Below are 218,854 nucleotides of genomic sequence, written 5' to 3' on the forward strand. Positions count from 1 at the left end.
CCCTAAAGAGGAAAAGAAATAGAAGCCACAATAAAGAGTCATCATAATTACACCAGGAACTGAAATTAAAAATAAATAAATAAATAAAATCACAAAATTAAGTGTGAATTCAGAAGTATAATGAAAATACAGAAGAAAAGAAAAAGAACAGAATGTATAAGTTGCAAAATGCAACACATGGCAAAAGAAAGTAAAAGTAAGAAAAAAAAATGTGACAGGACAGCACAAATACAGCAGATGATTCAGAGTAGTGTGGAAGCCACTGAGAAGCTGAGAGGGATAATGATTGTGGCGAGAAAACTTAATTCAGAAGAGCTGTAGCAGTTTTGAGGGTGGCAGGAGTGCAAGAACAACAAAAATCTTTGTAGAAAATTGAAAGGAATAGGTCTATTTAGTCCACAAAAAGGGACACTGAAATGAAACATGAGAACAATAATGGAGAACAATATATATACACACACACATCAAAAAAATATAAAAACAAAACCAAGAAACTGAAGGAGGTGATCAGAGAAAGTTAAAACAAAGAAATACAAGTTCACGTTAGGATCAGCTTTCTAGTTGCCAAAGAAAGGCAACACTGATGAGTAAACCAGAGAGGATGTAGGATTATTTTTTTGGAAGTTTTTTGTCGGTGGTTGGACATGCATCTGTTAGGTAGTCTATGTACATTTCAAAGGGTTAGGATGTAAGTCCCCTTGCAGCTATGCTTATCCTGTTATAGTTGATACATTAATCTCTCCCATGGTAGGGTGGAATTCAGCCTCTGGCCTTGGAGTAGGAAAAACAAACAAACAAAATCCATCAATTTGATGGATTTGGGGAAAACGTTAGCTGGCAATGAGACCTGCCTAATTTGAATTCTTTTTTTTCCCCTATTGGTTTTACTTAAGGCATTCTGTCTCCACCCCTCTTTCCTGGGAAAACCCTGGAACCTGTGCCAAAGCAGAGTCATGACAGGACTGCCAATGACTGCCTTGGAGTCAGGATTCTGAAGCAAGAGTTTTCAAGAGCTTCACACTTACTGATTGCCTTCTGACAGCTTTGTTTTGATAAAGCTTAGGGAGAGATAGGAAAAAGCTTCCCAGTCACCTCATACAGAGCAATCCTGTTGTCTCCCTTGCACTGGAATAATACACTCATGAAATACTCAAATTGAATTTCAGTGTTTCTGTCACCTGGTAGTTTTCTAATACAGTGTGAGCTAGTCCCTGATACTCAGAACTGAGCTGAATATGGGTCATCAGCAGCCATTTCATTTTGCTTACCAGTGAGGCAAAGCTAATGAAGACATCTTTCCGAGCAACGTGCTGTGTGTTTAATGTTTCAGCACTTTAGAAATCAGATGTCCCTCTTTAAAAGATGCAGGTAACTTTTAAACGCAGGGGATAGCATAATAAATGAAATGGGTGTGTTGCCATGATGCACTTGGCTGTGACCCACTGTAATGTTCATAGTGCATTCCAAACATTCTGGCACAATACTTTATAATCAAGGGGTATCACAAGAAGATTCATCTTGCTTTTGATATCTGTATCGATGTTGCTGAAGTAAAGCTGATAAACTTCAAAACGATTGTAAATTATTTACAGGTTCTAGGGCTTCTTCATTAGAAAATACAATTAGGAAAAAATAAAGATTTCACTTCTCCAAACATTGAAAGATCAAGAAAAGCTACATCAAAAAATCAGCTCTTTTATCTTTAACTGGCATAATACAAACAAGAATAAACAATGAGTGAAAAAAAAAGACACCTAGGGGGCTGCATTAATTAATTAATACCAATTATTAATGCATTAATACCATTAGTATTCCATAAGTTATCTCTAGGTTATTTTCCTTTTAAATATTCTCTAGGTTACTTTTCTTCTAAATACAACAATAAGAGCCTTCCTGAATGCCACCGCCACTCTACCTCAGAAATAAGCACACAAACAAATATAACAGCCTGGTGTCTTGGAGCAGAGGCATCCATGGACCAAACCTAAAGTGCCTGACAGCAGTGAGAGACAGGAATAAGAAAGCTTTGTCACTGCTGATGTTGCAACTGTGCAAGTGGTGTCATGGTTTTAACATTGTAAGGGTTTCAGAAACAATCAGAAATGTTAGTCACCTTTTTCCCTGTTTTAAAATAAAAATAAAGAAATAGAAAGAGTGGCCATCTTGTGTGCAAACTGTGAGAAATGCCTCATTTTCTGCAGATCCAATTAGTATTCCTGATACATCAATACCTCCCACTGCATTTTATGAATGAGATGCTTCAGCACTATTGTGTCATTGTGTCTAAATAATGCAAAATAATCAGCTTACAAAAGCAGACATCATTTTTCTTCCCTCCCACTTGCCAATGCTTATCATGTCCAGCTTCATTTATTTTAATTAAAGACTGCAAAAGCATTAAAGGGAAATGCTAATGATCTGCAAGATCCTATAATGGAATCCACAACAAATGCTTCTACAATGGGTGGAAACAAACCAAATTTTCTCTTCCTTGATGAAGAAGAAAGCTACTAATACGATAAGCAAAGATTGCAATTTGCTTGATGAATGAAATGCAGGAGTTTATTGGTGGGTTCCCTTCCCTCTGTTCTCTTAGATGAGAAGCAATTAATGCTGAACAGCCAGTGAAACAAGCCATATATTTCTACAGCAGAGCAACAAAAATCCTATTTAAAACAGGACAGACTAGATAGGGGGAACCTGGAAAAGCCAAATCTTGCTAACAGCATTGACAAAAATGAAAGGACCAAAGTCACATCATTCTGGCTGCTGCCAGCTGCAGAATCCAAGCACAGGCAATGTCTGCTCCTGGGTTCGTTCTTCATCCCATCCCATCTGTGCAAGGAGATGCTCACTGTTTCTGGTCTGTACCTTTCTCTGGAGATAACTTTGCAAGATTGGCAGAAAAGGGTCAATCTCACTTCAGACATCTTGTGAGGTAATGTTTTCCCAAGAAACTTCATACTATAAGTTTATTTATACAGTATTTATGCCAGCTAATGAGAGAGAAAAAGATGTCAGGAGCAACATAGATACATAGGCTATGTACTGACATATGATTTTGGGAACAGCAAATGAGAGCAAATGTTCTGAAGACAGAAAACTGTTTTTCTTCTTCACTTTTCTTTTTCCACTTGCCTGAATATGCCACTCTTGCACCTTTGAAGCCACACTGAGCACAGACATATTAGATGGAGAAAAATGTCTCCAACAGGGGCAAACCCCTCTGTGGTGGGGTATCTTGGAGCTTTCTGCATTATAACTGATATCTTATTGTTCTCTCTCTCTCTCTCTCCCTCCCTTCTCCTTGCTGTATTTTTCTTTAATAGTATACTGGATTCACCATGAGCACTTAGATTTTGACTGGTTTTGGCAGAAGTGTCCCAACTGACTCACTGCAAACATCTTATGCATCTAAAATGGTACAAGGGTGTCACATTCTAGAATTGTCATTCAGTGACGTAATTATGGCTTAGCATATAATTTCTCCCTCTCTCTTTTTTTGTTTGTTTGTTTTTTTCCTAGTCTATGCCTATTTTAGTAACAGCAATTTGATGGCAATACGAGTACTTACTATTTAATATCTTAAAATGCACTTTGCTACTCTGTTTGCTCCATTATTAATTTTTTCACCTACAGATCAGAGCTTACGGTAGACATTCTGTGTTTTCTCAAGGCCTAATCATGGTAGGTAACTAGGGATGTTTGCTTCTGCCCAGAGCTCACTTATGATATTTTCTCTTACCATTTACCTCATACGACAAAAAAGTTGGGTTCTGGTGATCTCTATTCTTCATATCTCTGCATTTTTATAGGGAAGTTATATGGCTATCTCCTCAGAACTCGTAAACACATGTGGGATTGCAATTACATCATAACACATTAACAGCTCTTAAATTGCATATGCATATAAATGACAACCTGGAGCTTGTATTGGTGCCATGCTACTTGCTAAGTATACACTCACCACAGATAAATGACCTTCCCTGCTTGTACATTTGCAGGAAAATTTTATCTGCCAAGAAAAAAAAAAAAGGACAGCACTATGGTTTCAAATACATTAAAATCTTCTTGTATAGTCATACTCTGAAAGTGAAGAAATGTGTTTTAAAATTTTCTGTGTCTCAGTAATTTCTATGTACAATTTTGCTGCTAACTTACACAAGTCCATGTAGTCTGGAAACCAAGTCAGACTCTTCCTACTGCATGTCCTGTTGCCAGGAGTAAATATCCATCAATAGTTAAGAAATCTGGTGATAAACCCAGCCTAGACAAATATCTGAAAATTAAGCTGTCTCTGTAGTTGCAGCAGGAATAACACAGAACTGTCATCACTGTTAATGTTAATCATTATTAAAGCAAGTCGTATTTGAGATATACACAGTGAGTGAGTTTAGCGAGCAAGGAGCCAACAGCAGAGAATGCAACCCAATGTCTTCTGACCATACTCAAATTTACAAGCTCTGTGTTCCTCCCAATGTTAATTGCCTCAAGAATGCCCCAGGTTATTCTGTTTTCTAGTTGAAGGAGAGGCTCTGTCTTAGAATTACATAACTTGGACCCAAACTGGACAGTGCACTAGCCTGTAAGATGCATTCCTACACCAAATTATTGTCTGATTTCCCATGTTTTTGAAAATCTGTGGGTAGCTTAGTCTGTCTCTTAGTCATCTAATTCAAAGAGAATACTTGAAAACACAGTGTTCTTTACTTTGAAATGCAAAACATGCACAGATATCACCAATTTGTTCTTCATCCTTCACAGAGAAAGAAGCAATAGTTTCTAGCTAGCTTTTGTGCCAGGTCTACCACTGTGGCAGCAAAAAGATGCAATGGATTTAGAATCCCACAAGCATCTATCATGGAGAGCAAAAGTACCAGTGACTGTACACAGATGGAGTTAACATGAAAGTAAGACTAAATAGGACCTGAAGAGACAACAGAGTAAATTCTCCCACACTGAAGCCAAATCTAGACTATTGCTGGATCTCGTAAACATCCAGTGGTGAGGTCACGTGGTGAACTACACACTCCCCAGGCAACCTGTTTCCCTATTAGCTACTTTAATTGTTAGCAAGCCTTTCCTAATAATTTTCTCTTTGCTACTATTTAAACCTATTACTTTCCTCTTGTCCTCAGTTGGAGGATGTTTTTGTGCCATATTATTCAAATGCAAACATTCACAGAGAGAGCAACTACTATCATTTCTCCTTTCTGTAGCTAAGCAACTCCAAATGTTTCAGCCTTTCTACACAGCTCATGTTCTCTAGACCTCATGAGATTTTCTTGACCTCTTGTTACTCTCCTCTGTACTTCCTCTAATTAGCCTGCACCATTTTTGTAAATGAGGCCTAGAATAGGATATTATACACCAAGTACATCCTTACAAGCGCTAATCCAATAATTTTCTTTAGCCCTATAACTTACTTTTATATATATACATACATATGTGTGTGTGTGTGTGTATTAATGAAGAGAATATGTCATCTGAACCTACACAGCATTAAGTAAGCGAAGGTTTCTCCTAAGGAGCTTGCAAATAATAAACAAGGTACAACAACTTCCACAAGAAGCAGGATTAGGAAGGTTTTTAATAACCAAACCAGCTACACAGTGTATTCATTCATACTGTATGATCCATATTCCTCTACTCCTGACAATAAACCTAAAACAAAGGCAATGAAGAAGGTGATTTGAGGCTATATATTTCAGTATACAGGGAAAATGTATGTTTAGTTAAGTACTACAAATACAACTTTTACTTATTAAAACACGCAGCCCATTAGCAAGCTGTTCTGAACTGTACATTACTACGTGAGATGTGAACAACTCTCAGAAGTATCAATGTTTTTCATGGACCTCCAAGCCACGTCACCTGTCATAACTGATGCATCTTTTACGGACCAATACATAACACCTATCAAATCAAATAAATCATGACCTAATCAAACCAGATACATTGACCACGTAGTGAAAGAAATCACCTATCGAATCAGACAAAGAATGAGTTTTAGGTTTTATTCTGTCATTCTAGGAGGGACAGAATATTTGGCTGTGGCATGTGTCCTACTCCAAGGTTTAGGATTTGGTTCTAATCTTAATCAAAGCCTCACCCGCTTTGGTGAAAATGTCTCAAGTTTAGGCTTGACTTGTTAACAAACAAACAATTTTTTAAATCTCTTCTGCAGTGACAAATGCTTTCCTATCAATTTGAAATAATCTTCCATACTGTAAGATGGTGATGTTTCTAACCAAAAAGTATTTTTTTCCATAGGTAGATGTAGACAGCACTAACATCCTTTTATCTTGTCTTCCCCAGGCAGAACAAATGCATGTCTCTCAAGGTATTCTCATACATCCTGTGTTCCAGCTCTCCTGACACCCTGCAAACTCTCTGCTGCTTTTGCTCTGCTCCAGTATATCCACATCTCTAACACTGTGGAGCCCCAGATTGGATGCATTACTCTTGAAATGGTCTCTCAAGTGCAGAATAGAGGGAGTGGACCATTTTCTCTAACCTCATTTGGGTGCCTAAGAGAGACATGTTTAAATGTAGGACTCCTTCTAGAAACTAGTTGATGATAAGCAAGTGGACTTGTGTAACATGTTGGTGCACTTATTAAAGTAGGAGTTCTGTTTAAGACCCAAAGCTGAGAACTTTTTAACTGAAAGTGTCCTGGAGATACAGATGGAGGAACTGTCAGATTCAACAACCCAGCCTTCATCACTTGTCAAATACTGTTGTAGGGAAGCCCATTTAGAAATGTCACATGATGGAGCAGCTGTGTAGGTGTACACTGTATGTCGGATCTTGTTTCATTTACTGTCTTTTCTCAAAGTACTCTTTAAGTGTCTACAATCACAGTCTTCTAAGAGCATATTTCTGGGTATTAAAAAGCTTTTATGCATCCAAATTAAATATTTATTTATTGTATCACATGACAGTATCTTGTACCTTTTACTAACTGCAATTTAAAATAGCACTTACTGCAACTACATTACTGAAGCCTAAAATGAACCAGTACACCTTGAAAAATCAGTATGCATAAGAAAAAGTGGCATGAGTGTACATTCTTGTCTGATCTGGCATGTCTCAATAGTCATCATTTAGCCAGTCTGATTCAGATTACATTTCATATTTTTCCATGAGACATATAGAAAAATTATCATTTTCAGTACTGTCAGGTACTTAGCCTCACAACTGACTCAATTTCTGGACTGCATTCAACTCACTTCAACTCATTTCAACTGACTTCATTCCAACTCACACCATTTCTGCCCTAGATGTTGCCAGCATTCTCCTGGGTATATGGTTTGAATAATAGCATGGCCACATATAAACTCAACTCTTCTACTTCCTCTGATAGTATTAATTAAATTGGAAAGACAGCTTAGTGCACCATAGCAAGTTATTAGTAGCAGGATTTAAGGCAGCTGTTTCATACTTCTTCATCTCCCTTTCTCAGACAGTTACAAATGCTCACATTTTTGTCACAGTCTTTTCAAGTATCATGTCTAAAATGTAATGCAGAATACTGCCAACATGCTAAGATACTTTGGTGGTCTTAATGTTGACTTTCTTGTATTTCTGCATGCATAGAGCTTAGCAAACTGCATTTGGGATCAGGAATTGTGGGAGTGCCTAAGGAGTAGGAATTCTTCATTCTTTGGTGACCAAGTCCTGACACATTCTGCTTCCTCCAAAAGAAATATCAAGTGACAGATGTGTTTAGCTTTCCAAACACCAAAAGTTTGCCAAACAGTATTAAAATTGAAATGTAAAAGACTTCTTAAATTGCCTAAAAGCAGAGAGCCGAGAGTTTTTGCAGAAAGTAACTTCTTCCTTCCTATTCCAATAAAGAGGTTTCATTCCCTAATATCAACAAACACATAGATATACAGTGTATTACCTTCTCCTCCTGAACTGATTGGGGTGGTCATTAGTTTACTACAGCTGCTTCCAGTTAACCTTCTACCCCAGTAAGGCCAGCTGTGGTTTTATATTGCACCACTTCAGCATGGTAATATTTACTTTCTAAAACCCAGGTTGTTTTCTAAAGCATGTCATCATCTTGATTGCATGATAGTGCATTAAGAAGGTTTTGAGTGTTTATGAAAAGGGCAGGAAATGAGAAGTAAAACTGAACTTAGTTCAGAAAAGTTTATAGCTTATCTAAATTTACTGGCCTTGGGGAGTTTAGTGTCTCTAATGCAGGAATGCAATAAAGTTAATTGCCTTAAATATTCTTTTTAATGTGAATGTAATTCCCAGACAAATGTATCTATTAAGGGACCTGTTTATGGCTGGGTTTCTGCATACAACTGCAGCACCTGTGAGTCCTAGTCATGAGCTAGGGCTCCACTGGGCTAAGTCTGGTTCACACAGGCTGTATATAGATTGCTAGGTTAGTGTTTCCCATATCACATTCAGCATTCCTGTTTTTCCTGGTTATGCAGGCTGGGAACTCTCCCAGTCCCTGTGCTCAGCATATTTTTCCCTGTGGAAAAAGAGAGAAGAAGGTGTTATCTGGCTGAATGAGGTTTGTCCTATCTTGGAGGTGAGATTCCACAGAGACTCACCAAGTTGCTGGGAACCTGCAGTGCTCCCTTATCTACCATTATAACACGACATGAAGAATAGTTTTCCTTCTCTAATTTGCAAAGTTCACAGTCTGAACATCTTGGGATGAGACTTTAATATTTGCTTGCTGTTACTCCATCCACAGAAGACTACTCTTCTCTGGAGAACAGTCAACAAGCCTTTAATGCACTATTCAAGCTCATTAACTGCCTGTGTAGACAGCCCAGAAGAAAGAGGTCAACAGAGAACATTGGAATACATGACTTCTGTACCTGAGGAAAAATGCAGTAGCTAGAAAATAGCCACTCTTAGAAACAGTCCGTTTGTTAACAGAAGCCACGCTGATGGCACAAACAAAACATAAACAAATATGTTCTACATTTTAAAGGGAAAACCCTAAAGCAGAAGCTTTAAGCCAGAAAGTAAAAAAAAGCAAAACACTTTATGAAGCCTGCTAGAGACTACTATTGCTGTCGATTACATGCTGTAAATACTGAACTGGAATGATACGTGGATAGTACTATAAAACTTAAAGACAGAAAAACAGGTAATGGTTTACAGTATGGGATGATACAACTGCAAAAGCTTAATCTTAAAGTAAGAAATAGACAAAATAAATAATAACTAAGACGCCATCACAAAATACTAAACAGATACATGCGACAAATCAGTCAAATAAAGTCCCAGGTCAGGGTTTTGCCCCCATAGCAAAGCCACCTTAAGTGACACTGGTTAACTAATTCTTTCAGCCTGTCATGATCACAGAATCAGGAATGGGTCTCTTCAACCCCTACTCACAACAGGATCACTTTTGTAGGACAGTTGTTCAGGCGCTGTGGGGGAAGTTGCTTTTAGCTTTTACTTTGTTTCTCACTATGTTATTCTCTTTTTAATTGTCAATAAACTAATCTTCCTCAAGTCAAGTCGATTTTGCCTATGATGGTAATTGGTGAGAGATCTCCCTGTCTTTATTTCAATACATAATTTTTTTCCATCTTGTTCCCCCTCCCCTCCCCTCATCCTGTTGAGTAGGGGGAGCAAGAGAGTGGCATGGTGGGCACCTGACAGCCAGCCAAGGTCAACCCTTCACACTTCCTTTCAGCAATATTTTAAGTATTTAGAGAATATTTTTACATCACTTTGTAGACCTGTCTTAACAGTATCTAGTCTTTTTAGTCTGTAAATAAAACGAATTTTAACTGATCAGCTCTAAAAATATAGACAAGTACTTAGAAAACCATAAGCAGTAAGAGCTATAGATCACCTAAGACTTTCCTTAGTATAATTTAACAAAGTAAAGCTAAACAGAAAGATAACATCAGGAAAACAAAACAAAACAAATGAAAACACAAAAACAACAACTTCAGAAGCAAGAGATGACCTAGAACTTTCCAGCAGCACAGTTTATAAAATGAATTTAATTGACAATAACAACATAATTATACCCACTTATCATACATAAACTAGAGTAGTTTTAAGTCAGTAGTATGGTAAGCAGGAAGAGCTTCACTCTAAAACAGCATTCCGCATGGGCTGAGTTCATACTCCCACAGGCCAGCTACAGAAACTGTTACGTCTTCCTAAAAGCTTTAGTTTTTGAACATCAGGGAAGTTAGCAAGGTTTTCATCTCTAATGTGCCATCACCTGGTTTCTAAACTACAGTTGAAAGCTTTCTAAGTTGCTAAATTTTAGTTTCTTTCTATCTTCATAATTTACACACATTTGTTAATTTATTGTATCATATTATTCTTCCCTCTTTCCTGCTAGAGTTTCTGATCTAGATTTTAAGATGAACTTTTTTTTGTTTTGCTTGTTAAACTCTTACCAGTTGTAAAAGCCCAGATCTGAGACTTGGATTCCTTCTTTTGCTTCTCTTCTTATGCTGAAGAGTCAATATTCTTCGTCCTCACTTCTTTAAACTGAGTAGATCCCATTGGTCTATTCCTCATTAGCACTTAAAATTATCTAATGAATTCCAGCTGAAGCTTTACCAAAGAAAGGTACACTGGAATGAATTATTTCATGTATCTCGCAAATTTTACCCTTGGTAATACATCCCAGGATGACTTTAACCATTTGTTCAATGACATGACATGGCTGATGAAAGACTAGTTTATGACCCATACCACTCCAGATTCTCTTCTTCAGAAAAGATTCCCAGTTGTTCCCCATCCTTCATTAAAGGGGATAATTAAACCCACTTACAAATCTTTTCTTTGTCTTCTTTTAATTTTCATTTTGATTTCCTTTAGATTTCATCCTACTTTAAAGGTCTATAATCAAAGGCCCAATGTGTGGCTTTATCACATCATAGCCTGTGAATGACACCAAACAAGAGGCTTTGGTTGCTGAGTCTATTTTAAATGATTCATTTATCCCTACTGACAGTGTTGTCTGTTTCACATATTTTATTATATTATTACTTATGCTATTCCATTCCCCAGTAAATTAAGTTTCCTGTTAATAAATTGATTTGATTTGGTAGGCATGTATTACATTAACCAGAGGATTCAGCTAAGTTCTGTAAGGGTTCTCTCTGTCCTTTTCTTTATGTGATAAATGTATTTGTTTCTAAAAATGATCATTACGTCTGTAATGCATATTTCAGTATTTAAGTTATTCAGCTATGTGTAAAAAAGGAGTCACAGCTCAGAGCTCCAAATTAAACAGTTATCCTTGTCTACTACAGAAGTTCTGGATCAGTTTGGAACTGGTCAGATCCTGCACTCCACCCAACAGCGCCCATGCTCTCCTGCATTGGCTGCTGGAAGCAGTCAGGGATGCTGTATGCCCATCACATTCAGAGATGGTGGCAGGAAGAAACAGGCTCTGATTTGGATTTTAGCTTTAAAAACATGAATTTATATAATTTAAAGTGAGAAGACCAGTCTCATGATGCTTCTTTGAGGTCATTTGAAATAGTTTTGGAACTAATTTTTGTGCATGGCGAGATTTCCAGAACTACCACCTGTGTAAGGTCAGGTATTATCTATGCATTAAAAATATTACACTACAGGGACATGAGCCTTGTATGGTTACTGTGGTCTCATGGGAACTAACAAGGATAGGTATATAGTTAAAACTGAATGTATGTAAATGACTTCTCATTGTCAGAACCAAAAGATGAACATACAAAGATGGGCTACAGAGAGGTAATCATGTTTTACATGTATTTCACCTGAATAAGTTAGTGTATTGTTTTTGTTTGTTTGTTTGTTTGTTTTTCATGTTCTTTTTGCATATTTTTTTTTTCCTCAGTAACAGAACTTGTCTTGCAACTAGATTTTAAAGGAGCAATGAAAAGTGATTAAGGACAGTATTAATCACACAATTGCCAGAGCTCCTTGTTCCCAAGATGTAGCTAATTTCTTCTCCCAATAAAGCTTCTTCAAACTTCATCTCTTCATCAAACTATAAACAATTCTCGTTGCAAACATCATTTTTCAAGACTGAGATAACAGCGGAGCTGGCTATAATTATATCAAGTCCTTTGATTACATTTTAGTTCAAAGAGGATTTTACGAGTTTGATCGTAAAAGCAGGAATCCAGGGTAGGGAAAGTTGCAGCAGAGCGGCAGACCTAACCTTGGGCTTCTTCTGCCCCCTTGTGACAACTGCGACGTGCTTTCTGCAGTTTGCGTGTATGTGTGGAAATATATCAAACATATTCTTGTTCGCATCCTCAACCCTTGCAAAACAGGCTCTCAGTGTCCCAGGAGGTGACTGTGGTGACACAAGCAGGGCCCATTCCCCATGGCTGGGCTCTCTGGCTAGAGGTAGGCATGACACTATGGTCCAGGAGGTTTACTTACGTAGGAAGAGGGGAAAAAAATACCAAATTACCAACCACACTCCTACCTCACCAAAACCAAACAACAAAAAAATGAAAAATGAAAAAAAAAATATATAAAAGAGGTTTCTGATCTAATCTGGAAATTTTCTGTTTGCTCAGCTGCAAAAGGAGGGGGCATTTGCAATATATTATAATAATGTAATATAGTATAATACAAGAAATATATAAATATATTATATTTGCATATCTGTCTGTACAACATATGTAATAAATATATATCATATAATATATAATATAAAATGACTCTTTACACAGACATGGGAACATGAGGCTATGCAGGGTATCCTCACTTTAACTGTAGAATTTATAGTCACAGCAACTTTCAAACACAGTGAGTTTTAACAGACATGCCCCTAAATGCCACAAAGCTCACATAAATACTGAGCCTAGCTAACCCCCTCTGTTGTGACTCATGCCTCTGAACTTCCATTACCATTTTTGAATATGTGTCTGTGTGTTCTTGTGCATGAGAAAACTGTGGTGAATGAGGGTGAAGAATGGGAAGCAAAAAACTCAGCCACATAATCAGACATCTTCAGCTGTGCGGGAACATTCAAAGGACCATTAAAGAAGCTATATTTGCAGGAACAGATTAGTTATGTTCATCATGTTACAAACATCTTTCCATTTGGGACTTCTGCAGGTACATGAACAGTAGCATTGTTTCATTTTTCCCCCTACTGTGATGAATTATTGAAGATATTAATGCAAAGGATTTTGCTTTGAGTTTGAAATCCCAGTGGTATTATATACTGTCCATACAAGAGTTGTGTTGTAACTGTTTTATTATTGTAGCACAATTCAATGCAGCTGGGTAAGCATACAATTTATATTTTCATGGTGCCTTAAAAAAAGTAGGATTATATCACATGTAATATTTATATAGGGTCATCTACATAACAAATTGCACTCTAAATGAGCATCATTATGGCTCTTGCAAACAGAGGGTGCAGCTGAGAGTCTGGGTGTCTCTGTCCTACCTTTTGGGCATGAGCCTCAAATTCAGGCTTAGGAATTATTCACCCATAGCCCATGCCTCATGTTTCAACATCCAAATAATTACCATGGAATTAGATAAGAGGAAAGTGGTTTTTGGTGCTGCTTGTGTGGAAAACAGCAAGGAAATGACCTAAAATTTGTTCCCCCTGAAGTCACTGGTAAAGATTCTGTGGATTTCAAAGGAACATAAGTAAAACAAACCAAACGCACTCTGAGATATTTCTAATGAGCACCATGGGGCCATTGGTATGTAAGAAGCTTACAAAACCTGTAGAATGAGGGCTGTCTTTCAAAGAGCTGTAACAACACATATTGCCATCCATATATCAGGCACTAAGCAGACCTTAACAAAGTTCACTGGGTGTAGCTACTTTAGTATGTATTGCAGATGGCAGGACTGTATCTGCGAGTGAAATGTCTGATGGTAAAGACCCCAAATCCATATCATATGTGCTTTGGGACTTTTGTTGTAGACTAACCACAAGTTGGTCCCATCAGGTGCTGGAGTGTTTTAGGTGCACTCATGCAGCATAACTGTCTAATTTAATTTGAAAAAAAATAAAAAAAATAAAAAAATTGTGCGGTCACAGATGACTCCATGATAGGAATGAAATTGTGGCAATTGGAGACTATTGGACAATCCTGGGTACACCTGAAAAGCTAATGTAAACCCTGCTTCTTTTAGAAGCTCTGCTTTCTTCCATGGAAACTCCTGAATGTAGAAAAAAAAAAACCACCTTTTTTATTTCTAGTCAATTTTTCATCATGCTTAATCTGCTTTTGAGCCTCTAACGTTAACATGACAGAAACAAGTTAATTCTGTCTAGCACTGAGTAGTTGCACATTTTCCCAACCAGCTATTTATTGACTTATCTCCTCTCACATTTCCTTTGGGAAATGTCACAGTCTATTGAAGAGTACAGCCAGACTTCTTCACCACTCATCTGTGCTGGGCTGAATGGGCTATAATTCATGTTTGGCCTTTGTAAGTGGCAAAAGTGGATAAAATCACATAGAGTGGGACCTAGGACTGAATGACACTTCTGCAAAAGCAAGCCCAGCTTTTTTGGATTACCCGCCTAAAAAATATCTCCTCATAGAGCCCAAGGCCCCATTTGGGAAGCTCCAGCTCCAGCATGGGCTCCCACATCCCACTCGACCATGTGCTGGGATGACTGTGAGGTAAGCTGGGTGCTCTGCAGGGTTACCTTAGCACCAGCAGATGTCCCTGCCATGTAAGAAATTGCATCTAGAATACCATACTTTTGTGTTCTGTTTGAGCACTGATTCTGGAATGGAAAGTGCATTGTTGCTCCTTCCCCAGGTACAGTCTGTAATGTAATTGAGATGGTTTGTGTGCATGAGCAGACAGGTTATATGCAGCTTTCCAGAATTTACATTATACAGCTTACTACTACAGTTTTCATGACATGTATTTGAACAGAAAATATGGGGAAATATTCTGACAGGATAGTCTCAGGATTATTTTTTTTTCCCCACATACCTTCAGAGGTACCCTTTCTGTGCATTTAAACGTGTTTCCATTAGAACAAAATAATAGCAAAATAAAAATGAAACTGTCTTTAACAGACTGTACAGTACCACACCACACAGAACAACAGGAGCTGCAGCTGAAAAATCTGAATGGTTTCAATGTCAACAGACAATGCTTTGTGAAATAGACAATGTTTAGCATGGGATGGTTTCATTAGGTTTTCCATTTCTCTGCTTCTCTTTTCTGATCCTTGTGAAAGCACAGTTGCACCAAGTGTATTCAGCAGTTCAGGTGAAGATCTAGAGAAGAGAGTGCAAAGAAAAGAGTGGGAACAGCCAGGATTTTCTCACCTGGTTCATCTGCTACATCAAACAGCAGCTCTGTGGCAAGGGTAGATTTTTCCTGCCAGACACCCATCTCCCTGTGTCCATGCCAGGCCCCATCTGCTCATCCCCTCTCCTTGACTCTTAGTGATGTGACAGAAGCATCAGCTTTTTCTAGTACAAAAAAAGACTTAGCAGACTTTTGAAGCACTAAGATGTCTGTGGAATATAATTTCTTCTTCATGTTCCTTCAAAGGTTTATTTTTCTATTCCTGGTTTCATTTAAAATGCTTTTCTAGATGCCTATCTCAAACTCCTTTTTCAAAACCATTGATAAAATTAATTCCTAACACAAAGCAAAAACTACTGAGATTCATTTTGAAATTTGGACATGATTTAGCACTTCTTGTTGTGAGCACAAATCTTGCTATTAAATTGTTTACAATTTTATTAGCAGAGCTTTCTCCAGTGTACATGCCAAAATACTTGTAGTTAGAAAGACCCTGGAGCAGAGTTGCTATATATAGCATTTATAGATGTGAAAGATGCATTAGATCATTGAATCTAGCAGGGGAAAAAAAAAAAAAAAAAGAAAGAAAAGAAAAAAACAATAAAAAAAAGCTTTACACATATGAGAGCTTAGAAAGAAAGCAATCCTTTAGTTTAACAGCATACAAGTGAAGTAGAGACATTTAGAATTAAACCATACTAAAAAGTCATATTCTCTGAAATGATTATTTCAACTTCTATATTGTTTTCTGCCTGAGGATCCTGTAGTGAAGGATAGCTTTAGCTCTGTGGAAATTTTGACTGGGGCACAAATAGGGGCAGAACTGGAGGCATGATTTGATGCTACACACTGTTTCTTTTCAGTGACAAACAAGTTAATGGAAAACTTGATGTGTTCAGCCTGTGGATGCACTTATCATAACAAGCCTATCTGGATGTCACCCAGCCACCCTTCATGTTTAAGTGGGCAATAATTCCCTGAGTGAATTAGATGCCCCACAGTGCATCATCTCTTCCCTTGACTAACCCAAAGTCACTCTGAGAAATGAAACTGGGCCAGGGGTTCCTCCACGGCACCTGGTTTTGTTTGCATCTCTTTGCACAGCTCCAAGAGAATAAGCAGTCAGATGGGTTTGTAATTCATTTGGAACCCATGTCCTGAAGGAAAACATTTCAAGGTTTCAAAAAAGAGGCAGAGAAGAAAGAGAGCATTAGGGATGTTTTCATTATTTCATTCTTCTTCATGATCTAACATATTTCTTATGTTGTTATGCTTTTAGAAGTGCTTCCAGACCACACTGTTCCTTTGGGTGCTGTAATGGCATTTATAGCAGCCAAAAGGAAGCTACAATGTATAAAACTTTCAGCATGAGTGTTTTAAAACACAGAGAGAATTTGTGCTATTTTAAAAGAGTATCATATGAAAGATCAAGGCATTTTGCTAAAGGCTGCTAAACGTAAATTAGAAAATGCCAGATTTCTTTACAACTATATATTGTGCAAATAGTGCCAGAACTAAAGTGTATGTAAACTGGCTTTTCCTATAATTCCAGGATACAGGTTGCTGTTTAGTATTAATTTTGACATGTAGCAAATCCCCAGACAGATAAAGGCTCAGCAATGAGACACTTTGTAAACGACATCTCTTAAATGTTTTAAGCATGTCCTCAATACCCACTCTATGACGGAATCATACAGACATGTTTGTGCTCTAATAATGCAGCTAAGCTGGTATCCAGATTTTTAAAATATTTATTTATTTATTTGTGTAGGGTACCACTGAGGCATCAAAACTGAAAATTAATATAAGGAACAAATTGCTGAAATCATTCTAGAGAAATTTTTCACAGTAGAATTCCCCTGGTAGATGCACAGACAGCAAAATACACACAACAACATGTAAATCACAGAAGCATTGATCAAAGAGCCATATCTGTGAAGGCAAGTCCTAAGCATAAGAAACCTCAACACATATCAAAGGGAATGGCGATCTTGGGAAGTCCTGAGCAAGCAACAGCCCTTTACGGAGTCTTCTGATTTTAGTTAAACTTTGAGTCACAGTGATTTGCAGATAAGGGACCAAAACTTGCTATTAACCTCAGGAAGGGCACTTCTATGAAATAATGATCCCTCAAATGCACATTAAAAAAAAAAAAAAAAAAAAAAAGAATTAGGTTTACAATAAATATATGTTATTGTATAGCCCCTGATGGCAACTGGCTGAAAAAAGAGCAATCAAATTTGGCAAATGCAGCAGAGATGATAAAAACATTTTTTTTTTGCAAAAACATTCTGCCAAGAGAAGGTCCCTATTGCAGCAAGAGCTCAGTCCTAGTAGAAGTCAGGGAATCCATGCGAGAGAGAGGCATTATTAATGCCATAGCTGCAGGCGATGTTTCTGCCAGAGCTGGCATCTTATTAGGTAGCTCTAATCCCATCCTGAAATAGGAAACTATAGTGTTCATGCTATTTGTTTTGTGTTGCTGTAGCTAAGGGAAAAGAGAAAGTGTAGGTGGGTTGTCTGGTGGATGCACAGCGCAAGTGAGATAAAAATTCTGATTAAATATTTAGACTTGGAAAACAAAGGTGATTTGGGACACAAGCAGAACTGTGTTCATAACAAGACGGTGCTGATACTTCCTTCAGCAAGCAGATGGCAGCAGTACTACTCTCTGCATAAATATTCTGAAGCATGCTTTTGTGATGGGGGACAGCAAAGTGTGCAGCTCTTGTTCTGGAGAAGGCAGCTGGAGGCAAAGGAGAGAATAAGTGTAGTTCATCTAGCAAACTCTGCTCAAGGAATCAGAATATTGCTATTCAGTATTTAATCAAACATCCATAAAAACCCTATTTTGTTCTTCCAGGGCTTCATTATTTTCTGCACATAAAAAGAATGAATTTAGCCTCAGGTCTGCCATATCCTGACCATTCAGAATCTGTACTAAGTCAAGAACACATACAGTGCTTGCTTATAAAGTAGAGACAATAATCAGGCTGCAGTATATGTGGTCTTTCATTTCCATTATTGTACATAGTTTTGCTTACATCAAGGGTAAGTACAGGGCTAGCAAACACAAAACTGTGCATTGCCCATCAATATGTATATTTGGCAGGTTTCTGTGGCAGAATATTTATTCAACCAGAGCTGAGAACTTGTCTTGCTTTTCTGTCTCCAAAGGTTGGCACTACTAACTGTGAGAATTCTTCTTCTGCTTTAATAGTGTCAGGAAATTAGAAATTCCCAGTAGCCTTTCAGTGCTGGAAGCCTGACTGCTGTTTCAGTTTGGACAACTGAAGCCCTGACTCTTGTCCCCAGCTGTCAACCTTACTATGTGCAGCAGAGGGGAACAAATGATGGCCAAGTATGCAGAGTAGCCAAAAGATAACTGGAAAGATATGTCTGTATTACTCTGGCTGAAAGCAGTGGGCTTTTTTGTTGTTGTTGTTTAGCAGGTTTGGGTAGCATTGTTAATAACATGAGTACGGATGTAATGACACAATTGCTTGACGTTGAAGCTAAATATCTTTATTAAAACCACTGCACTCTCCTCCCCTATTCAGGTAACACATGACAATCAGCTGTGACACAAGTTATCATGTACTGCTTGCCCTTTGCTTTCCACCTGTGCAAACTAGGAATGTGCTGATCTATGTGTGACTACACCTTGGGCAATACCAGCATCTCAGAGACTGTAAATCATTATGAATTGAGGGTTTTTGCTATATCACCTGCCAAGTGGTAAAGGTTGGGAGCTCTATGCAAAGAGGGGCTCTCTACTGAAAAAGTACTTAGGTGAATTCCCAGCACATAGAAGCACAGTTTGCATTCTCCTGTTGCATGCAACAGTGTTGATGTGGAGGCATATGGAGACGTGACAGCTTCCAAAGCTTGCACAAGAGGTGCCAGATTATTGAGTCCAACGTTGTGGCTTGGATTTGTCTCATGTTTATGGAGCCAAATGTAGGTAATCATGTCTTTTCTTTAATATCCATCATAAACAAGTTGCTGGAACATTCACACAATATTTTGGGAAAGCCTTTTGAGAGACAAAGCCATTTGGAAGAGTAGGAGCAGAATATGCAAGAAGAGATGTGCAACTAACCAACACTTCAGTATATGCCTTTCATAAGGGAAGGTATGTGCATTGGCTCTCTTTTGAGGGAGGGAGAAGGACAGAGTTTTCAAGGGCACCTGTAAATGTAACTAGAGGGAAGGCATTATTAATATGGTTGTGTGAACACTGTTGTGTACCAACCTTCATGTGCTTAAAGGGTTAGAAATTTGCCTGAGAGAGCATGCATTTCATTTTAAGATGAATCAGTGCTGTTCTGAGTGACTCAGTTCTGCCTGTGCTGGTCTGTTTTTACCAGGAGACTTTATCACTGTGTTTTTCAATATGAAATTATGGTTTTAATTCTTCCCATGAAAAGGGAAGGAAAACAGTAATTACAAAAAAAAGTGGTATGTATAGGACAATTTGAAGCTCTGATGAGTGTGCAAGTCCAGCCACAGCCTTTGCCTGAGCACACATGGCTATCTAAGTCACCAAGGTTCTGGTGGATTAAGCAAGATGATGACACAATTGTCAGGGACTCAGAGTTTCCTCCCAACTCCCAGCTCTAAAATCAGATCAGAAATCACAAAGCCAGAACTTCTCCATCATTTCTTCTTTCTCAGAATTTCAATTTCTGTTTAAATATCCTTACTGCATCATTTATTTTATTTCTTTTCAATAGAAAAGACAGCAGCAATGCATGACATGCTTACAAACTGGAGCCATTCTTTTGGTAGGACACAAAGAGGTGAAAAATATGGTTAGTTGAATCCATGGTGAAAAGATATCTATCATATTTACAGAACAACCTAGTAGTAATGCAGACATTAATATGACCTTCAAGAAAACAGTGAAATACATGGAATGAGATCCAGTGAGCTTCAGATTAAGGCCACTGGGAATAAATGGATGCAATAGATGACATATCAGATAGGAAGGGGCTAGTTTGCTTTCTGAAGGGACCTAGTTTGCTTTACTACTTCATGTTCAGAAATGCAAGCAGTTGGAAAAGTTGCAACAGACTTTAATTTTGTAATAGTCCACTTAACATTCACATAATAAAGATAGATTCTGCAGGTCTGACTGAAGCATTACAGTTCTTTTGCACCACCAGCTGTAGACTGTTGCCTCCAACTTAGGTTAGGAAGATGCTTACAGTCCTCTTAACCTGCCTCTAAAGCCCAGGGGTGCTCACTCCTTCCTCTGCTATTCTAAACACTCCTTACACATTTTACATTTACTTCCCTCTGTGTTAATCCAAATTATTTAAGTACTATTTACAGTACTCAGATATTTGAAACACAATGATGGTAAATTATTTAGCAAACAATTAGAGGAAGGAGTGTAAACAAATCCCCTAATTTCCAGAAATATCTTTAATCACTTTGTGCAGGCTCAGAACTCCAAGTGCATATTAAGATAATTAATTGCTGTCAACATGTCAGTCACGTGAAAAGCAACTTCAGTCAATTACAGAAACACGTCCTTCATACTTCAGAAGGTATGAGTGCAACTACATGCTGTTTCTGTCAAAGTCACTCTTTGAATTCACAATGCTGTTCCCACAGTACAGAAGTTCAAATCTATTCTGATGGTTCCTTTAGGATTTTCAAGCCTCTTTCCAGCAGCCATTATCAATGAATTAAATGCTTGCTTTATATCTCAAATGAGTACTTCAAATATAACCTTTGAATAACCTCCAGTAATTGGTTGACAGATGACTTTCACGTGAGTTTGGATTTAAAAAAATTTCTAACAAAATCCAGACAAGTACAAAGATGTAGAAATTCACAATCAAGAAGGCAAAGCAGGGAACTGTCCCAGAAGCCAGCTGTTCACATGCCTTGTTTTACCCGAAAGATTTTAGTTTATAAAATTTAAGAGTACCACAACACAAAAGGGCAACAAATGCATATCTTCAATAACCACTCATATAATAAGCATTACTGTAAACTGTGAGTGTTAGGGGTGTTTGGGGTTCTTAACATCCACATATCTTTCTATTCAGCAGCTTCTCTGCCGCCAAGCATAACACAAACCCAGGCCTCCTCTATTATACTGATGATAGAAAGCAGATAGACTGAAAATGAGATCTACCCCTTGTGAATGTGCAGAACATGCCCTTCATTGTGTCCAGATGCAAATTCTGTTTTAGTCATGGCACCTCACCACAGTGGAAAAATATACAGTTTGTGAGAGACAGCATTAAGGGATGTTGCCAGAGATACACCAATTGTCCCACAAGGACAGCACTCTCTGGGAAGAATGCATCTTCCCATCTGCATTTTGGTAAAGTACCTAAACTTTCTTGTATCTTTAGTATGTTTTGCTAACTTAAAGGTATAATACTACTTTAGTTATTTTGTTGTTGATATTACATATCTGTAGTTATCTGTCATTGCTCTTAAATACAATAATATTGTTTTAATGTATTTCTGTAGGATTTTATTGCTTTGCTATCTTATTGGAAGAAATCAGCATTAGAAAGACAGAACTGTACAGTTTGTCTTCTGGCACAGGACTCTACACAAACCCTGGCATAGCTATTTTCATGTGGAGCATGAGATGTATTAGTATTAAGTAGAAAGATGGGCACAGGGCACAGTCCAATGGCAATGTGTTGGCTTAAGTCTCTATTTGCTGTGGCTGGTGCCATGCTGTATGAGAGCACTGTCCTGGGAGTACATTTTGGAGACTCATTTGAGATAGGTTTGCTTATTTTTATGAGTCTCGCCAGAACGCTTTGAAGTCACATCCTCGGAGTCTGAAGGCCACCCAAAGGAAACAAGCATCTAATCTAAATGCATGTTGGATGTTGGAGCTGATGCTGCATTTGGGGAGCTAGCTCGTGCCATATGCAATGAATGGTGATTTTATGCCCCAGAGCAGATTTACAGAAGGATCTCTTTGTCAAGGTGACAAACAGCCGTGGTTTTTAAACAAGACGACACAGCTCTTCAGTATTTGTACATATGTAATATCAAGAATGCTAAGGGCTCTCTAGGGACAGGTTTCACTGTATGTTAACTTTTGTAGTGTCAGCTTTCCAGTATTATTGGAGAAGTCCCTATCAGAGCTCAGGATATTAGGACAAAACTCGTGAATGAGACAAAGAAATATCCTGGACTAAGTAACTGAGGCCAGGAATCTTATTGGTTCACTCTTCTTTGCTAATATCATTTTACTTCTTTTCAGGTCACAACTTAAAAGGAATTGATGACCACTCACATGGACATGCCAAAGCCCAGTGGCAAGTGGGTGGTTCCCTATAGAATTTCATTACAGAGCAGCAGAGACAGCAGCCGGTACTGATAGGAAGGTGTGCTATAAGGTTAGCATTGATGTAACACTAACTGTGAGAAAAAGTTTCGTACATTTAGAGGTCTAATCAAGTAGTTCTGAAACTTTGTAAAGCATTAGGGAAGAGATCAAGAGTGAAATTGTGCTCCTGATGCAGGAGGGAGGGTAGGCTGGCTTGGACCTCTCAGCAGAGAGGTCTGCCTCACCACTCTATGTGACCATGGCACTCAGCGGAGGGATAGTGATTTGTACCCTGAAATTGCACATCTAGCCTACAAATTCTTCAAAACAAAGTGGTTAGTGCTCTTGTTGTTGGTAGGGAAGGAATGACCAGGAGCCTAGAGAGAGAAAGACATTGAGAAAACTCCTGCTACTCAAAGAAAATATACCATGGGAAAGGCTCTCAGTTGCCTGAAAGACTGAACTGGAAGCAGCACCTCTCAAATAACCAAAGAAAACAGAAGCAAAACAAAAGAAAACAAAACAACACAATTACAAAAAAAAAACAAAAAAAAAAAAACAACAAAACAAAACAAAAACAAACAAACAAACAAAAAAAAAAAAAAAACAAAAAACACCAAACCAAAACAACAAAACCTGAACTCTCTGTGACTGGTACAGCAAGGAGATAATCATTTTCTTTTAGCCTCTAAGCCTTTGAGGAGGGGCAAGAAGGCTTTTAGTGCTGTAGGACCTGGCTCCAGACCTGGAGCCTCACCGCAGCCCTCTGGCAGATAAAGTAGAGTGTTACAGACATTATATAATCTAGTCCTCTAGTAGAAAGATACTTCTCCTGAAAAAGAGCTATTGCTAGATTAGTGTTCAATAGGATCTCCTTCTTCTTATATCGTCTTAGATGTCTTACCCTACTGCAGCAATTCTCTTAGTAAACAGAGAAGTGCTTAAAAAAAGTGGTTGTTTTTGTGTCCTTTTTCAGTGTCCAGAGAAGTGGACATCCTTAAAAACAGGCAGAAATCAGAAGGTATTTAATACAGAACATTGTTCTCCAACATTATTCTTTGCATGTATCATTAGGCAGTATTGACATGACCTCTTGTATGAAGACTTTAACATTCATTTTTGTTTAGGACTGGCACTTAAATTACTTTTACACCATTATCCTCAGAGAAAGGACTTTGTAAGGGGACTAAACTCTGCTTGCACCCACTCTTACTTCCTGAATGCAGAGAAAATTATATAATGGGCGTCAACGTGCACTAAATTTAACCTGTCCGTTTTAAGATGTCCATCTTTCTCAGAGGGAAAGATAGATTACTCTAATATGCAAGGTTTTGTAATAACAAAATGTCTCACCTAAAATTGCAGCTTAGTTGGTAGATTGGGCAGAAAGAATTATTCCCATGTAGATTCTAACATTGTATTTTAATAAATGTTTTAAATAAAGAGAAGGCTACTTCCCATGCAGTTTTGCTTTGTTCTAATGAAATATTTACCATGCTGTAATTGCAGTCCATCCCTCAGGCAGAAGGATACTGCCAGCCACATAATAAATATTCTACTATGCCTCAGCAGGGCTTTTTGAAAAGGAAACTTCTCTTGGTAGATAGCAGTTATTTGATAATGGCTTATTCTGAGATGACCACTAGGGTTTTTGTTCTCTAAATGGATTTTAGAATCAGCAGGAGTGAGAGATGAAGTACACACCATCACATTTTACTAATTATTTCTACATTTGACAATCTTTGCCAACTATGCCTCAGAGAGGAAACAAGCCACATGAGTCAAATCAAGTTACTTCTCAACTGAAAGCACTTCATAAAAACACTTCAAAAATATAGAAAACTCTTTTGAAAAGAAACAGAAAAGCTGGTGAGGACAATATGCAGAATGAGATCCTCCCCCCACTGCCATAACTTCTCACTGCTCAATTTAAATCAGTTGAGAGAACAGATATTTGGTCAAAGTCAAAGTACTATTTTTTCCTTTCAAAGTTCTTTCAAAGGCAATAAATCCAGTTTAATCATAACGCAAGACACCAGAAGATGTCTGGATTTATTTCTGCACTTGAAAGTCTGTTTGTAGTCAAAATTCAATGATACTTAAACCGCATTTCAACCTTATCATTCAACCTTCTCCATGGGTTATTCTCACTGCAGCTATGGGCCAAACATCTCCAGGACCACACCAATTGTCAGTATCAGTTTCCATACACCAGTTGCAAGAATTCACGTAAGACTCAGCATAGAAGATCACGTGATGCTGTAGAGAAGACAGGAAACCTCATAGGAACTCCTTTACTGCTATCTCCATTTCTGACTGCTGTTTCTCTGCCATGGGAGAGAATAAGGTGGTGATGAGCAGAGAGAGAAAAGAAGAATCACAGAATCACAGAAGTAGAAGTGAAGCTCTTCAGTTTTCTCAGCTCCCTCTCTCAGTCTTGGTCTTTCCTGCCTGGGTTTTGATCTAACACTTCAATCTGACAAATGGAAAAGAACAGGGGATAGCCAGCAGGTAGAAATAAATATGCAGCAATACTTTTCTCCCTTTAGTTTCCACCTTCATTCATTCAAAGTTGCCTCAACATATTCCTCCTTATAGAATGGAGAGGAGGATAGTTTATGCCAAACAGATGTATTTGTTTCCTCTTAAAAGAAAAGAACAGCCTCTCACTTCTGTATTCAGAACTGCATATTAACAGAGTGTTACATTGCCTACAACCAGACTTTAAATATTTATTGCTCATGTAGTTGAAAAATAATGCAATCAGATGACAAGCAATCCTCCACAGATTCTTCCTCAAACAATATTTCATGCCATGGGGGAAAGCACTCTACAGCTGGCTGGCACCTTACTTTGCAAGCAGCTCTGCTGGGATGGATCCTGCTTGTTTGCTCTGTTCCTCTGTGCTTGGGGAGAAGAGTGTAAGCCTAAGGAGCTCATTCCTTCACATCTCACAGAAATGATCCCCAGGCACCCAAATCAAAACAGGTGCAGAGAAAGGAGAAACACAATTATTATTTCTAACTTTTCATACTCTTGATGGGCCCCTGGAGAATTATGTTGGCTGTGTCTGGAAGGACAGTTTAAATGCAGGCTCTGTACCAGCCAGTCAACCAACCTAGGAGATGTCCTCTCTCTCTCCTCCCTGTGACTCCATGAAGGACATTCAAACCAGCGATGAAGACAGCAGTCACAAAGAATGGGAAGCATAAAGCTGGCCTGACAAATCCCTCAGCTTCACAAATACTTCTTTTGTCCAGGAAGAGCCATCAGCATCACTGGAATAGGAAGCACCATCACAGGAAGCAGCAGCAGGTCTCTTGAAAATAAATGTTGTCTGGCACTTTTGAGGCTTGCATATTGTTAATGCTCAGCATAACATTTTTGAGAAACCACCAGTGTATTCATCTGATTTAAAAGAACCACTACCAAAGAGGCTAAGTCTTAAAGACCAGACGGATCTTTCCTCATTAAACATGCACTAGCTGTACAGTGTGGGCTCCCTCCATTGTCAAATATATCCTGGGAACTGTGGAACAATTTCTGTCTATTTGGTTAAATATATGGAAGATGGAGTCAAATGCAAAATATTGTTCAGAAGTTTCTATTACATATAATAACTAAATTTACACCAAGGCTTTTAGCTATCTCTGTGGGGAATGGCAGGACCTTAACTTTCCCCCAGTTTGTCAAACTCAGCTCTATAATGGTGTCTGATCTCTACTGAATTGCAATGGTGCTCCATGCATTGTGCAAGCACCTTTCAGAAACTGACAGTTGGAATCAAGGACTGTTAAATATGGGAAATATATATATATATATATATATATATATATATATATATTCTTTTTTTTCCTAAAAAGATAAGATGTATATATGGAAAAACACAGATGCATAAGTAACATCTTAATACATTTGACTAATCAGAAAACCTTTCTGATACTAATTTGATCATTTCTCTTGTGGCTACAGTCAGGATAAGATTTTATTTTTGCTTTGTATCTTGGTAAGTTCAAGACTGCTTTCAATTTCTCTTGTCTGGATCCTGCAGTTATGAAACTCCTGATTTACTTTCATATAACCCAGAGTAAGGATCTTTCTGCACAGACCACAGGTTGCCAGAGGCTTGTTGGCTTCTTCCAGGAAAGATGAAGTCATTACTTGTGATACTTTGTGTAAATTCAAAGAAAAGAGATCCAAGCACACCATTCATCCTGCAAATAGGTAGAGATGGGCCAGCTGAAGTCACTATGAAAGGAATATAAATTGCTCTGTTAGCAGTGATGCAGCACCTCAAACTGAACTCCGTAGCTGTAAGTACAGGGATACTCAAGTGAGATAACGACTGTGCTTCTTCCACCTTGTCAAAGGACAGGAAACATGATTTTTTCCAATGCATTTTCACTCTTAGAATGAGGAAGTATTATTTATGGCTTTTTAAAATCTAGAACAAGTGGAATACTAGAAAGGACTTCACGCATAAAGGGTCAGACTCCTGTTACCACACAACAATAGAGAACGGAGAGAAAAAACATCCTGAGTAAAGATAGGCACAATATCTCCTTAATAAGCCAAATATTTTAGAAAATGAAACTGTACAAGAATGAATTATATGCCCCAAAACACGTAGGTTGTGTCCAAGTCAAATGCACACCAAATAGCAAAACCACTGAAGAGGAAGGCAGAATTCTACATTTCTTGTAAAGGAAAGGTTATATCAGCCAGCAAACAACGGTGGAGAGTAGCAAAGAAAACTTTGAAATGGGGTTGTGGAGAAGGCAGAGAAGGCAAGGGGTAACTGTCCAGCAGTTAACATCCTGTGCTCATAAAACATGCTGGGAAAATGCAGAAATAAATGACAGACAAGATTTTTATCCTGCTGAAACCAGTTTCATTCCTTGAGAACCTGATAGGCTGAAGTGGGTAATTTTCAATTTAGAACTGAGTGTAAAGAGAGGCATTCTCAATACTTTTTAAGCATCTTACAGAAAACTGATATTACTTAATCAGAATATTTTTATCAGTTTTGTTACTAGTTTAATGCCACTGGATTAAGCTATTTAAGAATCAAACTCTTAAAAGAGTTAAATCAGATGCCAGGATTCAGTAAATGAATCTCTTATCGCAGATGGCAGGCAGAAAACGTAACTAAAGATACCAGTTAACCGTGAGTGGTCACTAGCAGGTGTTTTACATGCTTGGCCAGAGATGCCCTCATGTTCTTGGCTTCAGTGGGCAGATCAGACTCCCTCCCAGTATGCCAGCCACCATGTGCTCATGGGGCTGCAGCCATAGGAGACCCCAATGGCACATGCTTATTTAGATGAGAAAAAGCCACAGATTTTCATGACTTCAGCTCATCTGCAACAGCAATAAGTTCTTTCATAGCTGAAAGTAATGCTGTGATTTAGCGAAGGAATTTTTTTTCTCTCCTGCATGTCTCAGGCTCTACTACACTGGGGAGCCATGGGCTGCTTTTACCCTTCATGAGCAAACTATATCTTCAGGGTACAGTTTAACAACTTACCTTTCCAGAGGAGTCAGAGTCCTTGTCTCTTTGGTAATGGGAAAGAAAAGGAAAAAAAATATCTAAAGCCTTGTCTAAGACACAACTTTTTTTTTTTTTTTTTTTTTTTTTTTTTTTTTTTTTTTTTTTTTTTTTTCCCTGATGACAAGGGTAAACTATCAATTATTTCTTCTTCAAGCCAAAATAATTTGCTTTCCTCCTAACCCAGACAGCTCAAAGATTTACCCCTGTTGAGATGAAGGAACACGGAGGAGCAGGGGAATTGTCCTTGCTCACTCAGCTACCTCCAGTAACCCCCAGCTGCAAACCAAAATCCCAACCCTCCTGCTCTGGGACCATTTTTCTGTGTTTGTACAAGGGGTGCTCCTGCTCCCAGGGTGGTGGGGACAGGGGCTCCCACTGTTGATGTGGCTATTGGAGTAGCAGGCCCAGCAAGGCAGCTAACAAAGCTCCATATTTGTCCCAGTGAGGAGCTTTGGTTATGAACACAGGAGGGATCTGTGTTATTGGACATACCATCTTCACAGCAGAAACCCTTCAGACTGCAGTCTCCTCCTTGAGACACTTTTCAGGGCAGCCATTTTGTCACAGAGTGCTTCAAGGGCTTCCCACTGCTAAAACAGCTATGGACATTTTAACAGCCTGATGCTATACCCAGCAAAGAGAATGACAAACAAATGCAGACCCAGATGAAATACAAAGAAAAATTAATTAAACATGTGTATAAAAAATAATTACATGCTGCAGAAAGATGCATGCAAACTGACATTTTACAGATGACTCATACTTTCCTGCTTTTTTTTCAACATTTCTTTGAAGCCTACTTTTACTCATGTTAAGGGGAGAGAATCCGCTCAGAGAGCCACACTACCTTTGTTTGGAGCTCCCGATCAGGGATTTCACAACCAGCATGTTCACATCCACTGTGATGGAACACATAAGATCACCAGGATATTTTGCTAGACGTGCTTGTGTTTTCCAGAGCTTTTCTAATCCCCTAAAATAAAACAAACAAACAGACAAAAACATCTTAAAAATGCAGAACCACAATGGGCAGGTTTATTGGTGAGCATCATCATTACAGATGATGCAAGTGTTTGATTAAATCAGCTGTGAGTTTATAAGCATGAAAGCAGCATAATCACCGTCACTAGCTCTGTAAATAAAGATAAAAACTGCAGGAAGAATTGGATTACACCTGACAGTAGACCAAAGTTATTGACATTTTCTAAGCAGCTTTATCAAAAACTTTAGAGGCCTCATTTTTATTTTTTTTTCTTCCCAACCAAAATAGAAAAAAAAAAAGGGGGGGGAGGGGACAAAAACCCAACAAACCTGCTTGTTAGCAAATGCATTGCTACTGCAAGCTATGGTTGTATCTCTGGTAAACTGTAACTAAAGGAAGAAGCAGGGCTGTTAGAAAGGGCAATCATACCAGGTATGTGATAGAAAACACCCTGCAGCTGTTTTGGCTGTGGGAAACGATGCTCAACAGCTGGTGTCATTGGGGGCAGAAAAGGGATCAGCAGAGAAAATAGGGCCCTGGGCAAGGAAGAGGTTTTCAGTTTAAATCTGAGATATATAGCAATGTCAAGCAAGTCTATTCAGAAGTGATGTTTTGTAAGGAATTGACAGGGCTGATGTCACAAGCCAGGAGAAGGGAGTTGCAGAAAGAAGGAAAAGAAAGGGACTGAAAGGGAAATGAGTGCCCTGTGACATTTCTTCCCTTCTTCTATTTGAGTAAAATACTTCTTTGAGAGAATAATAACTTTCCTGCAAAGCAAATTGGTCTGAGTGCTTTAGGGCAGCTGCAGGATATTGCCCAGTGCCAGTGAAGCACTTAAGCACATTCTTACTTCTGAGCTTGTGGGCAGCCCAGAAAGCTAACAGGCTCACACACTTTCTTTGAGGGAAATACGAACGTTAGTGCAGGGTTGGATTCAGATCTGGGAGCCAGATGCTGCCTTCAGCTCAAGTCACATAGCTTTAGTAGTGGCTGGACTGACAGCTAAGAAGCACCACCCTGCATGTGTTGTAATAAATGTAAAGAAGCGATTACTTACCAAAGGGAAGCCACTCGAGTGAATTAATATATTTAACTCTTGCATAATAAAAATATTCCACAGTAGTTTTCAAAGAGCCCCTCAATACACACTGTACATCCTTCTGCTTCTACCACTCCTTAGGAAATTATGGTTTCTAAAATGTGTGAGTTGCTTGCAGGGTTCTATACATTTTACTCCATGTAACCTGAATTGATTGACACAAACTGACATTTTATTTTTACATCTGGACTATTTCATTTCTTTTCTTAACACTACTCCTCTGCAATGACATATCAAAAACAACATTATCATCTAGGACTTGATGAATAAAAAGACACACAGAAGGAAGAAACCATCTGGTAGAAAGAAAAAATATCCATCTTCTGTCCAGGGGATCAGGACTATAAATAAAAACCTACTGATCTGAAAGGATATTTGAATGTACTGGTCAGACTGTTTTACTGTTAGCCACACTTCAGTACATCCTCCTGCAAACGCAGCGCAGACTGATGGAGAAACAGTCCACATGCTTATTGATTTTTTTTTCCTTTATTTAGGTTTCAGGCAGTGGAATTTCAGCACAAGAATCATTGTTTTCAGATTCTTTGGTACATTTGAGGTTGGAACAAAATGGTGAATTGTGGAATTTTGGAGCTCAGATGTATCAGATCCAGAATGATTAGCTGGCTCCCCTCTTTTCAAAGTAAGCAGAATGGTGGTATGTTAATAATGTGAGATTTTGATCCTCTTCAGGACTTCTGGCACCAAAGCAACCCTACCTTTGCCATTGGTTACATTAGAACCTTTTATTTTTAGTACAAGTAGCAATGTCTAAATCAATTTAAATGACCAGCCTCATTGATTCTGGTCATTCTTTTCATATTTCATTGTGATTTGAGATGGTGGAAGTGTTCCAGCATTTACATCAAGGTTTTGTGAGCACTCCAGGCACTGTGGGTAAAACACATTACTATCATATTTCTTATGATACCATGCCATGTAAATGTTCACATGTCCAATAAGAATTGTTTAAATGACTCTTAAAAACTGGGCTGGGCTCACATGTTCTCCCTAAATGATCTGTGTACTTAAAGCCAAGTAGAAACAAATTTTAGAAATCTCAGCTGGATTCTCAGGCCTTTACATTGTGGTCTCCACACCCACACTGCCAAATGGAGGTGGCAGAACTCTGGGGTAACACAAGGATGCAGAAACCTGGTTCTTTTTCAGACTCTGCCAAGGAATGAGATAGCATGTACAAGAAAATACACGTGCAGTTAAATAGAGAGTGTGGCATCACATAATGTCCTTGGAAGAGAAGGCATGATCCTGTTCAGGACAACACCTTTTCAGTCCACTTGAGTCAGTGGTGACTGCTAGGGATGAAGGATGTACCAGGAGCCGACGAGGGTCCTTCAAATCTCCTGAGAGCCACTTGTCTAAAAAGGTGTGTTTGAGTGGGGACATCTGGGACAGCTTAAAAAAATCAGTGACTACTTTTCTGTTTTACAGTAGTCACTGCTTTATTTTTGCTTTTTCGGCATAACATTTAAAAACACTGAAAAACAAAGATGTGACAACTTTTCCCTCTGAAATCATAACCTGGAACAAAAACCCATAAAAATACCCCGGAACCTGAAACCTGAAACCACAGCCATGAAACAGGGAGCTCTGATACCACTGGGTGATAGATGAGCTCCATGGAAGCACAAGGTGGCCACTGCCTGCAGCAGGACTTGGATGCTGAACAGAAGCCTTTCAAAGCCCAGAGACACAGCAGCTGTGTTCCCTTGATGTCCTGGCCTCTGCCACAGTCACTCTTACCACAACAAAGCCACTTGAGCATGTAACACAATTAGGATGGGAAAAAATGTGCATGCTCCCCTCACTGCCCCCAGGAGCATGAGGGATGAGGCAGCCAGGTCCGGGGAGGAAGCGGCTGTGTGCCGACATGCTGAAATCTGTGCCTCTGAAGATTTCCTACAGAGTTGTTGACAGCAACTAGATATCTCATGGCCTCTCTCTCTCCAACCTACTCGAGTGCTTCTGAACTCATGGGAGAAGTGGTCTGATGCACAGGAGTTATATGGTGAGGGGTGATCTCAGTTTATGAAAGTTTTATGCATGTCAAAAATAAACCAAAAAAAAAAAAAAAGGCATTAACCACTGAACGCCCTGCTGAATTATATAGCAAGCTTTATGAGCCAGGCACAGCCCTGTTGCTGAGCAGTGATGGTTTCTCATGGGACGGTATCCCCAGGGTGGAGCAGTGCTCTGGTGGGGACTCTGCCTGCCTGGGAACACGCTGTGCTTGGGGTGCCTCATCTGGGGGCAGCTGTATCAGGGAGCACAGCATGAAGCTGGCATGAAGGCACAACAGTTGTGGGGTTGCTGTCCCTGAGAGGTACTTTCTTTTTGTCTTTGTGAAAGTGGAAAAATGGGAAGACAAAACTGAATAAATCAAAGAGCGCTAGGAATCTTATCTGGTAACTTCTGCTACACATACAAGGACTATCAGTGATTGAGAGAGATGTTCTGAACATTGTAATACGAGTAGTTTTCAGTGAAAAGGTGATAATTCAACAAGAAAGTTGTTAGATCTCCTCTTCTCTTCTCTTCTCTTCTCTTCTCTTCTCTTCTCTTCTCTTCTCTTCTCTTCTCTTCTCTTCTCTTCTCTTCTCTTCTCTTCTCTTCTCTTCTCTTCTCTTCTCTTCTCTTCTCTTCTCTTCTCTTCTCTTCTCTTCTCTTCTCTTCTCTTCTCTTCTCTTCTCTTCTCTTCTCTTCTCTTCTCTTCTCTTCTCTTCTCTTCTCTTCTCTTCTCTTCTCTTCTCTTCTCTTCTCTTCTCTTCTCTTCTCTTCTCTTCTCTTCTCTTCTCTTCTCTTCTCTTCTCTTCTCTTCTCTTCTCTTCTCTTCTCTTCTCTTCTCTTCTCTTCTCTTCTCTTCTCTTCTCTTCTCTTCTCTTCTCTTCTCTTCTCTTCTCTTCTCTTCTCTTCTCTTCTCTTCTCTTCTCTTCTCTTCTCTTCTCTTCTCTTCTCTTCTCTTCTCTTCTCCTCTTCTCTTCTCTTCCTCCCTCTCTCTCTCCTTTCCTTCCTCCCTTCCTCCCTTCCTCCCTTCCTCCCTTTTCTTCTATTTTTTTATTTATTATTTTTTTTCTCCACAGAATTATTTTGATGTCAATGAAAATTAATTCAGAAAAAAGGTGGGAAAAATATTTTAGCATTTTGGAATGGAGTTTTCATTTAAATCAAAAACAACTTTTCAGTTGGAAATTAATTTTCTCTTCAAAAAAGGAATTCAGACAACAAAATATATTTTAAACAAATAAAACTACATTGCAACAACTAATTGTTTCTAAATTCCATTCTATCAAAAATCTCAGAATTTCTGAGGGTTTTGCTTCAGCTCAGGTCTAAAAGCATGTCAAAAAATAACAAATACACAATGGGTCCAAATAATGTTTTCTCAGCATCTCCAGTGACTGGAGGTCAAAGCTCCAAGTTGGGTGTTGTCCAAACACAACAGCTGGAGTTCTGTGTTGAGTCATGCCAGTGTTTGGCCTTAGTCGCACCAATAGCTCTGATATTTTACGTGTTTGCACCAGTGGAAGCAGGCATGTTAACACTGCTGATATTTCAAAATTTAGAAAGTTAGTTGCACAGCTATTATTTACTTTCTTCGGTTCTGAAGGGCACCAGGCATGAGGTCTGCCAAGCTGCACCGAAAGCTGCTGCCACACCGGGGAAGGTCAGATGGGAACTGAGCACCCTCTATGGTCATCAGATTTTTTGGCTTGCTCTGTAACATTACAAAGACCAAGTGATGCACTGCTTCAAGGAGTTTGATTAGTCAACCTTTTTTTTTTTTTCTAAAATCAAAAGAACTTAGTTTTGTAGGTCTGCTATACTCAGAATAGTACTGGAGTCACTTGGGACTGACCATAAGAACAGGCTCAAGAAATAAGATGCCTGTTTGGTGTAAAAGGACACACACTTTCTACCTAAACTTGTAGTAAGGTTTTAAGAATTGTATGTGGCTCTAAGGGTGTAATTACATTTCTCTTCTTGATCTTTAAAACAGGAGATCAATATTTACTAACAATAGGTTTATAAAACAAAAAGCATCAAAGGATGCAAAATCCATTTTGCTAGTGTTTGCACAGTTCAGTGAAACTGTACGTAAACATTAGTATATAATCAAATCGAAATATAAACCCACTAATGAGTTAGTTTGTTGACTGATGATGAATCATGTAAAGGAAAATGCAAAACATTCAGCACTGAAATTTTTCAAAGCAGTTTAGTGAATTTAGATGCCTAGTTTCTGATGGGAGGTGTAGATTGAATGTTCCTCCATTGCCTTGATTCCTTCATTGGTTATATTAGATAGGGTATAACATCACTTTCATCAATCATACAGTCTCAAACAGATCAGTTGAAAATAAAGTCAATGAGGCAATGAGATCATTGTATAGGAAAATTCATATTTTTCCCTGTCTGATTAGTTGCATTGCTGCTATAGCTAAATTGTCAGCTAAATGCCAGCCAGTACCCCGAAACTGTAAATACATATGCATATTGACTGTAAAGAAATTAAACCCTTTAGGCTGAGTTATGCACATGTGTAAGTGTTAGCAGAGTAAGCATCTAAATTATGCCCTACTATGTATTACACAGTGTCAGCAGGGGTGTAAGAATGATAGTTGTATGAGCTCACTTCTGAGTTGGAAACTGTTAAAAAATACATGTGTATAGCATTGTTTTCTTTTACCTTAATGTAAACATTTCATATGCTTCTCTGTTTGCTGACAGCTGTTCAAAAATGCAAAGCTCTAAATGATGAATCTTTGTCCCACACAATTTCTTTAGGTTCCAGAAATAATGGTATGAAATTAGTATAAATATACTGCTACTAATATGAACTGGATGGACAAAACAAACAAACCAAAAAACAAACAAACAAACAAAAAAAAACACACTACATTTTCTGTCCATGATAACAAATTGATAAAACATTCACAATGTTGTCTTCATTCTTTCCTTTTGCATTCAATACCAACATTTTAACATTAGACATCTTTATTATAGAAATAAAAATAGTATCTGCAGAACTAGAATTGAATTACTCAATAGGGGAAAAAAGGCAGCACATTAAAAATTTGAAAACATATATAGTAATTTTTAATTCATATCTTAAATTGACAAAGCCAGAATTATTTATAAAGCTTTTCCCACTCTTTGCAGGAAATAAAAATAGAGAAATCATTCCCCTGCTACACAATCATTTTATTACAATAGCTCACCACCAATATCAATCCATGGTAACACCATTGCTCCAAGAAAGTAAGTACCTGTGGAAAGCAGCCCGTCTCCTCTGCACAAACTCTGGCTCATGGAATCTCCCATCTGGTGTCCCTTGCTAGGGCTAGTCTATTAACATTTTGCTGCCAGAGATTGACACTGACTGATGCTTTTGTCATGGTGAGACCTTCATGGTATCAGGGCCAGATTAAGATCTCAGGGCTTTTTATCTATTCCTTAGGAGCTGGCTCCTGGAGGCATGTGAGTATTTCAGAGTCTCAGCATCATAAAACAATTCTGCCTGAGTGTAGCTGATGACTGAGCTTGCAGAGAATCCAGAAAACAGGCAATATACTTGCATTTGCCCTTGTATTTCACTAATGTAGGATGATGGGAGGGACAAGGGCCTCCATTACCACTCCAGGCGAGCATGAATGTTGTCAGCGTGAAAAGTATGCTGCTATCTCTGCCTTGCAGGAGGGACTTTGCTCCCTATTCTATGAGATTAGGGATACCCAAATGTGATTTCCTCAGACATGAGAAAGGAAGTCTGTTACTTCCAAAAAGAGAGCCAGGAGTGGTGCATATAGAGCCTAAATTTGTACTGGTCGTAGATGAAGAGATCCCAGTGTTGTGAATGCAGCTAAGTACCTTCAGTGAACAAGGCAGGAGCTTCTGTCATGCTACAGAGATTGACTTGGGATCCAAGCTTTTGTATAAAACCCTGCCGCGGTGGCCAGCTACAGCCCAAACCCAAGCCTTGTGCCATGATGTACAATCTGTCAGATAGGTACTGCCCATGGAGGACTGTGTGCTCTGAGCATGGCAACACACAAGCATATTTCAGGATGAATAGGTACCTTTCAAGTTAACAGCAACATTATGTAAAGTTTCCTCCTTGGAAACAGTTGGGTGCTTTCAGCCCTACAAATTGCCCTTCACCATCTGAGCCCCCAGGTGAAATGGAAATAAGCAAACCTAATGCTTAAGACAAGGAGAGCCTTATTGGATACCAGATGGTTTGCATGTAGATAAATGTATATGGATGCACACAGGTCTTAAGCCTGGTGTGTGGGTTCTGTGCTGTGTGGGTTTTATTTCTCTCAGATCGTTGGTAGAGAAGGAAATCTACAGTCAGTTTATAAAAGCCTCTGGGAAGAGCCTCCAAAATGCTTGTGGAAGCAGTGCAGGGCATCTACTGCAATTCAAGGTGAACAGTATTTGTTTTTGTTGACTTCATACAGTTCCTTACATCCTTATAAATCTTTGTAAACATGAGCATGCTGCTCCAAAGAAGGCAAATCCTTTCTGTACACAAGAGGTGCTTACATCTATGTGCGGCGTGCTCCTGGGCTGCCAAAAACTACTCTTGGGAAGCAATCCAGAGGCACTTGGAGGTCTGGTCAGTGTTTGCTTTGGAAGGCTGCTGCTGGAAATTGCTGCTGAAACCTTTTTTACTGAGTTTTTTTCTCTCACTTACATATACTTCTTCCAAAAACTTTCCAAGAAAGAAAAAAATATATTTTTTCCCTCTGAAACACTGGCTATCTAGAAAGTAAGCATTCCAACCAAACTTCAAGACATTTAATTAGTAAATTCTGCAGCACTGCTTCCCTGGATTTTTATTTTTATTTATTTTTATTATTTATTTTTATCCCCATCCCCTGCTATGGATCAAATTCTTTGCATATCCCACAATGTGTTCTGAAATGTCAACTTCTCACTTAGGAATGATGACACGTTCTGACATTCATGGATGAGACCTTGGGGTATTCATAATAAACTCCAAGATATGGATTAAGTGGAAATATAAGGACTTTAACAATGCTTCATACTGAAGTTTTGTAAAGACGTGACTGTACCTTTTTTAGTATTTAGATGTCTACAGAATCAAAATTTTACCTGTGGAACAGAAGAGAGCTGTGTAGAGAAATTCATCCTTAACCAAGGATCCCCTAGATTATCAGAAAATAAAATGAAGAAGATTACTGATTATCCTTAAAATAATAAAACTTTGCCCCACACTAGACTCCTATACACAATAAACCAAACCAGCAGATTCCAGAACCCCCAAAAGGCTCCCAGCCCGTGGAAATCCCTTCCCCACCTGCAAGCAGCCACATGCTGCATGGGGAAGGGGTAAAAGGTGCCCTACCATTTGGGAAGATATATTCCCACATGGAACACCTGATTCCTGAGATTATGATTTTTTTAGTAGCAGCTACAGGAACCAGAGATGAGAGCAGTAGCCTATCTTTCTTCCTTCTCCTCACTGTGCTGTATTCATTATGGCCTTTAAACAGTTTTCTTCCTCCTCAGAATTCTTCTGTACCCACCATGCTGTGCTAATGCTGCACCAGACACTAGCAGGGAGAATGACACCTTCATTTTACCTCAGGAAAACATTTTTCATTCCCGTAATTCAAACCATCAAACTAAGTAAGACATATTTAAAATGCAAGAATATCCTCAGTTTACAAAAGCTAAAGATGTTGTTTTCATATTTTATTAAGATATTGGATATTCATTTTCTTCTACTGAAATTGAAACATGAAGGTTACTGTCACTAATATAATAATATTTTATATATATAAAAAAATACTTTGGAAACTATTTGCATCACCTACAAGTCAAGCCAGGAATGAGACTATCAGCTTTTTCCTTGCCAAAGCAGCTATACCATTCAGCACTTGTAATGAGAAGTTTTATTCAACTATTTATACTGCAGTTACTGACTATAAGGAATCCATGATATATGCGTTACCTAGTTGAATATTTCTTACAGGTGCATGCTGACAACTACTCATATAAAAAAGCATTAGGGTAATTTGGCTCCAGCTGGCATCCAGCCGAAATCAGGCCTGTGTGCGTCTGCCTGGGTAGACACTTGTTCAGGTTCTTGTATAAAATATTTTCCTTCCACAGTCATTCTTGAAAGCATACTTTTCCCATATCAGTGTTCATGAATACTAAATAAAAGGCAAAGAAATTGCCCTCAAAGGAAACTCTTCATTTTTATTTAAATGAATACCTAATGAATCTACTTAAAAAGTACTTGCCCCAGGATATTTCTAGAACTATCTGTGAACAGAAACCTGTAAAATTAAAATATTAAGTGCTGAACATTTTATGGTATGGGATAAAGCTTTCTTCCTATTGCAGTGTGCAATAAAAGCACTGTGGCCAGGCATGCAGCACACTGCTGGTGAAAGGTGGCAGACACCTGCTTGTGCTGTGGATGCTAAGGCAAAGAGGATCCTTTACTCTAAGGCAAAGTACAGCACATCCACAGCAGGAAACTCTTCCTCTAACTGGTCTTATGAAAGGAAGGATAAACATAGTTTCCTTAGGGTTTTAAGTCTACCAGTTCAGCTTAAGCATGTTTAGGCTATTTGCCATGTCTGCCTTAGCGAAAATGCTGGTCCATGTCTGAAGGCGCACAAGGCAATGAACAGCAGAAGTTTCTACTTGGAGTTTGGGGGGTGTTATGTGTTGTTTTACAATGTAGAGTTTTATTTACAATATTAAAAGAAGTACTTAGTGAACATTCATTCATTAAATGCCTTCATGCCCACAAGAAGATGATAGGTATTATCACTTGAGGCAGACAGGCAAAGAAATAGCAGGCATCAGAGCTCATCTCTCAGCCCTGGCTCTGCCCTTTCCCAAGCTTCCCCCCTAGAAGATGGGTATAAGCCTCAAACAGATTGCTTTGGTGTTTGCTGGAAAAGGAGGAGGAGATGCTTGAGAGAAACATCTGCAGAGGAGCATGCCCAGATGCCTGCAGAATATGCAGGTGTGCTCTGGGACTTGGTGACAATGCTATTGCTACAGGATGGAGGCAAAGATGTTTTAGCCATTTACATTTCAGTCAGGATAAACAAAAAGAAGAGTTTTCTAATTGTCAAGAACTACCAAAACCAAAAAAAAAAAAAAAAAAAAAAAAAGCATGATCAGCCTCATTCTGCTCTCATTCTGCTCCACTGAACTGTACCACTAATGTTTCTTACTCTTCCCAAGACCTGTGGCTCTACCAGCAGTGCTCAGACACAACAAATGTTTCTCCAACCACCCTGGCATGCTTGGCTCCCTCTTTCTGCACAGTTCTGTGTTTGTTCAAAACTCTGCACTTTTTCTCTCCTCTGTCACCCTGTCATATTTTCATAAGTATAAGATTATTTTTGCTCTGTTTTCCTTCAGTTTTCATATTGGATTTCATTTTAATTTATTCACTGACCTTTTCCCTCCTAATGGTTTTATTATTGACTGTGATACCACAAGAGACTACATACCTCTTTTATGAGAGGTCTCCCTGAGGGTTTCCCAGGCTTGCTCTTATTATATTTTAAGTGAACTTCTGTACTTCTGAGACTGGTCCTAGCCACCTGGAGACCAGTAAGAGGCTCATTCCTGGTTCCAGAGGCACATGACTTATCACTGAAATTACTGAGACTTTAGGGTGAGACTTTCTACAGCTCCGGTTGACTTCAACAGCAATCTCCTTTGTTCATCTGAGGGTACTATTCAAGCCACAACTCAGCAAACAAGTAATTGAATTTTTTTTTTTTTTTTTTTTTTCCAGAAGATATGTCAGAGTTAACGGGCAACTACTTAGGCAGCTTGAGGCAAAATTGAGGTCTCTCATTTTTAATGCTTCATACACTTACAGGTACAGAACTCTGAAGCAAAATGGTGACCATCTATTGTACATTCCTGCCAAAAACACAAGTCAGAGAATTTCACTTCACCAACCTCAGTTAAAGCGTAAGTCAGATAAGTGTGAAGGGTTAATCAACCTCACATTTAAAATGTACTCTGTATTTACAGCCTAGATTTCTCATAAGCCCCTCTCTACCAGCTCTTTACATTTCTCTTTTCAACAATATAAATCTTTGTTTGCTTCTCTCACTATAAGCCCTTAGAGAGTGTGACAGATTCTGAAAGCTGTAAATTCTGTGAATTTTGTAGTATCCTGAGAGATGGCTCAAAATTCCTTTCATTCGCTTTTTGTTTTAAACTATAAATAGAGCCTTCTTTCTGCAACCAGTCTCCAAAGGTCACCTTACGATGTTTTGCTATTTCCCGTATTAAGCAGCAATGCTTTTCAGCTGACATTCCAACTTCAAGTCATGCATATGAGCATGATGTGAGCTTGCTGCAGACTACAGTGAGAGGGCTGCAAACAAGACTGCTATATAATTGCTGAGAAGAACAACATCCATTGTCAAAAAGGGCACTTCATCAAACAAAATCTAGCTGCATGAATACAAGTGTCTCCAAATGTTTGGTTCATGCTAAAAATATAGCACATTTATTAAAAATATATATTTATAAACATTGGTATGAACAGACACAGATGTTAAGCAAATGAGAAAGGAAAAATAACCACATACTGTATTTCTCCCAACATTTTATCAGTTTTAGGCAGATCTTGCTCAATAGAATTGTTTTTTTTTTTTTTTTTTTTTTTTCATGATTGCACCATATGTTCATTCTAAACAAAAAGCTTGTCAGATTCAATGTAAGTAAAAGGAAAAACCAAGAGAAAAAATAATTTGACCTAATGGACATGTGATGTGTGCTATGTAGCTATCTTTGAGTTCAATCCTTGCAGGTATACAGTATACATTTTTAATTGATATTGTGTACAGTTTATTTTCTTTCTTTTTTTTTTTTTTTTTTTTTTTTTTAATTGTGTTAAAACAACATAACCCCAGTGGATTTCTTCAAAGCTACAACTTACATAATTGCAGTCATTTTTTCCCCAAAACTGAAAACCAAAGCGAAAGGAAGAGGGTAGGACAGAAGAGTTTAGCTTGTTACTGTGTGAAGAAGTCTTGCTAAATTAATTGTGCTTCAGCCTTCACTGCCTGCAGGCAGTGCTTTTATGATGTGTTAATATAATACAGAGTCAATTCTGATTAAAGAACTTGTCAATAGTCAGCAATGTTTGTCATCACTCTTAATGGCCATTTTATCTGTTCTATTTGCATGCCTGCTAGTTTACAACGTTGTGTAAATGTACACAAAAATGATCACAATGAGGTTCAGAATTGTCCCAATAATTCCAAGCATTGCCAAGATGGTTTCTTCTTTGCTTTCCTTTTCTTGACTGCCTTTATCTTCTTCATTTCCACTAGTGATTACCATCTTGGTGGTCAGTTTCTTTATCCTCCCCTTCAGGATAATCTAGAATTAGGAAGAAAAATATCAAAACAGATCATTAGGTTGATTTTCCAAGCTCATATTAACAGTGGAACCAACTGTAGAATTTATGCCCCTAAATACTTTATACTAATAATTTAATTTACATTAAGAATTCACTTTTAAAATGTTTAACATTTTTATTAGCTATTTAGTAATTGCTTAATTAAAATTATAGTTCAGCTAGCCTGAAGATTTCTTGTAACTCTCTGTAACACCTCTGTTTATGTGCCAGCCACCATTTCTAGCACATATAAATTGTCTGCACTGTTGTTATAAGCTGGTTAGAAATGTACCACTGAGGTGTGATTCCCTCCAATATTAGGGGGGTCTTGGTCTGCATTAGGACTGCAGAAGACAATCTTGGAAACTTGCAGAGAGCCTAGATTTACATTTCAGTACCAGGGAGTGAGTCGGTGAGAGAAAAAAAATAAATAAATCTGGGAAGCCCTCATTCCTTTTTAACAAGAAAAACAACCAAAGACAAAGACATTTTGTTTCCTGACAAGAGGGAAGACAGCAGTGACTTCCCACTAAATAATTCAAAACAAAAGCAAAAACAGAATAACATCCATCTTGGCTTTTCTTTTCCTCATTCTTAATGTACAATGAAAAGTTCCTTGCAGTGCAGTGAGCTGAGGTATTGATCTGCCTGCAGGGAGGATTCAGCCATTTCCTAAGCAGCAGCTCCAGCATCTGAACTGCTTAAGACAGAAAATCCTACCAGTCTGGGACCAGCCCTGTCTCCAGGCACTGCTAGAGCTCCCTTGGTGTTCCAGCCAGGTGCTGAGACCTGGGTAAACATTTGATTGTTCAAATTAGAAAAGGATAAGTTCTATTTATCCATGCCTACCTTCATCTCATGCTATAAAATTGGACAAAACAGGCAAAACAGACTGCCCCAGAAAACTGGAAAAGACTGGCTGGTTTCCCACAGCAAACTGATCTGCCAGGAGCTGGGTTCAGGCTGTGCCCTGCTGTTGTCTCCCCAGCTGCCCACTGTGTCCTGTGACCTTCCTGCTGCTGGAAATCATGGCAGGAGTTAGCAAAAAATGCCCCCCGAACTGTTGCTGCTCACAGGAAGGGTTGGTTGGAGAAGAAAGGAAGGACAGGCACTTCCCAAATTTCTCCCTCATGAGGAATTTACTCCTAACTCATGGAGCAAACATACCAGACCCCAGCAGCTTGGATGCACAGTGAGGGGAGGCCACCACCTGCTGAGGCACACGTCCCCCAGCAGGATTCCCAAGGGGCAGCCTAGACCTGCAGCTCCATTGAGGTCCTGGGCCACACAGCCATGGCACAGCAACTGGAACACCAAAAGAAAGGACTGGAAGAGGGGAGGAAATCTTCCATCAGAGAGACTGGGAGGAAGAAGAAAGGGTCTAGACGAAACAATCTGTATTTTTTACATCTGCAAGATGTTCTTATATAAGACAGCAACTGCTAGCACCACTCTACGAAGGGCTTTGTGGTGCAGCTCCAGCAGGTACAAGTGATGTACAGGTGATTAGCAGGGAGTAAGGCAGAAGCAGGAGGTGCCAACAGCCTTTACTCTTATGCTTGCATTAGCATTTATGTGCTTGCCTTGTTGTCACCAAGGGATTCAGCAGAAAACAAGGAATCAGATGGTGACCTGAGGGTATTCATGGCAAACACAAGTCAACGGGAGCAGGGGGCAATGAGGAGAGGGATGCTGCATCAATCAGAGCATGGTAATCCAGGAGGTCCTCTGGTAACCTGTCCCAGGAGATCAACACTTCAGAGGCACTGGGCATCTCCCAGAGCACACTGGCTCCTGGATCCCTTCCATCCCTCTGAAACTTTCAGGTCCCCAGTTTCCTCTAGACACTGTCACCAGCAACTCCTCCTGAAGGACCTCTTCCAGCAGCAGAAAGGCTTTGGCGTATTTGCCTTCTACATAGCATCGGACCACAAGCCCACATCCCACGCTGTGACACGCAGCTCTTGCTTCACCCACAAAGCTGTGAGTCATTTGGATATCGTGTTCTCTTCCCCTTCAGTAACTGAGAGGTTGTCCCTCTGGCTTAATGTCTGTACTTCACTGTTCATTTGAAAAATCGAGTGGAACCACAAATACAGTCAGATAAAATCCCAGGCCTGGAACACAAAGATTTGAGGGGAGGGTGCAAAGGTTGCATCTGAAATCTCTGCAGGCTCATTCCCTCAGAGCTGAGCACTCTTGATTCAGCATTTCTGGATCCCACAGAAACAAAACCCCAAGAATTTTGTGGGTCGAGCCCTTCTGGCTCTGAAAAAGGCCAGAGAAGAAGCATTGATTAAAGCATGGGTCTCTCTGCGTAAATTGTTTGGGCAGAGTTTCCCACTCACATCAATGTCTAGAACCTCAGCTGGAGCAGATTTGCACACACACTGCACCCACCAACTCACTCATCTTGGGCACAGCATCTCTGCACCACACGTGCTCAGTGATCCTGTTTCTTGGATTAAAGTGAGCAGAGGCAGCTTAAGGACATCTTAACCCCTACTATTAACATCCCAAGTCTTTTCCTGATACATTCAAAGTTTGCATCACACAATTACAGTGTAAAACTCTTTCCTGCAGGACACCATAGACTGTAAAATTAACATAGATCTAAAAAGTAGCTGAATAATTCACAAAAGTAAAATCATATCAAAGGCTAATAAATATAAAGAAAAACCCTCTGGCTTAGTAAGTCCTTGAGTGATGATTTTATTTTTATTTTTTTTTAGAAGCTGTGTAAGTATTGTGTGGAGGTATCACTACCTCCTCACCTTGATATTAAAATCTTTCCAGACACCCACTGCTGGCTTCTGTGAGAGAGTGGTCCCCAGGGTGCACAGTTTCTGATCTGAGGTCATGCAATCACTTTCGTATTCTTTTCAGGTTGTGATTACCAACAAGGAGATATTGAGTAGTTTAAAATCTGAACACCACCAATGCAACTCAGATTATTACAGTAAGGGGTCTTAACCAAGGGGAAAGGTCTTTGGTGTGATTCAGTGAAGTGTGCGTGGAGAAGCAGACGACTGGGGCATGATGAGTATGGAGGAGCAGGAAAGCAATGAGGTGGCAACAAACGCAGAGTGGGCTGATGCACAGCACGATCTACTGAAGGTTGTGTCTCCAACAGCCTCTGACAGATTGCTCCTGCCATGCCTACATGCTGTATTTGTCTCTCTCCACAATGCAGCCTGGAAACTTCATGAACTGCATCTTTATTGGATGAAACTATACCCAAAGATGTGCTCCCCATATGCTACAAAAAACAGTGGGAATTTCAATCCATGGGAACACAAACCCCCAGGCAAATGCTGGTCTGAAGTATAAGCCCCAAAACAGCTGTAATGTGGATGCTGGCACCATTAGTGGATGGGTTGCTCCAGTGGGACCACATTACTTGCTCTTTTATACCTCCCCTAAACTACAACAGAGACCACAACAGGCGTGAGTAACAGGTGCTTAGCATTCAAACAGGAAAAGACTGGGACCAAATACTATTATATGAGTACTTTGCCAAATATAGCACCACTGAAATCAAGGTGAGCTTTGACTTTGAACAGTGAGGAGATCAGAATCAAAATTACTTCTCTACATTTATGGGCTGACCTTGGAGAAAAGGCACACTCTCCTGATACCAGACTCAAGCCTTTCACCTTCACAGATCTTGTGCTCAGAGGGGAATTTTGGCTGACTGGGTTTTGTGGGTATTTTTTGCTAATGGGAAAATAGTTGTTGGTGGTTTCAGTTTAATTACCCTAATTAAGATTTTTTTTTTCCCAGCCTTTATTATTCTCTTCTGAAAATTGATTTAATTTATTTGACATTGTTTCATGTTTTAAGATTCTTTCGACACATTGCTCCTTTTATAGTTTTTCTGATGGGACTTCAGGCTTGTCAGAAACACTCTTTCTCCTTACCAGAACTGCTGATAGAGATAGGAATGATAGTGAACACTAGAATTACCAGTTCTTTAATAACTATTCTTCTAATTCAAGTACTATTTGATTAGGTAAGTGCTCTCCTGTCATATCAAAATTAATGCGCTTCCTATTTCATTTTGCAAGATTCGTCATTAACCTGATATCGGTCTTTTGAAAAGATGTATATTCTGAAACGATATACCTGAAAAGGTATGTATTCCATGTATTCTTCATTGCATGGGGGGAAAAAAAAGAACAGCTCAGTGGTTAGAACAGATCTCTGATATTCATCTTCTTGAGCTACTGCTGACTTACGTATCTAGGGGAAATCCACTTTGTTTCCCCCTGCCTCAGTTTCTCATCTGTAGGATGCCTTGAAGAATTATCCAGTCTACACCAGAAAATGAACCATAGCAATAGTGACACCATACAGGTACTTTCAAAAGAGTTTTCATGTTAACATGAAATAATTCAAATCTAACAGTCCTATAAAATACACCCTCTACATCTCCACAAATCTGCAGGACCTGTTACACACCCCTGTCATTGCAAGCAGCCCAGTGGACTAGACAAAACATTTCTAGCAAGAGGAAATAACCCTTCCTTGTCTCCTCACTCTCAGCATGAGCAGTAAGCCAGCTGAAGGTGATGGGGTACTGGCAGGGCTTTGGAAAAGGCAGCAGCAAGCTCACGTTTGTTGTCTAACTGCTGTATGTTTGTCACATCGAAGATACAAAACATGTCCCTCGTGAAGTACCTGCCCTGATATATTTGACAGCTTTTGAACATGCTGGCACCTTGACTTGCTCTTGAAAAAGTTTTGTAATCTGAAATCCTTTCAGTTCTCAGTCATTATTCAAAAGCTTCCCAGGAGGCTGGGAGTTGAGGGCACAGGCAGCAGAAACAGAGCTCCCAACATGTAAGGAGGATAGTCCAGGGGGCCCTCAGCATTCCTTACCAGCACCATGCTGGTGTGCATGACCTCGTGCTTTGACAGGCAAGAAGGAAATCTGCAAAGCTACCAGGGTTCAGTGGTGAGCTGGCACAGAGCAGCCTCTCTCCTGCATTCGGCTCAGCCCCTTCCATTTACAGCAGCTGAGGATCTGGTTCCTCATCTTCAATCTAGCTTGAATATCAGCAGGCACGAATTTTGTATTCTTAATACATAATCACAGACAATCACCAGCCAAATTGTTTTGATATTTAAACTTGTTTACAGTCCCCAGGCTATTAGTTGTGATGACACATTAACAGATAAGAGAGCTTTAATTTTCTGGGGATAGTTCCACCCTCCAGGGATAAGAAACACAGCAGAAACTTGTTTTGATTAGCAAACTGAATGGGGCACAGAAATCATACAAAGCAGAACGTGAGTTCAGCTGCTGCTGGAGCTGACACTTTCCCTTATCTCACACAGAAGTGCTTGAGTTACCTAGGAGGGAGGAGAGGCTCCTCAAGGGTTCAATCCCACATGTACATCACAGCAAGTGGGGGTTTGTTCCTGAGGGTTTGTTCCTTTCCTCTTAACAAGGTTTTTTAACCTCATTTCCCTCCAAGGGCAGGCATAGGAAAGCTGCGGGCTCAGCTCAGATCTTAGACAGCCCCTAGGCAGGATGCTGAGCAGGGCATCTGAACAGATACTGCATTGCTGCTAGTGGTCTGTGGGAGGAAGGCAACGGTAGCAGATACATTTAAGTGTGTTAGCAACCCCAGGGTCCTTTTCTAAGGATTACATTGTCATTTTTTCACTTCTGTGATGACTTTGTACCCATGTACAATCCTTGTACCATTTTGACTGGATAAGTCCCCTCCTAATCCCCACTTACACATCGTGCTATTAGCTACCAGTCGAGACCTGCTCAGAGAAGTATCAGCAGGTGCAGGGACACCCGTCTGTGTTTATTTGTAGAGCTGGGTTTCAGAGAACTGAAAGGCATCATGTGAATGCAAGATAAGGCCAAGAGAAGGAAAAGCAAGGCAGCAGCTTTGAGACCATAAAAAAGCTTCACTAAAAGTCCATTCAGCCAAAGCAGCTTGCACAGACAGCGTGCAGTATGTATAATGGCAGACGAATGGGATGAGCAGAAACTATTACAGAGTAACAGTCAGAATACCTGAGAAAAACAGAGACCTGCAATAAAAGCAAAGGGAGGGGAGGGGAGGCATGGAAAAATGCCCAGGGAGAGGTGTTCCTTATAGAGAAAAAAAAAAAATCAGAAATGTGAGCCAAGTTCAAAAATATATCCCCAGTAGTGAGCAGAGAAACCAGTGCCAGAAGCTGAGACGTCTCAGCAGAGAGAGGACACAAGCACTTACGTAGCCTTCAAGCAAAAAAGCAAATCCACGTCAGACTGCTGCTATGCTGGCAGGTTTTAGTCAGTGGGAAACACATTCTATTTATAGCACCACAGCCAGGATATCTCCAAAGGTCTCAGCAATGTGAGACCTCCTCTGGAATAAAGGAGGGCACCCAGCAGCAATGAGGTTATTCAGAGAGGACAGAATTCAAATAGGCAATGCATTAACAGAGCTCATTCTGGTCAGTCTGGCAGTGAGTTTTATTCCCCAGGTGGCTCAGGACACAGTAGAGATGAAGGACTTGCCTTTCCTCTCCTTCCTTCTCCTTGGTCTCTGGGACCATGGGCAATCCTGACATGCTGAGGATACCTAAGCTCTATCATAAAGATACTGGATATTTTGAATATTAGCATATCTATCTTACAAACAAAGCTATAATTTGTAGCAGAATAATGATTCATAAATACCGAGCTACTGCTGGAGACTCTCCTTTACTGCCTGTGAGCAGAGTGCTATCCACAGATGCACAAATAGCCTTCAGCTCCACCTGCAGCAAGGTCTCCCATAGTAGGATTCATAAAGCTTCAAGAGTTGCAGTTTGTGAAAGAAACAAACCTGAACAAAGACCACCCTTTAACCCATCCTTCTCCCTCTTGATGTGAGATGCACTATGAAGAACAAAGTTTCTTTGAATGAAAACTAACATTTAAAATTATTTAAACAGTACTGGAAGCATCTATGACTCAAACTCCACATTTCGTGAAGCCAGAGATGATGAATTTTCTGGGTTGGCCCAAACAGTGGTGAAATTTCAGTGTAATTCTCATTGATTTAGACTGGCCTATTTCATGTTCACAATCCATTTTCCTGATACACAGCACTGTGCTTGGTTGCTTGGTGATAATGCTCAGAAGCAGAAGTGTTTGACTCTCAGCTGGTACTGCAGCACACTCTTGCTATTTTCATCCTCTTAAATACTCGGTATTTCTTTTCAGACCTTTTGAGTCAGAAAAGTATTCCTGCCTTCCCACCATTCCTGAGGTCAATCCTTGGTACCCTCTATCAGCAAGAACAGAGGGACAACGACAGGGTCTATGTTTCTTTTGTTTGCATGAATCCATCTGCAATGAGTGCAAATGCACCAGCTCTAAAAAAGCAACTGACAATGCCTGTGCTCAATTTTCAGACAATTTACTGCTCTGCTGTTAGCAGACAGTTTAACTCCTGAGGATGAGGGACTATGTTCATGGCTGGCATATGGATGCATGACTGCACTTAGGCTGCTGGTGCAGCTGACCTCAACATGGAGCTGGAGATAAAAGCCAGGAGATAGAAGCTCCAGGACAGCAACAGAGCTGAAATATAATAGTTACATATCATGGACACAATGGTGGGAAGAGATCCCATAGGTTTCACCTTCATTTACCATCTGCTGAGCCCTGTCCTGCAGAGCCCAAGGGGCTCCTTCCCCAGAAGCGGCAGCTGCAATGGGGAAGGAGAAGAGCAACCAAACACCAGCCCCAAGCTGGTCTTTTTTGTCTCACCACTTCTTCTTCCGTCATTGGGGAAGAGACAGACAGAGCTAGCCACAGTGCAGATTTCCCAGGACTGCCTTGTAAGATGTCCACTACATGCTGGTCAAACCTGCTGTGGTGCTAATGGGAATAGAAGTAGCCAAATGGAGCCAGACCAAGGTCTGGCTAACCGAGTGTCCCCTTGCCATTAGCTGATGCCAAATGTGCACAGTGTGAGCATGCAGTAATGCTCACCCCCGTACCTAACAAGAGTCCAAAAATCTGCAGGTCAAGGACTTCCTCTGCCCAAGGGAACATCTTTGGGTTTAATGCCACTTCATAGATCTGTTTTCTCTAAATTTGTCTAATTTCTTTATGAACTCATGTCAACTTCTATTTTTCTATACAGTATCCTCTAGCAATGAGCTCAGAAGATAATTAAGGAATATCTGCAAAAGCACCCACTTGTTATTTAAACCTGCTACTTGATTCCTAATTATGTAATTTGAGACACAGTGCATAATTGTTTTTTATTCTGCAGGCCACCTAGAATACAGTAAATCTCCTACAATATCCCTGTAGTCATCTTTTTTCAAGGCTAAAAAATCCTTGTCTATTTGTTTCTTACACAAAATCCATTCCATGCTCTTGATTATCTTTCTTGCCCTTTTCTGTGCCTTCTGTAGTTATGCTAAGGGGTTTTGGACCAACAGAGGGGAAGGGAAGGGAAGGGAAGGGAAGGGAAGGGAAGGGAAGGGAAGGGAAGGGAAGGGAAGGGAAGGGAAGGGAAGGGAAGGGAAGGGAAGGGAAGGGAAGGGAAGGGAAGGGAAGGGAAGGGAAGGGAAGGGAAGGGAAGGGAAGGGAAGGGAAGGGAAGGGAAGGGAAGGGAAGGGAAGGGAAGGGAAGGGAAGGGAAGGGAAGAAAGATTTGAAGTTAAAAGTCAGAGCTCTCTCTTAGTTGTTTGCCCATCTTTCCTGAGCTTAAAAAAGAAGAATATCATAATGATCAGGTAACCATCCCTGGAAGCTAACACGTTCCGATATCTACCCTGCATATATCTTATGGATATCAATTCATAGATCAATACAGAGGAATCTTTGAGTCCTAACTTATATAGTGTTGTTTTGCAGAGTTCATTCATATTATTGTCCATTCCAAGAAAGAAATAAAAAAAAAAAAAGAAAAAAAGAAAAAGAAAACTGTTAAAAGCCCTCAAATTTAAATCTTTGTCCAGACAAATGTAGCATTAGCTGAAACAGCTAGATGAAGGAATGAAATGTTAAAGTATCTCAGTTTCAGATCTCAACACTTCATTTTCTATTTCAAGGGCATATCCAGGGCTCTCTTTTAGGAGCAAAAATAAGCTGTAGCCCTGTAAAAGGTAAAATACAATACTCAAACATCAGTAAAGGACAGGTCTCACTGTCTGCCAAAAGGCACATAACCTCTGTCATAAGCAATTTGAAGAGCTGCCCTCACACCACAGCTTGTTGGAATGAAAACTGAGCTGCTTCAGAAGACATTTAAGAAATATTACAAGGAGGAAAAGTTACACAAATTTGTCTTTCTTTGGCTATTTAATATCTCTAAATTCAGCCAAGACCAGATGATCATTTGGCCCGTAGTGGATTGAACTGCCCTTAAAATTAGTTCCTCAAAACAGAGCTCGGAAGTGACCTCTCCGTAAAAAACAAGAATGTACTGGAACATCATCCAAAACCTTGAGGAGTATAACACTTGAGATTCTTTGGAAAGGAGCTGCTAGTTTGTGTGTACAAGAACTATCTAGGAAGTCTAATATCTCATTTTTACTTCCAATTATGTTTATTCTAAAAATTAGTTACAGCTAGATTAAGGGAAAAAAATTCTAGCTAACACTTTCTGATTTAGGAAAGTTACATTCATTTATATATATACAATATATATATACAAGATATAAAAAATATATAATACATTATACATATATATATTACATATATAAAACTTTTAAAATTGTAACCATCTGGTGTGAATTTATTTTTGTTACAGAGGAAATACTGGGGGAAAAAATTCATCTAGTTTTGCTGTTTACAGGGATGATGCTTGGAAACTTATTGTTTTAGCCATATATAAACCTACTAACTGTTTCTGTAAAATACTCAAGTATCTTCACTTTTGAAGCAAAAACTGCATTGGTAATTTTGTTATAGCTGAGATGGCCTGGTATAAATACTGGAGAAGGTCTAGTGCATCTGAAAACATGTTTTTTTTTAATTGATAGATTTTACAAAAGAAATTACCTCTATTGTATTTTTTTTTTTGTGTGTGTTTAATTACTCTCTTTGCTTAAATGATCCATGCAGCAATTTAATAGGTTGAAATGACATATTGATGGTTTTCAACATGGCAATTTGAATAGCACAATATTTTCACTTTGTTTTTCAAAAATAAATAAATTCTCTGTGTAATTAATTTGCAGAGACCATTCAAAAATGCCACAATTAAAGGTGATCCAGTATGAATTCAGCCTCCTTCTGTTTATGTGTTATCAGGTAGGTTATAGCTAAACACTATTTTGTTCACCAAATTCCAGCTTCACTAAGTACACAGTGCATTTCCCATAGGAGAGGAAAGAAAAAAGATTTTGTTTGTAGGCTTTTTTTTTTTTTTTTTTTTTTTTTTTTTATGCAGAATATAAAAGTGGCAGGAGAGTGCAAAAAGGATCAACAGACTTTTGTCTACAGAAGTGAGATGCTGCCCTGAGGAAGGGGACAGCTCATTGACACCACACTTTTCAGTGCTGCAACCCTGTTCTGTATACTTATAAGGCCTGGAGGCTTAAATATGTGGAGTGGTGAGCACTGGCGATTGCAGTAGAAACAAGGAAACTGCAGTATGTACTGCTAGTTACTCAAAAAAAAAAAAAAAAACAATAAACAAAACAAACAAACAAACAAACAAATAAATTAAGCAACCACAATTGTGGATGCTTGTAAACTTGCTCTTTTTTGCCTCAGGTTACCACCAGAACAAGGGAGTAATGACACCCAGTACTGTTAGTAAGGCACTGTAAAGGTAAGTAAGTCAACACCTGCACACAGCAAGGACCTGTACTGTGGAACACCATGGAATACGCCAGTGAGAAATAATTTTGCCTTCACAGCAAAGTTTGACCTATGCATCGAACAGTGAAAAGAAAAGCAAGTACTGAATTCACAAACAGTGTCATCTATTCTGCGCACCAAGCGAGTCTCTGATCCTGTGCAAAAATAGTCTGTGACCGATGCACCTGTGCAAGGTGGCTAATTTATGGAGTAGAGATGGTTTTACTTGCAGCATTTCTTAGATTCAATTGCTGAGCTGTGCAACCTTGATAATGTTCTCTTCACATGCTGTTTTGTGTGTAATTATTACCTATATCAGCCCAAATTTTAAAATAGAGCACTTCCCTATTGAATGCCTTTTTTAGGACACATTTGCAGCTGACACTTAAAGGTGCCAATAGCCTGCCTCTCAGGCACCTGGCACTGGCTACTGTGCAGCTACTGGCTACTGACACCATGGCAGCAGCACTATCCAAACTCTAAAATTTCAAAGCTTTTTTCTAAGTCTTGGGTTGGACATTCCAAAAGTGAGGTGGCTGAAAATGCCTTGACTTTTTAAAAATGTTAGACTTAATTTTGATAAAAAAGCAGATAATTAGAGGAAGTAACTAGTTTCTAAAACAAAGTTAGCAAAGTAGGATAATACTGCAGGCAACCAACTCCCACACCTTTTATCATCATCATTAGTCATTTATATCGCAGCAGCATGCGGCAACCCCTGCTGATGTCTGGGCTAGAAACCAGATACAGACAGCAAGAATTATACCTAGCCCAAGAAGCTTACAAAATTGAAACAGAACAATGTATTTGAAAGTGGGGGGAAAAATACTGAAAGGTTGAAGTGAGTAGCCGAAGGTGGCTATATGATGGCCTGGCTATAGATTTGCTTAAGTCTTCTGTACAGTATGTATAACCACCCATGCTATTTCTCTGAAGTGGATACTGTATTATATAAGGAACATGTTTGGATAGCTAATATAATGCAACATACACATCATGTTGCCTCAAGGTCATGGCAAGTTGTATTTATTTATATGATGCATCTTGACATACCCTAATGTAGTGCCAGTAATTTAAAACAAAGTCTATATAAATGTGAATAAAACCAAAAACATAACCTCATACAGAAAACTGAAAATATTTCATTGTTTTCTTACATTAAGAGTATTCAGTAGCATATTGGTAACTCTTCTTAAGGATTTAGGAAGATAAATGTATATTCTTCTATATTTTTCTTTGATGAACACCAAGCCAAATTCTGTTCATGAAATTGAATAAAATTATTTTTAAAAGGAAAGATAATCCAGATTTATACCTCTAGAATTGAGAGCCAAATTTAGCCATGATTTTTTTTAAACATATAATAGATTCTTTAAAAATATTGCTCGCAATAAATAGTCTGGTAACAATAATTGAAATATTCATAATACCTGAATTATACAAAATTGGTCATTGGAAATGATTGTGTGTAAGTTGTAGAGTCTTTATAACACATAGTGAGAGCACTATCTCATCAAACTGGCGTAATAAGTAGATAAATAGCAACATGTCTATAAACAGTAAGTTGGTAATGATTCTTTCAACTTAGTTTTCAAAACAAAGAGTTATTCTTTTTATGAATTGTTGTCCAAAATATTCTACTTGTTCACACAGACCTGTTTTCTAGACCTCTTTTCTATTCTAACATCTGTTATGCCATCCCTATAGGACTGATGCTTTCTCAGTTAAGATACTTTACTCACATTTGTAAAGTATCTGTTTGGCTCTGCTCATATTTTTAAAGCCAAATGGTTCTCTAGGGAGATGTTTACCCATTTCTTCCTATTTCATGCTGTAAAGAAGTGCCAGGGTATGCTGGGGTAACTGGAGCAATGGGCATACCAGTAAAAAAAGAAGCTTGTGGCCAGCTAAAACCCAAGGAAGATGGCAGCCCTACATTAGGACAACATTCTTCAGGCTCTGGTGAGAGGAAAGAGATTCAATCACAAAACAAAACTGGGAAATGAGCACTAATCATAGAAGTGTTATTCAGATATTGCTGTTTCATGCCATTTAAGTAAATTCTAGGGATAGAAAAAGACAAGACTTCATGAATCACATATTTGGACTAAAACCAAACCAAACAAAAATACCACCACCACAAAAACAAAAACAAAACAAAAAACAAAAACAAAAACAATCAAAAACAAACAAACAAACAACAACAAAAAAAAAAAAAAAAAAAAAAAAAAAAAAAAAAAACATTGGGTCAAATATCTCCAAAAGCCATTTGAGAACTAATTAAAATAAATAAACAAACAAACAAATAAATAAATAAATATTAGGTCAACCTGAAAATTGTGATTTGAATCACTTATTGTCCAAGAAATTCTCTTGGATTCACTGTAGGAAACATATATTTCCTACATGTATTCCATGTAGGAACGTAATGGAACCCTGCTGGAAGTACACAACTCAGTGCTGGTTCAACTGTGAACTAAGAAATCATAACTTCTACAACTCATAAACAGTGGCAAACATAATTAATTGATCTGATCACCTAGATATTATGATATCAGAACCTATCTATAATTTAAATTGAACTTACAGCTTTACTGATTAATATTAGATGGAAAAGAAATAAGACCACATGATTGAGAAATCGAAAGTTCAATGTACCTTAAAACTCAAGGTCATTCTACCACACATCCAGAAAAACAAAATGAAACAAAGCAAAGCAAACAAAAATAGACAGAGTAATATACAACACAATATTTAAATTCCTGAAGCTGCCCACTGAAGCTCCAGGGAGCCAAAATATTTTTCTCAGTTTCCAGATCAGTAAGTACCCTATCCTTTGGACCACATTGTCTCTCTGGACCATCTGGTTTAAACTGATGCAGCTCAGCTTCAGTTTATACCAGTTGAAGTCTTGCAGCATAAGCTTTTTAACAAGTCACTTACAGCACCAACAATTTAATTCAGCTTAACAGAAACACAGAAATAGAAACAGTAAAATGTCTTTTGACCTTTGCTGTTGGCTACAATCAAAACCATACAATAAAAAGAGCAGAGAGGAAATTTAGAACATATGTTCAAGATGATGAAAAAAATGTTCAGGCATGTAGCATAGTACATTGAAGAAACCACTCAAGAACAATTCATTCTGCTGAAAATATTATTCCCATAAGGCTGCCAGGGTCACTGTCATCTTAGATTACGCACTGTACAAGCGCCAGCCATGGAAGAAGATCCACCCATAAACCCTACACTCTTGGGCAGGAGGTCACTAAGCACTTGTATTTAATCTGTGGCTCTAGAGATGCCAAGACCATAAATAAATAAATAAATAAATAAATAAAATAATAATAATAACATGCAGATTTCCTTTGTTAGCTATTATTCATATTGTTTTGCTAAAGGAGATGAATAAAGCATTAAGAATGACATTGTCCTGTCAATGCAGTGTTAATCAATGTCATTGATGAATGAAAATAAATTAACAAAACTCAGAAAAACATCCTTAAACTAAATTCCTCCCCATTTGCTCCAGATACAGAAGAAACCTTCCAAAGATTTTCATTTGATGAAATCATTTTTCTCCAAAGACTTCCCAGCTGGCTAACAGCATTCATACAAGCCTGTCTAACTTAAGAACTCAGTTCTAAGCTCTATTTTGCATATTCTATCACACCCTAGCTTCTCCCAAATGTCATTGACACAGCTGACATAGCTGAACGTTGTTTTTCTCACAGGGTTGTACTTCATGTCACCTGCTAAAACCACTCTTATATGTTGAATCTGGAATCCGGGTTGCCTATGCCATGGGTCTGACAGGGGACATCCTTTTGTCAACCAGAGACTTTTTCTGTAGAGCTTGGTGTAGTCACTGCCTTATTCATAGACAGTTCATTGTTACACCTGACTCCGGGTCTTAGGAACCCTTTCAAGTTACAGTTGGATATTTGAAACATACTTTCAACTCCTTAGACCTCCAGATGCTATACACACTCCAGTAATTCATACAGAAACTCTGAAAAGTGACTGGTTACTGAAATGCAGCCAGCTCTAGAGTGAGTTACAAACCGTATAGACATGCCAAATGGTCCAGGCAAGAGGAAAGGATGATTTTTTTTTTTTTTTTTTTTTTTGAAGAGGAAGTGTATGGCAAATTTATATAACAAAATATCTTATCCCATGAATCAAAAGACGTAACTGTTCTTTGCCAAAAACTGGAGAGCCTAAAAGCTCATAACTCTACATTAGTACAGCAATTATATTAGCTTTCCTGTATTTTAAAAACCCAAGACAAAAGTTTAATGTTTCTGACTTTGCCTTTTAAATAGAAACTGAGATTTACACTAGACAAACTCCAATTTAAAATCTCAGTGGGGTTGACAGCTGTGTCAAAGAAGAAAGCTTTTTCATGGTGCAAACTTGTGGCTTGATTTTAATAATGGACATTTTCTTTCCATAGATTCAATATTTATATTCATTTTGTTATTTGAAAATCTGTCTAGGGGATGCAAATCTGCCTGCATCCTAATTACTCTTGCCTACATTTTTTGACTATAATCAGAGCAGAACCTATGCTAGCATCCAGATTTTAAACCTGCACATTCCATTTTGTATAGGTTAGTAAGAGAGACTCCAGTTATAAGAATAATCTATTTTATGGATAAGAGATTACTTTTGTCATTTTTTCAGGAAGCCTGCTGTAGCCAGGAACATTTTTTGTTTTATTTCTGAAAACAAACATTCTAAGGACTCCCGAGCCTGCCTTCCCAAGCTCATTACTCTTTTTCTCCCAGTTACTTCCAATTCCTTCATCCTTTTTCCAGTCCTTTCTTCACTGGAAGGCTAAACCCCTGGGCTAAAGTATACATTACCGAGGCGAAAATGTGCACAACTTACAAATGCACAACACTTCACCAAACACAGGTATTTGCAAATAAATAAGAACAGAATAGCTTTTTCAAAGATAACTGCTCCACCAGCGTGATGACTGTGTTACCCTCAACACTCTTCACATCCAGTTAAGGACAAATAATTCCACACCATGCTTGTGATAACATTTTTATATCTGCAAACATACTCTCACAGGCAGGATGGCTGGATGGCCAAAGCACCAGGTGGAGATTAGAGTGTAGGGCCTCTGAGGTCCCAGTAGGACCCGCCATGAGCATGGTCATCATGAAAGATTCTGGCTCAGAGAAACAAAATCTCCCACCTCCTCGTTCATTAGCACTCTCTCCCCAGGTATATGTTGCAGGAGGACACTGTGCAGAGCTACCAAACATTTTATTAAAGCACCAGATTTCCACCCTAGCAAAGCACTGTATGGGCTACCTCTCCATCATTGTTGCCAGGTGGTAATTGCTAACTAGGAAAACAGGGATTTGCAAAAATGACTGCTCTTCATAGATGGCACATCGCCTGCTCTCAAGAGCCACAATCCCTTTCCTAGTACAAATCTCTATTGCCTTTCTTCTGTTTTTCTCATTCCTGATTTCTTGTAAATGCTAATTTTTGTTTTTCTATGTTATTTTGCTGTCAAAACTATAATGCTAGAATATTACTAGACATCTCATCTAAGGAAGATTTACAGCTATTTGGTCTTCATTGTTTTGTTATAATTTTACCCTTTTTTATTTTTTTAACAATGCAGTAAACAAGGTATTTGAAATCTTCCAAACCTGGCTTATAAATTATTCCTGCTCAAACTTGCAGTCATTTATAACTGACATGGGCTATATCTCTGCTGCAGTCATGGGACTGCTGTGCACTTAGCCATGCCCAAGCTGGCTCCACCGCAGCCAGGTGGCTCAGAAGTCTCCCAAAAAGTACAACCAGCTACTAAGTACTATCCCTGTAGAACAGAAACCTCTGCTACCATCCTGCCACACCCATTAGATGCACCCGAAGCCCGTGTCCTACCATCTTTCCTCTGCCTGTTATTTAAGCCAAATCAATGGAGGCTGGGTATATTTATACAGGCTGTTGTTATTCTGAAACTGTATATATATATACATATATATATATATATATATATATATATATATAAAATTAAATTAAAAATCAGGTAAAGAAAGAAGGTACAAAACTAAAGTTTGTTCTACCATGACAACCGTATACTGATGGCAATGGTGGAACCAGCCAGTAGTGTGATCTAGCTGTGAAAGAAACCAGTGGCATGATTCTCACAGACTCCACCAGGAATTGGATCAGGCTTTAAAAACAAAAGCTGCCCAGACATGCAATCATGGCAGAAACAAAAAATACTTTTTCATAACTTAATCACCCAATCTGCTAGCATATGCTTCAAGCCCATATCCCTGCTAGTCCCAGAAAAAGACCCACATAGTGAATTATTAGCTCTGAATTAGTAGCCTCAAAGAAGAGGATCGCATGACAACAAAGATTCACAGAAAGTCCCTTCCCTTTAGATGTCTTGCTTTCATTTAGTAATAGCTTGTGCTGAGAACAGTCCCTACCCTGTGTGTGCCACAGCATTTTTTTCCAGCTTAGGAAAATACAGATAAACCCATAGAGACATAAGAAAAGATCAGTGAAAAATTACCCTAACCGCAAAAATCATTAAAGATAATGAAAATATTATTCATTCATACTAAAAATCAACATAAAAAATCCATATGTAATGTTGATAACAGGACCAAGTACATGGTAATGCAGTCAGTGAAACTAGCTACTCATCCTTGTCAATGTTTTGCAGAAGCAACTTCTGCTGTTGCCTCCTTGCCTGCAGCCAAGCAGGGAACTGAGCTCTAGCTCCCCTCTTTGCTTTCCATGTGTCCTTCAGAACCTGCACTGCACTCATGCTACAGGAAAATCATGAGGTTTCTTTTGAGTTAACAGTCCTGCACAAACATAAATCGACATATTTATTGTATCCAAGGTTATGTGGAAAGCAGCCTTGCATATCTGTGTTGTATCACCCATCAGTGAGCTAAAGAAGGAGGGCCAAATCCTGAGAGAGTTAAGCCAGTCAAGATACATCAGTGAACATCAGCTGAAAGCATAGACATTGTTTGCCATATATCTTAAACTGTCAGGAGAAGCAGTCAGTGAGCAATACAGTACTTGACCTGTCAGCATGATACAGAGCATTTACATAGCTTTTTACAAACATTAACAGATTAATCCTCACATTGGGACACACAAGCAAGGTTCAGTCACCCTGCTGAACAGATCTGGAAGTAGAATCACTCTGTAACCTGGTTTCTAGAAGAACTCAGCATCTGTACATCTTATATAAATGGAAGAAGGGATAAGACTTCGTACCTCCACAGCTGGGAAATGGAGGTGTGAAGCAGATAGCAGCTTCAGCCCAGCCACATGTCTGTGGGGAACTGGGACTACCCAAAGTACAGATTTTCTGGCTCCTCTTCAATTCAGCCCAACTGTGACAGTACCAAGTAGGATGGTAGCGCTTACCCCAGCACAGAGGATATGTGTTCATGCTCTGTATTTCATACCCAAAGTGTAAAGCAAATCAAAGCAGCTGAAGTGGAAAACTCCTACCTGGTCGCAATTTCCTTAAAAAAAGCAGATATCCAAAGCATCTCATCTCATTGCATTTCAATGGATTATATTTCTAAAAACAGTAGCAGTTATCCTGTGCTAGCACACAGATGAAAGTTGAATTTCATGCGCAAGGACTTGGCTTAGTAGTGAGGAGTAGAGAGGATCTATGACAGATAGAAGCTATGAGACCATGCTGTCAGAGCTCACAGACCAAGACAGAAAGTAAAACATGGCAGTGGTTGATGAGGAGTACTGTCTGTTTTGTTTAACCACCTGAGAGACACCATTTATGCACACATTTATACAGCTGAGGGACCTGTTCTTGGTGGTGCCACTGAAAGGCTGAGGAAGAATCAGACATAATCCATGAAATTTGTTAAAAATATTTGGGATTACCGCTAAAGAATGGATGTTAGGAAGGTCTCCCTTGTTTTATAACAGAAATTGCTTATTGATTCTGTCTATTTGCATCATGTACTAATCCCTTGCTTAACCTGCAGGGATGAAGACTTTCTCTCTTCATGCTTAACTTGACTTCTGCAGGGATATGGTGCACCTCCAGGAGAGGCTCCAGAGAAGGGCTGTGGGTAGGAACAGGATGTGAGGTATGGAGCATTAGTGTTTCGGATGGTAAAATCTCCCTGATGTCCACTTAGTGTGCCTTCTGCATGTGCTCATAAATACACTGAAAGCCATGTGAGAGATCAGAAAGGTATATGGTTGTAGGATTTTGTTTGTAATATCTATCCACTTTCTTCTATTTTTAGGAATATAAGGCTTTAGTGATGCTTTTCGTCTATCACTTGTGAAACACTGAAGATATGTTTTCACTAGTTTTCCTTACTAGCTTTCTAAAATTCAATGAGGAGGACAGGAATTATTCTGTGGTAAGCATGAACGGATGGAGCAGATGCTTTGTGAGCCCTTCTGCATTAAACATCCATTGCATGGTTTTGGTGTTGGGGTGGGGACAACTAGAGCCAAAGATACCAATGATGCCTTACAATTCATTAAGAAAATGCAGGAGCAGATGCAGGAATTGAGAGATCACAATCAGGAGCAGAAGTAATGGACCAGCCCTCCTCAACAGGCTCATATATGCTAGTGCTATTAAAAAAAAATATTACCAAGTACATTGCATTTCACTCTTAGGATGCTTCCAGTGACATGATACATTGAAACACCTTGTGAGTTACAGAAAGTCACGTCAACAACACAGTTCCCTTTATAATATGCAATATCTCAGAATGGCTCCAGAGGAGCAGGTACAACGTAGATTGCCATACATTTTTGTAGCAGCGTTTTTTGAACACATCCAGCTGTGCCAAGCTTCAAAGCACTTTGATGCAATGTAAAGCATTTGTTGTGGAATGAAAACACAGGAATCTAACACAAATAGAAATTACATCAGTGAAAAGGAAGTCTCTTCCTAAGGAAAGCTTGGATTTCCAGCATTGTTTAATGCCGGTAGAGAACAAGTATTATATTTGGCAGCAGAGAAACAGTACTATCCTAAGGGTCATTGTGGTTATCCATTAAAAAGCACTTTCAAGAATACTTTAAAAGCTCTTCCAAAATCTTGTCTTCTTCTGTTAAGTATTTTATTGCTTCTATAGTCAGTGAAAAGTTACATTTGCTATGAATACCTGAACAAAATCCTTTCAAGCAGTTTTTGTTTTAAGCATAAAGTAAAAAAGAAATCCCAATACACAGGCTACAGATCTCAATAAATATTCTTGCCATCTGCTTTCTGAGTCCAACAGGTTAAACAGCTTTGTTTTCAAGCATCAAATTTGCATTCCTTAAGGGAAGTTTCTGATACTCTTAACTTGGTTCAGTAGCACCTCACTTTACAGACACTATTGCTAAGTTTCAGCATGTGTCAAAGTGAAGTCCTAAATTTTCTTATCAAATTTGTCACACTTTCACCTTAAGGAGAAAATGATGCTTTTCAATATCTAGAGTCATATTATCAGATGGTCATATATTATAAAGAGATTAATCCCAATTTTTCGGGTCAGATATTAAAGATATGTAACACATTAATTTCCACATTAAACAGGTAACAAACAGTTAAGATATGATCTATAATCACAAAGACCATGCTGCTTTCTAGTCACACCACTGTTTTCTATCTACCTTGGTTTAAAACTAATGCAACAATAGGCATTCTCCCATTCTTTTTCTCATAAAGAGTTGCACCAGACATTGTTTATCTATTTTGCTTTTGTTTCATCAAAGCCTACTCATCAAAGCTCATCAAGTATTTTTCCCTATGTCTCTTGTTTCTGAGGCCATTACCAAATTCTTTATTCATGTTCATGGACTTCTGTGGTTATTTTTCAATTTTCCTTAGCCAACTAAAATACACCTTACCTTTTGAGGTTCAATGATTACCTTATTATAATAATTAGATTTACTTTCTTGATCTATTAATATTGTAGGAAATATACAAATGTTATAAATCCCATGCTCATATCCTTATAGGTATTTGGATCCCTTAGTTGCTGTCATTTAAGAAAGAAAGAAAGAAAGAAAGAAAGAAAGAAAGAAAGAAAGAATTGATAAGTTATGATAAGTTCTTAAGTATCTATATGTTTGAACTTAAAATACTCATATATGCTAAAAAAAAAAAAAAAAAGGTGAAAGATTAGCTTGGAAAGAGAAGTCAGACCATCATTAATAAGAATTTCTGTTAGGTATCATATTCGCTGTGTCATCTTTCTGTAAACAAGTGTTGTTTTCATAATGATCTCTGTGAATTCTAGAAAACAAATCATCAGCCTTTTTATGTTTTAACTGTATATATATTTTTTTCTGTTTAAATCTGTTTCTGCCCTCAAAGCTATTACAGAGCCCTCACAGCTATCCTTAAATTCTGACAGGATAAACAGATACATACACATGTACATGTCTGAATCTGCATGGGATGTTTAGTATATTTATATTTTGAATTTTCTCTTCAACTTAGGATATATTTCCCCTGTGTAGCAAATCAATTGCATAATTAATGGTTACATTCAAACGGAACAGCTCAGGAGAGAAAAAAGAATTTTTAGGACAACTGTGTCACACTGGAAAGGAAGTACGCATCAGTAATTTCACATTTGACACTTGAACTAGTATTAACTTAAAAGTCCAAATGCAAGTCATTAAGCAAAAATGAAGAAAATGAAGAACAACCTTGCAGGGACAACGATGAACTGAGAATGAGGACATTTGGGTTCAATTCAGAACTCTTCCTTGCCAGTATAGCTTTGGGCATTTTTTTATTTCTTTCTTTTTTGTTCCTCAGTTCCTTGCCTATTTAATAAGGATATTAATACTTCATTAATTCTACCCCTTGCTTGTATGCCTTTTGAAGGCCTCTCAAAGGTTTTTGTATTAGAAGCTACCTCCTCTGGTATCTGTAAAACTCACAGCAAATAAAGGCTTGTTTTTTACTGGAGATACAAAAGTAATTAAAAGAGGGAATTGCAATCAAAACTTACATCTACCATAGAGCTGGTAGGAACTGATGTTCAGTATCAGCAATATAGGGATATACAATGTGTAGTGCTGAAGATGGCCCTTCAGGGAGCTTGCAATTAGAGAGCTGACCTGTAAGAGACAATAAATATTGGGAAACTATGACAAATCCAGTTAAGATAAATAAATAAATAATAAAAAATCCCTGACCAAAAAGAGAGAGAGAGATTTTAAGTGTTGTAAACTTTCACTGAAAAAAACACACATATATGCAATTTCTTGTTACAAAAATGAGAGTCTGAATAATAATGTTAAAATGAAACAGGTCATTTCAAAATCAGTATTTCCTTACATATGAGTTTTTAGATCTTTCAGTTTTTAAAAAACTTTGCCTTTTCAATTTTTTATCCTGGTTTATGGAAAACACAGGTGCTGATCAACAGAAATTTCTTAAAAGAATAATGCTCTTTCCATGGCTATTTATGTTTAAGCAATAAAACCTTAAGACTCAGTTTTATTGTTGTTATTGTTTTGTTTGTTTGTTTTATTTTAGTGGGCCTTGCAAAAAATCAGATTTTTCTGGATCTTGTATCAAGACCTCTCAAGGCATTCCAGGTATAGGAATTTCTTGTGTGTTGTATTATTAAAAATATTTTTCTTGATTAGAAGTAGTTGTTGTAAGTACGGAAAGTATTTCCATTGCTTAGTATAACTGTCCTGATCATGCAGATGATTCAAGCTCTAATTCACATAGTTTATCCAATGAAACAGTTCAATGGATTGAAATTAAACGTGTTTTAAGCATCAGACCATTATTGAATAGTATCCAAAAGAAAACAAAATTATTTTCACTTGCTTTAGAATTCACAGAAAGCCAAATACAGCTGTTATTCATCTGTTTAAAGTAAATGATGAAAAATGACACAAAAGAAAGAGGTCTGTCTCTGTAAATCATTGATAGAAATGTCTGCTAAAGACAAAGAGCAAAACCTTATTTCTCAGAATCATGTGCTTTGAAAATAATCAATGTTCTTGCTATATGTATGTTGTTATTACAGGGATAAATGAAAAAAAACAAACAACCTATTGCTGCATTAGTGTATTGGACACATTTTAAAGGCTGCTATGTTTGCATTTTCTAGTATTTTACTTTCTTCCATAATGCATAACCCAAAAGAATGCAAAAGAATTTCTATTATATTGTATTCTGAAAATGAACTGTTCTCTACAATGTACAACAAAGGAAATATTACTTATGTAATATATATCCTAATAATATGGACATCCATAAGCACAGAAAATTGCATGGGGGAAGAAAATCCAGATGTTTTAATATGACTATATATATATTCTCTAGGAAGTTTGCTATGATTATGACTTCAAATTGGGCTTTTATTGCATATAAACATGTTTCTAGATCTAGAAAAGAGCTAAATGTCATGCGTTAACTAAAAGAATGAACATATTTAATGTAGAAGACAGTGTGGTAAGTCTCCTTTTACTTAATAGTGGTGAATATTTTTATGGGTTCAATGATATATAAATTTTTCTTTTTAATGAATTTTCAGGGAAGTTGATAATAATACCTAGTAACAATGTTAATACAGTCACAGAAATAAATAAAACAATGAATGATTCCAATAAGAATACACTCCTCTTGGATTTGGAGACAACTAATAAAAGTAAACTTTGCATACTCAGATAATTCTTCACTAACAACATGTCTGTACAGTTGTACGATCTTTCAGAATGCAGTTGACCTATTTTTCTTGTCCTAATTGCAAGGCAAAAGGATTCATATGAGTAAAAGGAAAAATGATTCTGTTTAGAAGGGAATTACAAATTATGCCAGAAGCCTAATAAATCTGTTGCCATGACAATCAAAGAGACAGGTCTTACAAAACCCTTTCTAATTTATTCACATGAGTAGTTCTTACTCATATGAGTTGTCCCATTGATTGAAATAGACCTGTTGATGTGAGGGGAGATTTGCAGTAGAAAATTTAAATTTAGCATGCAGTCCTTGTTCACATAAAAAGCTCTGAGGACTACTTCCACAAGTGAGAGCTTCTTTAAACAATGGAGTTTGGAAGATGACATTTTTGAGTTCTCTTATCCTTCCTCAGTCTTCCTTATCAATTCTTAAAACATTTGTGCATTTTAGATAGTAAAATGTACTTCAATGTACATGTATACATATTTTGAACCTTTACTCCCACAATCCAGACTTGTTCCTCCATTCTGAAAAACTACCATGCTACCGGAATATCCTTGTATCATCTCAGTTTCCTCCTGCTGCACTGATTTTAAAAAGCTGCATTTCCATTCTCTCTCTAAAAACTACCTTATGAAGTCCTTCGCTGCAAAAGGAGAAGGCGTGTTGGGAACTGATACAAAATTTGATTTTTTTTGAATAGGTTTTAAGCTTTTAAACTCAGTTCATGAGAGGTGTTTTGGCCCGGCCTGGCTTGGTGTTTTGCTTTGGCTCTTTGCATCCTCCCCACTCTCAGAACCTGCTGCAAGGACTCCATCACCTCCATACCCAGCTGGAGTGCCTGTGACACCTGCCACACAGGCCCACTTCTGGCCCATCTCAAACCCTGTAAAGCCCTGTAGGACTCACCCTCAGAGTGGGGCAGGCCCTTATCATGGTTTGCTCCTCAAGGGGCAGTCACCTTTCCCTCTTCCAAATTCACTGATCAACCAGAACAGAGAAGAAAATATATATTTACCATTGGCACATTTACAACTTTTAGTTCTACCCTATGTTACCGAAACAGGAATCCAAGTAAACTAGGTTTTCTGGAAAGCTAAGCTGTTCTGTCTCAGTTCATTCACTTCATAATTCCTGATCTGCTTGGCAATTTCCTGATAATGACCCTAAATTGTGGTAAGTCGGTAATTTAGCTAATAACATCACCTAGAACTCTTCTAGTACCTCTCATCCAGGAAGATGAAGGCAAATTACAGCTGTTAATGAACAAAATCTTGCAACATTCACTGAATTCATTTACAATTATTCCTAACACCCCACTAGTACATGACAGAAATTACTTGATATGAGAACATCTCATACTGTGTTTGCTTACTTTTGCTATGACTTAGGTCATTAAAAGTAACTGTCATAATTCACATTGGTCTTTTTTTTTTCTTGACTTTCTGACATGTAAAAGGATCTGCCTCACACTGTACAAAAACCAGGATCTGTTTCTGCATTTGATACTTGTTTCCCGTGAGGAAAAAAAAAATAAATCTTTTGTACCTGCAGATTTTGCATTAGCTAGCAGACACAGAAAACTGTTCTGTAGCTTTTGTTTATCCAGATAATACGGATTTGTAACTATTCTTATGTTCATACAGGATTTATTTCCCCTACTATTTTTGCCTTCTAGTGGTCAGTACACAACTGAGGTGCAGGGAAGGTGTAGCACCATGACCCCAGAGAGACAGAGACAGAGAGAGGAAGAGGAGGCAAGAGGAAAGGAATGGAGGGAGGGAAAAAGAGATAGAAATTTCAGAGAAAATTCTTAAACATCCCCTTTAACCTGGAAATATCTACAATATAGCTACCAAACTTCCAGTCCAACTGCAGCTGATAACACAGGTGTGCACACATGCAAACACATACAGCCAAAAAGCAAGGGAAAAAGACAGAAATGGTCTTATAAAGCTGCTGCAGTAATCAGAACACTTGCTCCTGGAAAACAGCCATACTGAAAAATGTTTTTTTGTTAGCATTTTACATTTTTTTCAATTTTCAGGTGATTATTGGTAGTATCTTTAGCTCTCACCATAACAGAAATATCATTATTAAGGAAAGAAAAAGGCCTTACCATGCAGTGCATCAGGAAGAGATGAGAAGCACAGAGCATGCTGCAGAGATTAAGCTCAGCATGGCACTCAGATATCCTGTGGAATTGAAGAAAATTGTCCAACCCATTCTTCCTAACAAAGCGGACAAGTTTTCTCTAGGCTTGAATTTTTCACCAGAAGCCAGATCCTTAAAGTGCATTATATTTTCTTCTTCAGGAGATATATTTCCTCCAGTTAAGTTTCAGCTCCGCAATGCCATTTCCAATCAGCATGAAGAAGTTCTTCATTCCCAGATTCGTGGTGTCATCAGAGGGACTCCAAAGAAAATCAAAGAAAGAAAAAGAAAAAAAGAAAAGAATACCTTACTGAAGCCCTGAAATTTCTGTGCAGAGAAAGGGGGAAAAAATAATAACCCCTCATTTATTCTATTGCCTATGTGTTTCACAACAATCAGTACTACCTCTTTGGTCTCATATGTGCAGTGCTGATTACCTGTAATAAAGGAAGAGACAAAAACTTTCCCAGTTCACACATGATGCATTTTCATTACTGCTGCTCAACTGTGTGCTACCAAACAACCCTTCTCATGCTGAGGAATCTTTTAAACGATCTGATCAAAGCAGCAGCTGTCCCTTTCTCTTCCCAATTAACATGAACATTAGAATTTCTAGAAAAGCATTGGAGGAAGCTTGAGAAATAACCCTAAATGAGATCTAAAAGCAAAACCCTCGAAGCAGGGGAGTTCTTAAGCAAGCAGCTGCCTTTCCTGAAGGATTTGGGGATACAGTCTCTAAATCATCGTAAGGAAAGAAAAAGAGATAAAGAATGGTAGCTAATACAGGGTTTGGAGAGGATGGGGTGGGACTGAATGGGTGTCAGGCTGGGGTGGGATCCTGAGTCACCCTCAGCCTCCTGCCTTCTCACTGACAGCAGCACGGGCTTCCCCTGCACTTTCTGCAAAGCATATTAATTGATTCTGGTTGCTGAGCAACTAACTCTGGGGAGCCACATCGACGACTCCGGCATGGCTTCAGCAGCAGCAGCAGCTCAGAGAGCTCCCTGCCTGCCTCCTCCTCCTCCCTGGGCTTGCTCCCTCCCCAGGATGCCCTCAGCCATCCCATAGGGAAGCTTTGCAAGGAAAGGGTGAAACCACTGCTAATGCAGCAGGGAAAAGAGGAGGGCTGCCCCCTTTTATGTGGCATGGCTGAAGCCCCCAGCAGCAGTCCCCACCCTGGGAAACCCACCCAGACACAGCAGGAGCAGGGTGAAGCAGTGGGGAGGTGCTGTTCCCTGCTTAAAACCAAAGATGGGTTAACCCTCTGGTTCTCCAGGCAAAGATGTCATTAAAATGATGGGTGACTCCCTTAGTTATGCCAATGCATGGGTTCAAAATTGAACTTCCAGCTGAAGCTACTTTCATACACGTAAGCTCTGTTCCTATGATAATAGTGCAAATGTACTACTTATTTCTGACCTCTTTATCATGTTGCATTTCAGACAGAGCAAATACTTCTCTGACTGAAAAGGTATGCAGTAAGCCAGAGCTACCATCCAGAGGAATTGCCTGGAACTATTTCTCTGAGACTGCAAAATGGAGTTCTCTGACATAACCTTGCCATTGTTTTCACCGATGTCTCATTTAACTCACTCACAGGAGAAAAGCAACAATGACGCCATTTAGTTTTGACCCATAAAAGTGGATAACTGGAGCTGACCCTGAGAGATTCATCCCAGAGTGCCTCAGCTAATGGCCCCAGAGGAACGGCAGAGGACTTCTGCAAGGTTGATGCCAAGTGGACAGACCCTGAGCAGGACCTGACCACTGCAGCTTGTGGCAGGGTTTCTGCTGACTCCTGTGGCTCAATAAACTGAAAAACAAGACATTTCCAAATACCTTGTTCCCAAAATAAGTTTCATAACATAAACAGTACTTCTCAAACTGTATCCAAAACAAGATATTCTTGTGTTGGATAAATCCTTAGTCAGATCATGGCATTTGCTCAACACTGACTAAGCTGTGTTCCCATTGACCAGGTAAGATGTAAGAAATGAAAAGGCCTCAGGATTTCTCCCCCTGGGATCCAGTACTAGGTGTAATATCAGATCTTGGCCAAACTGCTCACATGTGATTACTGTCAAAGACCCAAGCTACATCAGTTCTTTATTTCTGTTATAGTGATAGGACAAGCTAAAGGGCAAGGCCATGTGAAATGCCTTAGCTTGCAGTCACATAAATAGACAGATAATTCTCCCCTTGAAAAACTCCAACCTATAGGTCACGTGTGCTATCTAAATGGCAAGCACTGGGCCTCAGTGAAAAGGGGACAGGTTATCTTAAGTAAAAGTAACTTTTCTGACAGTAGTTTAGCCCCACCACACTCTGCTTTCATGCTTTATAAAGCAAGATCTACACTGTAGCTTCATTTTCTTAGCAGAGTTAGATGCTTTATGTATATTTAAACTTCAGCAAGGACCATTAGATCAGTTAGTAGAGCTGCTGTTTGACACAGATCACAGAACATTTTCAATTCATCCAATATGACTATGTATACAAGTGTTTACTTCATCCTCCTGGTACAGCTTAGAGAGGAATATGGGAATTTCAATATTGATTTAGTAAGTGAAGGTCATTTAGACTCCTATCAACAAGATACTGCAGGATATTTCTAAGAAAAAACAAAGAAACAAACAAAAAAAAACAAACAAACACTATAGTTGAACTACCTCCATGTAAATGCTTTTTTTTGCTAAGTTCTCTTAGCCTACTAACCATAGGTTAAACACACTAAAACTAAGATAATATAATACACGTAGGCTGTTCCTGATTTATATGGTCATTGATTTATGTAGTAAAATAAAATCAGTACTATTCACTATCCCTTAATCTCTTCTGCCAATTTGGATATTTATTCTGACCATCTCTCATAGCACCCCATCTTTGTTCCTGAGTAGGAATAAATCCAGAAAGGCTTCCTGTAGTAATAGTTGATGTAAATAATGTATTTTGTTATGAATCCAGAAAGGTTTCCTTAACAATGGTTGATGTAAATAATGTATTTTTGTTATGTGTCACTGCTTTTATCTGACATTACTCCCTTCAGCCCACAAGTTTACATGCTTGCAACAAAGTGCTGAGAAATAATAAAAATCAGGATTGAAAGAGAGTTAACCCACCTCTGTCTCACAGCCACATGCTAGTCTTAGGAAACGACTTTCTAACCAGTGCTTACAAGTCTCTTTTCTGGAGTCTCCATTTACAAGTCTTTTTTCTGGGGTCTCCATGCTTTTGAAAGGCAATTTATTCCAATGCCTCACTACCATGACTATAAAAAGGGTATTTCTAAGCTCCATTGATGCAAAGTTAAACATAATATTTCTTGTCTTTTTCACTACAATAAAGAAAAAGAGCTTCTCTTTGCAACTGCCTCTTATGTGTTTAAAATTAATTATCTTTTTTTATCAGTCTCTTCCCTTTATAGATTAAAACCTTATATTTGCTTTCACTCTTTTTTTTTTTTTTTTTTTTTTTTTTTTTTTTGTTAAGGAAAAGTTTGTCACACAATGACCATTGGGTTGTAAATGTGAAATTATGGGTTTATAGAGACATATAGTAATGCCTGTAAAAGGAAACAGAACCAAAGAGTGTGTTTGGCTTAGAAAAATGAGTTGCACAATGTAGGAGCAGGGAAACAAGGGAGAACTTCCTCTGTCTGCTATGGTAGGGTTACGGACTGTCTCACTATTCCTTTTTTCTTTTCTGAACAAAATGGTGTGACAGAAAGGAGGAGGTGAAATACAGCTGGGTATCGTGACTGTTGTGACTGATGAGTCTTGCCAACCCATGGAAAAAGATGGCCCCATTTAAGAGCATAAGAAAAAAGATCCTTTGAATTTGTATAATGATTTATGAAATACTAGATAGAATAGTGACTCTAGCACAAGATCTCAGGTAAGTAGTATGGCAAAATGGAGAAATATATAAAGAAAAGATCAGAGGTGAGTATGTACCTGGGAGGAATGAAAGGCTGGAAAAGTTGGAATGTTTAGACTAAGGTGACAGAGAAAGGTGGAAAGATTTTCCAAATTCTTACAAAGAAATTACTGAGTCAACATGAACATTTTTCTCCATAAGCATAGTAAAATAAGTCTTCTTTTGGCATAAGCTGCAATTGTGTAATCTTTTTCCCTTTTAGCCCATTACTTTCATGTCAGTGCCTGCTTTTATCCTCAACAGTGACATTTTTAAAAAGTGTGAAAACAAGTTATTGATATTTTAATATACTATGTTTTATACTTTATTTTTACAAGGAGGAACACCAAACAGTGTTGAAGTGCTTTATTGGAGAAAATTTCATAAAAAGTACTAGGCAAGGGCCGTTGAAGAACAAAACAATGATATATAACCACCAATAAAAGGAAATGAGTCAACAAGTGTTGATTTCGAAAAGAAACCAAGCTGTTTGCCATATAGGGAGGAACCATCAGATTTTTAATTGCAGCAACCGTAGGTTTCGAGGTGTCAACATTCATGTAGTGTTTTTTTTGTTTGTTTGTTTGTTTTTTAATTTTGGAAAAAACAAAGCTCTTTAGGTAAAATTCAGTCCCTTAGAGAAAGCAAGTACAGCATCTGTCTTTCACTTTCACAAGCTTGAATTTCACCTCATATAAATGCTTTTTATTATGCATTCAAAGCACATGTTCTGTTTCTATTACATTCTCTATTTATCTTTCCTCTTCCCACCTTTCCATCCTTTCAGTAGTACTATCATCCTCTTTGAGAAAATGACTGTCCTGTGAGCCTAAGGACCAGAGCAAACCGGGACTTGGTCAGCCTCCATTTCCCTGCAAAGGGACACCTGGTGTCCTACCAAAACCGTGAGCTCCTGCAGGTGAATCAGACCGGCAGCATCCCTTGGTGTTCAGGGCTGCAGATAACTAGGGCCTGTAGTGCAAGACCTTGCACTTCAAATTGATGGAGGTGCCATCAGAAGGTGCCCTTCCTGGGCACCCTTGTGGGCTCTCAACTGAATTACGGGGGAACTCGCCAGTACACACAATTGCCTACCACTGGAAACAAATGAAATAGCTCTCTCTCCCTCTCCCTCTCTCTTTCTTTTGTTCTTCCTTCTTTCCTTTCTTACCAAAACATTGGCCTTCATCCCAGTCATATTCAAATACCTGATAGAGACCATTCCTTCATTGATTGTAAGCTGTGCCTTCTCCACTCACTGTCATTTGAGAACTGATTTACATTTTTAAAAGCAGTGTTAAATATAAAAGATACAATAATTTTAACATATATGCAAAGATATTAACAGATCTTGTAAATTATTAAGCATGAAACAAAAGGCATAATTCAATTATGTGTTAAATTTTAATTAAGAGCCCGTGAAAATGGTTTGCAAAGAATTTTTCTGGAAATGTTTCTCATTGTGACCTTTCAATATTCTGTGTCTCAATTACTATTCAGTCAATTGCAACACAAACAACTGAATTGATTTCTTGCCTTTTTAGTTTAAATGTCATATAATACATTCATAAGAATTTGAGCTTCAGTGAATGCATTTTCAGATCATCATCAACAATTAATTGGAAAATTTAACCATAAAAAATATACCTTCAATCAAGAAAATATCCAAAAGCATGGCAGAGCATAGACAAACAGTTACATCTACTTTTAGTATATTTAGCAACTATTTTTAATGTATTTTTAATACAATATTACTATAATAATTATTTTCAATATTCTATATTGAAAACCATTTTAATTTATTTTTTTTTCTAGTTTTCATCAGTGCAAATCTGACTAGGATATCCCAATTGGAAAAAATTTGCATCAGTAAGAAATTTGTACAGCCAGTGGTAAGTAAAGCCAGTGAAATGGAAAACATTTTAGAATTGTGGTTGTCTTTATTTTTAAATAAATGCTACTTTACTCCAATTTAACCTCTAACTGAATAAGGAAAGATAAAAGGTAACTGCTTGTGGTTACTAATTGTTGGGTTTGCTCATGCTTTCACAGGTTAGTCTGAAATAAATGATCTGATTCTAATTTCACTTACAGGAAAGTAAACCTACATTTGCCAATTACAGTGACATTTTACATCTTTGAAGCTAGTAACAGCAGATACACAGTAATAACTGTTCATCAAAACTGCTAGCTCCAGTTTAAAATCGATATATACTGGTAATCTCATACTACTTTCTTTATGTCACTCTAGAACTGAGAAGTGGATTTCAATATATCTTTATCAAAAATGTATCAAAAATATGAATACCTGGCTAGTAGTGCAGCCATATTCACTGCAGAAAATGCATGCACTAAATAATTTTTTTCCTGTGGAATATAAATGAATAATCTCAACGGATTTAAAAAGTGACATCTCGACCAAAAGCACCATTTTCTGTAAAGAAGAAACAGCAACAGATACTTTCTGGATCATCAATACCAAGCACAAGTTACATGTCAAAATGAGTGGTCTGATCCAACTCCTCTGACTTGGGTAGCAAAGCACTCTGTTCCTAGGAGATTGGCATTGTCTCATAAAAACTGCTTAGTCTACTGCACCAAATGAAGATGGACCTGTACCTGTGATTTTGCTTAAAGAAACTGCATGTACATTAACCCATTCTGAAAGACAGGCAGGGTTTTCCGAGAGGCGGCTGCATGTTTGCAGTGCCTCTGTTGAAACTGGAATCTGGTTAGAACAGCAATCCTTCTGTACAGCCGTGTAGTAAGATAGGACATGCAATGCATGAATTCATTGAATCCCAAGTGTGATCATCTGCCTGAAATCCTTTTCTAGATAAAAATGTCCACTCATGGTAAAAAAAAAGCTCTTGAGTAAGTTAAGCAGCAACACTTTTACTGCTGAATAAATATTCACATTATTTCTCAACAGGCAATATACCCACTGAGCAAAAATACATAATAGTATGCTAATGAAGGATTAGAAAGGCACTGACTAAATTAGTCTTACTACAGTTCTGTTAAGCTCTTGGGTGTGTATTACATGACATTACTATTTAAGACCATAGAATATTTTTTTAATATTATTTTTTTTATTTTTTTTATCTGGGTAAGACAAGGTAGAGACTTCCAAACATTAGGAAAAGTAACATACTGTATATTCATAGGATTCACTTGGAGCTCTGAACTACTGCACTACAAACAGGAAAACCTTGCTAGACTGAACACTGCACAGCAGCCAAAGAATCCCTAAACAATATTAAATACTCTAAAAAGCAGAGAATGAGTATTGGCATAATATTGCACAGTACTTGAGTAAATGCATTTTGAGGAATTTGACACAAGCGAAGATTTAAGTAACTGCTGGCATTTCTACTCTGGATACCATTGTTCTCCAGAATCTCAGTACCAGAAAGGCTGGTAGAGCCTTTCAAAGCATTCCTAATTATTTTGTATTTCACAAAAGACTTTTCAGCTCTTTGCTTTGCTTCTTTTTGCCACCAGCGGAGGTACCTTCATAAGCAGCCTTTTGCTGAAAGTAATTGGAAACAGAGCAGCAAGTCCCTAAACTTCAGAGAATTGCCCATACCTGGGGAAAGCAAATCCCATCAGCTGCCCTCTGCCATACACTTCTGAATCCTTCCTAAGTAATCACTCACTCCAGCGATTAATATTTTGAAAATTTTACAGTTGAATAAAGCACAGGTATAGATTGATTCTTCAGAGCAAAAAGATAAAAACAAAATATACAAATATAGATTCACAAGGGACTTTGAAGAGTCCCTTGGGGGAAAAAAATAAAAGAAAAGGTGGGGTGTAAAAACATAGCTTTCAAGAGGTGTATATTTCTTAATTGTTCCCTTTGGTTTTAGACTTTTTTTTTTTTTTTCCTGTGCCAGTATCTGTTTAATTAATTAATCACCGTGTTTGCACATCTTGAATGCTTTGTGTTAATGTTTCACTCCCTTTTGCAGATTGATCTGCTGTGAGATTTTAATGAGAGCCATTTCTCATGTTTTTATGCAGAATTATTATACAGAGGAGAAAGTGATAATAACTCAGTCTTCTGTTAATTACACATCTAATTATTCTTAGAAATTTATTTAGAATTGTGTCTGCCAGCAGGCTTTGATTCATTTATCATAGCCAGATTGAAAATAGAACCTAAATTAATTGCTTTCTGTAAACAACCATATTTTAAATAATTTAAAAAAATGCATATTTATATTTTAGCCTAAAATACTCTCTTCTCTGACTATCATTCCTGTAAACAACAACAACAAACTTAGAAAAACATGTAAAATCTTTGCCTTTCAATAATCATAGTAATTCCTAAAGCTGGTAAACATTCTCAGAAGACAACAAAAAAAAAGTTTCATTAAGACAAAACCTATTTATGTTTAAAATGTCTTCTGTTTTTTCTAAATGGTAATGAGGTCTTTTATGCTAAAAGTCTTCAAATAGGAAGCCTCACCTCTAGAGGCACAGCAGTGTCATTACTTAGAGAGGATAACAGTTCTTTCAAGGGTGAAAGAGAAAGAAATATCTATTTTTGATGCTGTTGATTCCCACTTGTGAGCTTGGAAACCCCTTGTTTACCACTGTACTTCTACAGTGCTGCAGACCTTATCTGTAACATAAGCTGCCCGAAGATCTGAGTTCAGGAAATTGTACTTTCAGGAGAAAGCTCTTCAACAAAAATCATCTTTAGAAGGTTAGTCCTATACATATTATCACATCGATCATATGGAATAACATTGCTTTAACCATAGTAATCAATCTAGAAGTAATTATAGGATGACAGAAAGAGGTTTAAACAGAGTTACTTCACTAGGTAGGGATGATTTATGTACGTGTCCGTATCCAGTAGCATATAAATGTATACAAAAATTGCATATGTTAGGGATTAGTCTGGAATGATAGGCAGATCCTGGCTAAATAAAGCAATAATATCTTCACAGAAATATTTCAGCCTATAGGTAGTGAATTTGTAACTTGACAGACAGAAAATGACAAGGTGTGATACTGCATATTTAACGTTTAAGAAATACGGTTTGCCTTTGATCCCAGTCCCCTGCGAGCCCCTTCCCCTTACCAAAACAGAGGCTGGCAGAGAAGCCCACGAGACTTACCTGTCTGCCTGGCAGGAGATTAAGAAGTTTAAAGCACCGAAGTTCTTGTGACAATCAGCCACTAGCATTTAGCTTACTCGGAAATAATTACATTCTTCCATCTTTCAGCCTTCTCAGTAAGTGAAAGCTGGTGATGGATGCCAGCAGCCTTGTTAAAATATCACTGTAATCCGTTCAAGCTCTGGAGATTGCTTAAAAAACAAGGTCCATAAACATGCACTGTCTATAGCTTCCCAAGCAGCTCAGCATTTTCCAAGTGGGTACGCATCTTCCTTTTTCAATGCTGCACTTTGCAGAGCATTCTACCTTTCTTCATTTCAGTAGAAAGGATGCAGTTTTTGAAAGCAAATTCTACAGGAACAAAAGTATTTTGTATATTCAAGCTTTCTCACATCAAATAGTTAGGATTTTTGGATAGGAGATAGCCTTTATATTTTTTTGTTGTTTTGATTGTTGCTTTTCTCCATAAATATATTTTAAAAATGCTTCAAATAGAGAAGCAAGAAGCAAAGAAGATATAACTGTTCAAGAAGCAGCAGTCAAGGATGGGTGTCTTGTGATTGCTTTGAGTTAATACTCCTCAGGGGGAGATGAAAAAAGCACAAATACAGCAAAATCTGTCTTACAGAGTAAAAATCTGTTGTATAAGCCAGTCTCTGGCAAAGTGAAATAGCATGTGCACTTCCTCTGTTAATTTCTAGCATGCCAAAGATGAAAGGAAATTAGAAGCTTTCCGCTGATTAGAAACAAACAGGTAGGAAGAGAGAAAGAAAATTTGGTATATTTGTCTACTGTAATTGTTTCTACTTCCCTCAGAAACGTATTTGAAAACTCCAAAATCTATCAAGGATATGTATGTGAAAGCTGCATTTACCAGTACCACAGAACATTTTATCATTACCAGTATTATTAGGGGCATACATGGAGAATGGACTTTTAATATTGCTGCATCCCCTAGATAGAAATAAACACATTTGTGGCTGCTCTTTCATTAGCCTAAAACACATCAGGTCTTTGGACTTGCTGGAAAACATGACTATGAAGGTCGTTGCAAGAATCATAAGTGCTGAACACTTTTGAATAGCTGACTCAATTACTGGCACCAAGTGATGGAAACTTCAGCCTAAGAAGCCTAACTCAAGTCCCACTGAAGCCCATGAAAATATATTCTGAGAGGCTGATGATGAGGGCTTTTGCCAGCTGGTTTTGGTGCCCCTGGGCATCTGTGCACAATAAGACCACAAACTCACCAAAAACATCTTGGAAGGAGCTGGTTGAAAGCCTGTTGTGACCTGGAGCTCTCACAGATGTAACAGTTTGATTCTGGGTCTGAATTTGCTCAGATAATGCATGCCGCACAAGCACGTGCCTGTTCCCTTCAGGGCCAAAAAAGAAAACATCCCATTTATTTGTACAATGAGTCCAGCCGTAGACCAAAATGCCACTGAGCTAAGTGTTAGTCAAGCATAAAACAAAGAAATTCCCCAGCTGCAAAAATTTACAGTCCAGCTGTCACCTTTCATACTGCCCACTTTCAATGCCACCAAATCTTTTAGAACCCAGCGTTCTACAAGAATTTAAAGCTTTCTAATTATTAACACTTCAATACTGTCAGTTGCTTCTTTTTTTCCATAGCAGGGCTCGACCTAGCTCTTTCTAATTAGTGGAAATATTGCATTCTGGAAAAAATAAAAAATAAACCCTTATTTCCATTAATCAAGTTATTAGAGAGGCTGGATCCAATGCGCGTCTGTGTGATATACTGACAATATGAAATGTGGAAAAAAAAAAAAAAAAGAAGAAAAAAAAGACTACATTTCACATTTGAGCTCTGAGTCACACATAAGATACAGCAAATCCCAAATCCTTGCCTAAGAAATCACTGATAGCTCAGGGCTTTGCCTGAAAAAGCTGTAGCACTAAGTTTAATTTGCATACTCTTTCCTTTGCCATATTCACAACTCTGTATTTTGCGGTATCCAAGTATCCAAAGCTTATATGTGCATGGAAAACTGCCTGCCCTTTGATAATGCTATGGCTGCTGATCGTGTAGAAGAAGCATTCGCATGTCCCTAGACACTAACAGGCTGGCGATTCCCTTTGTCTCTGATGGCTGGGTGGAAAGGTAAGTTCTCTTTCCAGACACTCAGCAGCTCCACTCCCTCTGCAAAAGCTGCAGATAGGAAGGTGAAAACATAGGTTTTTAAGTGTTATGGAGGAAATCTCAGCCCACTACTCAGTCCAGTAAGTTTCAGGGGCATCTTGAGTCGCCCCAGCTTTACTCCTGCACCCCATCTGGGTCCTTAGGAAAATCTCCCTCTTGTGTGAACTGCAACCTGGCTGTGTATCTTCTCCTTTCAGGGGCCTTCCCGCTAATAAAGAGCTGCTTTCCAGTCAAACCACTGACAGAGCATCACATGCAGTACCCCTGTGAAAAAAGAACACTAAAACCATTGCATCATCTATCACAGTACACATAAGTAAAGAACAGCACCTCTACATGGAAAGAAACAACCACTGACAAAGTATGTAGTGCTTTCTGCACACTAACACATATTTTTCACTGTCAGGCTGATACCAACCCCAGCACTGTCAGTGCAACAGAGCTTGTGGTGTTTTGTGGCAGAATTCTCAATGCCCATTCTGTTTTCAGTTCACATTTGACTTTTAAATACACTTATCATGGACTCTGTCCTTTTAGCATGCCCAAACATTTTTGAGTTCCCCACCAAAGAAGTCTTTGAAAAAGGTCTGATGTCAAATGAACAGACATCTGGACTCCTAAAAATTCGGACCAGTTTAGCATTGGGCAGTAAGAGAAAAATATAGGATAAGAGATACCATATATCAGTAGTTGCTTTCAGAAACAAAAGTGTGGTCATTAAATCTGTAACTATCTTGTTAAGCATTAAGAACTTCCATGTTTTGACACTACAAAGTATATCTGTCTCTAGAAATTATTTTGAATATCTGAATTATCCTTCTTCTATCAGATCTAATAATCTTTGTGTAAAAATTCTCACCTTATGTTTTCCAGCTTGAAGATACACAGATTTTTAAATAGTACAAAATACAGCACTCACAGTTACATTTTAGGAATAGAGGTCAGTGTGTATGTATGTTCCAAACTTTAGGATGTTAATAACACTAGAGGTTCTATAGTTTTCTGTGCAATATGGCATTTCAGCTACTGATTATAAAAAAATGAATTTATTCTAAGGGTCATTTTCACATCGGAAGGTGACACTACCATTGCAGAGGTCTTATGGGTAACTCTCTCTAGTCCTGGGAAAGTCTGTGTGTCCCAGGAAGTACTCAGAATCTTTAGCTCCCCTTGAAAGTCAGCAAGAGCTGAATGCAACCCCTCAAAGAGCCAGGATGCTAGCAAGCATACAAGTTTTACACTGTTATTTAGGTTTTCACACATACTATTCTAGCATGAAAAAGGCTTTGACAGATGAGGATCAATTCATTTTAAATATTACATGCACATCCCTGAGCACCAGAGACATTCAAATGTACTTTTTCTTTGTGTCTTGCTCAGAGAATCCTAGCCTAACCAACTCCCTCTATGCATCTTGGCAAGTTGTTTGCACTAAATAATATATCCTGCCCATTTTCTTTGGTGAAATATAATCAAATGGTAAAATAATCTGAAGACCTAAAGAAAATTCTAAAAAAAACTCCTACTACTACTAAAAGTTATCATTGCCCAGAGTACAGAATCTTCTAAGAATAACAAATCTGGAATACAGAATAAAACAGGAGTGGAAATGGGCGTTTTTAATAATTATGCTACTTTTATTTTTAACCAAAAATCCTGATGTACTCTGTGCATATCTGTATTAATATGCAGAATAAATTTATTTATGCTTAAAAAACAAGTCCCTGTACATAGGAATGAGGAAGCTGACTCAGCACGTTTAAGATGCATCTTTGGCTTCAGTTCAGCAATATTTTAAAATAAATGTTCATGATTACATCTAACTGTACCAACAACATCAAGAAATTCAAGAACTGTGTTTGGTTTTGATTAAGCTTGACTGTCTGCTAAAGCACTTCTCTTTCGTCAGATACAAAATCAGTTCTAATGCTGCAGAGTTGGACTGGCTGCCATTGGACTACCTTCAGACAGTCCCCTCAACATCTAAGCAGATCACGTTCCCTGCAAGAAGAGTAGTACTTGTACATGAACACATCTAGATCATGCCAATGCATGTATCAACATCAATCTAAAGTGACAAACAACTTTATATTTAATAGTCTTGTGATTACATTATACAAGTGCTCTAAAATCTAAGCCAAACTTGAGAAAGAGGCAGCCTTTTTCTTGTCCAGGAAGAGAAAGAAGCTGCACTACAGCACCTTCATCAAAGGAAAATGACTTTGATCCTTCAGCTGCATTAAGAGAAGGCTGTAATACAGTTGTAGACATCATCCTTCTTGATGAATGGAGGGATACTATAGTAAGACATCAGGATACATGGAGGTAGAGCCATTTTTTTTCCTCAGGTTTTTATGAACTGTATAAGGTCCAAGCATGAATCATACTCAGAAATGAGCTAGGTCAATCAGCTCTTGAAAAAACTCTAAAGTGTTCAATCACATTTCATCCCCCAAAAGATAAAAGATAAATTATACAATGCACTCAGACCCAGAAAGAAGAAAGAGTTAATCAAAGCTCAGGTCAGGGATCAAAGTAGTGGTGCAAAGGCTTAGGGCAAAGAAGAAATGGAAACATCAGAGGAAAAAAAATTATGTAGGAAAAGTGATAGAGAGAAGAGAGGTGTAGACTGACGAGGGCAATATGTGATAACATTGAAACACATGGAAAAGGGCAAAGGTGTTAGGCAAATAGGCTGGAATCCTGGCAGGAGCTACCTGGAATTGGATAAGAAGGAAGAAAATTGTGAACTGCAGTTTGCTCATGTCATGTAATTAACTACCTGGATCAAATTCTCCCCTGATTTATTCTCTGGGATCAAATAATTGGCAATAATTGTGAAAAAGCGAACATTATTTCAATTTTGTCATTTGTCTTCTTAAACAGTTCTAGCTAACTTTTCAGGACTAAGGTTCAACTGACGAATTTATCTGAAAACATTTCTTTAAGTTATTATTTTTTTTGCTACATGATATATAGGTACCTGGAATCTGGACACATAGAAGCAAATGGATTTCTCACTGAGGACAAAGGCCTGTTACAAACTTGGCTGGAGCAATTTCAGAAATTACTGCTCCACCCTTTCCATATCATTCATAAATGAAAAGTCACCACCAATAAGCTGTTGAATGAACAATTTAAGCTCAGCAATTTTTCATTGCATCAGTGTGAATTAGATATACTCTTAATGGCAGTTACTGTGTCTTAGTGGACCAAAATGGCAACTTCCAGCTCATAGCTGGTAAGTAAAAGCTAGAACATCTTCTGATTTATGAGAACATTTTAATTTATGTTTCCATGCTTCAGTTTCAATGTTGTGCATTATTTTCCACATAGCACTGCTCATTCAAGACCCAGTTGAACTTGGGAAGGAATGGTAGCAACCACTGGGGTGAAAAAAAAAAAAAAAAGAAAAAAAAATTTTTTTTTTTTTTTTTTTAAATCATGAACTCATAGAATAATTCAGGTTGGACCTCAGGAGGCCATCTAGCCAACTGCCAGCTCTGACCCGGTTTTGTCTGCTTGCCTGAAGCACCCAGCTTTCTCTCAAGCATGGCTGTAGGAGCAGGCTTTTATTAGTGTACATCTTGAACAGATGTGAAGGATTTTGTTGTTCTTTCTTTTAATTTTTTCTCTAACTTTATACCCTTCAAGAATAGACAGTGCTTAATTATTATGAATATATTATGATCATTCTCAACATATGCTAGCCTTTATTGCTTGATAAACTAATGATAGATATCATTAGCAGGTATTTTGTATTAGTAGCTACTTTGATACATGCATTGCATGGGAAAGATTTTTGGGTTTTGTGATAAAAAGACATGAAAGATTCAGTTCCAGCATCAATACATAACAACATTTGCATTAGAGACAGCCTGTGACCACAGCCCTCTTCTGAGCACGTCCACAGCAAGGATGGTAATGTACTTCAAAGAGTTTGAACAAAAAAAGAAAGTGTATTTGCATCTCGCATGACTCATTAACTCAACAGAGCCACCATATATCAACCAAGCTACATACAAAGAAGAATATAATAACATAATGAGTCCATAGTTCTGTTTCTAATTAACATGACTTAACTAGACACAATGAGAATTCTCACTGTGTAAGCACACTCTTGTGACTGTCATGGAAAAAACAATCTGGAAAGGTTAAAAGGACTTCTGTCCAAAATCCATTATTTTTACCTCCTTTTCATCAACACAGCTCAGTTTTATTTCAACTTGCAGCTTTTGAAGGGAGCACTTGAGAGCAGTATTGAAAACTGAGAGCTAGTATTATCATCATTACCCATATGCAAACCAGACATAATATGTATTTCCCACAAAGAGACGTGATGCTTTCATTAGGATTAGTAAAATGCTTTTCAATCCACAGATGGAAAACATTGTCTAAAGTCAAAAAATTCTTATTCATAAGAAAGTTTTATCTTTTTAGTCCCCTTGTAGACATTATAGTCTCATATAGTAGGCATTTATACGCTTTACTCTTTCTTATTCCACCAGAATTTACCACTGTGTGGTTTTAGCTTGTGCTTTTATCCTCATGTTCAGAAGAAGATTACACAAGGTTCTGACATAATGCTTTGCTCAACTACCCTACTACATATCAGAGAACTCCACCATTGTATGAAGTCATCAGGAAGTAAAATTTCAAACATTACAAAACAACTTTTTGCAATCTTAGCTGTTCATTCCTTAACAATCCCCATTGAAGAATAACTCTCCTTGTCTTTAGTCTACCAGACTTGTACAGTTTATTTTTTAAGAATGCCAAGAACAACAAAATATAGAAACTTCAGATTGGCAAGTTTGCAATAAATAGCATTCTTACCTACACTTATACTGTACCACCACTTTGTCAAAAGAGACCATCCTGAATCATCTGTCCTGAGGCATAATGCAAGGGTCACAATAACTTGTTCTCATGAAATATCCTGTGTCTCTTCCCATAAGCTTCAGGTGACAACTGCAGAATTTTAGATAAAATCCAGCTTGGGAAATTACCTCCTAACTAAATCAAATAATTTCTACAGATTCAAACAAGTAATATGTTTTTCTCCACTCTCCATTTTAAACTCCAGTGGCTGCACAGCTTTCAGTAATGTGAACACTTTACTCAGGGGTAGTTTAGAATTCCAAACACTCCTAAATAGTTAAATTTTGCAAAGTACTTTAGCAGTACCAGTTTCAAAGGAGCCATAAAAGCTCAAGCTTTTCTATTTTCCACCTATGTTAAAGTAATAACTTGTTGTGTGAACACAGCATTTTTCTAAATTCTGTACCTAACTTCATAACTGGTAGTTTATTATTCATTTTTATATTTCTGCTACAAATGATGACAAATAATTTCTTCTTTTAGCTATCTTGTTAGAGTATACTCTCAATTTTTTTTTCAGGAGAAAAGAAAAAGGACCTGTTTCTCTGTTGTTGTTGTTTTAACACAGAAGATGTAATGGACAATGTGCTGTTACTTGATTACCAGTAAAATGTTTTTTTTTTTTTTTTAAAAAGTATTTTGAGACAGACAATGGTCAAAATCTGGATATTTTCAGCTGCTTAAAAATTAAGTGGAACCAATGAATTAACTTGTTATGCAGTTCTGAGACTGAAATTTATGGGAAACATTAGAGCCAAACTTCTGTGAATGCTTTGACTGAAGGCTTTGGAAAGACTTAACTCAGCAAAGCCACCAGAGAGCACCATCCAGTTTCACAGCTGTTCTTCGTCTGCCTCTCTCCATCAGCAGATCCTGGGCAGTGACCCCTCCTCCTGAGGTGGCCCCTCATCTCAGGCAGCTCTGTTCTCAGTGATGCTTCTTGCCAGCGACAGGGAGTTTGGACACCTGACTGCCTGCACAAGGAGTGTCATGCTCCTTTTTAATAGATTTTTTTTTTTTTTTACAGATACATGCCTAGACCTATTGGAAATCTAAAACAGTTCCATAAACATCGAATGATTTTTACTAAAGAATACAAGTTTTTAAAGTTGCACTTTTTTTTTTTTTTTTTTTTTAATGATAATAAATCTCTTTCCATTCATGATGTCTGATTTTTTCTCTGTGTTACAACATCTAATATTGGATGGAAAAGATCTCTACATCCTGTGAAGAAAATATCACCTCCTGTGAAGGCAAAGCCATTATGGTTCCTTGGGTCTGCCTAGGCTCATTTCCTTCTAACTGAGCATATTTAAGTCTGCAGTTAGTTTTAGGTAATAATATTATATATTTTGCTAAGTATTTCAAGTGATATATCCAGTACTTATTCTATCGAAGTGTTGCCATAAAATAGTTATAAGATGGAAGATTAAGATCCCCAAAGTCAGTGACAGTATTATTATTGCATATATAACCATGGACATAATGCCATTTTGCATATCATTTTCATATACTATTTTCTCCATATACTATCTCCTTATGGTCTTAAAAATACATGTAGTTTTCACAGGCAGAAAAGATAATAAAGCTTTATCCATGCATTTCTAAAATTCCGGGTATTTAATAAATTACAACTTCCAATACTGACCGGTGATTTCAGGTTTGAGGGTGGGGGCAGGAGAAGAACTTGATTTTTTTTTTTTTTTTTTATAAAAAATAATAGTTTTTTAAATAGTTTTTCTGTTGTTGTTTTGTTTTAAATATGATATGCAGTAATCTGCAAACAAAACAGTCCCCTTCTCATAATATATGCATGCAGTATACGATGTGCATGTTCTTTCACTAATCATAAATTTTCCAGCTTTGCTTTTTTTTTTTCTTTCTTGGCTTTTGCAACTTTAATGTTCATCCAACATTTTTAAAATGTAATGTTATATACATTCTCTTGAAGAGAACCACTAGCAATTTTTTCATAAGAATGTATTTTATGTCGTAGACTGTAAGTAAATTCAGCAAGTATGCACAGATACCAGGAGAAATTACTTAGTTCTGCAGTATATTTAATTTATTACATTGCATTTCTCTTTCTAAACATCTTCTCTACAAAATTCTCTCAACTGATCCTCATTAAATACAACATCATTGCCTGGATGATCGTTACAAAGAGTTATATTTCTGATATAAATAGTTTCAAGATGAATACAATAAAGCCAATTCTGTTCTCATTTGTACTTTGATATAAAATTTATGTCATAAATTATTATTTACTGGAATTCTGCAAAGCTTTTGTAATGAAATCCAGAACAAAGAGAGAGTTCTCAGTCAAACTGAATTTACAGAGAGATTTTGTCCAGAGAGGCATGTCTACTTAGAAAGCTTTTAATCTCACCGTTTTCACACTTTCAAGTATGTATATCTCATAAACTATTGGGGTATTTATAACTAAACTGATGAAGAAATGAAAAAAATATATTTTTTGTTACCAGTTTTTTGGCTTTGTCCTTCACCAAGTTATTTAAAACTTTAACTTTTTATGTTCTCAGAACTTATTTATTCTTGCCTGTCCTCGCTGAAGTTATAGGGCTAATTTATATGCAGCAAACACATAAAAGTTCCACAGGAATCTGCATAAATATTACTCTATCCTTTTATAAAATATCTCATTGTTACAGTACTTGATTTCTCTATTGTTTTAACAAAATACATGTTCTATAGCTTTTAATAAATCATAAGAGAATATCTTTTAGATATAAAGCAAGAAAAGTTGTGGAAAGCTAAAAATGTTGATATGACTTTCGTAGGCAAAAGAATCCCTTCTATCAATCTAACACTTTTAGAGCTCATATTATGCATAGTGCAACTCAACACAGAATACAGATATTTTACGCATCAGAAGCTTGAAAGCTGTGTGGTTTTCCATAGGAAGGGGATGTTAGAAAGAATAAAGCAATAAGTAAATTTCAGTTTAGCAATTTTGTTAGCCTAACCTGAAAAAAAATTATAACCAGTACCTTATATTTGTTCCTTAAGTCTGATATTTCCCATGCCTTCTATAATTATTATACCTGGCTTCTGTATGAAAAAAAAGAAGAAAGACAAAAAAAAAAAAAAAAGAAGAAGAAGTAGAAGGAATACAAATTGCTTAACTTAGGGAAATTAAAAAAAAAATAAAATCTATTTTACAGTAAATCAGGGTAAACACATCAAAAAGTTCTTTTGGGATATTTTCCTGACTCACCTGAGAATTGACTTCATATTTTCCAGTTTCAACATTAAAAAGTAGGAAAGAAAGTCTGTTCTATTTTCCTCTAGTGATTTCTTTCATTGAAATAGGAAACAATTCAGATTTACTGTGAAGTAGCACAGCAGGAGATGACCCCATAAGGCAGTCACTCCATCCCCTTGTAGACAATTATGTAATTCCTAAATTTGATTTCCAGTGCACATGAGGTACAAGATGCACTTTAGGAAAAAAGAACAGGGACAAAGATGAAAAACACAGATACAGAATGTATTCACATGTTCTGTGATGAAATTTCCAAAGATGTTTTTAGTTTTGGTATCTGCTGCACTGTGAATACACTCTTTGAGATCAACAGATGAATGCAACAGGTCACTCCAGTTAGCAGGTCACTCTCAGCCCTAAAAAATTCTTCCTATGTACCTTTCAAGATTTTATTTTTTTTGAAACACCACAGATATAAACTGTCCTTCACTCAATGTATTAGACTTTCCTTGATCACGTTTGAGATCCATAAGGTCATTGTACATAATAATGTACAATGGCATTGTACATAATAATGCCTACAGTCACTTTAGCTTAAGTCGTCACCCTTAGCTAAACATGTTAATTCAGAACAGAAAATTCAGAACTGAAGTATCACAGCAAGCCAGTTACATGGGTCCTTTTATGGTTGACTTTTTTTTTTCTTTTTCTTTCTTTTTGTTTTGTTTTGTTTTGTTTCTTCCCCATTTGTACTAATCAGAAAACTAACTCCAGGTTGGACACAGGATTTTCTGTTCTTCCTTCTTTCACTGCATTCAGTTTGCCAACAGCCTGATTACATCTTCAGTTACTAGTGGAAAAAAAAGTGACGTACCCACACGTGTCTTTCCCTGTCTTACCAGGTGCTCCACTGGCATCAGAGTTATAGGAAAATAATTAATAAAGGCCATTTTGTAGTGAACTCATTATCTTCTGAAATGTCTTTATTCCAGTACAACTTCCTTTCCATTCACATGATTTGTACTTCTTGTCACAGCCTAAGGAATTTCTATATTAATTCCATTTTATATATCCATCATATGAGACAAGCTTAAGGAAATCAATAATAATATTTTTTTTTCTCCATTCATCTTTAGAAAGAACTTTTTTTTTTTAACTTCTACATTAGTGATGAAAAATTAACTGCAGTCGTGCAGAAGAACCTAGTTATTAAAATTGGATTTAATCATACAAAGGAGAAATCCTCATTGTCTTTTAATGTAGAACCCACAAGATCTGAGAAGTGCTTGTCTTAGTTCTAGATTTTCCATTTCCTGTCCATAAACCTTTTTTGTTTTTCAAATGTTATTATTTTGAAATATGAAATATCCTGAATATAATGTTTAGAGTAACAATTACAGAGATCAGAAAAGATGTCACAAATGTTTTGAGAGCTCTTAAATTCAAATTTAAACAACTTCGGATTTTTTACAAAAAAAAAAAAAAAAAAAGATTTGCATATCTTTCCTCCTTTTCAGTGGGCACAAAAGGTCATATTCTGTCCTGGAGATATTTTGTTGAAGTTCATCAGAGTTATACCAACAGATAATTTGACTCAGAAGTGATCAGTATTTTAATGCTGTAATGTTGTCCAATTATTTAGCAGACTAAATACGTATCTTGTTCAGCTCTTACAGAAAAGGAAAACAAAGGGGATGTTTCTCTGTTTCAAGGGTATATTGATTTTCTTCTGAATTGTAGGAGATTTGCAAATAGAAACCAGCTGAAATGTGGAAGATAGTTAGAAAATAATACTGTTATGTTTTAGGTCTAGTCCAAGACCAGATAGATGAACCATATTCTGGGAAACCAGCAAATCCCTGAAGAGGACAGGACAGCTTTGGTTTGTGGTGGAACTCTTTCATCACCCAGACAACCACAGGGGAAGGAAGGTAACAGGAGCTCATTGGCAACAAAGTCTTGAAATGTCATAGTGATATTTTTGTTTCTGTAAAAGGTGAAGAAACTAAATAAAGAAAGAGGTCTTCTGACTGCACTTCTGGCCACTATGGAAGAACTTGAGAACAAACAGATGAAAAGTAACTTATCTGAGAGTGACCAGGAAATAGATTACAGAATTGAACATCCTCAGTCAGTTAGCAAGGAGAACAGAAGCATAATAAATCACAGGGATTAGTACATCAGAGTGCAACAAACTCTGGGAGATGGAAGTATTAGATTTTTACACAATGTCAGTAAAAATGAAAAAAGGAATTGCTGAGAGCTGGTAGTGCCATTATTTAAAATAAATAAATAAATAGATGAAAACCCCACAAATCATGGGCACAAATTATCCTGAACTAGAGTATCGTCGGTCCAGGGATAAAATCAGAAAGATAAAATATACCTTGTGAGAAAATAAAATGGAGAAAATACTCTATATTTACATTATTAGTAGTATAAGTTTAAGAAAAATGTTAGTCTGTTATTCAACAAGAGTCATTAAAATGTCACCGTTAATGACATCTTTGCTTCTGTCTTCACTAAAAAGACCAATTGTGAGCTTACAGCTAACAAAATTAGCATCAGAGGCAGAGAGATGAGTAAAAAACAGGAACACTGTCAGGAAAATAGGTAAAATAGACGTTTCAAAAAAAGTTTGGCTTGCTGAAAACTCTGTGGGTATTTTACTTCTGCTAGTTATTTTTGTCTTGTTTTGTTTTCAGGGCTGACAAATGATTATATTAGTCAGTTTTCACAGAAATGGGAAAAATCAAATCCTACCCCTATTCTAAAAAATGGAGGAGACATTATAAAGGAGAAAACAAAACTTAGTTAATTTCAGTTCCAGAAAAATCCTGTAAGAAATTGTCAAACAAGTAATCCTCAAACATCTAAAAGACAGCAAATAAATAGGTGGATGCCAACACAGACCTTTCAAGAACAAATCATGTTAAATAAACCTAATTATATTTTTTAGGAAAATGATCAAATTTCACTATTGGCATGTAACAGTAGAAAATAAGTAGACAAAAATGTTCATAAGAAGACAAAACTAAAATTCAGTCAACTGAGTATCCTTTCTGTGATAGTAGTCACTAGCAATTTTCAAGGAAGAACTTTAAAATATATGATAACTATACACTTATATTTCCTGTGGTAGGCCATCCTGGCTTCAACAAAACTGCAGCTTACTGACTATCCATGGGGAAAGTTGTATCTAAATATTTATTGAACATTCCATTCAAAAAAAAGATTTTTTTTGAATAAAATTCTAAAGAAATTCGTTCTAAATCTGCTGTTACACTGTATTTTCATAAATAGCTTGCACGACAGTATAGACATATAATAAATATAATACATTTATTAAATATGGAGATCTTACCAAAATAGAAATTTCAAGCACTATAAGGGCTAGAACTAAAACACCAAATAATCTTGTGAGGTTAGAGAATTCTCCTGAATAAACAGGATTAGTTTTTTGGGGGGAAAAAAAAAAAAAAATATATATATATATATATATATATATATATATATATAAAGGAAGAAATTTAAAAAAAAAAAAAAAGCTATATACTTGGATTACACTACACAAATAAAGGTTAGGGAATGACAGACCTATTCTTCTGTAATAGATCTGAGGATTAAAGCGGATTGGATCTGAGCATGTGCCAATAGCACTGCCAAATACAAACATACTGCCTAAATGAAAGGCTGTCTGCAAGAGTTGGTACAGGATTCACTGGAGTATGTTTTCTGTTACACGCACTACTCCTCAAGAATAAGCCAGGCCATCTGGAAGAAGTTAAGAGAGCAGTAAGAATGATATAATTCAAGACCACTTTGTTCAAGAAAGGCTAAAGGGGTGATTTTATCTAACGGAAAGAAATATGAAAGGAGATTTAACAGTTTTTATATATAAAAAGGATAGCTGTGTAGACTAAAGGAAGACACTAAGCAATTCTCCATGACCACTGGGGATAAAGCAAGAAGTTTCACACTTAAATACCAACAAGGGAAATTTAAACCAGGCACTGCAAAAACTTTTGAACAACCAGAACTGTCCACAGAAGCAGCTCAGTTTCCACCCCTGGGGTTTTTCAGAGAAAAATTCAGACAATATATATCAAAATTGCTTGAATGATTCAGTGGCAGATAAGGGGGACTGTATCCTGGGTTTCTTCCTGATTCATTTTCTGTGAATTCATCATTTGTTTTTCTCTACATTTTTAGTTAAAGGCAAATTACTACCAGAACAAATCACCAATGGATGTATCAGGTTCTCTTTTAATAATACTCAAAGATATGAGTTGTACCTGTGAAATATACTGTTTTGAAACAATTATTATTTGATAATTATTTGACTTTATGTAGAAATTACTGACTTTAAGATTTTTCTTCTGGAGGAGATTTGACTAGATGGCTCTAATGGCTTCTTATGGCCTTTTGTGACACTGTAAACAGATAATATAAATATTTGCTTAGTGTGTTATCAAAGATACTACTGAATCTTTCTCTCACAATGTTGTGCCACAATACTGAACATGAGTCCCTGAAAGGACAAGAGGCAGTTGGCTCAAAGTGAAATACGATACTGTAACACATTGCAGTATTGCTGTACTGTACTATATTGGCTGAATACTGCAACACATTGCCCAGAGATGTTATAGACTCTCTATCTTTGGAGATATTCAAAACCCCGAGCAACCAGCTGTAGCTGACCCTACTTTGATCAGGGATTTGGACTGCACAGTCTCCAGAAGCTCCTTCCAACCTCAGCCTCCTGTGATTCTGGGAGATTCACATGCATCTCATACAGATTAGTAAAGTGAAAGCTCTGAAGAATTTAAAAATGAAAGAGAAAAGGAAAAATAATAATAAAAATAACACACGAAGAACATTTCTCTCCTGTTGTGGTCCACATGGATTATATTCTGCTGCATCCTAATTACTTTTGTTCGAACTGGATGGTTTTTCTAATGAAAATTAGGCTGTTTTCTGCCCTCAGAATGTGTGAAAAAGATCCAGTGAAAGCAAAGTTACTGGCTTTGTTAGATGTCACCTTATATATATGCAGCAATGCAAATAAGCAGCAACTCAAAAAAGTAAAAGGAAATTTGGTAAAAAAAAGAAACATGATGAGATGCTCCACATAAACTGGAAGTTATAAGCAGCAATTTAGCACAACACCTTAGAACAGATAACATGAAACTTCAAATGAGGAAAACAGAGGTTGGCAATGGAAAAATGTTAAAAGTGAAATGATCAAAATACTGGAGAATATTCAGTGTACATGGAAAGACAAGGAGTGAAGGATGCTGTCAAGTTCTCATCTCCAAGATCTTTTACAATATGCATCTTGTGACTGATACAAACTTAGTCATTCTGTAATTGAGGGTTCATCCTTAATGGCTTAATGGTTTTTCATTCAGAAGCATTTCTCCCATTCAAAAGCTAGGTGCTTCTGAGTGGGAGACAATCACCAGAAAATATACAAGACAACAAACTGTCCCCTTCATTAAAACTATGCACTAAAAGCTTGTGCATGTTCAACACACACTTACAAACTGTCTCTTGGAAATCAGCATTTATATTAACTACTTTGGAAGCAGAAAGCTCCTTTATTCATTTAAATGAATGAGAAGTAGAAGTGAGCATTGTAATTTATTTTATAGATTAGGAATTAAGAGCTTTCATGCAGGAACTGAAAACTCTAGATACAAGGCCTTCTCCAGGCTTCTGTTTTAAACACAAAATTTCCATCTTCCACCATCATGGCTTAACATGATGGTCTAAAAGGTAGGCTTGGGTGGGAATCACTTTCCCACAGAAGCCATGTCATTGTGCAGTAAAGAACTTACTGTTGTCTTATACTAACAAATTAACTAAAATTTACTAACAAATTGAGAATGTAATTTTATTTGAAAATGAAAAATAAAGACAAAGTCACTATTAAAGAGAATTCATCTGTGAATGGCAAATTGCCTCCTAGAGCAAATGCACTCATTTTGCTCAAAGAAAGGATGTGATCTCCCACAGTTGAATAAAACTAGTAGGAAAAATAATTGCTTGATAAATCAGAGTAATTAAATTTTGCACATATGAACGCTACTGCACCTCAGTCTTCAGTGCAATAAGGCCAGCCCTGTAGCACAGAAACAGTACATAAAGCTCAGCCCTTTAGTCCCTGAAAAATCTATTACTGAAGGAAATGGTGCACCTTTTCTGTTAGGTCTTCATTAACAAGGAATGGGAAATCATTCTCACAAAGCTACTGGAATCAGAGCAATCAAAAACTGTGGTAACACTGTCTAGTTCCTGCTTAGCTCCTGCCAATATGTCACCAATCATTAGTGTGTCTTCTAGAATTTTTTTTTTCTTAAATCTCATTTTAAAGCAATAGACTCCTTTGGAAACCTGATAGGTCATTTGTTGGTAGGTCTGCCTTATATGTTAGTGTTTGTGTAGAAGGTAAATACCTCAATATCCAGTTACTACTTTCCATAAGACAGATACTTCCCCATGCGATCTTTACACTTTAGAGATGCTCTGATTGCTTTGCATTAGTACTGAGAGAAAGCTTTTATAATGATCCCTTCAATTTAAAAAAAATAATAATTATTTATTAACTGTTCAAAATATTTTGTACTTAGGATATCTAGCTACAGCTATATACATGTAAGTGTCTACACATGCATCACTTGTTCATACTCTGTTATGCTCTGCAGATATCTAGCCAATGTGGCCCAGAGCACAATTCAGTTTACACTGACTCAGGGAACCAGCAGCTGCTTAGCTGAATCACTTGCTCAGCTCCAGTGACTACACACTAGATTTTTATTGACTCTAATATGGGCCCACACAGAGGGAGGCAGTACTATATGAGACTAGAGAGAGTAACCTGCCTGTTCTCCGGTTGGCAATGGGTGTCCTAGCCCCATCAGGATGTTTCATATACTCCAGGACATCAGAAATGGCAGCAGTTCCTTCTGTGTGGGTGACTGAAACAACACTCTAGCCCACAAACAAAATCCTACAGGTAGGCATAACAAATTTAGGTATTTCTGTTGCTATCTAAATATCTGGAATTTGTGTACTTGAACAGGAGCTTTAACTAGAAAGGCATTGTTATTGCCATAGTATATGCATCACTGGTAAGAAGTGGCTTATGATGGTTTCCATCCTGCAATTCAGAAGGAGACTAACAGGAGAAAATCACATCACAGGCACACTCATATATGTCCCTCAAGAGTATAAGGATGAAGACAGCATCTGCTGTCTTCAGAACTGGTCAAGCAGAAAGCACCAGTAAACACTTTGAAAAGGGTTACAGAAAAGTGATTTCAGGGCTTAAGAGTAACTTTAAAGAATATCTATACAGTCAGCTTTAGACAGTCATGAGTTAACTCACTCCATATTTCATATCAGCTCTCATTTGCAAGACATCTACATGTGTTATTGCAAGATAACATTTAAGCTAAAAATTCACACCTCAGCTTCTTCATTCAAACTTAGTAGATGGCAAATATGGAGAAACTTGGAGCATGTATAGAGTTAGCCAGTAACCTCTGATTGTTCAAATGTTTTCAAATACTTTGGTGCTAATGCCCTTACTGATAAATTGACAGCATATTGGCAAATTGAGACTTCAGGCATCAAAATAACATGAAGCACTGAGGCACTGTATCCAGACAGAAGCACAATGCCATATTAGGGGGAGAAAAAAACAAAACAAAACAATGATGTATTGTTTAAAAGAGAATTTAAGAATAAAGAAAAAAAAAATACCAATAACCTAATATTGTGTAAAAATCAACTCCCTAAACCAATTTCCCTAAAAAGGTCACCACCACAGCATTTTCATAGGCATTGACCATAGTATATATGATTACGGATGTGGTAAATATACATAGGTATACAATGTAATTTATCCACCAACTGGTTAGCTATTCTATTGGATTAGATTTTCTTAGACAAATGAGTAAGGTCTTTGAGCTTCTTCCCATTCTACATCTTGTGAGTGCGCCATGTCTGGCAAAAACTGTAGTGTCCACCGAGAGAAAGAAGACGTGCTGCAGATGCTTGATTACATTTTTTTTTCTTACTTGACTGCAGTGTCTGCTCTCTGAAGAAAGCATTTCATGCAGTAAACTACTGCAAATGCTCAGAATAGGTTGAATTACTCAATTATTACCTTGCTTGTCCTTTTTCCCTAAATAGCTTCAAATTTACCTCCCAATCTACATGTATATAATCCTGAATATTTATCAGTGATATCTTCTGTCTCCAGACAGAGACAACACTTCTGTTTTGCTCCAAGATCGTTTTCCTTCTTTTCTAAAACAGTTCTCAATGTCTATATGTAAGATTGTTATATTGTTTTTGTAAGGCACTTATTCTTGAGATTAGTTCCTGTTTTTTGCCTAAAGGATGACATGTTCAATAAAGTTTCCAATCTCTAAAACAGAGTGAAGAAGAAATTATATCTCCCATTTTCAGAATCAAAAGAGCAACTGATGTCAAAAAGCAAAATTAAAAAACAAAACAAAACAGGTACTTTAAAACAATATGGTTCATCAGAACACTGCCTTTAAGGGTCAATGCATAATTTATCTTAGTGCACATGCAGGGTGAGGACTGCAAAGAAAGACTAATGAGCACAGCAGAAACATACCCTGTAATTCATCATCATAACAAAGCATAGCACAATTATCAGGAATTTCAGCTGCCTGTAGTCTTAACACAATTACATGGAAACAAATTGTTTGGTCTGCTCTGTTTGAAATGCGAGAATGCTGGGACAAAAAATAGAACGGGATTGTTGTCACCTACATACACAAATCACCCTTTTATGATATGACAAATGTACATTTTCTTTGGGGGTTTCGCACTGAAATTACTTTCAATGCCTGCCCAAGTAACTCTCCATATTCTGCAACAGGACGTGTCACAGAAAACACAGGAAGATGATGCAGTTGGCTACAGATGTTGAGGGATTAAACCCCAACACCTTTCTGATGCTTGCCAAAGACTTTAATACAGCAATAACTCTCACGCAAGACTGGAAGAAAGGGAAACCTTTAATTAGGTGGAATTTACTTACTTAAAAAAAATAAATAAATAAAATAAAAAATCTCTGCTTGTTTTTTCTTACTGAGAAAAGACTAACATCAGCATCATCTTGTAAATAATTGGGTTTGGTCCTGTTCCTGGTTTTCAGCTATCTGGAGTACAGTTTAGGCTGCTGTTTATTTGACTTTCCTCCCAGAGGACCACTCTTCTGTAGGAGAATTAAAGCTGTGCAATGCTTACACAGACATTTCTTGCACTTCTGATAGCAGAGAACAAGACCTGTTCTGAGTAAGCACGAATAATAGACAATGCTGCAAGGAGCTGTTGGGGCCTCACATGCCTGAGAGACATAACACCAAAGGCCAAGTACCTGCTGAGAGAAGCAGATAGATTGCCTGTGCTATCAGAGATCTCCACTGTGTTTCAGGGATCATGCTACTTAGGTAAAGTGGGACTTTGAGAGCAAAATTCTAATTAAAATAAGTTGGCGTTACATAACGAAGCTTGAAAGGGAAATTTTCTGCCATATCCCTTAGTGACTAGAAGCTGCCTTTCTTTAAAGCATTTATACAGCTCAACCCTAGCAATTTAATGGTTGTGAGATGATAAGAAAATAAATTAGATTTTGGTACACTGTAGTCAAAATAATTGCAAGGGTATATGCGTGACTTAGCACTTAAGATCTTTAGCCTCATAGTGACCCATACCAACACTAAGGTACCAGTTTTTCAGGGGAGGCTGGATAACACACGGCACCCAGCTGATTTTTAGAAGACATCACCATGCTGCTGAAATGTCCTGTCTAGAAATATTGTGTTTCAGGGAATGCCTTAACTCCACCAGGTTGTCCATTGTGGTTAGGACTGCACTGGTGAGGCTCCATTTGTCCAGGGAGCAGATTTAGCCCTCCTTTTTTTATTTTAATTGGTTTGTGTCTGTTGCTTTCATGTTGCTCATTTACTTTATTGATCCTGTCTTTCCTCCTGTTTCTCTGTTTCCTGGTTACTTCTAGATTAGCACCAGGATGGGAACTCCCATGGGGAGTCCCACTTGGGCACTTCCTACCAAGTGAACCAGCCAAACTTGGCAAAGGGAAGTTCCTAATGTCTAAGGCAATGGGGAAAATAGCTGGGATGGTCCCTCTTGGGTGTCATAGATTTGGTGATAATCTGTCATACTGCTGTAAAGTCCAGGTAACAGTGCAGCCTCTATGCACTGCCAGTCCTTCTCTAAATTATGCCCATATATTTTATTTTATTTTATTTTATTTTAATTTAATTTAATTTAATTTAATTTTTTATTTTATTTTTATTTTTTAATTTAATTTTATTGTTTTTATTGTTTATTCCAGTATAACTAGAAGGTAATCCTCACTCATATTTTCAAGAAAGTATTTCTGTCTTCTTCTACCTCATCAGTAAAAATATTTTCTTATTTGTGTTAAGGGGCTATATGGATGCAGCCTCACTAGCTGCCAGACACTGGCACAGAAAAGCCCTTAATCTTTTACATTACAACCAGGCCACTTGTTCTTTCATTCTATTATTCCTACAGACACAGCACTCCAGAGAACATCTCCAGAAACACTCTTCCTCCTTGTTATCAAGGTTGCTTCTGGATGTTTGTAGATATTTACCTGTTCTCTGTCAGTAAGATGAAATACATTTCACTTTCTTTTGCACTTTCTCTTCTAATAATGTTTCTTTCTGAATTACCTCCAGTTCACTGCACTGTTAATTAGCTTTTATGCATTACCAGAAACGGATGCATCTCAGCAGTAACTTAAGTGATTTCTCTACTGTTGTTTTAGTTTCGATTCATAAGACCTCTTAAACTATTTTAGTCAAATTGTTTTCCCCCCTGTAATATGTTAACATTTACATAACATCCCTCATTCTAAAGTATCACAATGAAGATTTTAAAAGGCCAGATACTAAGATTTATCTTTGCCTCAAACACTCAGGTTTGTCCAGAAAATATAACATCTCATTATTTGTCAGTGTAGTATTTTCTACATGTCCTTTGTATTATTAAACAAGAATATCTGAGCCTCATCTTAAATCCCAATGTAGTGGGGGTTTAAGCATTTAGCAATACTGCTTTAAGCCAAAGTTTCCTATCCCAAACCCCATAGCCTCTACAATACTTATATAAGAGTTATGCATTATCATGGCAAGGATTTTTTCAGCAGATCACAAACAGTACACAGCTTTTCACGCACAGTTTGGGCACATATTTATAGGTGACAAACACTTTCATTTATTTTTTTTTATTACCTAATTATTAGAGAGACAAAATGCATTAGTGAATAGTTCAAATAATGTCTGCACCTCTTAACATTACAGTGAACATGGCTAAAAAATTATTTAGCTATATAATACCTTTTTTTTTTTTTTTTTAGTGAAGAATGAGCCTGACTTACACAAATGTTGAATCATTTATAAGCCTAGGGCAGAGGTTTCCCAAGCTGATCGTCTATAGACTCCTGGGGGTCTGCAGCTGGAGGTTTGCTGCTGTCTGGTTATATGATGATGTGGGGATAGAATACATTAATGAAGAAAAAAAAAATGAATAAGAAAATGCATTTTAGCTTATCAATAACAATTTTGGTAAAGATTGTAGCCCTACATTTTCTCCTATACATTTGTTCATTTGATTTTGATTTTGTCAAACAGATTGCTTTTACTGAAGTTTTCTCTTTCAGACTCTTTTCTGTTTTCAGATTCATCCATTTCTGAAGAAAAGAAAAAAAAAAAAAAGCTAGAGAAGATGTTATTTGTAAGGTATTTTTAATAGGATGGCAAGTTAACTGGGTCTCAGAAACAGATATGAACAGATGTGTCATCTGTTTTCGGAAGAACTGTGTTGCTCCCTGAAATGCCAAAATGAGCGTACAAGACAAGAAAGTAAGGAGAGGCAATGAAATAAAAGTATAAATGAATGGTTTGGGATAAAATCAGGAAGACCAAAGCCCTCCAAAACTTGAATTATGGAGGAAACTTAAATTATGGAGGCTCACACAAGGAGGGATTCTACAGGTCCCCAAGCCTGCAAGAGGAAGTTTAGGGAAAATGTGGGTGATTTGTTTGATGGAAGAGATAAGCTAGTTGGGAATAGCACTAGAAGGAATAAATGCCTCTTGTTTTTGGCCAAGTTTCAGTTCCTCATCTAAAGTACTACCTGTCCTGGTGCCTTAGGGAAGATTTTTAGTTACATGGCACATTTAGAGAAAAATTAAAATTCTCTTAAAAGGAGAGACTCTGACCACCAGATTGTCCCCAGAAGGTAAGAGCCTAAGCGAAATCAGTGAGGCACAGTCACTGCAGTTTCAACTATTGTTTGTTTACTGCCCACATGTGGACTATGACCCCCAGCATCTTCAGAATAATACAGATCAATTTGATGAAAATTTGATAATTTTGGTGGTTTACCTTGCAGTTTGAGCTAGGTTACTTTCCTAGGAACGCAACTGCCATAGTACAGCTGGTGTGTATAACTTGGTAAGAAAGACAGAAGTTAGAAGCATTTCACATTCATTTGGACTGTGGGTGGCTGAGGCTGCAGTGTGGACAGCCACTGGAAAGTCCTCAGTGTTTGCTCTTGGCCATGCTGCCACCACATCACGAAGGGAAAATGGGCCCCCAGCTCAACCTGGCAGATGAAAGGGGCTCAAAGATCTTTTTGGCAGGAGAAAATCTGCACTCCAAGACATCTCAGATGTCAAACCAATCACACAGACATCGATTGGAAAGAGTGGTACCCACCTACGTTTCTAAGCAAAATAAGTGCATATTTTTTCAGCCCATTAGAGCTTAAAAACATGGTTGATTTTAGGATAACCCCATTTTATTTATTTATTTATTTATTTGTTGTTGTTGAAGAAAGATGTTCAACACTTTTATTTTGGCCTGCTTTAGTTAAATATGCCACAATTTCTTTATACATAATTTTCATAACCAGCTCCTGGATTTGGCACAAGATTATACATGTAGAAGATTTCAGGCCATGGTTTTGCTATAACTTTTTGTCCATGTGACAGTTATTACTGGTCTCAAAAACGTATCCTAAATGACCTCAATGTTATCTTTTAAACAATGATAGATAAAATTGAGCTCAGGAATATATTCAAGAATATTTATTTATTAAAACATAACAACTTTCCAATTGCAGAAAATGGGCACTCAGTTGTTCAAAGATAACGAGCAATTCCAAACTTTCTCAGTCTAATGAAAACTGTTCTAACTGCGTTAGTTATCTAAGTATTACAAATCGCACTGCAGGATATAAGATTCGTGTCACTAGAGATTTAAGTTCACAAAAGTAGAACAATACTTAATGGTTAGTGAACTAAATTGGAATGTTCCTTAAAGCAATTACTCTTCTGTATCTTTGTTACAATGTATTTTATTTCACACAAGCCTTGTGAAAACCACAAATAGTTAAACAGGTTAGGGGCTTACTGCTATCCCAAAATTCAAGTAAAACTTCTAGGTGCCTACCTATAAGCTTGTGCTTCATAGAGCAAACTGATTTTAGAAAAGCAAGAAATTTTGAGAATCACAGAATCACTGCTTAGCACTAAGCTTATAAGCAATAATGCAGAAGAGCAACTCTAATGAAAACAGCAAATTCAATAGGTAGAACTTTTTCCAGAAATGTAATTTTGGATACTGAACTACACTACAGTGAGAAGCTAAGCTCTGTGAAAGGTACACTGCAGTTTTTTCTAATGTCTTTGCTTTGGTTTTCACCTAGTGAGACTGCAATGAACATAGAAATAATAATTATAATGGCTTCCTTTATTTCTGGTCTCTCAATAGTTTCTCTCTTAAAAATGCAATGCCACAGCAATACATTCCATGTATTTTCTTTTCACATAATTTTTTATTATAGAGCTCCTTTGGGCTGTTCTATACTGTCTATGCCAGACAATAACCCAAATGAACGAAAATAGGCTAACATTTGGAGAGAGAGCGTGTGTGAGCAGAACTTCCAAACTGCATGCACATAAGCAGGCTTCTCAGTGCTATCTACGAATTCTCCTGCTAATCTGATGCTTGAGAAGGTACAAAAAGCTTGTTTTAGTCATCAGTCTTTTGACTGATGTGTTGGGTTCACACATCCACCACAACTGAATTTATCAAACTTTCTGTTTCTTCTGTTTCTTCTAGATACCTAGATACCTGGATGTTGCTCCCTCTCATCTTTTTTTTTTTTTTTTTTTTTTTTTTTTTTTAGGCTGCTCAGACTATGCTGCAGTTCTTGCCTAACTAACAAGGTTAAACTTTGCAAAATTGTTGTTTTGTTTAGGTGGTGGTTATTGCTGTTTTTCAAGATTTGTTGGATGACATAATTCCTTTAAAGCAAAAAATTCTGTTTTTCCTAGGTTGTGGATTTCCTTTTTATTGTCTGTCACTACGCTCTTCACATATCTCACACAGACCTATGTACATTTTCACTTAAGCGTACTTGTCTGGGCAACAGGTACATGTCTGATCAACCTCACCCTACCTTCATCCCTATTTCATGTTGTCAGCACGTGCCTCCTGGAGTTACTGCTCTCACTAACTCCAAACCTGATTTGCTACACAAACCTCATCCCTTCTGCCACCTTCAGAAAGCCAGCGAGCCTGGCAGAAGATAGCATGTCCCTATGCTACTTTATGCTGCCACAAACATTTGTGAAGCCCCACACCAAATCATATCAGGGAACTGGGGCAAGCTAAAGGTTAGCTAGTGAAAAAGTGAGCACTTTTCTTCAACAGTGCTGCATTATTCTACCTTCAAGTATTTGTATTACTATGGAATCAGTATTCAGAACTTCAGATAGTCTGAGCAGGCACAAAGTATGAACAATTAATACTTTAAATACCTCTCAACTTAGTGATCTTGTTAGAGATCATAGTGTCTGAAGCAGGAATGCATAATCTTTCCAGCTACCAGCCTGCAGTCTGATTTTTGTTCTCCAGGACATGTCTGAGAACCATCACTTCCCGTTAGCTCAGAGGTAGTGGCCTTTTCTCTGACAGCTCCTTCTCCAAATGAGAGGGTGCCATGTCCAAAAACCGGGATCCCTGGTTTAGATGAACCTGAAACACCTCGGAAGCTTTGCCCATGTGTTCTCAGACTGATCAGGGATTTTCATTTTCCACGTATCCCTCATAATGTCTGTTCATCTTCGGTGAGCTGCAATTTTTAAACATTATTCAGGCAAGAAGATATTACAGACCATTTTATTTTTGAAGATGAGCATGAAGGAACAGAAGAGGGGGATATATTATGGTCTTTCTATGGAATTCACTCTTGTTCTTTAACATTTTAATCTCTTAATTTAAGTAGGTAATTAGTGCATGTTTTCTTTTGCCTCACAGAAAAATTTATGAACATCATCACACTAAATATTCTGCTCACGTGGAGTGATCCATACCAGGCCTTACACTTTGGAAGGTTTGCATATCAAAAAGTCAATTAACAGATATAGTCCATTTCCATATGTCTTCCTCTAAAGGTTACTTCAAAAACATTTCCTGAATATCCTTTAACAATTTAATGGCAGCCTGGCAATGGTATCATGACAAATAAATTTAAGTGACATACAGATTGCAGTGGCAGAATACAAAATATAATGAAGCAATGTATTTCTTATGGAGATGTGACATGAAAAGCATTGACCTGTGGTCCCAAGTCATTTTCAAAAGACAAAAGCTTTCTTGGTAATAAAAACAAATCAGTCAATGTTCTGAAAGACTAACATAATAAACCATCAGGGAAGCTATTCAGCTGTGTTAACCCCATTTAGTGAAACAGGAGCCATTATTATTCCACCTCTGTACTTAAAGTTTGGTGATAACATTAGCTGCACTATGACAAAGTAGCCTTCTTGATTAATGGGAGATACCTCCAGAAATGGCAGCAGGACTCAGCTTGGAAACACATGCTACCTTGCTGGTCATATTAAACAAAGCCAGCCTGACATTAGGAACACAGGGCCGGGCTTAAGAGACAGGACAGAATATTAATTGCAGAGAAGCTGAGGGTAGTGCAGTGCCCCTGCATGAAATGTTGCCAACTCAGAGAGTGCTTATATTAAGACAAGCAACTAGAACATGAAGTGGATGAAAGAGGGGTCAAGAGGTGCAGATATTTTGCACAGGAAAAAAAAAAAAAAGAATAAAGGTACCTTCAGTCCATGAATCCCAAACAGCTTCTCAACAGATAGACACAAAGCTGCTTTGCAAAAGAAACAAAAACATGCCTCGTGATTTTCTTTGCAAGGTAAGGAAGTTGTGTTGCTTCTTTTTCTACAGGCACTGAATGTGGGAAAAGAAATTAAGGGATTTACAAGAAATTTGTCATGTAGGTAGAAAAGGATCACAGGTCTTTATAACAAACTGTGCTTTTTAACTGTAAGCTCAGCCTTCCCCACACACTCAGCAGCCATCATTTCCTGAGGAGCTGAAATGTCGGAATGATTCTTTTCTTTATCAGACTCAGTCTCATTTGCAAGTATCTTTACCCTTCTGGTTTCTAAATGAGACAGTATTTGGAAATATCAAGGCACCAGGGAAGAGATCATTGAAGGAATTCTGATCTGAACTGGAAATAACCTGCTGGAACTTTTGCAAGAGAGCCAGGAGACTTCCTTTTAATCATTCCTTTCATTTTCATGATGTGTTTTTTGAACACTTTACATTATTAACAAAACAACTCTGACCTAATCCATACCACAATCAACTCTACTAAATCCAATCAGAATTTTGTCAATTTGCACAGGGTCCAGTCAAATAAGCACACACACACACAAAACAGACAAGCAACAAAAAACAAGCAAAGCTGTCCACTGGGACTTTGTGGGATATACCACAGAAACTGGTAATCCATTTGACTGAGAAGGGAATAAAGGGACACTCACAGCAGAATGATAGAGGAAATGAGATAAGTGAAAGGAGCAGATAATATGAGAAGATCTGAGAAAGCTGAGAAGAGCATCACAGATAAAGACATGCAACATTTCTGCATGATTCTGCATGATTAGCAACATATAAAATAGCTATGACTGAAAAGGCCATATAAAGTGAGAGTGTTTGAAAGTTCAGCTCAAATTCAGAGGAGTTGTTCCTGTGGATGCAACATGAACAGCTAATTACGATAGACATAAAATTGAGAGATCCTGCTTGAATTCAGGTCTAGCAGGCACTGCACAAGCAAATTAGTAGACAATTTCATGCCTTATCAGTTTAAAATATGAAATGATATGGGTAGACAATGAAATAAAACTGAGCAAAAGAAAATCAGTCAATGCCACTGTTATGAGATCTACGCATGAAACCAGGTTATAATTCATTCTATCAGGAGTATCAGCAGGTGCTACATCAAAACATATCACAGGAAGAAAATGAAGGACTTCACCTCCATAGAAGCCACAACATTCAAGTATCCTGGACTGCAGGAGAAAATCCTGTCTCAGCAAAGATGAAAAAATTACTATCCATCATTAACTGATAGTAACGTTTAACTGTGACTCCTCCTTAAAATTCTGATAACTTCTCAAGTGGAAATTTGAAACACTGTAGCATTTTTAAATATCATGTCTTAAAGAATAAAATGAAATTTCTAGTGCAAAACTGAATTTACATAATCTAGATAACTGCAGTTTCAATTCCCTGTCAAGAATAATTGCCAGAAAGTGCAACTATGATCACAAAATAAGTTTGCTTTAAGAATTTGTCACTTGTGATAGTTATTATAGCATTTTACGTATTTAGATCTGTTACTACCATTTGGATAGATTTAAGTGATCCTGAGTTTGTATATAGTCATTAATCAACCTTTCATAAAAGATGTATGTTATTCAGATGCTTACAATCAATTAACTTTCAAAGGGACTATGGATTTACAAAAAGAGCCTATAAGCCTTATTTTTTAATCCTTAGTTTGTGCAACTGAAATGTAATTTCCACATATACATTGTCTAACTTTTGTAAGAGCCTAGTAGAATGTTCTTTCCTCTTACTGCTACTGATAGAACAGCTCCTTCTGTTACAGACTCAAACACAAAGACCACAGTGAGATGGCAGAGACCTGCACAGGAATGCCTTCCATTCCTCACTCTACATCCTTTGCTCTGTCTTTCATATAAGCTTGGTGCAGAAGCTCTCATTAAGAAAGAATGCAAAGATATTATTGCATTTCTTAGAGACCATTTGATTGGGTTGCTCAAAATTATTGTAGCCGGTATAAGCCCCCCGTGTACTATCTGCTGTGACTTATTTTGCTGAAGAGACAAAGTGGTGTGAGTCCTTCCTAAAAGCCAGCCTTGCACCCTGCTCCTGAAAAAGCAAGAGCAGAAAGCACAGTTCCCCAGGGGACACTCTTTCCCTGTGCCAAATCTTCATATCCTTGTGGCTTCTCTCTCTCTTCCCAATTGAAAGAGCAGATCCAAACTCCGTCTTTGGTGCAGCAAAATTCAGTTTTGCTTGCAGTGCTGAGAAACTCTGAATTAACTTCAGTCAGGAAGATTATACTGTACCTTTCTCCAAAGGGAGCCAAGAAAGTGTGTGATCAGACAGTCTTCCTCTATTTACACAAAACAAAACAAAAATATTAAGTAGATCTCACATTTGGCACTGTCAAAATAACTTAGAAAGGCTGTATAGACAAACTGAATGTAGATTCAAAGTGAACCACTTTGCTGTGGAAGGATTTATTCTCTCTTGATACCAGCTGAATTAATCTTGAATGGAAAGAGGAGCAAATAAAGATCTCATAAAATCAGATAATCAGAAATAAAGTTAGCAAGATAAAGCGAATGAGTGCATGTCTTGCCCACAAAGGCCTCTAGAAAACCTCAGAAGAAAATCACCCAAAGGTGTTATAGCAGTTGACCATATTAAGGGAATACAAGGATTGCAATGTGTTGAAGACTCTCAATTCCCCAACTTCCTAGATGATTTGCAGACAGGGAAGGGGTCAGTGGTGCTTACCTCTTCTAGGAATTAGCTCCTCCTAGAAGAAGGGTCACAGGGCCACAGACCCAGCCACCATCATTCTGCAGAGATGACTTCTATTGCTTCTTCTAAAACACCTCTCCAACAACATTCCTCTGTGTCATAACATAACCTTTGGTAAGAATACACAAGAGAATTAAACAAAACTCCCCATAGGTACAGCATAGGCCCTCTGGACTTTTGTAAAGTGCCACAGGAAAGAAGTGGCCATCGTCATAGTTAATAGATGGATCTAACGTATTTTCCAGCTGCAGGAGAGCTCGATCTCTGCACTACTCCATGCACAAAATTCTCCCTAACCAGAACAAGACAAGAGTCTCTTCAGACAATAGCCACATGACTTCTTCAGCCCAGTTTGTTTCATGCCCAAGTCCAAAATGATTTTATTTTGCTCTGGTTGGCAAACACTTTAAAAACAAACAAACAAACAAACAAACAAACAAAAAACTTAGATATTGCACTGAATAATTTGACCTAATAGCAGCCTGACTGACTCCCTTTCCAAAGGTGTTTGTGACATTAATTTCTGTCTCTTAGATGTTTTGACTTGCCTGTATTTTAGAGCAGAATGACTGTTTACAGGATATTATGTATACAAGCAGTTTTGCTCTTTTAAGTCTTAGCTCTGTGAACAGGGCTAGCCCTAGGCAAAGCCTAAGGCAGAAAGTGAAATACATTTTTAAAGGCTGTTTGTTAATTGAGCCCTAAACTGCTTCCCTATTCCTTGCCAGTTTTATCCCAACATAAGAACAAATCAATGTTAAGGCAGTCTGCCAGATGCAGAAGACTCTTACTTCCTTGACAGCTGAGATCTCTCAGCACTATCAGAATTTTGCTCAGCATCTAGTAGGATTCAACCCTAAATTGGCCACAATCTGTATATGAATATTTTAATTACATATTCCTATGAAGAATGAAAGCAACCAGCAAAGCACAAACAACTAACAACTTGTAAACTGTGACAGTAAAGATTTTATAATTTCAGCCTGTTTATTATGTTTGGACATTACTATTTAAAAGCTTGTAGTCAAAGCCATAGCCAGCTAGCTGTCTTCTTTACAAAAGAAAGGTGACAGCTTTATCAAGACATTGCTGCCCTCCTGCACTGAGTGCAGAAAATGATGAAAAAATGAAGAGGTTTCTCAAACCACTAGCCTGACAATGCATCCTTTTCATGAAGGCCACTAGACTGAAGTAGGATGATCAGTAGTCTTCATGAAAGAAAACGTCTCCATCTAGCAGTAAGAGGATGTCAGAGAATTTGCTGAGGACCAGCAGGTCTCTGCTGTCAGACCTGCATCAAATGCACTGGAATGCCATGAGAGGCCCAGCTCTTGCATCATTTCCAGGGTGACAGTGCCTAGAGGAGTCAAAAAAAGAAAAGCAAACAAACAAAAACAACCAGCCTCCACTGGGGATGGAACCAGCTCCCAAAAGCAGAAACTCTCCAGGCATTATCTTTTGGCATTTTGTTTCTGCTTTAGGACATAACAATCCATTGTGTAGATCAAGAGACAGCTTTAAGAGCATCTTCTTACCACTTTGACAGTGGCTTTTGGCAGCTAGTATCTCCTTTGTCACTCCTGTTGCACTCTTGCCCATTGATGTCCATGCTGCTACAGTGCTCCACTGTTGACATTTTACATGTTAAATATATATAGATTATTACATGCCAGGCTTTCAATATACTCCCAAGATTCTTAAGTGCCATTATAGCTTCTAATGCACTTTGATGGCAGAGTTTTTCCAGCTGATTCTATGATTCTTCTGTTATAGAATCATAGAATATCTCAGGTAGGAAGGGACCCACAAGGATCATCAAGTCCAACTCCTGTCTCTGTAGTCATTCAACATACTAGAATTAGTATTTCACCAGCTCTGTTTCAGCAGTGTCTGACTGTCACCTGAGAACAGCTGCTGCTGTGCTACTCACAATAAGGGTGAGTATATCATGCAGTGAGCATCAAATACAAGAAAGGGCCTAATACCTTCTATTACTTTTGCACTATCACACAGTTGGACTTGAAATTTATTTTCATAGTCATGAAGATGATTTACTTGTATGCAGTTTTAACAGCACCTTTCTGAATCACCAGGAGGCTGGAGTATTAACTCCAAAAATCAGATCAAAGTTCACAGATGGGAGAGATCTAAAGTCTAGTATCAGCTGTTGGTGCCAGCAATTAAAGACAGCACTGACGGCCTAGTTGTTAATATCACAACACGTCAGACAGCCAGGGGTGGGTTGCCAGCAGACACAAGGCAGCCCAAAAAAGAGTCAATGTAATGTCAAGAACCAGAAAAGAAAACAGAAAGAGCCAGGAATGAAGTAGTGCAGAGGATCTTTGTTGAACAGGCAAAGCCTAAGGCACAAGAGCAAGGGATAGGTAATTATGGGGAGCCTAGATGGAGATTTGAGCTGCGGTAAAATAGAAAAAGATGGTGAAACCTTTAGGATGAACATGAAAATAGAGTGAGGTGACCCTGGAAGAGCCTTAATACTGTGAGTAAATGGATTCTAAGAAAGAGCTTGATTGAGCAGCAGTCCAAATAGCTGGACTGAGCAGAAAGAATTTAAGCAATCCAAGAGGAAACAGACTAGAAGACATTTTCAGCATTTTCTTCAGAAAACTCACTCTGTATAAATCATTTTTTAAAGCATCATTCATCTCTTTACCAGCCTACCAAACAGCCAGGCAAAGCTGGGGAATAAGCCTGTTTGGTACAGCAAACATCAAGGTGATTTAAGAGGGAGAGAGACAACTGCTTGGCTAGTTTTCCTTGTCTTTATTTTCTACTTTAGGTGTGAACAAGAGGAAAAGTTCTTAGTAATAGAAATAAAAACATTCATACCTTTCATACCCATAATAACCTCATGAAAAAGGCTAAGCCAGAGGGGAGGTAAAAGCTGCGGTTTCTGTGGAGAGTTTAGCCGTTTGTATATGTAGTATCGTAACAGTCAACTCTGGGCCAAGGAATTAGCAAGTGGTAAAAACAAGCAAAAAAAAAGACAAAAAGAAAGTCAGCCTTCAACCCTGCTCTTAAACCAGTTTGGTTTTGAGATGGGTTCTTTGGGAAGCTTTTGTTTTTCTCTATCTTCTTTTTTATATTTCTCCCTCCCCCTCCTTTTTTTTTTTTTTTCAGCTCTCTCGTTCTTTTTCAAGGGGTTATGACTGGTAAATAGAGGAGGACTTTCTCAACGTCATAAGGATCATCATCATCCACCACTGAATTGTGCTTCAATGAAAATAAAGACCATAAAATTAAGATTCCAGTCCAGTGAATTGATCTATTAAATAGCAGCTTCCCATTCCCACCTCACCAAGCCTGTTTCCTCCATTAATATGTTTGGATTGTGTTCAATGTACGTGTTCATCTAATGTTCAGAGACACCCAAGTTTCTGTGCAACTTCCACTGATTCAGTTCTTCTGTGTTCAACAACATCGTAGACAAAAGTCTACTGGCTAGAAACTTCTTTCTGGATGAAGATGTCTTCCTCTCACCCCTTCCTTATTCTGCTTTTCCACACCATTGTGAGATCTCTCAAAAGAGAATAAATCTGACACTGACATGACATTTTCAGTTTAACATTAATATCTTACTCCCCTGCTACTGAAAGCTTCATCAGTTTCCAGAATATTTTCAGAGTCAGGGTAATGAAATTTATTTATTTATTTATTTTTGTCTTAATGCTCAGCTTTAAATCATCTGCAGTCATTCCTCTTACTTTTAAAAGTGACTGGGCTATTGATTAAGAATGTCCTAAGTTATAAAATAAAACAAGGTCAAACTTCATGTCATATTGCAGCTCTGACTTGTTTCATCAGAATGTCACCATATTTCCTAAAAACTTTGATGAACCTAACTAGAGTTAAAGGTTGGGAAAGGAACCAAGTGAGTCTCAAAGACTTAGTAAAGTTTTGTTCTTTCACAGAATAAACTGTTAGGAAATTTGGTTGAGTTTTGCTATAAATTAGATGCTCATTCATGTCACTAATCAAAGTAAATTTCAGAATGTCATAAAATCAGACTTTTATGGTGCATTAGTATCACTAAGGTTTATTATAAGAACTACAGAGAGATATATCACTATAGAGAGGCATAGAAAGATCCAAGAACTTCCAAATCTAACATAAACATGATCAAGTATAAGATGAAGAGAATGATTTGAACACAAGAATGCCTTAATCCGGTGCACTTTTTATTGGCCTAAACTTTGTCCCCATGACTTTGGTAAACCTATGCCTGACAATTTTACTGTTATGAACAATCATAATATCATCATCAGTCTGATTCTTCCTGTCTTTGGATAGTACATTTTCCCTAGCAAGATCTTGAATGTCATGACAATGTTTAGATAGGTCCTCTGTAATGTTTAAGACAAAGACTGTTAAAACATTTAAAAGACATTTGTATGTAAGAGAGAGATAGAAATTACATATAATAATATGTATTATTACATATAATAATATGTAATTACATATAATAATATGTACAATAGATAGCCCTTACATGAATCCATGGCTGAATTCATTCTAAGGACTCTCTCTTTAAGATGTCGATGTTAATCACCTTGAGCAAATTACCTCCTTTGTGTTTAGTCTAGGGCCATCAGTTATGCAATGTATAATTCACATGGCTGTCAAAATCACCAGCATTAGTAATCAAAAATCATCCAGGGCAGTTATAGATAAGCAGACTTCATCTCTGGATTCAGACGTCCTTGTAGTTATCACTACAAGGTTGAGAGGACTCAACTTCTCCCTCCTGATTTAGTATAAAGTTGAAAAATAAACAATCAGGAGAAATTTCATTCCTCAGCTTCAGCATTGCAAACAAAAACAAAATGAGTGACTTTTTATTGGAATAAACATGGCAAATAGCAGTTTCTCACCAAAGGGATATCTGCAAGTTACCTGTTGTTATCTGTTATATCTCATTAATAATGTACTATATTACATAGAGATTGTTAACAGATTGGCAACAGGTGATTATGTAGGTGGTCATTGGAAAGGACCTGAAAATGAAAACTGTGATATATATATATATATATATATATATGTAGATGTATATTGATCCTCCAAAAGGTCCAGTCCATAAACAGCACATCCTGGGATTTGGTTCACGTTATACTCTTTAGAACTATACAATAAGGATTGGATTGGTCACACAAGTTATTTTGGTTTTAAGGTGTTTTACTATTTATAAAACACAACTATCTACTATATATAACTACCAAATACAAAACTGTTTCAGCTTGAAAAGTTGCTTAGACCTGAAATAACACAATCTAAAGCTATGTAGTATTAATAGGCATTCCAGACTGAAATCTCTCTACCAGTACATATAACATTTTGATGATAAAGGCAACATATTAATTCAAAATACTATTTGAATTAAAGTTAGATCAAGTCCCCTCTTTGACCCAGCTTTTCAGCAACTAGTTTATTTCCTTTCATTGGGGGGTTTACTTCATAAACCTTAGGGGTTTCCAAGAGTTCCAGCATTTCTTAACAAATCATTACAGCTCTCTATTAAGAAAACTGAAAATTAAAACCCTTAGCTACCAGCTAAAATGTTTTAGAGCCAAGTTAACTCGTAATTGCATTTGTAAAAGTCACATCTTACCAATCAGTATCACACTCAATGAACTAAGTTCACTCAGCCCACAAGGAACAACTCCCTGAATCCGGAAAATTCTGAATGCAGACTGAAAGCAGATATGGAGAAGCAGCAAAGAAGGACTGCAAACTACGTGAATACCAGCTCCTCCACCATCATACTAACTATGCTCATTATTTTCAAGAGCAAAAATATTCCAAATACAAGTAACACAACAACAAACTTCAGAGAAGGGAAATACTGCAAACATACAAAAAGCTTCCCAGAAAAGGCACTGTAATTCAATGTGAGATACAATGATCCTCGCTCTCAGCACAAGACTTTCAAGAAAGCAAAACAGAAGATATGTAAGCCTCCAGACTGAGACTTGCAAAAAGTCCAGTAACAAAACACAACTGATTTTCTGATCATAAAAACACAACAGATTACAACTAAGTACAATTCCTGTAATTTTGGAAGGAGAAGTATGAGATGGAGAAGTAGGAGGAAAGAAGGAGACATGACCATTTCTCACTCTATACTAATTCCTCCACTGACTTTCTATTGCGGGAGACTTTGAAATTTACAGTGGAATGTAGAGTTTGAAGGTCACTGATATCTACACATCTCTCTAAAAGTGTACCTTGAGCTAGTTACCTTAAGATTCGTGCAGGAGAGGAATTAATATTTTTAGGCAGGATTCTACATGGGCAGGAAGTAACCAAACAAAATTTGGGCCCCTCGCTACAAGAAGGACATTGAGGTGCTTGAGCAGGTCCAGAGAAGGGCGATGAAGCTGGTGAGGGGCCTGGAGAACAAGTCCTACGAGGAGCGGCTGAAGGAGCTGGGCTTGTTCAGCCTGGAGAAGAGGAGGCTCAGGGGCGACCTTATTGCTCTTTACAGATACCTTAAAGGAGGCTGTAGTGAGGTGGGGGTTGGCCTGTTCTCCCACATGCCTGGTGACAGGATGAGGGGGAATAGGCTTAAGTTGTGCCATGGGAGTTTTAGGTTAGATGTTAGGAAGAACTTCTTTACTGAAAGGGTTGTTAGGCACTGGAACAGGCTGCCCAGGGAGGTGGTGGAGTCACCATCCCTGGAAGTCTTCAAAAGACGTTTAGATGTAGAGCTTAGGGATATGGTTTAGTGGGGACTGTTAGTGTTAGATCAGAGGTTGGACTCGATGATCTTGAGGTCTCTTCCAACCTAGAAATTCTGTGATTCTGTGATTCTGTGAGATTTAATAAGAGCAAGTGCAGAGTCCTGCACCTGGGAAGGAACAACCCGAAGTTCAGTACAGGCTGGGGGACGACCTGCTGGAGAGGAGCTCTGAGGAGAAGGACCTGGGGTCCTGGTGGACAACAGGTTGACCATGAGCCAGCACTGTGCCCTTGTGGCCAAGAGGGCTAATGGGATCCTGGCGTGCATTAAAAGGAACGTGGCCAGCAGGTCAAGGGAGGTGATCCTGCCCCTCTACTCTGCCCTGCTCAGGCCTCACCTGGAGTACTGTATCCAGTTCTGGGCTCCCAGGTACAAGAAAGACAGGGATCTCCTGGAAAGAGTCCAGTGGAGGGCCACAAAGATGATACGGGGCCTGGAGCATCTTCCCTATGAAGAAAGGCTGAGACCTGGGTCTGTTCAGCCCGGAGAAGAGAAGACTGAGAGGGGATCTCCTCAATGTATATAAATATCCGAGGGGTAGGGGACAGAAGGATGTAGCCAACCTCTTCTCAGTGGTTTGTGGGGATAGGACAAGGGGCAATGGCTGCAAGTTAGAGCACAGGAAGTTCTGCACTGACATGCGAAAGAACATCTTCACGGTGAGGGTGACAGAGCATTGGAACAAGCTGCCTAGGGAGGTTGTGGAGTCTCCTTCTCTGGAGATATTCAAGGCCTGTCTGGACAGCCTGCTCTGGCAGGGGGGTTGGACCCGATGATCTTTCGAGGTCCCTTCCAACCCCTACAGTTCTGTGATTCTGTGATTCTTCTATTTTGCCCTTCTGTTTTACAGTACAGTAAAACTTCACTCAAAAGAGTCCTGTTCATCTACATTGATCATAAAGGGACTATCAATGATTGACTGAGAAGCAGAACTTTACATCATAGATCTCTAAGATTAGATATGCAAAAGATTACCCCTAAGGTTCACAGAAAAAGTGTGTAGACTTTTCTGGCACAGAGAAAAGGGAAATCTTTGTCAGAAAACACTGTGGGGTATGCCAGGGAAAAAAAAAAAAAAGAAAAAAAAAAAAAGCCACCCTAAATAAAAATAATTTTCTGTCTGATATCCTCAGATCAAGGTGATATCTGGCTAAGGTTGTGCAATGTACCTGTTAGACCTGAAGAACTCAGACGTACTAGGCAAAGCCCAGATGTTTTAGGCACACAGGCATCCCTAAGACATTAGACATTAGGATGCCCTATAAATTAGGATGTATTACAGAACGTCCCTGCACTTACTGTTACTAGTAGGGCATCCCAACTCTGTATTTCATTTTGGATTGCCCTATCTCCCCAGGCAAACCTCTCTGAGTCCCACTCTGCCAGCCATATAATTCACCAGGTATTGTCTGCAACACCCAAGCCCTTTACTGGATATAGCCCAAATCCCATCTGGCATTTGGACTGTCCCTCACTGATTTTTATGGAAATGAGATTCCCACAGACATTTGAAAATTATTTTTATACCACATTATAGATACAGAAATTTCTTTCAGTAGGTAAACAAGCAACATAATACAGTCATATTTTTATTCCCATTGTCTTTATTCCCTCACAACATGCTTAAGTATTCCCTAGAGCATGTTATTAGATACAATATAAAACCATGACTGATTATAATGATGAGTGATGAGAGAAAAGTGTCCTGGCAGGTGTCTAATAGAATGTAATCACTCGACAGGAAGCGTCTGGTACCATTCAGTAACAATATCTCTCAACCTCAGATTTTTTTTTTTTTTTTCAGATTTCAATATCCAGAAGCCATCCATCTCATTTTCTTTCAGTTTATAAAATTTTGCTTCCTTTTACCCACAACTATTGACAAGACTATTATCTAAACGAATATTAGTGCTTTCTTAATTAGCAGACAATTCAGCTGTGAATCGCACACAAAGCCTTGTCTGTTTTAATAAATGGTTACATTGCTTTACCAGTGCTGAGCGATTAATTACTCAGAAACTGCATTTCGTTTTTCCATGTGGTATTTTCCTAGCATTTGCACTGTGCTTTAACCCATGGAATTGTCAAATAGACTGAGAGTTTTACTCCCAACCTAGGTTTCCCAAGAAATATCAAAAAAAAAAAAAAAAAGAGGCAGTTAACAGCTTGGAACAGGAATCCTTCTGTGCCCCTGATTTTCTGTCCTCACCAAGAGGACATCTGAAATCTGTCTGCCTCAGTGCAGTTAAGTTACCTGTATACTTCTCTACGAATCTGTTCATCTCAAAATATTTTAAGACTTCTACTTACATGTCATTTTCCCCTGTTTTCCTATGGCTTTTTAGTATGTGTAAACAAGACCTGAGACCTCAGGCCTGATTCTTCTTTACATTTGTTCACAACAGCAAATATAAGGCAGGACTAACTCTTCACAGAAGCTGCCCAGGATACATTTGTCAACTTCAACAGGACTTAACTAATTTATACCAGCTCCAAACTTTGCTTATGGTCTTTTACATTCACTTGGCCACAAGATTACAGAAGCTGCAGTGCAGGAAAGTGAACAATTCAGCCCTCTTCCCTCCACCCACATCTTTCATTTGTGTGTAAAACACCTACTCCATTCCAGGAGATACACAGATATGCAACATCAGTAAACTAATGAGGTATAGCCTTGAGGAGAGTCAATTCTACGTGCCTCAAAAGCACCTACATTTGGAAACATAGGGCGGATGTTCAAATGTCGGTCCTGTTTTTGTTAATTAGTAATAAAAGCACATGAAAACCTAACACTGTGTCCACTGTTGTTTATAAACTAAAAAGCTCCATACGGAATGGCAGTAGATAGCCTGGGTGGGTAATCTGCACAGTCTGTTCTGGGCACCAAGGCTTTTAATGGCTTGCTTTTTATCATGCGTCTCAGGAAATATTTTGTCTGATCGATGACTGTTGTATATATACTGCCTGAGCATATTGCAGTCCCATTTCACGTACGGATGTTTTGACTTGCTAACTCAAGTAGAAGAATGCAAGTAAATGATAGGAGTATTTTGCATTTCAATATTAAATGCATTCTGGTTTTAATTAGTAGAAGAACAAGAATTGGTTTACAATAAGGTCCACTAAACCACTTGCAGCACCATCTGCAAAGAATGTCAAGGGCTCTGAGTTAAGCTCATATTAAAAGTGAAGTACTACAACTGATTCTGATCCATGGCTTACCACTCCTCCCTGGACCCTTCAGATATCTCAGGTGTTATCTCCCCTTTTATCACTGTGGCCCATCTTTCTCTTCTGTCTTCATTCACATGGCTGTCCAAAGCTACAAGTTCTGCATTCTGCCTCCAAATATGTTCTGTTCAGCCTAAAGATTGTTCTGAATCCTTCTGTCTTCTCATCCTGGGGAAATTCACCAAAAGTCATGCACTTCTTCAAAAGACTCACATACAGGTGTTTCATCCCTAACAGAGCACCAGAGTTTCACCTATAGTGAATAATTTAATATGAATCATACCCATGTAAATGCAAACATCATCCCACTAGTATGGGATATCCTGTGATGGCAAGCCCTATATCTTTATCAGCACAACAATTTGCCAGCAAAGCAGTAACAAAGCTTTAAATAGTGCCCTTTTAGTAGGCATTTAAGGGTGTTTGATAAAACTCAGCTTACGTATGAATGTAGAAACATCCCTGAGAGAGTTTTTTATTTTCAGATAACAACTATATTAGTTAGGAGATTTGATGATATCTTTAAAGTCGCATAGCAAGCCCATAGCAGAGCTAGAAATAGAGCGCATAAGTTCAACTTCTAACATTCTGTTTGCTACTTAACTTTCTGTTTTCTTATCTCACCAGGAGGTAACTTGCCTGGAACAGCAGCAGGTTACAACTTCAGTACTCAGAACCAGTTTTGCTCCAGCCCATGTTCCCTTTACCCATCAATGAATTGCCAAGATAACTTGCTCAGGAAAAGGATGGGGCTACAACCTTGGCAAGTTTAAAAAAGCTGAGTTCAATCACAGTCAATAGCTAGGGCTGGTCTTCAGCAAAAAAAAAAAAAAATAATCCATTTTTCTATGAGTCCCATAAACATATTTTAAATCCTTTGTAGAATGCCTTCATTTATTAGTATGACAAGGACTTTCTGTAGATGAAGTCTCCTTCGCTACACTGCAGCTTTGCTAGTTATCACAGGCATTCTTATCTGACCAACAAAAGGTTGATCAAACATTCTTTTTATTTAATCAGTATTTTCATTCAAAAGTTAAATAAAGTCTCAGTGACCATTTATCTCACACATAGATAAACGACTGTTTACTATCAGAACATGCTCTTCTACTAAAAGATTTCCATATTGTATTTTCTGAACTGGCAGGTTGGGTTGCTGATAAAATGAATAACCTTACAAATTTAAGGGGGTCTCCAATGAGCCTTACTAAAGCACTCACATTGGCATGCATGAATGATGCTTCAATGCCACATCTTTCACTCAACTGCTACCATGTTGAAATAACTAGTCGCAGTGTTTCATCAAAATGCAAATTACATGACAAAACACAGCTGTGATAAATGACATAAGACAAACAGGAAAGACTGTAACAACACCAAGCTAAGGAATGTTGCCTTGTTCACTTGTAGCTATTATCAGTACCTAAGGAACAGTAGGGAGGTCTATTAGTCCCGGTGTTGGGATGGGCTACCATTTCTCACCCAAAGCTAGAGAAGCACTGTGGGATTAGATTCTTATCTGTAGCTCCTAGGCCTGCATTTAAATAAACATTTTTCTTAATTTGGTCACAAGCATTTAAGCCTCGTTCCATTACTGAAGCAATCGGGTTGTTTCATTCCCATATGCTACTTCAGTCTCGGTTTTGGATGCTATTGTGAAGTTGACCAAGAGAGGGCACCCGGCCCTTTTCTACATAGACCCCCGTTGCGGGTTCCAATCACTGCCCAGATCCAACCAGCCGCGCTTTGCGCCAGGACTTATCACCTGCAAGAGAAAACGAACATGTCCAGTGACCTGAGTGAATCAATCAGCCAGCATGTAACAAATGCCCCAATGCTCTAGAGAAGGGAATCTCTGGACTGGTTTCATGTGTATGCCTCACGAGCTGAGTCCCATACAGAAGCCCTTGTGTGATATGAATGAACCAGTGAATACCCAAGTATTTTCTCCATAAATACCTGTTTTGATTTCAAGGGGAGATGAGTCAGAAATAGCCCTAATAATTTTCATACCTCTGATGTTCCAGGAAGCATGTATGCATGCTGGTGCTGAGGCTGACAGGACCAGTTAATTTGCTTGCCCTTCCTGATATAGGAAGTGGCATTTGGTAAACTGTTGTCATTCCACTGAAATCTAATAACATGGATCACTACAAGACCATTACTGCCTCTGAATGCTACTGGCACTATATGAGTGAATAACGACCATGCCATCTTTGACAAGGGGACATGTAACCCTCAGGGTATTCAGGGAGAGAGCGTGATTTCCAAAGCCCGGTCAAAAGAGGTGTTCAAAATTATAACGCTATTGGCTGAAACACCCTCCCTGTGGATTTTAAAGATTCGTGACAGTGATAAATAAAATCATTCTCTCAGCCAACTCTTTTCAAAATCATTTACAAATACTCTGTCCAAAACTGCGTATCATTACAATATAGAAAAATATTGGTATAAAGACATGTCTAATTTGATGCATATGTACATATTAAAACACAGATATTGCCAGTTCAGAGATGAGATGAAAAATCTACATTAATAACATCTGCTTAATGGCACTTTAAAAATACAATTTCTTAACACAATGTACCTGCCAAAGCATTCAGCGGATTTTACATCATGTCAGGGAATAGCTGGCAATGCCTTCAGCTGCACAGGAAAGCTAGTAATCAATGAGAAGAAATGCAATTCACCATGCTTGATAGGTGAGCTAGTGAGGCAGCAATACTTCTGAGAAAATGTCAAGAGTGACATGTGGGCACCTTCTTTCTCTCTTCAGTCCTGAAGCCAGACCTGGTTTCACAGGCAAACTAACACTATAATTACAGGACATTTCTATTGATCTCAGCACAAATTATCAATCACAGTCCAGCAGATGTCAGGTAAAATTGCTCAATAAATATACATTTCCTCATATTTTGAGCTGCAAAAATTGACATTTAGGCTGTCTTTCATGTCTCAAAAACCTTCTCATCATTTGCAAATAAAAGACATACACAATAAAGATGTCTCCTTCAAAAGATGTATACTGCAAATAGCCACTTGATCCAGTTTTAAATTATGTTATTTTTATAGACTCATAGCAGAGTGATCTAATTGCAACAAATATAGATAAGAACTAGAATAATCACTAATCTGTACAAGTTCAACTGCAGAAGTCATTGATATGGAACCTCAACTATGAGGTTTAGATTTTGCCTGAAGCAATACATGTTGGTAGTCCCACTGAAAACAGAACATACTCTCAGAGGAATGCTATTAGGGGAATGGCAGGCAAAAAGAAGAAAAGTTTGGTCTTTAAAGCATCAAGTCTAAAATTTGCATTATGGCTTTCACAGATAACTGACTTCTGCAGCAATCTTCTCTCACCACATTTCCCAGTATCTCTCATTCTTGCTAGCCATGTCTAAACAATTTCTTTTTCCCAGGATCCAAGGCTTGCCCAAGTTACAGTTCCATTCCACCATCAGTACCTGCCCCTGCTTCCTCATATATAAAACCAGCCTCTGCACCATCTGCCCAAACCAAGGACTAATTCTTCTCAGAGAAACAGCCACATCACGTCCTGTTAGCACTCCATTTAGGATATCACTTGGTTCTTCCATCACTCAGACACAGGCTTTTCAGGTCAGGAGCTCTATGTAACAAAACTTCACTGTTAACATTGAACAAAGAAATGATAGCAACAAGGGAAGTATCATTTAGATAATTTTTGTATTTCTCTAGTGCTACGATAAAACAGTTCAAATCTGACGACTAAATTGTAATTATAGGAACAGACCTAACTAAATTGCAAAGACCACAGAAGTCCTAATAAAGCCCTGAAGATACAAAGTCCTTCCCCATGACCAAGAAAGAGAAGACAAAAGAGGGTCTGCCAGCAGCAGATTATGAGGACACTACTGTAATGCCCACTAGGTCTGTCCTTAACAAAACCGTATCCCATCCCTAATAGAGACCTATCAAGCAAGACATGTCAGTAGTGAAATTTGACTGCTAGACCTCTGCAGCCTGCCAGTACACGATGGTAGCCTTTCACACAATGTGGGCGCACATAGCAAAAACAAGGGAGGAGGGAGTGGGTGGAGGCATGGACTTGCTGAGGAAAGGCAGAGAGGGCAGGCAGCCTAAGGGCCTAGCAGGCCCTGGCCCAGCACAGCCTGGTAAAACCAGGGGACAGTGGCTTCCTCAACAGGTGCAAGCTCAGATAGCACCTTGAGGAGCCCTGGGGACCTCCTGCCCTTCTGGAGTTGTTTCCCATCACAAAGGGATGTCCCTCTGTTGGTCATAAGTACACCTGCTGAGGTAATGAGAAGGTCCTCAGCTGTTCAAAGAAGTGACCTTGATATCTCTTCTATTCTACTATGGATGCATCTAAACCCCTTTGTTTAAAAATACCTTGGAAATTTGGAAACTCTGTTCAGAGAGGAGAACGAATGGACAGATTCAACTGACCAGAGACAGGCCTGCATTATAGTAGAAAGACACAGTTCTATTAACCAAACTGAAAGTTATTTATGAAGGAAAAGAGTCAGATGCATACTAAATTTCTATAAAGTGATACCTGAAACACACCCAACATCTTTATAAATATGAACATGGAGCAACAGCAAACTAAAGAGCTTCTTCAGAGCTGCCAAGACTATCTAAAATCAGTAAAGGAGAATATCCAAGGAATCAAGCAGTCACAGCCTCTGGACAGGATGGTAGAGGTCTAGGAATATGATGGAAAGAGGTCACAAAGTGAGAGCTGGATGGGCCAGGTAAACATGACTACCTATATTTTGTCTGATTTTGAGGACTAGAAAGAAGAAAGGAAAAAAAAAAAATAGAAATTCAGGGTATCTGCATCAGCAGAACAGATTACTTCAGTGGAAACAATACAGGAGAAAAGTTATTAATAGGAAATTCTGGTTTGGACCACTGTTTCTGGCCTTGCAAATGTCTTCCCCAAAAGCAGCTGCTTCCATTCATCACCTGCATGGAAAACAGCATGGGCAACTCTGCTCTTTTGACCTCCACTGCAGCTGAATGCCTAAAGAAAGAGGTTTGATTACCTTTCAAAATTCTCATACATAGCCAAGCAGCTGTGCACAAAACAGCGGATGGGAATCTATCTAATGAGTCAATTTGAGCTGAGAGTTATTGAGGGATTCTTAGATTTACTGCAACTGCTCTCTACAGACAGCAGAATAGCATCCTCAAGGGATATCTATTGAGTTTTTTTCCCAGAGGATTTCACCTTAAAAGAGGTGCTGTTACATAGTCTATATCTGAAATGATAAAGCCCACCAATATTCTATGAAGTTTAATTTGAAGAGTATAAGTGAAAAGAGCAGTTTCACATTTGATTTGAAAAGCATTCCCCTGCAGTGTTTACAACACATCTGAGCACAGCACTGGAACATTTTATTCAGGGGCTATTTATTCAGGGGCTAGACCGAAGTAGCTGATTTCTTGCTCAGGGAAAAAAAAAAAAAAAAAAAAAAAAAAAAAAAGTAATATTGAGTCATAGATGAAGTACTTCAGATAACAAAGATGGAAGATGTGAAGTGTGTGTATGCCCTGATCCCTTATCATGCCCAGTCTTGGCTGCTGGCTGTTTTGTGACAGCCTTAGGCAGCACGTAGGTGGTGCACGAGGCTTTCCCATAGTGGGAATGGCCACATCCACTGCAAGTCAGAGGCTGTACAGGCAGAAAAAGATAAAAACCTTGGTGCCATAGCTCTGAAATTCCAAGTCTCTCTTTCACTCAGCAGACACTGGGAAGTAACAAGAGAAGTGTATGTCTCATGGTTTTGGTCTCATTGTGTCCCTTTTGTAGGGTCTGAAAAAAGCAAGGAGTTGAACTATAAGAGGACTACCTAAATTCCAAGGTGTAACTATTCTTTCATTTTTCTGTTATTATTATTTATTTTAATCTGGACAGTTACTTCAACTTCAAGGCAAGACAAAGTTCTCATGGATATTAAATTTTATATCTTTGCCAAGCAAGCTGTAGTTGCTGTTTTGCATATTATCTTTTAATAATTTTTAGAAGCACTGCAAAGAAATGAATCACACATGGAAGAAAGAAATTTGTCAGAAAGGGGCAAAAAGGTGCTTATGCACAGTGGCGCTGCTTATTGGGTTTTTTATTTTCATTAAACTGTGCATCCATTGGTTTTGGCTGGGATAAAGTTAATTTTCTTCATAGATGCTCACACAATGCATTGTTTTGGACTTTTGATGAAAATAGCGATGATAACACCCCCATGTTTTTAGTTGTTGCAGAGCAGTACTTACAAAGTGCCAAGGACTTTTCTGCTTCTTATGCTGCCCTACCAGCAAGGAGGCTGGGGGTGCACAAGAAGTTGGGAGGGGACACAGCCAGGACAGGTGTCCTAAACTGACCACAGAGATGATCACACCATACCATGTGGCATCATGCTCAGGAACAAAATTTGGGGTAAAGAAGGAGGAAGGGGGTGGCATTTGGAGTGATAGTGTTTGTCTTCCCAAGAAACCATTACATGTGATGAGCCCTACTTTCCTGGGAGTGGTTGAACACCTCAGCTCTTTGAATTGCAGTAGAATTTGTTAAATGTGATGCTAAGGAAAACAAACAAAACAGAAAGAAAAGAAACAAAAACAAAACAGAAAAAACAAACAAACAAACAAACAAAAAACACTACTAATAAGTTTAAAATACGATGGATGTACCAGCTCTCAATTCAAGGCTTTAGCTGTGGCTGTGAAATCTAAAATTCTACCAAGGAGACATTGTGGTATCAGTATCAGCTACACACAATGGAAGCCTTATAACCCTATTGGTACATTGAAGTATGATGAAAGCTGTTCATATTTAAAGAAACTTTTTACATAGTAACTGCTATACATTGCTAGCAACACTTACAAAATACTGGTTTATAGCTGATTTTATACTGATTCCTATATTGCTTAATTAAGATTTTACTCAGGAGCAGATGGCTGTCTTCATTAAATCATGATATATTCTACACAAATGGAAGCAGCAAAGCAGCTTTTTTTTTTTTTTTGGGGGGGGGGGGAATACACTGTAATTTGTTTCAAACACACAAGAAATCACTCTGAAGGGAATCTAGACTATAATCATTCAGTTTGTTTTCATTAGAGATTATTTACAATAAACTTTGAAAGTTTTTGGTTTTTAGCAAACATAAATCTAATCTAGTTAACTTTTGTAAAAAAAAAAAAAAAAAAAAAAAAAACAAACAAGAGGAGATCTCTATTATTGAACCTAGTACTACATCAATATTCATGGAAGTACTTCCAGATACACATAAATAACAGTCCTCCTATGCTAAACGTTGTATACAGACAGAGGTAAAAGAAGCCAACATGCAAACATCTTCAAAAATACAAAATAAAACAAGAATAGGACAAGAAAAGTGTTTTTTGTTGTAGTTATTGCTTTTTCTTCTCCCATTTCATAATGGCAAACAGAATTTTGGAAGATAAAGAACATTTTCCAGGTCCCAAAGACTCTCTTTGGCAGATAGAAGAATGAACCTGCCTCTCAAATGACGTTGTCTTTTCCTCTTGCAACTTCACTGAAATAAGCTAGTAGCACAACTGGCAAGTGTCACATACACAGACATATTTTGTAATAATTTCCAGGGCATTTAAGAAAAAGAAAGCCCTTTCTTAAATATTTGGATACAGTCTTCTCATCACTGCAGAAGAGAGCAGAGTTGAAACTCCCAGATAATATTCTTATTGCTTCATTTACCGTGCATTGATATGCAGACATCAAAGAGACTGAGCATACCGGCAGCAGTCAAAAGCTCCTTCTCTCTTATGCAGAAAGATTTCTGAGGTAGAACGTCAGAAAACTGTTTTATGAGTCTGAAATTTCAGACCTCAATTTTCAACCTCAAAATCTCTGGACGTACAAAGGGAGAGAAGGGCTTAGATGCAAAAGTTACAAAAATATGCTGTTGAAATATGGTTTGGTAACAAACAGTACAGAATTGCTTGTCTTTCTGGGCTCCTTGCTCCACATTTTCTGTTTCCCTCAAATCCACACCTTAGTCTTTCCACATTCTAATTCATATCTTGGAATCCTATTCCCTCTGTCTTTTTTTTTTTTTTAACCGTCTTTGAGTTCAGATAAATTCTTGTGTACACATTTTCATATTAAGCTATACATTACAGATATACATTACATACATTACAGCTATACATTACAGAATATACATTCAATAAACATCTAAGCTGGAATTGTGCACGTATGTGTCTGCTTGCTAAGCTTAATCATTAGAGTCACAGAATTAATGATTACTCTGTACAACCCTTATTAGGAGAGGACTAGATAGTCGTATCCCCTTCTAACAATGACAAATTCCCATATTAGATTTGAAAACAAGATAATTAAACTTAATTTATGTAATATAATATATACTTATATAATTATATATAATTTATATATACAAGAGCACATCAGATAATTATTTACTGGTGATTTAGTGCAAATACAGAGACAAGAAAATCTCTGAAACTTGGAGACACATATCAAGGTATATTTATCCATAAAATAAATAAATTTAAAAAATAAATAAATACCCCAAACCCCACTGCCTTAGTGTGCTAGCATTTTCAATTCAAATTCAGTTTAGAAAGTGTTTCAGCTTCTGTGCTTGTTGGCAAATTGCCTAGATATTTTGCCTAAGCAAAAGCTAGATATTCAGTGACTGACTTCTAAGTCAACATTCAGAGAAGGTCTTTGAAAAGGAACAGAATTCCTTTTGGAAGCCAGTTTGATCTGGAAAAAAGTTGTAGGACAAGAGAACCATTAATCCAATATACAGGGAACCAGTTAGTTGGAAAGAAAAAGTATAGTTCCCAAAACACTGGACAAACAAGCTAGGCTCAGTGAACTGCTTTCATCACTTTGTCACCAATTCTACCAATATTTATGTTTTATGTTTCCCTCTCTCTGGTAATCCAAGGAATTTATTCACAGATTTCTGTACCCCACATGTCTCTGAACCATCCCTTGGATGGAAGGGAACAGCACAGACAGTCCACAGCACTTCACTTTGAGGTGAAGAGGAATGACAGTAAGAGGGAGGCCAGAAGAGTTTAACTGAGAAACACTCCTGGGAAAATGACGTATGCTGAGTATTCAAACAAGCAAGCCTGCTCTCACACACTTCTGTTTGCCTGCATTATGCCTCATTTATACCACATACACCTACTCAGCAGGTAAGAAAATTATGCTTTCCCCCATCGCTGTCAAAATGGAAGAATAGCCTTTCCCTAGCTTTATTTCAGAACAGTTCTTAAAGGAGAGGTATTACCTCAGGGAAGGTAGCAAGTTCAGGAAATTTCTGCTCCCCAGAAGATAGTTTCATACACTTACAAACAACTTAGAGGCAGAGAGCTGTGCTTTGCAGCTGTAACCATAGAAACAGATACCAGCACCTGCATTAATAGGGAACTGGAATCCCACCCTGCATAAATTCCTTCTTCCAAAAAATGTTTACCTACTGAGGCCATGCAATTAAATAAACATTATTTCATCCTCTCAACAATGTGGAGCAGATTCTTACTGCCAGGGAAAAAATTAGAGCCTTGTGGGCTTGTGGCTTCCAGAGTCTGACCAGCTCAATGGAGAAACCACCTCCCAGACCTCCACTGCCTCTTTCACTCTTCCATTTTGTCTTCCTTTGTCCTTCTCTTCTTGAATTCATTCTCTTTCCCTTCATCTTTTTCAGACGTGGCCTTCACATTCTCCTGCACTTCCCCTGCTTCTCTGCAAGTAATGCTGAGGAATAACCAACCTTTGAGGTCAAAACTTATTGTGGAGAGGTGTCTTTTAAGGTGGCTGCCCTACAAAACATGGACACCAACTTTATTCCATATCATCTGCACTACCCTCTGTCAGAAAGCAAAGGATGATATAGTGGGCCACAGCCTAGAGTGTGTCTCCACCACTCCCAGTTTTTCCTTTCCCTTTTTCTGGCTGAGGCACCAGAGTGCTAGCTTTCATGTGTAATTAAAGCAAATGACTTCATTAATGAACAATATGCGTTGTGTGCTACCTGTAGCATCATTTTGCTCAGGAAAAAAAAAAAAAAAGAGGTTATTTTATATTACTCTTTTTAACAGGGTATGTGTGTGAAACCAAATAAGCCCAAACAATTTCTTACAGAGATAGACTTTCTTGTATTTCACAGTAATAAAAATGTAAACGCATTCCTGAATATATCTGGCAAACACAGCTAGAGCAATACTAAAACTGACATGTTGAAGTAGTGGTGATATCCTAAATTTGACATCTTTGTCTTCCTAATGCATCAGGACACTAGAACCAATCATTCATAAAGTCTCCTTTGAGATTTATGGAGTTGAGGATGAAGTGACAGTCCACGGCTGCTGTTTTACATCTACTAGAATGCAAAACCAAAAGTGAGCAGTGAAAGGAATGTACTAGGCAAATCCTATTGTGCTCTTAAAAGAACAAAAGCTGAAGATAATTTAAAATATCATTCATACAACTCTATTTCCAGGCAAACAAAACATTCACAAAACATTCCTCTTTTGAGTTGATTTCTTGTGTAACTTAAATAATCTCCAGATATTTGTGTATAAATAATTAACTGATGTAACCCCTTGTATTTTACATATCACTTCATTCTTACTGCTGGAAACAGACACAGAGGGATGGAGGGAAAGGCTGATAAGTTTTCTACTGTCTCAAAGAAAATAGCTTCACTACTCATTCCCAGGTGTCTGCCTGATCACCATGCTTTATTCCATTAATTTAGTCAAGGATTAGGAGTGGGAACCAACTAAGTCCCTCCAAGATGAAACCCAAGTGTGAGTTTGGGACTGTTTCACTCCAGAGATGTTTTCCTCCAGGCAGGGTGAACAGGACAGTGCTCAGCTGGGGTTTCTCTACCCTAAAGTGTCCCTTGGACATCTTCCACATTTGAATCTCCAGACACTTTCATGCTACTTGCAAGGGCAGGCAATACACACACTTCAGGCTTCAGCGTGCCTTTGGCAGGCTGCGAAAGTGCTTAGGGTATTTCTGGAACTCTTAATAACATTAAAAAAGAAAAAAAGTTTCCATTTTCCTTTTTTCCTGTCTCCCCCCACAAAGGGCACTTTTGAACAAGAGGATTATTTGACAGGTTGTCAAATACAGCACTACACACATGAAAAGATGTTTTTTAAGTGGGGGTGGGGAGCATGCATTGCTGGAAATAGCAACGGATAGAGACTGCATTCATTATGCTTGTACTGTGAGCAGCCCAATGGGGATGATGTGCAGAAGCAAAGAAGGGGGGGGAAAAAAAAAAAAAAGAAAAAAAAAAAAAAAAAAAGAGAGAGAGAGAGAACTTTGCCTTTGCATTCAATGCACTGAAAGCTGGAAGCAAAATTATCCCACTCGCCTTCAAAAGAAGACCAGAAGAAGATCACCAAATCCCATCCAAGACTGACACTATTCTGGTCTTTGGACACGTACTGGTCTAACTCATATTAAGCAAACCAGAGTAGTAAGGAGTGACCCCAGTGGAATAACAAGATCACGACAGTAGCAAGAATTGTGGACCTTTTATTACTGTATTTATTAAGTTGGCTATCTGTGTTCTCTGCAAGTTAATGATGTAAATGCAGTCAATCATTTTGCAGTTCAGTGCAACACTGGGACCATCCCAACTGGAAGGGCCTCATTTAAAATATGCTGGCTAAGATCTTGAAGCCCTTGGTTGCATTGGGAATGCACAATTTCAAATTAGCTCCAAAAATGTTGTACAAGAAAGCCAGAGTCATCATGTTTATTACTTTACTTTGCTGAGGCTTTGAGTAACTTTGTGCTTGCTGCTGCATTTCAAAGCATACCTTATGGTTTTAAGTCCTGTTTCCTGAACCACTAATGTAGACTCTCAAACATTTTCCACATTGCCAGCAAGTTCAAGGATCTGAGAACTAAGGGATATTTATTTCCTTGGGAAATACCAAGCTTTGTTTCAGGCATTTACAGAAAGAAGCTAAGACCTGACTTCCTACTGAACATTTGCAAAGGCTGCTGATGATTTTGTTTCCTATTTCTGAAGCAGCTTTCAAAAGGTAGCACTTGAAAGTAATATATTTTCCTGGAGATCTCAATAAAAATTCATAGCAGCAGCAATAACAAAAGAAACAATATGTGACAAAACATGTTACTGCTAGAGCTGTCTTCATTTCCTGCATCACAAACAAAACTTTTAAGGCAAAAATAAGTTTTGTTTGTTTGGAAAGAAAGTGCTGCCTTTGCTGATCAAGGTTGCACTCAGGGTCAGGGGTGATATACTCTACTGTTTGCAATTACAGACAGCGATCACAAGTAATCACTTTACCACTTCCTAACAGCTACTTAATGTATCAGCAAACCTTGGTTACCGCCCTTCTGAGTACATCTTATTCACCCCATCTACAAATCAAATCTATTGTGATGACTTAATGGCTTGCCACTTGTCAGTCGAGCTGGCACCTGACTATGCATGTAATCTTATGTGCACACTAATTGTGAATCAAAGTGCATCAGCTTAACCCACCACTTCTTTTGTGACCGCATCAGGCCAGGAAGAAGACATTAGTAGGTTGTGTAGCTCTACTGGTGTGGGATAATTCCTTAACATTCTATGGGAACAGCAAGTAGCTTTGGTAAGTGTTGTTCTGTACTCTTAACCTCTAGAAAGGCACTGATTCATTTCACATGGGATATTATATGTAATACTTGAGCTATGTTTCAGCTCAACTTCTGCAACTGAAAATAGTTGCATGAGAAGCACTACAACAACCCACTCAAAATCCATGGATCAGACTCAGAATAAATCAGAACATTGCCTAAAAGTTTTGAGGTTTCTTATTTGCCTTCTATTTTTTGTTTGCTTGGCTGGTTTTATTTTGTTTGAGAAAAAAAAATCATACTTTTTTCATACTTCTCTTCCCTGACTACATACTACATTCTTACTCTTTAACATATGGACACTGAGACCTTTAATTTCTCATTCAAGAACTGGGATTTTCCAAAAGCTATTTGTTATCAAGAGGCTTTAGACAAAAGTATAGAAGCTATAAATTCTGCAAAAAAAGGTAACATTTTAGTAGCATGTACTTCAAAGTTGTATGAAAACAGGTATTAGAAAGAGCGTCTCTTTAGTACAATAGCAGGGGACTGAAATCCACAGCTAAGCATGACATTTTTCTACTTGGATTTAAGGAACTAGGAAAACAATAGCATGGCTGATATAAAAACACCAGGGTTCTTACTCACAGAAAACTTGTGAAAACATCTTCGGTGAACACTGTCAATTTGTATTTCCACAGAAGACAGCAAAGCAGTGCTAAAATGCAATTAACCAAAGGGAAGGAGCCAGGCTCTGACTCTGAGCCACAGCCTGAATTTACATCTATGGACATCTACAAAGCCCAGCTTTAGCTTCACTGCTCCAGGCAGGGAGAAATTTAGGCTCCTAGCAGGATATAATTTAATAGCTCTTTTCAGGCACTCAGAAATTCTTTTCTGTCAGATAGGATTGTCTGAAATTATGGTTGCAAGACAATTGATGATAATCAGCTCCTGATTGGCATGGTGAGATAACCCTGTTAAAAAAGGCCACCTATTTGACATCGTTACCTTAATGGTTGTGACTGGTTGTAAGCCAGCGTAATTGATGCCATGCCACTTTAATAGTTACTGTTATTAGAATAAGCAGTGTAATTGATGCAATATTAATAACATTCATAATGAAGAAGAATTAAAGTAATGTGCACTGTAAGTTAGAGTAATTGTACATTCTAATTAAAACTTTAAGGAGTTTGGAAATAAATAACACTGGGATGTAACACTGATGTTTGCCTTTGAAATGCACATCAAGTTCCTACATATGAAAAAATAGATGTTTTTGGCGGATGTTGCATCTCTGAAGATGTGTGAAATAGAAATGTGCTTTTCAGGGTTTTGTAGAGGAGCTAAGTGGTAGATGCACTATAGCTCAGCACTGCAAGATCGAAGTGTTGCAATGATTATGGGTCTGTCTCCATTTGAGCTGTAAAGACGTCCTTGTTCCGTCTGTACTCTGACCAACCCAAACCAGTGTGACTGCGGTGAGTATGCTTTATCCAATGTACCTCACTAATGCAGCCACAGCGTGTTGTCTCCAGACTTGATCCCTGTAAGTTCACAACTGCCTGCGCTTTGCTATAGTCTCAAACACATTCATGTGCTTCAAAATGGGGCCACCAGACTTTAGCTCTCTACTGATTTTCCCTCTGCAATGCTTGAGAGACCAAATCAGCCATGTGTTTTAAATGGGATCCCGAAGAAGGCAGCAAAATGAAATGAGAGGAGACCAGGTGAGTGCTGCCCAAGCCTGACTGAATGCCACAGATCAGTCCAGCCATAAAGACACCAGCCTCCAAGCTTCCAAGATTAAGTGTAACTACTTTCATGGCAAACCAGACTGAATCAGCAGTTGTAGTATGAGGGACTGTCAGTAAGGGTATCCCTTGAAAAATCTACGCTTAATCCAATTTCACTTGGAAAAGCAGCCGTTATGAGATTATACTTATTTGAAGAGACAGCCCTGTCTTAGGGGATTTCAGTGGCTGCATTGAAGAAGTGGAAGCCAGGAAACAAAAAGAGAAGCTTCTTGATTGAGAGAGATGAAACACTTTCAGATTAATCATATCCCGTTGCTGATGCTGAGCTGGCTAGACTTCCCTGGCTTCTATGTGGTAGAAAAGCAGGGAGAGGAGTGGAGTCTTTTCACTTCCCATGATTCTTCCCTGCCCCATAAGTCTTCCTAGAAAGAGCCGAGAAGACTACTTATGCAGCTAAACAGCTAAAGGGCACTGGTCATTCTGCCTGAGAAAAGGCAAAATTTTTTTCTCTCAAGAAAATAAGATTACACCTTCATACAAAATAGCATGTAGCAAATACCTAATAGGTCTCAATCCCTTATGGTAAGGCTTTACATAAGTTACTTGAGAATACTAAAGATACATTTCTATCTGTTATTCTGTAGCTTACCGGAGGAAGAGAGACAACTGCAGTGTCTGAGGGCTCTAAGGATGCAGTGGGACTGAAAAGGATAAATTAGTCCCTACCATAACACTACTGAAGTCAATGATGAGTCAAGGATTAAGCTGACCAAAAGCCTATTTTTCATTCATCCTTCTAAGATAATAAGCATGTTAAATCACTGATGCAGAGAAAATATGTATTGGGTGTAAAATGAGTGTTTAGACATAAATGTGGGTCTTGGTAAGTAAACAACTGTCATAAATATAGCTTTGCACCCAAAGACTGGACTCATAACCTTGCAAATAGCCACTCCATTTGAAGATCTTAGAATCACCATAAAGTAAACGATTGTATATTATTTCTGTACATGGCAGAAACAGATCAATAAGACCAATCTCCTACTGAAGCAGTAAGGTATGAGAAGGTACATCATGATGTGGCTACAGGTCACACAGGTTCAAGAGAAGTAGTAGATGGATACTTAATGGACTACGTTTGTTATAACCAAATCTTTCCCTTGGAGCTTGCACACCATTGCCACAAAACATTGTTATTCTTTTATGTGTTTTTAGCATAAGATTATTAATCACTTTCAGATCACGAATGTAAATGTTCATCTACATAAACAAAGAAACATATCTCCTTAAAATAAACTCTTTGAAATCTCTTTCATCAACACAATTTCATCTTTTGGCAATCATGAATTTGCATTAACGCACACTAGCAAATATATTTGAGAAACGATTAACAAAAGTTCTTTGTCTTTTTTTTTGAAGCTTTGTCCCTCAACCCCATTTTCCTGCTCAGAGCAGATTGACAGCTCACAGGGGTGGTGGAGAAAGCTGTCTCAGAAGACAATTCCCAAACATCCCATTGTACAACAAGAGAAGTTGAGGTGCACTCCAATTCAGGTTCAGCTTGAGTTATGTCATTATATCACATGATCCTGAGCTTGCCAGAATAACTTTTAGACTAAGCTTTAAATTGAAGAGATAACTAGTATTCCATGGCAATAGCTTAGCTGCATAGACAAATTTATTTGAACCAGATGAAACAGCCTAACTCAATCTGTGTTAGATGGCCAAGCAGATTGCACCAGCTTTCAACTACTCCTCAATCATGCATGACTATATCAGAAATCTGCCGAATAAAGAGAATATTTTTTCAATTTTATTTATTTATAGCTTAATATTCAGATTACATGTTCTTTGTTTTAGCAGTCATCAGACTTGGGGCTACATAAGAACCATGGTGAACAGTACCACCACCACCCTCCCTCCCCCTTTCCACCTTTGTTTTCTTGCCAAGATTATTTCAGAACATCTTGTTTTGTGACATTATCTGGGCTTCTGACACAGTGCTAGCAGATTGTTTTTTCTAATGATTAGTCTGCTGAAACAGTTCAGGCCAACTGTGGTGTTTTGGCTTGACAAGGATATTTGTATTACTGTTTTCAGATGACCATTAGATAATCAAACAGTCCTTTCTGACTGTCACTACATGAAAATATTCATGATTTTTTGAAAGTTTTGATGTTCAATTTCTGCAAAAGTAGAAAGCAAGTATTGGCCACTTCCTGTCAATATTTTAAGAGACTATCTTTTCCAGAATTCACACTGGATACAACTTCCAGCAATGCACTGAGCACTCAAAAGTTATAATTGCACTAGTGACAGACTGCATAAAATCAACAAGATTATGCTAACGTTATAAGAGTGTAAGTCGGCTCAAAAACATGAGTTCTATTCTAGTTAAACTTGATTCAAGAGATTTTGAAAACAAGGAGACAGCTGAACTTCTTCTCCACCCCAAGTCAAAGCTCGCTGAGTGGCTATGTAAATATTTCATTTCCTTCTAGAGTTAGCATCTCCCACTTAGAATTTCACTACCTTAAAAAGGCAGACATCACATGAGGATGTATTTATGCTCCACTCTTCACACACAGGCACATAAAGAGAAGATACAGGAAACAAAATCAATCAGTGAAACAGTTCAGCATGTGGCTGAGTTCTCCAGTAGGTTGTTATGCATACAGTGGATTTCTGTGGCTAAAACAGAGTGCAGAAAGTCAATTCACACTCTCCCTTCCCATTGCTAGGTATACATTTTGATTTCCTAAGATCTTAATATATTTACATGATGGATTTACAAAAGAGTGGCAAGGCAACTGGTCCATCTAGCTTAGATCCTTTTCTCACTTTATAGTGAGTAAATAGCATTTGTTTAGTGTAGGATCTTAAGAGCAGATGTAGACCAAATTGCCTGATAATGCAGCTTAGCTATTTAGCTAACTGCATATTTAACTGTTATGGATGGGATTCCCTAGTAACCTAACTTCAGTTATGGAAGGTCTAGAGGTCTACTTCAAACTGGTTATCAGAACACACAGCAGTGGTGTCAGAGCATAGAGCCAAGTCCTCTGTAAGGGTTTGGCTCAAGGAGAGGACAAGAGAGCACTTAGAGAAGCAACTTCAGAAACACCCTCTTTGCCATACTTTGCAGGTTTTTTTTCATTTTCTGTGGGTGAGGATTTGTTCTACCACTCCAACTCTCCAGCATGCACAGATAAGCATAAACTTCTGGTGTAGGATAAAACGCTTCAACCAGGACTTCACGTCATTTTCTGCTGAAGGGTAAAGGGCCAGCATAAGTCAAGACAGGTTTTATAAATGCAGCTAACAAAGGAGTGAATTCCCTCTGACAAGTGCGTGAGGTGTTTGTACCAGACAAATTAGCAGTACAAAGCTGTGTGTTTAATTCTGGCTGAAAGCAATTGAGAGGTACAAATTGTACCAGAGGAACTTTCTAAATTGAAGAGAACATAGGAAAGAGGAAGAGAGAAAAAAATTAAAATGACCTCTACACAATGACAGTTGAGAGATGATAAAAACTTTGCAGTTTCTAAGGGGGAGGAGAACAAGGCAGGGAGACAAACAAGTAGTCTGGAAGTTTTTCATGGGTAATTTGTTTCTGAGAACAGAAAAGCCCCACTGCCATGCCTTCTTGGATTATTTCCAGTGCTACAGATGAACCAGTAGTTTAGTGAATACAAAAGCCAGAAGTTTTTTTGTTGTTGTTGTTCCATTCTTTTTTGTATTAGCACAAAGGAAGACAACAACCATGTCAGGAAAGATTGGGTGGGTTTAATTGAGTTGTGGTTGTATCCTTTCCTGTGTTTTCTATCATGTCAATTTGCCAAGTGGCCATCAAGGTTTTGGCAGCTGAAGCAACCCAAGTATACAAGGCTGACATTTAGAATAGCTCCAGGATTTGCCTTCCTCCCGGCAGCACTATCAAGAGGAGCCTTAAGCATTCTTAAGTTGATTTTAAATCAAGATGTCAGCTTTGAAATCAGGCTGTCTTTGTCATTCTTGTCAATAATACTGAACTTGGCTTAAGCCCTGTACACCTTCATGCATTAACTGGACAATATTTGGAGCTATGTTGCTCTAATACATATCACAACCCTTTGTCTTTCACTAGGGATTTAGAACCCTCGGAGATTTCACTGGGTGGTTCTTCATCTTCCTTTAATGGGAAAGCACAAATGCTTCTATTCTGACTGTTTTATTAGGTTTTGGTTTGAGTAGGGTTTGATTGGTTGGTTGTTTTTGAGCAAGGTGGTGAAACGGAGCAAGAGCATAGCAAAAAGTGGAGAGATGGAATTGTTGCATATGTGTTTATGCACATTTCTGTCTATCCACAGCACAGATGGAAGCAAAATGGTCACCAATCACCAAACTGCCTTTAAGACTAAGGTGCTCACAACTTGTAAAGGCTAAACAATTGCAAATGTACACCAAAGGCCAAATGGAAAAAGGGTCAATTAAGTGTCTATAACAGCTAGCTACGAGAGAGATAGACAAGATAAAGGAACAGGATTATGCCTAGATTTTCCTCTTTCATCAGTTCAGGGCTATTACATTGAAGAAAGCCCAAAGAGGTTTGTCATAAGAGGAGTTCTGGGAGGAAGCCCAAGACACGGGGTTGATATTTAGCTTTCTAGCACATAGCTCATTTGTATAGCTAAAGTCTTGATCAGAGGACCTTGGGGAGTTCTGCTTCACTTCATGAGGAATGAAAGAGCAATTTTGAAATGTGGTGGTTGAATTGCATTTAAATTTCAAAAGTCAGACACCTCAAGACCTGAACTATCCAAACTGTGTATTTTGACTTGTTTCCATACCTTTTGCATTTAAAACTATGAAAAGATGTTTCAAAGGCATCAACTAGCTTTGAAATCAATGGAACCAATTGAATTCAGCCTGAACATCCAGGTCATGCTTGTGACTGATATACAAGAGAGAGTTAATCCAGATTAAAGGAGAAGAAGGGTGCATAGCACAATAGCTACTGCAGAATGTCTCCCACCAGCACACAATAAAAACGTATACAGAAAAGGTATTCTAGAACAGTTGTCCTTGAATACATTTATTATATAACAACTTTGTCAGTTAATGGCATGATGCAAGTGAGTTCCTAAAGCAAAAAATAAAAAGTAATTGTGAACAGAATTGGGTTATTCCCATCATGGATTGAAAGGGGTGAACTAAGAGTATCTACTTTTATTTTCTATGGAGCAGTTTCCATTCCAAAATACCTGGGAGTATTTCACAATGTATAGAGTTTTAGAAATAGACATGCACACTGACAAAACTTTTTTAGAAAGTGAAAAATAACTTAAGAATTGGGGATAAATGAATTAAGTACAATTAAAATATGAGTAAGAGCAAGATTTAGTCAAAGATAAATAATAAAAATCACATTTTACCCAGCTCTGAAAGAAAGAGAAAAAACAGCCTTTCACTAGCATAAAACAGGATATGAATAAAAAAGGACCTGTAACCGATGGAAGTGGCTTTGTTATAATACAGAGAAAACTTTTAAATGGTAAACCTAGGATAGTTCTGACAGAAGAGATTCATCGTGGTTTCATGCAAATATTAGGTGACTGCTTCAGCCACAGTATTTAGGAAACTTCTGTGTTGTTTTTCTCATCACAACTATTTGTAGCAACCTTTTCCAAAAAGACCTCTTCCTCAATATTCTGCAGGAGTTATTTTCAACCATTATGCCACATCAGCCCAGAAATAAGGCATACCACCCAAAATGTTGTTATTAATAGGAAAATACATTTGAAAGATGTTATTTATCCAACATCTTAGCATTAAAACAAATGAACAAACACACACCACTAAGGCAAAAGAATGAAAGATTAAGCCATCTACTAATCCTGTGCAGCACAAGTCAGCATATGATCCTGATCTGAGTCCTCCCATGCATTCATGCACATGTCAAGCAGAGGGTTAAAATATCCCAGTTTTGCTGGTTGTTCAGTGAGCAGTATCCAAAGAGTAGTACCACCACTTTTAGAGTGGCTGTCTAAATTGGCATTGGCATTAGAAGATGAGCAAACGCAGAGTAATGATTGTAATGTGCTGCTCACTCTATGTACAGAAGCAATCTTGGGACGGAAATCTGTACCTAAGGCAAAGTTAAAGAGGAAGACTAATTCTACAGAATAGAATAGTTCAGTTGGAAGAGACCTCCAAAGATCACCGAGTCCAACTGCCTGACCACTTCAAGTTCAAGCACAGTACTGAGAGCACTGTCCAAATGCCTCTTGAACATTGACAGGCATGAGGCACCAACCACCTCCCTAGGAAGCTTGTCCCAGTGTTTGACCACCCTCATTGTAAAGACATTTTCCCTAATGCCCAGTCTAACCCTCCTCTGGTGCAGCTTCATGCCGCTCCCTGCCACCCTGCCATCACGTGCTGGGAGCAGAGAGCAGCACCTCCCTCTGCGCTTCCCTTCTTCGGGGAGCTGCAGGAAGCAACGAGACCAACTCTGAGCCTCCTCTTCTGCAGATGGACAGCCCAAGTGTCCTCAGCCTCTTCCCACAGGATATCTCTGTCCAGGACACTTTCAAGGACCTTAACATCCTTTTTATGTTGCAGAGCCCAGAACCACACACAATACTGAAGGTAAGACTGCACCAATGCTAAGTATAGCAGGAGAATCACCTCCTTGGACCAGCTCAGTACGCTGGGTTTAACACACTCCAAAATGGAGGTTGCCCCCTCAGCTCCAAGGGCACACTACTGGCTGGTGCTGTGCCTGCTGCCCAGCAGCACCCCCAGGTCCCTTTCTGCCAAGCTGCTCCCCAGTCACTTGTCTCCAGTCTATGCCTAGGTTTGGCACTGCTACATCACAGGTTCAGCACCCAGCATTTTCCTCTGGTGAATGTCACTCTGTTGCTAATCAGTCAGTGCTCCCATCAATCTAGGTCCCCCTGCAAAGCCTCTCACCCCTTCAGAGCCAGTAGCACCTTCCAGTTTAGTACCATAGGCAAACTTGTAAGGGTACACTCCAGTTCCACATCCAGATCATTGATAATGATGTTAAAAAGGACTAGCCCTAGAACTGAGCCCATGTTGCCTTGTTAACTAGGTTCACGTCATTTACATAAGAACTTCTATTTAATGAAATTTAACAGGGACGGGAACCTGGGTGAGGCAGGACCAGCTGAAGCTCCAGTGAGGCTGGAGTGCAGTTGCTGCAAGTAATGTTGTTACTTGCCAACATCTCTAAAGGATATTCTTATCCATCAATGGCTGCACAGGAATCCCTCTGTTGTAGCACAATAAAATCTGACAGAACAGAGTAGCTTGTGTCAGGGAAGAGTTTCTGTTCTCCTTGTCTCTATCAGTCATATAGCATACATCATCACACTAAAATATTCTTTAATATATTAAATATATTTGTTGTGCAATTTTTGATATAACATGACATAAAAAATGTGAATCTTCACTAAAGCAGCCCTACATTGCATATCTAAAGCCAAGTATCACCCACTTTAGTGAAGTGTTTTTTTTTGGTGGTCACGCAGTGTTTAAAACTCCACCAAGCACTGACAATACCATCAAACTGAGATTTTAGTAAGTGCATGTATCTGAAAGCTGTCTCTGGCCGTATAAGGAAAACTAGTACAAAATCTTCATAGAATCAGAGAGGAATAAAACCCAAAGAAACATATATGAAGTAAGTACTCACATTTTATAAGATCATTAAAAAAAAAAGGCAGGCAAAGCCCTCAAGAGGTTGCCAAGCACACACAAGGACAGGATGTAATACACCTATTAGATTAAAAAAAACACCGGTTTTTCTGCTTTGTACCTGAAGCTTGCCAGAGATGGAGACTGCTGTGCTCAGCCACCTACTTCACTGTCCTTGCATTTGAAGGTCTCTCCCAATGGCTAATTCAAATTAAACTTCATACAATCAAAACCCATTGCATTTTTTTCTTATCCCTCAGATACCCCTATCCCTCAGACACGTCATGACTTTTCCTAAAATATTTAAAGCTCATTTCTGCTGTGAAGCAGCCCTCTGCCCACCATCCTGATAGAAGTCATCTCTCTTCTTTGTGTTTGAAATGATGTCCCACATTGCATGATCTCAAGGGCAGGAGTTTAACTTTTTTGCTAATTGCAAGGCATCATGTGAGCTGATGGCTCTTTTCCAAGTAATAACAATGCATTCTCTTACCATTCCCTTTAGTCATTTAACTTTTAACAGGCATTCAGTGTCTGGTGTCCTGAGCCATATCATACATAGCAGAGTGAAAACTTTCTAGCCATAATGTAAACTGTAAAGTTGTGTTTTAATTTCAGTGGAATTTTCATTATAAAACACTGATCGTGCAGATAACTCTGCACTCTACCACACTAGTGGGAAAAGTTGTTATATATTTTAACATGTTTCATTTGAACAATGTGAACAGTCCTTTTGTAAACTCTTGCATGCACGTGAGTCCTCTTAAGTGTATTAACTTGTTTTACACTAAGTAATAACATAGTGATTTGAGATTTTGAAGTTTAAGTTTCTTATTAAGGTAAATACTAACTCTGATTATAGACTGGGAAACTGAAGCATAGGATACTTCATCCAAAAGCATAGCAGATGCAAGCTTTGGGAGAAATATGCAATTCCCTGTATTCCTGTTCACAAATGTCCCCAGTGCTACATCTCCCATTTTAAATTAAGAAAATAACCTGACATTTTTAGAAAGACCTAAGTAATCAAAACAGTTTACTTTCATATGATAAGAGAAGAAGGATGGACTGGAAATTTCAAATGCACTAAAAAAAAATAAATGTTCTTATAGTGCTGGGGAAAAAAAAAAAGAATTTATTTAAAAGCATCCATTTTCACTAGTTGAGATCCATTTTGACTGGTAATCAAATACAACACTGTTGCTGGTTTCTTAAGGATGTTTATACGACCCTTCAAAATACAGAAAGCTTCAAGATCAAGCTGTCATTTAATCTTGTGATTATACAAAGGGGATAAAAATGTCAGTGTTCTCCTACACAATGATACAATATGAAGGAGGCACAGTACATAAGATACTTCTGTATGGTTGTGTAAATTTAAGTAATTATTATTAGTTTTCAGAAGCAGTTAAAGAATATCAGAAATGAACACAAAAGGAAAATATAGCAGTCCTACCAGCCCCAGCTATTCATTATGGTACAATTGTATTTACTGGATCCCAGCAGAAGACAGTAGAAGTCCCTTCCACGACTCCTTCCCACAGGGTCTTTATGGCTGACCTGTGGAAAGGGATGCAGAGCACCCCTCTGCACACCTCGGGGTGAATAATCACCCTGCCTCCCCAGGCAAAAAGCAATCAATGCTCTAAATATATCCCAGAAGGGTCCAACCACACATCCTGCAGCATGAATAAATCACTTCTTACTTCTCCCTTACTCCCTGTTTATCATAAGCCAGAAGTATCTGAATGGAAGTCCTGGTAAGTATGAGATAAACTGACAAAAGCATAGCTGGACTATTAGGAGAGAAACACAGTGATGTTTCAGAGGAGAGACAGCTCAAATAAGTGAAATCAATGTGGCAAACTAATTTATTCAGAACTAGGAGACAAAAGAGAAGGCATTGCTGAAAGAGGGAGGAATAGTTAAAGGATGCTTAAAAGAAAAGCTGTAGTACTATGGCTATAATGCCATGGCTGGGAGGCAGTCACTGCCCCAGAAAAGAGCTATTGGGAAGATAGACTGTGTCAGGTTTGGCGGTGCTGAAGTCAGAGAAAGCTAGAAAGAAATGAGGGGAGCCCTTGGTCTCAAGCAGTGGCAGAGGACGGTCTGATAGAAAGACACAGCTCAAAGTCTGGAGTTTTCACTATGGAAAAAAAAATACACTTCATTTGAATTGAGAACACTTAGAATAGCAGGCTACTCATAACCCATGTCTAACCTGCAAAACAGGATATAAACTTTGTGACATCTTCCAAGCAGCAGACAAAACTCCTTGTCCTGGAACAGCTCAGCTGACAATACCAAAACGTATACAGGTATTTGTTACTAGAAACAGAAAACCTGTCAAATATCACTTTCCCATGAGAAATGGCAGGATCAGCGTAGAAATGTGTGATTTAATGCAGCTTTAACGATGTAAAGCATCACCAGGCTCCAGGAGTTGGGGAAAGAGCGGATGATCTGTGTTGGCTACTTCTACAGCATGTGGTGTGGTCTAAACTGAACTGTGAATAAGAGCTGCTTTTGTTTTCTACGAGATTAGATTCTGTAAATTTTGAAGCAATGCTAATGAGGATCCAGTTTATATAATTAACAATAGCAAATTCCTTGCTCAAATCCCAACCTGGAATCCTTGTTGAAGGCAGAACTGCCACAGAGGCTCTGGGGGCTGCTGTTCATCTACAAACAACATGACAGCTGGTTTGAGCAAGCACCTTGCCTGCATCCAAAGCTGCTCCCATCATGAATGCACAGGCTAGAAATGCTTGACACCTCACACAGCCTGGTCTGTGAAGAAACTTTTTAAAGCAAAACTTAACACCCAAGTTCTCTGTACTAACACACATTTAAGTCAGGATTTGGTTATCTGTATTCGCAGATTTACAGCAGCAAGCTTCTACTGATGTATGAAATGAGAAATCCCTGCCTCATGCACAAGGAGAATTATACAGACATTGCTATTCAGTCAGTGGTGTGCCACACTTGGGCTTGCATCACACGTACTGTTCAGCACATAGAGATGTAGAGACATGCAGACAAATACACATTGCCCAGAGGTCTCTGAACGTGGACAAAAATAAGAATCATCTTTGGAAGGCATTAGCAATAAATACACATTTTAAAGCAAGTTTTATATTCCTTCTCATTTTCTTGCTGTTCTTTTAGAATACCCATCCTGCATTTAAAAGCTCTAGAAATATGCTGCCTCAGAATAATCTTTACAAAAAGAGAGGGAAAAATAGAGTGAAACAACTTACTTATGGAAAGAAATAATTATAACTTGATGCTGTCATACTCCTCCCAGACCCACATGTCCTTTTTCAGCGAGGAAAAAACATCAAAGTTTTATTTCTGATGCTAGACATGAACACCTGCCATTGTACTGCAGCCATACAGCCCTGCACGACAAAGGTCCAGTGAGCCTTTATCCACAGGTTGGCTGTAAACAGACAGGAGCTACTGTGCCAAGGCTTGCTGGTACAGCAAGTTTATTCAGAGCCTAGGTATGGTGGCAGATGGAAAAGATCAGGAACACCAGCATATTTAATCATCTTCTCTTAGAAATTACTAGCCAACTCCCAGCCAAAAACTTCATTCAACTTTGATCATTTGTTATGAAACCTTGAAAAACTGAGGCCTAGCTGTTAGAAGAACATTTTCTGGATCTAAGATAAAAAGCTTTCCCCCAGTTCTGTGTATCTCACTGGTATGTGCCTTGCAAGCAGATAGACTTAACATGTTGGCTCTACCACACGTGAAGGTGGTCCTCTCAGTTTTCCTGTACCTGGTAACCCTTTATGTCAGCACAAAGTGGGTGAAAAATATTATTTGTGAAGCCTTTTCCCTCAGTTTACATCTATTACTCCTGAAAACTAGTCCCCGCGTTACGCTACTGTTTTCACTCTGCCTGGTTTTATTTTTTTCCTTTTCTTTTGTCTTTATTATGTCCCAGAAATACGTTTGCTGTTCCAGTTTCTCTTCAATTCCTATATTTTTCTATCTTCTTACAATTCTACATCAGAGCTGGTGGATGTTTTTCACCCCCGTATTTTCCCCACTGAAAGGATCATTTTAGTAATGTCCCCAGAACCTTTAAATCCAATTTGTGTCCTCAAATGCCTTGCTTTAAAAATAAAGGACAACCCTTTTAAGAGTCAGCACATTTCATTTTGACTTTTTCAAACTTCTCTGCCCCAGCTACTGCTCATTTCTGAGGCAGTGAAGGTCTGGACCACTGCAGCCCCACAGTACTCTGCTGAGCTACCAAAGCCCCAGTTTTGAGCAAGGCTTATCAGCACTGGCAGACCATTATGCAGATGTGGCTATGCCAATTCCCATCCCCAGATGGCAAGTGCTCTATGCTGACTTTTAAATGATTAGCAAGTCCTTGCTGAAAAGCAGAGCCTATTAGGTAAAACTTTCAAGCACGATGCGGAGGTCTGGATGCTCTGATGAAGTGAGTGTTTACTGAGCTTTTCTCGCCAGGCAGGGTTTGTCGTTCTGCATGTACCACTGTTATCTGCTTCAAGCCCTTTTCAGACAGCCTTTTTTCAGGTGGAAATCCCAGCAGGCCAGACATCAGTGTTTTGAATTATACAACTAGTTTCTGCTTTCCACAGCGAGGGGTCAGCTTCCTGCCAGCAAACTCATTTGTAACGCTGCACTTGTAAACTCCCGATAAAAGGCTCTGATGGATCCACGCTTCGCTGGGTAGTGGCAATAAAACTGCATTGCCTCCTTTTCATTATAAAAGGCTTCCAAAAACATACCACTTCAGGATGATGCTTTGATGTGTGCATGGATACGAACCCATCCAGGTGAGATTTACCATAAAACCTAACTATATCGGCCTAAAGGAAAAAGTCAATCTACAGAAGAATTTCAGTGATGACAGGAAGTTTTAACTACACATTTCTTTCAGTGTTTTTCATTGAATTCCAATGTCTTCATTGATTCTGACCACAGGAGTCAAGAATATCAAAAGAACAGTATGAGAAAAGGAAGAAAAGATGGAAGGGAAAAAAAAGTCAAACCGTTGTCTTATTCCAGGGGCTTGCCTTAAATACATGACAGATGTTATCACAAATAATTAGGCTGATATTTGCTCCGAGTCACAATTGCCTTTTTAAAATTTCTAGTCTTGTTGGAGACTGCTTAGCAGGGTGACATATACCACAAACCTGCCCCCAGGACACACGAGATTGTTTACAGTCAGGTGCCAATACCAACCTGAAAGCAACCAAACTGTAGATAAAGACTGACCTGGTTTTAAGTTAATAAAAATAAATAAGAAAATAATTTAAACTGAATAGGTGAGGAGGGTAAGGAATCAATGGATAAATGATTTTGGAGTGTTCCTATTGATGTTAGTGGACATGGATCACACTGAGCCTCTGTATGTGCAGAATTTGAGTGAGGCCCTTAAGATATACTGAGAGACTGGAGGGCACAGATCTGCAAGAGCAGCCTAGGGAATTGCTGGAGAAGGGCTCCCAAGCACACAGCACTTCCAGGAAAGCCTAGGGTTTCTCCACCAGCACACACAGGCTGGTGGCTGCTTGGATTTGTACTTAGTGATCATGGAAGCAGAACTCTGCTTAGCTTGCTACTTGCTATTTCTGATGAAATCTGGATTTGGTAATTATATAGATTAAATAGGCATACCCTTTCCTTCTATGCAGCAGTGTTATTTCTACATCAGACGGTCTGACTAGCTCTCCTGAGCAATCAGGTAATTTTCAGGCAGATCACTGTCTCATGAGTACAGGAAATTGGTACAATTGTACACACACAAGAAAAATAAAAGATAAGCAATACTGCCACAGAAGACATTTATAACATGTATTTTTTGCTTCAATAAATGGGTTTTATGACAGAGAAGGGATAATACCCACACTTCAGAGACAAGGTCTCCCTATTCCGTAATTGTAAGCACACATCCCTGCAGAGATGCTGAGAAATCTCAGGTTTTGACTATGCTGAATCCCATAGTGCACGTTCAGACTGAGCCCGTATCTTGTCTTCAAGGAAATATCCTCAGAAGATTCCTACTCCAGCCTAACAAAAGATCTTCACCATGTCTCCAAAACTTCCTTACCATCACTGGTGCTCACAATTCCTGTTACACTGGGCCAGCCAACTGTGGGGTCTGGTCACAGACCCACAATGCATGTTACCACACATACAAACATGGTTGCATCTCAGAAGACACGCAATAAAGCCTCTCTTTTGGCTGCCCAGATCCCATCCCAAGCCCAGAACAGCTCTTCTGCATTGGGTGCTACCCACCCATGGGAGCAATCAACTATCATGGCACAGGAATGCCCATCTTCCTAACGCAAGATGACAACGCAACTACATTACACAACTAGCTTTCACAGCCAACACGGCACATGGCAGTGTAGTCTGTCAGTGCACTGAGAAACATAAAATATTTATGAATACCAGCTGCCTCAGGATCTGCTGAAGATCAGTCTTTTAGGGGTATTCCTGTCTGCTTTTACAGCTTGTACATTTTTAAAAGATCAGGATTGGTTTGGAAGATCCCAATGGGAGAACCTACCGTTTATGCAGAGCATGAGGTCCCCAGCAGTGGCTGCACATATAGGAAAGTCCTAAAAGCCCCATTTCATGGATATGAACTCACATCTTACAGAGGGCTGCTTAGCTTACTTAATTTGTGTAAATATTATAACAGATGATCCATTCATCTTCAGAGGCAATATCAATGCAATATAAGCACTACTTGTTGTGCTGCCTGTGTGTCATACTTTGTGCATCTGTTTGGGCCACTGAAATTTCCCCAGTGAATCTCTGCTTTGGCCTGAGTTTTGGCAAGTTCTCAGAAAAATCATATGGCTGTTTGTTACCTATGTTTAAATAAAGATAGAAAGAGCACGAGTAAGAAATAATCAAACAAAAAAAACATCAACTACTTTCCTTAAAGGTGACACACTTTAAAGTTCAGCTTGTTAAAAAAAAAAAAAAAAAAAAAAAGTAATAATAATAATCTGCTTACTTTTAAGAAACAACTTGATTTTGGAAGGGAACTGAGTTTTCCTGTTTCCAGGAAAAACTGCCAAAATTTTCACAGTTTCCAAACCTAGAAAAGTCCTGTTTTATGCCTGCTTACTAAAGGCTTATTTGAGTTTGGCAACTGAATGTTTTGCAGATTCCATCTGAACTGAGAGCCACAAAGACCCACAAAGGTTTGGCAGAGCTTCTGCCAAAAACTCCCTTACCAGCTGCTCAGGGTCACTTTTAACACTGGCAGAGTTCTTATAGGCATCCAGTACACTTTTTTTTTTTTTTTTTTTTTTCTGAAAAGGGAAGGTATGATCTAAGAATATGGTGATATAACACTAATGTATATTGCCATGCTTCCAGGAGTGACTTTAAAGCTGTGCAACACAAGTGTCTTTGTGCCTAGCAGGAATTAGAGCTATTTAATTGTATACCACAAGGCCTTTATGGTATTCAGATCACAAAAATAGGAATCCATGGGTTAGATTATACACAGAAAGGAAGTTGAAGAAAATATTGCAGAATATTAACCTATGGTATTGTATCAGGCTGGATATCAGGAAAAGTTCTTCATAGAGGAGGTGGTCAATTACTGGAACAGGCTCCTCAGGACAGTAGTCATGGCACCAAGCCTGTTGGAGTTCAAGAAGCATTTGGACATGTCTCTCAAACGTGTGGTCTGCTTTTTGGATGGTCCTGTGTGGAGCAAGAAGTCGGACGTGATGATTCTTGCTAGTTCCTTTCCAGTACAGGATATTCTATGATTCTATGATTTAATCAAAAGAACAAGTATTGACACAGAACTCTTAAGTGATCAAGACTTCCCCCACTCTTGTCCTCCATCTCTTTAGCCTCCTCAGTTGAAGTCCCCTCCCAGAAATTTCTCCATCTGTGTTGTTTAACAAGCACTGAGAAGCTTTGGCTCAGGGAAGATAGTTGATTATTTATTTTTATTATTATTATTATTTTTGAGTACATAAGTACCTAGCTGAGAAAGACCTTAATCAGGGCTCTGTAAACACTGAGATCCCACAGGGTATGCTTGGAAGCTCAACAATGTATTAACATAATCATTCCTCTTACTGGTAATTTGATATTCTTCCCCTTCCCAACATTAATTCCCTTCAAAAGAATTTGAAGCTTTATAACTTAAGCTGTAATCAACCAAATGATTGTTTTAAAACTTTTCAATTACTTGCTTGTTTGTTGTACCTGTGTGTACGTGTCTGACTTTCATCATGATTCACTCCACCATGACTATCATCTGAGTGAACAGATGCTTTGTTGTGCTTACTGGCAAGGAGCACTCTGGTCATCAGGTCTGACATATGGCCATGATGGAATGAAATTGCTGCACGAAGCACTGCTCCTCTCCACCATCCAACCCTGAGTACGCCCTCCAGCACTCAGTGCTGCAGGGAACGGGTATCTTCTCCTGTGAGTAAATCCCTCTCACTTCTTATTTTAAGGGTTCCTCATGTACAAGGTCAGGAATGAGTTTGACTAAAGCAAGGTGTATTGGGGTAGAATGCATTTTGCAATTAGGATAATTTAAAAAAAAAAGATTTTACAATTTAATTTACAATGAAACTAATCACTGAATGATAAGCTCTTCCAGTTTCAATTCATAGGCACTATCAGAATCAGTCAAATACCTCTCTCTCTCCACCACCTCTAGGAGGAGTAAGGAGTATCAATGACAATCTTAACACAAAACTAAGAAAGTCAAATGAAATTAGTCTTGGTGACTTAAGAATTTGAGGTGCATATAATACATTTTTGTTTGACCATGCTGATAGACACAGTGCACATTCCAGTCCACAGAGAGCCCTCAGTTATCAACTTTACATCTTTTAGCATTCAAACTTTCTATAATTTTTCCATATAGCGTGTCCCAAAGTTTCCTTCAGGGAAAGAAACAGACCTATATAAGTACCAAATCCAAAGGAAAGTATTTCAGAAATTTATGTTGAGGATTTTCCAGTTTACCTGGAACCACCACCACTCACCTACATCAGGCGTGAGTCTGCTGGCACACCATATATTTAGATTTCTATTAATAACATAGGAAAACTCAGAGTAAGCTTCATATTACAGTATCTGGGAAACTGGCCTCCCATTTCAACTCTTTTAGCTGAGCTCCTCATCTTAGAAAAAACCTATAGTGACCCAGCTAAAAGTAGCATAAAAATTTCTGAAAACCTCAATATAATGACCAAACATTCTGCACCTCTAGCTTATCCTAGCTTCTAGCAATAAATCTACTGGAATACGCTGTTGAATATTCTCCTAAAAATTCCTGACACACCTCAAAATGTGTGAATTGGTCACTCTTTCTTTCCTTTTAAATATTCTTTTCCTTATTTTTCTAGAATAACAAAATTTATGCATGTTTCATAGCTTACCCCACATATTTTCAAGTTGGTGTTTTTTTTTGTTTTTGTTTTTTTTGTTTTGTTTTGTTTTTTGAGTTTGTAATAAGGACATGTGAAATTAGCAATATCTACAAGAAAATTCTTACTAAAGCATGATTAATATTTCAGAAACAGATTAGTAGGTCAAAAAGAGCACGTATACATCTGGAGACTGTGAACTCAGTTGCTAATCAATGTCTGAAAAGTGATAAACAGGTAAGAGTTGGAAGACTGACATGTGCTCTGGGATGCCTCTGGATGAAAGTTGGGCAATATCAGAGATGGTATCTCACCAATATCCTATTAGTAAGCACGAAAGATCCACTGAGCAAGGATATGCTTATCTAAAACACATTTTCCTGATTTTCAGAATTTTAGAACCATGTATTGATGTCTGTATTATTGTTCTCATCTTTACAAAACTCACTTGATTATATATCTGTTTTTAGAATCATTTGCATTAAATAGAAGTAAGAAAAATTGTCGTCGCTGTCTTCTACATTTATTTATTGTAAGATGCTTGAAAACAAACTATTTGTCTTCAACATTTCTGGGTTGGTGAAAGTTTATAATATTTATATTTTACTAATAATTTTTTGCTGCAATGGAACTGAAATAGAGATTTAGAGTTTGAACCCTCCCCCAGTGAATATTTAGAAAATTTATACTAGCATATACTAAGAATCAGTAGAACTTAAACTTCTACTGTAAATCAAATAGTGTTGTAAGTATTGTAAGGACTGTGATACTTACATATCCCCTGAATCTGATGAAACCAGACGTGCATAAAAGCCCCAGAGGATTATTCTTTAGAAAAAGAAGAAAAAAAAAAAAAAAGTTATTTCAGACATACCATATCAATTCACACATTTATTCTTGTACTACAACAAGTCTAGCACCAGTAAAATAGTCATATCAAGAGCTGAGTGTATTCAACAGGTGTTTTGCTTGACACATGGGGACTCTTCATGCCTTACATTAAGGCATCGGATATCGTCTGTGCACTGAATGAAAAATTTAGGAGTGTAAGCCAAGCTAAATCAGGATGCCTAATAACAATAAACTTCTATGAAGAAAAAAGTTTTCAGATAATGACTGCCAGAAAACATCATACATGTGGAAGTACCCACAGCCCAGAATTCATGTCATGATGGCATAATCACTACAGAAATCATCATTTAAATGGGATGTGTATTCAAAGCTTGATAACTCAAGGTGGAATGAGGTTCAAGTTTCACAAAGTGTGTTTGAGGGAATATACAACATACATGATCCAGAGCATTTTTGCAAACACAATTTATTCTACAATGACAAGGAAAGAAAATTCCACTGATGAGGAAAGAAAATTCTGAAAGGATTTGGAGGTGATGTTACTTGATTGCTCAGCAAACATCAGAGGGGTATGATGATGACAAATATTAGAAGCCAAGTTCTGCTTGAAATGAGAGTTCTGCTTGAAATGAACATGTGCAAGGGTTTTGGTTTTGATGTTATTGTTTTGTTTGCTTTTGTTTGGCTTTTTAGTTTTTGGATTTACCTGCTTTCTGAAATAATGTATGATGCATGGGATAGATTTCCCCAGCTGTACTCATAACAAGCCGTGACAGTTTGTGCATTCCTTTCCTATTATTTGTTCCTTCAGAAGGTTCTTTTATAGCTCCATAAACTTCATCTCTGTGTTACGACTGTAAACATACAGATCTCTTTAGTCACTAAAATTTACTCACTCACCATTTTCTTTGCAGAAGCAGCACATATATTAGAAGAAGGAAAAAAAAATATAGCAATTGGATTCTGCCTTGCTAGATGAATTCCACTATTGTCCACATCTACTAGAGATATACTAGAAAAAAAATGAAATCAAAAATTGGAACAAGTGAATTTCAAAAGCAATTATTAGGCCATTTGGGACATTCTCCTCCTCTCCACTGAAGTCAATGCTGCATCCCCCCTCAAAAAACAACACTAAGGAAAGTTCCCTCATACACAGGTCCTCTCAAATACACCTGTTGAGCAAAGATATTCTAGATCAATAAATAAATAAACAAACAAACAAGAGAAGAACAGTCTCTATCTAATACTTTAAATATGAACGTAAAATTGTATTTGATCACATTTAACATATGACACATAGTAAAAGCATAAAAAAGCCCTGAATTTTTTACTTGAAATGTCTAGAAGAAAATCCCTGGAGTTGCACATATGAAGACTATTCCCTTAGCAGTTAATGAAGCGGGAAATAAATACTTTAGAAGAACACTTTACTCTTTTCCTGGCACAGGTTGTGCTTCAAACAGGAATTCATTTGTATCATTTATCTATTCGCTGCCTGGTTTTATTAGTCTATCTTGGCTTTTTGGAGAAAAGCTCAGCAGACATCATCATCTATTCTATACTGCTGTATTCACTATTGGAATGTCAGCCTTGAGTGAAGTCTTTAACTGCATAATATTTTTAAATTATTAAATGCCATGGTAGGCATTTCAGGAGGCAAATATTTACTGAAAGCAGAAGAGGTTGATAAAAATACTCCTTTATTTTAACCAAATGGAAATCATTATCCGGCACTAATATTTATGGGCATTTGTGTACTTTATTTATTTACTGCAAAGGGTCTACCTATCAAAAGCACATAGTTACAAATAAAGGAGCAAAAATACAATAAAACATTTTTTTGTTTTTGTTGTTAATAAATGATCGCTCTCATTAAAACTATTCAAACAAATCTACCTCCAGATTTTCCCACCTCACTCTTGAAGTTAATGTTTCATTTTTCCTCTGTTGGGTTCATCAAAGGTTGGTTTGTCTAGAGCTAAAGAACATAAAAGTATTGCGTTCTCCTCCTCTGTTATTTTTACCCACTCTTTGGTCTCTTGTGAGCAAAGCCTGGGAACTTGTTTGTGTTCTGAGTTGTACATAAGAGATGAAGAAGCCATTTGAACTTCTGTTGTACTCAGTTTTGTGATTCCAAGCAGTATTTAAGGCATTTAACCATTCTTTTTCAAAGTTATTTATAGGTAGTATACGCACAGATCAAAACAACAACTTTATATATCTTATAGGTGTATGGGCACAAAATAAATTTTACATTAAGTCAAACGTTAGTAAGGTCTTCCTTTGAACAAAACATTCATGATATTCAATCAACTGCCAAGTTCAACATTCAGTTTCCCATGCTTAAAAACTACAAAAGAGGCAAAGAGCCTGAAGGAAGCACAGTCCCATCTTTACTGGTAAAAAGCACAAGAACTGGCCCATTTCGTTACCAGGAATAGACATTAGTATCCAGATGACCAGCCACCATCCTGTTAGCTTTCATTAACAGGGTAAATCCCTGGCAGATCCTCCAGCAGGTTCATTGGATTTCTGTACAAATGTGAACTGTAATTCCCAGACTAGCATTAAAAGCCCAGGACCCCTGACCAGCACCGCCAGACCTAAGGGGAAGTTTCATACATACTCTGGGAGGAGAAGCAGGGAAAAATAAAGAAATTTCATTCAAATTTGGTGTGAGAGTTATAGCAAAAAGCAATACATAAATAAATAAATAAAATCAAAGCCTAAGAAAATAAGTAGGCAGGACATGTTTCTAGTGAGGGGAGGCAGGGGGGAATGAAGTCAAGACCCACTCAACACAATGATAAATGACCAGAAAATATATTCTGATAAGTTCGACCCCATATCACTGTGACTCAAGATAGCTTCTGTATCAAAATTGAACTCTTATGTGGAAAACAGAGAAAAAAAAAAAAAAAAAGAAAAAAAAAAGCTTTTGAAAGTGGGCAATTTTATCTGCAATTGTTTCTGAGATGTAAATCTATTTCTCTCTCCAGATAACATAGAAAACAATTACTCATGTAGAGAACATTTTTAAACACTTATCTTTGGCAGGATAGGTCTCAAGAACAGTTTATTGCATTGATTCTCCGTGGTGAGAGAAGCTAATTATTTCTATCAGGAATCTACAGGATGATAAAACAACTGCTCATTTAGTAACAATTTCTAAAGAAACTCAGGAAACTGTTAAAAAAAGAAACTGTGTGTTTCATTCAGTTACACCCAATAATCTTGATAGAAAGGTTATTCTGATATCAGAACTATTTTGAGTATAGCTGGCCTATTTATAACATTTGTGCAAAGGTACTGGGAGACTAGCTTTCACTGGGGAGAAGTGTGGCACATGTGGAGCAGGTTGGAACAGAGACACACTCTACTTCACCTCACTGCTTACAGACAGATACATAAGCTCACATCTCAATTGTTCCAGTGTTCAAGATACATATAGGCAAAGGAAAGTCTGCTCCATGCTGAGTTCAGCTGCAGTGCAAGACCATTAAGCTGAAGGACAACTGTCAAAGAATTGCACACAAATTCCAGAACACAGCTTTCAAACAAGCTTTGCAAGGAATAAATTTCATTACACAGCTGCTATGTACACTGTGGTTTAATAAATGAAAAATTTTCTGGTTCATCACTTACTTCAAGGATGCTGACCATGTGTACTGTGGTAAGGTGTAGAATATGTCCTTAACATTTATCATTTGATCAAGTATGGAGACTTTCCCTATTACTAAAGCTTTAAAAACAAAACAACACCACAGCACAATTGTATGTAGGCAAACTACCATGAAGACACAGGCAGCCAGGCAGTCATGCTTGACACCTCAAACAGCCTCACTTAAAACACAAGCATACTGAGTTCTTGCAGCAGTTGCCACCACTGCTGTCACTGCATGACAGGGAATTCAGTACAGAAACAGAAGAAAAATAAAAAGAAGACGGAAGAGTCAGGTTTACTGCTAGCACTTGGCAAGAGATAGCTCCTAACAGTATTCTTGTACCCCCCTTTCCATAATATGTTTCTTTGTGAAAGATAACCTCTGACTACCTCCATGGTTCAAAGGTAAAACCATGAAATAGCCATTACGTATAATCAGCCTTGAATTCCTTCATTTTACTTTTTGACACTACATAATTGTTTTTCCTTCAGGAAAACGTATGCATTGAAGTCTGTGGCAACCTAGATGACTGAGAATGGATTACCCAAGTTTGCATTGTCCCAAACACACCATTTGATTCTAAGGTAATTCCTTTCTTTTATTCGTCTGTAGATTTCCAACATTCTCAAAGGGGTCATGAAGCCACTTTACTGCAGGCTGCAGCCAGACATGTTAGAAGAGAACAAGTGTACCATAAGGAATAAATAAAGTGTTTTAAGCCACCAAAAAAAAAAAACACATGCACACACACACACACACAAAAAAAAAAAAAAAAAAAAAAAAAAAAAAAAAAAACTGTTGTGCTGTGAAGCTTTGAGGCTTGGATTTGCAGTACAAGGGTATTCTTCAGTAATGTTGTAGAAGAGCAAGCCTATGAAAGTGTCAGATTTATTTTTTTATAAAGACACATTTTTTTTTCATCAAGATTCATCTTAATAGTTTACAAGATAGTTGACTGATCCAAAATCGTTGTACCATCTGCAGATATATCTTCTTCTCTTTCCAGTACCAGCTTCTTGCACGATTAAGGGCAAGCAGTGGTGTAGTTCAGAAGACAGGAGAACTTAGAGAAATCTTAAGACATCTCAGACACTTTCTGCTATTGGATTCTATCAGAGGTGTGGTGTTCAGTTTCTTCACATCTTTCTAATAAGTGTTTCCACTGTTCTTTATGTCACATTGCAAGGCAATTAGCAGAATTATTCTTTCACCCCAGGAGCTGTGCCTAAAAAATGGTAAAGCCATGCCTAATTTCAGATTCCATTGCATTGCAGAAGCCAGGCTTCAATGTGGCCACAAATACAAAATTCATATTTTATAAATATTAAGGATTCAAAAATACCACAAGTACATACTTTTAGTCCCCTCTTCATGTTTACCCATCAACAATGAGAGACAACGAGACAACATACCAGTGATTAAGAGTCCTTTACTTACGTAGCTTTTACAAGAAAGTACACTTTCTTGCAGTACTTGTACTTTTATGAGGTGTTTTTAATTCCATTAAGGGAAATTAAAGACAAAAAAAAAAAAAAAGAGCACAACACTGTAGCACCTGGTTCTCACCCTCACTTATTTCCTGGCTATCAACTAAATAGTTGCAGAAGTCCAGAACATGTTGGATTGCAGCCTATAGTAGATCCATTTGTTTCTGATAAGGTACACAACGTTTATATTCAGAAGCAGCCTAGTGCTTCTAGGAGCACATTAGTTTATATCTAGAAAAAAAAATATTCTGTGTTGGAAGAACAACGTTTGTTTTTGTTATTTAATCAAACTGCTTTTCTGTAGTATGGACAGAAATAAATTCTTGCAACAGGAAGAGAACAAATTAAGACAGAAGAAATTCTGATTTGAAGAACATCTCTTAAAGCAGACAAAAAGAAAATGACACTCCATGCAGCAGATCCAAATGGGAACTCCCCAAACCAGAGGCAAGACAGCACAACAGCAGATAAGGTTTAATAAAGGATCATGTTTCAACATAGGTGGAAAGATCAAGAGTAAAGAAAAAAGACTTCACTATTCTCTAATCTGCATCTAATCACGCATATAAACATGCTTTTAATTTGTAACACTATAGCACTTCAAATGTTTCATGAGTTGTGAAATTTAACAAGGGCTGTGTTGCTTTAGGCAGAATCTGTTTTGTTTTCGCCTAAATTACTGAGCCAAACACAATGTGTGGAGATTCAACTCACCGCAGCATTCATGTGCTAACATTTTCCCCACTTAATGTTTTCCTTTGTATGGATTCACTATCAGTGGAAAGTTATTAAACAAGCCAATTACTTGTTGGTTCATTTGACTGCTCCTCTTCACACTTCAGGAACAACGAGGCTGTCTGATACAGCTACACCTCTGTAAAATACTTCAGTCACTTCTGCATGCACATATCTGCATAGCTCAACCAAAAGGTAGCAAATGTCAAAGTGCTGTCTTCTTGTATTAACATGCCATTTGTTGGCTAAAATTGTTGAGACTTCAGGAAGAGATACTATGATATATTTTGATTTTTGTCTTGTTGTTTTCTTTGATTTATTATCATTATTCAAAAGACACAACATGCTTTGCAACAGACAGTCACACCATGTCAAAGCTGCAGGCATGTTATAAATGAATTTGAATTACTACAGGTAAGACACTGTATTTCTGACACCGTGTTGAAAGAAGCACAGAAGAATATATCACTTTATCCTACAAGAAAGGAAAAGAGTGAACTGCTAATAATTGCTTGTGTGGAAAAAAAAAAAAAGAAAAAAAAAGTCCCTTTCTGTCCCTTTTATGTCCCAAACTAGAACACGAAATAGATAAAAGAGGGTGTCCCAATTAGTCCTGCTCTACAGCTGATGTTTTAGACTGATGACTACTAACAGGCAATTGATATATGACCTTCAGTTCTTATACAAGATACAGATGAAAGGCACAGTTCTTAGGCACACAGAGGAGAAGCCTGCCTGTAAACCCAAACAGTTATAGAAATAAATGCTGGTAAGCAGTATTTGTAACTGACCAGTATAAATATAGTAACCCAGCACTCTTCTGGAGAGCACAGAATAAGTTGGAGACCATGAAATTGCAGTGCAGCATCACTGCCAGAAAGCCTGGGGATCTGCTCACACATCGTCATGTCAGTAACTATGACTCCACAGCCTATTTAAATATCATCTGAATATTATTCTACCAGTAGCATTGCTGTTAAAGCCACAGAGACTGAATTTACTGGCAGGGTGTTAGAAAACAAGCAAAAAAAATGCATGAAGACAACACAAGGACAAATTGTGATTGGTGATATACTGTACATGAGTATTAACTCCAGTGACTTCAGAGTAATTACAGAAGGTTACTAAAATTAACATCTTGCCCATAGCAACAAGCGAATTAGAAATGCATAGACACGGATTAAAGGAGAGGCAGGAGCTGAGAGAAGCAAGACATTACCCTTACGAAGACTTTGTTGTGCTGTTGACCAACAGAAAGAAACTGGGAGAAAAAGCCATTCTAACCCAACCCAGGAACCTGAGCAGGAGGGTGCAAGAGCAAAAGGTACCTTTTGGAAAAAGGGAGTGTAGTTGAGAGCTTAGAAAATCCTTCAAAGAAAAATAGAAAAAAATAAAAAGTGAGTTTGCCTGCCAGGCAGGTTTTTGCAAGATCTCATCCTTCTATTTATAACACCACATGCCATGTTGCATTACATCACTCCATGGGAGACTTGCAGCACATGCAACAAAAGGCATTAGAAACACTGTGGGTTCTCTTCAGGAAATACTCAACGCTTGCAGTAGTGGCTTAGGATAAATTTTCTGGGAAGGGTATGAAATTCCTTGGCAATGATATGTGACCTACAGTCAGGTACTTTCACCTGAAAAATCATAGCCCTTACCAAAAAAAAGAAAAAAACAAACAAACAAACAAAAAACACAGGCTTCCATCCCCACTTTTTTCATTTATTTAGGGTTTATTCTTGTCTTTTCTCTGAGAACAAACTGCAGTATGTTTTCCTATGCTTACCCATGGTTTTTCCCCCTCCACCTACTCCAAAACTCATTCAGGCAACCTGTTTCATCCCATTAAAGCAGAGTCACAGTTAAGTCTTCAGCAGGCCTAGGGTGTCCCAGAAATTCTGAAGGCTTCCAGGAATGCAACATCCTGACTGGCCATAGCCTAGAGCAACCTAATCCAGCGTGGCCTGCTTCTGATCAGAGCATTGGAGTGCTTGACCTCTGGAGGTCCTTTCCAACCTGAACTATGTTTCTTAAAATATTCCCTAATTATGTAGATAACATATGCCTTAAAAAAAAAAAAAAAAAAAAAAAAAAAAAAGAACACGAAGGTAACAACCAAGTGTATCACCCAAATTGTTTATAGTGTTTGTTTTACTTTCATTGATTAGGGTTGGAGATTTCAAAGTAGAAGAAGCAACACTAGTTAAGTTTGACTTCTACAGATATTTATTTCTTAGAGTAGGGTGATATCACTCAATTGAAAACGAGTCCAAAGGCTCGTTTTAACTTCTGAAACCTGCAAATATCAATTGTAAAACAACAAGATCTGGAATCACATGGAGGCAGGAGCACATAGCACAAAACATATCCTAAAAGAAACTTTAGGAGATCTGGTTTGGTATAGAAGTGAGGCAAGACTGTGATCAATGTCTAAAGGAGTTAAAGGAGAAAAGTCATGAAAGTCAGGATGAAAAGTACAGGCTAAGGAGACAAGAACACGTCTGAGGAGCTGGGGTGAAAACACCAGTGCCCATGCCTGTTCGAGCCAGGGGAAGCCAAGATCTCTGCCTCTCACTGTTCCTCTGCTGTATCCAAGCAGGGAGGTGTGCCATCTCTTTCTACAGCTCTTCCACAGAGAATTTCTCATTTCTGGTTTTTACGCCCTTAGCTGAAATGGAAGATATTGTACAGTTGAAGAACAAGGAATTAATCATTTTGAAATCCTTAAGAGGTTATACATTAAAACTTTTATTAAAGGAGTACTATCAAGTTTTGGGAAAACTATTAATGTACACACGCAGTTAATTGAAGATTGCCTCCCAGCAAGAGTGCCCAGCGGTGCTGAATACAAAATGACAGGGACACCTAAAGAATAATAACTTTATTCCTTAAATTCTGAATGTTTGTCATTTTAACCTTGTTAGTATTTAATATTTTCTTTAAAATATTAGAGCTCATCCCATAGTAGGGTCTTCATCTTACTTAGAAAAAAAAGTGGAAGTTTTTGCATTAATTAAGCAAGTGATACTGTTGCTAATTCAGCAGCCTAAAAAATAAAAATGAAAAAAAATAGTGAGAAGCCACAAACAAGCCTAGAGTTGTACAAGAAAAAACAAACGTTTTAGTGATTCTTTGAGGAAAAAAACAAAACAAAAAAAAAAAAAAAAAAAAAAAAAAAAAACAGAAGCCAGATTTTACTCTGGCAATTTCCGAACACATGGCATTACCTATATTTATTTTGGCAAGTCAAGGAGCCAACCATCAGTGCCTGTTTAGTTAGCTGTTTGAGATAAGCATGGTTTGAGCTGCAACATTTGTTGATTCTAAGCATAAAAGGATCACATCTCTCCGCTTCCGTTAATAGGATTAAATACACTGAGCAATTTGTGCTGTGTCAAATGGCACACTGAAATCTTTACTGAAGTAATTGGTTAGTCTCCAGATTTTGAAGTCACAGTTCTAGATAGTTTTTGCCAGGAGCTTGTATTACAGGAGAATAAATAATGCCTTAGATTGCTGAGCAGAGCACGATAAAATAGCTTTGTAATCAGTTTATTTTAAATTTTAGCCATCTAAAGTTATACCTGCTTACATTGCATGTTGCCCAAAAACTTCTCCAAAGGAAATAAGTGGTGTCCCCATGGTGACAGATAAACCGAGAGGTTTCATGACAGCTTTTATGAGGAGATGCCCTGACTCAGTGCCAATTGCCCAGACATTTCCATTGCACGGGGCTTCAAACTACAAGTCCACTGGAGTGGAAGGGCCCCAAGCAAGGGATGATCCATTACTGGATAAAGTGTTAGACAGTAGTGGAAATTTAGAGAAGTGTACCAAGTAAAGAATCATGCCTTTGCTTTCTCTTGTTCCCTATATTTTATTAGTATTTTTGGAAGATGACAGAAGAGTTCCAGGAGTACTCTCTGCTGAAGGATGATATTTGAACCTAAGGCTGTATGCCTCCCATTGCTTGTGCAGCAAAAGCTGCAGCAATTTGATGCCACTGGAGATGATATTCAGGACTCCAAATTGATGCCTCTGTTTGCATGCACATCAGCTTCTCAAACTGAGAAAAGCCTTTTCAAAAAATAAATCTATAGCCTCCAAACATACACAAACAGATCATGGGTGTCTGTTGCATTTTCAAATCCACACTGTTACATAACTAATAGGTGGATGGACACAGACTAAGGATGCAAGCAGAACTACCTCTTCCTGTCTCCCCCAATACCAAATTTCACCCAAATCACACACTTTATACCACACTGATGGACCAGTCAGAGAGTACAAACCAGTGAGAGTGTTGTTTCCAGACAGATTCATTATCCCTCTAGCTTCTTGCATGCTCAGATTTTTCTCTGCCTGAGTAGGAGTGAAAAAGGGTCCTTCAGACTGCTGAGCATCCCTGACCTATTTCCTGCAAACTAAGTCACTGTCATGCTAACTCACTGCTGAAATTTGTGATCTGCTAATAATAATGCTAACATCCAGAGAGGAAGACAGTGAAAAGTACAAAGGGCTTATAAACTGTTGAGGGAGCTTCCTTGATCTCAATATTTAACAAAAAAAAAGTGTTCAGAACACACCACAGTTCCCTATTAGCTTGCCTTATTCATGACTAGGAAAAAAAAGACACCATCACTTAATTTGAAGTAAGATATCCTACAAGTTCATATCCTTCAGTCCCTTCCACTAGCAGCAATGAAGGCTTAACTAGATGTTGGGCTGCCTCCAAAACAGTGGTCAAAGCCCCAAATCAAGAAACACCAATTTCAAACACAAAAAATTAACCTGCCAGCAAGTACTTAAACAAACACATGTGGAAATAAAAAATAAAAAATAATAACAAATAAAAGAGACATCAACTAAAATATAATATTTGCATTCTAAAAACATAATATTGTTTCATAATCCTTTCATCTAGAGAGTTAGTCACTAGTTTAGTCCACTAGTTTCATTTTAACCTTTTTACAGTCACACTGAGCTGAGTTTTAGTCTGTCAAGTCTTGCTGGGTGGCAATGTCCCATGCACACTGCCACTAGCCTGGGGACAGGAGCTGCTCCTGCCCCACTGTTCATTCCCAGTTCAGTAGCAGCCTCTGTTGTGGCTGGCAGCAGGAGGCTGCAGCATTGTGAGTTTTGGGCCCCTCGCTACAAGAAGGACATTGAGGTGCTTGAGCGGGTCCAGAGAAGGGCGATGAAGCTGGTGAGGGGCCTGGAGAACAAGTCCTACGAGGAGCGGCTGAAGGAGCTGGGCTTGTTCAGCCTGGAGAAGAGGAGGCTCAGGGGCGACCTTATTGCTCTCTACAGATACCTTAAAGGAGGCTGTAGTGAGGTGGGGGTTGGCCTGTTCTCCCACGTGCCTGGTGACAGGACGAGGGGGAATAGGCTTAAGTTGCACCAGGGGAGTTTTAGGTTAGATGTTAGGAAGAACTTTACCGAAAGGGTTGTTAGGCACTGGAACAGGCTGCCCAGGGAAGTGGTGGAGTCACCATCCCTGGAAGTCTTTAAAAGACGTTTAGATGTAGAGCTTAGGGATATGGTTTAGTGGGGACTGTTAGCGTTAGGTCAGAGGTTGGACTCGATGATCTTGAGGTCTCTTCCAACCTAGAAATTCTGTGATTCTGTGAGTAGCACAGTCTTCCACAGAGGAAATCCCCAAATGGTCTCCACAATGCAAGATTTCTACACAGTGTCCTATCTCTATTTTCTTTCACTTCACAAATTTTTTCACTCCAACACCAGCAACTACTGCTGTACATTAAAGTGATAAAGTCACCCCAAACATATGAGCCCAGCTAGTCCAGACTTCACAATTACATTGAAACAACTCTCCACATTATAGTTCGCTCTTTTTAAGAAGCCAGAATAACTTAAGCATCGCAAAACCCACATACCCAAAATAGCCATTTCCAGTCTGCCAGCTCCTTGGCCTCCCTCCCCTGGGGTTTGTGGTGGGATCTAAAGACGGAATTTTGCTTTTAGCCTGATTCACCAGGTATGAACATGGCTCGGATACTTCGTACCATTTGCATTCATCCCCATCCTCCAAATACACAGACAATAAAGCTGTCTGAAGAAGGAAAAAGTACTGTGTATCTTTCCAAATGGAGGAGAGAAGTAATGAACCCAAGTTCACCGACACAATTCACAAATTGGGGTAAGGAACTGAAATATGCCTCATGAGAGGGCTCTTGACAAGCATCCTTGTAGGCAAGCCTAAGGCAACCTCTACTTTCACCCTCATACCTAGGTGTGATGAATGACCAAAAAACTGTTGGTGCTCCTTCCCCAAGGGTGAAGGACAATATTAAAATTTGGCAGCCTGATGGGAAACAACAGATCACAAGTTTCTTGAATAATTGGTAGAGTTTTTATACTACCATGTCTGTCTTAGCAGATATTATTGGCAGAAAGTATTTAATTACTATTTTGATGCAAGTAGTTTACTACTGTATATGCTTAAACACAGTGCAAGTTTCAAGCAGCTTTCAAGTGAAAATGAGTCACGAATGAAAAAAAAAAAAATGTGAAAGAATTATCTCCAGCCTTAACTTGAAACCACAGTTCTAAAACGCAGATGAAAACTTGCTTTTGTTCATGTTGTTCCTGTGCAACTAAATCTGCTTAGAAGCTTCTCACTGGCCACAATTTAAGTCATAATAATATGTGAAAACTTACAGAATTTTGAGTTGTTACAATTACTGTGGAAGTTTTTAAATGGAAAAAAAATCTTGGGGAAATCATCGAGGCAAATGGGATTTTAAGTTTTTCTAGATGTCATCCATGACTGGCTGGTGTTAAAGTGTTAAACCATTTGGTATATTCTTTCCTTGCCATTCTGTGAACATCAAGGTTAGAGAACACGTTGAGTTATTGGTGATCAAGAACCCCTGATCAAGCCCAGAAACCTCTGTCAGTGGAAATATTTTTTCCTGCAACTCCTGTACCTAAATACATATTTAATCCCAACTCTCCATTTCAGGCAGCTCATTTTCAACAACCTCCTACCAACTCTAGCTTCATCTTGTGTGTGATGTGACTGACAGAGAGCAAGCCCTGAATGTTCAGTGAGAATGGCACCCCAGCAAAGGCATGAGCTGACAGAGAGATTCCCCAGCCATGGCAGCAGCATCTTTCACCTCCAGAGATGCAGACGTAGACAAAGCCAGCGAGCTGCAAGGAGAGGTGACTAATAGCCAGCTGAACTCAAGCAAAAAGATATTTCGCATGACTAAGTACCACTTCAATAGGAAAATAAACCTATATTCAGAACCACCAAGAAAAATCATCTCTGGTATAATATAGCTCCCATTACAGACCACAACCACTTTGCAGTGGGAAGTTGGAAGAGAATATCACCCCCATTTTGGAGTCCAGTTGAGTTACCATTACTTAACAAGGTCTATTTGTCACTGTCCATGCCCATCACACTTGCAAAATTAAATACATAAATCCAAAACTTTTTAGTTGAAGCTGATACCACTAACATCCTGCAAGAGTGAAGTGAAAAGTGAGAAGCACACATGCACTTAGTGACCCAGGTTTAGCAGACAGGCAGCAGCCTCACAAAGCAGAGATTCAACCAGTCATCTGCATCAGTGTGCAGGGAGCTAAGAGTCACAGAAACAGACACAGGTCACGCAGAAAATCCACAAGCAAGCAAAGAATTGAAATAAATTTCTCACATCTTAAGTCATTATTCTAACTACATGGTCTTGGCTTCAGGCTTGAAGGCACTTTTTAAACTATTACGACACTGACGGTTTTTATTATATTGTTTATTACTCTGAGGGCTTTATGTTACACATTTTACTGAATCAGTGCTTCTGATACTGGTGTTCTGGACAGCAACTAATGTTTTCATAGCCTACAATAGCTTTTAAGGTCTCTTAAAAGCATAAGTATTTATTGACACATAAAGCTATAGATGCCTAATACTGTTTTAAGTAGTCTATCACAATCCAGATATTCCATAAGCTTTTTCTTATTGATATTGTAATACTGTGTTTTGACAAGTATTGGATATATTTGGAGATTTTGGGGAAATAAAAGCATTTTATTAGTTTTATGTTTAATTTTAGCGCACTTGGTTTAGATTTAATCCTATTGTAAGCATAAGAAGCACGTTTGTTCCCTGCTATGTGTTACATTTAGGATGTGTAACAGTTTAGCTCTGCTACCTCTGACAAAACACTTGCCACCTTACCATGTCCCATTCAAACCTCCTTTATTCCTCCTTTACTGCTTTATCACCACTTAAAAAAAAAGGGGGGGGGGGGGGGAAAGGGAATATCCTGGATTATTTTATTTCCTGAAACATTGATGTGAATGTAGATACCACAGAAAGCATTCAACAGTGCATAATAAACCATGCAGTGTAGGGTCAGGAAGCAAGATCCCACATGCTAAAGGCATGGGCACTATGTAAAGGGATGGAAAAGGTGTATTGATAGCCAGTAGTACATAGCCCATCTCAAATTGCCTATGTAAAACCTTGAACCTCATCTATGTGTGTAGATAAACTTTCCACACAGCAAACTCTCTTGGGCATTTTCATTTTTTCCATTTCTTTTACCTAGACCCCTGGACATTCAACCCAATGACTGGAGAAATCTCAACTACTTCAATGGGTAAACAGGTATTTAAGAAAGAAGATAGACTTCAGGTATTTTCAGAAATGCTCACAACTGCCCTGGGTTGTGGGTTTGAGGTTATTTGTTTGACTTTTTGTTTTGTTGGGGGTGAGGGGTAGATACTCACGGTCTTCTGTTATTTTTAAACAGAGAGCTCTTCAAGCAGAAATAAGATTCCATAAAGGCAACCAAAGAGGATTCATGGCTCAATTCAAATCCCAATGTACTATTCTTTGCAAATGCCAAGACTACACCTGACCTGTCACACTCAACAGTTTCTCTCTTCTCTTAATCCAGGCTGCAGTTTCTGCAAGTGGCAATACATCACAGGAACACTGAAAGCCACAGGCTGCTCTGTTCTAGACCTATACATTGTCTCAACTCCTTGGATCATTACACCAAGAAGTACAAGTAAGGCAAAAAGATGGCTAAGAGCAAGAAAGGAAGACTTGTGAATATTTCTACCATTGCAGCTTTAAACCTCCAGAATTAGGCATTGGTACAACATAAATACTTATGCAGTTACATGCTTTATTCTAACTGAAGGCATTATGCATACCGTGAAAAGAGGTGGTTGTATAGCTTCTGCATGAGATAGGTTTATCCTGTTAGCCTGGTCTCCAGGTGCATGCACATTTGTGATGTCCTACCCACAGTTTTGGTGGACAGATGGGATGACTGCCCACATACCAACCCATCCTGACTGCAATCCCTGTGTTGACTTTATATGGGCTGATCTAACATGGGACAACCTGATCTACTTTGTCACTGAAACACTCCAGATATCCACTAACAAAGCAGTTGTTTTGCTATGAGATTACACCGGGGTGTTTGACCCAAACAGGCTCCAGTTAGAGCTTACTTTTAATTAGGCTACAAAGACTTCAGTAGCTCAGTGGTTTGACTGCTAGTGTTTTGTTCCACAATCAGATCTTAACAAGTTTGTGAAACAAAGTCCCCCAATACAGAAAGAAAAAGATTAGACAAGAAGCTTTGAAGAACTACATAAGAAAGACTCAGAAAAAAATCTCACACTGAAGAAATTCTGTCTGTGTCAGAGAATTAACAGCAAGGTGAATAATAACTATGCTGTGTTCAGGCATTAAAGGTTGGATATGACTCTAGGGCTGTATTTAAGATGTTCAGACAAAACGCGTGCTGACAGTAAAGAGGTATAACTCGGATGAGATGGTTTCAAATGGGCCACCTGGACAACAGAGAAACAGGTGTGGCAATTGGAAAACCTGAAAACACCTCATTATAGTACTTAACAACCAAGACTATGACTATTTCAAGCTTTGCTTGAGCAAGCTTGCCATAGATACAGAGCCTACTGAATACTTCCATTTGATGTGAATCTATGAAGATCCTGTTTTCAGCTTCCTGCACCATTTCCCAGCAGGGTAAGATATTGCAACATAAAGGAGGCAGCTATCACGGGACAGACATAATGGGGCTCTGCCTGCTGCTACCACAGTCCTCCCACCAGCTTGGAGCCAGAGTGGGGTTCCAGGCACCAGCATTGCAATGTTGGAGAAAGCATCTGCTACTTGCTGCATGGGTATTTCTGTGTCAGAAGCTGCTTCATCCCTCCTAGCTGAACTCAGTACTTACAGATGGTTACCAAAGCTTTGGTTCACAGCTAACATTTTCACTCTTTCTTCTTTCACCTCCACATCCCCTTTCATGCTACAGAGGGAAGCTGGAAGGAAAACATTCTGTGACCTCAAGGCCATGTCTCTTACAGAATTCACTTCATTATTTACACAGGGAAAGCATTAAAACACAGTTATCTAAAACTTCCAGCACACATGCTCTGCTACACTGAAGATTTCTTGACATCAGACACACTCAGGATCTTCAATAATTAATATGGATTTCCCCTCACCCCCTGTTTCTTTCCAACTGTGATGTCTAGCAACCAAACTTAAACCTCTAGTGTAAACACTGCGAATAGGTTAAAGTTGAGCTTTTGCAAGCAAAAGTTTCTTACAGAACACATGAAACACCACGTATAGCATATACCCAAGTTTTAGCTGTTTGTTAGGCTGATTTTTGAGGATGCTGTTTTATTTAGCTGGAAAAGGGAAGGTTTTGTTCTTTCATCCAGGGGGCAAGGAGGACAGAAGGAGCCAAAGAAAGGATTAAAGCCCAAAGTTTTCTGTTGTGAGGTCACCCAAACCATAGGGCTCTATACTCATACACAACAGCCTAGAGGCTGAAAAAGCCAAAGCATGCCATTACTAGATAAGAAATAAAATGGAGACTAGCTCCTTTTGGTTCATCATTAAGAACCATTTTGTAGCAACAGCAAGAGGTTGTTCCCTATGTTTAAGAAATACAACAGGTCTCTGCTCCAGCCCTTGAGGTAGCACAAATAAGCCCTATAAGAATGCTGGTCAGGCTGCCTTTTAATGATTGCCCCCTTCTGTTTCCTCTCACACCGGGAACATGGAAGATGGGAGAGCTGTTTTTGCTGGGACCTGGAGTAGACTGTAGCTTGTGGTTGACCTGATGATCTTAAAGGTCTTTTCCAACCTAAATTATTCTATGATTATGCTTCCACAAGTCTCTTCCAGCTGGGAATCTACAGCAGGTAACCCCATGTGGAGGGTATTATTGCTCTTGCTCCATTTCAGAAGCCATGATGTACACCTCATTGCTTATCAATAGCATGAACTGGAATTACCGAGCCACTGCCTCTTGCTGTTTCTGGCCTCCTACAAACTGATGATTTAGTCTTTGCCTTGCAGATTAACATTAACCAGTGGGAAATGTTTCCTGAATAACCTTGAGAAATCTCATGATGAAATTCCCAAGTGTTTTATTTGCAAAGAAATAATAGCAAAAGCAAAAAAAAAAAAAAAAATCAACATGATTCCATCTCCTTGAAATATGAAGAGCATCCATTTTTCAACTCCAATCTTTTCTACTCCTCTATCAATTTTTGTTGTGTTCAGTATTTACACATTTTTTCTGCCCAGTTCAGATGCATAATGCATTAGCTTGGTTGAAAACTTTTACAAGTTCTCTAAGACTGCAGAATGTTTAAAATAAACTGATTCCCCACACTAGTCAGCCCAGCAAATTTAATGCCTCAAGCACTGTAATAACGTGATTTTAAATAGGCTGCTAAAATATTAATCTTAGCATTCATTATTCTCTCACTCTGCCTCAATTGTTTGGCGTTTCTTCTGATGCCATCAGATGTTCTGTCTGTGCTTCTGTATTCTCTGGATGGTTTCACATCCATAGGATGACTCATGTGCTTGGAGACCTGTGTATTTTAAGGCTCACCGTATTCCAGAAGAACAAATTCCTTATTCTTCACAGGGAAACAGTTATCTTTGAAGTATCTGACCCATCTTGCAAAATCTCTTCAAGTTTAAAGATCTATTTATATTAAAGTTCATAATACTGCAGGGACCTTAGTTGATCAAAGTGTAGCTTTATCTTTTCTCCTTGGGCTTAGTATTCCTCTAGTTGTTCTGCCAAGTCACCAAAAAATAAAAAATAAAAATAGCCAACCCCTCAAGCAATTCCCTTGCTGCAGGCAAGACATCAAACTGAAGTGAAAGACATATTGAAATGGAGAAGCAAGCATAAGCAGTAGTACTGGACAATAGCATTGTAAATGAAGAAAGATGCTGCTTAAAGAGGGACTCTGTTTCAGCATTTTTTTTTGTGAGAGTTTTACATTATATCCCAAGAATGAAATAGCATTCAGATTGAACTTTAATTTAGCTATTTATATATTATATGCAATTATTCGGTGCATGGAATTGTTATGTATGCAGCACAAAAATCATTTTTCTAACTACGGTTTTATGTCATTTACTTGATTTAATCAAAGGGTTATAAATTGCCCGTGAATGTATTAAGGCTAGAAATTAGTTTCTCCTTGTATGGTTTGAATAATTCTATCTGGAACAACTTCACATCTGAAGGAACAGGAGGAAAAACTTGTAGTAACTAACTTAAAGGCAAAGACACTTGTCAAAGGGAATGACAGTTGCCTCCATCAGAAGAACCCTAGGTTTGGGGAGCAGAAGAGCTCTTGTGCTCCTGGTTGCCCTGTTCCTACATTCAGCATGTACTGCATAGCCAATAGAAGCAATAATATGTGGCCCTGTTATACATAGCTGTCACCCTGTGCTCCTAATACATGTTTAAGTGAGACAAGAACAAGAGTTTCCTCAAGAATAATATTCCATAGCTTAATAATTACTTTTTTAAGAAGATTTTTTTTTTCCTCCTTAAACCTGCAACTATGTTATCAATAATTGTAGTCTTCACTAGAAGTGCACATGAGCAAACTGGCAAACCAGGGCAAAACATGTAAGGCAACGCCTACCACCACTACTTCTTTCTCACACCCATTATTGCCAAGCCTGGGGGACCCAGACACCTCTCCTGACCACTTAGTTGTCTCATTCTTTGGGAACCTCTGTGCTAGGGGAAAAAAGATAATTCACATGTGTAAAGTAAATCAATACAACCACAAGACCACAAAGAGGACCGGAGGAGTATCTGAATTCAGCTACCATCTTCTAGTATTGCCAGACCACGCAGGAACAATGAAAGAATCAGCTTTTATATTTATATATATATATATATATATATATATATATATATAAAGAAAGAAAGAAAATGGAATAAAATAACTGCAGTGGATTATGTCAGTGATTGACATCCATATTTTCCTCAAAGCAATTTTATTACCTCTGCTTCCAGGTTTCATAATAACCAACATGGGAGAAACAGAAAGGCACCAGAATGAAACTTCTAGCTCTAAAAATCGATTCACATCTGGTAGCCTGATGGAAAGCATAAGGGCTCTTTATATCATTTATAGTGTAGGCTAAGGGGTGGAAGGAAAAAGTATACAGGCTTTAAAGAAAAAAAAAAAAAAAAAAAAGAAGAGAGAAAGGTACACTTAAATTTCAAGCCACAAGCAATCCAGTTCAGTTTTACTTCCAGTCCACAATTATCTAAGACCTTATCTCATTTATATGGTAATAACTTGTCACATGTCAACTCAACAAGCAGAGATAGCAGCTACACAGAACAGCTCCTCAAGTGCTCTAGCTGGCTGAATCCTGATGTGGGTGGAAGGCCCACACTGGGCTCAGAGCGCCAATTTAACTTGCCAATGAGCCAGGTCAAGCAATGCTGCAGGAACATCTTGTCATTATGAATGTAACTTAACCCTTTGTAGTTTTGTGCATATTTGACACGAAAATGTTTTCAGAGCTATTTATTTTCCTAAGGAAGGGGAGAGTTACTGCAGCAGGTTGGAAAGAGCTGTTGCTGAGCGAGGATCAGCAGTATTTTACAGCAAGGCTCAAAATTTTTTCCAGGATGGTTACTACAACTGCAAGGGTATATTTCCTATAAAATTCTGGTTAAGTGTAAAGAGAAAAAAGGCCGAATCAGATCTAGACATTAATGAGAAATAAAGGCTTTGCTCTTTCGCAATTTCAGAGTTACTAGGGGATGGCTCATCCCCTCCCTGAGGCAGAAAGGTGAACAGGGACCTCCAGAGTATAACCAACCATCTAGCTCTCAAATGTCCAACTATTTAAAGTTAGCCAGGTACCAAACATCAAGACAGAATAAGGACCTGAAATACAAGTAATAATACCAGACAAACTGTGCTGGTTTTCTTTTTCTTTTCCAGAAGGGATAGGTGGAGTTCAGGTCTTCATTCACTCCCCCATCCCTCTGCACGGTATAGGAAAATGCAACCTGCTCAGAACATGCTTTCGGTGCAGCACTGAGTATGGGCAGGTTTTAGGAACATTGTTTTGAAACATACTGAATTCAGAGCATTGAGTTTTGTATGGGATTACTAGTGGTATTTCAATACAACATATTTGTATTGAAATATCAAGTATGTAGCAGTGGCAACAAAGTATAGAACAACATTTGAGGACTGCATTATTCATGAATGATGAGAACGTTAAACACAAATGCCTTTATCCCTACCACATCAAGGTATTCTGAGCCACATGGTCCTGAGAAAGAGAATTTGAAAACTTTTATAAATTTTCTTGCCATCAGAAACTTGTGGGTTTGCATCACTTCATTGCTAAAGCCACCACTTCAGCCACACATTCTTTAGGTGCGGGCTAAGACTGAAGTTAAGACTAGCAGCTCAGAAAACCTTTGAAAATAAACTGGAAGTTTTCCTATGAGTGCAGCTGTAAAGCAGAAACACCTAGAAACTCATGTAATATATGTACTGGGAACGTTGCCATCACCACAACAGTAACTAGAAAACATCTATTTCCACCCCGAGCATAATCATAATACCCCTGACCTCATTCACTTCACAGATTCATGGAAGTGCCGGACCACAGACAGCTGTACAGAGAGAAGTCAATGTCAGGGCAGAAGAGATGGAAATACATCTGTGAAATGTTAGTACAGAGAGGGTAGACATCAGAAAGAAAAGTCCATTCCGGCCAGCCTGCAGCAGCCTTGGGAGAAGTGTGTGAAAAATAGACAACAGGAACAAGAAATTGTTTTGCCTTAGTTGATGCAAGTGGAACTGAGTTTACAGGCACAGGTTATGAGGCTCAGCTTCTAAACACAAAGGATGCAGTCACCTGCCAGTTCAGGAGACAGAGTAGGATTTTTCATACAGAGCAGCTGCCAGCTATGCCTTCTTTAAAAGAATAAAAATAAGAAAAAAAAAAAAAATCAGCAGGCTTATAAAAATATAAAAGCTGCCCATCAATTGAGAACAACAGCATCAATAATGAATTTTCACTATTAATAAATCCTGCCTCCAGAGTTTTTCCAGCAAGCTTAATAAATATTTCATTGTCTTTCATTCTGAGATGGAATCCAAAAAAAAGGACTCAAAATCCTGAGGAAATATGAAGAAATCGTTTAAAGAAATATGAAGAAATCATTTAAAGTAAGTTTTTGAAAATTTTATAGCTATGAGGAAGCATTAGTGCAGCTTAGCTTTGATTGCATCAGAAGTGGAATAGCTCTGAGAGGGATTTAATGAGCAAGATGTCCAGTATAGTGCTATTAAATGCTTCTCAAGCATAATAGGGTAATGTTCCAAACAAGCAAATAAAAAATAAACAAGAAAAAATACTCATAACCACAAAGACACTGCAGCTCTCATACTATAGTCATCAGTGGAAAGAGCACTGCTTCAGTGGAAGTTCCACCCATGCCCCACTCTGAAACTCGCGTAAATTAGAACCAAAACCACCAATACACAAGATTTGCATACAAGGAAACTTTATGTCTCACTACCATGACCTCCACAACAAAAAAGCTGAGACGAGTGTTTTACAATCTGAAAAGTTAAAAACAATGAGGATAAATATCATCTGAAGTTGTAATGAAAACCTTAATCTCTAAAGGCATTAAATGAATATGCTCACACACTAGTAAACATTTTAAAATATGAATTCACAGTTCTGTTGGATTCTAATGTTCCTCTGTTAAAGATAACACTCATCCTAAGTAAATTATTCAGTAGGAAAGAATGGCTTGGCCTGGAAGAGAGCTAAACATAGGGGACAAGACTTTGGGTAGTTGTTCTTTTCTAAGAGATTTTGGCCTCAATGTTGACTTTGTGAGGAGAGGTTTCTGGAAAATAAAAAAGTCACACAAAAAGAATTCAAGTTTTCATATTTGCAATTACTATTCAGAATCAGCACTTCTGACCTTTATTCTGTTAGAGGGAGAAGAAATAGCTGATGGGGTGAAAAGAGAGCCTAGCAACATAATTTATATAAAGTACTGCCACAGGAGAATAGTTTTCCTATTCAAGGGCAAAGTACGATTTTATGCTAGTTGTGGCCAGAGAGTTTCATCCTGAGATACTGTGTGCTGGTATTAGGCACTTGGGAGCACAAATACATGGGAACCCAGCAGGCTCCAGGAGGCAGAATACTGTCCTGTGGTTCGGGTTTGTTTTTTGTTTACTCAATGTCAGCATAACGATGCACCTCTCTCTAAGCACTGAAGAGCAATCTGATTAGGAATTAAAGTAACAATAATAAAGTACTCCTGAAGAAACAGTCCAAGGAAGAGAATTACACCTGGCAGGACATTCGTCAACAAGCTGATAAAATTTAAAGTTTCCTCTCCCTTAGAAAGAAACAATTTTTTAAGCTAGAGACGTGGTTAAAAAAATAATCCGAGGGTAATTCCATTGACTCTGATGAATCAAAATATGATTTGTCCTAACACATTGCTAGGCCTGATCCAACCCCCATGGGAACTTTTAGGATCAGACCCTAATAAAGGGCATACTGTACCAGCACACATAGACATTATTTGTTTTTTAATATTAGAGAAAAAAAAGCAGGAACTTGAATACTCTGGAAACATACACTTCTACCCATGCATGTTTTCAACGCTGCTTGTGTCAGTTGATTACATAAATCAAGAAAAGGCACTACTGAGCCTGAAACAGCAGCCACAAGGCAGCAATCTGACTGCACCCGAGACTTCCTTTCTAGGCAGCACTACACCAACCCAAGAAACTTCTCTAGAACACTGAGCTATTCAGAGTTATTTGCAATCTATTAGCAGACAATACTGCAAAATACTCAAGCCACTCTGAGAGACACTGCCTAGCTCTATGCATGCAGTCTGAAAGAGAACTAGTTGCTCTAACAGAGATGAGATGAACAGAGACATGTTAAAAACTGGAGAAAACTTTCAGCAGCTAGCTTGGAACTGCACTTTATATGTGCTCCCCAAGAGCAGCTTTATGTACCTCTAAAGTTTGGTGGAAACCAGCCGAGGTATTCCACAACCTCACACTGTTCATGTTACATTTTGTTCTAGCTTAAGAACATCTGGATCCATTTTTTTGCTGGCCAACTTCAGGAAAATCTTATTTTTAGATAACGTTTTCTACAATTAATTTCTAAAAAAAAAAAAAAACAAAAACAAAAACAAAAAAAAAAAAAAACAAAAAAACAACTATTATTTCACAAATAAATTGTCTCCTACATCTAGAGAACAAACCTGTGCAAACACAATTTACCCATTTCATTTAGAGCTTTCTTCATGAGCAGTTTGCTCAGCTGTACAGACAAATCTTCATTGAAGACCCTTTTTGACTGTGACCACTAGAAACAGAGCAACAACAGAATACTTGTGTGGGGCAATAATGCCTAAATCAAAGTCCGAAGATCAGTTCAAGACCTATAAATGTAAATGCCTTTTATTCATAACCTTTCAGTGAAATTTATGCACAGGAAGAAGGGAATAGCTTATATGAGAGCACAGCCTTCATAATGCTTTCAAGGAGTAGCCTATAACCTAAATAAAAAGCTGCAAATGCAGCAGAGAGTATTCTAATGAAACAATTTTGTACAAGGGAAGACACTTCCTAACATTGCATTTTGTAATTAAAAGCCATCATCAGTTAAGTCCCAGAAATGCCAACCATATCTAAGTGTCCACTGGACAACTTGCATCCCTCACACCTTCCCTTTAGCCCACTCCAGACCACATCAAGAGCTATACCTGCCTCACAGAGACCAAAGAACAATTGCTTGCTCCAGGCCAGCCCTGCTACATGCTGCCCCATTAACTGCTTTTAAATGCATCACCTGGGGCTTCCCCTGATGACACAGCACCATCACTCAGCCCAAGTAATTCAGTGCATGCAGCAGCACTGCAGAACCTCCTCAACACACACACACGGTGCATACTTTGCATCTGCTGAATCTCCACCCCAGCTCCTTCCTCTTTGCCTGCAGAGACCTCCTGTCACTCACTCATTCATTTTGGCTGCTGGGACACCACAAAGGGTGTTCCTGCTGACTTCAGGGCCCTAGACTGGGTGAGGTGGGCCTTCCACAGGCACTCTTCTTGCTGCCAGCAGCTGCAAGAGGACAGAGCAAGGACTGGAGATCCAGGGGACAGTAGCATAGTCAGGGTGCCCCACACCCAACAGTGGTCTCAAGATTTTACTGCTTAACAAGGGTGTTTCTTATTAAAACATAACTATACAGAAACTTTTTTGTTGGTTTTTTTTTTTTTTTTTTTTTTTTTTTTTGGCATCACCATAGTGTTTGATTTTCTATTTCATTTGGGCAATCTTTCCCCCAGTGAAATGCTGACCTTTCAGCTGGACCTTCCTTGTTTATGCAAGGTGGGGGACAATCTGATGGACATAGCCTTAGGGTACCACTAGTTCATGCCTGTGTGTCTGATGCATTTTCATAAATCAACAGGCTCAGAAAAATTTCTGCATTTTTGAGGGGACAAGTCTGAAGAACTTCCTGCTGGAAGTTTGTATATAAAACACAAGAGAAATTCACATATACATACTGCACTTAACTCAGTTTGAAACAGGAGCATAGCTGGGCTTGTGGAGGTGATCACAGGAGCACTTATACAAGAGAAGGCTAGAAGACTTGTCTTGCACAGTAAAACACGTCAAAGGAAGATAGAATTGAAGCCTGTAAGTTATCCAAGAAGTAAAAAACAGGAAAGGAAAGTAACTAATTTAACAAAAATTGACATAAAGATATTGGATGTAAACTTGCTACAAACATTCTGAAAACTAGAAGAGGGATTCTAGCAATTAGGAGAATAAAATTTGGTAAACGTCTTCCCAAATGTAAAGGCAAATGAGAAAAAAAAAAAAAAAAAGCCATCTATTCAAGATCAAGCATCAAGTTTCTGGGAAGGATGGGAATCAGATATCAGAGACTTAAATACCCATCCAAGTCTCAAAAAATAAAGTCAATGTTCTGAACAATGAGGACCAAATACATTGAAAAGATGGTTTGCTGGCCAAATTTTGCAATCCAATATAGGTGATGTGAGAAAAGGAAACCAATACAAGAAAACATTAGATTTTTATAATATTAATACACTGTTATTGACTGTTAATAGTAAATCCTTACCACTAATCTTCAGATGGATTAAAAAGAGATTTTCATTAAAAAATTAATAAATTTGCATTTCTGATACAGGGCGTTACTTCAGGATGCTGCAGAAATTATCAAGGTGCTTATGGGCAGACTTCCCCTTCTTTCATATGGCAAAGCAAATAATTTATTAGAACTAAGTGTAGCCTGCTCCCCCCTTCATCCCCCTTTTAACTTTTATTGTTGAAGTTATCAATACAGTTACATCCTCAGGGAATAACGTCCATGTTTACAAAGACCAGTTACAAATAAACAAGCCTAGATACTTCTGTTTCTTCTAAACTCCTTTTGATTTGGGATTATTGCCTGACTGCAACTATTTTTTCTCTCCTTCCACAGTGCTTCTCAGTATGTTGACCTGGCTTTTTCTTTCTCAGTGTCAGAAGAAATCAATGAATCAATGGCAGGATTTCTGCTTGGGAATTCCCACGGGTGTTGCTTTAATCATCAATTTCTTTGTCATGCTCATCTTTTCTTGAGATCTATGTGTTATTTGCTTCATCAGATTCCTCTAAATCCTAATTCCAGTGCCAATACACCACATTTTGTATTGCTTCTCAGCTTCCCACTTTATACCAAGAAAAAGACATATTTGCTCTTCAAGAGGGAAGATTTTCAAAAGCAGCGTTTGTTTGGTTCCTCAGATTCTCATTGTCTCTCCCCACCCTGGGACCAGGGCCATGTCCCAGCTATAAACATGTCACCATCTCCAGGAGGGAGCTGGTGACACCGGGTCATGCACTCTTCCCGGCTCTCCCTCATGCTCACAAGGATGCACATAGCTTGTCTGAGGGATCTGGAGTCCCAAATATTATTAAAAATTCAGTCCCAACCTTCTTTTCCCCTCACCTTAAATGAGGCAGAACCTTTTACATTTTTGGGTAGCCCTAACTGCGTAAAATTTCATTGCTGTTCTTAGCTCCTGATTCACACTTGAGTTAGAAAGTCACCTTCAGCAAGGGTGAGTGATCTCGCACCCCCATCCTGACCTCCCAGAGCTGGCACCAGTCAGTGCACTCCCTTCACCCGGCCCTTGATGTGCTGGGCAATATTTGAAATAGAAGTGGCAGGACACACTGGCAGCTTTTACAGGAAAGGTTAATCCTCTACAGGTATGACCACAGTTTAAGTCCCTGGCTTCTGTGAAGCCATTTCTGTCTCCCAGCAGCTCTTACCAGCAACATTTCCAAGCACCCAAGGGAGTCTGTTCCATGGGACTGTTACTGCTTTTTCTCTGCTTTCTCCTAAAATGAAGACCCTTTCCAGCAAAATTCAAAGATCAGTTTCTTGCAGCTTGTGGGACTGGAACAATTCCTTGACATAACACAGCCTTAAGGCAGGCTGTGCAAGGATGCAGAGGTGAGGGTTACTCCTTCCTTCAGACAGCAGCAGCAAGTTCCCCTGTTTCCCTGGAAACATATTTATAATTTCTCTCTCCCTACTTGTCTATCAAATTGCTGCTGCTGCCACCCAAATGCCCTGCCTCAACACCTTGTGAACTCCAATGAATTAGTAACCACAGCAGCTTTGCAGAGAAAAACACTTGAACAGAAGTAGATTTGTAAGGCAGAAAGGCTCAGACTTTCAAGAGGCATTTATGTGGCCTGAGCTGTGGAAAGGTGTCGGTGCAACTTTCACAGCATCCACTGCATCCTTAAAAACCTAAATAGTATGTGTTTCTGACTAAATATCTTCAGAAAGCTAGAGCAGAAAGGAGTTATATCTTGCACTAAGTTCCTCAGTGATTTCTCTGCTACAGTGGTGCTGAGCTCAGATTTTCCAAGTCAATACATGGAAGCTCCAGAGTATCCTCATGCCCTGCACAGTTCTGTCCCAGCACAGGGCCTCCAGCCCTGGAGCTGCCAGCATCAGAGAGACAGACTGAACTGGGAGCACAGGACTCATGTGCATATGTGTGTGTATGTACCCAATGGCAGGAGGGACAAGAGGAGTAGCTTGCCTCGGGCACCATAGTCAGGGAGGACACCACACCTCCTGCTGATCCCTCAGCCCTGCAAGCTGTGAAGGCATCAGCATGTCCTCACAAGTGCCTTGTGCAAGCAAGAAGGCAAATTTTACACTGCTGCCTGCAAAACCTGGTGTCAGGTTGGTGCAGTATCACTAAAATAGGAGCTCATCTTGGCTCAAACTGAGAATCAAGTGCTGTGCTGGGAGCTGCCGCCAGGCACGCTGAGCTGTCGCTCTTCAAAGGGCTTTGATTGTGTAAGCAGACCAAGGGAATCACTAAACCATAGACAATGAAAACAATTTTAAATGAGACTAAATGAAAGGAAAAAAAAATAAAAAATAAAAAAAGTTGTCAAAATGTCAAGGTTAATGTTTTCATAAAACTAACCAGGGAATGGCTAGATGGCAAGAGCGTAAACTTTCAACTTAATTAAAACTTTTAAAGTGTGAATACAAAACTAACTTCAGTCTAGACAGTCAATAAATCTATCGTTCTTAATGAAAAAACAGTCATATTGGTATTTCTAGTCATTTTTTTTCCTCATCCTTGTAGCAATACATACCTTTGAAACTCAAATTCCTATCTGTAAAAGCCAAGAGAGCTGTGATGAACAGGACCACAGCCTGCTGCAGTTCCTGCTCAGAACCATCCTGCACATCTGGCTGGACCAGCAATCTTGCCCCCAGCCAGATTACAGCTGGGAGACCTGTAGTATCCACATCAAGCCAGGGAGGAGGCACACATGACGTCTCTGTGCCCAACCCTAGTTGGCCACTGTGGTTTCTGTACAGCATCTCATGGGTGGTTGCATCATCTCCCACACATTGCATCATCATCTCACACAAAGCACAATGACAAAGTGGGGGCTCCAGAGACATCTGGAGGAAAGGGGCATCCTTGGGTTATAGCCCAGCAGGGGCTCTGCTAATGAGATTGCCAGAGACAGCAGAAACAGAGTCTGTGGTGTCTCAGAGTGACTGGCCCTGGAAGATCTCTGGCAGATGTTCAGAAATCAGTTTAATGACCTCTGGAATTGAGTTTTCTTGCATTTCATTGACAGTGGGCATCATCCTCCAACATCAGTGCTACATATAAATGATCTATTTAGGCATTTTCCAATTTTGTTCTTGAAAAACAAAAACTGCTTTTTAACTGATTGTAAGAAAGAAACAGCAAAAAGTAAGAATTCCCCATAATCTCAGCTTGGTGGGCTCAGTACATCACATATTTTACATACTATCCCTTCTGGTGAATGTTAAATGGAATGTATGTGTGCTTTGAAAACACACCCCAGTTTTCCTCTCTTCCTTTCTTATTTCCAAATGTTGCATTCATTTGCATACACAAGTAGAGTTTGGTTAAATGGCTAAGGGTTCGTTGGAACCAAAACACTTTTTGCATGAACATTCAAACATCCCTTGGACAGCCCCTTTGTTCTTCCCCTTACCGACCTTTGGATTTTTTGTTTAAAGAAAATAATGAGAGACATAGCAATCTGGGGACCAATAAGTACTATTTTTTCTCTTTCAGAAAATGCCTGGCTCAGACACACTGTTTGCAGGCAAACACAATCATAAAATATTCAACCCAGAAAATGACAATTATGGAAAAATATCAGCATAACTGAAATCTGGTGCTCACCAGGAAACGCTCATGTAGCCACCCAACACTAACTTTTCTGCTGAATTGAAGTATTTTGTTTGTTTGTTTTTAAGTGAAACTCTGTTGTCATTATATTGGGTTGAGGGCAAAGAGGGGGAAAATTGTGATTTTTCAGGGATCAGGGCTTCATCCCTAGGAGCAATAAATCATCTGCTGAAAACAGGCACTTAAGTCTCCACACCTGATATGCCAGGACCCTACATGGATCCAAAACAAAACACTCACAACGGCTTCATTCTGTGTTCCTTGCACACATTCAAGTTCACAAGTGATGTGTCACTAAAGTCTTAGCAATTCCCATGCTGATGTATGAGGATGAATCATTTTTTTGAGCCTTTGTGAAAGTGAAGTGCCTGGCACCATCCTGACAACCTCAGCTACCAAAGGTATTTACCCCTGCATTTTCTTGTCCTTTATTCCTCACATTCAAGAGTTTTTCTACTGGCCAAGTCTATTTAAACTCATTTTCAAACAAAGAACCTCTTCCAGGAAGAAACAGTCATATGCCTTGTTGCACCCTGGGTGACATTTTATAACTAACTTATAAAACCTGAAAATGGGGGTTACATACAGCAAATATGGCAAGCCCTGGCAGCAGTGGTGATGCTGCTGGTGCTGTGATGCTGGTGAATGGGTCTGCTAGTGAGGATGCTCCAAGCAGCTGGTTGCACACCTGATTTGAACTTGCTATTATTTATTAAAATGATAATAAGAGAGAGATTCTTAATTCCGAGGAACTACAGCATCCTCAGCTAAATAAACCATCTGGGAGACACTGAGTGAGGGGGATGCTCCAGAGCACAGGGATCTGCCTTTTCTCAGCCAGCCCTGGTCACAGCTCCTCCTGTGCCAACTCCCACGACAGGACCATTTGACAGACCAGCATGTGCTGTCAGAGCACTGAGGTTTCCCCTGGGGCAGGATCTATCTTTACACTGTGCTAAAAAAAAATAATAAATTATGGAGATGAAAAAGAAATGCAGAAGTATTCAGGATATTCTGAAGTCACTGGCTCTTCCACCTGTTGCAGCTCATAATCTTAAACTTGAGTTGGCATTTACCTTCGTCTACCTGACTCTGTACCTCAGCATGAATCCCACAGCTCCACTCCTAGGAAATCCGTCGCTCTCGGTTCAGCACCATGAATGTTAAATCAGTATTATAGCTCCATAACAAAGTAAGGATATTGGAATCTTACATCAAAGCCATTTTGTTATAGAGCCATAATATTAATTTAGCATTCTGTTCTCTACTGTGCTGAAGCAATGCTATTTTACAGGGTTTGATCCACAGAGAAGAGGTGAACACAAGCAGCAGTTCAAATTCAAACTGCAAATGAGAGAGCACCATTCTGTACGTTCACTAGGAGTGATCATAACCAGGAGGACTACGCATACCTCTTTCTGATTTTCATCAGAAAGCTCACCAGCCAAACAAGCCAGATCAGAAGCTCATGCTTTTTCTATCCAGAGAGACAATCTGAAGTTTAGATCCATTTTTATAAGAAAAAACAAAGAGCTTAACACAGCACAAAGCACAGAACACATTCCAAGTCCTCCAGCTAAAGAAAAGCATAATCTAAGGATCAAGGCTTCAGAATGTTTAGAATTACATATACCTTTCTGGTTGCCAAATCTGCCCCATTAAAAGTGTGTAAAGATCTTACTTTCTAGAGACTTTACCAGAAGCCATTATGTTTTTTCCCCAGTACATAAAATAATTGACAAGGCAAGTAAATACTGTGTTTTCTCAGCTTCTGATAAGGAATCGCAGACATGTAACAATGTGTGGCAGAGCAGTACAGAAGATACATCCTGGCACAGGAAGTAAGCACGGAATGTTCACAGGGCTACTGCCTGCATTCAGCATTCACACTTTTCTTTGATTTTATAGTATTTTTTTAAAATGGAACCCAATGGTATTTTTTAACAAACGCTTTTGCTCAATAAAGTCTGAACACCTAACAAAACTCTTATCCATATCCCCGGCTTTGGGTACAGGCACCCTTTGGGGACACTTGCTGTTTTGCTGGCCTTTGGCTCTGGGGTTGGATCTCACTCTAGAGAGGAGACCAGAGGTGTGACAAGGACCATTTCGCCACCTTCAGCCTCCTGCCATTCAAAATCCACCTATGTCAATAACTGACCTGGGATACGTGCGTTTCTTGCACTGAGTTTTGTATTTTGTTTTACTTGGCTTTTTCCTTGACTTGGGAGAATTTATACTTAGATATTAGGCAGACATAAACAGCCATAACAATTCCAGCTCTGCTTGTATGAATGATCCACTGATGTGTGTTAAATGCACTCTATTGCTGCACTAAAGTCAATTTGCAATTGATCATATTGCATTTCTAGTGTCAGCAGATATGAAAACATGTCATTTACCGATGCTTAATGAACCTCTATGCTGACAAGACATAAATATCAATAAGCAGCTCTCCAGTTAAGGAGGTTAACCAGCAAAGTACTCAGTGAAAACATTAAAGAGGTAATCATCTGGCAATTGCTATATAGATGGAACAGCTGTCATCAAGGATGACTAAACCTGCGCAAAGGACTACCACAGGAAAAAAGGGAGAAAAAGTAGGTAATTAACTCCATGTTATAAACTGAAAAATCCTACGTGAACAAAAAAAGTAATTGCCTTTTGGGATTGCACTTGTACTCTTTTCCATGAGCACTCAAGATAATCCACTTAGTAGAGTTTTTTGACCATGCTAGATATTTGGAAAGGAAAAGGCAAACAGAAAGTTGCTCTGTTTCCTCCTAATTCTTCCTGGTAGTGCTAATCCTTACTTCTCTCTCTCTCCCCGTCTTTTCATTGCTTTCATGGGTGTTTTAATTCTAAGACTTGCACTTTTTTTTTTTTCTTCCCCCAGAAGAAAGCCTTCAGTTTCCTGTGAAGTTAAAGGAACTCAATAAAGGGAACATTACCAGTGCTTAGAAGCACTCCATGGAAGTAAAACACAGCAGATTAAACTTTGCTTTATAGTTAATGGAGCAATTTAACAGCAGCTACAGCCATCACTGGACTGAACATAAATTTCAAGTTCAGTTCAGATTTTAAGCAGATGTAAATGGTGTTTATATTTAATCTTTGAAGCCCAAGGCAGTGCAACGTTTCTGAGCAAACACCACAGGATCCCAGAACAGATTAACTTCACAGGGCTGAGATGTGTCTGCAAGTGGGAGGCAGAGCAACCCTTTTACAGCCCTGATGAGCATCTTGAAAGCCTCTTTCAGACTTCAGAATGACCTGAGCTGGTTCCTGCATCAACTACAGCCTATATGTGGCACAGCAATGCTGTTCTGGATTCCTGACTTCTCTCTCTCACACACACAAAAAGAATGAAAGGTAGAAAAAAAAGCAGTTATATTGTCATTAAATAGTAGCAGGCCAGCTAGTTCCTGCAATGCTTCATTCTGAACCGGTGCCTCACAACTTGCAGCTGCGTTATAAAACCACTGAGTGGTCACGTGGTGAACAGCTGAGACAAAAGGAAAAATGTAGTAAAAATGCAGGAAGAGAGGGAATCTTCCATTTCTGCAGAAGAAACCTATGGCTGCTCAGAGATTGGAGGCATTTAAGGAAGTTGCTGCTGTTTGCACATTCACTAACAACTATTTTAGTGACAATGTATTGTTATGCAAAATCTCCACATATGAGACAGGAAAATGAGTTTGCACATCAAAACAAACGCAGCTAGAAAGAAATTGTCTGTGCTCTAAGGTAGCCTTTGCCATAGGTGCTGGCAGGGTACCACATAAATCCTTCCTATTTCAGGCACAATCTCCAGCTAAAAAAAAAAAAAATCAACAAACCAAAACAAAAAAACTTATCATGCAGACCCAATCCTCTTCCCTCTTGTATACACTCCGTCTTATTTCAATGCAAGTATTTCCCTTTGATAATAATGATTGCACACCAATCTCACATCACACTTTTCAGTAGATGAGATGCAAAAGCAAACATCAGACACAGAGATCAGTTCGTCAATCCCATTTTGCAGCTTCAGAAACCAAGATGAACAAGGCTTCCTGGCATGCTGAAACACACATGGGGCTTTGGTGCCCAGCAATACACCCCCAGATCCCTTAGACCTGGGGCAGCCTCCGCTTGCAGCCCATGTTGTACACAAGGTCGCACTCGAATAACATTGTTGCATTATGCATGTTCAAGAGACACACCCTGCATAGCTTCCTTGAGTAGGTATAAGCATTTCCAAGTGCATTCAGAGGAACCTGTCTGGTTTTCCTTCTGGCTACTGCCAGGGGCCACACAAAGTAGCACTAATTTGACTCTACTTGGACCTCTCAACACACAAATGCCAATTTGTCAACCATAATTAAAGTGAAAATGTGTGCAGCGTAAGAAGCCAAACTGATCACATAGATATTTTAAAATGTTAATTATTTTTGTTTCAGTATTTTGATAATTTTGTGATGGCTTTTCTGTGCAAACAGTCTGAGGTGGGGTTGTTCGGTCTGGAGAACAGAAGGCTTCAGGGGAGACCTTATAACAGCCATCCAGTACCTAATGGGGGCTACAGAAAAGCTTGAGGGGACTCTTTTTCAGGCAGTGTGGTGATAGAACAAGGAAGAACATCTTTAAACTATAAGAGGGTAGATCTAGATTAGATATTAGGAAGAAATTCTTTGCTGGATGGTTGGTGAGATACTGGCACAGGTTGCCCAGAGAAGCTGTGGTTGCCCCATTCCTGGGAGTGTTCAAAGCCAGGCTGGATGGGGCTTTGGGCAGCCTGGTCTGCTGGGAGGTGTCACTGCCCATGGTGGTGGCATCAGCATTAGACAGTCTTTAAGGTTCCTTCCAACCCAAACCATTCTATGATTCTGCGGCCACACACCAAACCCCAAGCATCAAACTTAAAATGTAAGGAAGATGAGAGACATTTCTGACAGTCCTGTTTCTGTATGCACTAAGTATTGGTGATGAAATTCAGTAGGTGTAATTCTAGAAACATTTCTCAAAGGGTTTCAAAATGTACCGAAGAATGCAGCAAACAATAAAACAAGATGGACAGGAGCCTTGGTTTTCATTGCTGACAGTTAATTGGATCCCAGTTACTGCTCAGCCAGCTACAGCTTGAACCAAAAGTGAAGAATGACAGAACTGCAATCAGAAGTACCATCTTAATATTGAATTAAATATATCTTCCACATCATCTACAGTTATGAACAAATAACTCAGAGCATTCCACGTTACACAGCAGTATTCTAAAAATACATTTGCTTTCAGATACGATTTTAGATGGCCGAGCAGTTTCTTCATAACTCACACCTGAACTTCAGAATCTTTGCCCACTACAGTAAGCATTAATCAAATTAAAAATTTGCTCCCAGGTATGATTATATCTCAGCCTTATAGAGATATTATTGCTGCTTTGTGTAGAGAAATAAAAGGTTTTATGTAACACTGCACTTGATTTTTTTTCAGAAATAAAATAAAAGAGGAGGTTTTGTTTTCACTGAAGGATGAGATTTCCCTCTGGATTTGCTGCCCTCTAGATATCTTTCAGAATAAAAGTGCTGTGCTTTTTAAATGGATTTTGCAATAATCTGCTTTAGCTAAAGACACAACGGGGAGGGGATAAATAAATACAGAGGCACAGAGGAGTTGGCATTTGAATGGTTTGTCAAGATACTTTTTGCAAAGATATAGAGATTGTGCTGCCAATTGTGTAAGAGGAGGGGGGCGGATATACATGTCTAGGGGGGAAACAAATCAGAGCTAGAGACCAGTGCTGGGCTGTTGCCGTCACAGGACAACATGCCCTGCTTCATCTACAGCAGTAAGATTATCAGCACATTGTTCCTACAGACAACTCTGCCAATGGGTTTCAATACTGGTGTAAGAAAACTGATGCGAGGAGGGATATTTCTTCCCCCCAACCTCCCTTGCTACACATCTCTTGGATAATACAGTTCTGCAAAGCTCCTCTTATTGATACCAGGCACTGGGTTGGTAGTACCATTTCAAGACATTCAAGATTTGTTCTCATTCTCTGCTACAGAAAAAAAAAATAAAAAAAATAAAAAGATTAATGGAATGTTTTTTCCCAAATTCACTGCTTTCCACTCCTGCAGCTGTTGTGATTGTTCTGGTAGGGATTTCAACAGAAAATTTCGTTGTAGAGGAATGCATGTGAGTGAAGAGGCACATAGTGCTACAGAGATTTTAGAGGAATATCCTACAAAACAAGAACACTGTTTATAAGACAAAGTTAACAAGGTGAGGATTAGGTAAAGCAGGGCAGCCTATAAATAAAAGGTAACCAGAACTGAACAGTTTGTTCATGGCCAGTCCCAGTGCTGTCTAGAATACCTAGAGCAAAAAGACTTCTCATGGTCCCTCCAAATGAGAAGTGATAAAATAGATAATTAGAACAATTTATGTCTCAACCAATGTGTTTGAAAAGACTTTGGAAAAAAAGCTTTATTATTAGAGGGAGAAAATAAGACCTAGTTTAAAAGGAACTGAGAGTAATGCCATGCTCGAGCAAGATGTCTCTGGCTCATTTTAACCCTATGATGGTGACTTTTGGGTCCCTCTCATTTGTCAAGAATAGCATGGATTTCTCCTCTGAGTGAAGATTCATGAGAATGCCACCACATAACCCTTGCATCTAGCAGTTTTTATACCAAACACACATTTAAAAAAAAAAAAGTCCAAAAGAGGAAGAGTGAAGTGTATGGTATCAAGGTGCAATTGGATAGGGTGCTATATGTCATCTGGGTTCCATTTTCATGTGAAATATTGGACCTGATGATATATCAAGGTCCCTTCCAACCTGTGCTGTTCTATGATTCTTTGATCAGTGTCATGACTTTAGACCTTCATTGCTTCTAAAATTAGAATCTTCCTCCTTTAACCTATTTCTTTCCAAGCAACTGTACGGTGAAGATGGTCTTAGTGCACTAACTCCTGTGATTCATATTCTGAAACAAAAGTTCATTTTCCTCAACCCATTTAAGAAAAACAAAATTAACAACAAATTGAACTTGGCAGGAAATTTGAATGAGATCTCTGTTCTAAGCTCACTATCAGAATGAATAATGAGGACTGCAAACTGTGCGGCTGCTCCCTTGTACCAGAGAGATCACCTAGAGCAACAAACCCCAAGCCCCCTGCACGTGTATCCTACACAGTTCTAAGGTAATTTGATTCATACACACTAATTTCTGTAGACTTCAAAGCGTTTCAAAAGGCTTTCCTCATGCCAAACCCTGTAAAAAGCTTTTCTCCCTCCCCCCCCCCCCGCCCTCAGTCTGGACATAAGGATTTCTGTTGATCCTAAAGAGCAGCCATAGCAGCAAGCACTGAGGTACATTTCAGTGTCTGCAGCATCGGCCCCTGTGATCTGATAACTTGACAAAATTATATGTTGGCATTTAGAAAGCACTATTCATCAAGGGAAATCGGGGGAGAAAAAAAAAAAAAAACAACACAGTTATTAACTCACAAGGTCAATGTAAGGTGATCAATATTATTAATTGCCTGTGGATAAGTTGAGAGAGTAGTTCAGCACACTTTAGCAATTATCTGAGATTGAACACAGTATTAAATACTAACAGTATTCAATCATAGGTGGTTAAGAAAAGAAGCTCCTACTTCTGCTCACCTTTTTGCAGATAAAAGTAGAGTTTCTTCAGCATAAAATATAGCTGAATGCCCTCAGTCCTTTGCTTAAAACCATATCAAGTGTATAGAGGAATCAGAATGATGTTTTGTCTGTCTTGTCTTTCATGACACCAGAAAAAGAAATCCCAACTAGCACAAAACGCCCTGTTCTGTTGATATTTCCAGCCTTAGAAGAAGCTGAAACTTCCCAAATCCACCCAGACAGCCTGGTAGCATGAGATTACAGCACGGCTATCCGTGTTGGAGCAGGAACTGGCAAGTTCACACAAAAGCATGCACACAGCAAACAGAAAGGACACACCTGTTTACACTGCACATGGCACAGACACTTCCACCTATAATCCTTCCAATTTTTCAGAAATAAAATCCCCTTTTCATTTCATACCTTCATAACGTATTCAGCCCCAAATCCAGTGCTTTACTCATCTGTTCAATATCAGTTCTAAATCCTATAGTGTTTTTCTAGGGAGATGTCAAGAAAAAAATAAATTCTGAATATTTTAATACATTAGCCTTTTTCCACATTTTTTATTGTAACTATAGTATTATTCCTGTCCTGCTGTCATACCTTCAGCTGTTTTCAGACTGTAATTCGTCCAATTTGAGAACTTGGATCCTGGGCATTGGCTTCTTTGGATAAATACTTGGGTATGGTTGGACACTTGCCCCTATGTAGTTTTTTGGCAGATGCTGAAATTTCACCCCACCTTTGATTAACCTGGGCCAGCTTGGAACAGACAAATTTCCAAAGAATGACGACTTGTATTAAATTTTGCAAGTGTCCTCAAAAACATCAAATGCCTTTTCAAGTCATCGGCTTGAATGACAGACGTTGGCCGTGCTCACCAAAACCACTGGGAAGAAAGAATAAAGGCTACATGGTTGTTAGTCAAGCCACTTGCTGCTTGCCTGGAGAGGACTGATTTGCTGTGGTGACAAGCAGAGAGGCAGAAACCTGAACAGAATAAAAGTCTTGCTCTTGCTTTGGACCAGAATCCCAGATGGGCATTAATATTTATAAATTCAAAGGTTGTCACTGGTTCAGAACTGTATTTCAGGCACTCATCCAAATTGAACCCAAAGCTTAAACCTTTTGACATGGACCTTCCTCTGCACAAAGTATTTGTGTAATTAATACTTTTTTTTTTTTAATAGAAGGTATATTAAAAAATATATACCTCTATCAAATGAGCTGGAAAAGTACAGAGAAAAGGAGGCTTTCAGCAATCAGTGAGAGCCCAGAAGCCAAAGCCTTAACTTACATAACTGAAGGACAACCAGCATCTTCTGCACAGGAGAGTTTATTTTCCTGTCATGATCCAAACTATAGTAAGAATGGGCTCACTTGTTAGAAGTATTGTTCCAAAAAGAGCGATAGTGTTTTCTAGTGACAGAGCTGGCCACCCCTAGTGTGCACAGGACTGTGATTTTCCTTTATTTCCACTGCCAGCATCAACTGCTCTTCTCACCAGCCCAAACTGAGTGAAATCTCCCCTTCCAGCAAGGAGTGCCTGCCGAGGAACCTGCTGCCCTGCAGCAGGCCGGATGATTGATGAGGCTGCCTGAGCTTTGTGCTGATGTATGAAAGCTGTGACAGCACCTGGAGGAGTGAAGGGATGGCAAAAATCAACTCAAAGAATTACAAGAAGCAGTAAAAGCAGATGTGAAGGCAGAGGCGCTTTGTTTCTGGGCAGCTTCAATCTAATTCTGCCCATGGAATTTTACAAGCAAGAGATTTCTGTAATGGTTTAAAAAAAAAAAAAAAAAAAAGTGCTTGGAGGGCTGAGCTGACAAAGGCACCGACACAGAGGTACAGAAGGGAAACCACTGCTGTGAATTCATCAGGAGTATCAGAAAGCATCACACCTTCAGCTACACTGCACAATCCTGTCACATCATCTTCCCCCACTTCAGGATGCCAAAAACATCATCACCTTCCTTCTGCATGCTTACCTTCAACAGCTTCTCTAGGACAGGAAAAAAAAATCTGCAGACAAGAGAAGACCAGAAGAGTTCACATCCTAGCATGTGCCTGTTCTGCCCTGCTTGTCACACATGGCAGACACCCATGTCACATCCCACAGGACAGTGAAGGCAGCACAGACCTAGGGAGACTTGGGGCTCCCCTCTCACAGTGCTCACCAGACCTTCTCTTCTAGCTGTTTCAGCAACAGCAGCACGTGCTTCACTAGTAACATACAACAACAGTAAATTATTTTACTGGAAGATGTGTCTTTTCAGTGAAAAATCAATAAATGAAGAATGAAATTCTAGGAGTTTTGCCTTCCAGATTCTAATAATCTGAAAGAGTGCAATGAACTTTGAAAATTGAAAATAACTGCAAAAATTAAATAGGTTTGAATGTTTTAAGGCAAAACCAAAGCCATAATCTGTCTATTTTCAGATGCAGAACTTGTTCTCTCTAAAACCTGGGGCCACAGGAATGTCGTTCAACTCATTATTACAATTTAAGCTATGTTTATGTCACTGTACCCTGAAGAATCATGAAGCTTAACATAATATACAGATAGAGAAGAGTGGAAATAGGAAGAAAGGCACCTTAAAGATTTGGAAGAACTAAATGGAAGGCTAAATAAGCTGGTAAGATTGACACATCTGTGCTAACGTCTAATAATACTCAGAGTAAGGAAAAAAAAAAGGGGGGGGGAGGAAAATTAAGGTCACCTTCCCTCAGGAGGAAGGAATTAAACAGGACAAAACTTCCTAATATTCAAGATAATATTGAAAAAAAACTCAATACAGCTGCACGAGTCTAGAGGAGAGGCTCAGCAAGACTGCAAGGGATGCCAAAGCCCACCAGGAAAGCATCCAGTGGGGATGGTGCTGGGACAAACAACAAGGTCATTGCACTGCATGTCCTCACTAATCCTGGGCTAATCCTGACACTTCATCATCCAGAGTTTGTCAGAAAGTTCTTTGATTTTGTTTATCATAGTGCAAAACTTAAGTCTCAATAAAACCCTGCTAGCTACGTTTACATTACTCTAGCAGAAGAAAATGCTGTTTTCAGTGGGAAGGAAGCAAGAAAATGAAAGCAGGTTCCTATGAGCATTTACATGTTAAGGACATTTGCAACTGAATATGGACTGAAGATCTCAGCAATTTAAGGGAATGGGTTCAATCTTAAACTAAAAACATAAAAATGAAGTAGTAAAACTTGAACTGACTAAAAACCTATTTGAAAATTATACACTGAAAAATGCATCTGAAAATTGATGAACCCTTTCAAGTGGGCCACAGATCATCTCAAAATTACAGCTGGACGCAGCCTTCTCCTGCATTCATACAGGAGGCAAATTTGGATTTGAGGTCAAAGTATTTCAAGCTTGAGATACAGGCTGTTGATGTGAAATATTATCCTTAACAGACCCATCATCCTCATTGTTCCCCCAGGGGACCTTGAGAAGCGTTCAGCCAGTACCAGGATTTCTGCTCTATTCCAGGCTCCAGGCCCTGATAAGAAGCTAGATAAAGGGAACAGAGCTAATCAGAAACCACCACTTGTGGCTGACCACTAGATGCCAGGGTAGCTCCCCACAACAAGAGGTATCAGATTATATCGTTTTCTTGAACTGGGCATGAATGCAGTACCTAGGTGGCCCCAGAAAAGAGGAGTTCTGCTGTGTGCTTGTGCTGAAGTCATACCACAGCCTAGCAAATCTCCAGAGCAACTAGAAATGCTGGCATCACAGTTATTTGCAGAGTGAACCTTGATAATAGCTTTAGTAGACTGCACTCTTGGCTACAATAACCACCAGCAAGTATAGTGGTAAACCTGGACTGCCTAGATGACTACCTAGTCCTGTGTACATGCAAGACCATTACAGAGCTTTGTTTTTGCAGTGTAGAGCTGTGACCAAGGAATCTGGATTCTGTTCTTGATTTTGCCAGAGAGCTGCTGTACGAATCCCTTGCCAGCGCTGGGCTTCAGCAGCCTGGCACTGTTCCTGGCATCATGTTTGTCGTGACCCTCTTTTCATTACAAGCTGTGAACCACTTAGGACCTTTATAAACAAGGCACCACAGTAATACAGAGAGCAAATTGGTAGTATCATGTTGTTTCTCAGTTCCCTTAGAAGTCCATACAGATAAGCTTATGAGCACATGCCCCTCCACATGGCTAAGCGTAGAACAGTGACCATCAGGAAATTGCTGGCTGCCAGGATCTGCTTGGCTCATTCATCCCAACAGCTCTAAGTACACTACGTGACAAATAAATGTGCATTTTTCTGTGTATATGCAAATCAAGAATAAATAACTGAGGACCATTTAAAGTTCAAATCCTTCTCTTTATCTTTTTATCTGTATATAGACAAACTAATCAAAGCACCTGTGGAATGTTACATTCTGGACTAGGGAGGTAAAATAATATTGTTTAAATATGTATCACATGGACACCATTGCCATCTCAGCAAAATCCACCAGCCCACACTAGGGAGAACTGGATTCTCATTGGTATAAGTAAAATTCATCCCACTGGAGCTAACTCAGTTCACAGCCACTAAGTATTTACCTGTTTGCTGCTATGACTTCCCCATGTCCCCTGGGTAACCATATGTGGATATATACTGTCCCTGTGGCACTTTTCAGACCTTGATCGTTGCACTTTTTCAGTTGTCCCAGTTTTTTCCTTCCCACCTCCTTTTAAAACTTTGACCATATAATTCACTGAAGCTTCTAAATGAGATACAAGCCTATAAAGAGTGTTGAGCCAGCCAGCCTTAATTTGAAAATGTCATTACTCCCACACTAAAGTTCTCCAGTCAATCCCATGGCAGCCCTCATAGTTTGTACGTCTCCCAGACCAACCTTAGTGAAGCTGTGGTATTTTCATTTTTTCAGAAAGGAGAAATATAGAGGAAGAAGATAAGATACCACCACCCAGAGCTGTGAAGACTAGAATTGTCCAGAGGATTAGAGCAAGGAAGCATTCTTATTTTCACAGTTTTTCTGTGCTGAGGTGTAAAGTTTTATCAGGAGAAGGGAAAACAGCCTTTATCATATGCTCATCTCCATTCCAACTGACTTGAAGCCAATTTAATTTTGAAAAGTTAAAAATAATTAAAATGCTCTTGAGATTCAGAATATCATTAATGGGTTTCCCATACAGCCTATCCTGTGCTGTTCTGAATAACACTTTTTTCTGAATTAGTGAGTTAAAAAGATTACATTTGAACTAAAGGTGGGATACTCTTTATTGTCTTTCAGCCACCTGTGAGTTAAACAGCTAAAATGCCTGGTGTCTCTCTGTAGTCAATTTGATTGAAAGTCACTTTCGGAAGGTAATTCATTTCATCCTGTAATAGATATTAAAAATAGGCTGAATAGATTGCCCTCTGGATCTGCTTACCTAGATATTCATCTCCAAATGTCTCCAGGAACTAGATCTGTGTCTGTAGTCATAAGGGACCACATTCATTTGTAGGTGAAGATGTGTTCACCCAGGTGTCTATAAGTGAGTGATATGTCCAGGTTCCTACTGCTGTAAGATTTTACCAGTACCATATGCAGATCCTTGAGAACCTCTTTCCCTCAAGCAGACACCTAGCCTTGATTAAGGTGTCATGGAGGTACAGGACATGTAAATTGACATCTGAAGGCATCTGCTAGAGCCCATAGCTGCCACTCCAGAGCAACAGAAGTCCTATGCCAACACTGCAATGCTCTATGAATGTCCCACTTACTCCAAGGTATCTCAAATGGCACCAGGCACAATTGCTTAAGCAATTGAACCAAGCTCCCCAGGTGCCTGCACACCTCTTTGAACCCCACTGGCAGTACTGATTAATTATCAATGACTAAAATCAAAGCACAGAATGCTGTTTCACATGTAGACCCCTCCATGAAGACACCAAGGTTTTCCCAATTCTCCTCTCAGGGGACCATTGCCAGCTGTGACACAGAAGCACACCAAAAGAACATTCTACCTTGAATCCCACCGCTTACAGCCTCTTTTCTCAAGGAGGACCCACAGACAGCAAAAACAAACCAAATGACACTGCTCACTCTAATTGGAGCACAGTGGATGAAACACAATCAAGGACAAACCCTACTCAGTTGGTTAATCAGTGTTAGTTCATTGATTTAAAAACAAACACACACATTAAATTGTTGATGCAACAGGATACAGAACCTGAGCCTTGGAGCTCAAGGAATTATTTCCAACAGAATCTGTAATGGAGTCTAAAGGGTCTCCCAATTCCTGCTCTGGCATCACAATTGCAGCTACAATAAACTGCTGTAGGAGGTCAGGGTCTCCTCCCGAACTGCTCACTCTACCCTAATTACAAAAGAATGCAAGACTCGTTTTGATTTTAATCAGAAAACGTGTACAGGCTTTTATTATTATTATCATAAAAGTAATGCACATTTGTTGAGCTCCGATGGAATATATAATCCAAAGCAGCAGCACTGCTTGAAAAACAGTAAAACACTTTCTAACAGCTACACAAAACTTTGGATGTTTTCAGTTGTACTTCAACGTGGTAAAGCAAATAGGTACTTCGGGTTCAAACTCATTACCATTCAACTGTCTGTTTATAAAGGAATAAAAAGAGACATTTAAAATATAAGTGTATTGAAGGCTCTTAAACCTCATGAGCCAATCTAAAGTTAACTGAGTGAATCGCTCAGCTGCAGTCAACTAATAGGAGGGGGGAGAAAAAAAAAAAACAACAACAACTCTGAGAAACCACTTATAGTTCTATACATCCATCCTCCAGGATTTGATTTCAAAGTCAAGTAAGTCCCCAGAAATCAGTCTCCAGGACTCCCTAGAACTATTCTGTATTAGAACTATTCTGTATACCAGCATAGGATAAACTTATTTTCCGACCTAAATGAAGACATCCAGATTGAAAAGAAAAAAAAAAAAAAAAAAAAGATGGCAACTGAACAAGGTCAATGGGTAGTAGAAGTATAAAATAAATAAAAAAGTAAAATTATGATCAGTTTGACTTCTGAATTTCAAACACTAATCAAAGCAAGACAGTGAACAAAGGAAAGCATTAACCCAACTACTCACATCACAAAACGAAGATTTGCCTACCAAGTAAAATTCAGATCAGTTTGTGTTGTCCTCTCTGAACACTAGTTCCCAGTACTCTTTAGGTAGGATGTTGTAGAGCTCCATTGTGTGCTGTTTATGATCTCCATATGAAAAAAAAAAAAAAAAGCATGAAAAAATCTCTAGAGATTGAGACACCTATTCACTCTCATTTCATGCTGAACTTAGGCACTGTGATTCTTGGTGGAGTTTAGTTAACCTCAAAGTGGAAAGGACTTCAAGCAGCAAAATTTTGATATTAATAACCCCTAAAATAAGAGGTTCCCTCTAAAGGGTGGAACAACTTTCATCTTCAGTGCTAAAATTACAACGTAAACCATTGTTGCCCTTTGTCTGAATTTTGAAACTGAGCTTGATTTTTAAAATCAATCAAGCACCAACAGTTCCTGTTGAACTCAGCAGTTCTGGAAATGAAACTGACCATGCAAAAAAAAAAAAAATAGCTGCAGCTTCCTTTCACCAACTCAAAGACCCAAACTTCCACTATGGGTGTGAAGAGGGTGGGAAATCACTACATACATCATTACCATTTGCTGTATTCTAGTAAGGATTATCAGAAAACATTTGTGTTTTTCTGCTAGCTGGAGCAAAGTCAAATATTCACAACTTAGACATTTCAAGAGAGTTCAGATGTTATTGATAATAAAACAAACACAAAGATTTCCCCCGAGACTATAGCTATAATTGTCATTTCCTACTAAGGAGGAAATTTTTCTTTGTCTTACTGATCAATAAAGTGGTTTTGAGGATTACTCGATCATCACAATTTCTGACACCTTATTGTGTTACCCAGCCCAGAGTAGTTTTGGCTGTGGGCAGAGATGTCAGAGCTACCTGCTGTTTTGCTGATGCAGAGGGAACAAGATGACTGCAGGTTCGTCTGAGACTTCAACATGGAAACCAGCTCGAGAAAAGCACTAGATGATGGTATTGATGCACAAGCAGATCATGATATTTGCAAGGTTTTAGTTCTTTCAAGCTCATGACAGTTATGGGTGTTTCATAAATGAAAAGGAGTGACCCAAACTTAACAAGCCTGAAGGGTTAGCAATTTAACTCTACTGCAGATCTTGAATCTGGAAAAAGCTCACAAGCCTGCACCTTTTCTGCTGTGCCAAGCAGCTGAATTACTGTGTGACAACACCAGCCCCAGCATCCTGTGGTAACAGAAGGGAGACTTTTCCAACAGAAGAGCCCTGGAACAGCTGAGCAGCAGGACCCTCGGGACTTGGGAGGCTGAGTGAATCAGCCAGCTCTGCTCTGTGCTACCATGGCTAGACTGATCTTGCATCTAAATTAGCTAATTTAAAGGTGTTCTGAGCACCTCTGCACCATCCTTTCCTCCCTTCTGTGACTCTGCACAGAAAATTTAAATGAAAGGGTGAAACACATACTTCTTAAAATCTACAGCCTAGTTTATCACCTATAAATATAACGCTTCTCCTGGCATCTTGTGGCTGACACTGTTCCCTACCAAATGCCCAATGAAACACTAGAAACGTTGTAGATTGGAGCCTACTGATGTGAAAATAATTGTACAGAGCAGAGAAAGCAGCAGGGCTATTCCAGAAGCCTGTAAATCCATTTTTTTTTTTTTAGTACGTATCATTTAGTGTTACTATAAATCAGCATTTCCCAAATGACAGAGCACACATCAATTGAGATGCACAGATCTCAAAAGCAAGGCATATCATCCTATGCCTTCTAATTAGCAGTGCTGTCCTGATTGACTCTGGGTCTACACCAGAGTCAGTACAGCTGTGAGCTGGCAGTGCTATGGGGGGCAGCAGCTTCACACACTGGGACAGGGAGGAAAGGAAGGAGAGATCCTATGAGCACAGGAGGGATACATGGAAACAGAAATCGGAAGAAATAGGAGTAGGAGAACTCACATGGGCAAAAGCAAAGGACAAGAATTAAAAACAAGGACATAACAGTCCTGTGATCTATCCTGTTGGAGGGACAGGTAGGAACCACAGCAGAAAAAGACAGCAGAAAAACATCCCATCCTACAGGCAGAGCCAGCAGGTTGAAGAAGGTGGTTGTCCCCTTCTGTTCTGCCATCACGAGGCCTGGACTGGACAATCTTTAAGGTTCCTTCCAACCCAAACCATTCTATCACGCAGTAAAAGCATCATTTCTATATTGTAAAAAGATGCTTGTTTTCCACTAACTCGCTTTTTTTTTTTCCCCCCCAAGTAACATGGGCAGTTAGTCAACCTTCTGACAGCATGAAAGTAGGGGGGTGCCTTTACACCAGTGTATGGGATCTAAGAACACAGTGAGGAGGCCACAGATCATCACAAATTGCATAAAATTAAAATACAAAAAAAGAACAACACATGTGGTTAAGGGTAAATGTAAGAATTCTGATGACATTTTCCTCTCAGTTCATCCCAATCATTCCTTGTAAACATGAGGGTACTGTTACAAAGCCTTGACATTAAAACGTATTTAATTCATTCATGTCTGGAATTTGAAAGTCATTGTATTTTGTCTCTCGTCTTTTTTTCCCTGAAGTTATTTTGACATGTTCATTTTTTGCTTCCCTAGCACCAAATTCCTCCTTTTACACAGCTAATTGAATCTGTCTTTAAATATATATATATACACACACACTTCCATCAGGTGCAACTGACAGAGGTAAGGAGGATTCAGTGACCAGACCCAGGCTTTACCCAACAAATTGGGGGTGATAGTTTTGTTGAAGTTTTTCTTGCCCCATGCATTTGTTCACCAAAAAGCTGCTGTGTTGGTGCTACCTGCAGGAAGGGTCACCACGCAGTGCTGCCACCCAGCCTGGGGGGTTCCAATCCCCAAGCACATTGACATCTTGCAGAGTAGCTACGGTACCTGATGCTCCTCAGCAATTGCTTCTTTCACATCCGTAACTAGATTAGACCGATTGAAATTATAATAGATAATGGGTGAGGCACAATTTTAATTTACAGAAATATTTCTCTTTAGATCCTAACATGTTAACATCTTCCCTTTTCTTTTACTATTTTTTTTCCCCACTTCCCACTCTCTTTTCATCCAGTTTATAAAGTATAAATGTATGGCTGGGTAAAGAGGGTATGCTTCCTCAGATTATCTTAATCCTGATTGTAACCACAGGTGTAATTGTTACCTCCCACTCCTCCAACACAACAGCTATTTTTATTAAGGAGGGCATGTTTTTTGCAAAAGATCAGCTATTTCATACTGTGTTCCTCCAGAACTCTTCAAAGTACCATCTGGAGCTGGTGACTTACTGCTTCTTAAATTATTGATTTGTTCCAACTCTTCTTCTGACACATCCTGATTACTGGAAAAGAGCAAGTCCCAGTAGGAATGGCTCTAATATTCTCTGCGCTGGAGACTGATGCAAAGAAATCATTTAGATTCTTAGCAATGTCTTTATCTTCTTTAATTTCTATCTTTAATCTTCAGTGATCCAGTTTCTGAACTACTAATTAATTATCTCTTGACAGAATAATAAACCTAAAGCATTTTTATTTCATACCTCTAGCATTTTGCAGTGTGCTTGTATTTCCTTTTAATTCCCTCATCTAGTATTTACACTAATTAATGCACCGATGTATAGGAAATCTAAGCTTACGTTTTCAAATTTGAAAGGATTCCCATCAGACAAAAAAAAAGAAAAGAGAGAAACAACAACAAAACCTCTCGAGCCTGCCATTCAGCTGTACTGGTTTACTCCTTGCCTGCCTAGTATTATTTTTTGTTAGCAATGTATGTGCCCTCCAGATTCTATTGTTGTTCTGAAGTTCAATTCATGGCATCTTTAAGGGTTTTTCTTCTGGTACTTTTCTTCCATCAGGATCTTTCTTGACAAACCCTGTCAACATTATCAAAATATTAATATTCTGAAGTTCAAATTTCACCATCACTTTTCAGTGCCTTATCTCTCACTGAGTTACTGGACCATATTATGTTAATATGACTGCTAGCAGCTTCAGATACAATTTTGTCTTGAATTCCTTCCTGCACACTGCTTAAGATCAAGGACCAAAAAATTCAGGATGTCAGTATTTAAGCACCTAAAAAGGGAACTTTCATCTGAAATCTCATATCTGCTTATGACACTGATCCAGGCTGAGTAGGTAGGTACCTACACCTTTCTTAGGTCTGCCAAAAGCAACAACTAGGCAGACCTGGAGCACATAACCCACACCAGCAACAAGCCTGTGATAGAAGCTGCCTTACTTGCTTCTAGACATGGAGAGGCTGCATATGAGGGAGACCAAGCCAGTATTGCCCACTATGCAGGAAGCACCCAGACACCAGGAAAGAGGGCACACAATCTCCCTTCTTGTTGGAGCAGGGTTCCTGGATCAGGAAGAATGGCAATGTTTCTGGGGTGAAACATTATAGCTTGATGATTTGGAGTCTCAGAGTAGAGAGCTCACGTAGGTTTGAGTCACTGTGCTGATCCTCAGTGATTTATTTTATCCAAGAGAGTTTAGTGCAAGATGCACAGTCCCTAAAACAAAACTTGTTACAGCCTAGTTCCTGCCAAGACACCCCTGTAATACATAGGAAGAGGTTATTTTTCTGACATAGAGATGCACAGGACCATGCTGATAGAGCTAAAGTTGTGGTCTGAGGCCTGGACCCTCTCCTGCACTCAATCCTAAGGCCTGGTCTTGAGCAACACCCAGTCCCAGCCATAAAACTTGACAGCTCTTCAGCAAAGCATGCTGAACTGTACCTCAAGCCCACATGAGAAGTAAAGGTGTCTGATCAGACTTGCTTCAGTCTACTTTATTTCTGTTATGCTTATTCCGAAATGGGTAGATGCTTCTTTATAGTTTTCTTTTGGTTCCCTGCTGCTGCCACACCTCATCATTACTGCTGGGCATGAGAGCCTGCCCACCACACCCCTGCCCAGCTCCCCCTCCACAAGTTGCCAAATGATCGCTCAGGCAGCAAGAGACCAAGATGTGTCAGCAGAGCTTTAAATCATTTATTATTAGCAAGTGGTTGGAATAAAAAAAGAAATCAGCCTAACTCCATGGAAAAGACAATGAGAATTAACACTGCTCTGCCTGCCGCTGCTAAAGCCAAACACTGAATTGTTAACAATTTAGCAAGAGGAGATGACATGCAGCACAGGCAATCCTCACACCCCAGCCTATACTCCCCATTGGGGCAGCCATCCCACACAGGTGGTATGATCCTCCTCCACCATCATGCTCCCTTCAGCCATGAAGCTGTGGGTGCAGCAAACTCAAAATGCTGTTGTAGCAGGACACAGCAGCATTTAGCCAGGCTTCATAAACCATACACATACCAGCAGCCAGCTTGCTGCCTGCCTGAATGCACAGAGACCTGTTTTTGGTAACTCCAGACAGAAAACAGGTAGAAGTCTTGGTGGATTTATATTGCATGAAACCCCAAGCCAATGGCTACATATGCAAAAAAAAAAAACTGAGACCCTGCCCTCCTGTAGTGGGGGAAGAGGCTTTTACTGAACTTTTCTATTAAATATTCTGCCAAGGCCCAGTGACCACCGCTGCTCTCATCCAGCTCCTTCTGGTCTTTTCTGGCCAAATCCATAGCTTCTGGACGCAATGAGAGGATGGAAAATCAACAGAAAACTCCACCGCAACCACCTGACCTCTTGCCACTCTGGGCTCAACAGACCATCCAAATCCCCTCTTCCCACCTCACCAGCCTGGGTGGGAGGGTGAGCTCCACAGCTGAGCACCCCCGCGTGGCATCGGCAGCAGCTCAGCCCCTCGTGTCCCCGTGCACATCACGCGTCAGAGGCAGTCAGCAGCCAAATGGCACCACATCCCCCTACCTGGGACCTTGCCAAAACAGAGCCACCCTTACCTTTCCGAGACACGTGTCTGCAGGAACAGGCTGTCCCGTGGGATGGCAGGGAGGCCGTGGGGAGCCCCTGCACCCAGTCTTGCTGTTCACCACCCTTGGTAGCGATGGAGCCGGCACCCAGCAGATGTTTGGCTTGGGTGCAGCACGTCCCAGGCTCTGGTCAGGGCAATCAGCCACGAAGCTGCTCCCTGCTCGGCTCTAGCATCTTGCCAGCCACGCAGTCCAGGGAAAAAACGCCTCCTTCGAGCACCAGCGTCATTTCAGACGCGGGCATAGGATCACCTGCCTGGGAATCGCATTATGGATCGGAGGGGAATACACTCCGGGCTCAACACCAGCACATTCTTCTCCCCAAAGAAAACGGGAATCCCAAAGAATAACGTGCAACACAAAAAGAAAACAGGGAGGGCTGCGTTGAAGGATGCTTCTGGGTCAGGGCTGCGCCGTTTGCTGGTTCAAGAGCACCATCTCCTGGGTGGCCTCGGTGCTCGGCTGATGGGAGTCCAGCCCAGAGCCGGGTTCTTCAACGCACAGAGCGCTGCAGGAGAGCACATCCCAAACCCTGCCTCTCCTTAAACCACCAGCACCAGGTGTTCCTGAAAACTAGCACTAAAAGTGGTCTCCTCTAAGCTCTGAAGGTCTAAACATGTACCCAGTCTGTGGGGACCACGTTCTCTTTGCAGTAATCAAGACATGCGATTTGTCAAAGGTTACTTACATTCGCTTTAAGGAAGGAAAAAAAAAAAAAAAAGGAAAGAAAAAAAAACACTAAAATTACTTGAAAAGCTATTTAGATTTCAGACAAATGAAATAGTGGGTAAGGCCTGAAACATTGGGTTTCATAGTATTACCGTTCAACCAGGAGAACTTGGCTAACAAGTGGTATTTCAAAAATACATATTGTAGTGTGGATTTGACATGAAAGCTCTAAAACGCTTGTTAATATACCCTTTAATAGCATGCATTTTCACTCACTAGATCATAGATTTAAGACAAAAGACTCCAAAACTTTATTCTCAGCTCTGTAGTTATCATAGTATGACTAGCAAATCACTTCTCTGTACTGCAGCTTATAATGGCCTGTTAAATGAACATTTGAGTGCCCTACTTCACTGCTCTGAGGCTAAATTGCATGTAAGAATCCTTTGGGCTTTGAAGAATGGGATTATATAACAAGTAAAAAGTGTAATTCAATGATTCTTCCTAATTCAATCCTCCTCCAAAGCCTTTCTGACTCAATTTACCATGAAATGTCAAGTAAAATTTTAAAGGATTTTATTTGACATTTTATTCATCTTTATAAAATAGTCAATCAGTCCCCTGTGTGCAAGCTTCACATTAGAAAGAAGTCTAACTACAAAAACATACATACCAGTGTCTCAGTGTATGTGCAGGAGAAGTCTCATGTTTGTGTTGTTTTTGTGTGTGTGTGTGTGTGTAGAACAGTTGTAACTATGCAAAAAAATGACCCTTCCATAGCTTGTTATGATTAACTTATTTAATTTACAAAGCTATTTCAATATGAATATTGAACTCTGCCCTTGGATTCTTCTTAGGCTTTATAAATCATCATCACCTGCATGTGTTTCAGTTACACAAAATACTTTAGAAGTTATGGCACATATTTCAAATGTTAGAGAAACTAGTTTCAAGTGACTCCCTCTGTCTTTAAATAAGTCTAGTGTGTTTATTTACTATACTCTGATTTGAAAGGCCTTTAAACATTCCAATATTTGAGGGAAAAAAGTTACCTTTACAAGGTTTTCTTTCTTCTTTATAGGGGAGCACAAGTCAATAGCAATCCTGCAAACTTTTCTCGTGTCTGATTAATCAGAAAAAAAACTTCAAATCTTCAAAACCAGGAAGACATGAATTTTGCTCTTTATATAAAACACCACACCTTTCTCACACCCTACAAGTTTTATACAACAGAATGGTCTTTCTAGCCAAAACTGCCTTTGCTCCTAGCCAACTCCGTTACCTCCAGGAAAACTAGACACTTGTGAGAAGCTAGACAGTAAGGCAGAGTTTATAAATCCAAAGATATTCCCCCAATCCTAAATCAATTAGGATATAAATTCATAGTTCTGTTTTTGATACTTCTAGTACAAGAACTCAGATGTTTTCCAAGAAGGAACATTTTTTTAAAAAAGCAGTAAAGACTACCTGGAAATTACACACACAGGCGAAACAGCACAGGTTCTGTGCCAACAATGTAGATCTTGTTTTTATTTCAGCTTAAATCAAATAAAGCCTGAATCTACAACGTGAATTTTTGTACGTACCTTTCAAGGCAAATTACTGAAAATAGAAACTGAACCCTTCACTACCTCAATCCTTTTTTTCTAACTAAAATCTGTTTTCCATAAATGATACATGGGGATAGGCCCCAAACAGTTAAATCAATTAGCAGCTTCTGTATCCAGGAGCATGCCACATAAGAGATCTCGGTGCACTAAGACAGCGCTGTTCAATGGAATAAGCAGCCTCCCAGCAAAAAGATGTAACACACAAAAAAAGCAAGCAGCACTATAGACAATTCCAAAACTTCAAACCCTCTTTAACTCGTTGTCTTTCCACCTTTGCTTACAGAGACGTTAACAAGTGCTGCCTGTCTCATAATAGGTGAGCATTTTTTGCTTACATAGTCCTGTATTATGAATGTTGAAAAACCTGTTGTAAGGAGATCTGTTTTTCTCCTGGGGGGTAGGGGGGGGAGGTTGGGGGTAAGGACACAAACCAGATTAGACAAGGATTTACTGTTCAGCCTGCCAGGTTTACATTTTAATATTACCATTCTTAGATGCCCGCACTGAAAAGGCCTTGACTGGATTACTAGTGCCAGTTTGGGAGAGGTTTCCCTTAGTATGATTCTCTGATTTCACATTCCCATACTTTTTCTATGCGTTTTATTATCATTAACAGTCTCCTGGGAAGTTAAAAAAAGTAAATAAATTTCTAGCCCACCTTTCTGAAGAATACACTGAGAAAATAAGGCTCTATATTAACAGACCCAAATAAAGGCACTTGAAACACCTCAGGACATTTTACACTTCTCTTTTCATGATAGACAAGAAAAACAAAACATTGACCACACTGTTAAAGCAAGGAAAAGGACACTGATGCCAGAAAATTCACTTACCACGTAACCCATTAGGGTGTTGGGAGCCAGTAGCAGCTTGTTTTCTCTGGGAAACAACTCTTGGCTTAACTGATTTGAGTTCTTCCAAATAAAAATTAGCAAGGTAATAAAATGACATCTGTAACTGGCTTCCGTCTGCCCCATCAGTTCAACAAGAGCAAAGAAACCCACCCCTCTTTGGTGGAGGCCTAACCTTTCTGAAATCAGACTGCTTGTATTATATAACTGTTCTCATTTGCTTTAATCAAACCACCTTGCTGTATATGCAGCAGGTGAGAAGTGTTACAAGATGCAAAGGATTACCTTAATTAATGATCTGGTGAACAGCTTGGTTCACTTAGCTCAGCCTTTTACCCCAACAGCAGTATCACAGGCATCCTCAGAGGACCATACAAGTAATTACAATCATAGTAGAGAACTCCAGCATGTCAATCATTCATACTACAGTCCCATACTAATAGAATGATAACAGATAATGGTTTACATGCATCCATCTCATCGCAAGCCCTCAGTAGCTCAACACAGCCAAACTGGGTCCACAAGCATCTCACCTTAGGAGCACTCAGCCAGGACACCCACCTGGTATGACACAGGAGAGAGAAGTAATGGGGCTCACGGGGTGTTGCTAGAGCTGGCAGCTCAGTATGACCTACCTTGATCAGGAGACGCCGTTCAGGTGGTAATGCTCGTTCACGCCTTGATGCCTGCTGTGCTGAGATGCAGTCATACATTGGCAACCTCAGGAAAAGGCAGACTTGCTTTTCTTCACCAGAGACAGATGGCAAGGTCAGCACCCTGCCTGCTCTCAGCTGTCTTCTCAGCAACTTCCCAGCCAGCCTTCCCAAGACATGCTCCTGAGCACTATCACCTCTTCCACAATCAGGGAAGCACAAGCAGCGATGCCCAGTGGTGCTCTGCCAGCTGCTGCCTCCTGTGAGGAATCACTCCTCCTGTAGGGAAGTCACCATCACATCCTCCCAGCTATGAACTCCTCATGCACAAGACCCCCCCCACTACAAGCTTTGGGCACCCACTGATTGATATCACCATCTGATTAAGCGGAGAACAAACTAGTGCCAATTTTCTAAAATGATCAACCTGAGAACTAGCTTGTTAGGGGAAATTCTCAATCAGCTCCCAAAATAAGTGTCTTTGTGAGCATCTGAAGCTTTACTGATGTTGATTTTTTTATTGCAATGAGATTAACGTGAATATTTACATAGATAAGATGCAACATGTAAAAAGTGCTCGTGCACACAGCCTGGCACATAAAGGAATGCAGGCAGAAGCCATATTTTATGTACCTACTCCTATGGTTTCGTTACACACACATTTTGGCATTGCTCTTCCTTCTACTTGCTAATTACAAGACATGCTAATTAAGCAAAGGATTGATATAAACAGTACTGCACATTATACAAGTTTTAAACTGAGTAATTAAGAACAAAAAGGGAGAAAAACTATTCATAATTTCAATAACAGCAGAAGCCTGTGGGGGATAGGAGGGGAAATGCTCTTCAGAGGAGAAAGAAGACCTGACAAAGCTAGAATTACCTTTATCTTAAACTAGTACCAGATAATACTGGAAATATTGAACTTTCACAGAATAATAAAGAACAAAGCTCCACAAAACAGCAGACTGGGGGGGTCCTTTTTTTTTTTTAATAGATTTACTAGCCAGACTAATAATTAAACATTGAAGTAGAAAATAAGTGGCTTTTCTTCAAGTTACCTTATTCTTTGTCTACAGTGTATGTCCATTTCATTTGGTCTTTTGACATGAAAAAACAGAAGCTTTTGAAATTCATTTATTTTTCCAAACCTTATTTTACATTCAGAATGGCCAAAAAAACCATGAAAGATTAGCTGTAAGAAAGCTCATTTAACCAGATTTCCAAGAGACAAAGCTGAATTTGAGATATGCATTTCATGAATGTGATACTGTGTATGAACAAAAAAACTGTTGCACTCATATACATAACTAACAATCACAAATGACTGCCTCTGAGCATAGGTTATTCATGATCAGAGTTCATTCTCAAGTCAGTTCTACTGGTACTGGAGCTGAGCAGCTTTTTCATAAACAAGAGAATACAGAGAACATACACGCTGCATTTAATCCAGGAGACAGTGACTGCACTATACACAGCATTTACTGCAACCAGCACATTTCAAAATTTCTGTGAAGGCTGTACAAGTATAGCTTGCCTACTAGACTGCTTGCTCAAGTGAACAAGAGAGAAAACTGGAACTTGCATTAAATCTCATCTACCAGTTCCAGTCTGAACCTCCTCCACTGATAGTTTTTCCTTACTTGCATTTTAGGTTTCACATCAAAAGCAGTACCAGCTTCACTAGTCGCTTAAAATAAAAAAGAATTATTGGAGACACTCTACATAATAGTTTTTCCAATCACTTGCCTAATTCACATGCAAACCATTTAGTGCTCTGTATTAAGAAAAGTAAATTGCATTTTGCTATTTTAAAGTAAATTTTATTTTGCATTTTATTATTTTAAAGCTTTGTTAGCTTTTAACCTTAGCAGTATTGCTATACAGATGAAGCTACACTGTTTAAAACAATTTATTTTTACTTATGACAATTTTTTACTTTTTTACAGATGAAGCTACACTGTTTAAAACAATTTATTTTTACTTATGACAATTTTTTACTTTTTTACTTTTTTTTTTTTACTACAGGGTTATACAGTTATATAAAGACTTCAGAGAGCTTCCAACAAATACTTATCTATTCAGTAGCCTTTCTGCTGCACTTTTTATCTGATCTCCATGAAACATTTTGCCTCTTTATCCTATGTTTGAAGACCATATTCCCTGAAGAACAGCACTCCAGAGGGAACACTTGGAATTACAGCAAATCTAAAAAGATAACTTAGTAGCTACCAAATACTGCAGTAGTTACTAAAGTATTCTGCTGTAATGATGTAAGCTAGAATACTGAAGTCTTAAAAAAAATCCCACATTTTTGCTATGACACAGAAGAACTCCAACACACATAACCAGGGGGGAAAGCCATTTCACAAGAGGTAGAAAATGTTTTTTATAAAATCTTTAGGCACAATTCTTAGCAACCCTTTAAAAGCTAACAAAGTTACAAAGTAATAATGACCATTATACATGTATTCATACTAGTGTGTTTATTTTTACCCTTTAGAATAAAAGTATATTTCATGCACTCTCATATCATCTTTTCTTCTATATTATTTGAAGACTGTTTTCTCCTATATCATATGAGAAATTTTACAAGCTCTCAGGAAGTCTTATCAGGAGTTATACAAAAGAAGATGCAATACTACTTTGCACTTTTTTTTAAAAGGAACAAGGAAATGCAAACACTGTTTGCATAGATTCATGTAACAAAGAACAAAGAAACAAACTCAGAATTCATAAAAATAAAATTATTAATTCTTTTGGTTTACTCCTGCCCTCAATCAAAAGAATGTTTTCAGAAGTGTACTTGTTTTTAAACATGATTTCCACAAATGTATGCTTTACAGTGCAGTGGTTATACTCATTTTCACAACAATATCCATAAACCAAAATACTGAGATCACTACATTTACCATGAGCTAAGAGACAGCCACTGATAAATCTTAGTGAAAAGATGCCTTAGTGAAAAAATGCCAAAGAAGATGCCTTCTTTGAGCTGAAGTACATAAGGCTTTACTGGTAACAAGTTCTTATTGAAGTTTTTCCTTATTCCTATCACAGCATCTTTTTTTTGCTTGTTTTACTTTTTGTCTTGGTCTTTTTCTGCATCCAGAAGTGCTGAGCGGATTCCTAACTTCTTCAGCTCTTCTACAAGATCTCCATTCTGATGCATCTGGAGGAGTATATCACAGCCACCAACGAATTCACCATTGAGGTACACTTGTGGGATGGTGGGCCAGTTTGAGTAGTTTTTTATTCCTGCATTAAGAAAAACAAAGGCATTAAATGTTTCCCCTCTCCCTCCAAATACAATGGAATTTTAAATGGAATACAATTGCTTCAAGCTGACAGAACTATTAATATTTTCGTTTCTTCCCCACTGTGGCAGTAACTCATACAAATAACAGTAATGCTAAAAGAAAAACTATGTTAAATTTAGCTTTTGTTCCCATTCCAACTCTAGACATGGGTTGAAAGATATGAAGTCAGCTCCTACAGCGACTTCAAACATGCTGGAAAAACATGGTGTCTCCCTTCCCACCCAGGAAACAAGCAGTACTGTTTTCATTCAATCAAAGAGGTGGAAAATCTTGAGAACCACTGAGAAATGTTTATATCCCTTTACCTTTTACATTTCTCTAAGGAACTTTAAAGCATTCATGTTTTACTGAATTCATACAGCTATAATTTAAATTGCAGTAATAAGAAGATGCATTCACTCCTCTGGAAGCCTAAGAAATTTTAAATTGCTTTATCTTGCAGTGCCAGACCTTACAGCCCAAGGGAGGGGCACAAAGGTTGAAGTCTCTCAGAACTCACTATATCAAACAGAGCTAGCTACAGTCACAGTTATGAAGTACAGAACTGAAGTTAAAAACCATACTTCATAAAAGACAAAGTCATCCAAAAAATATTAACTGATCAGATGATATAAATCAAATGCCAAATTGTTCTGAAAGACATCAGGAAAAAATATACAGAAGAATCAGTAAACCTAGTTTGCCACTTTTAAAACAACCTTTTACACAAAGGCATTGTTTCATAAAAGATTAAAAAGATGGTAAGTAACATAAGCATTCTAAAAAAATAACAGTAATCTAGAAAAATATTTGCTATGACAAAGTGTCTCTAACTATAAAGTGCAACATCAGCTAAAAGATTTTATTTTGACTTAATATTTTGTGCATGGACATCTAATGCTTAAAAAGCCCCAAATAGCAAGTTTGGCATATCAATGGCAAAAGGAATCAGCTAATCCATAACCATCTAATCCTATCTCTGGCATCACCACCTATAACTTCTTCCTTAGCACTTCACAAATACCTTTCTTGTTTGTTCAGATACAGTTTGCAGAAATTGGAAGTTTTGGTGTGAACTTGTGTTTCAATGTTCAAGAAAAGTAGTACTTCTCTCAAACATTCCTTGGCCTTTGAGCACTCCGAAGTGCTCAAACTATCCCCCAAATCTTTTTACCCTAAAAACCTTTTAACCCATAACAGCTGCAATAAAGAACTGAGTCCCAACACAAAGTCACACTCAGGGATAACCCTTCTCAAAAGAGCCACCGTAGATATGAAACGAGGTTTGTTTCTGTTAAGATATTGTAATGCTAAACATGAATTGAGACCCAAGGGCACTACATAATGTCTATTGCTAATAAACACTCCAGGGTAACATTATTCTTTTACAGAAATATCTTCTTCAAGGACCAGGCACTGATAGCACTTTCAAGGCTCTACTCAACTACAGATAAAAACATGAACACAGTCTAGCTGGACTGCCCTGTGTGCTGCCCTTCACATATGAGACAAGCTGCTTTAACTGTCTGTGTGCTGGAGCTCGACCAGATTACAAACTGGATCTGTTAAATAAACCCTGAGTTCAACACAACATTTACCAAAACTGCTTCAGTACCATTAACGCAAGTCAGCCTGGTCTATGCCTACTGCACTGAGGATGCACTTCAGCGATGAACCCTTCAGAAGTGCAGACACTGCAAGGAGCTTCCTTCCCATTCCCTGGAGGTTACGGCTTCCCTCTGCACTTCAGAAGCTGCAGGCTTCTCTTTTCAAACACTTCTGTGAAACCTTACTCCAGTTAAAAGCTTGACAGCTGAACTAGCACATCACAAGGTGACTGAAGCCACAACCTGTGCAAACTACTACTGAAAGGGGTACCAAGAGCACTCCCCCTCTATTTCCCCAACTCCAGTGGCCATATCTCAGCCTCTCTTGCCAGCACTAGCACTAATGAGCAAGGAACCACATCAGGGAGATGATTCAAGCAACCAGTATCACTCCTACCACACTCTCTCCAGAAAAGCAACACATTTTCATGGACATCATTAGCACTGGTGCAAGCATGGCTGGAGAAGAGTTAGCCCAAGGGTGAGAGGAAAGATCAAGCCCATCCTCATGGCAGAATCCAGTACTTAGGTAATGTATAATCTGAGAGTGAACTACAGCAGTTCTAACTGGTTTAAACCACTACTTTCTCAGTACATAATCCCAAACTTCTCTACCACCTTATAGATCTGAACCAGCCCAACCATGCGTATCAGCTGAGAGTAGGATCGCTTATGGCAGAAACAACTCAGAACTCTGAATTGTTGTGGAACCACAGCCCAAGAGAGAACATTAAGGTCTCTTAACCAGCTTTGGTAATGAAGGATTTGTGTCAGAGAAACATATTCTCAGCTCGCATTTAGGTAAATAAATCACTTGACAGCAGCACTAGTAACTAGTTTTACAGAACTGACAGTGGTTTTAGGTGAAAAGTACAGGTATGGAGCTGTTTTTACAACTTGCCCTATTACAGCAAAGGGCAAGCTTCAGCAAGGTTGGTTATAGTTCAGCTGAATTATATCAACCTCAAAATACCACGTTCCACTAGGTCCAGGAAAACCAACCAGCACTTCAAATACACCTGAAGGACCATCTCTGCTAGCAGCCAACTCTTAGTACCAGTGCTGTGAAGAGGAATATACGCAAACATTTACGTTATCCTCAGCTAAGTGCATAGCTGGTGACCAGCTCACATGCCGTATTCTCCTTGCTCAGGGAAGTATGACAGGCTGGGTACCTGACTTTTCAGCACCTGAGGTCAGGAGAGATGAAGACGGCCTTCAGACAGTTGCTGTTGGATCACGTTTGGCAACCCACCAAACTACAGCTTCCAGCAGCCCAGCCCTCTCCTGTCAGAGGCCGCCAGCCACAGGAACAAGCATAGGCTGGCCGGTTAGGGGGCAGCAGGTAATGTAAGTGAAGCAAGGTAACAGCCCACCAGCTCTGGGATCAATGTGTCCCTCCCTAGCTGCTCACACCAAGGTCCATCCCTACTGCTGGCTCTGGCACTCACCTCACCACACAGCAAGCCAGGCCTGGCTGCATCCCCACTAATAAACAGAGCTGGTTGTGCACGCAAATCCCAATAAATTCACACTGACAGAAGCACTGCCTGAGGGCTCATGGAACCAAGAGAAACACACATGGTTCAACTTCGAGGGTTTTAGTCTGTTTCAGTAGAACTTCAGATTAATTTCTCTCTTTTTTAAATAGCTTTAGTAAACCCTAAGACAAATAAGTTTAAGCACGTAATAAAGCCTGAAAGCCCCCCCCCGCGGCCTGCCCCGCTGACCTTGGCGGAGGTCGGGGTCCTGCAGCACGTCGTGTGCGCGGTAGTCCTCGACGCCGTGCAGCCGCAGGATCTGCACCACGGCGTTGCTGAAGCCGCAGAGGGGCTGCTCGGGGCTGCCCTTCATGAACACCACCACCGGGTGCGCCCGCACCAGCCGCTCCACCGCCTCCCGCGACCCCGTGCCCGACCCCGAGCCGCCCCCCTCGGCCCCGCCGCCCTCGGCCGCCGCCTGGCTCAGCAGCCGCCGCCCGGCCCAGCCCCGCGCTGCCCAGCCGCCCCCGGCCAGGCGCAGGCCGGCGCGCAGCGAGCCGCTCATCCTGCCTCGGCCCCCACCGCCCGCACCAACTGCCCGCCCCTGCCCCGCTGCGCCGGCCTAGAGTCACCGTTACTCGCTGATTGGTAGAGACGGGGAGAGGTCGCACGGGATCTACGCCTTTTCACAGGCATAGCAGCTGTCAATCAACGCTGACAGCCAGTAGCGTGGAGCTCCAGCTGGCTTTGTCCCGCCCACCAGCGCTGTGCGGCTATTTGTGGAGCGGACGGCGCTGCCGCAGCTCCATTGGTAGAATCACCCGTCAATCCGCGCCCGGAGGGTTAACCCCGCCTACTCCCTGCCGCCATTGGCCAGGCTCCCCCGGCGCGGTGCCTTAAGAGGGGCAGGGCGGAAGGGGGAGCTTCTTCCGCTTCCGGTGCTGGCGGTGGGCGGGCTGTGAGTGGGGCCGGGCATGGCGCTGGTTGTGCCGCGGGTGCTCGGGGCTGCGCCCGGCAGCAGCTCGGTCTGCGAGGAGCCTCGGGGCAGCCCCTGAGGCCTCTCCGAGGGCTGGGAGCGCAGTGCAGGAGAGTTCAGCGGCGGCCGGGCGGTGAGTGGAAGAGGTACAGCGAAACCTTCCTGGCTACTGGGAAATGAATTAGCACGGCTCGCAAATAACAGGCCTAAATGCACCTTTAATCTCCCGTTAATTTACGTTATGGATCTGGCACCTGTACTTCTGGTGTATTAACGGCCACTCGTAGGCGTTAAGAAAAGGAGTTCCCCAAGTAACTCGTGCTGTTCAGCTCCTCCGGGAGTGCCAGCTGCAGCGCAGAAGGCAGCGGGTTCTGTGCCTGCAGTGTATGGAGCACTGCTGCAGCTTTCAGATGTGTGTGAAGCTATGAAAAAATCCTTAACAGGGATCTGAAGGCAAAGTTCACATATTGTACTGCACATGAGCATTGTATATTGGGAGTATATTGTATATATGGCAGTATGTTTTTCAGCCACCTTATTTTCTTCTGATCTAGACAGAGAAGTCAATGCTTGCCTGTTAATCGTAATGCATAAAACACAGAAGGGTTGTTTACTATGTATGTGTTACTATCCAGTGTGAGCTGGATAAAACTAGTAAATTCCACAAAGGTTTTTGTCATATGGTTATGTTATACAGAATCAGAGCCTTAAGTCTTAAGTGTAAGAGGCTTAGTGGTACACTTTCACGCCTTTAGTCTAGCTGAAACACTCCTGCCACTCTGTTTCTGGAGATTCCAGAGGGAAATAAATAAAAACTGATTGAAAAGAAAGAGCTTCTACTCTTAAAGCTAACTAAAAGCTTTCAATTAAAAATAATAAGTTGAAGGAACTTGATACTATCTGCATTCCTGTATACTCTTTTAGCTGTTTCTCCAAGCAGATGGTTAATAAATAGAATGTAGAGTAAGGACATCAAACTCATGTGTCATAAGACTTTGTGAGGACGTGTTCCCCTGGGAATGACATAGCCAGTTCTAAGTTGCAGCTTAATCCTCTGTAGTCGAAGAGATGCCCTTGGTTGCTGGTACTCTGGGCAGACCAGGCTTGCAGAGAGAGCACTGATGGGAGGAAGCCGAGGCATGCCTGTAAGAGTAGTGGCAGCAACATGTGCAATGTTCCTCTAACAGCTCGCATTCTGTTGTCACGGAGATAATGGCTCATCCCATGTCATTATCGATCTATCAACAGTAAGAGCAATTTTGCAGTCTGATATTGTTTAGCAAATAGAGCAACTTCTGCTGAACACTTAAAAACTGCTATAAATTTTGAAAAGCTTCTGCAATGTCTGTGTGCTTGGTTAAACAGAAGTACCTGAACTCGTAGTTATTTGTTGTAGTGATGTGAGGTAATGCTAAGCTTAACAGAATGCATTTTAAAGAAAACAGTACTGTCAAATGTTTTTTTATTGCAAAGTATGCAGCACCATGTAAGGGAATAAACAGTTCTTGCTACTGATAAGACTTGAACAATTAGCCTGTGTACTCTGTACTAACAGAAATAACTATTTGTTATCTGGTTCAGTTTGCTGTTGGTCTAAGTGAAACTTCTTATATTTTCCAGATAATGATTTAAATCACCTGTTCAGAAGAAATATTAATGGGACTTCCTTGAGACTGCTGATGTTTTGTTGATCTTCCTGTTAGAAGATGTATTATCACCTCATTTTGAGAAGAGCAATAGGAGTTGATATTCAAACTGCAGGGCTTAATTGGTCAGCCACAAATAAGGTTACTTCCAGGCATTCTGCAGCTGAGCAAAAACAGTAGTTATGAGTCAGTGGTTTGATGTGCTTATGTAGTATGCAAGCACACATCTAAAAATACTATTAGAGAGCTTTTTCTTCATGTCCAAGTTAGATACTTGTCTTCCTGACTTGTTGCAGGGTCTGGAAATGAAGCCCCTTATGTGTGTAAATAGTTGAGCTCTGCTTAAGTTTTTTTCTTTTGAAGCTTTTTAACTGGGATGGTTTGAGCTCCTGTTCTGCATGTCAGGTAAGTAATTTGAGGCATACAATCAGGGCAGCATCTGGCAGCATTAACATATCCTAAATTCTGAGAGCATTAAGAATGTTTAAAATGTACCTACAGTTCTGGCCTGCACAGTTAAAATCTGTGTGGCATGCTTAAATTGTGAATGCTGAAGAAGCAGCTGTGAACAGTTCCTGATTATTAACAAACAGCAGAACTGTTGAAATACTATGTTTTTTTCTTGTAGAAACTCAAGCTCCATGGGAAATGGACACTTTACAATCTGAGGTGTATCTAACTTGTCCTGGATCTAACCAAGAGACCTATAAGCAAGTTTGTTTCTGAACTAGATGAATAATTGAATCATATTTATGCATTCATAGGATAGTCCAAAGAGGGTGTTTGCATTAGCTTTAAAATGCATCAGTCCATTTCATGATTGACAGAGGCAAAGAATATATATGAAGTTACATAAGTCAGTTTTAATGGATGATCTATGTGATCTGGGTGAGTTGATTTGGATCAAGGTAAGAATGCCTTTAGCAGGGAGAAGTCATGCTGGTAATCAAAGCAAAAACCTTTGAGCCTGGCATTTAATGATGAAAAATGTTCAAGCTTAAATGCAGACCTTGAAGCTAGATACAAAGTGATAGTCATAGAACATCCCAAGTTGGAAGGGGCCCACATGGATCATCTCTTTATGAAGATTGTGTCAGTTCCTGCTAAGTCTGCTTTTGGAATTGAGCAATAGAAAGCTAGAGACTGGGATTCTAATACATGTATCTCCTGTTCTTTGTGTTCACTTTTGACCAGTGTTGAAGAACAGGGTCCTGGGCGCTGAGCATCAGGCTTAACTACGTATGGTAATCTTTACAAATTGTGATGTACTTAAAATGCTGGAAGTGGCTTCTGGTCTTTCCTAAGCATGGGAAAACCCTAGGGCATCTTTTGCCTGTAAGGAATTCTTGTTCCCTAGTAAAGTCCTAGAGCATGTTCATGGCACAGCTACTGTGATAGGAGTGCTTTTGTTGGCTTGGTTTGGTTTGAGAATGTGCAGCTGCAGAGAGGCAAGGAAAGCTCTGATGTGCGTGTCTTTACTGTCCACGAGGGGGCTCTGGCAGGTCGGGGCTGAATGCCCAAGGTCCTCAACTGAGTTACTTCACTAAAGTGGTAGGCTGTAGTAACTGGATGCCTATTGCCCCTGGGGTGATTAAATCTGTTTTTCAATTCCTATACAAAATCTTTCTATACAAATTTAAAAAAAATACAGCAAGGTACTTTTCTGTCTCGTAAAAAATGTATCTGTTAGAAAAACATGTCTCAACTGCAGTGGGTAAATGATCTTTTCAATGGGAGAGGACAGATGCTACCAAAACTGTCATCACATGGGTATCTCAACTGTATGAGAAATTTCTCCAAATAAAAATTCAAGTGTTTTGCACACATCAGCACATTTGTGTGCAACTCTGCAGTTTGCATGGAATTCTTATAGAGAATCTCAAGTATGTTTTTCTTAGCAATGTAAACTTGATGCTATGGTATTTCAATAAAGATTTGTTTTTTGTTACACACCCTTCAGTCTTTTTTTTCCTAGGAATGTGTTTACATGTTCTAACAGATTTGAGTTCTTATAACTTCCCTTTTGAAAAACTGCAGTCTAATCTGTGTTGTGAGCCTAAATCATGTGAATTGCTGTTGTTTAATCTTTGCTTGACAAATCTGTATTAAATTCTGAGGAGTGTGGAAGCTTTTTGTTTAAACATTTGTCTTCAGTTGTTACTGTTAGCAATGTAACTTTGTTAGATGTAGCATAAATAAGCTCACTTCTGTAATTGAGGGTAATTCTCAGCTCTGGAAATGCTGAGGCTACTTCTCAGCTGTATACATTTGTGGCAGTGCAGAAGGGACATTGCAGGAATGAAGAAAGTGAGGCTTAAATGAGAAACTAAAATGAGCCAATATGATCAATGGCATTATAAAAAAAATCTAGCTCCACTATTACTTGAAGAAAAAAATCTCCCTCACTTGTGTACATCTCCATGTGGATTTGAATTTTTGTCAGCTTGAATTATTTTGACTGAAATTTCTTGTGGGTGTTGAACAATTCTTTGTTCTACTAAAGAACCTAAACTTGGATGAGGTAAATGATAAATACGGTGATTCTCAGAAGACAGCTGTGGTGCGGAACTTGAAGGCTTGAGACTTTCCTGAGAACTCTCTGAAAGAAGTGTGCCTGGAAACTTGCCCATGTTTGCCTGCAATGTGCTGTTCTGGGAACGTTCCTTGTATATGTGCAAACTAAACCAAGCTTACTTTTTCCCACTGTGGTATTGTCCCTGGGTTTTGAATTTTTTTTGTGGATTGGGCTAGGGTCTGCTTCCATAAACCCCTGTAGAGGGTTTATGGTGGTACTGCTGGAGCTGTGCAGGGTAAAATCAGGAGTAGAAGAGCTTTAGGTTTAAAAAAAAAAAAGGCTCTTCCATGAACAAGCTAGAGGGGAGTAGGACAGAAAGGGCTAAGCATGAGTGGCACACTGTTTAGCCGCTTCCTTGGACATAGCTATGGAATTACAGGGTTTAAAAAGTGCACTGAAAAGATGTGATATTTAATTGTAGCACTCACTGGGCTTATATAGAGGCCTGTTTTCTTTGAGCAGAAATGAGCGGTTTCTTTTTTTTTTACATTGCATCCTATGAGTAACAGCCTGGAGAAAGCCCTGATATTTAAAATCACTTTTTTTTATAGTAGTGCAGTTCTGCAGAATGCAGTAGAGCATGCATCTGAGTCATCCTTGGGCTCCCTTCCCGATCAGTAGCCCTTTGGCTCTTCGTCGAGAAATTGGTTTGGATACTCATTTTTGTTTCAAGTTGTGGGAAGCTTGAAGAGATGAAGGTGCATCTGAGCAGCTACTTTCTATCTCTGTACTTGAATTTAAGACACTTGATTGCAGAAAGTTGATCTGTGCTCTGTTGTAGTTGTATGCTAGGCTACTATAAGGTCCATGTGCCAGGGAGGGAAGTAAAATTAAGGACTTCTAGAACTACTTTAAACACTGGTAGACAAGAATCATTTTGCCTAGCATGTTTCCTGCCCCTTAAAAGACCAGACACAAACTGCTTCACAAAGCTGGCATGTCTAGAAGCAAAGAGACCAGAACAGATGAAAGTGTAACTCCAGACCGCCGAGTCAGAGGGAAATCAAAATAGCAGAACTGCATTTGTAGTCTGAGTGGAAGCAAGGAGAGCCAAATGTAGTTACTTGTGGTGAATTTTAATATTAAGTTTGTGGAATGTTATATTTCCACTGTCTTTGCTGTTTACACTGAGGAATTCAGATTTTTTGTTTTAAACCAGCTTCTGACATCCCCATTTAACTTAAAAACACAGGGCAGGGAGAGGAGCAAGAAAATAATCCATCACACTTGAGTTGGATGTAGGAGATTTGGCTTCAGATCAGTCCTGTTGCATCCCTGACTGGTCTTGACTCTTCCCAGTGGCTTGTCTCCTTTGTCAATGTCATTGCTGTTAGTTAACTGCAAGAAGTTAACGATGCATGTTCCTAAACATAAACTTCCATTTTGGTGCTGTGTTCTCTGCACTTTCAAAACCTAAGTTTACATACCCCTCTTCTGTGTTCTGGTGTGTTTAGGTTGATGCTTCTCCAGATCACCTGATTTTCTAGGTGCATTGAGATTCCTCAGCATACCATGAATCTGGCTGTGGTTGAAGGTCTTTGGGTACTACAGTATAGTCACTAGACATTTTTTGGTCTGCAGCAACTTCACAACATAAATCAGTAATTACATAAAATCTGAGGGTTAAAAAAAAACATGCAGAGAATGGTTGAGGTGAGAAGACACCTCTGGAGGACATCTGGTCCAACCCCCTCCTCAAGCAAGACTATGCAGAGCAGGCTGCCTAGGACCACACTTACATGTAGGTGGCTTTAGAAGTTCTCCAAGGAAGGAGACTCCACAGTCTCTGGGCAGCCTGTGCCAGTGCTTAGCCACCCACATGACAATGTGCTTCCTGGCATTCAGACAGAACCTCTTGTGTCCCAGCATGTGCCCACTGCCTCTTGTCTTTGTTGTCCTGGCACTGGGCACCACTGAGAAGAGGTTGGCTCCATCCTCTTTGTACTTTCCCTTTAGGTGTTTGTACCCATAGATGAGATCCTCCCCAATCCTCCTCTGGGTTCAACAGTCCCAGCTCCCAGCCCCTCCTCATAGAAGAGGTGCTCCAGTCCCTTGAATGCTGTTTATATATAGGACTAATCATAAACCTAATGATTTTTCATGCATTTGTTTAGAAGAAATCTGTGTATTGTTTTTTTCCTATCTAAATGAAGTATGAAGCATATGCTAAATAGAGAATATTTTTCATTTCAAGCTGTGGGAAGACATTTGGACTTGTCGAAGTCTTTACTCCTACGCTAGTTTATCATGGATGTCAAGCCTGTGTTGTTTGCTTAAATGAGATGAATTAATCAAATTCTCTTAAATGAAGAACGTGAAGTTTTACAGGTAAAAAATGGCTTCTGGTTTAAATATAACAACACTAATCTGTTTGATTTCCGAATCCTTTCTCATCTTTTAGAGAATTGCATGGGACTCACAAATAGCATGTGCTCCCTGAGTGCAGCGCTCCAAAGCGTACAAGCCTGAGCAGCCCTGCAGTTGGCTTGTACACAGTAAGCTGTGGGTGCTTCCCACTTCCCTCTTCATCCCACTCTTATCTCACCTGGAAAGGCATATGTTTTGAGCAAGCTTCTCTTTCTGTTTACAAATGGAAAACCACTCTTCCCTCCACCCCCTACTTCCCCGCTCCTTTCTCAAAATACATTTTCATACTTTCCTCCAGTTTGCAGCCTCCTGTTTCCATATTTACTTTTCTTCCTAACTTAAATAGGTCACCGAGCTCTGAAAAGACACTTGGGGAAGAGAAAAACCAGCAACCACAGAATGGCGTGTCTCAAAACGTATTGCAAAGAAAGTAGTTGACAACTGCAAAGATGTCTCAAAGAAACAAAGTATATTCAATCTCGTCTACATTTTGTCCCAGCATGAAACTTAGAAACTGTATTTGCTAATCTTGCCCATGGCTAAATGTTACAGACCACTTTTAGAAAAAAGATCAGGACAGGGAGTGAGGGGCACAGAGGTCCCACTTCCCTGCAGTTTACATTACAAAAGGTAAACTTTATAATATTCAGCTGGGAGAATGAAATGCCTGGTCTGCATGAATTCAGAGTGCAAAGTTAGCATATTTAACTGATAGGATCCTTCCACTGGTGCTCCTGAAGATACATTGCTTTGATGTCAGCGTTTGGAGTTTATTATGTCTCTTCATTCGTCACCCACTGAGGAAAGAAATCTTCTGTAGCAGCTACCACCTAGTGAAGCTTTCTGTCAAGCAAAGTGCAACTTCTAGTAACTACTAAGAAACAAAATAACTGAGAAGTACTAGGGTTAAAACCTTTCATCCCAAAGACGCATGTCACTGGTATGCTGCACACAAATGTTATTCTCCCAACAAATGCTGTTCCTCCCACCACAGGGCTGCCAAATGACTCATCATTTGAATAACAAGTTTATGTTGCTGTACCCAAGCAAGCATAAAGGGAAACATCTTAATATCTTGTAGTACTTGTTTGTCGTCAGTTATGAGTAGGGATAAATGGGCGTGTTACGTTAATGAGAGAGCAGTTACCCTGCAGCATTATAATTGCTTCTCTGCTGTCCTAAAGATATTGTGCAGTTCTTCCTGCAGAGTAAACCATGCCAACACCATTGTTGCTTTTGCATGTCAGTAGCAGTATTTGGTGCTTCCCACCCAGTCTCATGGGCATTTTGCACATCACAGGAAATGTCTGAAAACGCTGCATATTCACTGACAAGCATTTGCGGTTTGGTTTTGAGGCTGAACAAATGGCTTCTAGATGCATATTCCTTTCTTCTAAGGAAAAAGAGCTGCTGCTCTTTCCTTTTCAGAAGCTTCCCCACCCTTCCATTCTAATTTCAGGCATTCTAACCTCTCCTTTGTTGTTTAGGTGAGGTGTGTGGGCAGCTTTATGTTGTTTGGGTAATGCACTGAATGCTCATTTCCCTAATGCCTGCTGTTTGCCTGTGTGTATTGGTCTCTCTAACTCAGCACGTACAAAGCTTTTCAAGGTAGTAAAATCAGAGCCATGAAAGCCTCCGCATGGGGAAATGCAAAAGGGGAGTTTAATGCAAGCAGTGTTTTTAAGTATAATGATGCATTGTCCACTATCGGCAGGCTCTCTGAACACAAGGGACTGTTTCTAGTTTGGACTCAAAAGATCTAGGTGCACAAAGTCATTTCTTAGGGGGTGTTTTTTTGTTACAAGTGTATTGCTGCCAGTAAGGATTGCTCATGTACTTTAGCAACAGCCAGTTTTCCCAAGGCAAAGTCATAGATAAGATTTTCTATTCTGTATCATCTACTTGTGGAGTTCAGCCCTCTGGACTGTGTGCAATCCCTCTCACTATTCTAAAGTTTATTAAGAGATAATCAACTTTGAATGTACCGTGAGGCAAGTGGTTGCACAGATGCAATTTTACACACCGGTGACACAAACTTCAGGTAAACAGTAAGTCAAAATAAATGAGATTTTCCACATCGGGTGACAAGCTTGTCTGCAAACATAGGGCGATTACAGCATTCAGTTCCCCCTCAGTGACAATTTGAAAGATCATAATAACCCCAAAGTATGCCACTACCGGACCCACCCCAGGCATTCAGTGATTCAGTGCTTCAAGGTCAGAACCAGATTAAAAAAAAAAAAAAAAAAAAGTCTCACCATAAAATTCTGACAAAATTTCCATTAACCTTTCCACTGAGGGACAGGGGTTCCTGATGGCTTGGGAGCAACTTAAATACAGAGTTATTCCAAGAAAGGTTGTGTTGACACGTGGCTGGCTGATCTTCCCAGCCCCCTGGCTGTGGGTAGAAGCAAGCCCCAGAAGGCTGCCCTGGCAGGGATCATTACTGGTGTGAGCCGGCCTGCTTGAACCTGTGCGGCATCAGGAGGGCTGGCAGCACGGCAGGGCTCTCAGCCTTTACTTCCCGCTGACTCCTGGAGCTCAGCCGCTTCTCACTTCTGAACCGTGTGTCTAGAGGCTCCTGGCCGCAGTGACGCTACGTGTGGCTCAGAGCCGTTTATCTGGCCTGTTTTTCTGCTCGTTCTGCAGATAACTGTGCGAGGTGTGGGCAGCAGAGGGCAGTAAGATAGCCTCTCTCAAGGAGTGCATTTTTGTGCCTTGTGAAGTAGAGAAAAGCCTCGCGCTCAGTTTGTTTACGTTATATTATTGTTCAAATACGAAGAAGCTGTTCATTCTTTCTTCCTCCCTCCCCGTGGCTCAGTGCATGCTTGATGTGATGACTGCTGTGCTGCTGTAGATTGAGTACAAAACGTTCACTCCCCTGCCTGCGGTTGGCTTCAGAGCCTGCTCCGTGGCTGGCAGCCTACCACCACTGCTTGCTTTCTGCTCTAACTGATTTTTCCAGACTAACTTGGGCATATGCAGTAGATTTTTTCTTTGGATTGGTTACAGAAGACAGAGTCGCCCGATTCCCACACGTTTTTGCTCCCTGGGCTTTGTTTTGTTTTCGGATTCCAGCTGTAGCTGTCCTTGCACCCAGGTGAATCCCTGTTTGCACTGCCTGGGGTTATTTCGGTTAGGAGCAGCTGGCGAAGTGCTGGCCGTGCTGCTGCCTTCGCTAGAAAGGGTCTTCTCCGGGGGTCTTCTCGGGGAGCTGGAGTGGAATGCACATTCACGTTTGTGTGATGAGCCTTGTGGTGCCTGGTGATTCTCATAGCTCCAAAATGCGATTTTGTGAGAAATTCACCTGTTTATTTTCTCGCTCATTTCCTTTCACCTATTGCTGG

The 218,854-nt window shown here is 38.9% G+C and overlaps 2 protein-coding genes and 1 non-coding gene across 20 annotated transcripts; 1 reads left to right on the forward strand and 2 right to left on the reverse strand.

Annotated features, from left to right (window-relative positions):
• Nucleotides 1–41,097: 41,097 nt before the first annotated feature.
• Nucleotides 41,098–201,083, reverse strand: TUNAR (transmembrane neural differentiation associated intracellular calcium regulator). Of its 18 annotated transcripts, XM_072038325.1 has the most exons (5): nt 197,744–198,245; nt 147,988–148,041; nt 67,298–67,592; nt 63,488–63,596; nt 41,098–41,635 (listed from the first exon to the last, which is right to left on the reverse strand). In XM_072038325.1, exons 4-5 carry the CDS (start codon nt 63,494–63,496, stop codon nt 41,450–41,452), a joined length of 195 nt encoding a protein of 64 aa, XP_071894426.1. In that variant the 5' UTR covers nt 63,497–63,596; nt 67,298–67,592; nt 147,988–148,041; nt 197,744–198,245; the 3' UTR covers nt 41,098–41,449. The 18 variants fall into 18 exon arrangements, 11 of the variants coding, with proteins under 11 accessions (XP_071894426.1, XP_071894427.1, XP_071894422.1 ...); XM_072038326.1 differs by lacking the exons at nt 67,298–67,592; nt 197,744–198,245 and adding an exon at nt 200,886–201,083; XM_072038321.1 differs by lacking the exons at nt 63,488–63,596; nt 197,744–198,245 and adding an exon at nt 200,886–201,083.
• Nucleotides 201,084–202,679: 1,596 nt separating this feature from the next.
• Nucleotides 202,680–208,548, reverse strand: GLRX5 (glutaredoxin 5). The gene is made up of 2 exons (XM_027459380.3): nt 208,193–208,548; nt 202,680–204,814 (listed from the first exon to the last, which is right to left on the reverse strand). The coding sequence occupies exons 1-2, from the start codon at nt 208,506–208,508 to the stop codon at nt 204,636–204,638; spliced, it is 495 nt and encodes a 164-aa protein (XP_027315181.1). The 5' UTR covers nt 208,509–208,548; the 3' UTR covers nt 202,680–204,635.
• Nucleotides 208,549–209,970: 1,422 nt separating this feature from the next.
• On the forward strand, nt 209,971–210,243 carry LOC113843923 (small Cajal body-specific RNA 13). Its single transcript, XR_003497868.1, has one exon. It is a non-coding gene; the product is annotated as a small Cajal body-specific RNA 13 (non-coding RNA).
• Nucleotides 210,244–218,854: the final 8,611 nt, after the last annotated feature.

Source organism: Anas platyrhynchos, chromosome 5, assembly GCF_047663525.1.
Source record: "Anas platyrhynchos isolate ZD024472 breed Pekin duck chromosome 5, IASCAAS_PekinDuck_T2T, whole genome shotgun sequence".
NCBI lineage: Eukaryota > Metazoa > Chordata > Aves > Anseriformes > Anatidae > Anas > Anas platyrhynchos.

Bases quoted from the DNA above. Each gene is read 5' to 3' on its own strand.
- TUNAR (XM_072038319.1), bottom strand. From the start codon at position 201,029: ATGGGGCAGACGGAAGCCAGTTACAGATGTCATTTTATTACCTTGCTA. The intron at 148,042-200,885 runs GTAAGTGAATTT...CTTTTTCTAAAG, and splicing joins ACACCCTAATGGGTTACGTG to AATAATCCTCTGGGGCTTTT. The intron at 41,636-147,987 runs GTAAGTATCACA...TCCTAATTCTAG, and splicing joins TCATCAGATTCAGGGGATAT to ATTATCCTGAAGGGGAGGAT.
- GLRX5 (XM_027459380.3), bottom strand. From the start codon at position 208,508: ATGAGCGGCTCGCTGCGCGCCGGCCTGCGCCTGGCCGGGGGCGGCTGG. The intron at 204,815-208,192 runs GTCAGCGGGGCA...TTCTTAATGCAG, and splicing joins GGACCCCGACCTCCGCCAAG to GAATAAAAAACTACTCAAAC.